Source organism: Eublepharis macularius, chromosome 2 (genome assembly GCF_028583425.1).
Source record: "Eublepharis macularius isolate TG4126 chromosome 2, MPM_Emac_v1.0, whole genome shotgun sequence".
NCBI lineage: Eukaryota > Metazoa > Chordata > Lepidosauria > Squamata > Eublepharidae > Eublepharis > Eublepharis macularius.
Window position 1 is genome coordinate 130650495 of NC_072791.1, and position 231179 is coordinate 130881673.

The 231179-nt window shown below is 43.8% G+C and overlaps 2 protein-coding genes across 4 annotated transcripts; one reads left to right on the forward strand and one right to left on the reverse strand.

The window, feature by feature from the left end:
- Positions 1-29233: 29233 nt before the first annotated feature.
- Positions 29234-119675, forward strand: TMEM86A (transmembrane protein 86A). Its single transcript, XM_054971911.1, has 3 exons — positions 29234-29379; positions 83424-83688; positions 119248-119675. Exons 1-3 carry the CDS (start codon positions 29359-29361, stop codon positions 119673-119675), a joined length of 714 nt encoding a protein of 237 aa, XP_054827886.1. The 5' UTR covers positions 29234-29358.
- Positions 119676-130177: 10502 nt separating this feature from the next.
- On the reverse strand, positions 130178-222838 carry IGSF22 (immunoglobulin superfamily member 22). 3 transcript variants are annotated; one of them, XM_054972747.1, is made up of 24 exons: positions 222707-222838; positions 222436-222580; positions 221335-221477; positions 214885-215016; positions 214545-214681; positions 202620-202719; positions 200692-200731; positions 199217-199394; positions 194488-194601; positions 180329-180491; positions 179668-179940; positions 177917-178201; positions 176454-176578; positions 175598-175739; positions 169886-170182; positions 167561-167863; positions 159728-159901; positions 158901-159029; positions 153350-153646; positions 145440-145528; positions 142687-142879; positions 140542-140841; positions 137394-137720; positions 130178-130489 (listed from the first exon to the last, which is right to left on the reverse strand). In XM_054972747.1, the coding sequence occupies exons 3-24, from the start codon at positions 221438-221440 to the stop codon at positions 130422-130424; spliced, it is 3972 nt and encodes a 1323-aa protein (XP_054828722.1). In that variant the 5' UTR covers positions 221441-221477; positions 222436-222580; positions 222707-222838; the 3' UTR covers positions 130178-130421. The 3 variants fall into 3 exon arrangements, with proteins under 3 accessions (XP_054828722.1, XP_054828720.1, XP_054828723.1); XM_054972745.1 differs by having other exon boundaries at positions 222420-222580; XM_054972748.1 differs by lacking the exon at positions 222436-222580.
- Between the last annotated feature and the right edge of the window lie 8341 nt (positions 222839-231179).

Here is a 231179-nt window from a genome sequence, read left to right on the forward strand (position 1 = left end):
TTAGGCAAAACCTATAGATGTGCATGGCCATGTAAAGAATAAACTGAGAATGGCAATTATATTACTGCTGCAGCAAGTCATGTGCAGGAAAGCTATAGATGTTCTGTTGCTCTTCACATCCAAAAGCCCTTTTGGGGTGGATGTGTACAAACAGTGTATCAGACAGAACATCCTTTTGTTCTTCATTGTGTTGGTCATGTCCTATTGAACAGACTAGCTGACTTTGCACTTTTTAAACATCATATCCTTCAGCAAAGAAGTATCTTTTCCTTACTTCCTAGTGACACAAGTGCTGTCTGTTAAATGACGATGGGAAGGAATGAGGCAGTATCCTGTGCTGCCTTAGCTCTAATGCAGAAGTCTCTGGAAGAAAGGTTTGCACGTGGTTCCTTGTATAGAAATTAAGAGTGCTGTTTTCCCTGGCCTGCTGTGTCCCAGGATCAGCATCACTCTGCGGTTCCTGCAGATGCTGATGCAGAAATCAAGCTTACTGCCTTGACTCTGTTGTCTCTAATCACCATACTACGTAAAACACTTGGCAGTTGGCTCTTCTGTGTGTTGGTATGCAGTTGATGTAGCACTGCTCCGTAGATTAGCAGCCTGATGGAATTTCCCCAAGATACTTGCTCCTTCTTGTGCTCTTGAGGTGGATAAATGCAGTTATTAAAGATATTGGGACCAGTGGGCCAGCTGGGATACAGCAGTATAATTTCATAGATAATGACTTCACACGATAATAATTCTTATATCTGAGGAACTAAGTTCTGACTCATCAAATCTTATGGTGAAATAAATTTTGTTAGCCTGTAAGGTACCACTAGATTCCTCCTTGGTTTTACATGAATTTTTATGCTCATGATGCTCTTAATTTACCAAACGTAACTGGTTACTCTTTAGAGGTCTGTTGCTAAAAAACACATCCTACGGAATGGAAAAATTTGGTGTGTAAGGATGTGGGCATCTGTTTTCATTAATGTTCATATCTTACCCGATTCTGTTTTTCCTGCATTTGTCTCAAGGAAAGGGATAGCTTGGTGTAAAAGCTTATGCTGTGCATGCAGAATATTCCGTGTCCGGTTTCTGGCATCTTCAGTTCAGGATTTCAGGTAGCAGGATAATGAAAGAAGTTTGCTTAAGACAATAGTGGACTAGACTGATCAGTGCTCTTTCTCGGTATGAGCCTGAGCCATATGCCATGGTTGCGAAGTTGCATGTTTATGGTGATACATAGGATTGCTCACGTAACCCTGCTTAATGACCATCATATGACAGGGAGGGGAAGGGGGCCATCTGTGCTGATGCTGAAGTAAGGAGTGCAAAGGCAGTGAACTTCTCCCTGATCCCTATTGGAGCTGATCCTTTTGGGATTCCCCTTTCTAACAGCTTCTGGAGGGAATCAGTGAAAACTGTCCCCTGCTTCCCTTCATAGAAATCTATCTGCTGGATCCTAGCCACTCTCTGAAAAAATAAGAGAAAGAAAGGGAGGGGGTAAAAGAAAAAAGCATGCAATAAATCTGCAGGAATGAGAGGTAAGATTGCTGTGTCAGTGGCTGCTCCATTAGCGGAATTAGGATATTTTGAAGCCACGTCTTCAGTGTTCTTCTTGAGGCGGCTTACAAATTAAAACAACTTAACAATATAAAAACAAGCCATTAGAAAATAGCCATTGGACATAAACAGCATAAAACCTATCCATAATATAGAAGCAAACTTATTTTAAAAGCTGGTAAGATAAAAGCCCTAATTAACCCCTAGATAAAAAGATGTTTTGGCCTGGCACTTAAAAGAAAGTAAAGTTGGTGCCTAGTGAATCTCAAGCAGGAGGGTGTGCCAGAGGTAGGGTTCCCATTCCCTCGGTGGGGGCAGAGGATTCCCTGTTCCCAGCTTCCAGCGCATCTCACCTGGGTGGCAAAAGTAGCTGGTTTGGGAAAGTGTGGTGTGCTCCCGCATGCTCTGTAGCATTTCTGTGTCGCGCCAGGAATGACATCATTCTTGGCATGATGCAGAAGTGATAGGTCACATGCAGGATTGAGTTAGTAAAAATTGGCCCCCAATCTAGTATTTGGGGCCAATTTTTACTAAACTGAGAGCCAGTTTGGTGTAGTGGTTAAGAGCGCAGGACTCTAATCTGGAGAACCGGGTTTGATTTCCCCACTCCTCCTCTTGAAGCCAGCTGGGTGACCTTGGGCTAATCATGGCTTTCTGGAGCTATCTCAGCTCCACCCACCTCACAGGGTGTTTTGTTGTGGGGATAATAATGACATACTTTGTAAACCGCTCTGAGGGGGCATTAAGTTGTCCTGAAGGGTGGTATATAAATCAAATGTTGCTGTTATTATTATTATTAAATCCATCCCATATGCACTCTGGAGCATGCACATGCTATACTTACACATGAAGTAAGTCTCCGTATCAGCCCTCTCCTGCTCCCCTGTCCTCTGTTTTCATGCCCTGGGGACCTGGTATCCCTAGCCTGAGGCAAGGTGCCACCACAGGAAATGCCCTGTCTCTAGATGCCATTTGCCTCACCTCTGAAGGTAGGGGCACAGAGACCAGGACTTGAGGGGCCCATCTTAACTGGCAGATTGATACAGATGGATTTCTTGATAGATGGAAACCAGAAGAAACTTCCCCTTTTAGTTAACAATTACCCACATATTACACCAGGGGGAGTTGTGAGAATAGAATTAGCAGCTCGGGAACAAAACCCAGCATCTCACAGCATCGAAATAGTAATAATGGGGAAATATTTTTAAGTTGTATGGATTTTGGTTGTTGTGGGTTTTCCGGGCTGTATTGCCGTGGTCTTGGCATTGTAGTTCCTGACATTTCGCCAGCAGCTGTGGCTGGCATCTTCAGATGTGTAGCACCAAAAGACAGTCTTTTGGTGCTGTCTTTTGGTGCTACACCTCTGAAGATGCCAGCCACAGCTGCTGGCGAAATGTCAGGAACTACAATGCCAAGACCACGGCAATACAGCCCGGAAAACCCACAACAACCATCGTTCTCCGGCCGTGAAAGCCTTCGACAATGTATGGATTTTTTTACTAGAAAACTTCTTTAGAATATTGTTGAAGGTATAAAATTATTTTGGTTCATAAGATGTTATTGCTGGCATCTAGTAGACTTTTGCAATTTGTATACTACTAAATATTGCTTATTCAGAGTGTTTAGAAAATATAACTAAACCTTGCACACTATTTATACAGGTATATTGGTATACTTGATTTTTAAGTTCAGCATCTGAGGCAGCAAAAAGAACAAGATGTTTCCATTTATCAAGGATTTTTTAAAAGTAAAAATATGTTAATTAAAGAGGTTTTATGCAATCTGTGGAACTAGAGATAATAGTACTACACTATTACTCCAAGTGAAGTTTGAGATTTAAACATTCTCCATTCAACTAAATCTTGGGAAAGTTCATTGTACACAATGAAGTATTTGTTTCTGGCAATTGAACCTTTCACAGAAGGTTTACGGGAAACATTCAGAAAACCATTAACTAAAGCAAAGACAAGCTAAAATGGGAGTGAGAACCAACATCAAATCTACCCACACATGCATACAAAGAGTCTCTCGATTTATAGACATCAGAGAACGAAGCTTACAAAGGAGGCTGTGTGAAATATGAAGTTACGTCACTTCCACTTTTGAAAAACAGTCTGTTGGCCCAGAATGAATCTACTTCAAGCAGGCAAAAAACAAGGAGATGAATACACATTTTTCTGGTGTAAATCAGGAATAAGGTCCCAGCCCCCATATATAGTCTAATTATCTTTGAACTTCTTACTGCAGCCATTCCTGCTTCCAGAATATACTGGCAATAAACATTCTGAGGCCATAATAAGCATATAACCTCTCAAGTTCATCAACTGCATTGTTTTCAAGCCCAGTTCAAAATTTTAACATTTAAAGCCATTATTTACTTGGGTCCGAAGTACCAGAAGGAGCATCTTCTGCCATATGAACCAGCCTGGGTCCTGACAACCTGCCCTTTCATAGATTTGGTTGGTGAAAACCTGTGAGAAGGTCTTATCAACTGCCAGCCCTGCAGTATGAACTCCCTGGAAATATATCTGCATGCATGTTACATGTCTTCCTGGAATATCTGAAGTCCTTTCTATTCCAAAAAAACCCTGTTCAGTGCCTGGGGTTTTAAATTGAATTGTACTTTTGCTGTAATGTTATCTGATACGCTGAATGATTATTATTGTCTTGCTTTGCAGCTGGCAGGCAGGCAAGAGTTGAGGCAGGGCAAGTAGGCATCAAGTAGGAGCCAAGACAATGACAGCAAGTCTTATGGGATCCAGCGAAGCTTCCATACTTCTGCAGGCTTATTTAAGATGCCGGGATCCCTGCCCTTTCTCATGACACAGTTGAAGTCTCAGCTCCTTTCAAGAGCTACTGCCCCACATAGCTTTCATGGGAGAGGCTGGAGAGAGGAAGACCCCACATTGCATACCACAAGTTCCTTTGCCAGGTCACTGTCTCTGCTCTGGCCCTCCTTTGTCTCTGATCCTGGCGTTCTGGGGAGGCCTTTGTGAGCACAGCACCTTGACAGGGTTCCTGCAGCTGTTCCCAATGCTGAGGAGGGGCCATTGGCATACAGGGTTCCACAGGTGGTTGCTAGTAGGTTGGTTCTCTGGGAATGTACTCCAGACCTGGTTGCTAGGGAGTGATCATGGGATCTGCCTGCTCAGAGGGCCTGCGCCTTGGAGCTCTCAGGGCCTGAGAGGGACTCCACATCCCTGGAGTGAGTCATGACAATCATATTTTGTGTTTCTGTTGTAAGGTATTTTGTGTATTATTTAACAGAAAAGGAAGGTACAAGCTTTGTAAAATAAAATGGTAGTGACAAGCACCCTAATCCTAAGGGCTGCTGTGGCTGGCCATCAGCATAACAGTACCACCATTGGTAGCCCCCCCATGGACATTCAGCAGAGGACCCTCCACCAGGCACAGAGCTACAATGAGCACAGTAGGGATCCCCACAACCCTGGAAACACCCACCAATCACGGAGTGGTGGCCAATGATGTCCCTTGGAGTGGCAGAGATGGCTGCAGCCAACAATCACCAGGCAACGTGGCCGTGACTCCTTGATGTCCCCGGGTAAAGTGCATGGACAAATGACCAAGACTTAACATAGCCAAGTTGCCAGCAAGGCATAAGACAGAGGCTGGGCTGGAACCCACAGCCCCCACGCCCAAGACAAGTGCCCTAACCATTGGGTCAAAGCTGCAAAGAAGGAATGCCATCAGACATTAGGTGTTCCACTGCAGCTCTGCCATCACCACCAAGTGCCCTGTGAGGCCAGTTGGGCCCTGTTCCACCCCCACCCCTTGGATCCCACCCTCCGCCCTGACCATGCCTGGTCCAACGGTATCAGATGCAGCTGGCCCTGACCCCACTCACTGGCCATTGGAGCCTGAGGCGTCTAGGCCTGGAGGGGCCTCTTTGGCCTGCTGCCAGCGCAAGGCATCTCTGGCAGCTCCCAGGCTGCCCTCTTTCACATCCCGCCACTGTGAAGTGTGAGAAGCAGCAGCACCAATGCTGGAGGGACTGGTGGCTGTTTTCCTGCCAGCCAGAGCAATGCTGCCTCACTGGCCTCAGCTGCTGCTCTACCCAGCATGCCAGGGGTTGTGGTGGCAGTGGTTGCTGCTACATTGCTGGAGGCCCTGGCTTGTGGCTGGCTATCTTGTGCACTTCCCAGCCCTCCAGCCTCATATACAGGCTTCTCAGCGCCTTGGAGCCTGGTGAGTGGGCCTATTGGGGTCGAGATGAGCTGAGGGGAGTGCTGTGTAGGGGCTTTCCCCAGCTCCTCTCCAGCTGGGAGGATGGCAACGGGGCCAAGTTGGGGGCAAACGGCTGCTGCTCCAGACACTGGCGTAGTAGCTCATTGGTTCCCTCAGTCCCCCTCCCCCCGGAATGCTCTGCAAAAAATATATTTTAAAAAAAAACATGTACTATGTAAGCCATTGCTAAGATCACAGCTCCATTTAAAATTATATTCATTACTATTTACGTATAATATCCCAATTGCTATTTGGTTATTTTTAGGAATATTTGTTATTTTTGTTTTTGTTTTGTTTTTTAGGAATACTATTTGGTAAATAGTTTGTAGTGATTATTCAGCAATGATATAGGTCTATAGTTTTTTTGCTAGTGTCAAATTTTGCCCTTCTTTGGGTATCAGTGTAATGTTAGCAACTTTCCAAGTCTCTGGCATCTTTCCTCCCAACAAAACCAAATTCATTATATTTTGCAAGGGTACTGAAATCTCCTCTTCAAAGCATTTATAATATTGGCCTGATAGTCCATTGGGACCAATTGCCATTTGGAAGCATAACCTCTCCAGACTAATGTAACACTGTTATTCATTTACTGAGATTTTAGGGAAGAAAATTATGACTATTCACATGAGCTCTAGCTATTCTCTGAGGCAGCTTTTACAGTGATATTTGTTTATTACACTTTATCTCATTGATCCCATAAGGAGCTCACAGTAAAGTATGTGGTACGTTTGAACACTCAAACTGTGTTCAGAACCTGGTTGCATGATCTCCCTTGCATTCCACTCATCATTCAGTTATGAGATAGACCTGTTGAAGAATCTATATCAGAGGTTTAAGAGGAAAGAACTTATAATACACACTTTGAATATTGCTCAGTGTATGTGAGTGGTTGAGAAGCAAGTTGCCTAAATACAGAAAATAAAACCAGCTTGATTTCAGAATCTTCATTCCTATAAACAAATAAGCCAAAATAGTAATGTGTGGCCTTTTGGAAGCCTCTTATACTCTGCCTAGTAAATAAGAGTGTTCACAGCTATACCTCAGTATTAAATTCTGCTACTGCTTGTGGAATGTCCACCCCACCCACTCAAAGGAGGGCAGACCACAACATTAAGCACTAGAGGTGGGCATGGACCGGGAAAAACCCACGGGCCGTTGGGCTGTTGTCCGTTACATTTCATGTACCACGGACCACGAACTTTTTACGGAACTGCCCTGGTTTGCGAACCCATTGGTCCGTGATATGTCAGTACTAGTTTCCATGCTGCTTGCAAGCAAGGGGCATGGAAACAGGGATTTAACCCCCCCCTTGCTCCAGCTGGCTGGTGGGCTTTACCAGTCAGCTGGAGCAGGGGGGATTTAAACTTTAAAGCGCTCCCCATGCCGCTTGCAAGTGGTGTGGGGAATGCTTTAAAATTTAAACCAGATGACTGGTGGGTTCTGCCAGTCAGCTGGAGCAAGGGGAGTTTAAAAGCTTCCCCCTGGGGAAGGCACCAGGATGTCTGGAATTATGGACCGATTGACCGTGGACCAGTCCAAAAGTCGTGTGGTCCATGGAAAACGTGCATTCCCACGACCCACTGGTTTGTGAATGCTGAACCAGGCCAGTCCATGTAAATTTTGGTCCATTTTCTGGTCCATGCCTACCTCTATTAAGCTCTCTTCAGAGGGCAGAGCCTTGGTCTGACCCAAGAAACAGTTGCAGGGAAGCAAACACTTTTTCATTACTGGAATGGCTATGCTATTTGCTCTATGATGTTATTTCCAAAGCTGTATTAAGCTGAATGTTATGCAGGATAGAGGCATAACATTCAGCTTAAGAGAATGTCTTGTTCCACCTCTTTTAGTTACCAGGGATGCTTTCTGACTTTTCCTGATTCTTGGTCCATCCTGCTTCTCCTCTTCCACTTCCTCTTGTTTCTTGATTCCATGGTTGTCTTTAGCATGTTGATTCACAGCTGTGTGGCCCTCATTCTGCTGGTTGCTGACTTTTCGCAGATCATCTTGCACATCTTAGCACAGTAAGTCTCACGGAGTTCCATGTGCTTTATTCCCAAGAAGTATCACATAACTTCATCCTTATTTGTTGTTAGCTGCTATACTTCTTCAAAAATCTAGGTAAGCTTCATGACATATAAGGCCAGCATTTCTGCTACCACGAAGGTAAATTAAGGTAAGAGCATTGAGAGATTAGCTGTTTCATTTGAAATAGACAGTTTAAAAACTGAGGTCAGTGGCAGGCTGCCAGCAGAGGTATAATCAGAACTTCATTCAAGATGCATTGAAAATGCTTCATGAAGGCCTAATTTTAGAGATCCCAGGTTCTGGGGGCGGGGGGGGGGAGATCCCCTGCTCCCACCCTCTGCCCTCCGCTACCACTTGCTTGGCTGGTAGGGAGGAAGCAAGGGAACAGGCCTCCCAGGCCTGTTCCTGAAGTGGTGCAATGACCTCATTCCCAGGAGTGACATAATCGTGCTGCCCCAAGAGTGCTCCCATGCTTTGCAGTGGGCTGATTTAGGGCCCAAATGGGCTGAATTGGGCCCATTTGGAGCCCAAATTGACCTGGTGCAAAGTGTGCGTGTGCTCCCAGGCCTGCACAATGATATCACTTCCTGGGCATGACATCATCTTGCAGGCCCAGGAGCATACCCACGCTTTGTGCGCATGTGTAAACTAGGGTTGCCAGGGACCGGGAGTCCCTCAGCAGGGGATCCCCAGTTCCCCGTAGTCTCCTGGTGGGGGACTGGGAGATGGTACTTACCCAGCTTTCTTTCTCCACGCGTGTACACACACACACACACGGGTCACGTGATGATGTCACTTTCGTGAGTAATGTCATCACGCGGGGTCGAAGGGCACCCCGGGTCAAAGGGTGCCCTTATTGCCACCGCCGCCCACCCGCAACCTGCACAGAGGCCACAGTGGCGAAAGGCGGTGGCGGCAGTGGTGACAAGAACAGCGTGCTCTTGCTGCTGCTGCCGCTGCTCTTGTGGCGCAGGAGCATGCCCCTGCTTGGGGGCATGCTGCGCAGCCCAGGGAGTGGGCGCCCCAGGGAGCGCCCCCCCAGCCAGGTAAGTGGGGGCAGGGAGGAAGGGTGGGGATCTGGGGGAATGGCAAGCCTAGCGTAAAGAGCAAAAAAAAAGTAGAGTGCTGGGTCCCCCCTCTTCCACCGGGAGGGGTAAGGAGACCTGGCAGCCCTACCTGATGTTGAACTGGTTTTACCCTGAAAACCTGACCTACTTTCTGTAACACCATTTAAAATGTAATGAAGTGGTGAATGAAGGGCAGTATTATTTTGGGTGTATATTTTCTCTTGTTCTGTACCTCTGGATACAACTTTTCTGAAAGGACCAACTTGGAGTTTTATTTGTATAGGATTCTATGAAGAAAAATCAAGAGTGCAAAACAGCCTATACCAAAAGTCTTTAATTCCATGGTTACTTCAACAGCTATATCATGTATCTAATTGTATTTATGTGGGATTTTCCAGGCACATCCTTCACTCTCCCCCAGACCCCTCCTGTTGTCTTCTTTTGGGCATGATGATCTTGAGAATCTAAACATTTGGGAACTGTTGTCATTGGCTAGCAAATATAGCAGGACTTAATTTTTATCTAACTGAACCTGTGCTTTTAGAGAACAGCCCTGTGATTACTTTTCTATAGAGCCCCCATTCTTGAATAAATCACTTTTATAGCAAGCCAGTAAGTAGGTTGCTTTATTGCTGGAAAGAACTATTGTGGCAGGAAAATAGCATAATGAGATACAGAAAATGTTGTAAGACTCACAAAAACACTGAACGGGAATGAAAAAGAACAAGAAATAAAAGTCCAAGGATGGAGCATGGCTCCAGTCCTTAACAACGGGCTCTGACGAGCTCTAGAATAATTACATTATTACAATTACATATCTGTATCTAATATCAAACTGACTGATTTCAAATCAACCTCAGCAAGTTTGATTAAAATTTTCCTTTCAGAGTTTTTGCAAAAATCTTAACCATGGGACTTGAGAAACATAAGCATGCTCCGTTTTTCAAAGAAAAATAAGCCAAATAACAAAGGGAAACACATTTATGGATGATCATTTTTATTTATTTATTTCATTTATAGTCCACCTTTCTCACCAAGACCCAAGGCAGATTACACAGTGTGAGATTAGTATATTCAATATCAAGAACACTTCCATAAACAATGCCATAGGGTCAATAGATACAAGTTTACAAAGATACAGCATTAGCAGGAATCCAATACAACATAGTAGTGAAGTCTATAGTTCCTTTTTTTAAAAAAAAAAATTATTGGTGAGCATAATTTCAAACAATATTTCAATTAAACCCTATCTGATTAAATCTAACCTAATCCCCCCCCTTCCCCCCCCTCCTTCTTGACTTCCAACAGTTTTCCAACCCTTTACCCCCTTTATTACTTAACATATCCTATATTAAACAATCAAGCATCCCTACATAGCAATCCTTGCTCTAAGCCCTAATTTACTCTATAGTCTATACATACTATATTAGTTTTACTGATATTTCTTCCCAAAATTAATAACATACTTACCAGATTAATTTTACTAATACTTCTTCCCATAATTAACAGCATACTTCTCATATCTTATACTTAACCATAATTCAGACTTAATGATAGTTAAGTTAATATTCTAACTTAATAACATTTATTACTCTAAATAATTTCCTCTTCCCTTACATAACTATATGTATGCTATATTACTTTTTCTAGTATATCAATCCCACTTCTAAGTATCAGTTATAAATTCTACCCCTCCTATAGTTAACTATAATCCTAGCTTAGATTAATATAAACACACATTTCTTCTATTGGTAAAGTCACTTCTCTCTTCTGTTTGTAGTATCATAGTTTAAAAGTTCTCGAACTGCCACAGTTCTCCTTTCACATCCCATTTTTTCTCCAAATATTGTTTCATTTTCGCCCAGTCTGCCATAAATTGTTCTGGGTCTTGGTCTTTAAGTTTTCTTGTCATTTTGTCCATTTCTGCCATGTACAGCAATTTGTAAATCCAGTCCTCTACAGTAGGTACTTCTTGCACTTTCCATTTCTGCGCATACAATAATCTTGCTGCAGCTGTCATGTAAAATAACAATGTTCTGTGCTGCACTGGAACGTTCTCCATTCCCAAGTTCAGTAGCAACAATTCTGGGTTCTTATTTATTTGTATTTGTAAAATCTCATTTATTACTTCAATTATTTCACCCCAATACTGTTTAGCTACTTCACATGTCCACCACATATGATATAGTGATCCTTCGTGCTTTTTACATTTCCAGCACTTGTCTGACATATTAGCATTCCCCAGCGCAATTTTTTTTGGTGTTAGGTACCATCTGTATATCATCTTATACACATTTTCTTTAGTATTCATGCACATTGTAATCTTAATTGTATTCTTCCACAAGTGCTCCCAGGACTCCATCGTTATTTCTGTATGAAAGTTTATTGCCCACTTCACCATCTGTACTTTCACTGTTTCATCCTCAGTGTACGATTTTAGAAGTATCTTATAAATCTTTGAAATTTGTTTCTTGCCTTCTTGTAGCATTACTTCTTCCAATTCTGAGTTTTCCATTCTTATGCAGGCATTCTTGTAACCTTCCAATGCCAGAAGTTTGCGATTTTTCAACGTTATCCAATCCTTTATCCATGTCAAATAAATTGCTTCATAATACAGTCTTAGGTTGGGCAGTTTCAAGCCACCTCTTTCTTTCGCATCCTGTAACACTTTCATTTTAACACGTGGTTTCTTGCCTGCCCACACAAAGTTCGAAATTTTTCTTTGCCATTTTTCAAATTGTTTAGAGTCTCGGATAATCGGAATCGTTTGTAACAGAAACATCACACGAGGTAACACATTCATTTTTATTGTCGCAATTCTGCCCAACCATGATAGATTCAACTTGTTCCATTTTATCAAGTCTCTCTCTATTTGTATCCACAGCTTCTCATAGTTGTTCTTAAATAAGTCTATATTTTTTGCAGTTAATTCAATTCCCAAATATTTTACTTTGTTTGTTACCTCGCGTGAAGTCTATAGTTCCTAACTCATTAGCAGATCATCTGAGATCCCCTCCCTACAATACAGCCCTCCTATTTGAGTAGAAAGCCTTTTTGAATAATTAAGTTTTGCATCATTTGGAGTGACTACAGAATGGAAGTGGTGTTCATGCGCCTGCTTGCTCCTGCAGCGTTAACTGTTGATAAACATCTACCAGAGGCTCTAGGCAAATATATTTTATAGTTATATAAAACATTTATATTTCTAAAATGTATTTTATTTTTACTCTACTTTTATCTCCAATGGGGACCCAAAACAGCTTACACAATACAAAATTACAAAAATATAATGTGAATAAACAGAAAAAACAAGGATTACAGTGTACTGCATCCAGCCTAGTTCTGAATCCATGGGCCCAGCTCACCCAGGGCCACAAGTGACAAGCCACAAGCTAACAGCCAATGGCCAACAGTCACACCTCTGTCTACACCCAGGCTACATAGAGGAAGAAGAGAAACTCAGCCCAGATCTCCTTCAACTGCTTCAAGAATGTCTCCTCCACCCTGAATTAAACTGGTTATTATATACCTTTCCAGAAAAAGTTCCTTCTTTCCTGTCATTCCAGAAAGTTTTCAGAGCTGCCGTGTTTCAAAAGGTATTTTAATTAGATAATTTGTTGTTTCTGTTTGGTTGTTTTTGGTGTTATTTTATTATACTTTTAATTTTTATTGTGTTGCAATAAAATATAAAATCTTTTATCTACTGCAAGCCATTTTGGACTACTGAGAAAATGGAGAATACATTGGTCAAATCCACATTACTCATTCTAAGTCGCATGTTCCCCGCATTCCCCACGCAATCCCGAGGGCCGGTCACATTACCTCATTAAACAGACGCATTTCATTCGCATTTCTCCCGAATATGTGGTCACAGGTTTTCAACGGGAGTTTCACGGTGGCCGTGAACGGGCCAATGTGCAATTTACATGGTTTTTTTAAAAACCACCCCCCTTCCTGTCTCTCCGGCCGTTCCGAGAGTTCCTATTGGCTGATTCAACTTGCAAGTGCTCCGTAGTCTGCAAAAGACTGTTTTTGACTTCATAGCATTGGATTTATTGATTATGCTGTTTCTGAATCAAATCTGGTAGTTTGAAAAATCATTTTGGGGTGAATCCATCCTCAGAACGGACTTGCAAAAGTTCCTTTTTAACTGTTTTTTATTTTTTTTATTTTATATTACTGTAATATCGAAATTACGAAATATCGAAATAATGACACTCCAAGGAAGTGAAACTTCAGTAAAATTCAGGCACTGAACTGTCCTGCATAGGAAATGCCCACAAAAGCTTCCCATATGCTTCCAAATTTCCAAAAAAGAAACGGGAGAGAGCCATCAGTGCTGTCAGTGGGAGAAAGAGAGGCATCATTATCTTCAATGATGTTTCTTTATAAGGCAAGATTGAAATAACGGAAAAGTGCGCTAAAAAAATAATAAAAAAAATGGATTCGGTTTCGTTTTCCCGGCCATGTTGGACGCTCCTCTCCGCAGGTCCGGGAGGAAAAGTCCGAGCAGCCTGACCGGGTGGTTGACCTGCGAGGGTTAACCCCCAGGACTCCCAGTGAGGGAGGCAGGGTCCGGAGCGCGGCGGGAAGAACCCCCTGAAAGCAATGCAGGGGGTAAATTTCCCGTTTGCTCCAACGGAGGCCAGCAGACTTGCGCAGCACTTCGCGTGCTGCCGGGCCATGGAGAACGACAATAAGCAGATTTAAGGTGAAAACCTGTAAGTAAGCGAATCCCTTCTGATTTCTAAGCGTATGCGAAGGATTGGTGGGAGTTGAAGCTAAGAAGGCGCGGATTTCTTCCCCTTCACGGAGTTTCGGAACTTAGCTGGCGCCCCCCCCCTAAGATGGCGACAAAAAAGCAGAGCCCTGCGATGAGTAAATCGGTGATGGCGATGTTACAGGGGAAGGGGGAAACCCTGGAAGAGATGGTCAGACGAGTGGTCTTTGAAGCTATGCAGCCCTTTGTAGCGAAGCTAAATGAAATGGGGCAAAAGGTTGATTCAGTGGAAAGCGAAGTGAAAACCATTAAAGAAACAGCGTCTGGAGCAGAGCAGTCTGCATGTGAAAACGTAGTACTCATGAAAGCAACAAGTAAAGAAGTGAAGCTCTTGGAGAATCAAATAATAGGATTACAAGTGGACCGTGCCCAAACAGTACTGCGTCTCCAGAATGTAAAAGAGGAGCAAAGTGAAAATCTAAAAGATTTGGTGTCGGAACTTTTGTCATCATTCGCAAAGGCAACTAAAGAAGAGTTAAAAAGCGATATTTTGGAAGTCCGTCGGACATCTTCAAAATATGCAATGAAGCGTCAGCTGCCTCGCGAGATTATTATTGACTTTTCATCTAAGAAGACTGGGGACACCATCTTATATAATTCGTATAATGTGGACTTGGACTATCTGGGCAATAAGGTTAAGATATTGAAGGATGTTCCATTTTTGGCTCGTAAAAGAAGATTTAAGTATAAAAGACTTGCGGCTTTCCTGAGGAAATGTGATGTAAAATACAAATGGTTGTTTCCGGAAGGCATCTGGTTCAGATACAAGGATCAAACCTACAAGATAATATCGGAAGTACAGCTGAGAGACTTTTTGTTTAACCATCAGGAGTTTCAGCAAGAAGAAAGTCCAAAGTCTGAAGGGGAGAGTGGGAGGGAGGAGGGAACGAGCGCAGCTATTGTAGCTGCGCAGAGAGAACTGAGACCGAGACGCAGGGGGGGGGGAGAAGACCTGATCCTGAATGTAGTCTGTATTTTATAAGATCTACCAATCTGATAGCAAGTTAGAAAGTTAACTTTAAAGAAAAATTGCAGCATGAAGGGAATACAAGACATGTAGACGTAGTGTGCTTTCTGTTTATATGTTGCTCTTCCCTTTTCCCCAGTCCCCTTTTTTCCCTTTATATTTCTGTAGTTGTTTGTAGTTTTTATGTTAGAAATTAAAAATAAAAAAAATTTTTTTAAAAAATGGGCGGGAAAAAAAGGTCCCGCCCAAAAAAGCGGTTTTCGAGCGGCCGTGTGACCGGAGGGACGCGCGAGAAAGACGGATTGGAAGCAGGAATGTGAACGAAGAGGAAAAAATCGTGGATTGGAGGCAAACAGAAGATATCCGATAAACATGCGGGTAATGGGTGAATGTGGATTTGACCATTCTTAAATCACCCTTACCTGGATAGCGCAGGCAAGCCTGATCTCATAGGATCTTTCTTGGCTGCTAAACAGGGTCAGCTTTGGAAATAAAGCAGATACCAAATCTCTTTAGTATCATGCAGTAAAGAAAGTGGGGAGCCCAAACTGATGTAGCACTGATTAGTGTGGATACTCAGCAACACCATTTTGAAGTGTGCCACGTAGAAAGGACTCAGAGTTGCAGAGGCAGGCAATGGCAAACCACTTCTGTTAGTCTCTTGCCTTGAAAACCCCAGCAGGGGACATCATAAGTCGGCTATGACTCGAAGACACTTTCTATCAATACCAAATTCTTAAATCAGTAAATAAAAATCAAATTCATAATGCACTTAAGCATGCAATATAACTATTGAGAAAAATGCAGATGAATTTGGAGACAACTGATGTGCCTTGTTAAAAGTCATTGCAACCATAACATTCACGTATTGAAGGTAGCTTTGAGCTAATGAAGCTTACAAGGGCATAGTGCTTGCAACTTGTCCTTGTTATTCAGAACTGACTGAGCTTTTCTGAAGAGCCTTTTGGGGGAAATCTCACCAATTTGTATAGCGGTCTCCAAGATCATTTCCATCTGTCTGTACAATTTGTTTTTAATTTTGTTTCTGTTACATTGTTAGTTCAATGCTCCGTTTCAGCTATGGATTGACCAGATTAACATATCACTGGTTTTACATGGCATTATGTGTACAAATAGAGAGCCACTTCTTGATTTTACATATTGACACACAATGTAATTGCATGATTTACAGTTATACTGTAATTACTGAGATTTTATGTAGTAGTTTGCATTACATACAACAGTATGAATCCTCCCAGTATATCTAATCAACCAAGCATGCCTTCATTTGGTGTGTTTAGCTACAGTGGGTTAAACAGTGCATGAAACCACCTGGATATAGTGGGTAGATCACGGTTCCCCAACATGGCACCATGGAGCCTGCAGGCATTTCTCCAGGTATCCACTATATGCTTCAGCTTCAGGAAAGTAGGCAGGGCCATTGTGAAGGGAGGACCAATGACTGGATGCCTTCATATAAATAAAGGGTTTTTTCACCTTGGTTGTTGTCCTCTCTGTATATTATTATTACTTAGATTTATAAACTGCCCATCCCCAGGGGCTCCGGACGGTGAACAACAGTTAAAATCAATAAAAACAATTCTAAAATCAACATACAATAAACAACAATAAAATAACCAAATACATTAAGGTGCAATGGTGGGGAGAACCCCCCACCCCAAAGGTGGGAGGCTGACATGGCACCACCCCCTTCAACCACCGAATGCCTGGTGGATCAGCTCTGTCTTACAGGCCTGGCGGAACGATAATATGTCCTGCTGGGCCCGGGTCTCCATTGACAGAACATTCCACCAGGCTGGGGCCAGGGCTGAAAAGGCCCTGGCCCTGGTTGAAGCGAGACGGGCTTCCTTAGGGCTGGGGACCACCAGTAAACGTTTATCCACTGATCGAAGAGGTCTCCGGGGAACATACAGGTGATCCTGAAGATATGCCGGTCCCAACCCGCTCAGGGCTTTAAACCTTCACACCTTGACTCTATGACTCTACCTTGACTCTATGACTCTATCTTGGTATTCTGTGTGTGTCACCTGGACCTGGCAACCCTAGTTCCTAGCTCCACCTCCTATGGCAGTCATTTTGTAGGGATGCCCATCACCCTGCCTCAAAATTCCAAAGCTTTAAAATTTTGGAGACACCAGGGATAAACAAAGTTCAAATCATGAATGTTTCACTTCAGGCAATTTACCCCACCCAGAGAAAACACTAAGTCGGTAAATCAGGCAATTGCTATGATAAAGCAGGAGTGGCGCCAAGGTTTATGGTGCCTGCGGGTGGCCGGCTGGGCGCACGCACACACACCCCAGCCTGTGTGATGACGTTACATGTGACATCATCACGGGCGTGCGCACGAGCCAGCCTGATTGCTGTGGTTGGCGGCTGGGATGGCATGCGGGTGGCCTCCCAGCTCTCCCGCTCAGTTGCCCTGCGCCGCCCCAGAAACCTGCCTGTGGCTGCTGCGCCCAGCCGGGGGCGTGTGCTGGCAGCGGCGGCGGCAGTGGCGTGGGAGGGCTGGGAGGCTGCAGCTCTGTGGCACATGCTCCCGCCCCCAGCGCCTTCTCTGGCACCCCTCTCCGGCGCCCCGCACCCTGAGGCAACCGCCTACCTGGCCTCAATGGGTGTGCTGGCCCTGTGATATAGGCTGAACATGTCTACACTAACTACTCTGAACTGTGTGTGATCCTGCACAGTGCAATCTGCACCATACTGTTCAGATGCCAGGAAATATTTGCAGGCATAATCATGCCTCTGCTGTGTATACTATACATTCTTTCTCTTTGAAGTTCCTTGTGGTCCCTCTTCCTACCCCCTTGCATTAACTAAAATAAAGCCTGGCATGCTGACTTCTCCAAGCTAGGTCAGGGAATGCCACCACATACAGACATTATTCCCCCCTCCCCCAACTTCCCATAAACCTGCATGGGATTATTAGCAGCATACTGAGATTTATGGTCCTTTATGCCATTTAGCCCTAACAAGATTGGATAGCTAGGTATGAAGCTTCTTGGCAACATTAATCACATCCGCAGCAATAATTTTGTAAGCCTAGTAGCATGAAAACATTTATTATTGGTTCAGTTTCTGTAATGGATATTTTTGTTCCTGCTTTGAAGAATATAGTCAACACAGAAGTTACGTCCCCTGTTCATGATAAACAATTTCAGTGCTGATGTAATCTGCTCCTATTCCCCTGACTTACCCTGTCTTTGAGGTCAAGTTCACTGAATCGATGCCACTTTAAGAGGGGGCTCTTTTGAACAAGCAGATTCCCTGTGTATAAAAATACTAGCTGTCAGGAAGCTGGCTGGACTAGAACCCTTCTTCTTGATGTCCTATCGATTATGTGGAGGGAATGTGTTTGTTTGAAAGAATGTATAACCATGAGAGCTCCCATTGGTAGGCTCAAGTGTTATTGCCCAGGTTTACCACCTCAGTGTGTACAAGATCCCACTGAATCATTTATAATTCCTTTATTGGACATACAAAATGTTGGCAGAGTGCCTATGCAGCAGACAGGACACTGAACTCCTAAGAGTAACAAAAACTTTATTAATAGAACTAACAAACTGGATAGGAAAGAGAAGAAAATAAATCTAGCTACTTTCATAGTTGAGAGAGTTGACCTGAAGAAAGGCCTAAGAATAGCATTCTGTAGACAGACAAGGAAAAGCCCCTTATGAGAAGGAAGGTACTCCCTCTACAGTTTTATCCAGCTAGAGCTTGCCGTCCTCTGCAGAATCTTCTTTCTTTTACACAAGACGTTGCTGTTATGTGTAGCGTGATCACCTTTCAGGAGGTTCTGTACATTTTACTTTATTTCCAACCATTTGCTCTGCACCACTACTAAAATCCACGGCCACCATTCCCATCACCTCAGTATTTGAGCTATCAGCCATTTTACTTGTCTTTGCCAGCAAACAGTAGACATTGGAGTGAGAAGTGGAGAAGAGAAAATACTGTTGGAGCAACTAGCACTCACCATAGCCGGCAGACAGTCGAACATCTCTTTTCTAACTCTCAGTTCCACAGCCGCTCTAACATCTTTGGAATGGATCCTCTGCAAAAGAGTGTCACACTAATCTCTCCTCAACTATTAATTGCTTTTCATTCACTCCACAGCTTGGAATTTTCACTCTTGGCAATGTAGGACATTAAATATTTCATGTTTCTTATTTCAGTTCTCTATCCTACTTTGAAGGTAGGTTTCCAAATACCAAGGGACACTGCAACAAATCTGTGAACTGCTTGTGTTGGCAAATCTGCACCTTGCTTGTGTTGGCACTTCCCTTGAAACTCTGTGAAGCATCATATATTCAATATTTAATAGTTTTGCCATTCCTTATAATCACTGGTTCTTCTATAGCAACACCAACATTTTCCTCTGAGCTATGTACTTCACAACTAATTTAGAACTCTTCCTTCATTGCTTTAACTCTGATGCAGGGGTGGTGCCAGTGTTTCTGGCACCTAAGGCAGCTTCAGGGCTGTTGTTCTCCCACGCGTGCATGCTTTGTGCACGTGTGCACCCAGACTGCGTGATGACATCACTGCATGTAACATCACACGCAGGGCATGGCGCTCGGATGGCACGCGCGCGTCCTCCCAGCCCTCCAGCTCAGTTGCTCTGCCCCGGCCACCTGCCACACCTGGCCCGCAGCTGTGTGCTGGCGGTGGTGGCGGCAGTGGCAGCAGCACAGGGCAACTGAGTGGGAGAGCTGGGAGGCTGCCAGCTCAGTTGCCCCGTGCTGCCACCGCCAGCATGCGCTCCTGGCCGGGCACAGCAGCTGTGAGCCAGGTGTGGCAAGCGGCCAGGGCAGCGCGTGTGTGTCCTCCCAGCCTTCCGGCTCAGTTGCTCCGCGCAGCTGTGTGATGGCAGTGGCGGCAGCAGCACGGGGCAATTGAGCTCCATGGCGCGCACCCCACCCCTGCCCCCGGCACCCCCTCCAGCGGCTTAGCGCTCAAGGAGGCTGTCGGCCCAGCCTCAATGGAAGCACCGGCCCTGCTCAGGTGAACCTTAATACTTCCATTCTTTGATCTCCCATTGATCTGATTTTTAAAAAGTTCCCTTGCCTTACCTTAGTGACTAGCCTGCAGGGGGATGTGGTTACAGTTATATATTTTTGTACCTTTCCATCAACTGGCATCAGGCTAGGCAAGTTCTGATTCAGCAGACATATAAAGATCACATTTTAAAAAACAGATCATCCATTTTTTTTTTTTTGAAAAATTTTTTATTGGGTTAGAACATTTTTATTTTTACATTACAATCAATTTTCCCCTAATTTTTCGTTTCTAACCCCCTCCCTTTCCCCCCCTTTTGTTGACTTCCAACAGCTTTCCCACCCTCTGTCCCTTTTCCCTTACTTCTATTAAATTCCTCTGTCTAAAACAGATATACATTCTCCATTATATTAAGCAGTGCATCATTAACTCCTTTAATTATTATACACCCAAACTATACGTCTTTAGATAAACAATTTATCCCATTTTCCAGTTTTGAATAATTCTATATAAACCTATAAAAATATATAAACCATAAAAATTTCCCACATTTAAATCAAACAATTTGATTTATTCTCTATATATTACTCATTTCAACTTTTTATGGTAATTCTATATAACTCCTCAGATACTCAATCAATTTAACTCTTCTATACATTCAGTTTGGTGCATATAAATCTTGTCAAAGAAAGAAAATATTGTTAGTTAGTCAATCCTCATGTTTAAACCTTATCATTAATTATTCTCTATCAGTTGACCTATACATATCTATATATATCTCAATCAATTAATCTAACTGCTTATAAATTCACATTTCTCTTCCTCCCCCGGTAAAGTCACCCCTCTCTTTTATACTTTTATTATATTTCAGTAGTTCTCAAACTGCCACAGTTTTCCTCCCACCTCCCATTTCTTCTCCAGGTATTGTTTCAGCTTCTCCCAGTCTGTGTTGAACTGCCCTGAGTCCAGATCTCTCAGTTTTCTTGTCATCTTGTCCATTTCAGCCATATACAGCAATTTGTAGATCCAATCTTCAATAGTTGGTACTTCTTGTACTTTCCATTTCTGCGCATACAAAAGTCTAACAGATCATCCATTTTGACCTGGTACAATCAATATTGCAATCTATGTTCTCATTTTGGTTCCATAGCAGGAATGTTTTGACATTCTGTTGTCATGTGTTCTAATTAGTTCTGGTGTAAAAGCCAAAATAAGTGCTTCTTGCCTGCTACCAACACAACCTATGTGCCTGAAATGGTAAGCTCATGGGTAATGTAGTGGGATCCAGACTTTATTGAAGCTCTACAATGATGCCACAGTTCTCTGTAACCTATGAGAAGGCACAAATAATATTATATATATATATATATATATATATATATATATATATATATATATATATATATATATATATATATATATATATATATATATATATATATATATATATATATATATATATATATATATATATAAGTTGAACCCTAAATATCAGCTTTCTTTTTGTATATAATGTTCCCAGAGGGACACTGAATGCCTCATTGAAGTTAACCATGGGAAAAATCTGGAAAGGCTCCACCAGAAAAGCACAGCTCTCTATTTCCAGTTATGCACAGCTGAACAATCGGCAGTATTCTTTGGTGACAGGGAAGAAAAATGTGTCATGAAAGCTGTTAAGTCAGCTGGGAAAGTCCTTGCAATGCCAAATAATACTACTGTTAATTCCACTACTAATAAGCCCAGCTCAAAGAAGTGCAAAAGGCACTTTGTTCCTGCAGAAATACTTTGATTTGCCAAGAAATTTCAGCCCTAGCAGATTTATTGCAGGTTACTAGGATGTTCCTGGAACAGAAAGAAATGCAAAGGAAGTCAAATGTTCACATTGTTATTTTGCATCATGCAACCAGTGACTGCTAGTCATAATGGACTAGCATTAGATTTTATTTCAAAGAAGAAAGCATAACAAATGAATTGGACTAACAAAGACGATTAGAAACTCCTTCCTTAACCCTAGGTGAGGTGTTAGTGGAGGCCTGTGTACGCGCGTTTGCTTCAAGTAGATCTTGAAAGACCAATTTAAATCCAGCCCAGACTCAAGTTACCAAAGGAGCCTTTTCTTCACGACTGTGTGATAGTAAAGACTCCCTGCTGAAAATAACTCTGTTGCTTTGATTTCCCAGCTCAAAGCCACCTCTGTCTCTACACAGCTGGCAGGGTAGTCAGGGCCGGTGCTTCCATTGAGGCAGAGCCAGCCCCCGCCTTGGGCACTGAACTCTGAAGGAGGCGCTGTGCTGCCCCCCCAACGGCCAGCGTTCCCTCCAGTGTGCGTGCTCCTGTGTGCTCGCACAGGAATTCTCCTCTCTTGGTGGAAGGCATTTCTTCTGGAGTGCAGAAGGGCAGCCCTGTCTTCCTGCTCAGCCAGCGCCTGAGGAGCTTCAAGTTCAGCCCCATCAACAAGGACATTTCTCTCTCTGCCTTCCCCAACCCCTCCTCTCTCTCTCTTCTCTCTCAATTTAAGCCTTGGGCAAAGTTTCCGCAAGCAAGAGACACTCTAGCTGGCTGGGGAGCAAGGAACTCCCATCTGACCTTTTGTCCCCCTTGTTCCCTCCTTTCTTTCTTGCTCCCCACCCCCGCCATGTATGCATCACAACACAAAAAAAGTTGCAAAGAAAATGTGGAATGGATTTTCCATAAAGGTCTCTGGGACCAGACGGAATAATCTGGGAGTGGAATGACAGCCCCCAAAGTGCAATGATGATCCCTAGCTATAGAGTTTGTGCTCCAGGACCAGAAGGACAGGTTTCAGAGTGGAATGACAGTCCTTGGAATAGGCTCAGTGCTCTGGGACTGGAAGGACAGCCCCCAGAGTGCAGTGCAATGACAGCCCCTGGGAGTAGAAGCAGCATTCTGGGACTGGAATAACAGACCCTGGGAGGAGCAGAAGTGTTCTGGGACTGGAATGACAACTCCCAGAGTGCAATGACAGCCCCTTAGAGCAGAATCTGTGCTCTGGGAAGGAATGACAGGTTGCACAGTGGAATGACAGCCCCTAGTAGTAGAGAAGCATTCTTGGAGTGGAATTACAGGCACCACAATGGAATGACAGCCCCTGGGAGTAGCAGAAGTGTTCTTGGACTGGAATGACAGCCCCTAGGAATAGAACCTGTGCTCAGGGACTGGAATAACAGGGCGAAGAGTGGAACGACTGCTCCTAGGAATAGGGTCAGGGCTCTGGGACTGGAATGACACCCCCTGTCATTCCACACTGACTGCCATTCCAGTCCCAGACCACTGATTCTTCTCCCAGGGACTGTCATTCCACTCTGGGATGTTTTTTTTGTGTGAGATAATCTTAAATTTGGAAATAGCCATTTATTCTAAATATATTTAGTAAATAAAAAGGAATACTAGATTTAGCTTCAATATTGAGCAAAAAGTAGTAATCAAACCCTATTGTTTTTTAACCTTATCTAGAGTTATTTCCCCTTATTCCTTCCCTTTTTACTTTTTTAAAATGTTTTTATTGTTTTGTAGAATAATAAAACAGCTATAAATGTATTTTGCAGATTTTTAAATTAAAATTTAGACTTATGTGTGTGTGTGTTACACACACACACACACACACACACACACACACATACAAATAACACTAAAGGTTGCCTAACCCTCACAATAAAATAGAACAATGTTAGATTTAGTATATATTTCTTTACCTAAGTATTAAACTAACAAGAGAAGAATAGCTAAAAAGTTGTTAACAATATCTTAATAATATCCTGCAGAAGTTTTAATAAATTATAAGAGTAAGCAATAATAGTAACCTTATTTCTATAAACTTTCCTTAATCTCTACCTAATATTTAACAAACCCTACAAAACCAACTACTTTAATTAGAATGAAGGTTTTCTAATAAGTACGAATAAATGTAAACAACAATTTCTTAATAGAAAACTATCAAATATTATATTTTAGTAAAAATGAATTATCTTCTTGATTAAATAGTTAGTAGTGATACCAAGTAAATATAATTTAAATCAAGCTTATAAACACCCACACTAAGAACACTACAAACTTTCCAGTAATAAATTTCTATTCAATCCCTAATGAACTATCTATATAACAATATACTATTCAGCTTTATCTAAATCTGAAAGTGAAATCAATTGTCTCTAAACAACCCACTATAACCCTGCTATTCCTGAACAGGGTTATTGTTGAACCAACAAAAAAAAGGGTTGTCTCCTTCTGAAGGGCTAATTCGTCTGGCTCCCCCCCCCCCCAGACCAAAATAAAGACATGTAAACAGAGCAAACATAACTCCTGGACAGTCAAGCAATAATAAATCTTCAGGTATTTCGTATTGAGATCTTGCTGATCTTCTGAGGTGTTGAAGGCAAGCTTCTTTTCCTCTTCTGAGAACTAGATTCAGTGTCCATTAAGTTTGTAATTCCGACTGAGTGCAGCAATAACATTCCAGATTCATGATCTACTGCTTGAAAGGTTTTGCCATTATGTCTGACCTGCAGATTATAAAGATTTATCCATCTGTAAGGAATTCTTGCCTGTCACAGTTCATCTGTGACCTGTTTGAGTTGTTTTCGCTTTTCAAGGACTTCTCTGGGCAGATCAGTATAAACAGAGATTTGCAGACCGTTATAGGTAAGGGTTTTTTGACTCCGTGCCATTTCAATGACTTTTTTTTCTCATTTTCCAATCTGAAAAAAACTGCAAGTATATCCCTGGGATTTCTTCGTTTTTCAGAGTTAGGAGAACCCATTCTGAATGCTTTGTTTACAATCGGGGTTGCAACACTTTCCAGTTGCAGTACCAATGCAATCCAGCCTGATATAAAGTCAGCAAGGTCTGATTTAGGGGTGCTAGATTCCGTAAACCCCCTAAATTTTAACTGCAGACAACGAGCTTGCATCTCAAGTGATAAGATTCTGTTTTGCATATTTATATTTTCAGATTGTAAAGCTCTGATGTCTTCTTGCATTGCATGACTTAGATCAATTGCTTTGTTTGTTTTTTGAGCCACTTCATTTAACACAGTTTTTATTTCTGAAACTTGCTCAGTCAGTGGGTTAAGTAAAACAGTAATTTGGCTTTTAAAGCTTCTCTCCAGTTTTAAAAACAAGGCGTTTAGAGCAGGGTCAGTAAGTTCTATATCTTGTGTGCTTACCGAAGGTTCAGGCATCGCCATCTTTGCTGCGTCACTCATCCTTGCCTCTGAAAAAGCTGCGTTTTCTGAGTGAAGTACTCCTTCAGTTTTTTTGCAACTTTTGTATTTTGTCTCTTAACTATAGAGTCACTTTTCCCTTTCATTACTAGCTTGCCAGAAGTCTCAAAAATGATTTAGTCAGGCTAGGGGGTGGGTAGGGAAGGAGCCAGCTCTTCAGGCATCCATTACCTCTGATGACATGCCCATCTTGGATGTTGTTGTTTTAAATTCTATTACTTTTCTCCCCCTTCTCCCTTTCCTTCTTCCTCCCCCTTGCTATTCTCTGATCTCAATGCTGCTCCCCCTTCATTCCAGCAGAGCAGCGCCCCGCACTGCACCCCCTCTTTATCACCTTCCTTCTCTCATTCCCTAGTTTACATATATCACCCCACCTTCCCCCTCTCCCCCAATAGTTTATTTCAATATTTATACACCACATGCTTAGCTGTCAGCTGCCATTCACTTCAAACCTGGGGGGTGGGGGGAGAAGGATGAGCATGGAGGGTAGTTCTCGAAAGGGATCTCTGACAAAGGTGATCAATATTTTAATGCTTGGGGAGCGTCAGAGAGAAAGAGAAGGCTTCCACTCAGTCTCCCCCTTCCAAACATCTCTCTCCTCCAAGCAGGCCTTGTAAGAGAAGCCCTCCTTCTACTACCAAGAGTCTCTGGGTTCAGAGAGAGGCGGGAAGAAAGAGAGAGGGAAACTTTTTTACACACACACAAAAGGAGGTGTGCTCAAAACTTCAATGCAAGTCACTGTTTCTGCTCACAAAACAGATTTTGGCTCACAATAAGAAAAAACAAAGATGGTTGTTATTCTCACACTTATTTTAAAAAATAAAATTTTAAAATTTAAATTAAGAAATAAAAATTAAATTAAAAATGTAAAAAGTTTCAAGTTCTGTGCTTTTCATTTTTCCTACATTTCTTCTGGTTTTTAAAATTGGTTAGCAGGGGTGCGGCACAAGTAGGTATCTCATGTCAGGCGCCAGAAACCCTGGCACCGGCCCTGAGAGTAATAATGGACCATAGTGAATAAACGCTAGGAAGAAGCCTAAGCTTATCCTTCTACCACCACCCTTTTCTCAGAATCTCTCTTCCATCCTCAAAATTAGGGCTTGCTAGCCATGTCCTGCTTGTTACATTGGGTCCATAAGGATTGGTGCTGGCTTGAATCAGACTCTGTAGCTCTGAAGGACATGAAGGCCATTGAATGGCATGCAAGGGGATCTGGAAGGGTCCCTGTTCTTATCCCATTCGGCTATGCAAGTGCCCTCACAGCCTTCATATGGCATTTTAAAGTTGTATTTAGAGTAAGGACCATGTTGCTGTGCACCAGCATCAATATTACTTCTGTATTGGGGTTGGATATAAGCTAGCAAGAAATGCAGTCAGAATTCTTGCTTCTAATCCTATGAGGCACTGAGCTGGGAGAGAAACAATAACTGAAGATTCCCTTTGAACTTTTAATTCAGCATAGTAAAGCATTGCATGGAATTCAGCCCAAGGTATATTGATCTTAATGTAAGCACAAATATATGCTGAGCAGCTACTGATTAAACATGTTCACCTTTGTCAAAAAAGCAAGTTAAGATTCTCATCCATATCTTGATTATTCTCCAGTATTATTTTCCTAAGCTAACTATGTTCTTTTTTCTGATATAATTTGTTATATTAATAATAACATTTCCAATAGAATTTATCAGTGTTTTAGGAATACTAACTGGCTTCATAAGCATAGCTCTAAAAACTCAGGAGAAGAACATGTAGAAAAAAGATGACAAGTGTCCAAGTAAATTCTACAGTTCCAAAAAAGGGCTACAAAATAAGTAGCTATGAATATGCTAAAAATGGAGCTTAGCACCTATAAGCCAACTACTTATGTATTAAAGGTAAAATAGCCATTTAAAAATAAATTAAATTTAACACAGTATAAGGATACCATTAATTAATACAATATAAGGATCACATTCCAGTGGGGTAGCCATGTACATGTTTTACAGCAAAAATATCTTTTGAGACACCCTAAAGATGAAAAAATGTTGCATAAGTTTTTAAGGCCTTGAGTCTGCTGTTAATAGGCTCAAGCCCCTGATCACTTAAGCTACAACAAATTTGTAATACTTTAAGGTGCCACAGTTCTTGTCTTTTGTTTTTTAAGAATCCTCCAGCAAACACCAACTCAAATAATATATTTTGAAGCTTTCAGAAGGTGCTCAGGCTTGGGTGTTGTTGGATTTCCATAGGAAGGCTGAGTACAGACATAGGTGATACATACTGCAGAGTTATAATTGATATTGACTAAAGGCTGAATATTCTGACCAGGATAGCCCAGGTGAGCCTGATCTTCTTAAATCTCAGAAGCTAAGCAGGGTCCGCGATGGCTTTGATTAGTAATTGGATGGGAGACCTCCAACAAAGACCAGGGTTGCAGAGGCAGGCAATGGCAAACCACTTCTGTTAGTCTCTTGCCATGAAAACCCCATCAGGGGTTGCCATAAGTCAACTCTGACTTGAGGGCACTCTCCACCACCAAGGGCTGAGTAAAACTGAGTCAGAAAAGCTGACATTGACACACTGTTAGTTAGGATAGCAGGATTTGAGCCTGCTGGCACATTAGGGACCAACATGATTTTCAGGATATAAACTTTCAAGAGTCAAAGCTCCCTTTTCTTTAGATACCACCTGAAGAAGTTAGGATGAGAATGATGTAACAAAGATATCTGAACTAATAATTGCAGAACTCAAGGAGGGGTTTCAACAGTTCCTTACACAGTCAAAGTTTTGAAGATTTGGATAGATGCTCAAATACAAACATTTTTTTCCCTGCTTAGGCTTTTTGTGACATACTTCAGATGCAGTTAGGGCTCCTCACAACGCAGATTTTTATACAGGAGGTATGGGGGAAAAGTAGGGTCAAAGGACTATGAAATGCAAAAAGTACCAAGAGAAATGTGATTGTGTAAAATTCTAATTCTCCACAATCTTAGTTTCAACCTATGTACTTCAGTGCTGATTTCACCAAGTTGTATTACAAGAAGCTGCCGGCTTTGGCAACAGAATAGGGGATAATTACATTCATATTTGGGCATATGTCAAGGCAGGATAAGAAGTTAAGAGCAAAAGCAAAATGTTTGCTGGATTAATCAGCCATGAAACAGCTACTAAACAGTTAAAATGCTCTTCTTGAAATTGCCAATTAAAATGACTCCTTCATCATGACTCCTTCACTGGCATACACAGAGGCTGTCATGTTTTTAAGGTCATCGCTATGAACTAAAGTTTTGGCTGCAGTCCTGCAAACACACATACATACAAAATCTTGTTGGTTCAGTTTAGTTGAACTTCTACCCTAAGAAATGTATGTAGGATGGTAGCTTTAATGCAATCCTATTGTGTCATTTCTAAATGGAAAAAGTATACTTTAAACGTACTTCTGGGGTAACATAAAAGCATACTAAACAAACACTGTTAGTGAACAGATGTTGAGAATTTGCAGAAAAACTTTGCAGTTATGGAATTAATATGGTAGCAACATGAAGACATTTTTTGGTGAGTAAATCCAATGAACTCAGAGGGACTTCTAAGTAAATGTGCATGTTGAGCTAAATATGTTATTCCCCTCTTACCCCCAAGTTTATTCTAGGATTTCCTTTGATACTAGCTAAAAAAAGGTTGCCAGCGCCAGAGTGGGAAACTCCTGGGGATTTTGGGAGGGAGGGGTGCAGCCTGGAAAGAGCATGATTAGAGGAGGGGAGAGACCTCAGCAAAACAGCTATTTTCTCCAGGGGAGCTGATCTCTGTGGCTTGGAGATCAGTTATAATTCCGGGAGATATCCAGCCACCACCTGGAGACTGGCAGCCCTTGCAATGCATGTACACATTGAGTGTTGCCCCTTCCCCATACAATACTTACAGTATTCAAAGACTGTTGCATCTGATAAACTTTTCATAGACATTCCCTTTTTGTTTGTCCATTATGCTGTGTGTGTGATTCGACTACATGTCGACTTTTAGTAAGGCAGGTACAGTTATAGAAGGGATGACACCAGAAGTTTGGAGTGGATAAGGAAATGAGAGGTGGCGATGAGATCCTCATACATAGTTTAACTGAAAAGGAAAAACCACCTCTGTTACTAGTGGGAGGCGAGTTTCACGTTCGGACAGCTCCCTCTCCTCCCCCCCTCCCCCCCTCCCCGTTATGATAAAGGTCTACTCACCAGCAATTTATGATTCTTCAGAGGAAGGCAGAGGGGTGGAACAATATCGGCTGAAGCACCGCCCCCAGAGCTCTTCCCTCTGCACATTCGCTCCGGCTATTGTGACGTCACGGCGTTCTAAAAAAGAACCGAGAAAACAATCAGCATTGAGAAAAATAGATACGCTCTGATCATATTTAAAGGGGGAGCTCTAGCTACCCCCCCGAGTCAGACTTCGCTATATAAACAAAGGCGGAGGACTACAAAGAGAAGGCTTTTCAACAAATATGGTGTCGCCGGTGACAGTGGTGAGTTCAATCAGCTTTTAAGTCAATTGCAAAAATAAAACTCAGTATTGCAGAAGGAAAAAAAGAGGGGGAGGGACTGCAAAAATGAGCTAAAGAAGGGGAGTCTGAAATGCATTTGAGACGCCTTTATTGTCCTAGAATCCTGGTTTTGGCGGAGAACGACTGCATCTTATTTGAGCTACTGAATCCTGCGGTCTCCATCAGATATAGATTGGCAGCTTGGGTAGTTTTTTCCTTTCCGCCTCCAATGTGTATCAGTCTGTTCTTTCACTTCCCCTCCGCCCCCCCCCCCTTTTGTAGAGAAGGAAATGCGGCGAGGAAAGAGACATCCTGGTCGAATCGTTGCTAAAACCTAGCAGGGAAAAAAACGCCTGCGAAAAGTCAATAAAATGAAAACATTGGACATGTGACTAGGAAGCGTGACTTTGTTGATTTCGCTTCTTGGGGCTCGCCGGTCAGTGGCCACTGATTGATGGAGAAGACTGGGGAGGGGGGAGGGGAGCAAAAGGTCGTAGTCAATCAATCTCCCTCTTCAGCATCTTCCCCACCCCCTTTCTCCTGCGCTCCCATTGCTCAAGAACTGCACGAATGCTTCGGCGTTGCTGCCAGTATGCTTGCGTATGTTGGGAGCGACCCATATGTGTGTGTAAGGCATGTGTAAATTACACTATAGGTTTCTGATTCTCGGGGAGGGGTCTTCTTGCCGGGATCGAGTGAGGACGGTGAGAAGAAGTCAGGGACAGACCCTCCCTTCCCCTTTAAAACCTTTTCATTACTCCCTTCACCCCCTTTAGAGCTAATAAACATCTTTACTTGAAAGCCAATACTTAGGCTTGCAAAAAATGTAGGAATGATTAAAGGAAGCCGTAATTTTGCCTGTGGGGTGTCTGAGCAGCTTAAACGAAAGACAGAAGCACTTTTAGAATGTAGTCTGTGCTGTAGTGAAGTTTAGTGTGGTGTAGTGAATAACAAGTTGAAGCGACAGAGGAGAACTTGGTTCTAATCCAAACTGGGAGTTGAGCAGCAGGCTCAAACCTTAATTACCCAAGAAGCTTATTGGCTTGTCTTGGCTAGTTTCACCTGCCTTGTAAAGTCTTCATAAGAATGGAATTGAATGGGATAGCCCCTAGTTTACCTGCAATTTTCCCCGTCCTTTTCAGAGACGAGGGAGTTCCAAATGAAATCAAAAGCTTACAAGTATTGTAGCAAAATCAAAAAGAGTCCAGTAGCACCTTTAAGACTAACCAATTTTATTGTAGCATAAGCTACAATAAAATTGGTTAGTCTTAAAGGTGCTACTGGACTCTTTTTGATTTTGCTACCACAGACTAACACGGCTAACTCCTCTGCAAGTATTGTAGCATCAGCAGTAAGGGACAATCAATGATTAATATCTGTCTTGAATGCAAAGGATGAGGGGAAATAAATCATTAAAAAAAAGTTTTCTAGGTCTCATGTCCTCTCATCTGGATGTTTTATACCCTAATTCCCAATTTGTGCATTGGAAGATGATGGCAGTTACTCCTTAAGGTAGGGAAGTATTTTCTGCAGAGGAAAAGGAACATTCCCTCCTGCTATATCTCACACATTTCAGTGGCATGCTAAAGAAAAACAAGATTATATTTCACTACATATTTTATGGACTAGACCCCACTCCATCAGATACATGCAGTGGGTCCCCACCAGACAGATGCTTGGATAGGGTGCTTTACACATGGGGGTTGGCTTGTGTGGTTTCCCCGTTGCTGGTGTAGTTGCTGATAAAGTGCAATCACAATGAGGTTTCCAAACTGCGGGTTTCCTCAAAGTTTCATTGCCCCAGTCCCTCCCCCCAAATCACTGAGGCTTTTGAATTTAAAAAGAATGCTAGAATATATATCATTATAATATTTTAACACTAGGTGTAACAGTTTCTGTGCATTTTCAGCATTCATTTTTTAAAAACTGTTTAGTCCCTTCTGTTGTGAAGATGTCTTTCCCCTTTTATCTCTTCAAGGGAAGGGGCTAGAGACTTTTTTTTTGGTTTATGAATGAAAGCTGAAAATTCAGAGAACCTGTTACACTTATTTTTTCAATGGTGTATTGCCTTAACGTTATTCTGGTGCTGATTTTTTAAGAAATAAAAAGTCCTCAGTGGGAGGGGGTAAAGAAATGGCAACCACAGTGTCTGGAAAAATGGCTACCATATGGTTAGGAAAATCCAAATTTTCCTACCCACACAGTAAGCCATCTAGATTTTACAGCAAAGCAGTTTTGAGAATGATAAGAGAACAGCTGGAGAAACTTTGGGAGGGGCATAAATGCACCTCGATGCTGTGGGGCGAGAAATGGGGGAAAAAAACACTTCTCAGCATGCAGATAACCCATGTGGAAATGGCCTAGGAGGTTATGGGAGAAAAAAAATAGACAGGGACAAAGATAATAGCATGCAGAAACTACAGGATGAAATGTAATTACATATAAAAGTGCAGAGACCATTTACAATATTAATAATTCTCCGTTTCTGTCATTTTGCTTTCCCCCCTAATTTTTATCATTGTGCTGTTTATTTTTGTGACAACTTGCTATATTACTTCTAACAAAGTAGATTCTAGTCTATGCAAGGTTGTGCTAAAATAAAATCCTGTTAATCCTCAAATACTCCAAGATGTCCCAAGATGTATCTTTAAAGTTGAGTTTGTTTGTCCTTAAGTAGTAAAGATAGCTAAAGAAGAGCAAGATTTGGGTCCAGTAGCACTTTAAAAACCAACTAGATTTCCAGGGTATGAGCTTTTGAGAGTCAAAGCTGTCTTTGTCAGATATTCTCGAAAGCTCATACCCTGAAAATCTAGTTGCTCATTAAGGTGCTACTGGACCCAAATCTTACTCTTCTACTATACACCAACACAGCTACCCACCTGAGAGCTAAAGAAAAGCTAGCTGACAGATGATCTCTGTTCAGTTTAAAATTCAGTGAGGGCTATCAGTGTTATGGTTATAGAAGGAGGACTGAACAGTAGAAGGCTCCTTTTTGAAATTAAGGTAAGTATTCTGACTAACAAAGTAACAACCTTTCTCAGCAGGATTTTGAGACTCTTCCATTGTCAGGTTTCAAAGAAGTTGGATAGGAATTTTCTAGAAGAATTTCACGTATAGTAAGTCCTTGAAGAGCAGGGTGGGTATATATTAATTATTAAACAGTCTAAAATCTACTGCCACGGTATGCTGCAGATCTGTTCTAATCTTCATAGCTTTCAAAGTATGTCACATACATTATCTGTACCCAGTAAGATTCGTAAATACTATTACTATTATTATTGTAGATGGAAGGGTTGAGATGGTGAGTTAGGTTCTGTGATCCATGGATGCAAGGAGAGGGTTACCAGTCTCAAGATGGGGCCTCGGTTCTCCTGTAATTACAACTGATCTTTGGGATTACAGAGATCACTTCCCCTGGAGGAAATGGAAGCTCCAGAGGGCAGACTCTGTGGCATAATATTTCTGCAGAGCTCCCCCCTTCTCCAAACTCTGCCTCCCAGGTACCACCTACAAATCTCCAGGAATTTCCCAATCAAGATTTGGCTCCACAATGCAAGGGATCTGTGATCTCTCCCATGTTACCCTCCTCCCAGGAGTCCTTTCCAACATAGGTAAGGGGTGAAATCACTCTCTCTTCTATCAGCAGAGCAGCATTGACATAAAGGGGAGGGAGGGGGGGAAGGAAAGATCTGTGACTGTCAGCACCTATAAGTTGCGGGATCCAACCCAGTGACTTACCTGACACTGACTAAAGGGGACTTCCAACATCACTCATGCTCTTAGCCACTATTCTACATGATACCAGTTCTCAACTGAATGAATCAGTGATCGTCACAAAAAAGCAGGTAGCTGCATGGGTCCATAACATAATTCAAAAACAAAAGCCACATAATACCTTTTTAAAAGACCAACCGAAGTAATACAACACAGGGTGCAAGTTTTTGAGTTCTCTAGAACTCTTTATCATGTTGGGAGTTTAAAAGCAAAAAAAATGAGAGGGGCGGGGGGAGAAAATATACCTCAGGCCATGACCTTGAGGCCACTTCATCAGCATCTTGTGAAGAATGCTTGGCTGACTTTAATGGGCACAGGGTGTAGTTAGTATCAGGGTACACATTAGACCTACTGAGAGCAAGAACCAACAAATGGAAGACATCTATTTGAAAACAACAATGTACAGATGTACCTTCCACAGATCTGAGGAAATTAGCTTTAACTCATGATATCTTATGTTGGATTTACTTTTATTAGTCTTTAAGGTGCTACTGGACTTTGGTTTAATTTTGCAGCAACATACTTACATGGCTACCTCTGGAATTAATAACAACCAATTATTGATCAAATGTCTGTCTGTGATCCCCACAGTTACAAATTTAACCTATTCCCCTTGCCCTGTTTTTGTGGAAGAGAGTGGAAATGCTGTCTGTAAGCCTGTTATCACCTCATTAAAACATTACATGTATGAATAATATCATAAAATCTTTGTAGCTGACAAAGTGATCTTTAACTCACAAAAGCTTGTGCCCTGCAAAATTTTGTGAGTTTTAAGGGGCTACTGGATTTGAATTTTGTTCTCATAAAATCTTGTTTATCTAGACCTCTCTAGTATGGATTGTTTCTTAACTAGCATTTTAAAGCTACAGTCTTAGGTGCATTTTCTAGGAAGTACATCCTGTTTAACTCATTTGGACTTACTTTTGAGTAAACATACATAGTATCCAGTTGCATGGCTTTCCACTGCCTCATATCATTATGCAGTAGAGAAAACTAGAAAAGCTGATGTCATACCCTCCATTCTGTCTATACAGAGGAAATAGTGATATTCCTTCTGTAATTGTTTACATGGCAATCAATAAAGTACAATGTAACCTCTTTTTATTTAGGAAACCTCACAGCAAAATTTGGCACAGGTGAAGGCTGAAAGGCAAGTATAGCTAGGCATTATCTATCTTTTGTCTCTTTATTCTGTCTTGATAAAAAAATGGTACTCAGAGGTACATATCTCTTTTGGAACTATCTCTTGCACATTTTCCAGAAACAGTAAGGAGGTTTTGGTTCTTTTCCTCTTGAAATTTAATAGTAGCAATAAAACACTCAGTTCTCTCACCAAGGCTCAGTTGAGGTAAGATGGTTTTATCTCTCCACCCCCCCCCCCCCATTTTAGAAAGCCTGACTGCTTGCAGGTAGCTTTTCTGGCTACATTTCATTGCACTTAGATGCCCATTCCTCTTTACATTATTTTCTCTGCATTAGATCTCTTGTTCAATTGCCTTTTCCTATGATGGGATGATCCTAACTGTTTTAATAAAATAGCTTTGGCAATTGTAACATCCATAAAATCCAAGGGATATTTTAAATAATTTATTACATGTCAAGAATCTGTGGTCAGTACTTCAACTATTTATTTAAAACAACATTAAAAAAATCCAAATAATATATTCTCGCCCAAATCAGGTATTTCTAAGTCCTGATTAATGGGATTTAGGTCGAATCCACATTCACCCATTACCCGCATGTTTATCGGATATTTTCCGTTTGCCTCCAATCCGTGATTTTTTCCTCTTCGTTCACATCCCTGCTTCCAATCCGCCTTTCTCGCGCGCCCCTCCGGTCACACGGCTGCTCGAAAACTGCTTTTTTGGGCGGGACCTTTTTTCCCCGCCCATTTTTTAAAAAAACGTTTGAGCTCACTTTTCCGTTATTTCGATCTTGTGTTATAAAGAAACATCATTGAAGATAATGATGCCTCTCTTTCCCCCACTGACAGCACTGATGGCTCTTCCGTTTCTTTTTTGGAAATTTTGAAGCATGCGGGAAGCTTTCGTGGGCATTTCCTATGCAGGACAGTTCAGTGCTCAAATTTTACTGAAGTTTCACAAAGCCAAGCTTTGGGCGGGTTCAGGCCGGTCAGTCACTTTGGATGAAGAGGCTGGTTTGAAAGGTGGTTTGAAAGGTGCAGTTTGAAAGGCTTGTTTGAAAAGTGCGGGTTGCATGTCTGTGCGAGTGGAGCGTGCCGAGACGCCACCCAGCCGTCCGCTCCCCCTTCCCCCCTCTCCAAGACTGGAGCGGCAGCGCCTGCGGGGTCAAGCCAGCTTGGTGGCCAGAGGGCCGTTTACCCCAAGGGGGGAAGGCTGCACCCCCTCCCCTCCCGCGGACCGCCGCGCTGATGGGCGACCTCGCAGGGGCAGGCGCCCCGCGAGCTGGGCCTTTGCGTGGCGAGCGCCTGAGCCGGAGCGCCCACAGTGGAGAGGGCGCCTCGCAGCGCAGCGCATCCTCGCCCCCCGGCAGCGCAGCACTGGCTCACTGCAGAGAGAGGCTTGGAGGGACGCGGCTGTCTCCTCGGCCGGCATCCCCGGCCCGCCGCCGGGGCAGCAGTTTTTAAAATCCCTGTTCGTCTTCAGCCCCCCTCCGCGGATGTGCCAGCCCACGGGCCAAGCCACCTTTGCTGTCCCGGCAGCCCCCGCAAGCCCCGCCGTTCGGCTCAGCTGGGGATGCCTTGGCCAGTCCCTTCTCCGCTCTGAGCCGGGAGCCTCCAGCTGTGCCTGGGCTTCGACTCGGTCTGCTGGGCACCTTCTTGACCCCGGCGGGAGAGGAGGCGAGTGATGAGCCCGCCGGCTTCCCAGCGCCTCCAGCCCCGCCGCTGGGGCGGCCCTCGGCAGCGACTGTTTTCTTTATTTTGAATGATTGATTCACTGTAATTTCGATATTACAGTAATATAAAATAAAAAAATAAAAAACAGTTAAAAAGGAAGTTTTGCGAGTCCGTTCTGAGGATGGATTCACCCCAAAATGATTTTTCAAACTACCAGATTTGATTCAGAAACAGCATAATCAATAAATCCAATGCTATGAAGTCAAAAACAGTCTTTTGCAGACTACGGAGCACTTGCAAGTTGAATCAGCCAATAGGAACTCTCGGAACGGCCGGAGAGACAGGAAGGGGGGTGGTTTTTAAAAAAACCGCGTAAATTGCGCATTGGACCGTTCACGGCCACCGTGAAACTCCCGTTGAAAAACTGTGACCACATATTCGGGAGAAATGCGAATGAAATGCGTCTGTTTAATGAGGTAATGTGACCAGCACTCGGGATTGCGGGGAGAATGCGGGGAAAACGCGGAAAAAAAGAAGTAATGTGGATTTGGCCTAAGACATGCATAACATCGGCTGATTCATACCCTAACAACACAATCCTAGGCAGAGTTACTCCAGCAAGATGAAAATAAGATAAAATAATTTTTAATTATCAATAAATTCTTATAATAGAAAGGAAGCTTTAAAAGGAACAGATCTTGCCATTTTTCATAAACACTAACAATTGCATTAGACAAAAGAAAGGGGAAGATCAAAGATGCTGATTCTGAATATCAGTGAGTTCCTCTCATGTCCCATAAACTTTACTGAAATCCTAGACCTGCTGCAGAAATGCCCAAAAGATTTTAGTTGATCTCAGTTCTTTTGAGCATGTTTAAGGATACAGGAATATTCAAGGCCCTTTCAAAACCCCTTTTCTGTATTGTTGTTGCTTCTAAAAGGAACTCCTAGTACCACCCATCCCATTTTCAGAGTTTGTATGAGACTGCCGTTTATTCTGTATTGTGTAAGAGGTTAAAGTATTGGACTAGGATCTAGGAAACTGAGATAACAATTTCTGCTCTGTGGTGATTGGTATTATTATTATTAGGGCTTTTTTTCAGCTGGAACACGGTGGAACGGAGTTCCGGAACCTCTGTCGTCGCGGAGGGCAATTTAAACTCCCCTCTGTCTGGAGATCAGGAGGTGGGGCCACCAGCCATGTGACCATTTTCTCCGAGGGCAACCCACTGAGTTCCACCACCTTTTTCCCAGGAAAAAAAGCCCTGATTATTATTATTACTTCAATTTATAAACTGCCCATCCTCAGGGGCTCTGGGCGGTGAACATTAGTTAAAATCAATAAAAACAAAACAACAATAATTCTAAAATCAACATACAATAAACAATAATAAAATAAATTAACCAAATATATTAAAGTGCAATGGTGGGAAGAACCCCCCACCCCAAAGGTGGGAGGCTGACACTGACCTTGGTAGGTGACCTTTAACCTGTAATTTTCTCTCAGATTAATTTACAGGGTTGTTGTGATTTCCAATTTTCAGCTTTTATTTTTACCCTACTTCTCACATGTGTGTTTTATGTGCCGTCAAGTTGCTTCTGACGTATTGTGACCCTATGAATGAAAGGCCTCCCAAAAGTCCTATCACTAACAGACTTGTTCAGATCTTGCAAACTAGAGGACATGGCTTCATTTCTTGAGTCAAGCCATCTCATTTTGGGCCTTCTTTTTTTCCTACTGCCTTCCACTTTTCCTAGCACTATTGACTTTTCCAGAGAGTCTCGTCTTCTCTTGATGTGACCAAGGATAGCCTCAGTTTAATCATTTTAGCTTCTAGGGGGAATTCAGGTTTGATTTGATCTGGAACCCACTTAGTTGTCATTTTGGCCATCGTTGTTATGCACAGCGATATCTTCCAGCATCAATTTCAAATTAATCAATTTTTTCTTGTCATCTTTCTTCACTGTCTAATTGTCACATCCATACATAGTAATAAGCAGGGCTTTTTTTCAGGGGGAATGCGGGGGAACGGAGTTCTGGCACCTCTTGACAATACTTGGCAATAGTGCTTGAAAATAATATGATTTCAAAGAATCCTGTGTGTTTTTTCCTCATTTCCCTCTTGAGAGTTCCGCCACCTCTTTCCCCAGGAAAAAACCCCTGGTAATGAGGAACGCCATAGTGTGGATTATCTTGATCTTGGTCCCCAGAGACACATCTTTATCCTTAAGGATCTTTTCTAGTTCCCTCATGGCTGCTCTTCCAAATCTCAGTCTCCTGATTTTTTGGGTGCAATCTCCCTTTCGGTTGATGATTGAGCCAAGGAATAGAAAATATTGAACAATTTCAATTTCCTCATTGCCATCTTCCATTACTTCTGTCTTCTTGATGTTCAGCTATAATCCTGCTTCGGCACTTTCTCCTTTAACCTTCATCAGTAGTCTTTTCAAGTCTTCACTATTTTTGCCAATAATGTTGTGTTATTTGCGTATCTCAAATTGTTAATGTTCCTTCCACTAATTTTCACTCCACCTTCTAAATCTAATCCAACTTTCAAATACTAAAATACACAGGCAAAAGTGGGTATAGCAGTTTGCAGTTGTTCTTTCAGGTACATCGGGCATATTTTCAGTTTTGTGTTTAGAAAACAGTGCAATCCTAAAGAATTACACTCTTCTAAATCCATTAACTTCAATGAGTTTAGAAGGGTGTAACTCTGTTTAGGATTGCATTGTACATTTCATAAATATGTCTCGAAGCACAATTTTATTTGCTAAATTATATATTATGCATTTTATGCTGTTAAGTCAGTAAAATAAGTTTAGGTTTGATTACAAGAACATAAGTATTGCATATATTTCAGTTTTCCCAAATAAAATTCAACCAAACAAAATCTTAGGAAAATGTTTTTCCATGGTTTCAAAATTTCCAGAAATGTTATTTCTTTAATGGAGTCTAACAACTGCCATTGTTATCTAGTTTTTGATACTGGCCGTTTTCACACTGTCTATAAATCGCGCAAGACTCACGGAAGGCTGTTGGCTTCCTCGATGATTTTTAACACCATCCGATTACAAAACGCCGTAAATCACTGTTTGTGGCGTTTTGTAAACAGATGGCGTCAAAAATTGCACAAGGAGTCTCGTGCGATTTATAGACAGTGTGAAAACGGCCCATGTCTGAGCTAGATTACTGAAATGTACTCTATGTGGGGTTCCGTTTGAAGACCATCCAGAAACTCTGGCTAGTCCAAAATGCTGCAGCAAGGTTGTTAACACTGACATGCCATAGTAAAAATTCAGTGTCACAAGATTGATACTGGCTTCCAGTTTCTTTCCAAGTACATTTCATGGTGCTGGTATTAACCTAGAAAACCCATAGTGTTAGCAGTCAGAGCCCTTCCTCATGCTAAGAGGGCAGTTTATGGATGGAACATCATAAATGCCCCTCATAAATCCAAGGCACTGCCTGGCCCAGAGTGGATACCAACTGGATGGGAGCCTGAAAAACGATCAAAACGTGAGTCAGAGGTGGTTGACTGACTGACTGATAGTGCCGCTATGCCCTGGAGAGAGACAGAGATAAAGAGGTTTCCTGAGAAAAGTCTCGCCTAATCCCATCAATGTCCTGCTATACTTCCCTTTCACCCATCTATCCTAATCAAAGTGGTTCAGCAAACCTGGTAACTTTCCCAACCAGTGCTTACCAAATCATCAAGCAATATATTCACCTATAGTCTATCTTAGATAGGAACCATTAAACCTCTTCCCACTTATTGTTCTACCTCTGGACAAACTATTAAGCCATTGTTTTTGACAGCAAGATATCAAGCTTGTCCCAGGGAACGTTTTGCCCTATAATTGGGCTCCCCAGTCATGTGCTGTGTATGTGTGTTCTGGATCCCTGCACCCACTCTCGAGTTTGCTTGAGTCTTCTTCTTCTCACCATGAATCACTGGTTGTTTTTGCTACAGCTTCTGCAGACCCCTCCTATCCTTGACAATGGTAATTGTCACTCTCCCTGAAACTGCTTTCTGCCACTTTCCTCCCTGACTTTCCTAGTCAGCCTTGTATGCGTGCTGTGTGTGATTTTTCTGTTTGTCTTTTATTTCTCTTTAATAAAAAGACCTTTACAGTTGAACATCTGCCAAATTTATTTGAGAGTTCTCTAAGAGAATAATCTCTGTAAACATTGGTGGAGACTTCTCGTTACCCCCTCTTGCTCGCCTCCTTAATGCTAATTCCCCCAACCAATTAAGGAGATCTCTTATTTGGGTAACAATAGTAACTGAGTAGATGGATCATCAGTCTGATTCAGAACCATTCCTCTTATGTTCTTATATGATAAATCACCAGTAGCGTATGCAGAGGTATATTCATGGCATTGTTCCGTCTGAACAGATCTCGTGTTGAGCAACCACATTTTGTATGGCCTACAGTTTATGTGACCTGTAAGTATTCTTATCTCTGTTTATGTATATGATTAACATCAGAGGATGGAGCACACAACTCTGTATGTTTTATTACAGTCTTTATTAAAGAGTATAGCCGGTGAACAAGTGGAAACACAAAACAGGAATTTGGAATGACGCTGGCAATACCCCCGTTGGCTGTATATTGGAAGTAACGATCAGCCTTTGTGCTCTTCTGCTTAACAAGCAAAGTTTGGAAGGTCACTTTGTCAATATTTATTGTGAAGAATGAATATTTGTGTATACCTGTGAATAAGAAGAAACAAACTAATTTAAGGACTTTTCACCAGAGAGATTGGAGCTTTTGTGAATGAACTATCTACTATGAATTTTCATATGGACTGACTATATTTTTGTAATATAACTATTCAGTGGCTTATTTATGATATATTCTTGTAAATGGATTATGAAATGGCTTATTTATAAGGTTAACATTGCACTTACTTGGCACTTAGCACTTTAAAAATAAGAAAAATAATAAATATCAAAAGATCTAAATTTATTATACTAGACATATAACTTGATCCCCGGAGACCCCATTTAACATGACCAGAGAGTTTGAGGCTTATGTATGTGTGTGATATTTTCCTTCAACCAACAATTTCAAGCCAGCCAGAGTTAAAAAAGAAACAAGAAATAATTTTTATTTACAAGATAAAACACTGGAGTGAATGATTTTAAAACTCCTTACAATGTATTAGAACATACTGCCTTCTCTAAGCAGATCCAAAAGCCCTCTCTTCTTCCTCTCTCCAATGGACTCCAACTGATATTTCATTCTTCCTCAGACAACTGGTCCATCTAGCTCAGTACTGTCGGTTCTAACCAGTGATTCTGCAATCTGGCTTTCTGAACCAGCTTTTATAACCAGATTTTATGCTGATCCAGCTAAATCCAGTTTTGCTGATTCAGATGAAAGAATCCTGGATCTGATCCAGGAAACTAGATCAAAAGGACCAGATTAATCCTAGTTAATCCAGTTAACAGTGGTCACAGCTTCAGACTATGGGCTACCTACTTCCTGAGCTTCTCCTGTGTTTTTTTTCCAGGAGGGGAGAAGGAGGAGGAAAGGAGGAGTGAGGCAGAGGGAGGAGGGAGTGGGACTAAGGCAGGGAGGGGGAATGAGTGGTCAATCTGTGCAGAAACTCTTCTTGGCTGGCAAATGGGATTCCTGGATAAAGAGAGAGCCTTTTCCAGACTGCCTGCAGGAAGTTAAAAAAGCAGGCTTGGCTAAGAGCAGCCTCCATTTTTTATGGTCTGGTCTTCTGGTGACTGTGAAGAAAGACTGTGTGCTGCTGAGGCTTGTGGTCTGCTCATTTTGCCTTTGGATTACCCACCACCAGTAGATTTGCTGCTTGACATTACTGCTGCTGCTAGGCTTGCCAGTCCCCCACTAAGGGTGGGGGATCTCCAGTGCCCAGCCTCCAATCCCCCTGCTGCCTCTCACATAGCTAGCAGGGGGAAGAAAGGTGCAGGAACACTGCGGTGGGGGCAAAGTATGGTTCCACATGCTCTGGAGCACCCCCGCCACCTCACGCATCACACCAGGAATGATATCATTTTTGGTGTGACACAGAAGTAAAGTGTCATGCTCGCAGCCAATTGAATAAAAATCGCCCCCCAATTTAGTGTTTGGGGCCAATTTTCACTCAATTGTCCCATGTGTGATCCATTGCTTCCACATTGCACCAGGAATGATGTAATTTCTTGTGAGTGAGTTCCCCCCTGCGTGACTCCTCCCTGTGCTCCTGCCATTCCCTGGTTTGTCCCCCCCTCCCAAGGACCTGACAACCTGGGGGGATCCAGAGGGTGATGAAGCAGGTCATTCAGAAAATTGCTGAGCTGATCACCATCAAGAGGCAATTACTGGATTGGGTAGGCAGGGATGTCACCACAGGATACATGGTGACATCCCTGCTTACCCAAACATCAAGGTTGTGGCAGTGCAAGTGAGCCTTGAGTGCATTTACGGAGGAGCCCACAAACTTCACCTCATAGTGAAGGATGCTCTGGGTCTGGGCTCTTCTGAGGAACCTGGACTAGATGCTGCAACTCATGAGTTCCAGTGTCTCATCTTGAGTTACTTCTTGTGCAGCATGAAAGCAGCTCACCAACTGTGCCAGAAGTAGGTTTCTGACAAGCATGCTGGAGCATCCCCTGATTGGTCCCATTAGGTGGAATTTCACCCATGCAGTGTTTAAGAATTTGATAGAGCAGCAGGCCAACCTCACAAGGTGGCTCTCAGAGAGCAACGCTTGGAGGGGCAAGAGTCAGTTCAGCCAAGAGGAGTGGCTGATCATCTCCCAAATGATGGAGGTCCTTAAATCCTTTAAGAACTCCACTGTTGCAGTCTTGTCTGATGTGGCACCCCGGGTCTGGTTATTTCTTTGGTTCAGACGCTTCAGAGAAGATGGCCTCCTTCCTAGACCCAGACATAGGACACACAGATTTTGTTCCTGCAGTGCATGCACTCATGATAAGACTGCAAGAGGGCATTGAATCCTACCTGCGAAGGAGCTGTACATATTGGCAACCATGTGCGACCTGCACATCAAGGGCAGCATCACCAAGTGGACCAGGAATCTCACCAGCTTGACACATGAGCTCTCTTGCTGGGTGCGGTGTACACAGGGCAGGAGAGGCACCCTGCCAGCAGAGGGGATGGAGTGGGGTGGGTGGGTCAGCTTCGCTGTTTCCTGCCTTGCCCTTTCTTGGCGTGTTCCCCCCATGGCCACTCTTGAGATGTCCCTGATGATGGAGGCCATTATGGAGGTGCTTGGCTCCTCTGGGAATGCAAGGTGTCTGAGCCAAGATTTAGAAGAGGTAATCGTCAGGGACTACCTTTCAGCATCCTGTAAGTTGCCTTCCACCTGTCTTCTGAGTGACTGTGCCAAGAAAAAGGCGGCCTGGCCAGACCTCTCTTCCAAGGCTCAGAGGCTCCTCTCATGCCTCCCAAGGAATGGGCAGAGCAAGTGTGTGTTTTCCCATATGGGCAACATTGTCAGCCCTCATCACACTCACCTGCTCCCCTGGAGAGTTGAGTTCCTGAATGTGAACTTGTTGCTTTTCAGTTTCCCAGTTCTGGGCTTTTAGAGTGAACGGAGAACACATCTTGTGGCCTGCATCCTCTATCAACTGTGTTGGGGAGGTGAGAGAAAGCCCTCTTCCCAAAGTCAAATGTAGGTAGAAAAACAGCAGGAGGGACACTTGATCTAGCTGGGGCACATCATAAAGTCCACGCTTCAGTTTGGAACCCCCATGCCCCAAAATACCAGCCCAGCCAGCACACTTTTGGCCCTTGGCACAAATCTGTGCAAAACATTAAGAAAAGCATCACCAAAAATGTTGCTCTCTTACCACTGGAAGAGGAAAATTCAGCGAGAGATAGTAGGGAAAGTAAAGAATTTGACACACCATGTAAGTGCCACAAACAAGTGGAAGCAAACCTGCAAAAACACCACAAATGAAGCTAAATGCTGTTGTGTTTTTCTTGTGTGTAATGTTAATGTTCTTCATTACAGGGGTGGGAAGCAACAGGCTGGCCAGTGATGAAGGGCTGCTGCAGCCTGCAGCTTTGTCTTGAGGCTCCTCTGAGTTCGTTTGAATGGCAGTGTAGGCTGCGGAGCAGACTGCAGAGACTAGTAGAGAGAAGAATTTGGGTTTCCCAAAATCCCTCTCATTTTCTGAGGGATTTCTCATTTTCCCTCTCATTTTCTGAGGCTGAGGGATCCATCTTATACTAAATTACAACTGTCTTTGCTTGCTACTGCCTTGTGGTTGGTGGTTCTGGCACTGTGCAGCTGTTTACTTGTTTGGTTCAGTTCTGTGGTGTTCCCCCACTGACCCTGGGTCTGCCTGGCTTCTGACACTGGTTCTGTTGGGCTAAGGTGCAACAGTGTCCCTTGCTTCAGTTTGGTTTGGGTGGAATTCACTGGTTTGACATGGTCTTCTGGTTTCATGTTGGTGCCCTTGCTTCTCTTTAGTTCTGGGGAAATTCCATTTTCTTGCTTTAATTTGGTTCTGTTGGGCTTTCTCTGGATTGAGCTTGCATTTGGGAGTGTGCCTTTGGCCAGTGGCTACCTTTCCCTTGTGTATTTTTGCCTGAGAGCCAGTTTGGAGTTTTCCCCATCATAGAAATCAGTTAGAGTGGCTGGGGGGCACCTTATTCAGGGGCCTGTAGAATTGGACCCCAGGATCGAATCTTCCTGAAACTTGGGGACTCTTTAGTGGACAGTCAAGAATAGGAGCCCAGTAAATTTGGTGAGTTTGTTTGAAAAATGCCACCCTAGCTACCCAGATAATTTCCTCCATAGGGAATAATGGCCAGATTTAGCCAAGATTCTCTAATCTTACTTAACCACATTAGAGAATCATATCTGGAGGCCTGCTTGCTGCTGGTTTGTCCTGTTAGTTTGCAACTTTAATTGGATTAATTAATTAAATATGATATTTTAATATCCTATAAACTACTTTGTCAACATGGTTTTGTAAAATCAGGTTATAAATAAGGTAAATAAACTATAACTAAATAAACTATACCTAGTTTTGTGCTATGCCCTGTTAAACTAACATGTCATATAATGGTTAATGCTCCCTGTTGTACTGTGACTTATATATTCTAGCTCTAAATTCATCTAGATGGGAACAGAGTTGTTGCTATTAGCCTCAGTGAAGTAAAAAATTGCATTTCTATATAATTATTTTTGGGGGAAATTATATGTTGCATGCAAAGTCATGTAACAAAGTCCCAATTCTTTTTAAAAAGAAAAGCAACTTTGAGAAGGGATAATTTTGAGTATAGAAGTGGAAAGTTACTGTGTGTTTCTCACTCTAATTAGCCACAAGTGCAGGGTTCCATCCATATGATAGCAAGGGTCAACACATGTCTAGAACTCGACATAAAGAAAAGCAAGGAATGGGTTAGTTCAGAGCAACAAATTGCCAGGCAGTTAAAACCTTCCCACCCCACCCCCTATTTTTCTCTGCTCAAAACCATCCTCTTCAAAATCTGTGTTTCTTCATGAAAAGGATCTATTTGGCATACAATGTGTAGTTTGCCTTTTGTTCAAACAATGCACAGCTCTTGTTCAGTTGCTGTGGATCATCCAGATGTCCCAAAGCACTTCTTTCACACATTTTCTCAGCAGTAAATTAATTTTTCTCCAATATAATGCTACTTTTGTAATTGTGCACATTGGGTAGCCAGTGGCTGCATAAATGTGGCTGCTATCTTACTCCTTCCAGTGCAGAAATTGATTGCTTGGCATGCAGAAGGACTCAGGTTCAATCCCCAGCATCTCTGGTTAAAGGATCTAACAGTAAGTGATGTGAATTACCTCTGCCTGAGATCCAGGAGAGCTGTTGCCTGTCTGAGTAGGCAATAGTGACTTTGATGGAATAAGGTATATGTCAGTATAAGTCACTTTCATGTGTTCATGTGTGTATGTTTACTGCTGCACTAGTGGTGACAGCAGCAAGAAATGCAAGAATGGGTAGGAACAGGATCCACAGACCCTTGTTCCCCATGCTGATTGCTGTTGCTTCCCTCTCCCCCCCCTTTCCATCACATTTGAACAAAAGCAGAAATTTGATAGTGATTTTTCTATATCCAATCCCTGGGGGTTCTCTGAAGTGACATCAACAACCAGTCTCCCTAGGTCCCTGCCCCCAGTCTCCTGCCTGGCAGCCCTAGCTGGCCATCCCATGGAGATGTAGAGGATGGAAACCAGCACTGCTCAACACCATGATGTCACTTGCAGTTGCATACCTGGAAGTAACATCATGGCATCAGCATTGCTTTAGGAGTTCCCCAAATCTCTATGACATTTACCATAGAGATTTGGGAAATTCCTAGAGTGTCAAGCAATGCTGTGATGTCACTTCTGGGAACACAGCTGAAAGTGACATCATGATGTTGTGTGATGCTCGTGTCCAGAGTCTTCCCCTACATGCTCCCTACACCTGAGACTTAATTTCGTAAACATGAAAGCTGAGAATTGGATTGTTACACCACTATAATAGTATTCAATTGCCAATTTAAAAACAAAAAAGCCCATAGCAGCAGAGGAAGAGAATGGCTGCCGTGTAAGCAGGACCAGGAAAAGCTGAACTGTCACGGGCTGGGCCAGCCCAAGCAGGGTGGTTCAAGTCCAAACCTTAAAGCCAAAGTCAAAGGGGAGTTCCAAGAGCAAAAGCCAAGTCAAACCGGTGGTCAGAGCACGAGATAAAGCCAGGAGTGAGTCCAGAGTCCAAAAGCAAGGTCAGGCACAGTCCAAGGTCAGTCACCGATAGTGTCAGGTCCAAAAGCAGGCACGGGCAAGGTTCACGAAACACGGAGTGGTTGCAAGCAGTAGACACGTTGCTTCCACGCCCAGCAGTTCCTCCAGACTGGCTCTTATAGCCAGGCATGGTTTTCAGCCAGCTGCTGGGGCTCTATCCTGTCACTACTCATCATCACTCTCCAGCAGCTGGCGTTGGCTTAAGAGGCGAGCACTGCGCCGTCTCTCCTGCAGTTCCAGTCTCTGGCGCTGCCTGCGGCGTTCCTTGGGCGTGGGTGAACCTGGGGGGGTGGAGGCTCTTGGCTGCGCTGCACCTGTAGAAGTCCCTGGCTGAGCTTCCTCTGTAGTATTGGAGCTTGAGGGTGCTGGTGCCTCAGCTGCTGGCTGTAAGCTCTGATCAGCCAGCAGCTGTTGCTCCTGATTGCTGGCTTCTGCTGAATCAGGGCTAGGGCTGGCTACACAGGGCTCCTCTTCTCCAGAGGAGTCCTGGCTGGCTACACGAGGCTCCTCTCCTCCAGAGGAGACCTCACTCTCAGACTGGGCCATGACACCATCCCCCCTCCCAAGGCCCCCCCTCTTCTGCGGCCCGGGCAGCCCCGGTTTCTGAGGATAGGCCCGATGGAACTGTCGGACTAGACGGGGGGCATGGATGTTCACGGCAGGCTCCCATGAGCGGTCTTCCGGCCCATACCCCTTCCAGTCCACCAAGTACTGTACTTGCCCCCGCCGGCGACGTGAGTCTAGGATCCGGGCAACCTCATATTCCTCTTGCCCCTCGACGGTAATCGGAGGCGGAGGGGGCGGTGGCCCGGGATGGTGCGGGTCCGGGGGTGAAGCCGGGACTAGAAGGGACCGGTGAAACACAGGATGGATCGGGAGGGTTCGTGGTAGTTGCAGGCGGTAGGCCACAGGGTTCACCTGGTCTGTGATCACAAAGGGTCCAAGGAACCGGGCATCTAGCTTTTTGGAGGGCCGTTGGCTGCGGATATGGCGGGTGGATAACCAGACCCGATCACCCACAGACAAGGGAACACCAGGTTGCCGTTTCCGATCCGCAGCCTCCTTGTAGCTTCCCTTGGCAAGCTGGAGTTGTTCCCGCAACAGCTCATGCATGGATTGGAGTTCCTGGAGGCGATCATCAGCGGCTGGAATTCCCGACAATGGTGCTGTGCTAGGGAAGAAACGAGGGTGGTGGCCATAGTTTGCCATGAAGGGGGTCTGCTGGGTGGAGGAGTGCACTGCATTGTTATATGCGAACTCGGCCAAAGGCAGTAGAGCTAGCCAGTCATCCTGTTGATGGTTTGTGTAGCATCTCAGATATTGCTCCAGGGTTGCATTGGTGCGCTCTGTCTGCCCGTCAGATTGGGGGTGGTGTGCTGAGGATAAGTGGACTTGGGTGCCAAGAAGGGAGTGCAGGGCCTGCCAGAACCGAGAGGTGAATTGAACTCCCCGATCAGAAATTATATGATCCGGACGCCCATGGAGTCGAAAGATGTGCTGAAGGTACAGGTGTGCCGTTTCCTGAGCAGTGGGGGGTCCAGAACAGGGAACGAAGTGGGCCATCTTTGTGAACAAGTCCACCACCACTAGGATGCAGGTGTGGCCTTTGGAGCAGGGCAGGTCTGTAATGAAATCCATGGAAATAGTCCTCCATGGCCCAGTGGGTGTGGGGAGTGGATGCAGGAGACCAGAAGGTTTGCCGGGGACGTCTTTGGCCTGTCTACACGTTTCACAGGCTGCCACATACCGGGCCACATCCGATTGCACCCGGGGCCACCAGAAGTCACGGGTCAAGAGATGAATTGTCTTGTGGCGGCCGAAGTGCCCGGCAGGTCTAGAATCGTGGACCAGCTGCAGTACCTTTGTTCGTAGAGAGCCTGGGGGTACATAAATCCGGCCTCGGTGGGTCAGTAGCCCCTCTTCCTCTGCAAATCCCTCTGCCTGGGGATGGGGAGATCCCCGGACGTTCTGGAGGTACTTCTGGGCAACGGGGTCCAGCAACTGTTGAGTCTGTATCTCCTCCACCAGCCCCGGAGGGGGTTGCGTGGCGGCGAAAGTTTCTGGAGCCAGGATGGTCATTGGAGGTTGTTCCAGGTCGGGGGATGTGTTGTACTCTGGCTTTCGGGACAGAGCATCGGCCTTCTTATTCTGGGAGCTGGGAACATAGGTGATCCTGAAATCAAAACGGGAAAAGAACAACGACCAGCGGATCTGTCTCTGGTTGAGACGGCGGGCAGTTTGGAGGTGTTCGAGGTTCCGGTGGTCAGTGAGCACTTGGACTGGGTACCGAGCCCCCTCCAGATGATGCCGCCAAACCTCAAAGGCTGCCTTTATTGCCAGCAGCTCCCGCTCCCAGATGGTGTAGTTCCTTTCAGCGGGGGTCAGCTGGCGAGAGTAGTAGGCGCAAGGCTGTGGAGAGCTAGAGGGGGTTGCCCGTTGTGAGAGCACCGCTCCAATGGCGGTGCTGGAGGCATCTGCTTCAACTAGAAAGGGTAGCTGGGGATCCGGGTATCGAAGGACTGGTTGCGTGACGAAGCGTGTCTTCAGGGTCAGGAATGCCTCGCTGGCTTCCGGTGTCCAACGGAAAGGTTCTCGAGGCCGGAGAAGTCGAGTGAGAGGGACGGCTATGGATGCAAACTGGGGGATGAATTGCCGGTAGTAATTGGCAAACCCCAGAAATCGCTGCACATCCTTCCGAGAACGGGGGGCTTGCCAAGTCTGTACAGCCTCGACTTTAGCTGGATCCATTTGGATTCCGTGGGGTGATAGCACATGGCCAAGGAATTCCACGGTAGGCCGGTGAAATGCACACTTTTCCAGTTTGGCGAATAGGCCATGCTGCCGGAGTCTTTGCAGCACCGTCCGCACATGCCGAGTATGTTGCGACGCATCACGTGAATAGATTAATATGTCATCCAGGTAAACAATGACAAACTGATCCAGGATATCTCGAAAGATGTCGTTCATCAGTCTCTGGAACACAGCTGGCGCGTTAGTCAGGCCAAAGGGCATTACCCGGTACTCGTATTGTCCATATCTGGTACTGAAGGCGGTCTTCCATTCATCGCCTTCTCGGATACGCACCAGGTTGTAGGCTCCCCGAAGATCCAGCTTGGTGTAGATCTGGGCTCCCTTGACTTGCTCCAAGAGGTCGGAGATCAGAGGCAGTGGGTACCGGTCGCGAACGGTGATCTTGTTCAGGGCCCGGTAATCATTGCACAGCCGGAGTTCTCCACTTTTCTTTTTTACGAAGAGGACTGGGGCAGAGGTAGGCGAGGTAGAGGGCCGGATGAACCCTCGCTGCAGATTGGTGGTGAGGAAGTCCCGGAGTGCAGCCAACTCAGGCTCTGATAACGAGTACAGGCGTCCCACTGGCAGGGGGACTCCAGGAATCAAGTCTATGGCACAATCATATGGCCGATGAGGGGGAAGTTGGTCTGCTCCCTTTTCCTCAAACACATCTTCAAACTCTGCGTATTCCTCTGGCATCACAGAGGCCTCCTGTACAGCGGCTGCAATGGGACCTGGGCATTGATTTTCGTGTGGGCATGGGTCCCGGAAGCAGAGGTCCAACTGGCCCCACCGGATAACCGGGTCATGGCGGCAAAGCCAGGAAAGTCCCAAGACCAGCGGGAACTGAGGGATGCCTACCACATCAAAGCAGAGCCGTTCACGGTGCTGCTGGATCTGCAAGAGGAGGTCCTGGGTCTCCTCGACCACGGGCCCAGAACGTAGCGGTCGCCCATCAATGGCCTCAACTACGGTGGGGGTCTTTTTTGCCCGCAAGGGAATTTGGTGCTGTGCGGCAAACTTGGCGTCCATGAAGCAGCGGGATGCCCCTGAGTCTATCATGGCATACACAAATAGCCATCGACCATCAGGCAGGCACAGCTTTACTGGCACCAGGAAGGGTTCAGGAGGAACACTGGAGGCATTGGCCGTTCCCACAAGTTGTTTAGTGGGAGTCTGCTCCTGGACTATAGCTCGGGTCCTTCTTTTGGCAGGGCACCCATCGGCAAAATGGCCCACCCCACCACAGTACCAGCAGAGGTTGTGGGCATGACGCCTCGCCTTTTCCTCTGGAGGCAGGTGGGTAGAAGGCATGTTCAATGGTGTGGGTTCCGCTGTCCTTTCAGGCAAGGTCTGGGGCGGGGGTGGCTGGCGTAGCGCACGTGCTTGCCGCCGGCTCTCCAGTCGTCCATCAATACGGAGGCATAGGAGAATGAGCGCTTGCAGCCCTCCTGGTCGTTCAGATCGAGCCACTTCATCCAATACTGCGTCAGACAGTCCTTCCAGGTACTGGTCGACTAAGGCTGCTTCGTTCCAGTCCAAGTCCTGAGCCAGTAGCTGGAATTCAGTGGTATATTGGGCCACAGTCCCATCTCCCTGGGTGAGGGCACGTATTTTCTGGTTTGCTTTCACAGCTTTCAGTGGGTTTGCAAAGGCGGCGGTAATGTGAGCCACAAAGCTTGGAAAATCCCCCAGCAAAGGGGATTTGGCCAGTAACAAGGGTGTGGCCCATCTTGCTGCCTGCCCCTTTAACAGGCTGAGGATGAAGCCGACTTTGACTTGATCTGTGGGGAAGTCTCTAGCCCGGAGTTCAATATATAGCTGGCACTGGGCGAGAAATGCTGGGAATTCTTCCACATTGCCCTCAAAACTGTCAGGAGGCTTCACTGGGCATTTTGCAGGCAGAGGTGCAGCAGGGGCGGCAAGGAGAGTAGCAATCTGCTGCTGCAAAGTCACCAGTGCTTGGGTTAGTTGTAGTACCTGGTCCTGCAGCATTGCCAGGCTCCCTGGGGTGGGTGTTGCCATGTCCATGCCAGGGAGTTTTGGGTGGAAGCAATCTGTCACGGGCTGGGCCAGCCCAAGCAGGGTGGTTCAAGTCCAAACCTTAAAGCCAAAGTCAAAGGGGAGTTCCAAGAGCAAAAGCCAAGTCAAACCGGTGGTCAGAGCACGAGATAAAGCCAGGAGTGAGTCCAGAGTCCAAAAGCAAGGTCAGGCACAGTCCAAGGTCAGTCACCGATAGTGTCAGGTCCAAAAGCAGGCACGGGCAAGGTTCACGAAACACGGAGTGGTTGCAAGCAGTAGACACGTTGCTTCCACGCCCAGCAGTTCCTCCAGACTGGCTCTTATAGCCAGGCATGGTTTTCAGCCAGCTGCTGGGGCTCTATCCTGTCACTACTCATCATCACTCTCCAGCAGCTGGCGTTGGCTAAACTAAACATTCCCAAGGCCCTCAGCCTTTCCTCGTAGGACTCAGTCTCCAGAACCCTGATCATTCTCATCGCTCTCCTCTGCACCCTCTAGATTTTGTCCACATCCTTTTTGAAGTGAGTCCTCCAGAACTGCACACAATACTCCAGGTGTGGCCTGACTAAGGCAGGATAGAGAGGGACTATGACCTCCTGCAATTTTGATGCAATGGCCCTTTTGATACAACCCAAGACAGAGTTTGCCTTTTTTGCCACCACACCACACTGGCTGCTCATATTTAGTTTACAGTCCAGTCTTACTCCAAGATATCTTTCGCATACACTACTACCCAGAAGTGTATCCCCCATCCTGTATTTGTGCTTCACATTTTTGTGGCTCAGATGTAATACTGTGCACTTATCCATGTTGAATTGTATCCTGTTCACAACCGCCCACTTCTCCAGAGTATTCAGGTCTTGTTGAATTTTAATTCTATCTTCTTGGGTGTTTGTCACTCCTCCCAATTTGGTATTATCAGCAAATTTAATGAGTAGCCCATTTACCCCTTCATCCAGATCATTGATAAAAATATTGAAAAGTACCCACTGGACACTCCCTCCAATCTGATGAAACGACATTGACCACCACTCTTTGGGTGTGGTCCTCTAACCAGTTCCCTATCCACCGAACTGTCCTATAGTCTAGTCCACCATCTTCCAGTTTACCCATTAGAATGTCATGGAGAACCTTATCAAAAGCTTTACTGAAATCCAGGTAAATCACGTCAGCAGAGTTCCCACGATCCAGTAAGCTGGTCACTTGATCAAAGAAGGAAACCAGGTTGGTCTGACAAAATCTGTTGGGGACAAAACCATGTTGACTTCCCCAGATCACTAAGCAGTCCTTCAGATGCTTACAGATCGATCTCTTTAAAATCTGCTCTAATATCTTCCCAGCAACAGAAATCAGACTGACCGGCCTGTAGTTTCCTGGGTCATCCTTCTTCCCTTTCTTAAAGATTGAGATAACATTTGCTCTTCTCCAATCTTGTGGCACATCTCTAGTCCTCCAGGAGGCCTTGAAGATGATGGACAGAGGCTCTGCAAGTTCTCTAGAAAGTTCTTTGAGCACTCTTGAGTGCACATCATCCGTTCCAGGGGTTTGTATTCATCCAGTGCAGCCAGGTGCCTCTCCACAACCTCTCTGTCAATGTCAACTAGCCCCCCAGGTGATCTGTCGTGTCTACTACCATCTCTAGATGGGCTCAGGTTCTTCAAGGAGAAAACAGAAGCCAAAAAGTCATTAAGCCTGCCTGCTTTTTCCCTGTCCTCCATCAGAGTCCTCCATCAGATTCTCTCAACTTTGAACTTCAGATCCGAGAAGATTGTACCAAATCCGAGTGACCTGGTGATCTTGACTCTGAAGGGCATTGTTGGGTCCGTGATGAGTCTGATACTGCCCAGAAGTGTATCCCTCATCCAGTATCTGTGCTTCTCATTTTTGTGGCCCAGATGTAATACTGTGCACTTGTCTTTGTTGAATTGCATCCTATTCACAGCTGCCCACTTCTCCAGAGTATTCAGGTCTTGTTGAATTTTAATTCTATCTTCTTGGGTGTTTGCTACCGCTCCCAATTTGGTATCATCAGCAAATTTAATGAGCAGCCCTTCCACTCCTTCATCCAGATCATTGATAAAAATATTGAAAAGTACCGGGCCCAAAACCGAGCCCTGCGGCACCCCACTGGACACCTCTCTCCAATCTGATGAAACGCCATTGACCACCACTCTTTGAGTGCGGTCCTCCAACCAGTTCCCTATCCACCGAACTGTCCTATAGTCCACTCCACAGTCTTCCAGTTTGCCCATCAGAATGTCATGGGGGACCTTATCAAAAGCTTTACTGAAATCCAGATAAATCATGTCAACAGAGTTCCCCCGATCCAGTAAGCTGGTCACTCGATCAAAGAAGGAAACCAGGCTGGTCTGGCAAGATCTGTTAGGAACAAAACCATGCTGACTTCCCCGGATCACTGAGTGGTCCTTCAGATGCTTACAGATTGATCCCTTTAAAATCTGTTCTAATATCTTCCCAGCAACAGAAGTCAGACTGACCGGCCTCTAGTTTCCTGGGTCATCCTTCCTCCCTTTCTTAAAGATTGGGATAACATTCACTCTTCTCCAATCTTGTGGCACATCCCCAGTCCTCCAGGAGGCCTTGAAGATGATGGACAGGGGTTCTGCAAGTTTTCTGGAAAGTTCTTTCAGCACTCTTGGGTGCATCCCTCCGGCCCAGGGGATTTGTATTCATCCAGTGCAGACAGATGCCTCTCCACTACCTCTCTGTCAATGTCAATTAGCCACTCAGGTGTCCTGCCACATTTTCTACTATCTCTAGATGTGCCTGAGTTCTTCAGGGAGAAAACAGAGGCAAAAAAGTAATTAAGCCTGTCTGCTTTTCTCTGTCCTGCATCAAAGTTTCTCCATCTACTCCCAACAGCGGTCCAATTGCCTCTTTTACCTTGCGTTTGCTTCTCACATATCTGTAGAAGTTTTTCTTATTGTAGCGAGCCCTCCTGGCCAGACCCAGCTCGTACTGAGCTTTGGCCTCTCTGATGGCTGATCTGCAGTACCTAGTAACCCTCATATACTCCTCTTTAGAGGTCTGTCCTTCTCTCCATTTCCTGAACATTTCCTTTTTCTCCCTTAGCTTATTCTGGAGCTCTCTGTGCATCCACATCGGTTTCTTGGAGCCCTTAGCATGTTTCTGTCTTGCTGGGATAGTGAGGGTTTGAGCTTGCAAAAGCTCGTGTTTGAGAATGGCCCACCCTTCACTCGCTCCTTTCCCTTCCAGCACACTCCCCCACGGAATAACTCTCATCAAGCCTCTGAGTTCATCGAAGTTGGCCCTATGAAAATCAAACCTACGAGTCTGGCTATGAACTTCCTTGGCTCCCCACAGCAACTGGAATTCAAGAAGGACATGGTCCCCACCACCTTCATCTCATCTACCAATTCTTCCCTGTTGGTTAATATCAAGTCTAGTATGGCCGAACCCCTTGTAGCTTCCTCCACCTTTTGAAAAAGGAAGTTATCGGCCAGGCAGGTCAGGAAATTGCGTGATTCATGATGCTTTGCTGAGCCTGTCTCACAGCACACATCGGGGAAGTTGAAGTCACCCATAATTACAAGGTTCTAATGTCTGGATACTCTGCCCATCTGTTCAAAGAGGGAGGCATCCATTTCTTCTCGCTGGTCCGGTGGTCTGTAGTAGACTCCAACAATAATACCCTTTGTCCTTCCTCCCCTTATTTCTACCCATATACTTTCCACCGGGCTGTCCGCCCCATTCTCCATAACTTCTTGACAATCAAGCCTTCTCCTCACATACAACGCCACTCCACCTCCTCTTCTACACTTCCGGTTTTTCTTGAACAACTCATACCCATCCACTAGCACATTCCAGTCATGGGAATCATCCCCCCAAGTTTCAGTAATTCCTACTATATCATAGCCCTCTGTTTGCAATAGAAGCTCAAGCTCTTCTTTCTTATTGCCCATACTTTGGGCATTGGTATATAGACACTTGTAGCCTTGTACCTTTGTTTGACCTTTCCTACCCAGGTGGGTCCCCACTGTGTTCCCTTCATCATTGAAGTCGCCATCGTCGATCGTCCCCTGCCCCTTGCGGCATCAGTTTAAAGCTCTCCTGATGAAGTTCTCCAAGTTCATTCCAAACGTTTTTCTTCCCTGCCCTTGAGAGGTGAAGCCCATCATGTGCTAGAAGGCCTTCTCTAAGAAAACCTATCCCATGGTCCCAGAACCCAAAGCGCTCCTGCCGGCACCACCATCTCAGCCAGCAATTCACCTCAAGTATGGTCCGCTCCCGGCGTGCTCCTCTTCCTGTGACTGGAAGGATAGAAGAGAATACTGTCCGGGGTCTGGGTCCCAGCCCCCAGACTTGGTAGGAGGGAACAGCACGTCAACTGGGCGGACAGGCATACAGAGGGGGCAGCCAGCAGCCAGCAGGTCAACTGGTCAGCCAGCAGACAGCAGGTCAACTGGTCGGCCGGCTGACAGCAGGTCAACTGGTCTGACTGGCTGGCAGAGGGGGCAGCTGGGGGACAGCAGGCCAACTCCTCCCATGGGCAAATGGGGCCAGAACCTGCCAGTGCCAGGGGCAAGGGGCAAAGGCCCAGGGCCTCAGGAGGCAGGGGGAGACAGAGAGAGGCCAGCGAGTCCCACTCCCCTAGGAAAAGAAAGGGGACTAAGCAAGGCGGAAGGGGGCAAGGGCAGAGAGATTGGGGGCCCAGCAGTCACCCACCCAAAGGCCTTACCTGAGGAGGAGAAGCAGCAGCAGCCCCAACAACCCAAAGCCACGCCCCAGCTAGAAAACAGTAGCCTGGCTCAGGAGTTGCCAAAAGCCAAGCCACTCCAGGTGGGGCTAGTGGAGGCACTCGGCATGAAGCCCTGGGCAACCAGCCAAGGAGCCGCAGCTGGACCCACCTTCAGCCATCAGCTCAGCCAGGGAGGCCGGGCTGCTAGCCAGGGAACTGCAGCTGGACAGGCCTTCAGCAATCAGCCAAGGCAGGGAGGCTGGGCAGCCAGGGAACAAGGCACAGCTGGTGCTGGTCAGTGGGGCCAGATCAGCTACCCCAGCTGCAACTGCTTGGTGCAGCCCAAGACCAGGCTGGAAGAGGGGTGGGACAGTAGAAGGAAGCCCTATAAAAGCTGGCTGGGAAGAGCCCTGAGGTGGTGGGTGTGAGTGAGGAGTGATGATGTGGAGTGAGAATGGTGCAATGCAAGAGTGGAGGTTTGGAGGAGAGTTCTGGAAGGAGGGGATGAAGAAGGACACAGGGGGCAAGCAGGCCAGGTTGAGCAGGCCAGCGAGTGGACTGAGAGGGAGTCTGGGTGAGGTATACCGCCCCTCCTTCCACAGAGCAGGGTCCTGCAGCATCCCTGGCCCCCCTATGACGTCAGGAGCAGACCGCCCAGGGCCACACCCAGCGGCAGTGGCGGCAAGCCCTGACAAGTTGGTGGCCCGTACGGGGAAAGTCGTTCCGACGCAGGCGCCAGTCGAAGGGATGTATCCCAATGCCGTAGCCTCAGCAGACCTCAGACTGTGGCTAGAGGAATGCTTGGACAGGATGTGGAAGAAGCTGGAGGCGGCCTTCCAAACAGCTCAGGCAGAGCTAATGCAGGCCGTGGAGCAGCGGATGCCAGCCTGCACCCCCACAGCCTCCTCACCAGTGGTATGTGTGTTGGCTTGGGAAATTAACCCGCCAGCTGGCAAGAGGATAGAGAGTCTGCGCGCCACCGTGAGGATAGGCCGGCAGAGCCTGCAGGCCCTGTTGGACTCAGGGAGCGCAGTCTCGGCGATCCACACCCAACTCGTCCCAGCTGCCACCCCAGTGCACCGCTGGATCCCGGTGACAGATGTGATGGGCCGCACCCTGCCGTATCCTGCGGTCTGGGTCACGGTGGAATACCTGGGGGCGATCCGCCGCATAGAGGTCGTCAAGGTGGCCCACTTACCCCTCCCCATGCTGCTAGGGAGAGATGCCCCTGAGTTTTCCCGGTTACTCAGGGAGGCGATGGGGGCATTGGCAACCCCCCAAGATGCCGTGGCTCTGCAGGTAGAGGAGGCAGCTGACCCCAGCGAGGGCCCTTCCCGTGGACCAGTGGCCGAACCACAGGCCGAGGACCCCGCAGGTCCTCCAGCAGACCGCCGGTTCCGCAATGCCCAAGGTGCAGACGAGTCCTTGCAGCGCCTGCGAGATACGGCAGCTCGTGAGGAGGAGCAAGTGCGGGATGAGAGAAGGGCCCAGCGGCTCCCCCGCATCGAGAAGCAAGGAGAGGTTTGGGTCCGTCTGGCCCGTGCCCCAAATGGCCAGGGAGAGGTCCGCCAGCTACTGGTGCCGGCAGCCTACCGGGCGGAAGTTCTCCGCATGGCCCATGAGCATGCTTGGGCCGGGCACCTGGGGCACCACAAGACCCTGAAGAAGGTCCTTGAGCGGTTCTTCTGGCCCTCCGTGAATGCGGACGTGAAGGCCCACTGCCTGTCAGCGGGTGGCTGCACGACGCCCCTCAAAGGCCCCCCTCTCCCCATTGCCCGTCATGGAGACACCGTTCCAACGCATCGCAATGGACTTTATCGGCCCGCTGCCGCGCACACCCCGGGGCCACCGCTTTGCCCTGGTGATCGTGGACTATGCTACGCGGTTTCCGGAGGTCATCCCACTAAAGACAATGCAGACCCCGGGGATGATACGGGCCCTGTCCAAGCTGTTTGCAATGGTGGGCCTGCCGGACGAAATCTTGACGGACCGGGGGGGGGGCGTTCCGTGCCAAAGCCATGCGTCAACTCTGCCAGAATTTGGGGATCCGGCAGGTATTCACCTCGGCTTACCACCCTCAGACGGATGGTTTGGCAGAGCGTCTGAACCAGACCGTCAAGGAAGCCCTGAGGAAGATGACCCGGGACAAGCCCCACCAGTGGGATCTGTACATTGACCCCCTCATGTTCGCCCTCCGGGAGACCCCACAGGCATCCACCGGCTATAGCCCCTTTGAACTGCTATATGGGCGCAAGCCACGGGGGATGCTCTCTCGGTTGGCAGAACGGTGGAGTCCCCGCGCCAGCAGCCCTGCTCCCCCCATACAGGAGTATGTGAGCCAGCTCCGCGAGCGGGTGCAGAAGTCCCAGGCAGAGGCAAACCGCCGGCTAACACACACCCAGGCGCAGCAGAAGGCTGCCTACGACCGGGGTGCAAGGATGAGGACCTTCCAAGTCGGAGAAAAGGTCCTAGTACACCACTCGGTGTTCCCACGGGAAGAGGGGGACCCATGGAGGGGCCCTTACCAAATTCGGAGGGTGCTGGGTCCCACCACCTATGAGCTGCAGTGCGGGCCGGGCCGGCGCCGGCGGAGGACGCTCCATGTGAACCTGCTGAAGAGGTGGTACGAGCGGGACAGCGAGGAGTGCCAGCTGGCGGAGGACCCCCTGGAACTCCCGTCCAGTGAACTGCCGTGGACCACAGAAGGCCCAGAATTCGAGGAGCCCAAGGTGGACCCCCAGCTCGACCCAACTCAACGGGCCCAGCTACAGGCTCTATGGGCCCAGGTACCAGGCGTCTTCTCCCGCAGACCGGGTAGCACCAGCCTGATACAGCATGCCATCCCAACCGAGCCAGGGCAGGCGGCCCGGGCTACGTGGCGACCCATCCCTAGAAAGCGCTGGGAGGCAGTGGAAAAGGAGACGGACGAGATGCTCCAGCTGGGGGTGATTGAGCCCTCACGGAGTGCCTGGAGGAGTCCAATAGTCTTGGTGCCCAAGCCGGACGGGACCACCCACTTCTGCGTCGACTACCGAGAGCTGAATAAGGTGGCCAAGTTCGATGCCTATCCCATGCCCCGAGCAGATGTGCTGGTGGATCACCTGGGGTCCGCTCGCTACCTGTCGGCTCTCGATTTAACCAAGGGATACTGGCAGGTGCCCGTGCGGCCTGAGGATCGGGAGAAAACAGCGTTCGCCACCCCCCGAGGTCTTTTTCAATTTAAGAAAATGCCTTTCGGTCTCCATGGTGCGGCAGCCACGTTCCAGCGACTAGTGGACCAGGTGCTGGGCGAGTGCCGGGCATACGCAATGGCCTACATTGACGACATCATTGTCTTTAGCCCGGACTAGCCCACCCACCTCCAGCACCTGGAGTCAGTCTTGAGAGCCCTTCAACAGGCCGGACTGCGGGCCAACCCAAAGAAAAGCCATCTGGGGTTCCAGGAGCTGCAGTACCTTGGCTTCGTGGTCGGGGGAGGACGGGTCCGACCACCGCCGGACAAGGTGGCCTCTATAGCCGATGCCCCACAGCCCCAGACCAAGAAGCAGGTCCGGCGTTTCTTGGGACTGCTGGGGTATTATGGGCGGTTCATCCCCCACTTTGCCTCCCGAGCGGCACCTCTGACGGACTGCTTAAGGAAGGGGATGCCCAACCAAGTCCGGTGGACCCCAGAACTAGAGGTGACCTTCCGAGACCTGCGGTCAGCCCTCTCTAACGCCACCGCCCTGTGGAACCCGGACTTTGACCGACCCTTCACGCTGGCCACAGACGCTTCAGACACCGGCCTCGGGGCTGTGCTGACTCAGGAGCGTGATGGAGTAGATGTCCCCATTCTCTTCTTGAGTCGGAAGCTACAGCCCGCAGAGAAGCGCTATGCCACAGTGGAGCGGGAGGCCCTAGCAGTCAAGTGGGCAGTGGGGGCCCTGCAGTACTACCTGGCCAACAACCCCTTTGTACTGCTGACGGACCATGCGCCCCTGCAGTGGCTCCACCGCATGAAGGCGCACAACCCCAGGGTGCTGCGGTGGTACCTCTCCCTCCTACCCTTCCAATTTACCATCAAATACCGCCAGGGGGCACAGCATGTGGACGCAGAGTTCATGTCCCGCATGTTCGAGACTGAACCGGACCCCCACAACTCAAAGCCAAGCGGGGGGGTGTGTCCGGGGTCTGGGTCCCAGCCCCCAGACTTGGTAGGAGGGAACAGCAGGTCAACTGGGCGGACAGGCATACAGAGGGGGCAGCCAGCAGCCAGCAGGTCAACTGGTCAGCCAGCAGACAGCAGGTCAACTGGTCGGCCGGCTGACAGCAGGTCAACTGGTCTGACTGGCTGGCAGAGGGGGCAGCTGGGGGACAGCAGGCCAACCCCTCCCATGGGCAAATGGGGCCAGAACCTGCCAGTGCCAGGGGCAAGGGGCAAAGGCCCAGGGCCTCAGGAGGCAGGGGGAGACAGAGAGAGGCCAGCGAGTCCCACTCCCCTAGGAAAAGAAAGGGGACTAAGCAAGGCGGAAGGGGGCAAGGGCAGAGAGATTGGGGGCCCAGCAGTCACCCACCCAAAGGCCTTACCTGAGGAGGAGAAGCAGCAGCAGCCCCAACAACCCAAAGCCACGCCCCAGCTAGAAAACAGTAGCCTGGCTCAGGAGTTGCCAAAAGCCAAGCCACTCCAGGTGGGGCTAGTGGAGGCACTCGGCATGAAGCCCTGGGCAACCAGCCAAGGAGCCGCAGCTGGACCCACCTTCAGCCATCAGCTCAGCCAGGGAGGCCGGGCTGCTAGCCAGGGAACTGCAGCTGGACAGGCCTTCAGCAATCAGCCAAGGCAGGGAGGCTGGGCAGCCAGGGAACAAGGCACAGCTGGTGCTGGTCAGTGGGGCCAGATCAGCTACCCCAGCTGCAACTGCTTGGTGCAGCCCAAGACCAGGCTGGAAGAGGGGTGGGACAGTAGAAGGAAGCCCTATAAAAGCTGGCTGGGAAGAGCCCTGAGGTGGTGGGTGTGAGTGAGGAGTGATGATGTGGAGTGAGAATGGTGCAATGCAAGAGTGGAGGTTTGGAGGAGAGTTCTGGAAGGAGGGGATGAAGAAGGACACAGGGGGCAAGCAGGCCAGGTTGAGCAGGCCAGCGAGTGGACTGAGAGGGAGTCTGGGTGAGGTATACCGCCCCTCCTTCCACAGAGCAGGGTCCTGCAGCATCCCTGGCCCCCCTATGATGTCAGGAGCAGACCGCCCAGGGCCACACCCAGCGGCAGTGGCGGCAAGCCCTGACAAATACCACCTGAGCCCCCAATGTCTTCAACTGCCTTCCAAGGACTTCATAATCCTCTTTAATTCTTGCAACAGTATTCGAAGCCATGTCATTCGTTCCCACATGAATCAGCACAAATGGGTACTTATCAGCAGGCTTGATGAGTTTTGGCAGCCGGTCGGTAATATCCTGAATTCTGGCTCCCAGCAAGCAACACATCTCTCGGAATAGGGGATCTGGCCCAGAGACATGGCGTTCCATACCCCTGAGCAAGCAGTCCCCGACGACTACCACCTTCCGTTTTTTTCCACTTCCATGTGGCCCCATGTCTTCTGCACTCCCTTTTCCAGATCTTGGTGGTTCTCCTTCCACTGTCACCTCTGTCACCATCTCTAGCACTTCAAAGCGATTCTTGAGCTCAAGTGGACCAGAGCATCTTCTTCGTTGACGCCTTCGGGTTTGTACTGTAGATCTGAGAGGAGGCTCAGAAGGGAGATCGACTCTTTCTCCTCCTCCTTGACTTTCCTCTTGGTTGTGCGGAGCCCCCAGGCTGTTGTCAATAAAATCCTCTCCCTCCTTGATCTCCTGAAGGGTGGTGATCCTCTCCTCTAGGCTCTGAACCTTTTCTTCCAAAACTCTGACCAGCTTACACTTCTGGCAAGTGAACTCTGTCTTCTCTTCTGGGAGGAAAACAAACATGGCACACTCCATGCAGGTGACTGCAAAGGGGGCTTCAGTAGACATGATTGCCTTCCAAATATACCTAGAGAACTAGCAGAACCAGTATACTAGCAGAGTTTCAGGTCCCCCAGGCAGATCCCCAGGCTAAGAGCCACAGGGCAAGAGCCCTTCAGCTTGCGCCAAAGGCTCGCACCTCTGGCGAGGAGGAGCCTTTTGTTTCAAACGGTGCCTTCCTGCCTAGCCCAGCAGGGCCCCAGGACACTAGGGGGTGGGGCTTGTACCCACGAGCAACAGCAACCAGCAGCAAACAACAGCAATTCACTCAGCCCCCAACAGCCCCACACAGAACTTAACCAGAACCACTCTCTAGCAAGCTACAAAGAACCCACTCACCCTCAGCTTCTCACACAGTAGCTAGGAAAGGCAAAAGGCAGAAAGACAACAAACCCTTACCTTCTAGCTTCAGCTCTCCACCATGTGCTCTTGCCTCAGCTCAGGTGCCTCAGCTCTCCACCATGTGCTCTTGCCTCAGCTCAGGATGCCTTGATTACAGGCAAAAGGGTGACATACCAAGGGTGGAAATACAACTAAGTACCTTGGGACGCTCAAGTGCAGGATGGCATGTGTAATCCTCAATTCACGTGCAGGCTGTTCTTGCTCGGCACATGTGAATGCTGCTTTCATGGGAGCTCCCTTTGTGTGATTGCATCTGCAATGAATCCAGAGGGCAGAGCACCAATTCAGCTCTATTTTCGCTGCAAGAACAACTACTGTAGGCTCCTTTGACTTGCCAATTTGCATTCCTTTAAGGTGTGAGAAAGTGTCAAGATCTGCATTTCAATGAATGGATGTAGGGGAAACTGGGATACCTTTAACAGTTGAGGAGGAACTGATATTGGAAGCGTGAATGTATTCACACAGAGCAAATTGAACTGTGCCTGTGTGAGTGAGTGCATGGAAAGTTGGAGGGAGGACGTTTGAAATGAGGTTCACTTGAGCGCCCCTAAGTACTTAGGAATGTGTATTTCCACCCCAAGATAAGCAACAAATAAGCGAGGGAACTGCAAGGACTTGCAGGGGGCTTCTTATGTTCCCTCCCCTCACTATTTCTTCTATCCCTTTTCTGAAAACCTCCATAGGATCTCCCCTTTTCCTGATTTCTTCTCTCCTTCCCACCCACCAAGTAACCTATCTTTATCTGCCTCCCTGTCTTCAGCTTTCCCTCTTTCTCTTCTCAGGGAAACAGGAATACAGGCCAAGTTGGTGGGCCCAGTTGTGGGGTGGGAAACCTGCAAGAACTCATTTCCCCCGGAATCCCTTCCCCACATTATTCCCCTTTCCCTTCTCATGGCAGCCCCCCATATTTTCACCTTTCGCCACTTCATTCATTCTTTCCTTCCTTCATTCTTTCCTTCCAAGCCTTTTATCTTTCCCCTGCCATCTTCAGCTGTATTTATTATTTATCCCAAATTTCTCCACAATGGGGACCCAATGCAGCTTACATGATTCTCCTCTTCTCCATTTTATCATCACACCAACTCTGTGAGTAGGTTAGGCTGAGAGTGTGTGATTGGCCTGCAGCAGAGTGGGGATTCTGAACCCGAGTCTCCCAGATCCTAGTCTGAAAGTCTGACCACTACACCACACTGGCTTTCTTAAGGTGGCTGCTGTTGAACAGTAGCACGCAGCCAGGCCTAAGTAAGTCATGTATGTCTTGTGGTAGCAAGTCACCCAGTGGTTGCTGCCATACCTAGGGTTGCCAGGGACCTGGAGTCCCTTGACGGGAGATGCCCAGGTCCCTGGACTCTCCCAGTGGGGGATCGGAAGCCAGCACTTACCCCAGCTTTCTTCTTCGTGCGCGCGCGCACACTCCTGGCACACTCCCTTCAAAGGCCAAAACAGCCCTGGGAAGGGCCCTGAGCCCACTGCCTTTTCCTGACAAAAACTCAAACTTGAAGGCTGATAATGTTTGTTTGTTTTGATTTGATTTATACCCTACCGTCCCCACAAGTGGGCTCAGGGCGGCTCACAACATCCATGCAATACAAAGGTTAATCGTAAAAACTATAAAAACAGTAATAATTTAAAACCATCTTTAAAACAGTCCAGGCATCTTCTATATATGGCTACTTAGATAGACAGTCGGGCATAACACATGACCGAGGGCAGTCACGGAAAAGGTGGTGGTCTTAGATGGAAGGGGAAAGGACACCCGCTGGTCCTCAGCTAAAGGCCTGGTGGAACATCTCCGTTTTACAGGCCCGGATCTCCAGTGGGAGAGCATTCCACCAGGCTGGGGCCAGAGCAGAAAAAGCCCTGGCCCTGGTCGAGGCCAGACGGATGTCCTTCAGGCCAGAGACCACCAGGAGTTGCTTGTCTGCAGAGCACAACGCCCTGCAGGGGACATAATGGGAGAGGCGGTCTCCCAGGTATAATACTATTGTGGTTGCCTAGCTGTGGCTACTGATGACATCTTTTCTGAAAGCTACAGTTGCCTTTTAAGATTTCAGATTTTTCTGCAAATCTGGGGCTTTTCTCAGGTTTGCAGAAAGATTTGTCTTGTCTGTGCATAGCTGGCCAATCAAAATACCATCTGCTCAACCTAACACCTCTCATTGAGATATGTATGTAACTGATATCCTTGGGATAAATAAATGTATGCTGGTGTAGTCTTTTGATATCATCATAAGACTGACTTTGTGGCCTACATGTGCCTCTGTGACCAGAGACCTTTTTATTCTGACAATGTGGCATGCTGTTTGATGTCTACCAGTGCAGTTCTAAGCAGAGTTACACCCTGTTAAGTTCACTGCAGCTGATGGGTTTAAAAGGGTGTAACTTTGCTTCAGATGACACTTCGTTGCTTTTAAAAAGCTGATCTTGCTAGTTTACTGATTCTTACTGTTGTATTTTGTTCAATTGGCCCCATATTTTCCTAGTGGGATGCTGCTTTTATCTTTGTCCTAATCCTTTATCCATGACAATGGGTGTTTCCACACAGGTGATTTGCCCTAGTGCTGCTGGGAAGAATTTTTTCTTCTTTCCCACAGCATTGGGATTAGGCTTGCCAACTTCCAGGTGGTGGCTAGAGATCTCCCGGAATGACAACTGATTGCCAGGCCACAGAGATCAGTTCCCATGGAGGAAATGGCTGCTTTGGAGGGTGGACTCTATGGCATTATACCCTCTTAGGTCCCTCCCCTCTCCAAATCCTACCTTTCCCAGGCTTCACTCCCCAAATCTCCAGAAATTTCCCAACCGGGAGCTGGCAACGCTAATTGGGATGCTTCTGTACACCACCCACGTTTTCTTCACGTTTTCTGCAATCTTTCTCTAACCTGTATTGCTGTGCTGCAATGTTTTGGGAAAGACTGGTTGTCGTGTGGGCAGTAATGTTCAGATTTTCCCAGCCACACCTACATGAGCCATTTTACTGGATCCAATCCCCATGACAGCCATTTCTCCCCTCCCACATGCCATCTCTTTCTGAGGATTTTTTTTAAATGGCATATTGATATAATGATATATTGGAATTCAAAAACAGTATCAGTTGCTGTGGGCAGTACTAATTCTATAGCACTTCTCTCATCCCTCAATTGTCAGAGCATTTTAAACTGGTTTTACAATTTTCATTTTTTTCACAGCGCAAAGGATGAATATATAACAGGTAAGCACTCATATGGTTCATTTATTCTTTTTCATTTCTTGTCTGACTTTTTTTTCTAAGAAAATGGATAATCTAACTGAAGGAGGCTGATAGCAAGACTGACAGTTGACCCAGTTGACTTTACGTTAAAAAAAATTACAAAGCTGGGAAGAAGCCAGGCTCACACTGCTAACTTGGAAATAAATTTGGAGCAATGCAAGGGAGACTACTACTAGCCCATTCTTTTCTGCAGCAGTGAGCAAACAGTCCCAAATCTCTGTTATAGAATTAACTTTATATAGAAAATCTCAGTTTCGAATCCAGCATTTCCAATGAACTCTGTTCTGTTATTGGTTTGTTCAGGTGGGCTTGTGCCTGTTCTGGTCTACTCTGTTTGGGTTTCTGCTTGAGCACAAAACACACGCATACAATAATGGATCCTGAAGAAGACAAATGTTGGCAGGTAGATCTGACTGAGCTCCATCCTCAGCTCTGATCTTTGAACTCTGGAATGGAAAAACCTGGAAAGAACATTGTAGAGGCTTCAAAATTAAGAGTGAAGTGTTCCGATAAAGGCCTTAATCTCAGCATCAGATTTCTTGTCACAGTGGACCTGCTGGACAGGGTGAAGTTCTTCCTGTGAATGAGGGCTTTGACCCATTATGTTCGGAGGGCTGCTTAGTCAAGTCACAGTGGTGGCAACCAAGCAAAGGACAGCAGTAGAAGGCCACTGAATGGGCAACCTGGTAACCTGGGGGCGGTGCCATGCCGGCCTCCCACCTTTGGAGTGGGGGGGTTCTCCCCACCATTGCACTTTAATGTACTTAGTTAATTAATTTTATTATTGCTTATTGTTTGTTGATTTTAGAATTGTTTTCTTGTCATTATTGATTTTAACTGTTGTTCACCACCCAGAGCCCCTGAGGATGGGCAGTTTATAAATTGAAATGATAAATAAATAATAATAAATAAAATAACATGAGACTTTGTGGGAGCTGGGGACTCAGAGGCTGGAGGACACCCTTCCCTCCACAAACCCGCATGCCCTCATTTTTTTTTCTGCCACTCATACTCATGCATGGTGAATTTGGGATTCTTCAGTAGACAGTAGGCCCACATTTTCTATATGCTAAGCTGGTTGTCTGTATTCTCTCCTGATCCCCAGTAGAAATAAAACCTATGCACATATAGCTGCATTGGATCATGTCCATCCCTTGTCATCCATGCTTCATTCTTCCCTATTGTTTGCCTCCCCATTGTAAAATGTAGTGTATGTTGAAGGTGCTATATTACTATTAATAAAATCAAAGGTATCCAGCTACAGGAAAACTCTCTCTCCTCTCTCTGTTCTGTATGCATAGTGATTCAAAATATGGCAGCCAGGTTGTTAAGACACCTGTCATGTTGACCATACCTTGCTCGAGTTGAAGAACCTTCACTGGCTTTGGTTTGTTTCTGAGTTCAATTCAAAGTAATGGTTTTGATGTACAAAGCCCTGAAGAACCACCTACCTCTGTATGAAACTACCTGTATATCAAGGTTATTATAGAAGGCCTTGCCTTAGGCACCCCACATCTGGAAGTTAAATGGGACAGAGTTTTTTCTACTATGGCATCGCTATTGGAAACTGTGTTCTATAAAAGCATTCACCTGCCACTCATTTTGCTATTCCTAAGACAAGTGAAACCTCTTGTATTTTGAAGTTGTCGATTTTTGTGTGTGTGGGGGGGGGGTGTTGCCTTTTACTATTGCTGATGTTGTTTGTAGTGTTGGTTTCAGCCTGTTTTATCTTTTATTGTTTTAATTTCGTAAGCCATATGGGAGATCACTGATGGAAAGGCAGCATACAAATCTCTTAAATAAAAAAATACATAGAAGCCCTGCTTCTATCACTTGTAAGTTTTATGTCACATGCAAATAGAACCCCCAAAGGCTTCTCTTGGTGAGTTTTAATACACATTATTTCTTGCTTGTGATATGATGAGGTAGGGAAAAGGAAATTAAACTATTGCTTGCTCATTCTGCTGGCTTCTTCTAGGGGTTTAGCAGTTGGGGGGTCCTTAAGGGAGTGGGCTGACACTGGCCTTTTTTGCACGGGTGATTTTTGCTGCTTTTGGCCCCATACCTCTTTGGGTTTCCTTCCAACTTCCAGGCACTTAACTTGAAATGCCACATTGAAATCTGAAGGGGGAGTTAATCGTCTGGAATTTGGAGGAAACTCTGAAGTGGTATGGAGCCAAAAGCAGCAAAAAAAGGCTGTTGTGCAGTATTTCTCCCCAAACCAATCTCCTCTGCTTTCTCTGGGGCAGGCAGCAGCCAGCACTTGAACCTGCACATAAGATCATAATATTCTGAATGGGATGGGAAAGGTTAAACTTCCCTCAGCAGTAAAACAGACTAGACCAAAAGTTACCATTTGCTCTAGTTAATTTCACAGCTGCTTTAATTTGTACAGTATATGAGGAAGCAGTTGGGTAAGGGAGCAAACGGGCATTTTGTCTTTTGCTGACATCCCCTTCTTTCAATGAAGCTTCCAAGTGAGAGAGCCCATTCCTTTCCATCACATTTCTAAAGATTTCAGGCTACCAGAGTTTGACCAGAGCTACAGCAATGGTAAATAATCCTCTGTACATAGTTCCAGACATCTCTCTAGAGCCAGCAGCACATTCAGTGTTGGAATTAATTTACCTAGTTACCCAATACAGCTGGAACTGTAGAGGTTCATTTAGAATATTTTTTTAATATCTTGGCTGTGCTTTGGAGGAAAGTTACATTCAGGGCATTGCTGTATACTCTGTGCCAAAAAAGCAATTCTTCTGCATTTTTTGGTTCTGAATAAACTATGCAAATTAAATTTATGTGGGGATGGGATCCAATAAAATGTGCAAGGCAGCCATATCTAGAATGTTCTATATGTTTCAGGAGGGGGGATCCTTCCATTCAAACATTTGCTCAGACTGTAACACTCACTAAAATGTTTGGCTCTTTTGGTAAAATTTAATGGTTTAAGATTTTTGTAATGGTGGAAAGTGCTGTCAAGTTGTAGCCAACTTATAGCACCTCCCTGTTGGGGTTTTGAAGGCAATAGGCTAACAGAGGTGGTAGGCTAACAGATAAGACCCTGGTCTTATCTGGAGCTCTCCCATCTAATTACAAACCAAGGCAAACCCTGCGTAGTTTCTGAGCCCTGATGAAATCAGGCTAGCCTGGCTATCCAGGTCATGGCTTGAGATTCTTAGGATGCCATATTCTCTCATGTATCACACAGTGCATTTGGATGGTAAAACAACCAGCATATAAAATGATTACTCTTATAGTTGTCCTATGGGGTGGAGGAATCTGTGCTCTTTTAAGAGGTGGGGAGTGTGTGTAGCTCTGTGTAAACATACCACCTAAGCTCTGGCTCATGCACTCCCTCCTCCTCTTTCTTTCTCCCAGTCTGATCCCCTCCTTTCTTTGCCATTCTGCTACAAACCATTTCTTTTCTGTTACATCTGTGCCAGGCAAACTGTAGTTTCCAAACTCTAGTTTACCTGCAACCCCGCCCCCCTCAAGCAACTAATTGATCATAGCTTCCAGTTCTTGGCTGCTTCCACATAGAGGCGTGAAAAGGCACCCATGCTGTGGAAACAGCCCTGAGAGGAGTGGGAATAGGCTTGGATGGCACCCTCACACCCCATTCCCATATTGCTCACTACTGATACTGTCCCACCACCCGGTGTCAGGCTATGGCATTCCAGTTGGCTAGAGTCTGCCTTCCTCCCTTCTGCAAGAAGACAAGGTCTTTTGATTTCAAAAGGTTTTATTAGAAAGACAGCATTCAGGCCCAGGTGTCCACACTCCAGGACCAAGCAGATCCTGGCTGAGCAAAGCTTTATTAGGAATGAGTTACAAAATGAAAGTTGTTACATTTCAGAGTTTGAGATCCCAGCTTCCCCCCAGAGTTCACATAGCAGGCAGCTTCTCTGTGGGAACGTTGGTTCATCAAGGTCGTCTTAGAAAGAAACAGATAAGACATAACATCCTCTCCCATGGAAATGTACTTGCAGGAACCTAGAAGAGAGAAAGACTAAACAACTATAGAAATTAATATGGTGTTACACATGCTACAAGTCCCCAGCATGGCAGATCCTGACATTCTGCCCCCCTTAAGACCCCCTTACACCACCTCCTCCTGGTTTTTCAGGATATTGTTGATGGAATTGTTTTAGGAGCCTGGGGGCGCTGACATGAATTGACTCTACCCACTCCCTGTACCCCTCCTCAAAGTCCTTCCAGTGAACTAAATAGTACAGCTTATTGCATCTAAGTTTAGAGTCCAATATTTCTTCAATTTCATAATGTATTTGATCATTGATCATGGTGGGAATGGGGGTTGCTGTTGAAGGATGCCATTTATCTGGTTCGGGGGCTTTCTTTAGTAAGCTGATGTGGAATGTGGGGTGTACATGGCATAGATTCTTTGGAAGGTCGATTTCTGCGGTCACTTTATTGATCACCCTTTTCACAGGAAAAGGGCCTAAGTATTTCAAAGCTAGTTTTTTGCTTCGTTGCTCTGCTTTGAGGTTTTTTGTAGAGATGTACACTTTGTCTCCAGGTTGCAATTCCCATTGCGCCGCACGATGGCGATTGGCGTATTTTTTGTAGTCGGCTTTGTCTTTGTCTAGAGCTGTTTGAATTGCTGTCCATTGCTCTGCAATAGCAGTCCACCATTGTTGTAGATCTCCGCCGGGCTTGTTTCCTAGCTGCATTTCGAAGGGAAACGCCTTACCATCATATCCATGCACTATTTTGAAGGGTGCTTCCCCTGTTGAACTGTGGACTGCGTTGTTGTAAGCGTATTCTGCGAAATGAAGAAGATCTGTCCAATTATCTTGTTGAAAGTTAATGTAGCATCGCAGAAATTGTTCCAAGATTTGATTGGTTTTGTCCAATTGTCCGTCACTCTGCGGATGGAACGCGGAGCTAATTCCTTGCTCCATTCTGGTTAGTTGGAGAAGCTCCCGCCAAAAGTTGGCAACAAATTGTCCGCCTCGGTCCGATATCACCTTTGAGGGAAAAGAATGTAGCTTTACAATATGTTTCATAAATATTTCAGCTAGCTTCTTGGCCGTTGGGATGGTTGTGCATGGGATAAAGTGTGCTTGTTTTGAAAATAAGTCCACAACCATTAATATACAGGAACAGCCCCTAGAGGGAGGCAGATCTGTAATAAAATCCATGGATATCACTTCCCAGGGTTGATTAGGAGTTTCCAAGGGTTGTAAGTGTCCTGGTGGTTTTCCTTTCCTTGATTTAGCACTTATACAGGTTGGGCAAGAGGAGACATATTGGGACACATCTTTTCTGATGCCTGGCCACCAAAACTGTCTTTGTATTAAATGGAGAGTTTTTAAGTAACCGAAATGACCGGCAGTACGGGCATCATGACATTGGTGCAGGACCTCTTTTCTGAGGCTGGCAGGTATATACAGTCTGTCATCTTTAACCCAGTCTCCCTCCTCCATTTAAGACATTTTTGCTTTGGGCACTCCCTCCCCTTCCTTTTCCACCTCGCTTTTCACTTTAGCTCTCCACCCCTTTTCTTCCGTTTGGGCTTTGGCCTTTTGGCTGCGAGTGGTGATCACACCTCCTAGCTGACGGGGGGAGAAGACAGTGTCAATGGTTTCCTCCCTCTTGCTATGGTGTTGAGGTATGCGTGATAGAGCGTCTGCTAAAAAATTAGTTTTCCCTGGAAGAAAGTTGAGTGTGAAGTTAAATTTGGAGAAGAATTTGGCCCAGCGCAGCTGTTTCGTGTTGAGTCGTTTGGGGCTTTTAAGGGCTTCCAGGTTTTTATGATCAGTCCATACTTCAAACAGATGCTTAGCCCCCTCCAACCAGTGGTGCCACACTGTGAGTGCCACCTTTACAGCAAAAGCTTCTTTCTCCCACACGCTCCAATGTCGTTCAGCTTCCGAAAATTTACGGGACAAATACGCACATGGTGTGGCTTTTCCATCTTTTCCTTTTCGTAAGAGCACCCCCCCCCAATCGCGGCATCGACTTGTACTATGAAGGGCCGGTTTTCGTCAGGGTGCTGTAGTACTGGTTCGGAGGTAAATTGGGCTTTGAGCATGTCAAACGCTAGTTGGCAAGCAGGGCTCCACTCCAATTTACAGGACGGCTTTTTCGCTTGATCTCCCTTCCCCTTGGTTTTTAATAGATCAGTAAGGGGAATGGCAATTTGGGCAAACCCTTCAATGAAGTCTCATAAAAATTGGCAAAGCCTAGGAAGGATTGTAATTGTTTATGTGTGGAGGGAGTCTGCCAGTCCCGCACGGCTTGTACCTTGGCAGGATCCATTTTTAGACCTTGCCCTGATATGCAGTATCCCAAATAATCCAGTTCCTTTTTATGGAATTCACATTTGGAAAGCTTGATAGGAAGTTTATGGCACATTAAGGTGGTTAACACTTCCCTCACTAATTTCACATGTTCTTCTTGTCCTCATATTGGGCTCATAAATCAGAGACGAAACTTTGCAATGTGTCTAATTCAGGAGCTCCCGAATCATACAAGGTCCCGTACCATTCGGCTGCTTTGCCTTCAAGGCTGGAGGCTAAGTGATCGATCCTGCTTTCCTCGTCCGGAAACAGGTATCCCCAACGATTGAAAAACTGCAGCGCTTGGACCACAAAAAATCCCAACTTTTGTGTATCGCCATCGAAGGTGGCCTCTAATTTAATCCATCCCCATGGTAATTCTGGCGCCCCTTGCAACTCTGGCTGCACCGGCCACGGAGCCGGAGGGGGTCCCATAGGTGCCGGGCCCTGCATCAGACCTCGAGGTCAGGGTATATGTCCTACAACCCCCTGCAGCCGGGGTCTGGGTGCTCCTCCAGGTGGTGGAGCTCTCGGGCCCTGCCCCGGTGGACCCGGTGGCAGTAAACCCAGGATTGGCTGTGGGGGTAGTTGAGGTCCAGGCAGTACTGGCACGGGCTGCACTGGAGGTGGTTGCCTTGGCGGCGGCAGCTGTTGGGGTACTACCTGTCGAGGTTGCACTTGAGGCGGAGGCGGTGGTGGCGGAACTTGCTGAGGAGGCAGAGGTGATGGTATCTGCTGGGGAGGAGGTGGTGGATTCACCAACTGCAGAGGCGGCGGCTACACTACTTGGCTTGGCGTCGGCTGAAGTGGAGGCTGAGGTGGCGTCGGCTGAGGCAGTATTAGCGGTTGTGGCGCTGGCGCCGCTGGTGTTGTCTGGAGTCGAGGAAGAGAGCCTGGTTGGACCGGCGGTGGTGGCGGTGGTCGGCTCGGGGCACCCGAACTGGGGGTTGGTTGAGTCCCCGGCGGAACTTGGCCCTGCGCTGCCGACAGCATTGGAGCGGACGGGGTTGCTACTTGTCCCGCCGCTGCCGCTGCTCGCATCTCTCGCTGCTCCTTAACCAACTCGCTGATGAGATAGATGGCCTGGGCTAGGTCTTCCTCCATTGCCCCCATTCTATCCTCCATCCGATGGTAGTAGTCCGGGACTCGATTCTCCCCGCTGCTGCTGTACTCCGACGGCTCCCTTGACCTCAGAGGGACATGGTCTCTGGGCCATGGTTGTATCAGGTCTTCCTCTCCTCCCCCTGGCAACGATTGCTCCTCCACGGTCATACTGGCTAGTATTCCTTTCGTCAGGCCGGTGACGGCCGAGATTCCGGAGTCTACTGCCTGGGCTCGACTCTCCAGTTGCTGCACACGGCCTCGCTTCCAGGCCCTGGATGAATTCACATCCGTGTAGTCCCAACTCATGAGCTCGTGTCGAGTAGTCTCCCAGTCCTGGGTATCTTGGGTTCCCGCCCGGGGTCCCACTCTTCCAGATGACCAGACTCTATGTCCCACCTATACCAAGGTTGGGTGCTGACCCGTGCTTCTTCTGGCGTGCAGGCGGACCTGGTCAAATCCCATATGACGCTCGGGCCCTCTGGCTCTGTCGACCTGACGGTTCGTCTGACGTCTATCATCGACTGGGAAAACATGGTGCCTGTGTGCCTCTCCCTAGCCTCTCGAGGCCGGGATCCCCACTGCCGCGGCGTCAGTACCAAAATCAGATGATCCCCTCCAGGAACTCCATGCAGTTTCGGCTGGGCACCCCCTTCGGTCGGGTAGGCCGGTTCCATCCCGCTGTCTGGCATGGGCTCCGTCCCACTGTCAGAAGTTTGCTCGCGATCGGGAACAGGTTCCGATCCTCCATCCGGAACGGCATCAACATTAGGATCAAGCACAGTCTCAGGGTTACTGTCAGGTACCGTCTGCGACTGGTCTGGGAGTCCCCCATCCTCTGGGCCGGGGTTAGACAGATCAATCAAGTTGTCCTTGGTAACCATCCTCCTGGGTGAGGCATCGGGGAAAAACAAAGGATTCCTAACAAAATGTCAGGCTATGGCATTCCAGTTGGCTAGAGTCTGCCTTCTTCCCTTCTGCAAGAAGACAAGGTCTTTTGATTTCAAAAGGTTTTATTAGAAAGACAGCATTCAGGCCCAGGTGTCCACACTCCAGGACCAAGCAGATCCTGGCTGAGCAAAGCTTTGTTAGGAATGAGTTACAAAATGAAAGTTGTTACATTTCAAAGTTTGAGATCCCAGCCTCCCCCCAGAGTTCACATAGCAGGCAGCTTCTCTGTGGGAATGCTGGTTTGTCAATGTTGTCTTAGAAAGAAACAGATAAGACATAACATCCTCTCCCATGGAAATGTACTTGCAGGAACCTAGAAGAGAGAAAGACTAAACAACTATAGAAATTAATATGGCGTTACACATGCTACAAGTCCCCAGCATGGCAGATCCTGACACCCGGCTCTTTTTCACTGTCAGATGACAACAGCCTTCTGCTGCCTCCCTCCTAGCCTGGCAACTTCAGCTTTGCCCCTTCACAGCTGAGTCACTGAGCAGCTGCGAACAGAAAAATGCTTGTTAAATGGTTGGAAGGGAGGAAGGAAAAGTGAAGCTTCGCTCTGTCCTTCCACAAATTGGCTATGGACAGAGCTTCCACATGAAAGCTTCAGCCACAGCCACCTTTCATTTCCCTCTTTGAATTGGATGAAACGAAGTTTTCCTGTGATCCAGTTAAAACAGGGATGCCTCAGGAGCCTTACACATCATTCTTGGAATAAGCACATTGTCATGTGGAAGCAGGGCTTTTTTTCAGCGGGAACGCGGTGGAACGGAGTTCCAGCACCTCTTGAAAATGGTCACATGGCTGGTGGCCCCACCCCCTGATCTCCAGAAAGAGGGGAGTTTAGATTGCCCTCTGCACCACTCAGCAGTGCGGAGGGCAATCTAAACTCCCTCCCTCTGTCTGGAGATCAGGGGGCGGGGCCACTGGCAATGTGACCATTTTTGCCAATGGCAATTTAAACTTTAAAAACCTCCCCCCTTGTTCCAGCTGACCCAAAGTAATGTAATTGTGCATTCCTGAGTTCTACCACCTCTTTTCCCAGAAAAAAAGCCCTGTGTGGAAGCATCTAAGCAGTGCTGGTGCACCCTTTTCTCTGTGCAGAGAAAAATCCCTGTGTGGAAGCAGCCATGGTTGGTAAGCAAACTTTTATTTGCACAAACCACTGTCAGACTGGTTTGGATTGTAATAGAAAGCTAGGGATGGTCTCGAACAATGAAAAGACAAAGGAAACTTGTGAGGGAAGGAGGGAGGGAGAAGAGATATAAGCTTGTAAGTTCAAGGCTTGCTTCTTGAATGCCAAATATGGTTGGGGTTAATGTTTGAACCAAACCTTTGTCTTCCATTTTATCAGCTCCTCAAAGTTCAATGTCACATGCTAATTGAAGCATGACCTAGAATCTCTGTATCTTATTACCCATTCCTTCAGCCTTCTTGTCTCCATGAGGCAAAATTCAGAATATCATGTAACCTGAAGAAACAGTGCCTTTTTCTTTTCCTTTAGTAATGTACTATATGTGTTCTTTTCATAGAAGATGGTAATATAAATAATTAGGTGTCCTTGGAGACTCTGCACTTTGTAGCTTGGAAATCTTCATTCGGATCAGCCCTAGAGTCTTTCATTACCTGTAGAACTTTTTGTGCCAGGTTGGCTTGTGAGGCTAAGGATGTCTCAATACATTTTTGTGCCTGAAGTAGAAAATCTAGATGGCACCTCCCAACCCATAGTGGCAAAAATATAGTAGTGAAATAAATAATTTACAGTTTGTTGCCCCTTAATGGCACCTCAAAATCTGCCACACAATATAGGTAGCCTCACCTTGCCTAACAGTAGGGCCAGCCACAAATAATAGGTTTTTTTGTGTGTGGTGAGAATGAATAGGAATAGATATAAAGGTATCAAAAAACATTTAAATGCTCCAGAATACAATATCATCTACATTTATCACCAAGCTTAGAGTACTGGTATAATGTTGGTTCCAGAAATCATAAGGTCCATGATTAGGCTTCAGTTTCTAGTAACTGACTGTGGCCAATTATACACTAATTGTTATTAGTTCCATTATCCTCCTCCCTCATTACCACAGAATAGCTTTAAAGTATTGCTGACCACATGTATAGTTGTATTTACACCATATACTCTTTATTTTCCTGATGCCCAGAGGAATGCTGGGGATCAGATTTCTGCCTTTATCCTTCATTCCATTCATATTTCAATTGTGGGCTAAACTTTCTATGTGCGATGCCTGTACTCTCATAGCAGTTATTAACTAGAATACACACACACCTGGTGCAAGAAAATTGGATGTTAGCAACAGTGATGTGGATTTTTGTCTATTATAATACAGTTTTACACATCTGCATCTGACACGAAATTAGAGATTTAACCTGTTGCTGACTCATGCTGAGCTACATTTGAAGGCTATCCTTAGCTCCATCTATAAGGAGAATGTCTAAAACAGTGAAGAGGAAGGGGAAAATTCAGCTAGGTAGTTAAATTCTTTGAAATTATATCTAAACAGTCTGATTAGTTGAAATTGCTTATATCATTGTATCATGTTCCTCGCATGGTGGCCATGATATCTATTGTATTTTCAAAATGACGTACCATATAGTATCATAGATATTTCAGAATCATTTTTTAGTATCAGAATGCCCAGGAAAAAGTGTTTATGACATTTTTAACTATTTCAGCAACATAAAATTTATATCTCTCTCAACACATAATTAGTGCTTACAAAAATGAGGAGCAATAGAAATGGGTGAGCAAAAGGTGGAGTGAGTGAAAGGCAGGGGAAGTGCCCATCCTCAGTACCTTCTAGAGCTATGAGGGGATAAAGCTAAGCTAGGAACAGGGAGACACCTGCTGGGATGAAGAATCCCACCCCCAGACTACTAACAGCACCCAGGGTGGGAGTATATTCCCTGAGGCTGCTGTAGGATCACCAGCTCCAGCTTGGGTAATTCCTAGAGATCTTGGGGCAGTGCCTAGAGAGTACAGTTGCCAACCTCCTGAGTTGGAGGCATGGAAATCTCCTTGAATTACTACTGATCTCCAGACTACAGAGATCAGTTTCCCTGGAGGAAATGGCTGCTTTAGAAGGTGGAATATATGGCATATGCCACTGAGGTCTTTCCCCTCCCCAAACCCCAACTTTCCCAGGTCTCCACCCTCAAATCTCCAGGTATTTTCCAACTTGCATCTGGCTACCCTACTAGGGAGGCTGAAGTTTGTGAGGATGGAGAGAACTTGGCAGGAATGTGATGCCATAGAATCTGCCCTCCACAGCTGCTATTTCTTCTGGGGAAATGATGTTTGTGGTCCCCACCAGTAGGTTGGTATTCCTATGTTGCTGTGGCTCAGAAACAGCTGAAGCAACAGTCTAGCTCCTCTTGCTGGCGGGAACAAATTCTTCTGCTTAACTTTGAGTGTTAGTCCACGCCAAGTGACAGTAGCAGTTGGGACATCTGAAGGTCAGGGAGAGGAGATTGTATCCCTTCTACTGTAGCTTGAAGAACAGTTTATACAGAGGTTAAGGCACCCTTCTGCATCCTTTTCCTAGAATGGAGTGGAATATGGGTAGCTGTGGTGAGTGCCAATGTGCCTTTTATCCCAAAACATTGGGATAATTTCCCAGGTGAAAGCCAGGTGGTGAACTCACTACCAGTAAGTGGAGCAGTGGTAGTGATGGAGTTCTTTGAGTTCCTTGATAGGATTGTTTGGGGGAGTGGCAGTTGCCTATGTTTCAAGAAGTCAGTTGGAGGGATTGCAGGTTTCTTCTGAGTGTTTGCATGTTGGGAATGATATGCTGAATAGATGGATTTGCACCTCTATAAGTAAGGGGAAAGTTAATGTTTGGAGAAGGCCAGGCCAGGTATTGAAAAGAGGCATTTAACTGCTTTCCCTTCTTCTGGGCCTCCTCCCAACTAATGTTAACGTGTCATTAAAATGAATGCTGAGGTAAGACTGATAGTTGGAGACTGGGGAGAGGCCACAATCTGTAGGAGTTCCAGCTCCCTTTCCAGAAGCCATTTCCCATGGGAATCCCAGTATCAAGTTTTGTGGAGATGGGAAGCAGAGAAAGAAAGCTTATGCTGAAATTCTGTTAGCTTTTAAGGCACTACTGTACTCCTGTAATTTTGCTGTCCCTCTAGAATTGTTTTGTCAAATGCTCTCTATACAAGAGCAGGGATCAGTGACAGAATATCTAAAAAGCCAAATACCCTTTATGCTTTTTAACTAGGTTCCCTAATCATTTCATCAAGCTGATTAAATGGTATCTTAATAAAATTCTGAATGGCCTTTTCATTAAAGTATTTAGGTATAAAGAAATCATTTTAGGGACTTTTAATAGTGTACAGCTGTGAAAGAATTCTCACTCCCTTTCACTGAGCATTCTAATGCAAGTTTGATTAATTCTCAGCAACTCTTTCACTCATTGCACCTCCACTGTAGTGCCAGGGTTTGGTGCCAAATAAACTAAAACATCAGTGCATTCAAAGGATTTCAGGGGCTTATTGCCAAGGATTTAATTATATTCCTCTTACAAATAACCATACTTTGCTCTTTAAAAAGTCAAGCAGTACTGGCTGCCAACTGTACCACTTCAGTCAGCAGAGGAGTGAGGCTCTGAAATTTAGCAAAAGGGTCTTTTTAATGGACTATGAAGCAAGGACCTTATAGAGTAAGTTGTGGGCTAAGAACACACACGATTCATAAAGATGGGAATAAGTTGCCCTGTCATCTGACCAGCTGGATGGCTTTAAATGATATGCATTGGTAGGATAAAAGAACTATCTCAGAGCGGAACTACAAGTGACAAAAGGCACAGGTTGGACACTTGTCAGCTTCTCTCAAGTTTTGATGGGAAATGTAGGCATCCTAGTCTTGCAGCTTGACTCTCTGACTGCTGTCCAATGGACTTTTCAACTGACACTTGTCCAACATTCCACAAAGCTGCCTACATTTCCCATCAAAACTTGAGTGAAGCTGACAAGTGTCCAACCTTTGCCTTTTGTCACTTGTAGTTCCACTCTCAGGCAATGTTCATATAAAAATTACCTCATCATATCAAACTCTTAATATGTTTGAACACCCGTACTGTTCTCACTGAGGAGTTGGTGAGGAAGAAGTGGCTACAGCATAGGTTAGTTAATGGACAATATGTATTCTTTCTCCATCGCATTATCATCTCATAATCTCTAGGAAGAAAAGCTGAAAACCTTGGGGTATCTTCAAACCATAGAGCAATATGAGAGGAAGCAAACATACTCTTGTATTTGACTACCCTTGAAAATGTCATAGCTGAAAGAAGTTTGAACAAAAGCACTTACAATTTAAACCCTACACTCTGGCCAATATACCACACTGGTTGTCTGATGCATATGCACTTAATATACAGGAGAAATTAAGAGTGCAGGTTGAATCACTTCTTCAATGATCTCCTCATACAATTGGAAGAGGAAATGCATGCCTCCCTAGCCCTCACCCCAGATATAGTAGCCATTCTTGTGTTAGCATGCTGGTTTAACATGCACCTTCACTTTCCTCTAGATTTTGAGTTGTTAATTAGAGGTGGAGATCAATCAAGATGGGTAGCCGTGTTAGTCTGTCTGTAGCAGTAGAAAAGAGCAAGAGTCCAATAGCACCTATAAGACTAACAAAATTTGTGGTAGGGTATGAGCTTTCGTGAGTCACACCTCAGAAAATTAGAAGTGGAGATCATGTGGTAGCAGCTGCATTCTTTTAGGAGGATTCAGATTTGCATACATCTACAAGAAGATGATGTTGATATAAATGGTGGCTGAGCAGGAACATGCATATTCAGGACACTGTTTATTGGGTACCTTCCTATTACTTACGATGAATTCCCTTAATCGCACCCCAAAATATGGTTGTAGTTTACTTCAGTGGGAAGTAAGTAGTTTAACTGTGCATAGGACTGTAGCCTTCCCCCCCACCAAACTGGATGGAGAATTGTGTGTGCAAATAATGAATGCTGGATCCAGAAAGTGAACTTGCTTGTACAGAGCCTTGTTTGCGGAGGGAGCAGAAAGGGGCTGGTTGCATAGTTCACTGAAGACTGAGACTGCTTGGCAGCTGCACTCTCCCTCCTACCGTTTCCTTACTAAACTTTTATGTAAATAATGCTGTATCATCAGAGCCTGTATTATTAGAGCAGTTTTGATTTATTTTGTTTTGTATTATGCTAACCAATGTAGTTAATTCCCTTTTACAGTAATAATGATAACAGAGTTAGATAGGAGGACAAAAGATGCTTTGTGAAGGACTGCTTTCAGGTCATTTCATTGACCCAGGAATCCGAGCCATCTCTTAGCCACAGTGGAATAATAGATTTGGGGTCATTGCATCCTTTTCTGCTATGCCTGTTGTTGTTGTTCTTAATGCTCCACAGTCAAACACACACACTTTTGGATGTCTGACATGGTTCAATTATGTTTCAAGGGTTTCCAGGATTTCCTAAGGAACAATGATAGTTTAATAGGAAAACAAGTCACCTGCAATAGATACCAATAGAGCTATTTCAAGCTACAGAAACTGAGTCCATCAAAATCTTAGCAAGAATATAGCAACAAATATGGAAAACAAAATAATGGCACACAGACTGGAAATGCTCAATCCATATTCTACTTCTGAAGAAAGGTGATGCCAAAGATTCCAGCAACTATTGGATCATCACATTAATTTCCCACACAAGCAAAGTGATGCTCAAAATTTTTCAACAAAGACTCTTACTATATATGGAATGAAAAATGCCAGATGTTTAAGCTGGATTCAGAAAAGGAAGAAGCGCTAGAGATTATATGAAACCGATACTATCTTACTTTTGTCACATCATGAAGAGATAAATGTTTATTCATTTTCTTTTTTAAAAAATCAATTGAAAGAGAGTTTCAAAACTGCAGTTCTGTGAGAGAGTGGATTAGTGATGTTGCACATTACAGTGAATCTGCTCTGAGCTTCTAGAAGAGCCCCTCTTGTTCAAATAATGTGATGTGCACATTCCCTAACTGAGCATCTCTCATATGTAACTACACAATATGCCTGACATTAGTCAGGTCACAGGTGCATGACCAGACTTGCAATCAGATGTTCATCGGGAAACTCACCTTTAAACGCTCTTGCTTTTGGACTCATCATTCAGGAAAGTAGATTTGTGGTCAATATGAAGAAGTAATTCCTAAAGGTAGGAATATTTGGCTACAAGGGGAGGAGAAGGCGTTTTCATGTTCCCTCCCACCCTGCTTTTACCAGCAGAAAGGATGTAGAGGGCTTGTTAAGATATTGGCAAGTTATTGGCCAAGTTGCCCCATAAGGTCTCGTTCCTTTCTTGTATTCTATAAACAAAGCTCTGTCTTTTATAAACACATAAAAGATAGTGTCTGAAATGGGAGAAAGAGGAAGCTGAATTAGGAACTTGGAAGCTGCCTCAATGTCTGACCTACTTGACCTCTGTCCTGGTTTCTCCATTCCCTCAATGCTTCAGCAAAATTCATGTCTTGTCAACCAAGTGAATAGCGGGATTTGAGTCCAGTAGCACCTTAAAGACCAACAAGATTTTCTGGGTATGAGCTTTTGAGAGTCAGAGCCCCCTTCTTCAGATTCCTGATATCTGAAAAAGGGAGCTCTCAGAAACTCCTACCCTGAAAATTTTGTTGGTCCCTAAGATGCCACTGGACTTAAATCCAACTATTCTACTGCAGACCAACACAGCAACCCACCTAAAACTGTCAGCCAAGTATATATTATAATCTCCACTCAGGTATTTGAATTTACGTGGCCTTATGTCAAAAACAGCAGCTTAGTTTATCTGGACATGTTCTTGCTTGGATGAGTTGAATGTTTCCCAGCCCATTCATAGAAATGACATAATTTGTTGATATTGAACTGGAACTTGTTTGGATGGTTGGCTAATTTGCTTCCACAGCTCATATATTTATTTCTTTAAACAATTTATATGCCACTTTCCCACCAAGACAAGGTCCCTATGGTAGCAAACAACAGACATAGAACATGTAAAATATTAACATTGCAATTTTAAAAAGAGCCACTCCATTCTAAGCCCACTGAAGTCAATGGATTTAGACTAGAGTAATGCTGTTTAGGGCTGTACTGGAAAAAGTTATTTAAAATGTATATATATACATCTTTAACAATAAAATAAAAAACATACAGGCATACAGACACAACCAGGAAGGAGGAATATGAGATTAAATACTTCATTAGTAACCCATCCAAAAGCCACATTGCTGAGACTGAGAAGCAAACTCACCAAAATAAAGGAGCTGGCCAAGTAAGTCTTTTGCCAATATGCAACTGTTAAATGACAGAAATTGCCACAGTCGGGGAGGTCAGCATGGAATTCTAATGGGCTGATCTTAAGTGCTTATAAAAATATTTTGCTTTTGAAAAGTCTACACTAAGTGCAAACATCTACAGGATTGAATTAAAAGATTTCATAGAGATAGTGGGAAATTGCCCATGGTTCTGTTGTACAACCCAGACCCTTGTCCATGTTAAACTCTTCCATGAGATAATGTTTATGATAGCTTTTCCACTCCTGAGGACCGTACTACAGGCTTTTCAAAAAATATTTCCGTGGGCTCCCAGTGAAAAATCCCAGCTGGGAATTTCTGCATGCAAAACACCTGCTTGGCATCTGATGCACACTACAAAGCACAGTTGGCAGTGGGTTCCTGCCACACAATAAAAAAGAAATCTATATAAGTGTGATCTTCAGAAATCAGTATTCTGAGTATACTCAAGTTCTTTTTTTCTTAGAATCAAAACTGCCTCAAGCAGTCTTGCTCTTTGAAATCCATATAATGAGTAAGATTGATTTTTAGGGCTTTTGTGGTTTACAGGGAATAAATGAAAATCTTTTAAGCCCTTATTTTTGGCATAGAGGTTCAGAAAGTTTCTAGATTGTACAGTTGATGGCATTGAAAAAGTATGGCAAAGTTCACATCTCCTTTGTTCTTGTAATTCCTGGTGGTCAGCAGGATTCTTGAACAAAAGGGGGAGAGGGCTTTTAAAGCCAAGAGGAACAATTGGGCAATGTTGTTTACGGTCTCTGTGGGCAGTGCAGGGCCTCTGCTGATCAGATGGATTTTTAAAAGATCTCTTACGATCTTCTTTTCCTTTCTTCTAGGTGAAGAGTGAAGGGCCTAAACTTGTGCCCTTTTTCAAAGCCACGTGTGTTTACTTCGTCCTCTGGCTGCCGACTTCCAGCCCTTCCTGGTTCAGTGCCCTCATCAAGTGTCTGCCTATCTTCTGCCTATGGGTTTTCTTGCTAGCGCATGGGATCAATTTCATGACAGCCCACCGCAGCGCCTGTAGGATCTTGGCTGGTCTGATATTCTCAGCTCTAGGAGATGCCTTCCTCATCTGGCAAGAGCAAGGCTACTTCGTTCATGGTCAGTGGTGTACCTATTCCTAAAGTCATGCTTTTGCAATATATGTAGTGTGATTTAAAAGACTGAGTATGGAAACAACACTGATATTTGCACTGGAGCTTAACTGGAAATGGATCAAGAAGTGGTGGGTGGTGTGAGGGCAAAAAAGGTATCATGTTGTATGGGTTTTTTGGAACATTTTTCTGCCATGTAGTTAGCTATCTACAGTTTCCTTTGCTTATTATAACATCCAATACATTCTAGGTAACTGCTGGACATATGAGTGCTATCTGACTTTCTTGGTTGGATGTGCTCTATTTCATATATGAACTAAATGACAAGATTTATAGATTGCTGAAGCATTATAATACCCTGCAAAAACTGTGAAGAGAGGACAGAACATTAGGGAAGACATTGAGCCACTGTTGAGAATGGCATTCTTGTGTCTTATTCGTCTCCTTCCCCCTCTAATGTCTTGTAAAACTCCTCATGAAATGCAACATTAATGTGTCATGTTTTCCACACCCATTTCATATTCCCTGCTACCAGCAGAGAAACAGTGATATCAAATTTAATGGGCTACTGGACAAACAATGTCCATCGGCTCCTCCAACATAGTTTCCTTCTCTCCCACCTGCAGCTATGGGTTGCCAGCTCTCTGTTCCTCCACTTTCATTTGTGATTGTCTCAAGTATTAGCAGGTGATAAGTGGGGACCTGAAAGGACTTGCGGGGGAGGGGGATATTTCATTTCCTCCCAACTATTTTCTTTTTCACTTTCCTGAAAGCCCCCATAGCCTCTTCCCTTTCATTGCCCCCTCCTCTCCTCCCATGCACCAGCCAACCTACTTTTATCTGTTTTCAGTTTTCAATTCTTCCCTTCCGTTGGCAGCCTATAACTAGGAAAACTACAGCCAAGTTGTGCTATGCTGTGCTGGGTGCCAGGCTGGGCCCAGTTGCACTGTGGGAAACCTACAAAAAATTGCAGGGAACACCTCATTTCTCCTGTATCTGCTACCCCACACTATTTTTTCTTTCCTACCTCCTGGCAACCTCCATATCCTCACCCCTTCTTGCTTCCTTCTCTCTCCTTCCCACCCACCAACTAACCTACCTTTCTGCCCCCTGCCGTCTTCAGCTATATTTATTTATTTACTTCATTTATAAAACACCTTTATCTACACTGGGAAACTAAAGCAGCTTATATCATTCTCCTCACCTCCATTTTATTCTCACAACAACCCTGTGAGGTAGGTTAGGTTGAGAATATGTGACTGGCCCAAAGTCACCCAATGAGCTTCCATGGAAGAATGGACATTTGAACCTGGGTTATGCTAGTCTGAAATTCTAACTTCTACACCACACTGGCTTTCCTGGGGTGTGTGTTGTTGAACAGTAGTGAACAGTCAGCCCTGGATCAGTCATGGCAGTTGTGTGGTAGCAAGTCAAGACTGGCCCTGATGAGTCCACCCGCAAAGGCCAAAATAGCCCTGGAAAGGGCCCTATACCCTGCCTTTTACTGACAGAAACAAAGCCTCGAAGGCTGGCAATACTGTTGTGGTTTCCTAGCAACAGCAGCTGAGGGCATTTATTTCTTTAAAATGTTGTTTCTATTATTTCGAGGTTTTAACCCCCTCCCCTTTTAAAATTTAATTTAATTTAATTTATTATATTTATATTCCGCCCTCCCCGTTTTCGCAGGCTCAGGGCGGATAACAAAATACAAACATCACCCACCATTAAAACATTTAAAAGCATTAAATAATACATTTAAAAACATTTAAAAGCATTAAGATTTCAGAAGTTTGTTTTTGCATATCTGGGGCTTTGCTCAGGTTTGTCTTGTCTACCATAATCCCAGTCTCTGGATTTAAGTATCTACAGATAGAGCCACATTGACAATTAGATATATTGATGATGAGCACTTGGTTGAGCCATCCCCTAATGCCATCCTTGACAGTTCAATAGCATCACATTTTGAGTTCCACTTGACATTATGTGAGAGAGAAGAAATGCTAGATGCAGATATGCCCTTTTCTATTAGCATTTTTGTCATGTGTATAGGGTTGCCAGGTCCACTTACCCTCCTGGCAGGAGGAGGGGGAACCCAGTGCTTATCTTCCTGGTGCCCCTGGCATGTTTCTTTGTCACACATTGGCGTGATGACATCATGTCTGGGAAGTGATCTCATCACGCAAGGCTGGGAAGTGTGCGCTGTCAGACTGTGGCTAAATAAGGCTCTCACTACAGGGTTCCCTTTAGAAGCAAACACAAGTCCATTGTTTGGAAAAGGAAACTTTACTGCAGAAAAGGTCCATTATAGTCCACTGTCCTGAATAGGAGACTCAGGATGGTACATGATCATTGTTACCAATGAAGGGCAAAGCATGAGGTACAGAGTTACAATACCCATCTGGATTTGCCTCCCCCCACAGTTCTCAAAACAACATCTCTCAGTCCTGGGAAGCTGCTCTCCTTCAAGGCCAATGCTTGGTGGAACGGTGTTAGACAAAACAGTCGCCTCCGGTGGGAACGCTGCCTGGGAACTGATGCACCTGGGAAGAAAGCACTTAAACACTAGAAGCATTAGAAAATGGAGTCAGTACAGTTTAGATATACACTGGATCTGACATTCTGCCCCCCTTAAAATAGGTCCCCCCCTGGTTTATATGGATAGCGAGTATGAAAAGCTTTGGTCAGTCTAGGAGCATGAACATGTACAGAATTCACCCACTCATCGTACCCAGAATCAAAGTCCTTCCATCTAATGAGGTAAAAAAGCTGGTTTCGTTTGAGTTTAGAGTCCAAGATTTGTTGTACCTCATAGTGTATTTGGTCGTCAATTAAAGTTGGAATGGGTGGAGCTTTGAGGTGCCATTTGTCATCAGTAGGAGCTCTTTTTAAAAGACTGACATGGAACGTATCATGAACATGGCGTAAGTTCTTGGGCAAAGTTACAGCAACAGTCACTTTATTTATTATTTTGCGCACAGGGAAAGGCCCCAGGAATTTCAGAGCGAGTTTGCGGCTTGTCTGAGCCAGTTTCAGGTTCTTTGTGGAAATATATACATGATCTCCAGGTTGTAAATCCCATTCGGCCACACGATGGCGGTCTGCGTATTTTTTTGTAATCCAGTTTGGCTTTTTCAAGCTGTTTCTTAATAAGAGTCCATTGTTGCGCCGCCTCCCCCCACCATGAAGATACATCTGGCAAATTAGAGGAATGGAGAGGAGGAGCGTCCAACGGGAAGGGATTGAAGTGAGCTCCGTAGATAATCTTGAAAGGGGCCTCTCCAGTGGAAGCATGTACACTGTTGTTATATGAGAATTCGGCCAAAGGGAGAAGGTCCACCCAATTGTCTTGTTGGAAATTAATGTAGCAACGAAGAAATTGTTCTAGTATCTGATTTGTTTTTTCGGATTGTCCGTCGGTTTGTGGGTGGTGGCTTGAGCTGATGCCTTGCTCAATATTCAACATTCTCAAAAGCTCCCGCCAGAAGTTGGCAACGAACTGTCCGCCGCGATCCGAAATCACCTTGGACGGAAAAGAATGTAATTTTACGATGTGTTTTAAAAATAAATCGGCTAGTTTTCGGGCGGTGGGTATAGCTGTACAGGGAATAAAATGAGCTTGTTTGGAGAACAGATCTACCACGACTAAAATGCAGTTATGTCCTTTTGAAATAGGTAGATCAGTGATAAAGTCCATAGATATTATTTCCCAAGGTCTGTTGGGTGTTTCTAACGGTTGCAGGAGACCCGGAGGTTTTCCTTTTCTGGTTTTGGCGCTGAGGCAAACGGGGCAGGAACTAACATATTGGGAAATGTCTTTGCGCATGCCCGGCCACCAGAATTGCCTTTGGATTAGATGTAATGTTTTCAGATACCCATAATGACCAGCAGTGGGAGCATCATGACAGCGCTGCAAGACCTCCAGTTTGAGGCTGTCTGGGACATAAAACTTGCTTCCAGCTAGCCAATCCCCCTGTGGGGATTGGACCAGTTTGTTTCGCGGAGCTTTATCCCCCTCCTTCTCCACCTCAGTTTTAAGTTTCGATTTCCACTCCTGGTTGGCCGGGAGGGGCTGCTTGGCTCGACCGCGAGTAGTCACCACGCCCCCAAGTTGCGTAGGCGAGAAGACCGTGTCGACAGTCTCCTCCCGCTTGCTCCTGTGTTGGGGCATGCGCGATAGGGCGTCCGCCAAAAAGTTAGTTTTGCCCGGGAGATAATTTAGAGTGAAGTTGAATTTGGAAAAGAATTCCGCCCATCGCAATTGCTTGGCATTCAGTCTGCGTGGGCTTCGGAGGGCCTCCAGATTTTTATGATCTGTCCAGACCTCGAAGGGGTATCGCGCCCCCTCCAGCCAATGTCTCCAGTTAGTAAGTGCTGCTTTTACTGCAAAAGCCTCCTTCTCCCACACATTCCAATTTCTTTCCGCCTCCGAAAACTTTCTAGACAAGAACGCACAAGGCCGCAATCTTCCATCCTCCCCCTTCTGCAATAAAACTCCCCCTATTGCCGTATCGCTGGCGTCGACTTGCACTATGAAAGGGGACTGTTCGTTGGGGTGGGAGAGGATGGGTTCCGTTACAAATTGCTTTTTTAGGCATTCGAAAGCAGTTTGGCAATCGGAGGTCCATTGTAGTTTGGAGGAGGGTTTTCTAGCTTGGTCCCCTTTGTCTTTTGTTTTCAATAACTCTGTTAAGGGGAGCGTGATTTGGGCGAAATTTGCTATAAAGTCTCTATAGAAGTTGGCAAAACCCAGGAAGGATTGCAGTTCTTTACGGGTGGCGGGTGTTTGCCAGTCTTGGATCGCTTGTATTTTGGTTGGATCCATTTTTAAACCCTCTCGGGAGATGCAATACCCAAGGTAAGTGAGTTCGGTTTTATGGAATTCACATTTGGACAACTTGATGGGCAGTTTATTATTCATCAAGGTGGCCAGGACCTTTTGTACCATTTGAATATGTTCTTCCTCTGTGTCCGAATAAATTAAGACATCATCAAGGTACAATTCGGTTTCGTTTTCTCAGCCATGCCGGACGCTCCTCTCGGCTGGTCTGGGAGGAAACGACCGGGCACCCTGACCGGGCAGCTGACCCGCAAGGATTAGCCCCCAGGACTCCCAGGGAGGGAGCCAGGGTCCGGGACGCGGCGGGAAGAACTCCCCGAAATCAATGCGGGGGGGGAATTGCCCGTTTGTCCCTATGGAGGCCGGCAGATGTGCGCGGCGCCTCGAGTGCCGCCGGGCAACGAGAAACGGCAAGTAAAAGAAACAGGCGGAAGCCTGTAAACAAGCGAATCCCTTCTGTTCTACAAGCGTTTGTGAAGGAGAGGTTGATCTGAAGAAGACTCGCTCTTCCCCTTCGTTGAGTTCCAGAATTTTGTTGGCGCCCCCCCCCAAATGGCAGCAAAGAGGCAAAGTCCCGCTCTCGGTAAGTCAATTTCGGCTACCTTGCAGAAGGGGGAGTCGCTCGAAGAGTTGGTACGCAGGGCGGTGGTGGAAGCTATAAAACCCTTTGTTGACAAGCTGAACGAAACTGATCAAAGGGTGGGCTTAATTGAAAGCGAGGTGAAAACCATTAAGGCAGCAGCGGGGGGGGCAGAAAAGTCTGCTCTGGAAAGTGCGTCACTTGTGAAGGCTACAAAAAAGGACCTGAAGTTGGTGGAGAACCAGCTGATCGGGCTACAGGTGGAACGAACGCAGACAATTTTGCGTCTCCAAAACGTGAAAGAGGAGGAAAATGAGGATCTGTGGGATTTGGTCTCGGAATTACTGGCGACACCCGCGAGGACGACTAAAGAAGAGGTTAAAAGCGCCATTTTGGAGGTCCGTCGGGCTTCTTCAAAATATGCAATAAAGCGACAGTTGCCTCGTGAGATCATTATTGACTTTTCATCTAAAAAGATTCGGGACACCATCCTATATAACTCATACAATGCGGATTTGGACTTTATGGGTTTGAAAGTCAAGATTTTGAAGGACGTTCCATTTCTAGTCCGGAAACGGCGTTTTAAATATAAAAAGTTTGTAGCACTTCTGAGGGACCATGGAATAAAGTACAAATGGTTATTCCCGGAAGGAATATGGTTCAGATATAAAGATCAGGCCTATAAGATATTATCAGAAGATCAACTAAAGGATTTTGAGAATAAAAACCCAGAACTTTGCTGCACCAAGAACGAAGAAAAGGAGGAGCCGGAGGGGGGGGGGGAGGAGGAGAGCATCGCAACAGCAGTTGCACAGAGAGAATTGCGTCCGGGACCTAGAAGGGGGAGGAAAGTTTAACCAGAATTTGAAATGTTTATTCTCTGTATGATTAACCACTCCATCATTATTTTATGGAGCTATTTTTGTATTGACAGTATGAAGGGAAACATTGAAGTGTAGTGTTTAGTGTTTGTAGTTCATTCCTCCCCTTTTCTTTTTCCACCCCCCCCTTTGTCCCTTCCCTCTCCCCTTTCCTTGTGATAGTTTTGTGTAGTGTTTTGTAGCTATAAATAAAAAAAAAAAAAAAAGACATCATCAAGGTACACCACCACCCCTTTGTACAGAAATTCGTGCAGAACTTCGTTTATCATGGACATGAATACAGACGGGGCTCCCGTCAATCCAAAAGGCATGACTAGGTATTCATATTGTCCGAGGGGCGTATTAAACGCGGTTTTCCACTCATCCCCCGCCTTGATACGGACGTGGAAGTAAGCATCTTTTAAGTCTAATTTTGTAAAGATCTTACCTTGGGCCACGACGTTGAGAAGGTCTCGGATGAGTGGTATCGGATAGGCGTTGTTGGTGGACACTGCATTAAGTCCTCGAAAATCTGTGCACAGTCGTAGTCCCCCATCCTTCTTTTTCACGAAGAGAACCGGAGCGGCGTGGGGGCTGTTGGCTGGGCGGATGAACCCTCGTTGGAGGTTGGTGTCGATGAATTTCCGGAGCTCCTCTCGTTCTTGGAGACTCATGGGATAGAGCCGTCCTTTGGGCAGTGAGGCTCCGGGTAAGATTTCCACCGCACAGTCCGTTCGTCGGTGCGGGGGTAGGGTATCAGCTTCCTCCTCGGAAAAAGCATTTAGAAAAGGCCAATACGGTTCGGGTATTTGGTTGATTTCTTCTTGAGTAAGAAGGGCCTTCTCGGTGTGAGTTGGATCACTGCCCCAGTTTTGATTCCAGCGATGGTTTTTGCAGTTGGCATGACTGAAAGTGATGCATCCTTGGGCCCAGTCAATGTAGGGATTGTGATCACATAGCCACTTGCTGCCTAGAATTAACGGGTATTTGGCAGTGGAGCTGATGACAAAAGATCTCTTTTCCCAATGTTGTCCCATGCCTGTGATCACTGGGATGGTCTCCGTGGTAACAGGGGTTCATATTGGTGCCATCCATTTGTTCAAAGATTACTGGATTTTGTAATTCCCGAGTTGGTAAGACTAGTCCATTGACTAGGGCTGGAGCGATGATGTCCCTCGAACAGCCAGAGTCTATAAGGGCTTGCACTCGGATGTGCATTTTTCTCTCCGGGTTAATTAGAGTCACTGGCATGAATAAGATGGACCCAGGCGGCCGGTTCCGTGCAGGGACGGGCTTGCGATGGATCTGTCGGTCGGGTCCCTTTACGACAGATCCATTTTGTTTCCCGACTGGGGGCTTTCTGGATTTCCCTCGGTATTGGGGGAAGCGGGGTCGTACTCCATAATTTCTTCCGCTTCCAGTCCCCTTTCTGCGGTGGGTCGTTGGGAAGCTCCCCGACCTCTGTTCGCTCGTGGCGCGGGTACCGGGCGCTGGAGATTTGGAAATGGAGCAAGGGTTGGACGCCTTATTTGGAGCGGGGGTCTTTGCACAGGCCGGTAGGGGCATTGCGCTGCAAAGTGACCGGGTTGTCCACATTGCAAACACAGCCCTTGTTGCCATCTAGCATCTCTCGCTCCACGAGTGGCGTATCCAGCTCCTCGTCCTCCCTTTTGCAAAGTTAAGGGTCTTCTTTGTCCCGTTTGTTGTTGTTGTTCAACCAAACGGACTTCTAAAATGCGGTTTTCGACTTCACAGGCTAGCTGGATCCAGCCTAACAACGTTGGGGGATTGTCCTGCATGAGGGCTCTGTCCAGAAGCCTCGGGTTTAGCCCTTGCTTGAACAGGATAATTTTGGTGGACTCCTCACACCTAGGGCATTTGGCAGCTAGTTGTCGGAATTTTGTAATATAGTCCCTTGCCGACATATTGCCCTGTTTAATGGCTTGCAATTCTGTTCGGGCCCGGGTTTCCTCTAAGGGGTCTTCATATTGTGCTCGGATAGCATCCACCAACCCCTGGAGAGTATTGAGTTCGGGAGCACCGATATTATATAAGCCTACATACCAATCTGCTGCTTTGCCTTGCAAGCGGGAGCCGAGGTGCTCAATTTGACTGGCCTCGCTGCCGAAGAGGTGTCCCCACCGGTTGAAAAATTGCACCACTTGCACCAGGAAAAATCCTAGTTTGGAGGGATCCCCATCAAAAGTGGCTTCCAGTTTCACCCAGCCCATCGGGAGATCTTGTCTCGGAGCCGGTGCTGGGTAGAAGTCCATCGGCAGTCTTAATGGCGCCTGGGGTGCGAGGGGAGGTAACTGGGGCCCCGGTTGGGGCAACGGCGGTGGTTGTATTGGCGGCGGCAACACCGGCTGCGCTGGCAGAGGTAGCCGTGGCTGGGCTGGAGGGGGTAGTCTCGGCTGGGTTGGAGGTAGCCTAGGTTGGGCCGGAGGCTGCAGTGGTGGCCGAGCAGGTGGCTGCAGTCTTGGTCTGGCTGGTAACACGGGGGGCGTCGGCAGTAGCTGTCGAGGTGGAGGAGGCTGGTGTGGTTGAGTGAGGAGCGGCCGCTGAGGGGGGGGTTGGTGGGTTCGTAGTGGTGTAGGCCCTCCCGGTTGATTCGGGGGTGGTAATACGGGCTGATCCTGTGGCCAACGGATCGGCTGCTGCAAAGGTATGAGCTGCGGTTGAAGCGGGAGGGGCCGCAGCGGCGAAGGCCGGATGGGTGGAAGGCCGCGCGGGCTTGCCCCTCCAGGCGTCGTTATTCTGGGAAGCAAAGGCTGGTCTCGTGGCGCCGGTAGACCGTCCCCTGGAGTTTGCAGGATGGGGACAATTTCCAGCGGTTGTCGAGGCGCTCCCTCCTCAGGTGGAGCCGGGCGCTCTTCCGATTGGTCCGGCCGGACCGTTATCGGAGAAGTATGAGGGGGTATCACCGGTGTCTCGCTTGGCTTTTCTTCCCCTTCCGTAGGCCGCTCAGCGGGGGTCTCAGCTGGAGTCTCGTCCGGCGGTAGATCCCCTCCCGATTTAGGAGGTTCAGTTGGAGTTTCCCCAGGTGGCTCAGCCGGGGTATCCCCTCTAGGTGGAATTTCGTCCTGTCTGGGAAATTCCGTGGGCTGTTCTCCCGGTTCTCCAGGGCAGGCTTCCTCCTCTCCCGTAGGTGACGGCTGTTGCAGAACTACCTCCACCGGATATGAGATGACACTTTGGAGGGTAGCTATCTGCACCGCCATCTCTTCAGGTGACAGTCTCTCTCCTGCCCCCATTGCTGAGATTAGATGAATGGCATGAGCCAAACTCTCTTCCATATCCATCAGTCTAGCTTCTAACTGTTGCATTCGACTTGGCCCCGGTTGCTCCATCATGGAACCTCCGTTCGCTGCACTCACCGGGGAAAATGGGCCCCAAGGCGGAGGGTCTCCTTGATCGACTCGCGATCTCGCTGCTAGAATTCCCTTGGCCAGGCCCGTCACTGCCGAGATGCCGGAATCTACAGCATGGGTGCGACTTTGCATCTGCACCCAACTTTGTTCAGGAACTTCCGTTGGCTCTTTCCACGGAGCAAGTTCTGAATAATCCCAACTCAGGGCGCCGCGGTGGGATGTGTCCCCCTCCGTTTGTTCGGTCATCCTGTTCCAATATCGCCATGGTTGGCTGCTATCTAGCTCAGGGACAGTTTCTAGGCTTCGGCGCCCGTCCATCGAAACTTGTGGATGCAGTCCACCGGCCCGGCGCTCTCTCGTTTCTCGGGGTCTGGCTCCCCACTCCGACGGGGTGGGTAACGAGATCAAGGGGAGAGCGGCCGCCGTCGGCCTTGTCCCTTCAGCCCCGAGGTCGATAAGAGGCGGGGTAGGAGTGGAGGCTCCGGTCCCGGTCCCGGCTAGTCTCGGCTCCTGGGAGTCTTGGGCTTGCACTGGTTGACTGTCGGGAGACGCATACGGATCAAACAAAGGATCCCTGTCAGGGACAACCTTGGATTCCGCTGGGCCCGACTCAGGCATGATTGGTAACAAAATGTCAGACTGTGGCTAAATAAGGCTCTCACTACAGGGTTCCCTTTGGAAGCAAACACAAGTCCATTGTTTGGAAAAGGAAACTTTACTGCAGAAAAGGTCCATTATAGTCCACTGTCCTGAATAGGAGACTCAGGATGGTACATGATCATTGTTACCAATGAAGGGCAAAGCATGAGGTACAGAGTTACAATACCCATCTGGATTTGCCTCCCCCCACAGTTCTCAAAACAACATCTCTCAGTCCTGGGAAGCTGCTCTCCTTCAAGGCCAATGCTTGGTGGAACGGTGTTAGACAAAACAGTCGCCTCCGGTGGGAACGCTGCCTGGGAACTGATGCACCTGGGAAGAAAGCACTTAAACACTAGAAGCATTAGAAAATGGAGTCAGTACAGTTTAGATATACACTGGATCTGACATGCGCTTGCTTCATACTGAGCTGATTTTGGCCCCAAACGGGCCTGATTCAGCCTGTTTGGGGCACAAATCGGCCCACTGCAGGAGACAGGAGCGCTCTCAGAGTGGTGCGATGACATCATTGACATCGTTGCATCGGCCCTGGGAGCATGTCCAAGAGGCTCATTCCCTGACTTTCCCCCCACTGGCCAAGTAAGCAGTGGTGTGTGGGGTGTGTGTGTATGAAAGGTGGAAGTGGGGGATTCCCCACTCCCACCAGAGGAATGAGATCCCTACATGTGTAACATGTAATCCCTCTACTGTCTCAGAAAGGACCAAGTGGGAGCAATCGTTCAATCAGATCACCTCCAGCTTTGTACAGATCTATTGTCTGCCTCCAGTTCAAGTGCACAAACCACAGGCAGTGTTGTCTCTAAAATTACTACTTTCAGTTTATTGAAAAGAATGAAAGCTGAAGTTATGGTAGCCTGGCTGTATTGAACCAGGGGGCAGGGTGGGATGGGAAGCATCCATGGCAGAAAAGCCTCCATATTGGTGTGTCCCTAGAGAACTAAGAAATGCCTTTTGTCTCATTTCAACTTCTGCCTATTTGGAGCCTGAAATTTTCTCCTGTAATCCTCCTTTGAAAGTAGAGGCATTGTGACACGTAGCCCCAGGTGCAGCATGACTCAGAAAGCAAGAGAAGGAAATACTTTCCATACTCCATCCAAGACAAGCTTCACCTTGTGGGCAAAGGAGTGAATGGGTGTTAAGATAAGCATTTAGCACAGCAGTGCTGATACATCATGGACTACCTATCTGCAAAAGCAGGATCTGGTTTGGCAAGCTGCAATTGTGGTGGTAGAAACTGCTGCCAATTCATAGCTGACTTATGGTGACCCCTCATGGGGTTTTCATGGCAAGAAACTAACAGAGGTGGTTTGCCTCTGCAACCCTGGTCTTCGTTGGAGGTCTCCTATCCAATTGCTAACAAAGGCTGGCCCTGCTTAGCTTCTGAGATCTGATGAGATCGGACTTGCGAAGGCTATGATGAGGCACCAAAATAAAGATCAAACCTTAAGAAGGCAGATACTTTTCCCTATGGAAAGATGATGGATTGGATCCAGTGTTGCCAAGTTAGCCCCTTCTCCTGCATCAGGACCTGCCATGAACTGTGTTTGAGTTTTCCTGCACTGCCGCTCTATGACTACACTAAAAACTGCCCTGCACGTGTGCACTTTAATACACGTGTCAGTTTCCTGCCTGCTTGCTAGTTATCCTGCTGTTGCAATAGACTGTGTCAGTTTCCTGAATCCATGTCTGGACAACTACACTAAGGACTCTCTTTCTGGGCAGCCTTGCCCAAGCCTATATCTGGACCTCCCTGTGTGTGTTTGGACTTTATTACACGTGTGCTCCGTGCCTGCCTTGCCATCCACCACGGGCTGTGCCTGTTCCCTGCTATGGACTGTTTTTTACTTGCTGTTTCCCTGCCTCCATGGAAGCCTGCCTCACCTGGGCCCCAGCCGCGCTGTTAGCAGCCAGGTGCCAGCTGGGGAAAACCTCCAGCGAGCCTGACCAGGCACCCCCTGGCCAGTTCCCGCCTGGGAGCCTCCCGCGGGCCGGTCACCCAGCTTGCCCTCACTACTGGGCAGCCTGCTAGCCAGCCCCAGCCATGCCCAGCCGGCAGCAATGTTCTTAGGTAGCCAGAAGACCTAGAGAAGAAGCCTGCTTTGGGAAGCCATTTCGGAGAAGCGGGCACACCATGTCCGCAGCGAGAGAACCTCGCCCCGCTCTGCATATCTTAAGAGCTGCCCTGGAGAAGAGGCTAAGTGCTGACCATCCCAAGCACTTAGAGAATGCATCTCAAAGAAGCCTCCGCATTCCAGAGCTGATGACATCAGGACAAGCCCCGTCCGCTGGAACATCCATTCAACATGCTTGGATCTCCCCCTCCCTCCTTTGTCCCCCCTTCCTGAGGTGTCACTATAATACAATCAGATTACTAAAGTGGCCCATCTAAGACATTCAGTAACCATTAGAGCCTTTGTTTTAATCCGTTAGAACCACCAAGTACAGCACCAGCCCCAGGGTACGTTTTAGGGTATTTAAGCTGGCTGCCCCGGCCACATGGCACGTACGCCTTCCCTGTCCAGACCCCTTGCTGTCTCTCTGTGGATCCAGTGCTGGCATTGGACCACCTCGCTGCTGTGTCTCTACTCCGCTTCAGGATTGTAAGTATATTCCTTATCATAGTGGGTACCTGCTCATGCGACCGTCTCTATATTTCCTACTCTGTTTCCTAGTCCTTGTATGCTGTCTTGTGTGTATGTGCAAGTTCAGGCTTACGCCACACTACTAGTAAATACATGTTATTGATTGAATATTTGTAGTCTGCCTCTTTATTACGTGAGCATCTGGAGAAGGGACCTTGGTATAGATGGTTAGATCCACGCTAAATTTAGTTCTGGACTGCTAAGCTAATTCCCCATTCAAAAGAGCAGTTCCGGTAACACCAGTCAGCTTTTTTGCTCAGTCTTGCACAATTCCTCTTCCTGCTACAGTCCCCCTCTAACTTGTTTTTTGTAAATGCAGGTCTCATATTTTCAGTGAAACCTTTTTGTGTGTGTGTGCGACCAAAGAGGATCTTCCTTCTTCTTTTTTTTTTACCAGCAGAACTGTTTGGATTCAACCCATTGTTTATCCGTATTGCATTATTTGTTTTGGAAATGTAAAAAATGCCTACAAATGTAACTTTTAAAAATCCCTCCAAAGTAATTTTAGCACCAGTCCTGTTTGGTACAGCTTTCATGGGCCGGTATCCAAGCTTTGATTATTGATTTCCCCTCTCTCAGTGTTTTCAAGACCGCCGATTCCATGATCTCAAAATGCTTTGTGGGTAATTGCCTCTGCAGCTCACTTTAGAAAATGTGGTAAGATAAAATATAAGAAGACCTGAACAATAAAGCCTATTTCATCTTCTGCTCACCCCCCCGTCTCCTCTCAGAAAGCCCATTAGTCCATTATTTCTATGGATGTTGTGTTTGATAAGTTATCCCTCAAAGTGACATTTCAGATTTAATTGTGGGGTCAAAGAGATTCCAGTGGGGGGAGCACAATTCCCAGGAAGGCCACAAGACGTCTCTTTGCTATATTCAAGATGGAAACTGCCAAATACAGCCCATTTCATTTTCAAGAGACATTATTGTTTTTACTGTTTTTGTACCTCATAAAAAACTGAGAGTGTTATAAAATAACCTTTATATTTTAAGCAAAGCAATTTATGTTTTTGGCACACTCAGTATATAGATCCGTTGCATAAAAGGTGGAGGAAAGCCAGGGCTGTTTCTTTGCTTTGGAAAAGGGAGTCACCTCCATGATGGCGACCAGTATAGATACTTAATGCTGAGCTCTGCATCTCATTTCCCTGTTATTTTGTTAAGTTTTTCATAAACTTGCTAAATGAGCTTCCTTTAGTCCATAGCTGTTTGTCTGCTGTGTATTACAGTGAGGTTTTGGAGGAGCTTCAAGCTTTCGTTTCTAGCTGGTTTCCTTTTATATTTCTCGGAGCTATTTTGAAACTAGCACCAAGTGGGAGCATTATTTAGAGTGGAGGAATTCTTGAAGATTAGCTACTGGGCAGCAGCAATAGTGGAAGGTGACATTAGCAGAACATCTTTCACAAACAACAGCAGTGTCTCTTCAACCAACTCTGGTTAGTACTGCAAAGCAGAAGAAGGCAATATTAAACCTCTTCTGCTAATCTCTTACCTTGAAAACCCTATGATGAGACAATCCAAAATGAAAAAAGATATAGCGCTGGAAGACAGGACCCACAGGTCGGATGGTACTCAACTGGCTACTGGGGAAGAGCTGAGGACAAGTACGAATAGCGCTATTCTTAATGATGGCACTGGATTAAAGCTGAAAGGACTTCCTGTTGCGATCATGAATAGATGCAAAAGGAACATCCAAAGCTGTGCAACACACATAATAGGAACAGGGAACATGAGAAGTATGAAAACAGGTAAACTAGAAATCATAATACAAGAAATTGAACATTTAAATATTGCAGTCCTGGGTGTGAATGAACTAATGTGGACTGACTCAGGACATTTACAGTCAGAAAAATCACACAATGATTTACTGCAGAAATGAACTCAAAAGAAATGGTGTTGCTCTAATAGTGAGGCGAGATATAGCACAAGCAGTCAAGAGCTACAATGGAAAGTCTGACCAAGTAATCTCAATCAGACTTCAAGGAAAGCCTGTTAACATAACCATCATTCAAGTTTATGCTCCAACTACAGTTGCTGAGGAGGAAGAAATCAAAAACTTTTGCCTAAGTGTCCAAGAAGAAATTGATTGTACACCTGTCTGATGGGGAGGGCAGTCTGGAAGTGTAATAAAAGAAAGAAAGAAAAAGAAAGAAAGATATGCTGATAATCATAGGTGACTGGAATACAAAAATAGGCGATAAAGCAGAATCAAACATAGTTGGAAAATTTGGACTAGAATCACAAAATGAAGTAGGAGAGTGGCTCATTGAATTTTGTGAAGCCAACAATCTGTTCGTTGCTAATACATGCTTTAGGCAACCAAAAAGATGATTTTATATGTGGAAATCACTGGGTGACCAATACAGGAACCAAATAAAATACATAATTGGAAGCAGAAGATGGAGAAGTGCTCTCTCTCTCTGCTAAAACAAAACAAGGAGCTGATTGTGATACAGATCATGAGTTACTAATATCAAAAATTGGAATAAAGCTGAAGAGAAACACTAAAAGAATCATAGTGCCAAAATACAATCTAAATAATATTCCTGAACAAAGACGGTAAGGAACAGATTTGCAATACTAAGTTTAATTGACTGTCAGCCAGAAGAACTATGGGCTGAAACCAGATATTATCAAGGAAGAATGTGCAAAGACTATTTCTGTAGCCAAAAGAAAGGAGAAGCCTAAATGGATGACTGAGGAAACTCTTAAAATTGCCAAAGGTAGACGAGAAGCAAAAGCAAAAGGCAACAGAAATAGGGTCAAAACTCTAAATGCAGCTTTTCAGCGACTTGCACACAGAGACAAAGAACTCTATTATAATAACCAGTGTAAAGAAATAGAAGAGAACAACAAAAAAGGAAGAACAAGAGATGTGTTCCAAAAGATCCGAGAACTCAAAGGGAAATTCAAGCCATGGCATGGGATGCTGAAGGATCAACATGGAAATACAGTATCTGATCAGGACAAAATAAAGGAAAGATAGAAACAATACATAGAAGAACTATACAAAAAAGATGAAAGGATGACAGATACTTTCAATGAAGAATCTTTTGATGAAGAACCAAAAATTCTAGAAAGTGAAGTAAAACTGCTGTACTGTTGTAGCACAGTGGTTAAGTAGTTGGGCTGCAAATCAGCACTCTACTGGTTTAAATCCCACTACTGCCATGTGCTCTGTAGGTGGCCTTGGGTAAGCCATTCCTCTCAGCCCCAGCTCCCCAGCTGTATTGTGGGGATAATAATACTAACTTGTTCCCTGCTCTGGGTGAGGCACTAATCTGTCTAGAAGAGCAGTATATAAGTGCAGTTATTATTATTGAAAGTTGTACTCACACCAATTGGGAGAAACAAAGCACCTGAAGTAGATGGAATACCTATAGAGCTATTTCAAGTTACAGAAATGGAGCACATCAGAATTTTAACAAGAATCTGTTAACAAATATGTAAAACAAAACAATGGCCCATAGACTGGAAATGCTCAGTCTACATTCCAATTCGAAAAAAGAGGGATGACAAAGAGTGCAGCAACTATCGGACAATTGCGTTAATTTCCCATGCAAGCAAAGTGATGCTCAAAATTATACAAAGACTCTTAACATATATGGAATGCAAAATGTCAGATGCTCAAGCTGGATTCAGAAAAGGAAGTGACACCAAAGATCACATTGCAAATTTACGATGGCTAATGGAACATACCAGGGAATTTCAGAAGAAAATCAGCCTATTTTTTATCAACTACAGCAAAGCTTTTGACTGTGTAGATCATGAAATGCAATGGAGAGTCTTAAAAGAAATGGGGGTGCCACAACATCTGATTGTTTTGATGCACAACCTGTACTCTAGACAAGAGGCTATTATCAAGACAGAATATGGGAAAACAGAATGGTTTCCAATTGGCAAGGGTGTCAGACAAGGATGCATATTATCTCCCTACCTGTTCAACCTCTATGCATAGTATATGATAACGAAAGATGGATTAGATCTAGAAGAAGGTGGAGTGAAAATTGGTGGAAGGAACATTAACAATTTGAGATATGCAGATGACACTACGTTACTGGCAGAAAATAGTGAAGACTTGAAATGACTACTGATGAAGGTTAAAGGAGAAAGCGCCAAAGCAGGATTACAGCTGAACAACAAGAAGACAAAAGTAATGACTACTGAGGAATTACATGATTTTAAAGTTGACAATGAGGAAATTGAAATTGTTCAATATTTTCTATTCCTTGGCTCAATCATCAACAAAAAGGGAGACTGCAATGAAGAAATCAGAAGAAGATTGAGACTTGGAAGAGCAGCTGTGAGGGAGCTAGATAAGGTCCTTAAAGATAAAGATGTCTCTCTGGGAACCAAGATCAAGATAATCCAAACTATGATATTCCCCTTTGCCATGTATGGATGTGAAAGATGGATGGTAAAGGAAGCTGACAGGAAGAAAACTGATTCATTTGAAATATGTTGCTGTAGGAGAGTTTTACAGATACCATGGACAGCCAAAAAGACAAATAAGTGGGTACTAGATCAAATCAAACCTGAATTCTCCTTAGAAGCTAAAATAACAAGACTAAAGCTATCATACTTTGGTCACATCATGAGAAGACAAGATTCTCTGGAAAAGTCAATAATGCTAGGAAAAGTGGAAGGCAGCAGGAAAAGAGGAAGACCTAAAACAAGATGGCTTGACTCAAGAAAAGAAGCCATGTCCTCCAGTTTGCAGGATCTGAGCAAATCTGTCAATGATAGGACATTTTGGAGGTCTTTCATTCATAGGGTTGCCATGGGTCAGAGGCTACTTGACAGCACATAACACACACATACTGCAGGGGAAAAACTGGTTAATTGTGCAGTGAATCAAGATTTGGTGATCCTAAATGGCCTTGAGGAATTAGATCTCCATGGTGATTGTACATGTGTGATGCACAGGGGTGCCAGTGTAATTGATTATATCCTGGTCTCAGTAGCTTTTCTTCTGCAGATATGTGAGTTTATAATGGATGGTTTTCAGGGAGGGGATCACTTCCCTTTGAACTTGACTGTTTCTGTTCCCACTGCTGAAGTGACTCTAGCCACAACACCATCTGATCCTGTACAGAGATCAAGAATCTTGAGATCAGTGAGATGGACATTGGTCTTGTGTTCCATAGTAATTAATATAATTAATTCTGAGAGCTGTAGTTCCATTCCTAAGGAGATTTTTATGTAGAAAAACATATGGGGTCTGCACAGTCAATTAACTAATATCTTAGATCTCTTAAAACTAGTTTGTATGAGAACTCTTTTCCTCTATAGGTATGATTGTAAAAACAAATAGTTTGACAGAGAATGCAGAGACCTTGTTAGATATATGAAGTCTAGAATACGTTTGTTCAGAAATACCAAGCTTCAGAAACACCTAGATTTTATTTCTCTATAAAAGCTGTTTAGGATGATGCTCAGGTTTGAAAAACAGAAAGCCCAACAAAAAGAATGGAAGATGTTAATTGCAGCCATCAACAGTAATGATTCATATACTTTCTGGAGAATAGTTGAGAGGGGCTTATCTGTAGTTTCTAGCTTATCTGAATGCATTACCTCTAAAACTTGGAGGAAATATTTTACTTCTGTTTTTAGAGAGACATTTAGTATTGGCTCTCAAACTGTTCAAATTGAACCCCCTTTAACTGATTTCTGGCTCCTGGTCTCTCCAGAGACTGTGACCCAATTGATTAAGCAAATGCACTCTGGTAAAGCACCTGGACTGGATCTGATTCTGATTGATTTACTGAAATCAGATTGTTTGATGGAGCAATATTTTGGCCCCTTTATTCACCCAAAGTAATAAAACTGGAATCATGCTAATCTCATGGAAGCATGCTATAATCGTGCCAATATACAAAAAAAGCTTAAGAAGTGATCCAGCTAATTATTGGCAAATTCATCTTCTTTCATCTTTGTGTAAAATATACACGGCTTTTCTTCATTCTGAGTTATTGACCTGGCTGGAACCTGATCTGGTTCTCTATCCTGAGCAAGCAGGATTCAGGAAAGATGCTTCTCCCTTGTTCTTTATCATCTAGCCATGAAATATTCATCTAAGGCAGGCAACTGTCTTTATGTTGGGTTTATGGATCTTAGAACCGCCTATGACTCTGTTCCTATTTGTGGACCAAACTAAATAACTCCCCTCAGATAAGGCTTCTATGGCTTATCTTTAAATTATAGGAGGAGCCTTCCGTGCAAATGCATTATGGTCCAGAGGTTCAGCTTACTAACCATATCCATCGTGCAAAAGGAGTAAAACAAGGCTGTTTATTGCCCCCCCCCACTTTTTAATTTTTACTTAAATCATATGGTACCCTTTATTTAAAAAACATACCCCTCATGCACACTTATTAGCTGGCCAGGAATTACTGTGCTACTATATGCAGATGATATGGTCTTATTATTGAGATCTGAAGTAAGCCTCTGGAAAAAATTTATGCCTTTACAGTTCCCTCTAAGCTGTGCAGTGTTGTGAGCCAAAAAACTACTTCATGAGCTGAAACAACAACTTGCATTAAAGTTCTGAGCATGCCTCCTTTTTAATATATATATTTCAGTCTACAAACATACAAAACATACAAACCTGAACTACAAACTACTTTAATTTGTATTGTTTCTCGCTTAGAAACAACAATGCAAGCAGTCATTCATACATGGTTTTAAATATAAAACTAAATTACTCTCCAAGTAAGGTTATTAATATTTCTCCTTCCCACATGTTTGATGTACAAATATAAATATATCAGCGGACACGTGCTAGGGTCTGCATCTCATCCTGGACACATATTAGCTTTTCCATTCCAACAAGATTGCAGCAGATAGGCAGAGAGATTTACAGTATAATCCTGTACAAAGTAGCTCCACTCTAAGTCCATTGATTTCTAGCCTCTGTAGAATCCAAAAACAAAAACCGTGTAATACGTTTTGATCACAATCAAAACAAATTAACAATAAAAACCAGTTGTCCAAGACCGTCTACTCCCATTAGGTTGAAAGGGCCACAAAAATCAGAGTATACTTCTGTATAAAAATGGATATGCTCAAGCTGATTGCAAAAGGATAGCTGTGTTAGTTTGTTGCCGTAAAATGAAGTAGACACCCAGCGACACCTTAAAGACTGGCAAGATGAGCTTTTGTGAATCAGTGTTGACTTCTTCTGATATGTATGGAAATCAACCTGAGAATCGTTCTTACGTTTTCTTTCCCCTACAAATAATTCTGCATGTGAAATATTCATGACAGAATTTACCCTTGATCTTAATCCCTGCCTCACCCGAATTGCCCCATAAGAAGGATTCTTTTGAACAAGTGAGCAGTGAGTCACAAAAGCTCATACTGAAAAGTCTTTAAGGTACCACTAGACTTTTGTTTTACATTCATGCTGACTGGCTTTCTTGTGGTTCAGGTGTGATTCTGACTGGATTTCTCAGCTCAGGCAGTTAGCCATTACCCTATACAAGCACCATACAACATTTGAAACAATTGTGCTTTAGACATTTACAAAACACATAAAAGCTGTCCAAATGCAGTATCTCTTTCATAGACTTCTACTCTTCTCCATGTCACAAAGAAAATGTGGCCCTTTCATTTTAGACAGAAACTCAGAAATGACAAACCCGGTACCTTAGTAACCTTGCGCATGCAACTTCAATAGCCTGAAGTCCATTTGCCAGTTTTCTGCGGAAAATAAACAAGATCTGCACAGCATTGCAGTTCAGAGGGATATGACGTGCAAATACAGAATTGTGAGCCTTGATTTTTCTTTAGAATATTTATGTACCGCCTGTACAGAGAGCTGCTTGAGATGGCTCACAAACAAAAAACAGCATCATTTTGAAGAAGATAGGATGACAGGAGGAAACATTTCCAGAATGCTTTGATCTATCATCATTAGGATACTCTAAAACTGGGCCCATCAGCAGGTTTCAAGCCATTTAACATGAACAAGATCAAAACTTAAACCTCTGGAATTGGCCAGTAACCACTGGTTTTGGACAAAGCAAAAGAGACTTTGTGGCATCAAAATAGTTTCAGTTTAGTAGCCACTAGAGGTGGGCATGGACTGGGAAAACTTCATGGACCATTGGCCCATGGTCCATCAATTTTCACAGACCATGAACTTTTCACGGACCAGCCCGTTACTTGCACCAATTCATCGGTCCACAGTCTGTCACTTCCATGGGCCCTTTCACTGCCCTCCTTGCATCTAGAGAGTCCAAACTCACAGAAAATCTTCAGGAGCCTCTCCTCCAGCCACCCTCCAAGTTTGATCAAGATTGCATTTCGGATGTCCGAGTTACAGACCCCCAAAGCAGCTGCCCCCAAGAAGCTTCTAGTAAATACTAGAAGTCACAAATGCCAATTGACTTGCATTGGCCTGCAGCATCCAAAAGTTGCAATGAAGCAAAATCAAACAGAAAAGCATGGGGGAAGAGCCCCCTCACTCACCACACAGACACCTTCCCGGCCATTGCCTAGGGAATTAATTCTTGCTCCTTGCTCACATAGAGAAGAATGGGAGCTCTCTGGCTGGCAGGCAGAGCTGCCTATCAAGGTTTTGAAGGCTAAGATTGGTGTTCCCATGGCTGCAGAACTTCCATCCCCTCCATTGCCTAGGGAATTAATTCTTGCTCCTTGCTTGCATAGAGCAGAATGGGAGCACTCTGGTTGGCAGGCAGAGCTTCCTATCAAGGTTTTGAGGGCTAAGATGGGTGTTCCCATGGCTGCAGAAAGTCCATCCCTTCTGTCAGGGCCAGTGCCAGGGTTTGTGGCACCTGAGGCAAGATATCTACTTGCGCCCTCGCCCCCGCTAACCAATTTTAAAAAACAGAAGAAATGTAGGAAAAATGAAATGCACAAAGCTTAAAAATGTAAAAAGTTTCAATTTAATTTTTATTTCTTAATTTAAATTTTAAATTTTAATTTTTTAAATAAGTGTGAGAATAAATAACAACAGTCTTTGTTTTTCTTATTGTGAGCCAAAAATCTATTTTGTGAGCAGAAACAGCAACTTGCATTAAAGTTTTGAGCACAGCTCCTTGTGTGTGTGTGTGTGTAAAAAAGTTTCCCTCTCTCTTCCCGCCTCTCTCTGAACCCAGAGACTCTTGGTAGTAGAAGGAGGGCATCTCTTACAGGGCCTGCTTGGAGGAGAGAGATGTTTGGAAGGGGGAGACTGAGCTGAAGCCTTCTCTTTCTCTCTGACGCTCCCCAAGCATTAAAATATTGATCACCTTTGTCAGAGATCCCTTTCTGGAACTACCCTCCATGCTCATCCTTCTCCTCCCTCCCTTGGGTTTGAAGTGAATGGCAGCTGACAGCTAAGCATGTGGTGTATAAATATTGAAATAAACTATTGGGGGAGAGGGGGAAGGTGGGGGTGATATATGGAAACTAGGGGATGAGAGAAGGGAGGTGATAAAGAGGGGGGCGCAGTGTGGGGCGCTGCTCTGCTGGAATGAAGGGGGGAGCAGCATTGAGATCAGATAATAGCAAGGGGGAGGGAGAACAAAAGGGAGAAGGGGGAAGTAATAGAATTTAAAACAACAACTTTAAACCCAACAACAGTGATTTGCTTCTACCTGTCGCAAAGGGACTGAAAGGGAATTGTGTGTGTCTCACCTCACTTCCTCCTTCCTCTGTGGCGGTGCACACACAACCAGCCACTCTTTCCACCAAAAGCATTACCCCCCCTCCCCCCCACCCAAAAGCCTGAGGAAAGGTGAGAAGTAGAATTGATGCCAGCTGGGGAGGGGGAAAGGGATGTACTAAAAGGAATGACAGGATTGCCCATTGGAAATAATGGGAGATTCAGCATTTAGAAATGGTGATTTATTTTGCCGTTGTTGCCCTTTTAATTGTCTTTGTACTAATGTACAGGAGCTATCAGTCAGTTAGAAATAGACTTTATGTAGGAAGAGAGAAACAACTTGATAGTAAAGTTGCTGAACTGGTTGAAGACAAATATAAAGTACTAGAAAAGCTCAGCATATGCAAAAAACAGTATAAAGAGTTAGGAAACTCTTTGAAGAATGCTAACCTTCTAAATGAGTCACCCAGTGCATCAAACACGGAGACAATATGTAAAGAACTGAGCAGCTCAAACTCTGTTCACAAGAAAGAAATAGACTGTTTAGAAAAGAACAGAATATTGATAGAGAAACAACCAGAAGAAGCAAACAACAACCTAGTAGAGAAGGCCAAAGCCGAGATGACCTCAGCCCAGCAGTGGAACATCCCAGAGAAGAAGATGACCTCAGCCCAGCAGTGGAACATCCCAGAGAGAGAGATGACCTCAGCCCAGCTGTGGAACATCCCAGAGAGTAAGATGACACCCCAGCAGAGGAGGAACGCAGGATAAAGAAACCCAAAACTTTAAAACAAAAACCACAGAAGAGTGAGAAATAGACTTAACCGGAACTGCAGAGACAATAAAACATTCCCTAAGCCAGAGGAAGCTGCATACAACTCTTCTGAAAAAGAGATGTGTTCCGCTTAAGGACAGGGGCGGGGGTGGGGGCGAGAATTTGTAATGATTTCAAGTAAATGTGTGCATGTATCTTTAAATGCTTGGTGTAAGATAGGTGAAGAGTGGGGGTGAAAGAGAGGGATGAGTAAGCGATATGATTGGTTGATGACTAAGAGTGTGGGCGGAGTGAATGCAGTTTTTAGACTGAGAGTGGAAAAAACATTCTGTCAGAGAAAGAGAGGCTAGCTGTGTGCTGCCTGAGGAGTTTTAAGCATTTCTGTGAGAGAAATATTGAGTCAGAGAAAGCAGGCAAACTGTGTGCAGCCTGAGTAATTTTAAGCACGTCTGTGAGAAATATTGAGTCAGAGAAAGAGGCTAACTGTGTGTGAAGCCTTAGAAGAGATCTGTGTGAATGAGTTTATAGGAAGTAACTTTAAGAACCGAGAACTACTTTTATGAAACCAATACGCTTCTTGAAAAAATAAACGCTTTTGTTATTTTTAAAAAAAGGAAATAATGGGAGAGGCTTGAAGGCCCATTGGAGAAAATGGGAGCCAGGAATGCCAATTTACTTGCATGGGCTCCATTGAAATGCATTACAACACAAAAAATGGGCAAGAGTCTGGTAGTGAAGAAGTGAGCTATGGCTCATGAAATCTCATACCCTACCACAAATTTTGTTAGTCTTATAGGTGCTACTGGACTCTTGCTTTTTTCTACTGCCACAGATAAACACAGCTACCCAACTTGATCTATCAACACAGGCCCCAGAGTGGAATGACAGTCCCTGGGAGAAGAATCATTGGTCTGGAACTGGAATGGCAGTGGATGTGGAATGACGGAGTGTCATTCCAGTCCCAGAGCCCTGACCCTATTCCCAGAAACAGTTGTTCCACTTTTCGACCTGTCATCCCAGTCTCTGAGCATAGGTTCTATTCTATCTCAATGGGATAGCAGAGAGAAAGAATCGCTCTCTCACAGAAATGTGCAGACGTATGCTCCAAGAAGCAAAGCTACCTCAAAAATATTGGGGAGAAGCTGTCAACACTGCTACCTATCTGCAGAACACGCTGCCTACAAAGGGTGCAAGCAGCACACCATTTTAACTGTGGTACAACCGCAAGCCCAATGTAAGGCATTTAAGAGTGTTTGGATCAAAGGCCTACACTTACATTCCAAAGGAAAAGAGATCTAAGATGGATCTCAGAACAGAAGAAGGCATATTTGTTGGATATGCACTGGGCTGCAAAGGATACCGAATCCTAAACCCAGAGACAGACACAGTGAAGATTCACAATGTGATATATATTGATGAAAGAGAGAAGGCAAGCAAGCCAGACACCACAGAATCTACACCAAGAGAAGCTGATGCAGCACAGCACCCAGAGATTGTGCAACTGTGTGACCTGACTGAGACACATGAGACATCAGCAGAGCCCACAGAAAGAGAAGGGGAAGCAGAGCCAAGTGTCAGACACTCAGCCAGAACAAACAAAGGAGTTCCACCAAGGAAATTTTCCTGCCTGGCAAAAACAGAAGCTGTACCAGAACCTTCTAGCTGGGAAGACATAGAAGGAATGCCAACAAGAGAAGCAGAGAAATGGAGAAAAGCTGCAAAAGAAGAAATTGACTCTCTGATCCAGAACAAGACATGGATCCTCACAGAACTACCACCTGGAAAGAGGACGGTAGGATGCAAATGGATCTTCAAAACCAAACTTGATGCAGATGGAGAAGTACAGAAGTACAAAGCAAGATTAGTTGCAAAGGGATACTCCCAGAAGTATGGAGAAGACTATGATGAAACCTTTGCACCAGTAGTGAAACATGCTTCAGTAAGAACACTACTGAGCATAGCAGCCGCAAGGAAAATGCATGTGGAGCATCTGGATGCGAAGACTGCTTTTCTACATGGAGAGCTAAAAGAAGATGTGTATATGACACAGCCTCCTGGATTTGAACAGTCCAAAGACAGAGGACTTGTATGCAAACTGCAGAAGAGCATTTATGGACTGAAACAGGCTTCAAGGGCCTAGAACCAGAAACCGAACCAAATGCTCATCAATGAAGGATTCAAGCAAGGCGGGGCAGAACGCTGACTGTACTCAAGAAAGAAAGACAAAAAATTGACTTTTATTCTAATTTATGTTGATGATCTTCTCCTTCGATGTATTGTCGAAGGCTTTCACGGCCGGAGAACGATGGTTGTTGGGGGTTTTCCGGGCTGTATTGCCGTGGTCTTGGCATTGTAGTTCCTGACGTTTCGCCAGCAGCTGTGGCTGGCATCTTCAGAGGTGTAGCACCAAAAGACAGAGAACAGTGAGAAATAGACTTAACCTCTCTGTCTTTTGGTGCTACACCTCTGTCTTTTGGTGCTACACCTCTGAAGATGCCAGCCACAGCTGCTGGCGAAACGTCAGGAACTACAATGCCAAGACCACGGCAATACAGCCCGGAAAACCCCCAACAACCATCTTCTCCTTCGTTATGAAAATCAACAACATTGTGATGAAATAATTCAGTATCTGAACCAAGAGATTGAAGTAAAGCGTCTTGTAAATGTCAGCTTTTACTTCGGCATCCAGATAGAGCAAGAGGAAGATAGAAGCTATCTTCTCAATCAAAAGCAAAAGATCATGGACTTCCTAGACTACATGGATATGAAAGATGGAAGACCAACATATACTCCAATGGAAACAGATTTCCTGAAACAAGATGGAAGCAATGAACCTCTGAGAAACATCAAAGTGCACAGAGAAGCAATTGGAAAACTGCTCTACATAAGTACAGTAACCAGACCTGACATAGCAGCAGCAGTTGGAATACTGTGTAGGAAAAGTGCATCACCAAATGTGAATGACTGGAATGCAGTCAAAAGTCTGGCAAGATACCTAAGAGGCACTGCACAACTGAAGCTCAAGTTACCAGCAAGTGACAATCCCAGGCCGGTGGGATTCATGGATGCAGACTGGGCAGAAGACACTACAGACAGAAAATCTACCAGAGGATGAGTGTTCTACAGTGGAGGAGCAATCAGTTGGACAAGCAGAAAACAAAACCTTGTAGTGGCATCAACTACAGAAGCTGAATACATATCAGCAGCAGAAGCATGCCAAGAACTCAAGTGGATTCTACAGCTGTTAGAAGACTTTGGGATAGATGAACCCAAATGTATACAACTCTTTGAAGATAATCAATCATGCATAAAACTTGCAAAGACAGAAAGAATTGGATCAAGAACCAAGCATATTGACATAAAGAGTCACATTATGAGAAATAAAATCCAAAATCCAATAGTGTCTGCTTACTGCTAAATCACTCTTCATATATGAATCACAGCCACTAGCAAAAACTATTTTATCCATCACAATGAATACCTTAACCAATACACAGTCTACTTAAACCAATACACAGTCAATGAATAAAGAACTACACGTGGAATTGCATATGTACAAATCAATACAGAACAATGTCTCTCTGTCTATGTCCACAAGTTGTCCGTAATATGTTCTCAACTCCAAAGAATGTTCCAACCTGATAGTCAACATTCAAGATGTAGGGGAAGGTCCTCCTTTAGGTGGGGAAGAAGTGAAGAAAGTGCCAACCTGATAGTGAAGAACAGCACTTTCTTCACTTCTTCCCCACTTAAAGGAGGACCTTCCCCTACATCTTGAATGTTGACTATCAGGTTGGAACATTCTTTGGAGTTGAGAACATATTACGGACAACTTGTGGACATAGACAGAGAGACATTGTTCTGTATTGATTTGTACATATGCAATTCCACGTGTAGTTCTTTATTCATTGACTGTGTATTGGTTAAAGTATTCATTGTGATAGATAAAATAGTTTTTGCTAGTGGCTGTGATTCATATATGAAGAGTGATTTAGCAGTAAGCAGACTCTATTGGATTTTGGATACAGTTTAAAAATTTTTGGGGAGATCCTTTTGGCAACGGTTTTCTACAGTCTTTCCCATAGCCTTTGTTTTTGCTAGACATTATGAGAAATATGCAAGAAGGGCTTGTTGAGCTACAGTACTGTCCTACAGAAGAAATGATAGCAGACGTTCTCACCAAGCCACTTACCAAAGAGAAATTTCAAAGTCTATGTGAAAGACTGAATTTTGTGGACTTTGTACACTAGACATTGAGAAGGGGTGTTGGAAATTGCAATGTCTGGTGTACTGCAGCAGCCAGAAGGGAAGAGATGCCTTCTATGCAGGGAGCAGCAAGGATCACTTAGTTAGGACAGTGAGAGCAGCATCTCTCTTGTTTCCTGGGGGTTATTTCCTTGTCTTGCCTCCTGTTGGGCTGAACAGGGCAATTTCCTGCTTCTTCTCTCTCCTGCCTTATTCACTCTTCTACAAGATGTAGTCAGATAGAAAGGACCCTATCTCTATCTCTCTCCTTCACTCTCAAGCAGGGGTCAAGAGCTGGAGGAACTAATTAGCGTAACTCATTAGCATATGCTACGCCTCTTGCCATCACCAGAAGTGTGTCATTAGTATAGCTGATTTGCATATGCCCCACTCCCTGACACCACCTATTCTGGCTGTTTTGAACCCAATCCTGGCCATTCAGGGCCAAGATTGAGCCCACAATGGCAAAAAGGGGTTGAAAATGGGCCCCAAATGGTCAGGATCAGGCCACTGGTGAGCGAGAGAGTGATCCACCACCCGTCAGAGGCCCGATCCGGACCCTTTTGGCCCCAATCCAGGCCAAAACGGGCCCAAAATGGCCAAGAGTTAGGTGGGCAGGGCCACCTGACGTGACCTCTTTGGGGAACTGCTGGAACTGCGTTCCTGTGCGTTCCCCCTCGAAATGAACCCTGCTTTCAAGTATGTATTTCTTAAAACTTTTTGCCTCTTTAATCAGCACAGCGTAACTTCTCTGCTCTGTTTACACTCCACTAACATCTACTACTACCAGGGGCTGACATTGCACTCTGGGAGTTATCATTCCTTCCCAGAGCATAGATTCTGCTCCGAGGGGCTGACATTGCACTCTGGGAGTTATCATTCCAGTCCCAGAATGCTTCTTCTACTCCCAGGGGCTTTCATTGCACTGCACTCTGGGGGCTGTCCTTCCAGTCCCAGAGCACTGAGCCTATTCCATGGACTGTCATTCCTCTCTGAAACCTGTCCTTCTGGTCCTGGAGCACAAACTCTATAGCTAAGGACAGTCATTGCACTCTGGGGGCTGTCATTCCACTCCCAGAGTATTCTGTCTGGTCCCAGAGACCTTTATGGAAAATCCATTCCGCATTTTCTTTGCAACTTTTTTTGTGTTGTGATGCATTTCAATAGAGCCCAGGCAAGTAAATTGACATCCCTGGCTCCCATTATCTCCAATGGGCCTTCAAGCCTCTCCTATTATTTCCAATGGGCAATCTTCCTATCATTCCTTTTAGTACATGGGGGGGGGGGGAAGAAAGGTGGGAGCAAGGGGGAGAAAAGTGTCACGGGCTGGGCCAGCCCAAGCAGGGTGGTGCAAGTCCAAACCTCAATACCAAGTCCAGAGGGAGTTTCAGGAGCCAAAAGCCAAGTCAAAGCAGTGGTCAGAACACAAGCTAATGCCAGAGGTGAGTCCAGAGTCCAAGAGCAAGGTCAGGCACAGTCCAAGGTCAGTTACCGGTAGTGTCAGGTCCAACAGTAGGCACGGGCAAGGTTCACGGAGCACGGAGTGGTTGCAGGCAGTAGACACATTGCTTCCATGCCTGGCTGTTGCTCCTGACTGGCTTTTATAGCCAGGCATGGTTTTCAGCCAGCTGCTGGGGCTCCATCCTGAAGCTACTCATCATCACTCTCCAGCAGCTGGCATTGGCTCAGGAGACAAGCACTGCGCCGTCTCTCCTGCAGCTCCAGTCTCTGGCGCTGTCTGCGGCGTTCTCTGGGTGTGGGTGAACCTGGGGGGGTGGAAGCCTCTGGCTGGGCTTCCCCTGTGGTGCTGGCAGTCCCTGACTGAGCTTCCCCTGTGGAAGTCCCTGGCTGCACTTCCCCTGTGGTGCTGGGGCTGGAGAGTACTGATAGCTCTGCTTCAGCTGCTGGCTGTAGGCTCCGATTAGCCAACAGCTGTGGCTCCTGATTACCAGCCTCTGCTGAGTCAGGGCTGGCTGCATGGAGCTCCTCTTCTCCTGAGGAGTCCTGGCTGGCTACACAAAGCCCCTCTCCTCCCGAGGAGGAGTCTTCGCTCTCACTGAGCCCAGGCTGGGCCATGACACCAAGGTCAGACGGGAGCTCGCTGCTCCCCAGCCAGCTAGAGTCTCTCTTCCTTGCTCCACGTGGAAGCTTCGCCTAAGGTTTAAATTGAGAGAGGGGGAGAGAGAGAGGGGGGGGAGGGGGGGAGGAGGAGGGGGAAAATGGCAGAAAGAGAAATGTCCCCGCTGATTCTCTAGGTCCTTCCCACTTTCTCCTTCCCCTTCCCCTTTGCTTTCTTCTGTCATTATTCCATCTCATCCTCCCCCTCAGTTCCCCCAAAGAAACTTATCACTTTTCCTCCACTCTTTTCCAGTTTGTGAGGCGACAGGCAGGAGATAGGGGGGAATGCTTGGCGTGCGTGCGTCCTCCCAGTTCTCCTGCTCAGTTGCTCCGCAGCACACACGCACCCAACCCAGTGCCCCTTCCGGCGCCTCTGCACTCGAGGCAGTTGCCCAACTTGCTTCCATTGACACGCCGGCCCTGACTTCCATTGCCTGTAGGAAAATAATTCTTGCTCCTTTCTCATATAGAGAAGAAGGGGGGGGGTCCTCTGGTTGGCAGCCAGAGCTGCCTGTCAAGTTTTTAAGGGCTGTAGAAGGTTTGCGAGCATCAGCTGAGAAGTTGTTAGCGGAGGAGTCAGAATCTGTGAGCAATTGCTCAGCTGCTCATATTAGTGGGAACACTTGGTATTGCAAACAAGAGGTGCTCTTGGTAAACTATAACAAATTGAAAGTTAAGATTTTTACTAAAAAAATTAGGCCACAGCCAGAAAACATGGAAAATTAAAGGTGGTGAAATTGAACTAATGGCCTAATTGAAGTACCTGGGAGTACTTTTAGCCAAAATTTATATTGGAAATCACACCTCATACTAGCTAGGGATGTAGCCAGACCAAACTCACATGTTCTCATTAGATTTTATTTTTCAGCTGGTGGTCAATATATTCTGATGGCTATTAGAGCTTTTAATGCAAAAATAATCCCCAGTTTTTATAGAGGGCAGCCATCTGGATGTGAAGCTTCTGAATCGTTAGATAACTTACTGATTCAGTTTATACATCAGATACTGGGAGCCCCAAAAGGTGTGGCAGGAACTGTGCTTAGGTTGGAGCTAGCGCAATGCTCTGTTGAATTAAGAGCCTGGTTGGCAGCTTTTAAATTAAGATCAAAGGTTCTTTTTTCTATTTCATCATCTGGGGGTCTCCTTCAAGTATTAAAGAAGGAAAATTTTAGAAATACTTGGTTAAGGTTAATAGATGAGAAGCTGGATTTGCTTGGTCTCCCTCTCTTGACACTTAAAAGAGGAACTCAACAAGAGGCTTAGAGATTGATTAAGCTAAAGGCTTTTAATGTGGATATAGTACAGTAGCTCGAGCTAGACATATTTGGTCACCTCTCGCATTAGGGATTCCTCCTCCATTAAATCCCCCTTCATATTTAAGCTATCTTATGATCCCCTCTCATAGGTTTGCTTTTACTCTTGCAAGACTAAATACTTTCCCATCAGCTGAACTCATGGGATGAGTTACCCAAGTTTCTCATTTAGATAGACTTTGTGCATGTGTGTGTGGTGTGATAGAGACCTTAGCCCACTTGCTATTGTTTTCTCCTCAATGGGCTGCTCATAGATCCCACTGGATATTTCCTATTTTATCAAAATACCATCTCCCACTGGAATTGTAGGCGATTTCCTATTTATTGGCAGACATTGTTCTGGAAATAATGGTCTTGGTGGTGAAATTTTGGCAGTTATAATTTCACTGAAATGCCAAAATCAATCCCAAACTAGTTTTTAGGTGAGATTCTGTGGCCGTTTCCACACTACCTTATTTTCGCACTCCTCTCTCGCCATTTCCCATTGCGTTTTTTTGCGGGTTTGTACACACGGCAGTTCACCCACACGTATATGCCGCTTCTCTCCCGCTTCGCTTTGTCCCCATGGCACTGTAAATGGCGCTATTTTTTCCAGACAGCGCTGTGTCATCAATGCCGACGTAATCCCAGGCACACCTTTTTTTTTTGCTTCTGAAGGCAAGAGGTAGCAGACTCCATCACCAGCAATTGAGAGATCTTGGGGGGCGGGTGGACCGGAAAACATAGTCTGTTTATGGCTGAAAGTGATCAGGCAATTCTAGCCCCTTAAAAAAAAAATTCCCAATGAGCAGGGGCAAACTACCAAACGCAGTAGCACAATCCTAACCCTTTAAAAAAAACCCAAACAAGTGGGCACAAACGGATTGGTGCCTGAAGGTTTCCATGGCAGCACTAATGAGCTGGGTGGTGATCAGGCAAAGAAAAAAGGAAGGAAGGGGAAACGTCCCATTTGTGATGGTTTTAAAAAAACTGCAGAACAAAGGTTTCTCACAAATTGTGGAAAAAGCAGCGAAAACCCATGAGTACCAGGAAAAAATGCAGAAAGGGAGAACGAATTAATCATGGGAGTTTCACAAGGGGGAGATGGGACGGATGGTTTGGGACGGATGGTTCATGGATGGTTTGCGGGAACGTGTGGAAACATGCGTCCTGAACGGCACAGCAGTGCTAACCTGCCGCGAAAATAAGGAAGTGTGGAAACGGCCTGTGTTGTCATTTGTACTTAGAATCTGTAAAATTTTGATTCTCCTTATATTTAAATGCTGAATTTTAATTATATGGGTCTATTTTTTATTTAGTCTGCAAAGTACCACTATTTGTTATTCACTTTTCATTCTAGAGAACTTATATTTTTAAAGTATTGCTATCTGGTGATTGTATATTTGTATTTTATTTTAATTATGTTAAATTATGCTTAAGGCCCATGTTCATATAAGCATCCATTGCATTATATATACTAGTAATAACTCAGTGAGTTAACTAAAGTCTGGTGTGCCTCTAAAGAGCAATTGTGTGGAGTCCACAAAACATGGAGGAATTGCCCCATCTTTTTTTCAAATGGTGCCTCTGCAAATAATCCATCTCTAACTAATGAAATCAACAGAAAGGGTTTCATTTTATTTTAGCTGAGTGTTTGTTTAGCTCCAAATAGTTTTTGCAATTCAGAAAGAGATTTATATTGCTGCTTGTGTGAGTTACTATAGCTAAGGCCATGAATCATGGCCCAAACATGACAGAACTCCCATGAATAAAAAACCCTAATCTTGGTCGAATCCACATTCACCCATTACCCGCATGTTTATCGGATATCTTCCGTTTGCCTCCAATCCGTGATTTTTTCCTCTTCGTTCACATTCCTGCTTCCAATCCGTCTTTCTCGCGCGTCCCTCCGGTCACACGGCCGCTCGAAAACCGCTTTTTTGGGCGGGACCTTTTTTCCCACCCATTTTTTAAAAAAATTTTTGAGCGCACTTTTCCGTTATTTTGATCTTGCCTTATAAAGAAACATCATTGAAGATAATGATGCCTCTCTTTCCCCCACTGACAGCACTGATGGCTCTCTCCCGTTTCTTTTTTGGAAATTTGGAAGCACGTGGGAAGCTTTCGTGGGCATTTCCTATGCAGGACAGTTCAGTGCCTGAATTTTACTGAAGTTTCACTTCCTTGGAGTGTCATTATTTCGATATTTCATAATTTTGATATTACAGTAATATAAAATAAAAAACAGTTAAAAAGGAAGTTTCGCGAGTCCGTTCTGAGGATGAATTCACCCCAAAATGATTTTTCAAACTACCAGATTTGATTCAGAAACAGCATAATCAATAAATCCAATGCTATGAAGTCAAAAACAGTCTTTTGCAGACTACGGAGCACATGCAAGTTGAATCAGCCAATAGGAACTCTCGGAACGGCCGGAGAGACAGGAAGGGGGGTGGTTTTTAAAAAAACCACGTAAATTGCACATTGGCCCGTTCACGGCCACCGTGAAACTCCCATTGAAAACCTGTGACCACATATTCAGGAGAAATGCGAATGAAATGCGTCTGTTTAATGAGGTAATATGACCCGCACTCGGGATTGCGTGGGGAATGCGGGGAACATGTGACTTAGAATGAGTAATGTGGATTTGACCTTTGTCATCCCCCCCCCGCCTTCACCTACCACCCTCCTTGCCCTGCTCATCTGACCAGTGGTGGGGAAAGGCACCTCCTTGTTTACATCCAATGTAATGTAAATAGGGTCTACCTTAGGAATTTTAGTACCAGTCAGATTATAAATGGTATAGGCTACATCTTCAGCCACACCTACAGGACTTTCATCTTGTACTGCATGCATCCTATGAGTTAAGATGTTTCACATTACTTTGTGTCTTAGCTCTACAGACTATTCTAATGTGGCCAATGAGACCACAAGTATAACATTTTGCATTTTTAGATTTACAGGTTGTGGAGGAATGGAATCCAGCACCATGATAACAGCTGTCCAAGCCTTTCTTTCTCTTTTCTGATTCTTTGACAACTTTCAAATCAGGATCAGGCACCCCTGGCATGGGATCCTTCTCTTCTTGGTATAGGGATGGTGTAGGGTTGCCAGCTCTGTGTTGGGAAATTCCTGTAGATTTGGTGTGTGTGGGGGGGTGAAGCCTGGAGAGGGAGGGGCTTGGAGAGGGGAGGCACTTCAACAGTGTATAATGCCATAGAGTCCACCCTCTAAAGCTGCCATTTTCTCCAGGAGAACTGATCCCTATGCCCTGGAGATTAGTTGCAATTAAGGGAGATCTCCAACCAACCCCTGGAGGTTCACAAACCTAGGGTGGTGCCTGCAAGTTCTGAATGTTTTTATTCACAGATTCCATAGCCAGAGCCAATACCAATGCTGAATCAAAGGATTCAGACAGTAGTCACATCTAGATTTTCTCATCATTTATTCCACAGACTAACTGATCCCTTAACATCTGTGTCAATGTGACACCATAACTGCAGTTTTGAGAGAGCTTCCTCAGTTCCACCACAAACTCTCCTACGGATGCCCCAGACTCTCGGGATTGTGAATTCAGTTTAAAATGCTCCACTATCTCATTAGAAGCAGGATAAAAGTGGTTTTTCAACAAATTTACTAACTCTCCAAAAGTCTCACCGCTGAGTTTTTTCGGTAGTGACAGATTTCTCATGAAACTATAAGTGTAAGCCCCCACACTACCGAGCAGAATCACTTTCTTTTATCCTCATTAGTTGCATCATGTGTGATAATTTCACAATATGCTTCCCAAGTTTGTTGCCTCAGATCAAATTGTGACACAGTCCTCTCCAGGGTTTTTTTCCTGGGAAAAGAGGTGGCAGAGGGAAATGAGGAAGAAACACATGGGATTCTTTGAAATAATGTTATTTTCATACACTATTGCTGAGTATTTTCAAGAGGTGCCGGAACTCCGTTTCACCGCATTCCTGCTGAAAAAAAGCCCTGGTCCTCTCAGTGGCAGCTGTTTTCTCCCATCCTGAGGAATTACTTATACATCAGCCAAAAAATAGAGAAACACTCCCTTCTGAGGCTGTTTGCCAAGATGGGGCTTCAGTTTATCCTCATTGCCATATGTAGTATCTCAAACACCAGGACACGCCAGCTTTATATACAATAAACAGGTTTTTTTATCAGCTCTCCCTTGGGCTCAGCCTGCAAGCCTCAGCAGCCTCCAATTTGCTACAAGAGCCCTGAAGGACCAAGACTGAAGAACATGCAAAGCAGAAAGCCTAGAGGCAGCTTGTACACATTACAACAGTGTAACATCCTGATCATTAAGGCTGTGATAAAAATAAACTCCACAAGCATTGTACTGCAGTTAAGATACCTTGACATCTGCCTATGCCCCATGTAAAAGTTCAGTTGAATTTAGCAAACCAAGGTGGATCAGCCATTGCTAATATTTAATCTTGCTGCTCGCCTATATCTCTTAACAGTTCTTTTAATATGACAGCTTTTTCCTATTTTTCTAATATTACTATTTAACAGTAAATAGGCCTTTTGTTAATGTTTTTCTGATTTCTTTTCTCTTTAGGTTTATTGATGTTTGCCATCACACACATCCTGTACTCCTCAGCATTTGGGATGAAGCCTTTGGACTTGAAAACTGGCCTGGCAATGGCCCTGGTGTCCAGCTTCTGCTACACGTTCCTATATTCCTACCTCTCGGGCCCATTTACCTATCTGGTAGCTGTCTACATTGCCTTGATAGGGTTCATGGGCTGGCGGGCCATGGCTGGTGTTCAGCTGTGCAATGACCTTTGGACTTGGACCAAGCTCTCAGCTTGCATCGGCTCAGTGCTTTTCATGGTCTCAGATCTAACCATTGCAGTCAACAAATTTTGCTTTCCCGTGCCCTACTCACGGGTCATCATTATGGCCACTTACTATGCTGCTCAGATGCTCATTGCACTTTCTGCAGTGGAGAGCAGGGATGAAGAAGACTTTAAAAAGAGGAAGTAAATATGATGCCAGCAGACTTTCCGACTCCACTGGGATACTGTAGCTGCATTCATCACTGAGAGAGGTTTTCATCTCTCTAGGTGAACTGATGATTGCATTATCTTTAGTGTTTAGCTGGTTTTCCTCCAACCCAATTGCTGGATTGTGGATACCACACTGGAAGTTTAGATTACTGAACCTACTAGCTGACATTTTCTGTCTTGGAAGCTTTGGGAGGCCTCTGTAATACTTTATTGTATTTTGTATAATACTGAAGCTGGTGCTGAACATTCCAAAAGGAAGAAGGCTCATTTCAGGACAAAGGAGAACAACAACAGCAGGAGCAGCAGGGGTAGGCAGTACTTTGGTGTTTAACAGCCTTGCCTTCAGCAGTGGAGGTGCCAGGTCATGCAAACCTTAGTGTTGTCTGACCAAGCTCCCATTTTGCGTGCATTATAGTACAAGATGCAACTGTGAAATAATTGTATATCTACATTAGGATCCTTGCCTCCCTCCCCCCCAGCTTGGATCATGTCAGGGTGTTGGAGCACTTGTAAGAATTGTGTGGGTAATGCTGATGCCATCCCTGGGTCAAGCCAGTCTGAATTCCAGCGTCACACAACCATTTATTTATAGGTTGTCAAAAGCCTTTTTTTTTTGTTCTGAATGTGAATGCTGCGGAACATATGTAGTTCTACACATTTAACAGCAACAACAAAATGCAACAGTCTTCTCAGGCTTGGGAGAAAAAAATGGGAAGTGAAAAAGTTTTATTTTTTGTTTAAAGCAGATGCTGTACAACATTTCCAGCAGGCAGATTGCAGTATGCATAATCTCAGACTAGACCGCCAGAAGACAGAACACAAGAATATTACCTGTGTCAGGGCAGGGGTCCTTCCAGTTTAATCACCAACCGCTTAGCTGGCTGAATTTATCGGGTATGAAAACCACTTGCTTGTCAAACCTGCTGTCATCTCTGGCTGGTAAGAACTTGGATGAATTATGGTATTGGAGTAGGGTTGCCAGCCTCCAGGTGGTAGCTGGAGATCTCCTGGAATTACAACTGATCTCCAGGCAACAGAGACCAGTTCCCCCGAAGAAAATGGCTGATCTGAAGAGTGAACTCTATGATACTATACTCCATGGAGGCCTCTCACCTCCCCAAACCCCACCCTCTCCAGGCTCCCCCCCTCCCCCCCAAATCTCCAGGAATTTCCCAACCTGGACCTGGCAACCCTATATAATTGGAGTCATCTCCTTTCCCCACCTACACAATCCAAAACAAAGTTCATATATTGTAAAAGAAAGCATTGGCAGTAATGCATATTAAGCATCAGGTGCTCTGGTCACTGTGAATTAATTTATGTTTTGGACCCATAACTATTATTAGCTAGTAATTATTTCTGCTATGGGCTTGATGGATTATCAGGGAACAATATTTATTTTAAAGGAAGATAATGGGCTTACATGTATATCTGCTTGTGTATCTTTGTGCATACATGCACATTAATATTGTGTTACTTTCCCACCACACAGCTGTAGGGAATGTGGATACCTTCATATCCACAGCTGCAATGCAGGGACCACACCTGCGTTTGTAGTCTGTCACAAAAGTGCTGAGAGACAAATCAGTATGTTACTCTCTGAAGCTATTCATTCATTTTTCTTGAGCAGCACTGAATAACTATAAAGGAGACTGGAAAGGAAATGCAACTTGTAAAATGTGCATGTCTGCTAGCTTCCCAGGTTTTCTGATGCTGGGATGCAATATGAGTTGACTGACATGCACTGCAGCAGTCTGTGATACATGGTCATGATGACTCATGATGACCTATTGGCTGTCCACTAGACTTGGTGGGATACACCGGAAGTAATAATTGCAGTGCATTTTTCTGGGTCCCTCTAACTCATAAATGGAGATAATTTAAATGTTTGTTTCCTTTCTGAACAATTAGAATGTACAATATTCCTGCAGAAACCCTCTATTGTATTATTTCTTTGGGATTCTGCACTTATTTGCAAATAGGCCATGTAGCCATTTTCATTCTTACCTGTGAAAAGAGTAACTTTAGTTTTTGAAAACCACTTTTTAAACAGTGCCATGCCTATACACATGGTCTATGCACTTCCAGAAGCGTGTGTTTTTCCTAGAAACAGAGCTGGTGTGGTGTGGTGGTTAGAGTGTCAGACTAGGATCTAGGAGACCCAGGTTTGAATCCCTACTCTGCCATTCAAGCTCACTGGTTGACCTTGGGCCAGTCACACACTTTGAGCCTAACCCACCTCACAGGGTTGTTGTGAGGATAGAATGGAGTAGAGAAGAGCCATGTAAGCTGCTTTGGGTCCCTGTTGGGGAGACAAGTGGAGTATAAATGAGAGAAATAAATGAATTTTCATCCATACTTCCTGTTATTTAAATATGACCCAGGGCATATATAGGTCTACTAAATCTGGCTATGGGGTGGTCTCCTAGTCCCCTCAGTGCAGACTGGTCAGGGCCTTCAGCCTGTAATGCTAAGTAAATCTTATACCGATTGGTTTTTCTACAGTCACTGGTATAGAGGCATTTCCTCCCTCTGCAGAGTTGCTAAAAATCTTCTATGTATGTTAATGGGTGTCCCTTAGTTTGAGAATACAAATTCCACAGAATAGAAAGGATTACTTTTTTTCCATTTTAAGCCTCTGTAACAGACTAGAGGATTGTGCTGCCACTTCTCTGCTTCTCAGTTTGATCTGAGGAACCTTAAAAAAAGCATCACTATATTAAAAAAATCTTTCAAATTGTCTACTGTTTTTCGAGATAAGAAAGGATTATGTTTTTGTTTTGCATTCATAAAAAGCTGCACTTTCTTTTCTGTGCACGTTTGCCTCCTTGATAGCTCCACATTTGTATTTTTATTTGGCTTGCACCATGAAAGTTTACAGTTTGCACGCCATTGACAGCACAATTCTGAGCAGAGCAAGATCCTTCTAAGTTCAATTGCCAATTTAAAAAAAACACTGAAAAAGCCCTATTGGGACATGTCTGGGGTGGGGGGATGGCTGCTGCCAGAGGACCGGGGCAGGGACACTGCCATATGGAGGCCTGATTGCTGCTGCACTGTATTAGCAGCTGCAGCAGCAGCAACAGGGAAACTACATTGTGCCTGTCCCTGTGTGGACTTGCGTGTAACTCTGTTTAGGATTTCTTTGTGATTAACTGAACAAGATTGTGGTTTCTTTGATCTTTTGGGAAGAACCAGTATAACTGACAGCATTATCCCACTGTATTTTCATTATGAGGCAGTGTAATTCCACTGGGCACTAGTGCTAGTGGATAAGTATCTGGAGCCTCAATGAACATGCCTGTTGCCTGTTTTGGATAAAAGTTTGTTATTACTGTTTAAATATTGTTTTCTTCCTGGGAGGAAAAATGTTAAATAAAATATTTGTTTTTTGCACATTACTTAATTTTTACAGCACCTTTTATACTCTCCTTTGGCACAGATTAGCTTTCTTCAGCTCTATAGCAGCTGTTATATATACAGGTTGCCAAAACACATCTGGCATCTAGAGTGTGTGCGTGGTGCTTCTCCCCTACAAAATGATCATTGCCATCAACAGGTTGACACTGTCTGCACTGCCAATGCTTTCAGCTGCAGATACCTGCGCATAGCATACTTTAACAAGCATGGAGCTTTGGGATGGAGTGCCTGCTGGATTAAAAACAATATTAATAAAACCATTGTGAAAAAAAATCATTTTTTTAAAAAAACCTGTCACAACGAAGGGCATACTTTTCTCCATCACATACTATTAATGAGCATTATTTGGTTCTTAAGTGGTTATTTGGTTCAGGGATTATGGCTATGTCGCTTGGTCATACAGGAGGGTGGAAAAAAGATTATTAAAATGTAATGACAAGCCATGGCATTAGCTTATTGTTATCTGAACTAGGATCCTCTTGGGCACAGCTCAGTCATAAAAGACTTCTGCTTTTGCAGCAAACCATAGAATGTCATCATATCTGAATGACAATGAATGGGAAGAACACAAATAATAGTTTCTAGTTTGGGTGTAAAGAAACAATTATTTGCTGCGTGATATAAACCCCAAGAATTCCTATGCTAGTAATAGCACCAAACCTCATGAAAGTGAGGTTCATTGCACATAGTCTAGCTTTCCATGCTTGTTGCCTTTGAGTTGATGAAAATACTTAGGAACAACTAGATGTACAATAAAAGGCAGAGGCACATCAATAGCCTGAATTTAATGGGTCTTGAGGGGATGTACACTCAGATTCATAGCTAGGTGTGTGCAATCTGGAATTCGGGGGGAAAGCCAGATTTTTGCTGATTCCAAATCAAATCAGAGAATCCATGATCCAATCCAGCAGCTTGGATCCGGACTCCCAGAAAAATCTGAGTAAATACGGGAAATGTGGTTTCAGCTTTGGCTGGCTCCTTCCTGGGCTTCTCCCACTTTTTTACGAAGAGAGGAGGGGGAGGACAGAGGAATGAGTGAGTGGCCAATCTGTGCAGGAGCTCTCTTTTTCTGCTTGGCTTCTGTGAGTGACACTGGTTCAGTTGGGCTAAGTTGCAACAGTTTTCCTGCTTCAATTTGGTTTGGCTGGAATTCTTTGTTTTGACATGATGCTCAGGTTTGATGTTGGCCCCCTTGAATCACTTTGGTTCTTCTTGCTTCAGTTTGGTTTGGGTAGAATTCTGTTTTGACATGATTCTCTGGCTTGATGTTGGTACCCTTCTCTTTGGTTCTATTAGGCTTCTTGCGTTTGGGAATTTGCCTTTGGCCACTGGCAGTCTTGCTCCTATGTGTTTCTTCCTGAGAGCTTGCTTGGAAATGTTTCTTCCATAGGAAACAATGGAGAGTGGCTGGCAGCTTGTCTGGGGGGCATTTGGGTTTGGGGAGAACTTCACTTTGGTTCTGTTCAGTTGAAGTTGCATTTGGGAAATCTGGATCCAGGTTTCAAGGATCATAAAAAAAACGCTGGGATTCCTGAAATCTAGATCCAAATTTCTCAGAATTCTGTTTGGTGCACACCCCTATTCATAGCTGTGGCCATGTGTCCAGAAGGCAGTTTCTGCATACAGAGCTCCCTTGTGGAATTAGGCAAATTGGTCACCACACAGCAAAGCTAAATATTTGTTAAAAGTTCAGGAGGCTGTGCTGCCTTATGCCAGCAGATAATCTGGTTTTCTGCATCTTTTCCTCTATTCTCAAGAATCTTGTCTGCCTGTCTACCTCACTGGAATGGTGTGAGGAACAATTCATATTTCCCCACCCCTTCAAAATGGGAAGTAATACAGAGTTACTATTATTATACACTACACTGCCATGTTAATCACTTACAGAAGCTTGTACAATTGTTTTAAAAAGCACCATCTATAAATCATACTTTGTTTCAGCCAAGTTTCTTTTGTGAACCCAATAGTCAGTATTTTGTCCTGTTATGCCAATAAAGGTATTCGATTCAAATAGTCAGCATTTGTCAATAGCTTTCAAGCAGAACCAAACACAAACTTTTCCATTAAAACATGTCCATTGGCAATGGCATCAATGAGGACTCAGTGTACTCGTCATTTCCCGGTTTTGCACAGTTGTGCGTTGCTTCCATTTTGAAACAGCACAATTAGAGGCAGGTGCCCTGCAATTGTGCTAAGAATAGCTATACCTGTAACCCCAGCAACAGTGAAAAATAGGCTCACTTTTTGTGAAAATAGGCTAGACAAAAATACAATCCAGAAAATTCACAACATGCTTTAGATTCAGAGGTTTCAAGGTGACTTAGAATTCTAGCACACAGAAACAACTCCAGGTTTCCCAGTAAGTGTACATCTGTTAGGGAGCTGCACCCAATCTTGACTTTGATAAGTGTTGATGCAAAAGCATACTTGCTACATTTACACTTCATCCCTCCATGTGTAACATTTTAAACCTTCAGTATACTCACAAAAATGTAACATCTGAATAAATCTTTTAACATACACTTAAATTTCATTAGCTTGTGCCCAAATGTAGCAGGTGCCAAGGAAAGGTTGCTGGACCAGTACTTGGCAATCATGGTAGCCAAATACCACGTAAGCTCACTCTTATCTTCATCCATTTGATACGTTGCTCAACATGTAGCAGCAATACACATTTGGCAACAATATCTTCAGTTGCAGTGCAACACAATTTACTGTGGTACTCCAGTCATTTCTCAGATGTTTCTGTATAGACTCTGGAAATTAGGCACCAGGCCAATGAATTTTAACTCAGCAGTAATCCTTCTCTGAGAAATTGTTGATCAAATTCAGCATTGTTTTCATAATAACATAGCAACTCCATTGAAAATGTTTGGGAAAGAACCAGGTTGTTTCTAGAAAACAAGTTATAAAGGACGATACTTCTCCACTTGACTATTAATCTTATAAAGAAGAATTGCCTTTATGATGGTGGTTCTCAAACTGTGGAATAAATCTGCAAGGTATATCAGATCCTGTAGCAGCCACCAAACGTTTTATGCAATCTATGGAAGCTGCAGAATAGTAAGAACCCAGTGGGTGCTTCTAGCCACGGCATCTCCTTCTTTGATTGGCTTTGTTTTAGCATGAGTATGAGATGCCATGGTACTAGTTTTAATGTTAGTGTTGGATTAGTACTAGCAGATTTTTACTGCTATGCATTAGAACATAGGTTTCCAACCTTTTTGAGCCTATGAGCATCTTTGGAATACTGACACAGTGTGGTAGGCACAGCCACAAAATGGCTGTCATAGGAGGTGAAGCCAGCTACAAAATGGCTGCCCATCAGACAGTGAAGATCCATGTGCTGTGGTGGCAGCTGCCGCCAAAGCAATATTATTAAAAATCTGAACAGGCAATCAAGTCTCCCACTTGCTGGGCAAAAGCCCCACTTTCTAAAAATACTTGGTAGGCTCCCTGAAAGCTGTCAGCAGGTGTCATCACAAACACTACTTCCATGGAGTCACCTCCTGGCTACAAGTTGATTTGTGGGGGTGGGGAATAGAATAAGTTTAGAGGGGGACTGAGTGTAAGAAACACTGCCTTATGATGAACCACTGGTACATCTTTTTCATCTCAATGCCCCTAAAATATCTGCAGTCTTTTAAGTTTTCACAGTTTTAATTTAAAAAAGCCCACCATAGTCATGAAATATAAGATTACTATGTATGAGCTCCAAGCAGTGTAAACAAACAAACAAACAAACAAACAAACAAACAAACAAACAAACAAACAAACAAACAAACAAACAAACAAACAAACAAACAAACAAACAAACAAACAAACAAACAAACAAACAAACAAACAAACAATGTTGGATACGTGGAGCTGCAGTAAAATATAAATTAATAGGAGCTCAGAGGCAAGTACAATGCAATTTTTTTTTTAAAAAAAATCCATTTTGGAGAATGTTTGGTTGTGTGCATGTATTCTTAGAAATGTAAAAAACTAAAAATGCATATAAATATACTAAATAATAATAATTAATAATTCACTCTCCAAAAGGTAGACTTACCTGTTACTCAGTCTTGTTACACTGTGGCTAAAATCAATGGCAGAGGAAGTGCAACCTTCATGTAAGTTCACAGTTATATGGAGGTGACTCCATATCTTTTGAAATTTGTGAAATTTTAATGTTGCTTTAATTTGTCTGGGCCAGGAGATTGGTTTATAGTTTCTCTTGCAGCAAAAGAGGGTACAATAGAAAATGATTGGGAATCAAGCTATTTGTTCTCTTAGCAGTTAAAAACACACTTATGGGGTGCTGGAGATCAGTAGGAATGGCAGAGAACACAAGTTGCTTCCACCAGAAAGTAAAGTCACAAGCATTGTTCCCTGTTGATGTGCAGCTCCTCCCACATCAGTAACACATTCTCCCAAAACTCAAACAGCAGTATTTGTTAATGATAAAAATGAAATGATATTGTCCCTCTGCTCATCAAGATTGCAATTGTGTGTGCTAAATGTGATTATGTCACAGACTGTATTGTATGATGCCTGGATATTACTAGCGAATAACGTAACTGTCTCCCTTCTTGTTACATTTTCTGACCCTTGTAAAATTTACGTATTCACATTACCACTCAAACACAGGATAATTTATGTAGAACCTTAAAAGCAAAGAAAAAAGAAAAAAACAGTAAAGGCCACTTATAAATTAATCACCATTGTATGGATTGTGTGTGTGTGTGTGTGTGTGTGTGTCTCAGCCTCAACTACCTCACAGTGTTGTTGTTGTGAAGATAAAAAGAGGATGAGAGAATGATGTTATAAGTAGCTTTAGGTTCTCAGAGGGGAGAAAAGCAAAGTCCAAAATAGCTAAAGAAATAAATGTTTAAGTTTTCAAAAGAATGGCCTGTCTTCACATAGCCAAGCTTACTTCTCATTCTCTTATCCATTCTCTCTGGATATGGGCTATTGCTACTTGATCAGGGCTAAAAACAGATAAGGAGGAATCCCAGTGTTGAGAAATAAAGAAAAATAGTGTGGATATTTTGCAATACTTGTAGAAGAATATACAAGAAATACATATAGTTCAAAGAATAGAATGACAATTCATGTTCAAATGTAGTTAAAGTTGGAATCCCGATGTAGGGGCTGTGAGTACCCACCTGTGTAATCAGGCACCACTCTTAGTATCCAGTAGAGGTGAGCCAGTGTGGTGCAGTGGTTAGAATGTTGGCCTATGATCTGAGATATCTAGGAGTGAATCACCACTCTGCCAAGAAAGCTTACGGGTGGCCTTGGGCCTGTCCCATACTCTCAGCGTAACCTATCTCACAGTGTTGTTAGGAGGATAAGATGGAGGAGAGGAGAATTATGTAAGCTACTTTGGATTCATATTGGGGAGAAAGACGGTATATAAATGAAGTAAATAAAATAACAAATAAATCCAGAGACATTTATGTGCATAGATTCCCGGTATAGGCTACAAAGAGTGGAAAGATATGAGAACTACAGGCGCACACTCCTGCCTTGTTCCATGCAAGGCACACTCCTGCCTTGTTCCATGCACTGAACTAAAAAAGACTGAGGACTCGGAGTGGACCCAGGGCATTATAATAATAGTGCAACAGTCTAGTAACTATGGTGCAGTATTCATTCTGACTTTATGAAAACCATCTAAGTAAGTAAACAAGATGTGCTCATATATCTCCATGACAACCTTTTCCTTAACCCTGTGTTGAATGAGGTGTCTGTGTATGTGCAAAGTAGTAAATAGGGCACAGGAGATGCAAGTTCAGCCCTGGACTTTCCATTAGACATGTACCGAACAAAAGCAATTCACTGATTGGTATGACCTCCAACTCCAGTGGGGTTTCAGTGGGATAACTATGTACTAAGTGGTTTAAGATTGCAGCCTTATGGTCTTAAAAGCCATAGTCAAAAAGCTCAAAGAATTTACTTAGAAATCAAAGAATCAGAACCCAACAAAGTTAATGATGCCAGGATTTTCACTGAACTCAGTCCACAAACCAGGTATGCTTAAGTCTCCAGGTTCTCCAGTTTACTTTTTTATGAATTAGGCAGATCACTGTGTCTGCAGTATCTTTCTCACTAAGTACTGGACACGTCATGTAGAATAATAGTAATACTGAAAGGTAAAGGACAGAGTTGAGCCTGTGGCATTCTTTTTTCATTGACCAAGTTCCAAGTTGGGCAAAATCTATAAAGAATAGTCTAAAAGCTTTGGCGCTAGATACTATGATTCTGTCCTGCTAAAGGCAGAGTTTTCCCCATCTCGAGTGGTTTGTTCCATTAGAGGAAAACTCTCTGCACCAGAGGAAAGCTCTGACATTACTGGAACAGAATCATAAGATTCAACCCTTGATATGTGGTGGCAAAAGGAAGTATGTGAAAAAAGCCATTAGGGACACTGGCAGAATGGGAACTGGAGGCCCAAAGAGATCTCTGGATTGATTTAAATTACTAGATTTTTAAAAATCATAACATAAATGGGAATGGATTTACACAGTTGCATAAATTTGTAAGAAGCCAGTGTCTCATTAAAATAGATTGGTGAATAACCAGAAAAGTAGCTAGGGCAAATAAGTGTTTGAGTTGTAAAAGTGTGATATTTCCTATAACCGTTGGAAGTCCATTTCAGTAAGAAAAAAAGTCATGTAAGAGCCTTGCATTCACTACGATCAGTCCTTGAAATGTTTTGATTGAAGTTCTTTTGCAATGTTATACATCGGTGCCTCATTTAGATGCAGCTGGCATCTCTCGCCTCTTTCCACTCTGGTGAGAGCAACGAAGTGCAATCTTAAACAGAGTTACAGCCTTCTAAGCCCATGAACTCCAATGGACTTAGAAACATGTAACTCTGCCCAGGATTGCACTGAAAGGTTTTTTTGTTCTTCAGCAAAGGGCTATTTATTTGCCATTCATTCTGGTTTTGGCACACTAGTACTGTATAATAAAATACTACCTCCAAGGCTTTCACTAAATGGGTTATAAATCACCAGACTTTGATGAAAGGGAAAAGACAGAACAAATACTAAAAAGACAAACAAAACCTCAGATATAGTACTTCTTTATTTCCAAGGTTCTGCTAGGACTGACAGAATTCTGGTTCTTACCCCTTAGTCATCTCAACACTATGAAGGCAAACTACATCACAGCTACTTCTAAGAAAGACACAAGGTATCATGCATTATCAACTCATGTAATAGCATCACTACAAGCAGCAAAGTAGTCATAGTGCTTAAACAAAACTAAAGCATCTGTCTGCTTAGTTAAAACTTGTTTCCATATGTGTTGATCACATTATGTGCTTTGACTTCTGCAGGCTGTCAGTCACTGAATCCAGAAGGCTTTTATCATCTTTATCTACAAGAGAAAGATCATAAAATATTAACATGATATCGTTGTTTGTCATTGAGCTCTTGGAAAATTCTACCAAGGGTTGCCAGGACTGCAAAGAAGCCTGGATTTTACCAAGTGTGGGTTTTCCTTTCAGAATCATGAAAGACTAGTGGGCTTACTTACTGAACAATGTTCTGACTTCCGTTTGGGCTCTGATTGGATGAGTTGTATCATTAAATATATGTGAGGTCACAAGATAGATTGAAAACCAATTTAATCTTTCGAAATCTGCAGGGGTTTAAGTCATGCATATTTCTAAATTGAATATACCATTCAACAACACAGGAACACCCACATCGCAGCATGTGCTTGAAATGATTGCAGTTATTGCAGGATACCTTGGTTGTTTGAAGCTGTTATTATACAGTGACTCACCATGAGGTCATTCTTTAATCTCATAAAACCAGCAGGCATTAATGGGATTAATAGCTATGGCACAGTAAGATTATCACTATTCAAACAGGTCTCAGGCTATGGTTGGAAAGCAAGTGAAACAGCCCCCTTGCTGAAGCTAAGCTGGGCTGGTCCATGCCTGAGCAGCAGACTTTCTGAGAATCCAATGTAAGCCAACTTGACCTCCATAATGGAAGAAAAGTAAAATGTAAAGTTAGTAAACAATGTTAATAGGATACATTCTTTCTCTAGAAATGTAAAGGTTTTGAGACAAGCAGTTGAGAGCCAGTGTAGCGTAGAAGAGGACATGGAAGAGTATCACTCCCATGAAGGGGGAGATGCACTGCAGCTTGGATTAGTGGCTGGATAGCCAATTCCAACCGATTATCTCTCTGAATCAAAGGGAGGGTGAAAGATCAACAATTTGTGCTCGTGTTGGCAGCTCCTCTCTCTCTCCACAAATAGACTCTGAGAAAAATATTAAAAATATGCAAGGTAAATTGCCAAATTGCTTTTCTGATGATGAATAACCTGGACTTGATGGATATATCGAGACAGAAAAACGGAACCTCAAGAGAATTTACTTATTTTTCTGAGAGGCATAGATCTTTTCCAAGAATTGATACAATTTGGATTTCTAGAGGCTTAGCTGCTATGGTTTCTGCAGCTGAGATTTTACTAAAGACTTTTTCTGATCATAACCCTGTAAGTGTGGTTTATAAAAGTAAACCCAGTACTTTCAGGTGGAGACTAAACGAAAAGAAGGTAAAATATTTGGGTATTATGTTGACAAATATGAATTGTATGCTATTTCAAAATAATTATGATACGGCATGGAAAGAAATTTTAAAAGATATGTTAAGATGGGATAAATTACAATTTTCTTTATTAGGGAGGATATCTGTGATTAAGATGCTTTATCTAGAACGTTGTTTTTGACAATACCTGTTTTAACAACAGACATGCCATTTAAACAATGGCAAAAGGATATTTCTAAGTTTATATGGCAGGAGATAAAACCAAGAGTCAAATATAAGGTATTACAAGATGTGAAGGAAAGAGGAGGATTGGGTTTACCTGATTTGAAATTAAATTTTGCCGCTTGTTGTTTAATGTGGATAAAAAAATGGTTGCTGTTGAGAAATAATAGATTCTTGGACTTAGAAGAACATGACTTGAGATTTGGGTGGCATGCTTATTCGTGGTATGATAAAGTTGATGCTGATTTTAAAAACCATTATATTAGGCATGCCATTTTGAGAATATGGGATAAATATAAACCAAGATTGTTAGAAATTACCATTATGGCTCTCAACCCAGGAAGCATTTTATAGGCATGAAATTATAACTAAACAAAAGTAGCTAACCTATAAGGACTGTAAAATGAAGTCAAGAGAAGATCTGATAGCTAAAGGCTATAGGTGTCAATGGTTTTTTTTATGCACGATTGTTAGAAAGATTGAAAATAGATAAAAATTCTGGGGTTTTGAACAAAAGAAATCTGAATTTGAAACAATTCTGTACAAATGATGGTAATGTTATTGCTAAAATGTATAAACTTTTGTTGAAATTTGAGCCAAAAGAAAAAGGAGTAAAAGAATCTATGATAAAATGGGCTAAAAATGTTGGGTATAACATACAATTGGAACAAAGGGAGAATATGTGGATGAAGGGTCTGAAATTTACTCTTGAGTTCTATGTTGAAAAAGAATTTTTATAAAATGATGTATTGTTGGTATATGTCTCCAGAAAAGTTAGCTAAAATTTATAAAAATATTCCAAATAAATCTTGGAAATGTGAACAGCACGAAGGGATATTTTATCCATCTTTGGTGGACTTGTGACAAAGCCAAAAAATACTGGATACAAATCCATATGACAATACAGAAAATCTTGAAGATTAATATACAATTTAAACCAGAAGCTTTTTTGTTGGGATTAGTGGCTGATAGCTAGAAAACAGACATTTTTTTTCTATGTATGAAACATAGGCGAGGCTACTATATGCTCAAAAATAGAAAAGTCCAATATTGCCCACAATAGAAAAGTAGACTGTGAAGATGATGGAGTTAGCTGAGATGGCTAAAACGTTGTTTGGTTTAGAGAGAAGACATTATCTACATTTATAACAAATTGGAAGCCCGTTATTAACTCTGTGCGTGAAACGGAAAAAAATGAACTGATGATTTGTGGCTTTGAAGCATATAAGGGCGGGGGAAAGACAATAGAAAAACAAGAAGTTTTAGTTTGATAACAAGAGTACAAGTGTATGTTCTGTTGTTATAGAGAAATTTGAAAGTTTTTTGTATATATCTCTTTTGTTCTTTCTTTTTTTCTGTATTCTTTCTTTCCCCCCTATTTTTTTAACATTTGAATCTTCTTTTAAAAACCATTTCAATAAAATTTATGTAAAAACAAAAGAGAGAGGGTGGGGAGGGAGAGGGGGAGAGAGAGAGAGAGGGTGTAATGTAAAGGTTAGCTTGCCGGCCTAGGACCTGGGAGATTCAGGTTCAAATCCCCGCTTGCCATGTAACTCATTGGGTGACTTTGGGCCAATCACCATCTCTCAGCCTACCTCACAGAGTTGCTATGAGGGTAAAATAAGGGAGTGAAGAGGATCTGTATGCTGCTATAAGCTCCTTGGAGGAAGGGCAGGATTTTTAAAAAGGTACTAAAAAAATATGTTTTCTTGGATACCATCTGTGCCCTTCTGTCCCCCGGAGTGTGAAAGATGGAGAGCTGAAGTTGTTTCTTCTTTTCCACTTTGCAATGGGCTCTGAACTGAAACTGCAAGTTGGTATTTGCTCTTGTCAGTCTGCTGTGCTGAAGCATCGTTTGCAAATTATAAAAATTAAGCTAAATGATCCAGCCTAATATAGACTATTATTATTGGGGCTGCATCAGTTTCTAAACTGTGCCTGGAAACATCATTCTCAGCTTTCACTTAAAAAGGACAAACACATGCCAAGAAGCCTGACAGCTTGTGGATGGGGAGGAAAGGGCATAAGAACATGATTCACCAGGATAAAAGAGAGAGTAGGACAGAGCTGCATGCAGTCTGCTGACACTCGAGGTTCCCTCCTGGAACACTTATGCTGCGCCACTTCTCTTCTTTCAAACCACACCTTTTCTGTAAAGCCCTTAACCTTTATACCCAAGGGAAACAAAACCTACCAGTGCAATTCCATGCTGTTACTCCCTTCTAAGCCCACTGAAGTCAATGGATTTAAAGTGTGACTCTGTTTAGGATTGCACTTTACATTTGCATATGTTTGCTCAGAAGAACCACTGTTTGGTACCTGGGCTTTCCTGTTCCTTCCCTGCCTTTGTTGCCTTCTCCAGTGTTGAAATTTAAGACTGTAAACCCCTTGGGTCAGGGATCTGTCTTTGTTGTTTATGTCACTTTGTAATAACGCCATGACATCGATAGTGGAATAAATATGTGCCTAAATATTATATATAACCATGGTGAACTTGTTGAAGTGGGTATACCAGAATGTATATGTGCTGGGCAGCAGTAGCAAGTCATAGTTTCACAGCATGGCCTGGCACAATGAAATGCACGTTTGCATACTGTGATCATATATGATAAACTACATGTAGCATGCATACTATTCCTTGCACAAAGTCCATGCTTTCAGTGAAGGAAATGTATGACACATACAGTGCCTCTCAGTATAACAGGGTGGATGGATTCTTTCTGGTTGACAAGCATAGATTAAAATGTGTTTCATTAAGGTTCTAAAGGTTGCAGTCAAATGCAACCAAAAACCAAAAGAACAGTGGTGTGCTGGGAAGAAAAATGATTTTATTCTCTTATACGGCCCCTATGCATTTCACATATACTTCTTCAAGGGATCTATAAGAATGCAAATAGGTAAAAAAGGTAAAGGTAGTTCCCTGTACAAGCACCAAGTCATTACTGACCCATGGGGGAATGTCATATCATGACATTTTCTTGGCAGACGTTTTATGGGGTGGTTTGCCATTACATTCCCCAGTCATCTACACTTTACCCCCAGGAAACTGGGTACTCATTTTACCAACCTCGGAAGCATGGAAGCCTGAGTCAACCTTGAGCCGGCTATGAATGCAAGTAAAATCAAGAAAAAAATAAATTACCATTAAAGAACCAGTTTGGTGTAGTGGTTAAGAGCGCAGGACTCTAATCTGGAGAACCGGGTTTGATTCCCCACTCCTCCACTTGAAGCCAGCTGGGTGACCTTGGGCTAGTCACAGTTCTCTGGAGCTCTCTCAGCCCCACCCACCTCACAGGGTGTTTTGTTGTGGAGATAATAATAACATACTTTGTAAACCGCTCTGAGTGGGTGTTAAGTCATCCTGAAGGGTGGTATATAAATCGAATGTTGTTGTTGTTGTTATTAGAAAACAGAATTAAGAGATCTAGTAAAAAGACAGTAAACACTGAGCATGTGAAAAGTGCATTAATGTATTCAGAACCACAACCTCATTATGTTCTTATCCAGGAGCAACAAAGAAGCATTACACAGACTATATATGGATAGAAACATAGATCTTAAAACAAAATTTATATAGATTACTCTAAAACTTTCACAAGTTAGAAAAATAAATAACTTGCAAACTACATAGTCAAGCAGCTCCTGCAGCAATGTGGAAGTGTTATGGTTAGTGTGATGGTCTGACACAGTTTTTATCTCATATAAGAGATAACAATTCAAGGCTTTTATTTTATCTTATTTACCTCTGGGAGGGCAGAAACTGGCAGCAGCCTTTGGTTTAATAAGCACTCCCGTGTTTGCACCCAAAATGTTATGGGGAGGATGACAGCCTGGGTCCATGCCCCCTTTTTAAAAGTAGAAAAGAGCAAGAGTCCACTAGCACCTATAAGACTAACAAAATTTGTGGTAGAGTATGAGTTTTCGTGAGTCACAGCTCACTTCTACAGACAGACTAACATGACTACCAATCTTGATCTAACCCCTTTTTAAAAGGCCCAGAGAAGGGCAGGTGCTGGAGCAGCAGTGCCTGTCCCCAGTGTCCTCCTCTGCAGACTCAGTTTAAAGCTTTTCTTCCTCACCAGAGAGCAAGACCCCTTTGTCTCCCAGTTCTTCTCTCCTCTCAGGGTCCTTGGGGGTCTTCTTTGCAGTTGGGGGGTGGGGGTCTGATTCAGGTGAAGCCTTGCTACCTAGCTAGAGACTGGCCAAATCCTGGATAGGACCAAAGCCCCCTCAGGCTGGAGGGCAAGCCAGGCTGGTGGTGTGATTGGGCAGCTCCGAGCATGGAGGCACTTCACTGGAGAGCTGCAGCCCCATGGCCATTGTGCAGATTAAACATTGGGCCGAAAGGACGGTATGACTCAAAGTGCATGCTTGGGCACCGTGGCCATGTAGGAGACACTGGCATGGCTGACCCGCTTGCTCTCTTTTGATTGGAGACGCTGGCCTCAGAGCCCTCCAGAGGGTCTCTTCACATGTTCTAGCTGTGCTACCCCTCCCCCGGTAGGGCTCCTCTGCCTCTCAAATGCTGCATGCCAGTAACACCCCAGCAGGCATAGTTTCACCCCCGCCTACTTGCATTTCAGAATGAGGCGTGAAAAAATACAACGGGCCCCAGCAAACTGATTTGATGGGGCCCTTCCCAGCAGCAAGTAGCTGTTTCGCAGCAGCCTTGAAGCCAGAGCCACTGGCAAGGCGCCTATGCTAGGATCATCGGCAACACGCCTGCATGAAGATAAAAAGTAAGTCGGCACCAATACAGCTTGCCTTTTATATAGTAGGATGTGGTACCACAGCTGTCATTCTGAAAATCCATTCTGCCTCTTTTTCAGTAACATTTTATCACTGTGGCATTTGGATCTAAAAATAGCCCAAAATGTAAAGTCTGTTGGACCATTCTTATGTTCTAGAAAGTGCTGAACAAAAGACAGATTTTACTTTTGTATTCTGCAATACGTATTCTAAGTTTTCTCAACATTCTGACTTTTCTCAAGGTTACTGAGATAAATCTGAAATATGCTCATGAATTTGTGGTTCTGGATATATTTATCCACTTTTTACATACTCAGTGTTTACTGTCTTTTTACTAAGTTACCATTCTTATAGATTCCCCCTGAAGAAATGTATGAGAAATACATGGGGCTGAATAACTGAATAAAATAACTTTTCTTCCCACTACACCATTGTTGTTGCTGTTGTTGTTTTGCTCCATCTTTGGTGTTCTGGCAGTTGGTAGAGGAGACAAATCTTAAAAACAAGTGAAAGAAAATTTCTCAATGCACTGGAACCATCTTGTCACAATAGGAAGCAATAAAAGCTACTCCACATTTTTCCTTGGGCTAATATGAGGAAGTGCCAGCTTGGGTAGAATTCCTTCTATGAATATAATATAGATGCACAGGTTGCTTGACTTCGCATGTTGTTTCATGCTCAGTATGGTTACACAAATGGTCTGGTATCAATATTTATAAACCTTGCCAAGGAAGAATTCAACTTACCATACACTGTCAAAGTGCAATTGCATTTTTCCTGCCCCAGTTCATTCTCAATTAGGATGGAGTAGTCTCCACTGTCCTTGGTAGAGCATGCGGGGATTACCAGTGTGCAGACACCACTTGTCGAGTTATACCAGAATTTAGAATTGGCCGTGATGTTAATGTTGCCCTTGTACAATGTGACCACAGGACGTGGGTTTCCCAAGAAAGCGCAGCTCATGGTACAGTCATGGCCTCGGCGCACTGCGTGGTTCTTCAGTGGGGTGATGAAGTGAGGGGCATGACGCCAGTCTCGCTCATGGTACTCCTTCATCTTGGCATTGAAAAGCTCTGTTGATGATACAGCATGATCAGCACTGGCTCTAAAACTACTCAGTCTAGACAAATGTGTGTTTGGCTTTTTCTGCCTCAATTCTATGCTAATATAAACAGTTTCTCTTTTAGTAACTAAGGGTTGTTTTTAGGAAGCAGGATCATGGGCCTAATTCAAAGCAGGGCTGCAATCATTCCAATATTCCATATATTTAAACTTAAAGATGAAGCAAGTTGTCTTAGGATGCTTTATCCTATATTTTCTGTGGTAACTTACTCTTGAATGCAGAAACCCTGCTTTGAAACGCCAGAATGTAGACCAATGAACTTTCTCCCAGATGGGTCTAGTAGATCTAAGCTGTGCTGGGCTAAGTGAAGGTTTGCATCTTGTTTTTCAAATTTTCATTCATGTGACTATGCAGGAGGATGTGTTCTACGGCTTCTGTTTTTCTCTCTTGTAGCTCAGATTAGATATAAAAGGGAAGCACTGTACAGTTTGCCTGGGCATTTACTGACTTATGACAAGCACTGAGTTTTCAACTTAAATATAGTCATTTTAAGTCATATTTGACTAACTACCGCTAGCATTGTAGTAACATTTAGAGATGGGCATGAACCGAAATATGAACCAAAATTAAGCATGAACCAGGTCAGTTCATGGTTTGCGAACCAGCAGTTCGTCAGATCCCATTTCTGATGAACCACCACGAACTTTAGGCGGGTTCGTTTGGTTTGTTTTTTGATTCGTCACTATAGACAGCCTGGTGCCAATCAATCAGTTTCCTAAGCAACAGGGGATGGACTTCCTGCAGACCTTCTGCTGAACCAGAAGTAAACTTCTGCTGTCCCGGAAGTGACCTTCTGCTGACCCAGAAGTGATGATTGTCTGACCTGGATGTGCCGTTTTCACGAAGCAAATGAACCGGTTCGCGAACCAGGGGCAGGTTCGTGAAAGTTCGTGGTTCATGAAATTTGATGAACCATGAACCACATGGTTCTGTTTTTTTCTGGTTCATGCCCATCTCTAGTAACATTCCAAAAGGATTGTGAAAGCACTCAGCAAAGGATAATGAACAAATGTAGCAGTCTTGGGGAAAGGGGAAGTATTTTTATCAGTTTTTAAATTGATTTCTATAATGTTCTCATAATTCTCATAATGGAGGAAAACAAGCATAGGATTTCACAATGATCTCTTCTGAGACTGGTGCTATTTTAAAAATAAACTGGAGTCACAGATGAGAAGTAGCCAAGTTTCCATGACACCAAAACAAAGCAGATTGCAGAGCTCAAAAAAAGTCCCTTATTCACCAAAGTGGGTGAACAAAATGGAAAATGAGTTAGTGCAGTGCTGTAATGCATACTGGGGCAAAAAATCCTTTTTATATATACTGATAAAGTCTGAACCGGAGATGACTGACTAAAAAATAGGAGCCATGGAGGGGCTGAGGCTCAGTGGTAGAACATCTGATTCAGTATGTGTGTGTGTTCATAAAAGAGTTTGGGATTATGGTAGATGTATGCCAGTTAAAAGGATACAAACTCTTGTCAGGGTACATTAGGAAACAACTGAAAATAAAACTGCCAGGTTTGTAATGCCTTTATAGAAACCCATTAAGTATTTGGAATACAATGTAGAGTTCTGGTCACTCCATCTCAAAAAGTATATTGTATCTGGAAAAGGACAACCAAAATAAACTATCCAAAATAATCAAGGCATTGAAAGAACTGTCATAAAACTAGAACTCGAAATCACCCAATAAAGTGGTTTGCCACTAAATTTAGAACAGAACAAGGAAATTTTTCACAATACCCAACTGGCTTGTTGAATTCACTGCCATCAGATGTGGGAATGGCCTCTGGTTCCAAATTAATGAAAAACAGCGCTCTTGCCACCTATCAGCCATAACAACTAAATGGAACCTCCAGATGCTGAATTTGCTTCCAGTCCTATTGTTGTGCATTTTGAGTCAGGTTACTGAAAACTGGTTTATCATATGGGCTTGGTCTAAAGTACTGTGTAGCATCCTGAATACCCTGAGCTTATCAAAGCTTGGAAGATAAGCAGGGTTGGCCATGGTTAATAGGTGGATGGGAGACCACCAATGAAGATGAGGGTTGCTCATCTCTTCCCTTGAAAATCCCATGAGGAGGTCACCATAAGACTGATGTGACTTGTCTGGCACTTAATTATTAAAGTATCATGGCTTGGGGGAACCAGATCCCATGATAAAAGGAATGGTAATGTTTCTTAGCAAATGAATATGTGTCTTTGGTTGACCTTAAGTGTTAGGAAATGACACTCTCCCAGCACTCATCAGGCTTGCAGCAAGTGACCTCCTCCCCTTTCCCAGCTGAAGGGAGGGGGAAATGGTTGTCTATGTGTGAAGAGACAGCCATCTGGAGTCTGGAAGAAACAGGCACGGAAGCCCACGAGAGACTACTGTAAGTTGGCTGAAGCAATTTGAGGTGTATGCTATTCGTGGGAGAGATAGCAGGCAAGACCTCTTCCATCTTCCCAAGTGAGCCTGGCTATCATCAATCTTGCTACAGCTGGACAACCTTCTGCTAAGCCAGAGTTTATTGAAAACTCCTCTCCCTGAGCACCTTTCAGATTGTGGTTTGTATTCATTTTGGTATTTAAATGCTACAAGATACTTTGAAGGTTTCTAGCTGAAAAACAGGGTAAAAATACTACCAGTCAATAAAAGGGTATGATGATTTCCACGCAGAGAGAACCAATGGTACACTTGCAGGCTGCACATAAAATCTGAAATCTAGGTTATTGTCTCAACAATCCAGGCTATTGTCACAAATGAAAATACATAAAATGCATGCTTACCTTTGTCTTTGTTGATATGCCAGGAATCCCTTGAATCTAGAGGATCGCTATCACCAATATCATTGCGGGCAATGACTCGGAAAAAATATTTTCTGCCAGGAAGCAAACCTGTGACTGTGTACTTATTACTGTAAACTTTCTCTGCTGCTGTGAACCAAGTGGCAGTACTGGTGTCACGTTTCAGGATGACATAATGGGCGCCTCCATCCTCTTTGATATCTGGAGAGTGATCCCATTTCAGAGATACAGTGTTTGGCACCTCCTCATACAGGCTCAGGTTAGTAGGAGGCCTTGGGAAATCTAGGACAGAAATACTAAGTATGAGCCAGTGCTTATCTCTGTTTGTCGCCACCCATCCTCCATTTTTGCAGCACCACTCACTAGGAGGATGACTGGTCCATATTCATGTTCTTTTCAGTATGTTTCTGGGACAGACTGAAATAACAACACACCTATGTGATATTTCAAATTCATATTGAAGAACCAAATTCATATTGAGGAACCATCAACAGGGTGGGGCAATGGCTTAGTGGTAGAACACCCGCTGTGCATGCAGAAGATCTCAGGTCCAGTCCCTGGCATCTCCACTGAAAAGATTGCAGGAAGCAGGTGTTGGGAAAAAACCATCTTTCCCTGAACTCTGGAGAGCTGAGGCCTGAGTTAAAATGCACCAATGGTTTGACTTAGTATAAAGCACCTTCAGCTTCATATGTTCAGAATGATGAAATTATTTCACTAGCTATCAGACTCCAGTATTCATGTCTCATTGATACATTTGTACATTGCTCATTAGCCGAAATGCTGTCTTCACACCATCATAAAGCTCACAAGGGCACACAGAAGGAAAGGAAAAACTTATGAAAGCAAAAATCCTATTTACAAACAACTACTACATGACATGGTTTTATTAGCTTATCATTACATGACACAGAAGTGGAGGGAGTTTGAAAGCAGCAACACTTTTCTTGCTGTGCAAGAAAAATGTTGCTGTTTTCAAACTCCCTTCACTTTTTTCAGCTGATGGGCAATCCCCCTCCCATCAGCTGTAAAGTGATGGGGGTTTAAAAACAACACTTTTCTTGCCATTTGCAAATGGCAAGAAAAGTATTTAAGTGCTTCAGAGCATACCGAAGCATTTAAACACCCGAAATGTTTGAAACCCAAATATTTTTCAGGTGCTCATCTCTACATGCTGCCCAACAAACTATGGTGGGTGCTAAACAGGATGTTTTATACCTAGCTAGTATGGTTTATACTAACTGTGATTTATCATGACATCTAAATGCAGAAATTCCATATTGTTCAGTAGCACATCCTCTCTTAGCCTCCTGTATATAGAGAGGGAAGCATAGACAAACAGAAACATTGCCATTGAGCAATGTATGGTATATTCTCAGGATATTCTCTCCATCCTCCCTTCTGCCTAATGACTCAACAAGCAGGAATGAGCTTCAAAGATTTCAACCTCTCCAGAGGGGAATTTAAAAGGAAACAAATGACAAGAGAGAAATGCAGTAACACAGCTACTTTGTTTTACAAGTTTAAATGTTTAGGAATCTAATGAAACCTCTAAACAGAAAGGGGCTGAAAAAATTCAGAAATATAGCACACAAATTCCAGAACAGCTGCTACCCACATCTGCTCACCATTACCACCATCCTGACTTTATATTTTCATGCATCATCATATATGACTCCTCAAAGTAGGGTCTTATCCTACAGAATAATAAAAAGAATCTCTTGTCGAAGGCTTTCACGGCCGGAGAACGATGGTTGTTGGGGGTTTTCCGGGCTGTATTGCCGTGGTCTTGGCATTGTAGTTCCTGACATTTCGCCAGCAGCTGTGGCAGCTGCTGGCGAAACGTCAGGAACTACAATGCCAAGACCACGGCAATACAGCCCGGAAAACCCCCAACAACCAAAAAGAATCTCCCATGCAGATATTTCTTTTCTCCATGAGCTCTCTTCTGCTCCCAGTTTGGTGTTCCAGTTTCAATTCAGAAGTTCAAACAACTTCCGCAAATAAACAGAGGCGATTTGTTCATGTGGACACTGCATCCCATACTGTATGGGTAAGCAAAGATGGAGCACAGTCTCAGTTTCACAATTTTGTCTAATCCCAAGCTTTTAAAGTACCCTATTGTACCTGCCACTCGCACATGGATGTCGTAGTAGGCTTCTCCATAGTCATTACTGAGCACGATGCGATAGAGTCCAGTATCAAAGCGTTTGGTACTATGGATGAGGAACTGGGAGTGGTCCTTTCCTTTAGTGATGGTCTCCCTTCCCCTTGTAGGAATTCCATCCTTTTGCCACACCGCAGTTGGTGGAGGGGAGCCCTGCCAGAAACAAAACATGTCACAAACAGAAAATGTAACTTCTCCCTCCTGTTATTTCCCTGGTTGTTTCATCTGCCTCTTCTTCCCTCTGCTTTCTGCATTATACTTAGAATCATGTTTGCTACAAATGGCCAACATGGGAATGGGTTGACAAAAGGAATGGATAGGAGGAACCATGGCTGCTGTATTTTACTGAAATGGCTGTTTTAAAGGGATACAGTAAGTTGTGACCTCACAATTGTACAATTGTAAGGAGGATGACTTTTGAGATCTCAGCAAGAAAAATAACCATTTGCCCAGCTCTTTCTTTGAACCCCATGCTTCTGTGATCATAAGGAATAGCAGAAACACAGGTAATGAATTCTGGATAACTTTAAGGGTCACAAAAATGCCTAAAATAGCCTAAAGAATCTTAATCTCTATCAAACATGCTCCTGTTAATGGCACTGCCTGATCCCACTGATAAAGCTCCATGGCATGGATTTGAACAGAGGAGAGATGATTACAGGGCTCATAAAGCCCTGATTAGTCTGGCATCTCAATCAGCATTACTCTGTTTTACAATGATAACTTTAACCGATAATCCTACATGTGCAAAATGTTGTATCTCTCCTGGTAATTATTTCAAGTCCAGGAATTTTTTCATATGCCTATGCGTTTTCCTATATATATGCCTTTCATATGCCTTAAATATGCAATCTGTCCACATGCTGGTATAGATTATTCATATAATCTGGCTGGAAAGTCACCTTTCCATAAGGTAGGCTAAAAATAGTTAATTCCACATAGCATTTTGATCTTCCACAGCTACCCATCACAGCAATTGCTCACTGAGGAACTACTTTCAGTTACAGATGTTCAAAGCTACCATAAATTATTTGGCATGGCCAATAATAATTAATAAATTATGTGGCATTATTATTGACCTGCAAGGATTTGTGGAGGGTATCTCATTTTTCCATCTGCATCATGCTCTTTTCCCCTTTCCTGCCTCCCCATAGTCTCTTCCCCTTTTCCTGATTCCGTCTCTTCTACCCATCCACCTCTGATTGTCCCCCTATTTTTACCTTTCCCCCTTTCCCTTCGCAGAAGCCTCTCTCCTATGGCCCAGAGGTGTGGTATCAGCTGAACTGGGCCCCTTGGCACGGTGGGAACCTGCAAGGACTTGTAGGGGGTACTTCACTTTTCTCTGTATCCCCTTCTACACACTATTTCCTCTTTCTCTCCTCCTGCCTGCCTCCATATGCTCACCTTTCCCTAAGTCCTTCTCTCCTTCAAACCCACTAAAAAACTTACTCTTATCTGCCTCCCCATCTTCATTTATATTTCTTAATTTAATTAATTTATATACTGCCTTTCTCCATAAAGCAGCTTACATCATTCTCCTTGCCTCCATAAGATCCTCACAACAACCCTGCGAGGCAGGTTAGGCTGAGAGTGTTTGACTGGATCAAAGGTATCAATGAGCTTCCACTGTAGAATAGTGATTTGAACCTGGGTCTCCTAGATCCTACTCTGAAACTCTAAGCAATATAACACACGGGCTTAGGGTGGGGCCGCTGTTGAACAGTAGCAAACAGCCAAGCTGGGGTGAGTCATGCAAGTCATGTGCTATCAGATTACTCAGTGCTTGCTGAGACCTGGCCCCAATGAGTTCCCTCTCAAAGGCCAAAACAGCCCTGCGAAGGGCCCTGACCCATCCCCTGTCTTTTACTGACAGAAACCAAGCCTGGAATACTGGCTGAACTCTTATGGTTGCCTAGCAACAGCCACTAAGGGCATCTAATTATAGTTATAGGAGCTCCTTTTATCATTTTGAGTTTTTTAAAACCCTCAATTTTTTATTTTAGATTTCAGATTTTTCTGCAAACCTGGGATACTTTTCAGGTCATAGGAAGATCTGTCTTTTCTGTTCATGGCTCCAATCTCTGGATTTAAATATCTTCAGATCTTTGCCATTCATTTAGTATATAAGATAGCAACACCAGTATGTAACGCTTTATGGAGTGGTATAAGCAAAATACAAGTATTTTGGCCCACAAAATTTACAATAGAAATATATTTAATGTTGGCAGTGGATATGTGCATGTGGGGAGACATGTGCAGGTTGGAAAGCAAAAGTCAACAAGCGATGAATATGAACAACCAGTGGTACACATATTTAGGCTTTGCTGAAGATTAAGCAGGGGTAAATTAACAAATGCTGAGGCTGTAGGCTATGTTAAGTTTAAAAGGCCCTGTAACATTACCAAAAATAATGGGCAAAATTTAAATTTTAGTAATGTACTGATTTTATGCCCCTCATTATCCGAGACCATACATTGTAGTTTACTTAGTTTGTGCAAAAATCCAGCTCTGGATGAGGGTATCCTCTCATGTCAGTTCTGCTAGGCTATCTGCACTAGTAGTGAGTATAATGAGGATCTCCCATTAACATGTTCTTGCCTGTCACCCTCAACCCAGTTGCAATTCAAGCTTTATATATGAGTGAAAAGAAAGTCACAGAAGCATTATTTTTACGATGAAGCAGCCAGCTATAAAGAATTAATGGATAGCTTACGGTAAAAGAGGCATGAATACAGAGAGCAGTCCCCGCACGAACTACCATGTGACTCTTTAGCCTGGCACTCAGATCAAACTTTGGAGGAGCTAAAAGACAAACACCAACAAAGAGTGAATTAAAGGGAAATAATTAAAACCATCTGCAAGAAGATAATAAAACATTTGTCCTAAGTCCTGTATTACTTAAGCTCCAAAGGATAAGTAGTTAAACATCAGAAACTGTAGCATAAAAACAGTAGTAGATAAAAAGAAAGTTTCTCCCATTCCAAATCTTGAAATAGTGTTCGTTTGGGTTAGTAATAATTTATTATCTCAGCCCATTATGACAATAGGCTGCCATCACTATGAAAGCAAAGAGGTGACCAAAGTATCAGCGAGTATTCAAATGGTGGGCCAAGTAATATTAAGAATCATGTGAAGAAAACCTAACATCTTGCACACCTAATAAATTATGTAGATTTTCAAATCTGTTTGAATGTGTTTTCACTTGCATGAATTATCTGAATTATTGCAAAATGTGGACTCCTTAGGCAAGAACTGAAGAATTAACATTCAAAGGAGCATTAAGGTAGGAAAAGCAGTAGAGGGGAACAAGAAGAAGGAGTCATAAGCTTGAAGCTAAAACAAATGCCCTACCCCCAGACAACTTGCCCAAAGCACCATATCAACAACAAATGAGAACTAGACACACAACAGCAGAGAATATAAAATATACTTTTAAGAAAAAGGGGGGGGGGAAGCTTGGTTTTATGCCAGAATGTGGATTAAGTAAGTACTCATTAATCATATGGAGTTCCCTGATTGTAGAACTTAGATGCTATAGTGTAGGATCCTCACAGGTTTGTGCACTTGTATATATAATTATGATATACAATTGTGAAAAGCAGAGCATTTTAACATACCTCAATCCCTGATATACTTATTTTCTTCCTTTATGTCTCTGAATAATTATAACAATGCAACTCCTGTCAAAGCAAGGCAATAAACAATGCTACTCTACTGTTCAAATAGTTACCCTTGTTAAGAAAAAAAGGAACTTCTACCTTTGGCATGCACATCTGGTATGCAGATTAATATATTTAGCTTATAGCAACAGTCACTCAGGACCTAACTGCATATTATGTTCTTCTCTGGCTTCTCCCTGGTTGGTGTGGTGGGAAATTGCTGTCATGTCATAGCTGACTTATGGTGACTCCTGCTGTAGTCAAACAAAGATAGTTGGCAGTTTCCTGCCTCTGCATAGCAACCCCAGTCTTCCATAGAGGTCTCCCATCCAATTGCCAACCAAGGCTGGCCCTGCTTAGCTTTCAAGATCTGAAAAGACTGGGCTTGCCTAGGCTATACAGGACAGGGCCCCATACAGTCAAATGTGCATTGTGATTTCCATGCTGCAGACTTAATCCCAGGAAAGATGATATAACATATAGTTAGACCTTCAGTGCATTACTAACAAGCTGGCAAGAGGTGATGGCAAAATGTTGGTGCTCCTGAGGAATATGGTTTAAAATACAGGAAGTGTATATGTAAAATCTTTCTTAAATGGCACCCTGGATTATTCTTGCCCAATATGGGGGCAATAGCTAGTTCAGGATGCTTATTATGTATTCGTTGTATCCAGGAGGAAGAATGTTCAAACCACACATATAATTCACAAGTTGACATAGAAGCCTTTTAACTGTACAAGTGGCAAAGAGGCAAATTAGATCTCTTGTCAGTTTATTTACTCTTGAATACAGCTGAGAGGGAAGCCACTTTGAATGTGAACAAAGTAGCGGTGCAGAGAGAGAGATGCAAGGAAACATCATAGCAGTGATGTGGACTGCTCTGTTGGGTAAAATTCACTTTTTCAAGACTGCTTTCTTGCCCCCAGGGAGAAAAAGACCAAGTCCAAATCTTTTCCCTTGCAGAGAGAAAAGTAGCTTGGTGAGGGTAATGTTTATTTAATTTATTTTATTTACTTTGCATTTCTATTCTGCCCTCCCCACAAATACAGAAAGGACTGAGAGCCCTCCTGTACTAGCTGATTTGAGAGAGCCTTCGGGTGGCAATACATGTTACTAACTACCTAGGGACGCTCAAGTGAACCTCATTTCATGTCTCCCCCCTCCAACTTTCCATGCACTTGCTCTCAAAGTCACACTTCAATTTGCTCCACGTGAGCACATTCACACATTTGATATCAGTTCCTCTTCAACTGCTAAAAGTATTCCAGTTTCCCCCACATCCGTTCATTGAAATGCAGATCTTGACACTTTCTTACACCTTAAAGAAATGCAAATCGGCAAGTCAAAGGAGCCCATAGCACTTGTTTTCACAGCAAAAACAAGCTGAATTGGTGCTCTGCCCTCTGGAATCACTTGCAGATGCTGTCACAGGGGAGCTCCCATGAAAGTGGCATTCACATGCACCGAGCAAGAACAGACTGCCCGTGAATTGAGAACTACACATATAATCCTGCACTTGAGCATTCCTTAGTAACATATATTTCTATCCTCTGTTGTGATTGAAGGTTTTTTTTAAAAAAAGTTTCAAATAAAAAAATAACCACTGCTCTAGTCTAGATTTTCTCCTCCATATAGCTGCATGAAAGTTAAAAAAGAAAAAAGAAAAAAGAGAAGACACTTCATCTACTTGTTATGTCTAGTTTTGCCATAAGTGAACATTTTTAGTTACTTCTGGATTTAGTAAGAAGAGTACAATGAAACAACCAGAATAGTTCTGGATTGGGGGGGGGGGGCGGTCTCCTATGTTTTAAGTTTTAATTTCCCAGTCCCTTATCTCGGAGGTGGGTGGCAAGTATGATGAAGCGGACGGAATACTACAAGTGGATGAGTAAGATTTTGTATCTTTATTATTATTATTAATTGCATTTCTAGACTGCCCTCCCTGTCAGACGGGCTCCGGGTGGTGTCTGCTCAGCCATGGAACCCACAGCATGGTCTTGGGAAGTCTCAATTACTTAACTTAGCCAATCTCACAGAGCTTACAATGCATTTTTTAAAAAAATTACCCTGTATTTAGAATAAACAACAGTAAAATGATATCAAGTTACTTGCAACATAAAAATATCAACAATATTAGCAAGAGTTAGAAACTGGTGGTTGCCAAGATGAGGATTACATTGGTTGTTTTGAAAACAGATAACAATTGTAAAAGCACTAAAAACTGCCATTGCTTTTTGAAATTGTTCCTGCACACAAAGTGTAATGTTTTGCCATGTACATTTTTTTATTTTATTTTTTGTTTTTATTTCAGGTAATTAAGGTGGGGGTTTGAATGTATGTTTATTGTAATTAAAAATGCAGGCCTCTAAAGCAAGAGTGGGGAGGCTGGATGGGTGAATGAAGCGTGCTGTGACTGGATGGTAGTTGTACCCAAGGGGGTGGATTAAACTGTGTATTAGTGAGAGTGGATCTGTGGGAAAAGAGGAATCTGTGTGTGTCAGAGGAGAGTTATTCTGTGAGAGAAGTGCTGAGGGAAGAAACCCATCTGTCTGACTTGGGAATTAAATCAGCTGAAGTGGCAGCTGGGGAAAAATAAGGCTTTGTGCCTCAGTCCTATAATAAACGTTTGAAGATCTGTACCTGTCTTGAAATTGTCATGCTTATGAATTGCTCTGCACTCACTATGCATATGTACTTAAAAATAAACTCTACTTTTGTTTCTGTAAAATGTATATTTCATCTATTAGGAAAGATCCCTTATTAGCTCACAGCCATCCCCACACAATGACCATTCAGTGTAAGTGGCACCTAAGGAAAAGTAAGTCTTTGTGACTGACAGTCTTTCTACACGAGACATCTGACACATGAAGAACACGTGTTGGGAGATGCAATGGTAGCTGGAAAGGGTAGTTTAAAAAGACAGAGCCAACGGCAGGGCAAAGACTCTGGAGCTGTGTGAAGGGGCTATGAAATGCCAGAAGGGAAACTTCAGTCCATTATAACCTCTCCAGGTCCAAGCCCGGCTCTGGAAGGCAGCTGCAGCCCATTTCCATTCTTTGCTGCCTTCTGATTGCGATCCCACACAGTTTTAGACTGGAGAGGTGAAACTGACAGAGCCTTTGGGGAGGCGAAGATGAATTAACAAATCCTTTGAGGAAGGATCTCTGCTGGCTCTTTTAAAACTACGCTTCCCAACTAATATTGTGTCTCCTTACACTTGATGAACATGCACTGAGGCATCTTGTGAAGAGAGACTCTGTGTCCTTTTACAAACATGTGAAGAAGACTGGTACCTGTCTTGAAACTATCATGCTTATGAACTATTCTGAAATCAATACACTTACGAATTGCTTGGAAACTACTACGCATAGGAACTTATAAACTATTTCTGGTTAAGTAAAACATCCATTTCATCTAATATAAAGGATTCCCTGTTACCTCACAGCATTCCCCATGTGCTGACTATTCTGTCATTTTGCCATCTATAAATAAACCTTTCTATGATATAAGTCAAACTGAAATAGAAATGAGATGAGAGCCTTTGGTGGCAGTGAAAATCTGAGGGAACACTAAGAATAATATAACATAATAACTCTTGATTTATATACTGCCCTTCAGGACAACTTAAGACCCACTCAGAGCAGTTTACAAAGTATGTTATTATACACTTGGATTTCTCAGATCGCAAAGTATGTTATTATTATCTCCACAACAATAATCACCCTGTGAGGTGGGTGGGGCTGAGAGAGCTCCTAGAAGCGGTGACTGACCCAAGGTCACTCAGCTGGCTTCAAGTGGAGGAATAAGGAATCAAACCTGGTTCTCCAGATTAGAGTCCCATGCTCTTATCCACTACACCAAACTGATAGGGAGGCACTATAATATAGGTCTCATAGAATGGCAAAATGTCACAACAAGTAATATGGAAGAGAGATGAATATCAGTAAAAGAAAAATCGTTTTTTGGATTGTCTCATCATACGGTTTCCAAGGTAAGAGATTAGCAGAAGTGGTTTACCATTGCCTTCTTCTGCGCAGTACTAACCAGAGTTAGTTGAAGTGACATTGTCACTGTCTGTGAAAGATCCTCCACCTGTGTCAACCTTCCACTACTGCTGCTGCCTAGTAGCTAAACTTCAAGAATTCCTCCGCTCTTATCACCATTGGAACATTCAATTCTCTTCTACTAATGTGACTGTTGATTCCTGAAGGGGGTGGAGGCATCTTAGTCTGGTGTCTCAGCTTTGACCATTCTGCCTTCAGTGAGTCTTCCAGGAGTTTAGGCTCTTGACCAAGCCTGTGCTCCAGACAGTGTTGCTCTCAGCTTCATTGACACACTCAAACACCCTCACCATGTTAAGGTGTGTATCCAAGAGGAGGAAACAACACACTGAAGAACTATACAAAAGAGATGGAAAGATGACAGATACCCTCGACGAAAAATCTTTTGATGAAGAACCTAAAATCTTAGAAAGTGAAGTAAAAGCTGCATTCAAAGCAATTGGTAGAAAAAAAGCACCTGGAGTAGATGAAGTACCAATAGAGCTATTTCAAGCTACAGAAATGGAGTCCATTAACAAGAATCTGTCATCAAATATGGAAAACAAAACAATGGCCCAAGGACTGGAAACAATCAGTTTACATTCCAATTCCAAAAAAGGGGATGCCAAAGAATGCAGTATGGACATTTATTTCCCATGCAAGCAAAGTAATGCTCAAAATTCTACAGCAAAGACTTCCATATACGGAACGAGAAATGCCAGTTGTTCAAACTGGATTCAGAAAAGGAAGAGGCACTAAAGATAACATGGCAAATTTACGATGGCTAATGGAACATACCAGGGAATTTCAGAAGAAAATCATCCTGTGTTTTATAGACTAAAGCAAAACTTTTGACTGTGTGGATCATGAAAAGCTATGGAGAGTGTTAAAAGAAATGGAGGTGCCACAACATATGATTGTTTTGATGTGCAACCTGTACTCTGGGCAAGAGGCTACTGTCAGGACAGAATATGGGGAAACAGAATGGTTTGCAATTGGCAAAGGTGTCAAGGATGTATATTATCTCCCTACCTGTTGAACATCTATACAGAGTATATTATAAGGAAAGTAGGATTAGATCTAGAAGAAAGTGGAGTGAAAATTGGTGGAAGGAACATTAACAATTTGAGATATGCAGATGACACCACATTACTGGCAGAAAATATGAAGACTTGAAATGACTACTGATGAAGATTAAAGGAGAAAGCGCCAAAGCAGGATTACAGCTGAACATTAAGAAGACAAAAGTAATGACTACTGAGGAATTACATGATTTTAAAGTTGACAATGAGGAAATTGAAATTGTTGAAGATTTTCTATTCTTTGGCTCAATCATCAATCAAAAGAGAGACTACAATGAAGCAATCAAAAGAATATTGAGACTCGAACAAGCAGCTGTGAATGAGCTAGAAAACATCCTTAAAGACAAAGATGTCTCTCTGGGAACCAAGATCAAAATAATACAAACTATAGTATTCCCCATTACTATGTATGGATGTGAAAGTTGGACAATAAAGATAGCTGACAGGAAGAAAATCGAAATGTGATGCCAGAGGATAGTTTTGCAGATACCTTGGACAGCCAAAAAGATAAATAAGTGGGTACTAGATCAAATCAAGCTTGAATTCTCCCTAGAATCTAAAATGACAAAACTGAGGCTATCGTACTTTGGTCACATCATGAGAAGACAAGATTCTTTGGAAAAGACAATAATGCTAGGAAAAGTGGAAGGCAGTAGGCAACACCAGCGCCAGTATTTCTGGTGCCCACAGCCACCCTCCCGTGCGCATGCACACAGTGCGCATGTGCCCCCCCGGACTGCATGATGACGTCACCACGTGATGATGTCATCACGCAGCAAAGCCAGGCCCATTGGCCAGCGGGTGGCTGGGGTGCCACGCAGAGGCTGCCCGCGCTCCGCACTCTGCCCCGGCCACTTGCCGTGCCTGGCCTGCGGCTGCTGCACCTCGCCGGGGGCGTGTGGTGGCAGTGGTGGCGGCGGCGGCGGTGGCAGTGCGGGGCTGGCCGGATGCAGCAGCTGCGGGCCAGGCATGCCAGCTCTGTGGTGCTTGCCTCCGCCCCCAGCACCCCCTCCAGTCCCGCGGCACTCACAGCGCCCACCTCACCGCCTCAATGGTGGCACAGGCCCTGGCAGTAGGAAAAGAGGCAGATCTAAAACAAGATGGCTTGACTCAATAAAAGAAGCCATGTCTTCCAGTTTGCAGGATCTGAGCAAGCCTGTTAACAATAGGACGTTTGGGAGGTCTTTCATTCATAAGGTCACCATAGGTCAGAGGTGGCTTGATGGCACATAACACACACAGAAAAATCATTGATACACAGTCAGTCATGCCCTAAAATGTGATGTGCTTGTCAGCTTTAATTTCTATATCACAACCTCTTTCCTTTGCCCAATTCTGCATCAGAAGCAACTTCACATATACAGTGGAATTTTGAGATAGAGAGGAGAGGTTGATTACAACTCCAACCTAAATAGTAAAAATAGCTTTGTATTTGCATTTCTCCCCTCCTGTTTCTGAAAATCTTGAGCTTTTCCCACATGAAAGTTATAGGCAGAATTCTACCAGAAAAATGACCACTAAACTGCCAGTCCTATATTTACAGCTTACTTACATAGATGATGCCTGAAGCAGAATCTGTTTCAGGTGCATCGCAATGTGCTTCCGCCCTGCAGAATTTATTTTTTTAATACACCCACCCTATATTCATCTGTGCTGCATCACGGTCAGGTATGGCATCAGCCTAGCAGGCAGGATACAAACACAAAGTGGCTGTTGGCAGCTTCATTCAATATTGATCCATCTTACTAGCATTTCTCTCATCTTGCCTGAGAGGAGAATATAGCTCTGTGGGGCAGACATAATTACAGTGCAACTGAAAGTAATGCACATATTCTCTATTACCTGGAGGGGGCATGGCCAGAACTCCTTCTTTTAACTCAATTGGTTCTCCTACACCTGCTTCATTCACTGCTCGAATCCGGAAGAAATATTTCTGCCTCTCCTGCAGGCCCCCAACAGTGTAGCTGTTGCCAGAAATTGGGATCTTGGTGCACTTAGACCATTCCTTGGTGTCTTCAGCCCGCATCTCCAGTATGTATCCTGAAGGTGCATCACCTTCATCTGGCTGTTGCCATGCCAATGAAATGCTTGAGTTGGAAGAATCAGCTACATGCAAGCCCTTCACTAGTCCAGGAGGCTCTAAAAACAAAGCAGAACATCAGTGATGAACTCACTGTCATCTACTATCACAAACCCATTTGCACTCTATCACCGAAACAGTCAGGCCTACCCGTTGTGATGAGTGATGCTAAAAATGCTTCTGTTTGTGAGAAGGTACATAAAATAGTTGAACAATTTGAAAGACATCTCATGTTGAAACTCGTTTTATTTTTATTTTTTGAACACTTGTGCAGAGCTGGATATTAGGAAAAAGTTTTTCACGGTCAGAGTAGTTCAAAAGTGGAATCAGCTGCCTAGGGAGGTGGTGAGCTCCCCCTCACTGGCAGTTTTCCAGAAGAGGCTGGATGAATATTTGTCAGAGATGCTTTAGGCTGATCCTGCACTGGGCAGGGGGTTGGACTAGATGGTCTGTATGGCCCCTTCCAACTCTATGATTCTATGAGAGCCAATCCAGCACATGTTTACCATGGGAATTACTCCTGTAATGTTCAGTGGGGCTTACTCTCAAGAAAACACACATGAAATTGCAGGCTCTTGGCTGGTTCACATATGCATGTTCCTCAGTCCAAAACATCAGGTAACCATTTGCATCCCCTTTCTTTTTGGTGATTTTGTAAGCCACTTTGGATATTTGGACAAGCACAATTGTAAATCAAACAAAAAGAAAAGCCCTTTTCTTAGACCACCATGGATATCCAATGTTGGCATTCTTGGACTTGTTATATGCCTCTGCCTTCAGACAAGGGGCCAGAGGTGATTGCTCTGAGGGTGTTCCAAGTTCCACCCTAAGGTCTGTGCACGGTGCATTCAGATAGATTTGAGCATACAGAACCCAAAGAAAAAAGAAAACATTAAGCACTGGATATATTTCTTACAACTTAAGAAATGCTGATGTGAAACTGTACCCAACCATTTTACTTCAGTCTGAAAGAGCCAGGCAAAGATACTTTGGGATGAATCTGGTTAAGTAGCCAACAGTCGGCTTTTAGTTTGAGAAATCCTTTGATCTGCCCTTTTATAGCCACTGATGAGATTATGGGAGTTCAAGTGATCAGATCCTCCCAGTGACTTAAAAAGTAAATTAAGCAATGTGCTGACCCAGTTCAGATGAAGGCCACATGGAGAGAAGATAAGTGGTTTAATCTTTTCACTCTGCGCAGCTGCATCTATCAAAACCCAATTCCTGTATCTTTATCATGCCTGGAAAGGGGTGGTGGTACCTGCCTCTTGTCCTTTCAACAACAAGCCCTAAAGTTACTTAAAAGTAGGGGTATATTATCGCCTGCCTGATCAGACCTTTGATGCTGATGTCAAGATGGAGAAGGAAATAAGGGAGGTGACTAAAGCAGATATGTTGTGATAACTGGGTGACTTCAACTATCCTCACACTGTATAAATGAGATTCCTAGACATCATAAATGACTGTGCACTGGTCACAGAGCCAACCAGAGGGATAGTAATTTTTGACTTGGTTCTGAGCGGGGCTCAAGATCTGGTGTGAAATATAGATGTTGTTATGCCAATTGAGAACAATGACTAAAATGCTATTAAGTTAAGCATTCTTGCCTATTAAGAATTCTACCCCTGAAGTCCAATACAGTAACATTTGATTTCAAAAGAGTGAACTTTTACAAAAATGAGGGACTAGTTAGAAAGAGGCTGAAAACTCAAGAGAGTCAAATCCCTAAAGAATACTTGGAAGCTATTTAAAATCACACTAACTGAACCATGGATAGAATGCATTCCCCATGTTAGGAAAGGTTCTGCCAAGTCTAAAAGAATGCTTGCATGGTTAACAACCCAAGTTAAAGATGCCATAAAAGCCAAAAAGGCTTCCTTTAAAAAATGGAACATCTGCTCCAACAAGGTGAACAGAAGGGAGCATGGTGTCTGGCAAAAGAGAATTTGAGAAGTGGCTTGCTAAAAGTGTCAAGACAAACAATAAGCATTTAAAAAATATCTATCCAGAGCAGGGCTGAATCCACATTACCTCCGTGCGTCCTGGTGTTGCACTAAATGTTCGCTAAACACCCGGAAGTATAGCGTCTTTCAAGCGCGATTTCTGAATCGCGCTAGAAAGACGCTATACTTCTGGTAGTTTAGCGAACATTTAGTGCAACACCAGGACACGCGGAGGTAATGTGGATTCAGCCCAGGAAACTGGCCAGAGAAGCAGCTTTGCCTTTGAATGAACAAGGACTAAGAAAATTGCTAAGGGAAGATGGGGAAATAGAGAAGCTAAATAGCAGAGAAGCTAAATGCATCTGTGTTTGCATCTGTGTTCACTGTTGAAAGTATGCACAATCCTCACACCTCAGCCACCATTTTCATGAACGGAATCTGAAGAAATGATTCCAATTGAGGGGACAAGAGATGAAGTTCTAGGTCTATTGGGAAAATTAAAAGCAAAAAAGTCTCCAGGTCCTGATGGCATCCACCTAGGGTTGCCAGGCCAAACTTGGTAACCAGCAGGAGGGTTGGGGGTGGAGACATGGAGGGATGCAATGTTGGCTGCATTGCTTTGTTACTTCTAGGGAAAACTGAGAAGTGATCTTGGATAGCTCTAGGAATTGCCAGAAATTATGGTAAAGCTGTGTGACCCCCAGAAGTGATACAGTGATGCAGCCAACATTGTCATTTCTTCCCCTCAATTAGGACTTGTACTGGGAAGTAAGGCCTGGCAGCCTTACGTACACCCGAGAGTTTTTAGAGAATTCAAACGTGAGATTCTTGATCAGTATGTGTAACTTGTCAATAAAGTTGCTACTGTGCCTGAAGATTGGAGATTAGCAAATGTTACACTGATTTTTAAAAAAGGGTCCAGAGGAGAACCTGGAAATTACAGGCCTAATATGTCCTATAGCCTAATATGTGTAGCCTAATATATGTCTCAGGCAAATTAGTAGAAATTGTTGTATTCAAAGATAGAATGATGAAGCACATAGAAGAACAAAACCTACTGAGGGAAAATAAGCATGGCTTCTGCATAAAGAAATCCTACCTTATCAACCTTTGGGAGTTCTTTGAGAAAGTGAACAAACATATAGGTAATGGTGATTCGGTAGACATTATATACTTGGACTTTCAGAAGACTTTTGACAAGGTACCTCACCAATGACTCCTGATTAAGTTTAGCAGTATTGAGATAAGAGTCTTATCCCAATATTTAGTGTCTTATATAATCATACTCTAATGTGATGCATACTGGAACAAAAAAATCCCACCTTTGAGATCATGCTGCTAGAGTCTGAACTTGCTGAGACTGAGAAGAAAAGAAGCTTTGGGGTTGTAGTGTATAGCTTAATGAATATATCAGCCACGTGTGTCACAGCAATGAAAAAGGCAAACTCTCTGCTGGGGATTATTAGGAAAAGGATTGAAAATAAAAACAGCAAATATTATTATACCTCTGTATAGAACTATGGTACTGCCCCATTTGGAATACTGTGCAGTCTTGTTAACTGTATCTTAAAGGTGATATTGCAGAGCTAGAACAAGTGCAGAAGAGGGAAATCAAGATGATTAAGAATTTGGAGCACATTTCCTGTTAGAAAGGCTGAAGAGTCTGGGACCTTTAAGTTAGGAAAAGAGACAACTAAGGGGGGGGCATGTAAGCAGGTTATAAAATTATGCATGGAGTAGAGAAAATTGACCGAGATAGTTTTTCCCCCCTCTTCCAAAATACTGGAACTTGGGGACATTGCAATGAAGACGGGCAGTAGCTTCAGGACAGACAAAAGGATTTTTTTTTTAACTGGACGTGGATTAAAATTGGAACTCACTGCCAGAGGATATAGTGATGGTCATAGGCCTACGGGGCTTTAAAGGGAGATGAGACAGATTCGTGGAGGACAAGTCTATCAGTGGCTACTAGCCAAGGTAACTAAGAGGAACCTCCACATTCAGAAGCAGTAAACCTCCAAATACCATTGTCAATAGGCAACATCAGGGGAAGGCCTCTATTTCCTGTTATTGGCCCTGCATAGTACTTTATTTATTTTACTTCCTTTATATCCCCCTTTTTCTCCTCAATGGGAACCCAAAGCAGTTTACATCATTTTCTTCTCCTCCATTTTATCCTCACAACAACCCTGTGAGGTAGGTTAGGCTGAGAGTATGTGACTGGCCCAAGGTCACTCTTCAAACTTCCATAGCAGAGTGGGGATTCGAAACTGGGTCAGATCCTAGTCTGACATTCTAACCACTACACATGTTGACACTGCTTGGCCACTGTGTGAAATAGAGTGTTGGACCAGATGGACCACTGGTCTGATCCAGCAAGGCTCTTTTTATGTTTTTAGTTTTAGTTTTTAGTTTTGATAGGCAAAACTGTGTGGATAGGAATGATTTAACCTCCTCTCTCACTCGATTTCTGTTTCCACTTAATTAAAAGAAGGTCATGCTGCATGCTGAATTTCAATTGATTATGGCGCCATGAAATCAATTAGGGAGACAGCCAGGAGGGAGTTATGGAGACAGAAATCATCTAAACAAAATAACTATTTATTCCTGTATATGTAATGTTCTGCATACACAATGACCTTATTTTTGGAAATATATTTAAAGAGTGCTAGGTATAAATCTAGATTCATTTTTAGATGTTGTTTTCATTTTACTGAAAACTGCCTGAGCTGAGATCCCCATCCTTGTCAAACCATTGGGCATTTTGGGGATTCTGAGAACAGATATTGGGTTGGTTGTTGTGGGTTTTCCGGGTTGTATCGCCGTGGTCTTGGCATTGTAGTTTCTGACGTTTCGCCAGCAGCTGTGGCTGACATCTTCAGAGGTGTAGCACCAAAAGACAGAGATCTCTCAGTGTCACAGTGTGGAAAAGGTGTTGGTAGGTCATTTATATCTACTCAGGAGGGGTGAGGTTGAGCTGAGTCAACCACAAACCCACAACAACCATTGTTCTCCAGCTGTGAAAGCCTTCGACAATACATAAATATTGGGTTCCACAACGAAATGTTTGCCAAGAGAGACTTAGGTGTAATCATAAAATTTTGTGAGATTCCACAATGGAAGTAATCATTTCCAAATTGCTGCTCCGTAGAGACACAGAAGGAATGTCTCATGGGCTTTTCTGAATCACCTCCTACTCTAATGGCAACAGGACTGGCTCATACCTTGAAGGAAGAGATACTCTGAAGAAGAAGCAAGAGGGCATCTGGAAACATCAGAGGGCACCATGGTTCCTATAGGCACCACATTGGGGCCCACTGGCCTTGGCAGCTTTTAAGTTGTTTGTAAACAAAATAAAATATAGACATACTGATGGGATCTCTTGCCACAACAGAGTTTGACGCTGTGCTGGGATGTCCAGGTCCTGCACGATTCACAGCTATAACCCGGAACTCATATTCTGTATCTTCCAACAAGCCATCCACTTTGTGCTTAGTTCCTAAAAAATGGCACAGAGACTACAAATGTATACTATTTTAATAATTACTAAAATATTCAAATAATCAGATCCCCTTAAAATTTATTCTGGATAAAGTGTTTTCTCATATTGCAGCTTTTTGCTTCCCCCTTGTGGCCACAAAACTGCTTCACACAGGGAGAAATCTGAAGAATTGGGAATTTTGGTGCACTTTCACCTCATTACATCGGCTTCCAGACTGACAGAGGGGAATGCAATAGATGACATCATCACACCTTACAGTTTAATTTTTTTGTGGGGAAATTCATTCTTAGATTTAAGTTACTATGTTGCTTTGATTCTGCATAAACCTTCAGTACTGTAAACAAAAAGATAAACCTTTTTGAGGGATAATAAACTGGTTGTGTGGGTACATAACTTGAATTTATGTAGATCTTAGCATGTCTCTAACCTAGACACATTTTGGATGGCCAGGCTGCTAATAAAGCAGGAAGAAAAAAGGTAAGAAGAGAATGTCCTAAAAGCAGACCCATGCATTAAGAGAGCTGGGAGACAAATCAGCTACTTACTCGGGTTTCAAAACCCCAGTCACATGGTTCTCAATAAAAAGACAGAATGGACCCTGAGTGGTTCTTATGTTCTTCATAAAGCTCACTTCCCCTCATCTGCTGTTGTCATTTTGCTCCTATATAATGTTTGTGTGTGGGGGAATTGCTTACCATGAATAAGTTCTTTGGACACTGGGACCCACAGATTGCTGCCTTTCTTCCTTCTCTCCACAATGTACCCCATTACTGGAGAGCCTCCATCTTGGGCTGGAGGATTCCAAGTAATTGTGACAGCTTCTTTGGTGACATCAGAAACTTGAGGTTGAGAAGCCTGCCCCGGAGGATCTGAAAAGTGTTTTAGCATGAGTATGTAACTTGGCAATAAATCTTTTTTTAGCCATTTTAAATATATTTAACAGTTATTATTAAAGTAATTTGCCAGATTAAAGTAATAAACATATTATTTAAATATAATTAAAATTAAAGGCAGTTTTAATAAAAATAAATAACTGGGTACTAAAATCAAAATATAAAATACTGATAATGCAACCATTATTTTATGGAATAAAATAAGCCTGAAGCCTGAAGAGCAGCTTTAGACATTTGAAGATTGGAAGGGGATAAAGGAGGAATTAACTAGAAGAGCTCCTGTTTTGGCATTTGTGAAAAATTTGAATGATCATGTTATTCAAAGTTTAATGATCTTATTATCCCCACAGTGAGATACAGTTTGTGAGACGTGAGCACAGTTTGTGTACTCCACCAGGGACAAGGGAGTTAAGAGAGATGTCAAAGTTCCACTTCCGAGATTACAGAGAAACATTAACAGGAAATTTGCGGCACTAGCACTTCCTTTGTGTCCAGAACCTGTCTCTGAGAACTTTAGTCCTTAGAATTTGTACTTTTTCTGAAACACAAAAGTAGCTTTCTTTTTGAGTAAGGGAAAAAGAGGATGGAATCTGAGGAAAAGATAAATTCATATGGCAGAGGAAAGACCCCCCTCCCTTTTTTTTTTGGCAAGTTAGGATGCTCTGCTCTGGTTATTGTGTTCAGTTCTATTGTGTTCAAACTATTGTGTTCAGTTTTGGGCACCACAATATAAGAAGGATATAAACAAACTGGAGCATGTCCTGAGGAGAGCAATGAAAATGGTGAGGGGTCTGGAGACCAAGTTCTATAAGGAAAGGTCAAAGGAGCTGGATATGTTTAGCCTGGAAAGGAGACGACTGAGAGGTGATATGATAACCAACTTCAAGTAATTGAAGGACTGTCATATAAAGGATGGTGCAGAGTTGTTTTCCATTGACCCAGAAGGTTGGACCAGAACCAACAGATTGAAATTAAATCAAAAGAGTTTTCAGCTAAACATTAGGAAGAACTTTAGAGCAGTCCCTCAGTGGAACAGGCTTCCTTTGGAGATGGTGGGCTCTCCTTCTTTGGAGGTTTTTAAGCAGAGGCTATATGGCCATCTGACAGCAATGCTGATTCTGTGAACCTAGGCAGATCATGAGAGAGAGAGGGCAGAATGGGTTACATCAGTGCTTAGTTCTCATGGCCCCTTCTTACATGCCCAGACTGATTGCCACCTTGGGCTCAGGTAGCAATTTTCCCCAGGCCAGTTCAGCTTGGGATCCTGATAGTGTTTTGACATCTTCTGGGCATGAAGCAGGGGGTCACTTGGTATGTGTGTGTGGGGAAGGTAGTTGTGAATTCCCTGCATTGTGCAGGTGGTTGGACTAGATGACCCTGAAGGTTCCTTCTGTCAGACTATGGAATCCCTGTTATCTAGAGTTCGTCTCCCCCTTCTGCAAGAAGCACAAATTCTTGATTTCAAAAGGTTTATTGAAAGACTAGGCTCTGACACAAGTATCCATATTCCAAGGCCTAGAGAGGATCTTGGCTGAACACAGTCATTGTCGAGAATGGGAAAAGAAAGCACAACAAGTGATACATCAAACCCTTCATTCCCAGCCTCCCCCCCATCTTCCATGGCGATGAGAACTTCACTGTGGGAAGGCTCGGCTCATCAAGGTCTCTGGCTGTAGAAACAGATAAGAATATTCTCTCCCACGGAAAGCGCGGTCAAAATAACACCTGGACCTGGAAGGAAAGGCTAACGACTACATTATTAAACATGGCGTAACTCTGACCAAAGAACATGTTAGATCCTGACATTCTGCCCCCCTTAAGACCCCTCCTCTCACCCTTCTGGTCCCGCTTTTTCAGGGTACCTAGAATGAATCTTAGCGAGGAGCCTTGGGGCTCTGACCTGTGAAGCTTCCACCCACTCTCTGTACCCCTCCTCAAAGTCCTTCTACCTAACTAGGTAAAAGAGTTTATTATGTTTGCGTTTTGAGTCCAAAATTTCTTTTATTTCATAGTGTACTTGGCCATCAATAAGAGTTGGATGGGGTATCGGTTGTTCAGGATGCCATTCATCTGGTGGGGGTGCCTTTCGATCCGAAATCACCTTGGAAGGAAAAGAGTGCAGTTTTACAATATGTTTCATGAACAAACTGGTCAGCTTTCTAGCTGTAGGCACAGTGGTGCATGGAATGAAATGACCTTGTTTGGAAAACAAATCCACCACTACTAGAATACAAGTACAACCTTTTGACGGGGGTAGATCAGTGATAAAATCTATAGAGATCACCTCCCAAGGGTGATTTGGAACTTCCAGGGGCTGTAGCAGTCCTGGAGGCTTCCCCCTTCTAGGCTTGGCCATAATGCAAGTAGGACAGGAAGACACATATTGTGACACATCCCTTCTCATTCCTGGCCACCAAAATTGCCTTTGAACCAAGTGTAAAGTCTTTAGATAACCGAAATGGCCTGTGGTGCGGGCATCATGACATTGCTGTAACACCTCTTTCCTGAGGCTAGCGGGAATATAAAATTTGTTTTCTTTAATCCAGTCTCCCGCGGCTGTTTGAGACATTTTTCCTGTGGGCGCTCGCTCCCCCCCTTTTTCCACTTCAGCTCTCCACCCACTTGGCTTCCTCTGCTGTTTGGTTGCTTGGCTATGAGTGGTGACCACACCTCCCAACTGATGGGGAGAGAAGACAGTATCAATAGTCTCCCTTCTGCTTTGCAACTGGGGCATGCACGAGAGAGCATCCGCTAAGAAGTTAGATTTGCCTGGAAGAAACTTTAGGGTGAAATCAAACTTTGAGAAGAATTCGGCCCACCGAAGCTGTTTAGCATTAAGCCTTCGGGGGGTGCGCAAAGCTTCTAAGTTTTTGTGGTCCATCCACACCTCGAACTGATGATGTGCCCCCTCCAGCCAGTGCCGCCACGTAGAAAGGGCTACCTTGACTGCGAAAGCTTCCTTCTCCCAGACATTCCAATTACGCTGAGCCTCAGTGAGTTTTCTAGACAAGTATGCACAGGGCCGTACTTTTCCGTCCTCCCCTCTCTGCAAGAGGACTCCTCCTACGGCCACATCGCTCGCATCCACTTGCACTATGAAGGTTTGGGTTTCGTCTGGGTGCTGGAGGACTGGTTCAGAAGTAAATTGGTCCTTCAGTTTCTCAAATGCCGCCTGGCGTTCTGGCCCCCAGCTAAGCTTGCTTGTGGTTTTAGCCGTTTGCTCTCCCATCCCTTTTGTCTTTAGTGGATCTGTTAATGGGAGGGCGATCTGGGCAAACCCTTTAATGAATTGTCTGTAAAAGTTGGCAACGCCCAAGAAAGATTGTAATTGCTTTTGGGTAGTAGGGGCTTGCCATTCCTGCACGGCTTTGATTTTAGCCGGATCCATTTTTAAACCTTGTCCGGAAATGCGATAGCCCAGGTAGTCCAACTCAGTCTTATGAAATTCACATTTGGACAATTTGATAAGGAGTTTATACCGTATCAGGGTAGTCAAAACTTCTCTGACCAACTTAATATGTTCCTCTCTGGTTTTTGTAAAAATCAACACGTCATCCAGGTAAACAACCACTCCCTTATATAAAAACTTATGTAGCACCTCATTGATCATGGACATGTAAACAGCAGGTGCTCCGGATAAGCCAAAAGGCATGACAAGGTATTCATATTGGCCTAATGGCGTATTGAACGTGGTTTTCCATTCATCCCCTTCCCTGATTCTAACATGGAAATAAGCATCTTTTAAGCCCAACTATGAAAAGATCTTACCCTGCGCCACCACACTTAGTAGGTCCCGAATCAGGGGAATTGGGTAGGCATTGGTCATGGACACTGCGTTGATGCCTCTGAAATCTGTGCAAAGCCTCAACCCCCCATCCTTTTTCTTTACAAATAGCACTGGTGCGGCATGGGGGGAGCTGGCCGGGTGGATGAAGCCTTTTCCCAGGATTTTATCTATGAACTTTCGGAGCTCCTCTCTCTCAGCTGGGCTCATGGAATAAAGCTTCCCTTTTGGCAGACATTCCCCAGGGATCAGTTCAATTGCACAATCCATTTTTCGGTGCGGTGGTAAGCTGTCCGCCTCTTCCTGACTAAAAGCTTGTGCCAAGTCCCTGTATTCCACCGGAATCAGGTTGAGTTCTTCCGCTGAGAGCAATGCTACTTCTAAGTTCAACAAGGACTCTTCCTCCCAGTCCTTTTGCCAATGATGACTGCTGCAATATTCCCGATCGAACACAATCATGCCTTTGGCTCAGTTAATGTAAGGGTTATGGTCCCACAGCCACTGACTGCCTAGGATGAGGGGATATTTGGCCGCTTGGCTAACGATATAGGACCGGCTCTCCCAATGTTTGCCCATTCTCGTGGGTACCAGCTCCGTTTCTCGGACAGCTGGGTTCATATTTGAACCGTCCATTTGCTCAAAGATAATTGGACTTTTAAGTTCCCGGATTTCTAGTCCCAAGCCATTTACTAGGGCGGGTGCAATAATGTCTCTTGAGCAACCCGAATCGATTAAAGCTTGCACCCAGATATGAGTTCCCCTCCTTGGATTAGCTAACATTACTGGAACGAATAAAATGGCCCCGCTCTCTCTCACCTCCGCTGGGGTGGACTCCTTTGTGATCTGCCATTGGGGCCTCCTCACGACAGATCCATCTCGTTTCCCGATTGCGGGCTGGGCGTATCCACCTCTGCCAAATGGACATCAAGTTCCATTTGCACTTCTTCTGCTTCTAGCCCTTTGTCTAGGCGGCCCCGTCTTAGCATTCCTCTACCTCGACTTGTTCTCGGGGCCGGAACTGGGCGAGTGGTTGAGGGAGGTGGTTGGGCTTGCGCTCGAAGAGGGAACTGGGCCACGAAATGCCCGCTGTTTCCACACTGTAAACAAAGGCCCTGCCTCCATTGGGTTTCTCGAGCTCCCCTAGCCGGTGGCGCTCCACGAGCCCCTCTTGCTACGGGCGGTGGTCTTCTATATCCCATTGCCTGCTGCTGCTCCACAAGGCGGACTACTTGGGTACGGTTTTCCACCGCACACGCCAGTTGTATCCATCCCATCAGAGTCGGGGGATCATCTTGCATTAAAGCTCGATCGAGCAATCTGGGATTCATTCCATTGCGGAACATCACTATTTTTGTCCCTTCCTCACAATGGGGGCATTTGGCTGCAAGTTGACGAAACATGGCTGCATACTCTCTCATGGGTTGAGACCCTTGTCTGAGGGTCTGTAGCTTGGTACGCACTCTCTCCTCCTCTAAGGGTTCTTCATATTGGGCTCTAAGTGCGGCAATAAAGTCCTGTAAAGTGTCCAGTTCCGGAGCCCCCGAGTAATATAGAGTCACATACCATTCTGCTGCTCTGCCTTCTAGTCTGGACGCTAAATGGGTGACCCGGCTCTCCTTGTCCGGGAACAAATAGCCCCACCGATTGAAAAACTGGAGGGCTTGTACTACGAAAAATCCCAGTTTGTGGGTATCTCCATCAAACGTGGCCTCCAATTTAATCCACCCCATAGGTAACTCCGCTCCACCTTGCCGTCCCTGGGCTAGCGGCAGAGGGCTGAGTTGTGGTGGCTGTTGCGGCTGTGGTTGGAGGGGAGCCGGCACTCGACCCGGGATCTGCTGAGGTCTAGGCGCTGGTCCCGCTGGTCCCCCCGGCACCTGCCCGCCTGGTCTAGCCAGTCTCCTTGGAGGCCCCACTTGCCCTGCTGGCAGTTGTGGTAGCGGCCCCGGGGCGGGTAACTGTGGCAGTGGCAGAGGCTGCGGGGTGGCACAGGTTGCACCGGCGGTGGCGGCGGCGGAACAGGTAGCGGGGCTGGCACGGGTTGCACTGGCGGCAGTGGCGGCAGAGGCTGCAGGGCTGGCACAGGTTGCACCGGCGGTGGCGGCACAGGTAGCGGGGCTGGAGTGGGTTGCACCGGTGGTGGTGGCGGCAAAGGTTGAAGGGCTGACGCAGGTTGCACCGGCGGCTGCTGAGGCAACGGTTGCAGGACCAGGGCCAGAGGTGGTGGCGGCGGCGGTTGCTGTGGTTGCAGAACTTGAGTAGCTGGTGGCAGCACTGGTTGTTGAGGCCCAGGCTGGGCTTGAACCAGTGACTGGGGTCCTGGAGCAGGCAGCGCAGGGGGCGGCTGAGTTCAAGCGTGCGCCCCTCCTGCCTCCTGGGCTTGAGAAACCGGCCAGGTGGAGCCCTCACCCTGCACCAGCAGGCCTATTAGATAGACAGCTTGGGCCAGGTCTCCTTCCATCGCATCCAGCCAGCCTTCTAGCCGCCGGTAATGGGCAGGAGTGCCGTACTCCACCTCCTCCCCCTCAGCTGGCCCGGTCTGATCCGGCCCAAGCAGGGTCTCTTCCCAGTCATGCTGCTGTCTATCCGCTTCTTCCGCAGCATCACCTGAAATCCCCGGTACCCAATCTTCACCAGCCGAGGTCACCTCCGAGGTTTCCCTTGGGCATTCCTGCCCTTCCGCAGCACTAGCCATCCAGCCCTTTGCCATTCCCGTAATGGCCAGTGTCAGGTTCCCGCTGGTATCCATCCTCCCTGGGTGAAGGGTTGGGGGAGTAAAAGTAGGATTCTCAACAAAATGTCAGACTATGGAATCCCTGTTATCTAGAGTTCGTCTCCCCCTTCTGCAAGTAGCACAAATTCTTGATTTCAAAAGGTTTATTGAAAGACTAGGCTCTGACACAAGTATCCATATTCCAAGGCCTAGAGAGGATCTTGGCTGAACACAGTCATTGTCGAGAATGGGAAAAGAAAGCACAACATGTGATACATCAAACCCTTCATTCCTAGCCTCCCCTCCATCTTCCATGGTGATGAGAACTTCGCTGTGGGAAGGCTCGGCTCGTCAAGGTCTCTGGCTGTAGAAACAGATAAGAATATTCTCTCCCATGGAAAGCGTGGTCAAAATAACACCTGGACCTGGAGGGAGGGAAAGGCTAATGACTACAGTATTTAACATGGCGTAACTCTGACCAAAGAACATGTTAGATCCTGACACCTTCCAACCCTTTGATTCTATGATAAAAGTCTATATAACAATACCTGCCCAATTAGTATTCACTATGGAAACAGTCTTGAATAGTTCTTGGGTTTGGGGATTCCAAAGTTCTAAGCAAACTGTATGCAGGATACCAAATAGTGTCCAACATATGAGCCATGTAATATACAGATCACAACTAGAGATCACAGTGGTACATGGGGCACCACAATTAAATTAATCCACATGGGTCAAACAAAGGACTCAAATATGATGGTACAAACCAGTACAATTCCCCTCCCTAAATTAATGCATGCTAGAGGCATAGTCTTTCCTGACAAGTAGGGAAATTACCTGGAGCTTGACCATCAAAACCTGATGAAACATCTAGATGTTACAGGTGTTCTTGGGTTTGCCCCAGAGATGTTCTGTAATGTAAAAAGTGAGTTTCCTGCTGGAAACTCCTCTAATTGCACCATGATTTTTCCTCCTCAAAATGGTGTCAGGGACATTACTAACAGGAGTTTTAGGTAATTTGCCCTGTATGTTAACTCACCCGAAGATGAAGCCAGTTTAAAAATCCTGAAAGCATAATAATTTAGCTTATAAAAATAGAACCACATGATAACATCTCCTAATATGCTCTAGTGCTTACCAATAGGATCACCAGCAAAGATTTCTTCTGTCTCCAGTGGATCACTCAGACCCTCAGAATTAACAGCCAGGATTCGGAACTGATAAGCCTTCCCTTCTTCTACCTTATCTGTAGCAAATGTGGTATGCTTGCTCTCGATTTCTCCAATTTTGATCCAGGATTTCTTCCCAGATATTCTCCTCTCAATTATAAAGTGAGTCACTTGCTTGCCTCCATTGTCTTTGGGTGCTTTCCATTTCATTTTGACACACTTTCCTGATTTCTCCAGGAACTCCACTTTTCCTTGTGGTGGTTTTGGTTTGTCTGAAGCACAGGAAAATAAAAGGGGAACAGGAGAAATAATCATAACAGAGAGACAGTGTGGAATAGCATTGAACCAGGCCTGGCTTTCTCCCCACTCAGACATTAAGCTCAGACATTCAGTGGGCCAGTGACTATCTCTAAGGCTAACAAAACTCACAGAATATTAAAAAGGAAGGGAGAATCATGTATACCACTATGAGCTGTTCAGAGAAAGGGTGGGATAAAGTGAAATTGACAGATGGCACACTTACATTTTATGGGACCATAAGTTGAAATGGTAATCAAAGCTGCATTAATATCATTGCACGTTAATGTCACAGTTTTGTTCATGCAGAACACAAACTTGACTGACCGTCTATAGGATGCTTAAGAAGAGAAGAATGTAGTATTTTGCTAGGAGCCAGTTTTAAGTTATTGATCTTTATATGCAGATATAGAGACAAACCATGATGATCCTCCTCCTTTCCCTCATCCCATGTGTTGTGAAAGATTTCCATACTTATAACAAATTATGGCCTGTCCTCTTACCTATAAACCAAGATTCCATAGTTTGTCATAACTAGAGATGGGCACGAACAGCAATACGAACAAAAAAAAAGCCATGAACAACCCAATCTGCTGTTTGCAAACAAGCTGTTCGTGAGGCCCCATTCTAAACGAACAGGTGGTTGTTGCAAGCCTCGCTCATTGCTGTTCGTCAAGCCAGACAGTCTGGCACCTGCAATCAATTCCCTTGGCAACTTAGGCAGGGATTGTCTGAACTCTGTCTGAACTCCTGCTGTTGCCCTGGAAACCACAGTCTAAGCCCAATTTAGCTTGATAGGCAGGTCTTCCTTTCAAGTGTGGAGCTCCAAATTTGTTACAAGGGAGCAAAGAGCAGGGGGGAGGGGGGCTCCCAGCTCTGGCTTTGCGGACAGTGGAGAGGAAGAAGCAGTTGCTGTTGGCATTTTGATAGAGAGTGCATTGGAGCTTGACTTTTCTTTGTGTGTGGTGGGATAGGGATCTACCCCTTCAAGTTCCAGGGCCGCTGCCAGGCTCTGGGCCAAGCTATTATTTATTATTGGTACCTTTCCTGCTGCCTGCTCAGGTCAGGCTTCTGGGAGTAGTGCACTAGGGATCTTGACCAAACTTGGCTGGAGGAGAGCCTGCTGGCCCCCACGAACAGCCAACCACAAACATGTTCGTGAACAGGGCCTTGTTCACGAACAGGGCCATGTTCATGGTTGTTCGTGAGTCCCTGTTCATGGATGGCAACGAACAACATGTTCGGTTTTTTTCCTGTTCATGCCCATCTTTAGTCATAACATCTGAGTGGAACTTTGGTATAAACTATGTTTGCAAGCTATTCTTTGTGTGCTTCTCTCAACAGAATGTTTTTCATGCTTTAAGGTGGAGACAAGTGTCACCACTGATTCCATCTCCCAATAAGAATTTCTTCCATAACTTGTCCATGCAGAGTACTGCATACTCAGTATCAAGGGAAAATCTCAATGGTTATGCATGAATTTCACAGTAAACTCTTAGGTTCTGGATCCAAAAAAACGCTAATGTTGCATGTAGAGACAACTAGCATGAGTAAGTTTCCTTTATACACCCAGCATCACATATAAACCAGCCTGAGTCAGCCCTGATTAGCTTCTTCTAGTAGATAAAATTAAGACCCAGTTACTGCCCCCGAACATGGTCACCCAACGATCATGAAACTAGCTACTTTAAGATCTCTCCTCAAGGAACAACCCCAACACACATATCAGATATGCAGTTCCCAGAGGAAAATGTGATTAATTATGTAGAGATCAATAGTGAAACAAAATGAAACACACCAATGGCAATGTCACAAACGTGGACTAAATCAGCAATACTACGAACACTTCTGGATAAGACCTGAACATTTTAGGGCATATTCCCAAGCCCATGAGCATAAGCAGAGACATGTTTGACTTAGACACCACCAGTATAATAAATTTGCACTCCTCATAAGGTTGACCTTAAATTACTGGGCAGGATTATTTTAGGACCTACCAACAACATTGAGGTGCAACTGAGCAAAGGCTGTTCCACAATCACTTTTCAGCTTCAGCATGATGCTCCCACTGTCTTCCCTCACACAGTCCTTAATTGTGAGTAGTGCATGGTCATTGGTTCTTTCCATCACTATCTTCTCTTCTTCAGTCACCTCAATACCATCCTTGAACCAGGTGACTTTGGGCAATGGCTTAGCCTTGAAAGGTACCTTGATGTAGGCTGTCTGCTTGGCTTTCACGGTCACTGGATGTGCAGCAAAAGCTTCCAGCACAGATAGATCAATAACAGGAGGATCTTAAAAAGAAAGTTAGAAATATGTCTGAAAACTGCAGCTCCTATTATGGAATTGTTCATATGGAATTGTTCATATATTTGGATGCCTGATTTAATTGGTAATCACCTATGACAGTTTAAGTCCCTTTAATCACATCTTTTCTCAAGATGATCTTGACCGAAATTTAGAGCATATACAAAAACATGCTTCAGGTAATTTCAGTTGTGTGGGATGTTTCATGCGTTAACAATGCAGTTTGAATAAAGCTTCACCCCAAGCCAGCATTATTCACATATTCACAGAGTGTGAAATTGGAAGAGACCTTGGAGGTAACCTATTTCAACCCCCTGTCCATTGCAGGAATAATGCAACTACAGCACCCCTGACAGATGGCCATCAAGCCTCTGTTTAAAGAGTTCACCATCGTTCAAGGCGATCTGTTCTTCTGTTGTTAGGAAATTTCTCCTAATATTTAGCCAAATCTAATTCCTTGTAATTTCTACCCATCAGCTCTTATCCTGCTCTTTGGAGCTAGAGAAAGCAAGCCAGGCTGCAACACTGGCTCTCCTTCACTATGAATGCTTTACCCTGGTTCGTGTGTTCAAACAGTAGAAGTGCAGAAACTGATATAGTTCCAGTGACAAAGTTTCATTATCATTAATACCACCCCCAAGATTCTAGCCTTTGAAGGCAGCACCGAAAGGTTTGAAAATTAGTGACCCACAAGTGGGGGACCTGCTGCAAGGACTTGTGGGGGGCATCTCATTCACCATCACCACTCTGCTCTCTTTCCCTTCCCTGCCCCCATGGCCTTTCCTCCTTTTCCTGCTTCCTTTTTTCCTTCCTACCCATCCCTTCCTTCCTTCCTGCCCTTCTATCTTCACCTTTCCCCCTCGCCCCAGCAGCCTCTCCCTTGTAGCCCAGTTGCATGGCGCTGGCTGAGCTGAGTCCAGTTGCATGGTAGGGAATCTGCAAGCACTTGTGGGGGGTACTCTACTTTTCCCTGTATACCCTTCTACACTCTATTTTTCCTCTTTCCCTCTTCTTGGCAGCCTCCATATGCTTACCCTTTCCTACACCTTCTCTTCTTCAAATAACTTACTTTTTATCTGCCTCCCATCATCATCTATATTTCCTTACTTTATTTATACCCTGCCTTTCTCCATAAATGTGACCCAAAGCAGCTTGCATCATTCTCATCGACTCCACATTATCTTCACAACAACTCTGAGCGGTAAATTAGGCTGAGTGTGACTGGATCAAAGTCACCCAGTGAGCTTTCACAGCAAAGTGGTGATTAGAACCTGGGCCTCCCACATCCTGTCTTGAAACTCTAACCACTACACTACACTGGCCTTTGATGGGGGGTGGCTGCTGGTGAATAGCAGCAAGCAGTTGGGCCTGGATGAGATGTGAAAGTTATGTGGTATCATTGCCTGGTGGTTGCTCCTGGCCCTGGCTCTGACGAGTCTTCCCTTCAGGCCAAAACAGACCTGGAAAGGGTCCTGCCCCCTCCTCTGCCTTTTACTATCAGAAACCAAGTCTGAAACACTGGCTAAGTGGTTATGCTTGCCTAGCAACAGCCATGGAGCACAGGTGATGGGAGTACAGGAAACCTTAAGGCCAGGAAGCCCCAGTTAGCCCAGGGATGAGCTGTAAAGCTGCAGCCCACTGTTAAAGGGGCTGTATCTACTCTGAGGCCACTACGGCAAGCATCACAGGTGGATTTGCCCTAAAGCAAAATTTAATTTGGTCACAAATTCATATGACAATACAAAAAATGTTGAAGATCAATACACAATTTAAACCAGAAGCCTTTTTGTTGGGACTAATGGGTAAACAGTTGGAAAATAAACATGGTATCTTATTTCTATATATGACCACGGCAGCTAGGTTTTTATATGCACAAAAATGGAAAAGTACAGTATTGCCTTCAGTCAAGGACTGGATTATGAAAATGATGGAGTGAGCGAGATGGCTAAACTTACAGCGCAGATCAGAGATAAAACATTGTCTACCTTTATGGTTAACTGGAAGCACATTATTGACTTTCTGTGTGAGACGAGGAAAAATGAACTGATGATTTGCGGTTTTGATTTCTAAGATAAATTTGGGGAAACTAAATAGAAGGGGGGCAGTATTGAAAAGGTAGATTTTGGAGATAGTAAAACTATAAGTATAAGGTCTGTTAAAATATAATAGGTGTTGTAGAGAAAAATGGAAAATGAAACATTTTTTTTTATTTTCAATCTTTGTTCTTTTTCTCTCTTTGTATTCTTTTTTCTTTACTTTCTTTTTCTATTTCTCTGCCCTTTTTATTGGGCTTTTAATCTTATTAAATAAAATAAAAAGTATTCCAATAAAAAAACCTGCTGGCACTTCTTTTATCATTTTGTGGTTTAAATTTTTTTTTTTAAGATTTCAGATTGTTTTGCATACCTACGGCATTTTTCAGGTGTGTAGGAAGATCTGTCTTGTCCATTCATGGCTCCAGTCTCTGAATTTAAGTATCCTTAGTTCACAGTCACTTGGCCATTAGTGTATAAGATATCTGGTAAAATCTCAGCAGCCAGAGAAATAAGCTGAAATTTAATCCCAACAAGGCTGAGGTGCTACTAGTGGAGGGGAAGATCTGACCCAGGAAATGATTTATCTCTAAGTCTAAATGCAGTTGCACTCTCCTAAAGGAGCAGGTTCATAGCTTGGAGGGTGCTACTGGACCTAGGCCTCTTATTGGATAAACTGGTTACAGTGGTTGCATTTCACCAGCTTTGGCTTGTGAGCCAGCTGTAGCCCTTACGAAGCAGGAAAGATCTTGTCACTGTGGTACACACTCCGTTAACTTCTAGCTTAAATTACTGAAATACTCTCTATGTGGGGCTACACTTGAAGACTCTCCAGAAACTACAGTTGGTACAGAATGGTCACAGGGACTATATCACCCCAGTCTTGTTCCATCTGCACCAGTTCCCAATTTGCTTCTGGTCTCAATTCAAGGTGCTTGTAATGACCTTTAAAGTCATATTCAGCTTGGGACCACCATACTTTAAGGACTACCTTCTCCCATATGAACCTGTCCATTCATTCCACTCTTTTTTGCAGCCCTGCTTCAGGTGCCTCCACCATATGAGCCTAGATAGGAGGCAATGCAAGAAAGGGCTTTCTCAGTTGTCTGGGGGGGGGGGGAGGCTCAACTCCCTTGGACTTGAGGTCCCGCCCCCCCCTCCCCAGGCTCACAGCAGCGATGAGAAGTTTGGGGAGCTGGAGGATGGTGCAGTAGGGAGAACGGGCGGGTGGCCCAAAGACCGCAGAGAATGCCAAGGAAGTGGCTGGGCTCATCGGCCCAGTGACAGGGCTGGAGAGTGCAGCCCAAGCTATGAGAGAGGCTGCCGGCTGGATCGGTCTGGCAGTGCAGCCAGCTGCACAGCCTGCAGCAGAGCCGGGGGGGGTGGCTCGGAGGCCACAGAGGATGGTGCGAAGGCGGCTGGACTCATTGGTCCAGTGACAGGGCTGGAGGGCACAGACTGAGCTACAGGAGTGGCCCTGTAGTCAGCCTAAGCACTTAGGAGCGCCACCCGAGCTGTGGGAGCAGTGATGACCCCAATGGGAGCCGCTCAGGCCTTAGGAGTGCAAGCGGCCCCCACGAAAGACACCAGGGCCACAGGAACACAGACAGCAGGCCAGATGTCCGAGGCCTCTCCAGCACGATGACCCAGCCATGCCCACTGGGAAAGGCCAACCAGATTCACCCTGCAGGGTGGTGAGGGAGGCCCAGGGAGGGGCCAGGGCTTGGCCAAAGTTCCAGGAGAAGCCAGGACAGGCAAGCATCCCTAGCTGTCACCAGGGAGCGGGCGGGGCAGCCACAGACAGGATGAAGCCTGGGGGGAAAGGTGGGAGTCTTCCCCAGACGGGCTATTTAATGGCAGGCATCAGGAGGGCCGGTGAGGTGTAGGTGGGAGTGGATGGAGGCTAACACTGGAAAGACAGAGAGGAGTGGTAAGGCAGAGAGAAGGACTGGAGCGAACTGAGCCAATCTGCCAGAGGGAGAGAAGGAATAAGGGTGCCGTCAACCCCTCTCCTCCCCCCATTTCTGAGGCCATTCCTGCGCCCTGACTTGTGCATAGGCCACGCTAGAAGGCAAGTCCCCTCAGCCTCTGACAACCCCCTCATGAAGCCTGACATCAGTCATGACACCAAAACTATAGAAATCCCTCTCCAGGGAGATACGCCTGTCCCCTTCTATTACTGTCTTCTACCAGGGGTGCAGACTTTTGTTTTATTTAGCATAACCTCCTTATTATTTTGTGTTGTGTCTTTGTGCGCAAGTTTAATAAATTTCTTTTATACTATCTTAAATGTCATTTTAAATACACATTGTTTTAAAAGTATTAATTTTTATTGTTTGCTGATTTGTGGACTCTATTTGGGTAGAAAGGAAACATTTAAATGCTTTGAATAAACAAATTTCCAATGGTCAGACAATTGTGCTTCATTGCCTTGCATAGCACTTCCACTGTGTCCACGGAAGCACATTATATCATGAGTATAGGTACAAAGGTGCTTAATGTATGCAGGCACAAAATTTCAGGTTTTATTTGGATTACATTTGTTCCAGTATATACAAATCCTCACTTTATACATCTGCAAGTAACGAAGTTGAGGAAAACAGACACAAGCTGGTCACCAAGATCATGAAAGAGATGTTGTTTCTGCAGTTAGTCCATTGAAGGCTGGTAACTAGGCCTGAATCTAAGCCTGGACCATTTGCCAATGTTCCTGGAAATAAGAATTTTTGCAAGGTCACTTATTCAAGAAAACTCAGTTTTGAACCTGTGTTCATTATGTCAATTGAAAAAATGTGTGTAATTCTTTTTATTTTGCATAATATATTCTGACATTTTGGCTGTGGCCACAGTCTGTACCCACATACCTTGCATATTTTCTCACACTTACACAGAATTGTGCCACATATATCCTTGGTTTTTGCATCTGCTTTACATACAAAAAATCCCAAATCCAATCTCTAGCATCTCCAGCTAAAAGATCATAGGTAACGAGTGTTGGGAATATCTTTCTCTGCCTGAGACTTCTGCCAGGCAGCATCTGTCTATAGAAACAAAGCTGAGCTAGAAGGACCAAAAGTCTGACTCAGTATATGACATAGATCCAGAGGAGTTAGCCGTGTTAGTCTGTAGCAGCAAAATCAAAAAGAGTCCAGTAGCACCTTTAAGACTAACCAATTTTATTGTAGCATAAGTTTTCGAGAGAACTGTGATTCTCGAAAGCTTATGCTACAATAAAATTGGTTAGTCTTAAAGGTGCTACTGGACTCCTGCAGTATATGACAGTTTCACATGCATTTGAATCTAAGAGCTGGACAAGAGATGGAGAAGGAAGTACAAGGTGAGTTCCAAGGTGAAAAAGCTGTGCTGTACCTGCAATGCTGATAGTAGCCTCGCTTTCAGCTCCTTTAGCTCTGAAAGTGTACTTCCCTTCAAACTGTTCTCCCATCTTGTCAATGATCAGTTTATGGACTGCTCCCTGTTTAACAATCTGGATTCCTCTCATATCTGTTATCTGAAGGAAAGATTGAAAACAAAGTTGTTCCAAAAGATATCATCATAAACAGGAGCCCACAGGTCACCATACTGGAAAGGAGTCAAGTTACTGAGTGGAAACTTTAAAGAATTTGGCAGATTTGGGGTAATGGTATCAGATAAGTATATTGACTTGTAGATACAGCTTTCCTTTGTAGGGATTGCTCTATTGTTGTTTTCCTCTTTAAAAATAAAAAAGAGCATGAGAGAGGAAAATGCATAGTATTCACTTAATACAATAAAACAAATACAAAGACACATAAAATGACAGAACGTTGTGCAGGCAGATGGTCACTGGTGCTTGACGGATCTGTGCCTAGGGGAATGGTGGGATCTTCCTGACTGGTGGTTTTCAAGCAGAGGCTGGATAGACATTTGTTGGGAATGCTTGTTTGGATTTCCTACATTGAGCATAACATTGGACTACACACCCTAGAAAGTCCCAGTTTTGTTATATAGAATCATATTCCATATAACAAACGGCCTATAATTGTCAGTGTCTGACCTTCATCACTTCACCACCTGGCTTCCCCTCTCATCATCCTACCACCAGCTTCCTTGAGCAACCAGTTCCCAGTTTCATGCTAAAATGGCTGCTAGTCTTTCTTTCACATATTAACTCTACAAAAGGCAGTCTCCACCACTGAAAAGTTTCATACATATATGTTCTCCAATTACACAATAAATCACTTACCTCTTTACCATCCTTTAACCACACGCCTTCTACCCTCTCATCATTCAAGACAACACAAAGCTCTGCAGGGTCTCCTGTTGGAGCTTGGACATCTGACATGCCACTCTTCACTGTAGCAAATCTCTCTGAGGAGAGCAGAAACACTCTTCATTAGAGCACGAGATGAATGATGTTGAACTGGGATGCCAAATATGGCATCATTGAATGTGAAAATGAAATACATGTCATACTTGAGCTTGTGAATTTAGTTTGAAATTCTAACTCAAATACAGTGTCAGATTTTAGAGTCTAGGTAATGATTAATTATTTGTTGATGAGAACTTCTCCCACATCATAGGCTCAGCATGGAAATGCTCATCTAGTATCTATGAGCTGCTATGCAAGGCTACTTTTCAGGTATGGGTATATATGCAAAGTTAACTAAATAGCTGTTACAACAATTTCCCCCTTTCTGGATGTTAGCAACTGAGGGAAGTTACTGGGGGCCTATCATGACTCATCCATATTTAGCTCATCCATTTTATTTCTAGCATTTTATCTCTAGCTTTACACTCTAGCTTGCCAGCCCACCACCTTCACCCAGCTGGGATCAGGCATAGATCAGGTGGCAATGCCAGCCCACCACCTTCACCCAGCTGGGATCAGGCATAGAGCAGGCGGCGATACTCGCCCCAAGCCATCACCCAGTTGAGATCACGTGCGGAGCAGGGGGAAATGCCCATCCCCTTCACCCAGCTGGGATCAGGAAGGAAGCAGGTGACAATGCCCATCCCCCTTTACCTACCTGGGATCAGGAGCAAAGCAAGAGGCAATGCCCACTCCTCACTTCACCCAGCCTGGATAAGCAGTGGAGCAGGTGGCAATGCCCACCCTCCCTTCAACTTGCCAGAATCAGGCACAGAGCAGGCAGCAATGCCAACCCCCCTTCGCCCAGCCAGGATCAGACATGGAGCAGGCAACAATGCCCGCCTCTATTCACCTGGCCAGAATCAGGTGCAGAACAGGAAGCAATCCCTGCCCCCATTCACCCAGCTGGGATCAGGCACAGAGCAGGTGGCAATGCCTGCCCCTTGCCTTCACCTGGCCGGGATCAGGACCAGAACAGGTGGCAATGCCTGCCCCCTGCCTTCACCTGGCTGGGATTGGCATGGAGCAGGATGCAATGTCCAACCCCTCTTCACTTGGCCAGGATCAGGAGCGGAGTTGGCAGCAGTGCCCATCCCCTGCCTTCACCCTGCTGGAATCAGGCACAGAGCAGGAGGCAATGTCCACCCTCCCTTCACCCTACTGGAATCAGGCGCGGAGCAGGAGGCAAGGCCCCTCCTTCACCCAGCCGGGATCAGTCATGGAGGAGGAGGCAATGCCTGCTTGCCTGCCCTCCCCTTTCTAGAGCCTGTTGTATTTTTTTTCCCACAACAGGTTTTGTTACTAGTATTTCAAAAAATTCCTTTGACCACCCTCACCTTCCACAGTTACATTACAATTGCTGTAGTATTCTGTGGGGTCATTTTCTTGCATGGCAACTACCATGTATTCTCCTGAGTCGTTCAGTTCAGCATCATCTATGATCAGCTCTGCCATCTTCCCTTCATGAGTCATGGTATATTTCTTAGATCTCTCAATCACTCTCCCATTCTTCATCCATTTCAAAGTAACATTTTTAGCTGTCAGCTCACAGTCCAGGCAAGCTTTGCCCTTTTCCTTGACTCGGACATTTTTCAAGTTTCTGACAAACTTAATTGGAGTGCCTTGAGAGAGAAGACAGAGACTGGTTATATGGGGTTTGTCAATAACAACCTTGGGAAATAAAGGCCAATTATAAGGCTAGGAGCTTAACTACAGTGTATTGATTCAGTGCTGGTAGGGAAAATGCAGATATCGTGGGATTAGTGGATATACCATTTTCACTGAAAAAAAGAGGACATCCCAAATCAATTTGCTGTCTAAAAATACCCACATGGAAATACCACCAAGATTTCCCCCATTAAGTCAGGGCATACTTCCATGCTTTTCCTGAAATAATCTACTGAAAGGCACATCACAACTCCACGCTAGATATGGCAAATTTGTTTGTTGCATATATGTCAGTGTTCCACAGGTGCTTCCTGAACAGACATAAAGAATGGAAGATATGCAAACATGTACCACATATCTTTAAGCCCCCAAGTACACATATTTAGGAACCCTGGCTTAATCAGGATTTATAATGATAGATGTACACATGTGTACATCATGCACACTTTATGTGTTTGCTGCTCTGCACATGCAATCATCATATTTACCAAATGAAGAATTAAGCTGCTCTTGCAATTTCAAAACACACACAGCAACATTTCCAATTGTCTTTGAAGCCCATGTGAATGACCATACAGAATTCTGGAATCTTTCTAAGTATTATAAGCAGAACGGTTTTCATTCATTACAGGATACGTAGGACAGTAATCCCTGCAGCTTTGTAAGGGTAAAGCGCTGGATCGAAGCAAATCCTGTGTTTGAGATGACCTCTTTCCCCTTATTATATGCTGTTAAAATGAAAAATTGATGGAAGGTAGAATTTTGACACCTTGTAGATCAGTGTCAAATGAAGCATACCATGAAGAACAATAATTCTATCATTCATTGAAATGTATCAGATTTAGGGTGTGCAAATGACTCGACTTCCTCACGTCATTTATTCCAATTTTGTTGTTTTCATGTTATGAAGAACAACCACACTTCTCTTACTAAATTTTCTTTCGGTACTGCTTTTACATTTTAAAATTCAACCTAGTTAATAACAATGAATTTATAATGCGAATAGCTGATTTGATATTTAATGTATTATTATTTTACAGTCTTTGCCTGCTGATGGAAGATAATGATAGATAGACAAATCTCCCTGGGAGGAAATTTCATAATTCCACAATTGAGAAGGTCCTTTCTTGGGTTACCACACATCTAGCCTCACATGGTGGGGGGCCTCAAAAGATGACTATAGTGGTTGGGTAAGTTCATATGGGAGTAAGCAGTCCTTAGGGTATTTAAACCCATTGTCTTCAATGTAATTCTGCTTTGGGTGGTATTGTTACTCATAGCATCTGATACAAAAACATGAATAACCAAGGCACTGGGCAAGGAAACGCAATAATTTCTCTGATGCACTTCCAATGCTTTACTTTTTATTTGAGTAATATAGATAATGAGAGTATGAGATACATAACTTAGCATTACGTACGCTGAATGAAAAGCTCGGTCTTTGTTACTAGTTGTCCAGCTTCAGCACTTATTTCACCCATGTCACTTGGCCGTGCATCTTTAATTTTCAGAGTGTGGGTTAATCCATCTTCTGATGAGATGATCTCATACTTGTCATCCCGCTTCAATTCCTTCCCATTGAATTTCCAGGTGAAATTGGGCACCTTCTTTGAAAGTCGGATCTCAAATACAGCAGTCTGCCTCTCAGTTATTTTCAGAGGCTGCAGGTCTGCCAAAAACTTCAGAGGCTCATCTATTAAAAGATGAGGCATATAACAATTTTCACTTATTATATTTTTCCTGGAGAAGTGGAGAAGTTCCTACAATACGGGCCCAGAACATGAGCTCATATACTTTTTTATAGCTCTACAAGAATAATCAAAACTACTATGATTTACTTCAGATTGAGGATATAGAATTGGATCTAATGATTCACCTTCCTCCTTCAACTCCCTCCAATGGAATCAAATGAAGTCTAAGCAGAGGAGAGTTATTAGAACTAGCTTGGTGAAAGGCAGTAATTAGTAACAGATTATTAATGATTCCTTCACAGAGGGAAGATTGAGAAGAACAGACTCACTGGATGCAACAAACAGAAAAGAGCCCTTGTATCTGATAATTTTCCCATCTTTCAAAGTTACCTATTACTTTCAGTTCTGCTGACATCTTCTTGTCACCTACTACAACACTGTATGTTCCCATGTCACTTTCGTTCACATTGGTGATATGAAGCATATATTTAGTGCCCATCTGTTTTGTGTCATATTTCCCAAGAGAATACTGAATGCGCAAAGGTTCATCATCCTGCAAGAAAGAACATGGGCATCTTTGTACGAACAAGGATATGATTATATATCCAGAGCATACAGACTGGAAGCAGTAATATCAAAATACAGATTTTCACAAGCATAAACATTTGATTACTCAACATGTAATGCTCAGCAGCCAAATGTATGAAACGACTAAACTGAGAAGTATTCTTTTTGAGGTAGTCTCAGGCAGTATGAACGTTTTCTCTGCTGTATTAGATCTGTGACAACTCATTGAGATAGGGAAGTCATCACTTGATAATAAAGCTACCAAGGGGTAACCATGTAATTGCTAGTTAGTCTCAGGTAACAATAGGAGTTTAAGGCTGCAAAGTAGTAGATGTTGCATGAAAAGTGAAAACAGGGTTAACATACCTGTAACTTTTGTTCATCGAGTTCTTCTGTGCTGACACACATGGGACTGCGCAGGCGCAGGCCAGCCGCCAGAAGATTCTTTACCGCTTTTTTGCTCCGAAGGGGCCATTGGTCGCGAGCGCACAGCGACTGTTTCCCGCCCAAACGGTCACGTTCCCAACGGCGAGCAATGGCCCCTTCCCTCAGTTCTCCCTTGCTGCCGCTACCCAGTACATGAAGGTAGTATTTCTGGAATTCACAGCGGGGCAGGAGGGAGGGATGTGTGTCAGCACAGAATAACTCGAACAAAAGTTACAGGTATGTTAACCCTGTTTTCATCGTCGTTCTTCTGTGCCTCCACACATGGGAGAGTACCAAGCTTCAGACAATAAGGAGGCGGGGTGAAGTCCAACTCGATTTTATTACATACAATAACCATATGTAACAGGAACAACAAGATAAGTAACCATGTTCAATAAACATATTTTCACAAAATGCGGACTTCCGGTTTGGGATCCATGAAGGTCTGACGCAGCTCTAAGAGCTGAGCTGACCGTGCCACTGTTTGGAAGGCTGGAGGGGCACAAATTGCCCGCAGCCACCTGTTCTCAGGCGGAGAACAGGCGAGAACGCTCAAGAACCTGAGGGCGCATTGATCTTGGGTGAGGGGGGGTTCTACACAACGAACTCCCACCCGCCCTTGAGGCCCCACCCAAAGAAAGGTTGCCAAGATCTCTGCAGTGGCTCTGGAGTCAAATTCTGGCATAAGACCTACATGCCCAAGCTTCACTTAAACAGCAAAGGGACGGAATTCGATCAGATAACAGAAGCAGCGAATACAACCCAAGAATAACGCTAAAGGAGGTAAAGATCTCTATCTCTCAGTATGGGACAGATTATAAAAAGAAATAAGTGGCTAACGTGGATTTAAGAACTGCAACAGACTAGTTATATAAGGGGGAAGATTCCGGCAAGAAAAAATTTGAAAAGTGATTTTGTAAGGAGAAGTTAGCACGGAAATTGGATTATTGTTTACATACCTGTGGCGGGGAAGAGATAATGGACTGTGAGAAAGCTTAAAAATCGCGAAAACTGCTGTGAAACGTAAAGGAACAGGAAATACGTCAGAACCATAAAGAGACGAGGGAGAAGGACTCTCTTTCTAAACGCCGGAAGTAGGGTGACGCCATTTTGAAACAGGGCAAGCGGTGACTTCAATGAGAACGGAAGTAGGCCATCTTTAAAGAAGGTAAGGGTGAGTGCTTCAGTATAAAACCTTAGAGAAAAAACGCCCAACATTTTGGACAGTTTAAAATAGCGTTTGACAAAAAAAACCTGGAATTGAATTTTTAAAAATAAAAGAAAGTATCAAATCAGCGTCACAGATTTAAGGAAAAGGGCAGACTCGTGGGAGCGAAGCAGAGCTAGCCCCACGATGTTGAAGAAAGAGTGGCAAACCACGATGGAGAACCTGGATAAAAAAGTTTCAGAGGGAAATAAAGAGCTTAAGGACATGATGCTAGAGATGCCGAAAGAATTAAAAGACTTTAAAGAGACACTTAAATTGGAAATGGCAGAACTGACAAACGGTATGGATAAAATACAAAATGACCTACAAGCTACACAACAGAGTCAATGTAGTAGAGGGAACTGTAGAAACTTTAGCAGACGTGCAAAAGACTGAAATGAGAGGAATGAGAGACAGAATGGCCGTTGCAGAATGTAAACAAATGGAAAAGCAATTAAGATTTCGTGCGATCCCAGAAGTAGAGGGAAATTCAGCCCAAGACCAGATTACAGAAATTTTGGCAGAATACCTGGGGAAAGAAGAGGAAGAAATTGCAGCTTTCTTGGATGTGCTGTATAGAATTAATTCCAGATTTGCAGCTCAGAGGAAATTACCAAGGGATATGATTGTCCAATTTACGACTAGAAATACAAGAGAACTGATTGTGAGCAAACAGTTTCAGGATCCATTAGAAGTCGATGGAAAAGTGGTGAGAATCATGAAAGAGTTGCCCAGATCGGTGCTACTCGAGCGGAAGAAATATAGAGAACTGGTTCAGATGCTAAAGGAGTTGAAAATTAGATATAGATGGGAAATACCAGAAGGACTGACATTTGAGTTTGGTGGAGTAAGAAAGAGCATCAGATCTGGCCACGAGATGGAGACTTTTATTAGGGAAAATGAAAAGGACTTACCAAAAACTATAAGAAAGTGATCATGGAGTGTAAAGTTATATCTTGGAATGTTAATGGACTAAATTCACCCTGTAAACACAAGGCTACTTTCCACTGGCTATCAAAACAAAAATGTAATATAGTCTGTCTGCAAGAGACGCATATTAGAAAGAAAGATGAAAAATATTTGAAATTTGTTAAATTGGGAAAAGAATTCGTTGCCGCTTCTAAAAAGAAAAAGAGGGAAGTTGTATTGTATATAAAAGATGAATTGTAGCCCAGACTAGTTTTAAAAGATGCAGAAGCCAGATATTTAGCAGTGGAAATTATTTGGAATTCTAAGAAGATGCTGATGATTGGGATTTATGCACCTAATGGCGTAAAAGAAAATTTTTTTAAGGACCTAGAGAAACAATTAGATGAACTGACCTATGATCACATAATTTTGGCGGGTGACTTCAATGGAGTTACAAATTTGGAAGAGGACAAGCAGTCCAAAGCTGCTCACAAAAAAGGAGGACTATTACCAAAGGCATTTTTTATGCTTAAGGAACAAGAAAGTTTAGAAGACGTGTGGAGGAGACAATACCCTAAAAACAGACAATATACATTTTACTCTGCAAGACATTTCACACTATCAAGAATAGATATGATCTGGGCCTCTAAAGAACTGGCACTATGGATTAGAGAGGTGGAGATAAAGCCAAAGGTAGGCTCAGATCATAATCCAATTATGTGGAGATTTGGGAAAAATAACAAAAGAAAAGGATGGAGAATAAATGAGGACTTGTTACAAATAGAAGAAAATATTGTGTTGCTACGAAGGGAGACCAAATTTTTCATACAATATAACCTGAATAAAGAAGTGCCGACTAACAAAGTATGGGATACATATAAAGCGGTGATAAGAGGCATACTAATAGACTTAAATGCAAGAAGTAGGAGGAAAAAGGAGGAAAAGAGATCTGAAATTTTGGATAAAATAAAAGCCAAAGAGATACAACTTAAGAAAAGACCGGGGAAAAAGAAAATATATCAGGATATTAAAATTCTGCAGGAACAATTGACGGCAATGGACAACAAAGAACTAGAGTGGAATTTAAAGAGGATGAATCAGAGGTCGTTTGAAGGCGCAAATAAACCCGGGAAATATTTGGCGTGGCAATTAAAAAAAAGGAAGGAGAAGAAAACTATAAGCAAAATCCTAGAAGATGATAAGGTGCTCATGGACCAAGCGGCTATTAGTAGAGCCTTTTTTAAGTTCTATGCAAAACTGTACCAAAAAAAAAGAAGTGAGCAAAGATTCAATAGCGGAATATTTAGAGAAGATGAAAATTCCAACAATTCCTGAAAAATGGAAAGAGAAATTAAATAAGGAAGTGACGGAAGAAGAAATAAAGGAAGCTATACAATCAACGAAAATAGGAAAGGCGCCAGGACCAGATGGACTAACGGCAAAGTTTTATGAAGTGATGGCTAACGAACTGGCGCCTTTCCTGAAAGAGGCAATGAATGGAGTGATGCAAGGTCAAAGGATTCCTGATTCATGGAATGAAGCCAACATATCGCTGATTCCGAAGGAAGGTCAAGATTTGACTAATATCAAAAATTATAGACCAATCTCGTTGTTGAATAATGATTATAAAATATTTGCAAAGGTGTTGGAAGAGAGGTTGAAAGGATGGATGTCGGAATTCATTGCCGAAGAACAGGCAGGATTTTTACCTAACAGACAAATTAAAGACAATTTAAGGACAGTAATAAACGCTACTGAATACTATGATAAGCACTGTGACAGAGAGGTTGGTTTTTTCTTTGTAGACGCGGAAAAAGCATTTGACAATCTGAACTGGGACTTTATGTTTGCTACCATGGAAAAGCTGCAAATGGGAGAAAAGTTCATACAAGCAGTCAAGGAAATTTATAGAGACCAGAGTGCAGCAATCATAGTGAATGAGGACTTGACAAAAAAATTGAAAATCAACAAAGGAACTAGACAGGGTTGCCCTTTGTCTCCATTGTTGTTTATTCTGATTTTGGAAATATTGATGATCCAAATACGTGAGGATGACACAATCCGAGGTATGAAAATAAAAGAGTTTTCCTACGAGGTCAGAGCTTTTGCGGATGATATAATGTTAATAGTAGAGGATCCAATCGAAAATATGCCAAAGGTAATAGAGAAAATAAAAGTATTTGGAGATTTGGCTGGATTTTATGTGAACAAAAAGAAGTCAAAGATTTTATGTAAGAACATGACTAAACAGAAGCAGCAAGAGCTAATGGAGACAACAGACTGTGAGGTGACTAATAAAGTAAAGTATCTTGGCATTGAACTGACTGCGAAAAATATAGATTTGTTCAAAAATAATTATGAGAAACTGTGGATACAAATAGAGAGAGACTTAATAAAATGGAACAAATTGAATTTATCATGGCTGGGAAGAATTGCAGCAGTAAAAATGAATGTCTTACCAAGTGTGATGTTCTTGTTGCAAACTATACCAATTATTCGAGACTCCAAACAATTTGATAAATGGCAAAGGAAAATCTCAGACTTTGTGTGGGCAGGCAAGAAACCACGAGTGAAAATGAAGGTTCTACAAGATGCAAAGGAAAGAGGTGGCTTGCAACTGCCCAACATAAGACTGTATCATGAGGCAGTATGTCTTGTATGGTTGAAAGACTGGATAACGTTAAAAAATTGCAAGTTGCTGGCCCTGGAAGGACATAAAAAAATATTTGGATGGCACGCATACATGTGGTATGACAAAGTAAAAGCGGACTCTATGTTTTTGCATCACTATATTCGGAGAAGCCTCTTCACGGTCTGGAAGAAATATAAGGTGTATATGGAAGACGGAATTCCTTCATGGGTGGTTCCGTATGAAGTAATAGATCCGAGAACTGTTGATAACGAACAGCAATGCCTAACTCACAAGGAGATTACACAAATACAATATTCAAAGCTGAGAATAAAGACAGAAGAAGAATTGTTTCCTAGTTATGGATGGTTTCAGTACAGACAGATCAGAGATCTTTACAATGCGGACTGCCTGAGAGGAGGTATAAGATTGGAAAATTCGGAGTTAGAGGAAGTGATATTTCAAGAAGGCAAGAAAGAAATATCTAAGATTTACAAATTACTTTTAAAATGGGTTACGGCGGACGAAACAGTAGAAGTCCAGATGGTGAAGTGGGCAATAAATTTTCATAAAGAAATAACGATGGAGGCATGGGAGTTCCTATGGAAAAATACAGTGAAGATCTCAACTTGTACGAACATTAAAGAAAATGTGTACAAAATGATTTACAGATGGTATTTAACACCAAAGAAAATTGCGCTAGGAAATACTAATATGTCAGACAAATGCTGGAAATGTAAAAAGCATGAAGGATCACTATATCATATGTGGTGGACATGTGAAGTAGCCAAACAGTACTGGGGTGAAATAATTGAAGCAATTAACGAGATTTTACAAATACAAATAAATAAGAACCCAGAATTGTTGCTACTGAACTTGGGAATGGAGGCAGTTCCAATGCAGTATAGAACATTGTTATTTTACATGACTGCAGCGGCAAGACTTTTGTATGCGCAGAAATGGAAGACACAAGAAATACCAACTGTAGAAGACTGGATTTACAAATTGCTGTACATGGCGGAAATGGACAAAATGACAAGGAAACTTAAAGATCTTGACCTAGGACAATGCATAGTTGATTGGGGAAAATTGAAACAATTTTTGGAAAAAAAATGGGATGTAAAAGGAGAACTGTGGCAGTTTGAAAATTTTTAAAGAATAATGTTGTAAGGGGAAGAGAGAAGGGATCTTACCATTTAGGGGGAATGTAATTATAATCTAAGCTAATGTAACATTTAAGTGAACTTTACGTTGAATATAAGGGAGAATGACAATGGTCAAACAGATATATCAATGAGGTATATAATACATGATATATAATATAAAATAATGGGTTAGTGGATTAGACTTTATATTATAATATATTATGTGGTTGTGTTATATTGTGTTGTGTGCTGTGCTACATTGGTGGCATAGCATACAATATATGTTTTATAATATATACTATATTGATAGTATATTTGATGGAATATATGTCTAAAAGAAAAGAAAAAGAATATGTTTAAAGGAAGAGACACTGAGATCCCTGCTATATACTATACCATATTGTTATGCTATATTGATATGATATATACTATATTGATAGTATGTTTGATAGCGTTTATGTAAAAGAATAAGAATGTGCTTAGAGTAAGAGATATTATGATTTATAGGTGGTAGGAAAATATAAATGAAATAGATTTAAGTAATAAGAAAGGTTAAGGGTTGGAAAGCTGTTGGAAGTCAATAGGGAGGGGGGAGGAAAAGGGTGGGGGATAGAGTAAGGGGGAAAATGGGATTATATGCGCTAAATTTGGAAAATTCTTTTCTCTTGTTTTTTCACTCACCAATAAAAATTTTATTAAAAACAAACAAACATATTTTCACAAAATGCGATTCTCCATCATTGGAGTAAAACATTCTAGAGTCCTCTTTCGAGAACAAGGAGTGAAGAACAGCCCTTGCTACTGCAACATCTTGCTCTGCATTGACATCCATAGCATAATGTTTCACAAAAGTTTCAGCAGATGACCACGTAGCCGCTTTACAAATGTTAGTCAACGGCACACCCCTGATAAAGGCTGATGAAGATGCTTGAGATCGTGTGGAATGGGCCTTGATCACCAATGGACAATCTACCCTGGCCAGAGCATAGGCTTTACTAATGGCCGACACTATCCATCGTGACACTGTCTGTGACGATGCCTTGTGCCCTTTGTCTTTAATTCCAAAACAGACAAAAAGATGGGGACTATTACGGAAATCTTTTGTCCTGTCTAAATAAAAGGCTAAAGCCCTCCTCAAATCTAATGTGTGAAGGGCCTTTTCTCCTTTAGTAGATGCCTGTGGAAAGAACACAGGCAACGTGATTTCTTGTGACAGGTGGAAAGCAGACACCACCTTGGGCAGGAACTTAAGGCATGGTCGCAGAACCACCCTATTAGTATGAAAGCGTAGAAATGGAGGGTCAGCCCTAAGCGCTGTTAAGTCGCTGACCCTCCTAGTAGACGTAACAGCCACCAGAAATGCCATTTTATAAGACAATAAGTCCAAGGGGCACGTAGCTACCGGTTCAAAGGGCGGTAGCATCAACCTTGAGACCCCCAGGGATAGAGGCCATTGAGGCACTGGTGGTGACACAGGTGGGTATAGATTAAACATTCCTTTTAGAAACTGACGAGACTTGTAATGCGAGAACACTGTATGGCCGTCAACCTGATCATGAAATGCGGAAACAGCCGCAAGGTGCACTTTTAAGGAGGTAAACTTAAGCCCTTGGTCCTTTAGATGACATAAGTAGTCAAAAATCAACCCTAAAGGGCAACTAGAAGGCACTACATTCTTCGAGACTGCCCAAGTCTCAAATCTAAGCCACTTGGCCCCGTAAGACTGCCTCGTGGAGGGTTTCCTTGCATTTAACAAAACTTCCTCCGCTCGCTCAGAATAGTCTACAGGCGGGGTCGTATCCGCCAAACAGTCAGGTGTAATTTCTTGGGCTCGTGGTGAAACAGATTCCCGTTCACCAGGATATCCTGCCAGGGAGGCAGACTCACATATATCTGTTTGGACAGCTGCAACAGCTTTGGAAACCACACCTGCCTGGGCCAGAAGGGTGCCACCAGAATGCAATCTGTATTGTTGTTCTCTATTTTGCACAACACCCTTGGTATCAGTGGGAATGGTGGAAACATATAGTGCAACTTGTGGGTCCACATAAATTGGAAGGCATCCCCAATAGAGAGGGGGGTCGCTCCCTGCCCTTGAACAAAATATTTGGGCCTTGGTGTTTGCTGACGTTGCAAACACATCTATGCTCGGTTGGCCCCACATCTGGAAGATCGACCCAATGTACTTTACGTTTAGTTCCCACTCGTGGTCCAACATGAGTACTCTGCTGAGGGCATCCTCCCGAGCATTGTCTGATCCCGCTACGTGTATAGCCCGAAGCATCACACCATTCTGAACCGCCCATTGCCAAATGAGAGTGGCCTCCCTGCAGAGAATCATAGATGCTGTGCCCCCTTGCTGGTTTAGGTAATACATGGCAGTCGTGTTGTCCGTCTGTACCAACACGTGACGATTCTGCAGAAGTGCTGCAAGGGACACAAGTGCAAAACGTATAGCTCTAAATTCAAGAACATTAATATGTAGGTTCCTTTCTCTCTCTGACCATACATCTTGTACACATACCGAACCACAATAGGCCCCCCATCCCTGCAAGGATGCATCTGTGGTCACTGTAACCTCAGGATGCAGAAAGCCAAACCGTGTTCCTTTAAACAAATTGTCATCCGACAGCCACCAGTCAAGGGAGGACAGGATGACCCTAGGTATCGAGAACTTGAGAGATGGAGGGTGCTGCAGAGCATTGTACCTTTGCACAAACCAATTTTGAAGTGGACACATATGCAGTCTCGCAAAAGGTACGACTGATGTAGCAGCTGCCATATGACCCAGTAAACATTGAATTGTGCGCACAGCTTGGAAAAGATTTCTTTTAAACATGGAACTCAATCCCCTCAGAGACTTAGCTCTGTCCTGAGGCAGTAGTGCTTTACCCTTTACCGAGTCCAATACGGCACCAATGTAAGACACTTTACGGCTTGGTACCAGTTTTGATTTTTCAAAATTTACAAGCAGACCTAAGCGTTCGCAAGTCCTGACTACTAAGTCCACATCTTGCAACAGCTTAGTCTCTGAGTCTGCCACGATAAGCCAATCATCAAGATATGGAAAGATGGTACAGCCATTCTCCCGAAGGAAAGACACCACAGGCGCCACACACTTAGTAAATACTCATGGTGCCATAGATAGGCCGAAGGGAAGCACCCTGTAATGGAACACCCTTCGCGTATAAACGAACCCCAGAAATTTTCTGTGTTCCTCTAGTATTCCCACATGGAAATAGGCGTCCTTCAGGTCAAGGACAGCAAACCAAGCCCCTTTCTTTAACAAGGAAATTACTGCAGACAATGTGACCATCTTAAACTTTGTAACTTTAAGAAAAGCATTAAGTCTCCTTAAATCTAGAATGGGACGTAAACCCCCATCTTTTTTGGGAACCAGGAAGAAGCGAGAAAAGAAGCCTTTCTCAGACTCCTCATATACCACTTCCTCGACAGCACCCTTGGCCAACAGAGACATGATCTCATCCTCTAATTCCACCAAGGTATTATTCACAGCCCTTGATGGTGGAATACACACAGGCAGTTCACTGAATTCCAACCCATAGCCTTTATTAACAATTGTTAAGACCCATGAGTCAGATGTTATTGACTCCCATTCAAACAGGAAAGGCTTCAGCCTGTCCGAGAAATTCAGTGCTGTGGTTGCTTTGTTCTGTCAGAACTGCCTCCCTGCTCCCTGTGGATCTTTTTGCTGGGCAGGGGCATGAGATGGACGGGGTTTGAAAGGCCTACGCCTACTTGGTTGCTGCGCAGCAGTGAACTGGCATTGGGACGCGGGATTATGTTGGAAGTAGGGACGGTGCTGGTATCTTCCATGATACTGGTATGGATTGTATCTGGTCGAATACCGTGGCTTAAATGCAGACCTCTCAGCCAAGGTCACTCCCAACGACCGAGCCATCTGCCTATCCTCCTCCTTCTTTTTCAGTGCCTCGTCCGTCATGCTGCAAAACAGGGAATCTCCCTCAAATGGCAAATTCTCAATCTTGGTTCTCACCTCCATGGGGTGAGCCGCTGATCGCAGCCAAGAGTGCCTTCTCAAGAGCACTGCAGCTGACATACCCCAGGCAGCAGTATCTGCGGCATGGCTCCCTGCGTTCATTTGCTGCTTTGAAAGGTGAACTGCTTCATTTTGCAGTAGGGACACCACAGCCTTCTTGTCTGCAGGCAAGTCAGCGACATAAGAGGATAGTTTCTCCCACAAGTATAATTGATAGCCAGCCATGATAGTTTGGTAGTTGGCTATACGGAGGCCCAACGCCGAGATGGAGTATTGGCGTCTGCCCAGGGCATCAATCTTCCTTCCCTCCTTATCAGGTGGGGCAGAGGAGGAACCAGATCTCCTGTGCTGGATTTCATCAGCTATCAGGGATGATGATGGAGGATGCTTGACAAGTGATTGCCACGTGCCTTGCTTGATCTTGAACATCGGCTCAATACGCTTCGATGTTGCTGGCAGATCTGAAGGCACTTTCCACACTTTCTCCACTATCTCTTCCAGGCCTTCCAGCATTGGGAAGCCCACTGTTGCTGGGTTCTCACTGTAGATGCGGCACAGCAGCTTGTCCTTTGTCCTAGGCACTGCGGAGGATATGTCAATCTCCAACGCCTTCGCCATGCGGGCCATCTGGTCAGCGTAGATATGGAGGTCCTCAAAAAGGGAACTCGTACTTGGAACTACGTTGTCATCTGGGGACGGTTCCGACACTGATTTGGATCCATACTCGGAGCACTCAACATCAAGCTCCTCCACATCCGAAACGGGCTGATGGAATGTCTGTTGGAAACGGTGGAGGTAGCCATTCATGCTGCCTGGAAGCTGATGGTCTTGGATCTGAGGAGTCATACCCCGTCGGCGCACCTTTCCACTGGCAACAAAATGGGGCAGGAATATAACAGGCCTGATGGTGTTGTGAAGCCAGGGAACGCTCCGAACCTGCACTCTCTTCCTCGGACAATCGGTGTCAGCTCCGAGTGGACAATGCCGGAGACGTGGGAGATGGCTTTCTGGCTGAATGTCGTTGGATCCGACGATGGGTAGTTGGGCTCGGTTCCGATGACGGGGAACGATGCTCGCTGGAGACCACGACAAATGCACCCGGATCCAGCACCTCCTCATCAAGGCCAGAACGGTCCGGGGAATTCAAGTGAGGCAAGGGTGTGCGTGGAGAGACCAACACCACGTCATCAGCTGATCGGCGCCATGGGGACCGAGGATGTCGATGTTTAGACTTCTTCGGCTTCTTTGACGGAGGTTCCGAACTGGCTCTCGGATCCGAAGCCCTCTTGGCCGTCAACTTCTTCCCAGCCTCCAGTCTCGGAGGAGCAGTACTCTTCAGATCCGCTGTCGGAGCCGATACACTAGTCGGATCCGCCGTCGGAGTCGACATGCCAGTTGGATCTGGTGTGGAACCTGGCTTGCTCTTCGGATCTGACACCGAAACTGCGCTGCCATCCGACCCTGGCTTCGACAACGACTTTCCTGTCGGATTCAATTTCGGAGGCGCCGTCTCCCTGGGTGTCTTTGGGGACTTTGCCACCTCCGATCCTGCCCTCGAAGCTTTCTTACTCGTCGGTCTAGATGTTGTTACCGACTTGGAAGACACAACTGAGCCCGCTCTCGAATGCCTCCTGGCTGGAGCAGGGCTTTGAGTGGCCTTTGGGGAGGACAATGGAGTTTTCCCCGCTACTGAAGGGGGTCTCAACGTTTCCTCACCATCCAACCCTTTCTGCCACAGCGATGCTTTCAATCGCAGAGACCTCTCCTGTCTCGCTTTATGAGTGAATTTCTGGCAGATCTTGCATGCTGATACATTATGACCCTCCCCAAGGCAAAACAGACACAGATCGTGTCCATCAGTGTGGGTCATTTTCATTTGGCACTGGGCACAGCACTTGAATAAGGCCTAAGAAGCCATAAGCGGTCGAGATTTTGCGTCGTCAAAACAAGCCAGGTCGAGTCCAGAATTAGTCCAAATCAGTCAGAAGATGCGTTGTCCAAGTCCAAAATCCAAGTCAGTACCGAAATATCCAATAAGAAAAAAACACTCGATCATGGAGCTGCGAAGCGGGCGTCCACTTCTAGCGGTGGCAAGAAGAGAACTGAGGGAAGGGGCCATTGCTCGCCGTTGGGAACGTGACCGTTTGGGCGGGAAACGGTCGCTGTGCGCTCGCGACCAACGGCCCCTTCGGAGCAAAAAAGTGGTAAAGAATCTTCGGGCGGCTGGCCTGTGCCTGCGTAGTCCCATGTGTGGAGGCACAGAAGAATGACGATGAACATATGGATAACAGCACAAAGAGTGATTCCGCACACGTTGGATAATGCACTTACAATCCTCTTTATAGATCATTTGGAACGGATTTTTTTGTGTGCGGAACAAAAAATCCACCTCAAACAATTCATAAAGTGCATTGAAAGTGCATTATCCAACATGTGCGGAATCAGCCAAAGTCACTGGAAGAATGTGCCATCAAGAGCAAATAAATAAAAGACAGTGAAACTCTGGGGAAAATTACCAAAAAGCAGCAAAAGAAATTGATATTAAACTGTGTATTGTGAAGTCTGTAACCTCATCTGCACAGGCCAATTTCTCTGATTCAGTTCCCCTACTGCAGTATTTTTTTCATGACCATCTGCACCTGATTTGCTGCAATGAGTAGTCACTCCAGCCATTATGCAGCTTTTCCGTGGCTTTCCTGAGAGCGCTTATACACCAACTTTAAAAAAATAATAATTTTCCAGTCTGCTGTTTCCCCATGCACACTCTTTATCCCATCTTTTAGCATTCTACCCTCTTCTGCCCCCCCACCCTCTGTCAGCCCAGTTCATTGTGATTGGCCACTGTAGTCTACCCAGCCACTCCCTCACCCTCCTTTCCATTCCTCTTCCTTCCCAATTTTCTCTTCATTTTCATTCTACTTGAGGTTTTTTTTAAAAAAATCTTGCATAGGATTGGTGCAACTGAGAGGGAGAAATCCAGGAATGCATTGATTCATCATGTGTGCAAAAAAGAGGAGGCTGGCTCTGTGATGTCACTGATGACAGCATCAGTGAGGAAAGCACCACCATTTATCAATTCCAATTCATTTTGACACGGTGCAGACTAAAAAGAATGGCACCACACTGACCAAACATGAGAAGTGCAAAAGGTCCCAGACAAGCCAATTCCATGCCTTTTCATTTGACTTCTGGGATAGTGAGGAGTTATGTCCCTGGTGCAGAAAGGGCTAGAGTTTTGTATGTATTACTGTAAAACTATATTTTCTCTCTATCAATACCAGATTGAGTTAACCCACTTGAACAACTACAAAGCCAACAAAATAGCTAATGATAAACATGGCAGCTACCCTTTGATCCTTATTCTGAAAATCCCACACATCATCACCACCACCACCACCACCACCATCATTATTATTTCTAATCCACTCTCCCCGCAAACGGGCTCAGAGCAGAATACAACATATATAAAATACATAAACATCTTACTATAAAACCAGATAAAAACATCAATAAATATATAATACAATTTCTAAATGACAGCAGCACATATATTGCCCAACCCAAACAGCAATCTGTGGGGCTGGATGGCCAACTATTAGAGGTTAACAGAAAAGGGGTCTTAAAGGAAAGTGAAATAAAAGTTACCTTTAACCATATCAGTTTTGTATTGGGGTCTTTCAGTTCCAGGATAGTATCAAATATTGCTGTAGTGTCCACTTTAACAGAAACATCCTCCAGAGGTTTCAGAATTCTTACAGCCTGTAATATAAATTAACTAAGGATAAAACAGAATTCTAGATAATTTGCTATGGCCAAACTTTATTTTCCTTTTTCTTAAAACTCCGGTTTTTAAAATTAATTTTTTATTTCAATAAACTCAAAAATATGATCATAAAGTCACCTACATCATACATCTACTATCCTCTACTACTACATTTATCTACATAAAATATAAATATCATCATCTAAATCATACACAATAAAAAAACTCTATAAAACATAACTAAACATATATATTTAAACATGAGTAAACTACAATTATTCAAATCTTACAGTTCACACATCTATGTAGAACTTGCCTTATATATTCTTGATTTTTCACTTCTATTTAAATATCTCCATTCTATCTTTACCATCTATTTTATATCTAATAGTGGTTTTGTTACAAACATATATTGCCAATCTCTTTGCTTTCTGTTCTAATTTAAGCTTAAATTTATTCTTACTTATTTCTGATTTCTAACTAAATAATAAAAAATACTTTCCCCCCTTTTTTCTTATTTAACAAAACAAACCCTTTCATTTTTTCTTGAAAGTCTGAGATTGGGCTATTATGTATATAAGATTTTAGTTTTGCCATCATTGCATATTCATAAAATTTGTTTTTCCATTCCTTCAAATCTAGACCTCTTTCTGCCTTCTACTTTGTTGCAAATACTATTCTTGCCTCTGTCATCATGTACTTAAATAATTCACTATGTATTTTTGTAATATTTCTTGGTAAAATATTTAACAACATTTTTGGGATTCATCACAAATTTAAATTTTAATATCTATTGCATTTCTTCATGTATTTCTATCCAGTATTTTCTTGATTCTTTACATGTCCACCACGTGTGGTAAAATGTTGCATGCATATTCTAACATTTCCAACATTTTCCATTATACTTTTTATTGGTTTTTGCAATATCTTTGGGAGCAACATCTAAAAACAGTTTATACCAATTCTCCCTTAATGCTTGACATTCAGTAAATTTAATTTCTTTAGTCTGTAGGGTTTCCCACTGACTCATATATAACAACAACAACAACGTTTGATTTATATACTGCCCTTCAGGACAACTTAACACCCACTCAGAGCGGTTTACAAAGTATGTTATTATTTTTCTTACAAGAATCACCCAGTGAGGTGAGTGGCGCTGAGAAAGCTCTGGAAGAGTTGTGACTGAGCCAAGGTCACCCAGCAGGCTCAAGCAGAGGAGTGAGGAATCAAACCTGGTTCTCCAGATTAGAGTTCCGCTGCTCTTAACTACTACACCAAACTGGCTCTCCCTAATTTCTCCTAATTTTTTCATCTATTTTATCATACTTGTTCTCTTTCTGTTTCATATTGCAATAACACTTTATATATTTTTCCGAATAGAGTCCCCAGTATCATAGAATCATAGAGTTGGAAGGGGCCATACAGACCATCTAGTCCAACCCCCTGCCCAGTGCAGGATCAGCCTAAAGCATCTCTGACAAGTATTCATCCAGCCTCTTCTTGAAAACTGCCAGTGAAGGGGAGCTCACCACTTCCCTAGGCAGCTGATTCCACTTTTGAACTACTCTGACCGTGAAAAAGTTTTTCCTAATATCCAGCCGGTACCTTTGTGCGTGTAGTTTTAGCCCATTGATTCTCATCCTATCCTCTGCTGCCAACTGGAACAGCTCTTTGCCCTCCTCCAAATGACAGCCTTTCAAATATTTAAAGAGAGCAATCATGTCCCCCCTCAACCTCCTCTTCTCCAAACTAAACATTCCCAAGGCCCTCAGCCTTTCCTCGTAGGGCTCAGTCTCCAGACCCCTGATCATCCTCGTCGCTCTCCTCTGCACCCTCTCGATTTTGTCCACATCCTTTTTGAAGTGAGGCCTCCAGAACTGCACACAATACTCCAGGTGTGGCCTGACCAAGGCAGTATAGAGAGGGGCTATGACCTCCTGCGATTTCAATGCTATGGCCCCTTTGATACAACCCAGGATTGAATTAGCCTTTTTTGCCACCGCATCACACTGACTGCTCATATTCAGTTTACAGTCCACTCTTACCCCAAGATCCCTTTCACATATACTACTGCCCAGAAGTGTATCCCCCATCCAGTATTTGTGCTTCTCATTTTTGTGGCCCAGATGTAATACTGTGCACTTGTCTTTGTTGAATTCCATCCTATTCACAGCTGCCCACTTCTCCAGAGTATCCAGGTCTTGTTGAATTTTAATTCTATCTTCTTGGGTGTTTGCTACCGCTCCCAATTTGGTATCATCAGCAAATGTAATGAGCAGCCCTTCCACTCCTTCATCCAGATCATTGATAAAACGGATCATTGATCAGTAATTAATTGTTCAAAAGCCATTTGCTCTCTTAGCCGGCCTTCTTCTTCAGCTATTTACTATTTAAGTTTAGACACCATTTGATAATACAACCTTGGAATATTTTTCCTTCGGAAATCATTTGGAGATATTAATGGAAAGGTTGGTGGACTTACTGTATTTCTGCACTGAAACCATATTCTTAATAGTCCATCCCTCAAAATATAAGTGCAATCTTGTCTTTGAATAGTTTTAAATGTTTTCTTAATCCATATGGATTCCTCTTTGGTATCAATTGTCTCTAGTTTAATATTCCTTTTGTTTGGATTATAATGTGGCTGCTTGGCAATACAATTTCATGTTTGGCACAATTGTTTTTGATTTGTTCTTTATTCATGATAGTGGAAAAGAAATAAAATGTGGCTTTCTGCTCATGGAAGCAAGAACATATCTGGATCCAACCCATGATTTCCACCCCTGTGGATCCAGTCTATAATTCTTTAAAGCTAAACCTTTCAATTTATTCAGGTTGTAGATGCTATTAAATTTCAAATACTTTTTAAAAGCTCGTACTGATTTCCACCCTTAGACCAACCTCTACATTTTTGCTATGATTACAGTGTCCCTGTAGGTATTGAAGCATATTTCACTCTAAATTCTGATTCAATAATTTCCTGCTTGTTGTGTGACTAACACTATAATACTAGATAACAGTGTGTTGAATTGAGCCAGCTTTTTCACTTAATCTCCCATAACTCCTGTCAGGGAGTTGCCTCCAGGACCGGATTGAAGGGGGGGGCAGGGGGTTACCCAGCCCCCAGCGCCACCAAAGAGGGGGCAGCAAGTTGGCCACCCCGGAACACGGTGTGCCGCAGAGCTGGTGGCGGCCACACGGGTGCCTGAAATGAGGGCTGGAAGGCTGCCAAGTCATTCGCCAGCCCCGCTGATGGGCGGCTGGCAGCAGTGCAGGGTGCCCCCTGGAAGCATGCTGCCTGCGCTACCTACCACTGGAGGGAAGGGAGCATGCAGCAAGCCAGCCACCCTGTCAGAGGGGAAGGGGGACGCATGCAGGCAGTCTTCCAGCCCTCCACTCAGCCGCCCTTGCGGCTGCTGCCAACTCCGCAGCACGCCGTGTTCCAGGGCAGCCAGCTTGCCACACGCTCCCTTCCCTCCAGTGGCAAAGGAGCAGCATGCTTTTCCCAGGGGCCCCCGCGTGATGCTGGGAGCACTCATGCCAGGGACTGCAGGGCTCGGGTTGACCCGGACGTGGGCAACTCTAGATCTGGCCCTGGTTGCCCCTTTGTCCCTCTCCCATCCTGAGCCAGCAACTGGTTACTCAGACTCCAAGGAGACTCTGGAGACATGGGGAGCCCTGTTTACTAATGTTTTTCAGCCTGAAAGTGAGGGTGAGTTCACTCAGGTGACACAATATACGGTGCTAGAGAAAGTGAATCAAAGGAGGCAAAGTAAAAGCTATTTTATTTTAAGAAACTTAAGAGGGTTAACAGAAAAGTTGGTATTACCCAGTCAAGCTTTGCAAGCACATATATACATAAAATAACAAATCCTTACTGAGGCTAAATAGGACTAACTTAAGTAAATCACTTAGACTGGCAGGCTATAACTCTTTAGCTGAACATCACCAATAAAGTCCATAAGATGTCAGGCTGGCCTTGCAACATTGGAAAAAAGAGGCTGATGCAGCTGGTGGAGCCGTCCAAGTAATGGTGTTCAAAATAAAGTGATGAGCCAACAGCAAAGGGAGAAAAAAAAAGCCTCTCCCATGGCTGAAACAGTCATGTCTTAAAGCAGATTCAACCAATCAGGGTATAACACCAATTAGCAGCTACTGCTCTGAGAAACTTATGAAAGGAAATAAAACATGCTAATACACAAGCCCTGCCAAGGTCACAGAGGTGCGGGCAATTTGCCTGCTGAAACCTTTCTCAAGCATGTGAGACTAGTTTTACTCATGAGACAGTTCTTAAAGCTAACCTGTCATAACAACATGTTTCTCAGGCTCAGCTACCCCATTCTGACAATTCCCCTCCTTAGTACAGTCCCTGTCCCACATGGCTTTTGTCCATCAGGTCCATGATCATCAGCATAGACTTTTAGATGGTCAAATGGAACCGACTTCCTTTTTCACCAGTGGAAAAGCTGGCTGGCCCCAACTCACTGTCACTACATAAGGGCAGGACATTAATAGGAAATGACTGCAGAGTAATCTTGGAATACTTTATGATGCACTCATAAACAGATATATACATTGTCCCAGCATTTCAAAGTTGATGGCATCACTTACCTCAACTTCTACTTTCTTCTTCATCTCCTTCAGTTTTTTAAGAAGCCCTCGGAAATCTGTGAACCCATATTCCATGCAGACCTTCTCAAAATCCTTCTTGGGTACCTTGGAGAGAATCGCCAGCATTTCTTTCTCATCAATGACCCTCTTCTCTTTTTTCTTTGGTGCTGGTGGCCCCCTGCATGTATGAGATGACTGACTGTTTTTGTGAATTAAGCTAAGGGGAAATCCTTAAAAGAATTTTCAGCATCCTCACCCCCCACCCAATTTCTAGGGTTCACTGAAGAAAACCATGATAATTAAGCTAGTTTGAATGCCTAAAGTCAACTTATTCCCAATCCATTGTAGTTTACTTTCTAGACATAGGCTGTTTCCTCATGGTCTAAAAATAGCACGATACTCATGGAAGGTTGTCGGCTTCCTCGCATGATTTTTGACACCATCAATTTACAAAATGGCACAAATCACGTCTGTGGCCATTTTTGTAAATGGATGGTGTCAAAAATCACACAAGAAAGACAGCAACCTTCCTGTGAGTATCATGCTATTTTTAGACCGTGGGGAAACGGCCATAGATAAGTTTTGTCACTTTCCCATTATTTTTCTTTAAGAATGTGTAGGCTATGCCAGTTCCAGTTAGTTGGGCTTTTGGTTCCATAAAGTCTCGGATCCAAATTTCTCCCTCCATTCTTGAGGTCAAGATTTTACTACTCATTGTGTTTTCTCATAGCTCACAGAAAGGCAGAGCTGTTCAGTTTCTGCTCGCATGGTTTGAGAGAGGGCCAGCATTGCAGTTGCCTTGGAACTCTCAGATCCTATCCCCCACTTGACCTATTAAGTTCTGCAGGGAAGACTCTGCTTATGCCTCCACTGTCTCAGGGTCAAACTACATGTTACAATTTGAAATGTGTAGTGTCTGGGTTCCTCTGAACTGATGTTAATGGAGATACATCAGATGTGAGGGAGCTCATTCCCCAAGTAGGCAGGATGGTGATTCAGATCAGCACCACGGAGGGAGAGGGCTTTAGCCTTTGAATATTCCATATTCCTGACCCAAAATGTCCCTGGGGACATTATTTGCCTTGTTGGCATTCAGCATGTATACTTACTGGCTACACTTTTTCTCCTAGAAATTGGGAAATTATAGGAGAAAAATATAACTAGCTGTTGTATGATTGTCTGTGTTCTACTCAATAATTCACCTTGGAAGACTGAGGAAGTAGGGAAAATGTTTTAAATAAGTAAAATAGGTAAATTGATTCCTACATTGTTTACATTCCTCATTGACGGACGTGATTAACATCTACATTCTTACTCATGTATTGGTGAGTCTCCTATAAGCGCAGCAACAGCTTCCTGTTATTCTGCACCATCCAAATATGCTACTAACAACTATACTGCAACATGCTAGTGGGAAAGTCTGGAGTGCAACATTCCTGAGAAAAGGGGCACAGTGAGAGAAAGACGCATCTCACCTTTTTTTCAACATTTTTTTGAAATCCATCTTTTCTTGACCTTAAAAAATGAAAAAGGTAATTAACATTAAGAACAAAAATTCTAATGGGAGTAAAAGGGTCAGCACAAGACATGAAAAAACAAGACAAAAGATAAAGGAAGAAAATATAGAAATATGTTTATTGCATAATAAAGCACTAAAAAGTTGTCACAGAATCTGTATGCAAGAAACATTAGAGAATGGCAAGAATTGAATGTTAAATCAAATGTTATTAAATACAGAAGTAAGGCTGTAGTTCAAAAATGGGAATACTGGTTGGATACCAACAAATAATCATATGGTTGAGAAATCTCTAAGCCCTATTTTTAATATTCTTTGTTATGACAAAAAGGTGTGGGAATGAACTAACAAGCTTTTCTATAGTTTAAGAAGATATTTGGGTATAGATAACATTGTATGGTGCTTGGAGTTATAAGATAAGAAGTGAGTGACCTGCAAGGAGTTGCAGGGACATCTCATTTTCTCCTCCCCCACTATTTCCTTATTCCCTTCCCTGAAAGCCCTCATGGCTGCTTCCTTCCTTTCTTCCCACCCACCTGCCTACCTACCTTATCTTCAGTTTTCCCTCCTTCCATCTCCCTTGCATCCTCTACTGGGGAAAGCTATGGCCCAGTTGCGCAGTGGAGGCTGCCAGGACCAGTTGCATCACAGGGAAACTTTCAAGGTCTTGTGAAATAACCTCACTTTCCTCTGCAGCCTCCTCACCACACTATTTCTTTTGTCCTCCTCCCACCAACCCCCATATTTTCACCTTTCCCTACTTCTTTCTTTCTTTCTTTCCCACCCACCCACCACTCTTTATTTGCACACACACCCCACGCAGGTTTGGCTATATCGATATATTTAATTTTCAATGTGGCCCAATCTATGGCTTTGCAGAAAAATCTGAATTCTGAAAAAAATATATTGGGGGTTAACCCCCCTCCCCAAACAATAGAAGCAACACCTATATCTATGAATACCTACTGCAGTAGCCATTGACAGTGTTGCTGGGCAATAACAATATTGCCAGCCTTCAAGCCTTGGTTTCTGTCACTAAATGGCAGGAGAGTGGACCCCTTTTCAGGGCTATTTTGACCTTTGAGGAAAGTTCATGGGTGAGTGGGAAGGAGAAAAGGAAGCTGTGAAAGATTGCCATGAGGAGGCAAAAAGCAAATAGTGTAGGGAGGGGGATACATGGGAAAATGAGGTGCCCCTGCAATTGCATGTTCCTACCACACAGCTGGGCCTAGTCCAGTGGCAGGCACTGGGCAACTGGGACTAGCCTGGCAGGTCTTTCTAGGTAGAGGCAGTTGGAGGAGGGTAGGAGGGAAAGTGAAGATAAGGGGGAGTAGATAAGGGCAGTTTGGCTGGTGGATGAGAAGGACAGAAGGAAGCAGGAAAATGGGATCGGCTACAGAGCCCTTCAGGGAAACAAAATAGGGAGGAGGGGAAAATCTGATACTCTTGCAGGTTCCTGCGTGTTGATATATATTTACTTCATTTATACCCCAACTTTCTCCACAATGGGGATCCAAAGCAATAGTCCGAGTCAGGCCTGATTAGAATCATACAGAACAATCTGAAGCAATATATAAAGCCACTCTCAAAAAATCAGCGCAAACCAGAGTCTGAACCCTTTGCCACCCTTGATGCATTGATTGCATAGATTCCATAACAACTTTTTATTACTTTATTTTTCTTTTTTGGTCTTTTCTTTTTTTTCACATTTTATTAGAGGATCTGCCCTTTTTTGTTTCTGTTGCCAGATTTGCCAGAAATATGAGTTATAACAGAGTTTCCATAGCAGGACTTATATTGATATAGCAGGGCTCCCATATCCTTTTGTTCAGGGAGATTTTTTTTTTTTGCACAGTAGACATCTCCAGAATCTTGTATGGTACTTACCTTCAGCCACATGCAAGGACACAGTGTAGATGATGTCAGCATGGTCATTGGATACAATACACTTGTAATTGTCTGCGTCATCTGAGGTGAGGCTCTCCAACTGCAAAAGAAAAACACCCAGATAAAAGTTCCAGAGGAGTTAGCTGTGTTAGTCTGAAGGAGCAAAATAGTAAAGAGTCCAGTAGCACCTTTAAGACTAACCAACTTTATTGTAGCATAAGCTTTCGAGAGCCACAGTTCTCTTCATCAGATGCCAGATAAAAGGGTCGACAAACAATGCTTACAGACCATGCAGCCAGCATAAATTTCCTGCTAAACACCTTGCATTAAATTTACATTGTTTGAAAGTCAAATTAGATGCTATGCTAGATCAGTTAATGGACTACTTTGTACTTTTAAGTTTAAAATTGTGGCTGTAAAAGTTGGATCAGGGCTGAGGCACAGGGAAAAGAGGGGTTAACTCTTTTATTTGAACCATTTTTTGCAAGCAGAATTGCCCCAGGGTGATTATTTGCCCCCAAAATATCCATACTTGGAAAAGTTTTAGAACAAATAATCAAACCTTGACCACTGGGTGAAGGAATAGAGGGGATGTTCATTAAATTTGCAGATGATACTAAATTGGGAGAGGTAGCAAATACAGTAGAAGACAGAATCAAGATTCAAGATGATCTTGGCAGGTTGGAAAACTGGGCTAAATCGAACAAAATAAATTTCAAAAGAGATGAATGTAAATATCTGCATTTAGACAGGAAAAATCAAAGGCATAATTATAAGATGGGAAGACTTGTCTTGGCAGTAGTACATGTGAAAAGGACCTAGGGGTCTTTGTAGGTCACACACTGAACATGAGTCAGCGGTGTGATGTATTAGCTAAAATGGCAAATGCGATGTTGGGTTGCATCAACAGAAGTATAGTGTCCAAATGGTTAGACCTCATTTGGAGTACTGTGTTCAGTTTTTGGCGTCACAGTTTAAGAAGGACGTTGACAAGCTGGAAAGTGTCCAAAGAAGGGCAACAAAGATGGTGAGAAGTCTGGAGACCACATCCTAAGAGAAAAGTTTGAAGGAGCTGGATATGTTTAGCTTGGAGAGGAGACAATTGAAAGGTGATATGATAGCCTTCTTCAAGGATTTGGAGGGTGTCACATAGAAGATGAGAGGAGTTGTTTTCTGTTGGCTCAGAAGATTGGACAAGAATCAGCGTGTTAAAATTAAGATGAAAGAGTTTTCAGCTAAACATTAGAAAGAACTTCCTGACAGTTAGAGTGGTTCCTAGGTTCCTCAGGTAATGGTGGGCTCTCCTTCTTTGGAGGTTCTAAGAACACTAGATGGCCATCTGATAGCAATGCCGATTCTGTGACTTAGTATGAATTTAGGCAGATTGGGAGAGTAAGGGCAGGAAGGGATAAGTTTGTGCTAGGCTCTTGTGACCCTTTCTTATTTACCCAGGGTAATGCCAATCACCACTCTGGGGTAAAAAAAGAATTTTCCTCCAGATGAGATTCTGGAGGTTTTTTGTCTTATTCTGGGCATAGAGCGGGAGAGTTGGGGTGGAGGTAACTGTGAATTTCCTGCATTGTGCAGGGGGTTGAACTAGAAGATCTTTGGGACTTTTCCAGCTCTGTTTCTGTGTTTCTAAACAAAAATCCCGAACAGTTCTAAACATTCACAGTCCTAAACTGTGTTTTTGAACTTTGTTTTTATTCATTTTATTATTGTTTTATTTATATTGTAAGCCACCTTGAGATTTTGCAATGAAGAAAGGTGACTAATAAATGTTTTAACTAAATAAATAAAATATATAGTCATATGATAAGGTACTGATACATTCTCCCAGGTGCGGCAAGTAAGGGTTTGGGGAAGGGATTCAGATTGCAACAACAAAGCTGTGGAAAGAATTAACTCCCTCCCTATCCACTGAGCCTTGATTAGGACCATAGCGGCCATTTAAAAATCAGAGGAGATTGTACTGGATTGAAATTATTAGAAAGCACATTTGAATGAAGCTGGAAATTAAAGTAGTTGGCAACTCTGCTTGTCCCCAAAATTTCACCTTTCTGTTCTTTCCACAAAGCTGAATAAACCTGCATCCAATTAGTCTCAAGCTCTTCCTGTTGTATTAATTATTTAATTTATATTATTTACAGTCTTTCTCACTGAGACTCAAGGTGAATTACACAGTGTGAGTCAATACTAGACATAGTCAAGAATGGGAAAAATCCGCGAACACGCTGTTCGTGGTTCGTTGCCGCTCACGAACAACAAACAATGAACATTGACGAACATGATGCTGTCACGCACATGTTCATTGTTCATGGGGGCCTGCAGCCCTGACCAACCCCCAAACCCAAACCTCCCCCCACTTAGCCCCCCTCCCCTCTAATCCACTTACCTGGCCCTTTAAAGAGCCCTTTAAACCACTTGCAAGTGGCAGGGCCCTTTAAACGACCACAGCCCCCACCTCTCCGCCCCACCCCAGTGCTGTTGGGCTTCTTTTGCCAGTTTTCAGCGGTGCGGGGAGATTCTCCACTTCCCACTCGTACCCAGCAGAGCCGGCGTCCTGGGGCTGCTTCTGCCTGGTGCAAGCAGGGCAGGGAGATTCTCCCTGTCCCTCTTGCACCGGGCAGAAGAAGCCATGCGGTGCTGGCTCTCCCAGTGCTAAGAGGGGTGGGGAGATTCTCCCCATCCCTCTCACACCAGGAGAGGGGCAGCCAGCCACTCGTAGGGGAAGCCTCTGACGAGCAGCTGATTTAGGGGTTTAAATGCCCCTTTCTGTGCTGCTGAGCAGCAGCACGGAAATGGGCATTTAAACTCCTCTTTGATTCCCGGTTTCCAGGGCAACAGCAGGAATTCAGACAATCCCTGCCTGGGTTGCCATGGGAACTGATTGCAGGTGCCAGACTGTCTGGCTTGACAAACAGCAACAAACAGCAACGAACGAGGCTTCCAACGACCACCTGTTCATTTGGAATGGGGCCTCATGAACAGCCTGTTTGCGAACAGCCAAATAGGCTGTTTGTGGGCTTTTTTGCGTTCGTGATACCGTTTGTGCCCATGTCTACTCAGTACAATCCATTTCAGAGATCTTTCAGTAAACAATGTGCTTGAGTATATACATGCAAATTTGCAAAGTTTCAAATTCAATACAGAGATTCAACAGAGTTGAAGAGGAGTTAGCCGTGTTAGTCTGTGGTAGCAAAATCAAACAATAAAATTGGTTAGTCTTAAAGGTGCTACTGGACTCTTTTTGATTTAACAGAGTTGAAGAAATGTTGAAAGAAAGCATAAGCAATTCTAAAACTGACATATTAGACAACACAGAATCTACCCAGTAGGATCATACTTACTGCAACGGACAGTACATAGTAGCAAAGTCTGCAGTCCCCATCCCTTTACTAATGCATCTCTTTGAGACCATGTCCTTACAGTACAGTCCTCCTATCTGAGTAAAAAATATCTTGAATAATGCAGTTTTACATAGTCCACAGAAAGCTAGGAGAGTGAGAGCTTTCTTGACCTCATCAGGGAGGCCATTCCATAAGGTGGAGGCCACCACAAAGAATCCATCTGCATGGGAGGCTGTTGATTTTGCCCATGTGCAAGATCGTACCTGCAGAAGGCCCTGTTCAGATGAGTGAATTTGCCATGGTGAAATATAGGGAAAGAGACAGTCCTGCAGATGTGATGGACCAAGGCTGCAAAGAGCTTTATGTGTGATAGCCAATACTTAGAATTGAGCCTGGTAACTGATAGGTAGCCAATGGAGTGACAGCAGAATGCATGCTCCTGGCTCCCAATAATAACTAAGCTGCAGCATTCTGCACCAACAATTTTCAAGAAGTTCAGGAGGAAAAGTAAGAACTTCATGATTTTGTAGGATATCATTTTTACTGGCATGTTTCATTATGTTGCTTTGGCATTAGCTAGAGTTCTTCCGAAGGTCTGCACTACAAAATACATCTTGAAACTTCTCAGTGCTCGCATTATGAGGGGAAAGAAAGGGAAGCAATGAATGATGGCCAAGCCATAACCTTTGTCTACAGTTTTCTCAAAATAGCTGTGAATGGAATCGTCACAAAAGACAGGGCTATTCTATATCCTTTCTGTAATCTAAACACTGTTAACATTGCTGTAACATGTTTATGATAGCAGAACACTGATGCCCACCCTATGGCAGCATACAGATGTGATGACAAGCTGCAACCGAACTACAAGCTGACAACAACATAGTTTATTTGTTGTACTTATATGCTCCCTTCATTCCTCCCACTTTCTTCCCTTTTGCATGCAGACTCAATGCAAAAATTTCCAGTTTGATAAATTTACATTTCACTGTGATGCTGGGATGCAGACACTCTGAGTTGGATGTCATGGTGAATTAGAGCTTGATCACATTGGTAAGTTTTGCATCAAGTTCCATGAGTAAGAGATGGAGGGAAGTCTGAGGAGTTATATGAATGGAGCAACCAAGCTGTGTTTATACCTGACGGAGTTTAACTTGTTATGACTAGAGTTAGAAATATGAACCAAAGTTTGTCAAGAATCAAGTCAGTTCGTGGTTTGGGAACCAGCGGTTCATCAGAGCCCATTTCTGACAAACTGCGATGAACTTTAGGCCGGTTCATTTGGTTCATTTTTCGGATTGTCACTACAGGTGAGCACCCCCTCGGGTTTCCTGCTTTGGGTTTACCAAAGCTCAAAGCAGCACTTTTCTTGCCATTTGAAAATGGCAAAACAAGTATTGCTTTCAAACACCCAGCTGCTTTTCAGCTGATGGGAGGGGGATCCCCCATCAGCTGAAATAAGCAGCGGGCGTTTGAAAGCAGCAACACTTTTCTTGCGCGGCATGTTTGGAAAAAAGCACAAATGTTTGAAAACAGTTTTATTCAGCTGAGGGGAGGGGAAGGAAAGGGTCCCTCCTCCCATTCCTCTCAGCTGAAGAAAGCGGCCAGTGTTTTTTTTTTTTTAATAAAATTTTTATTGGAATTAGAATCATTTAATTTCACATTACAATCAATTCCCATTTCCCAATTTCTAACCCCCTCCCTTTCCCCCCCTTTTTGTAGACTTCCAACAGTTTTCCAACCCTTTGTCCCTTTTCCCTTACTCATTTTAAATTCATCTATCTAACAAACATATACTTTCCCTTTAATCTAAGCAATAATTCTTTAACTATTTTTAACACTCTGTACCCTATCTTTAAGTCCCTTCTTCCATATTAGACAAACAATTTGTCCCTTTTTCCATAATTTCATAATTTCCTGGTTTCAAATATTTCTATAAACCATATACCATATAAACCATATAATCCATGCGTTCATATAAGTCAACCAATTTAACTTATATTCTGTATATTACTTTTTCTACATATCTTGTCTTCATTCTACTTTAGTTATATTTAATTATATTATTAATTTCCTCTTTCTTTAATTATACATCTATATAACTATCGTCAAAAGTTATCAATCAATTTGATCCATATGTTTCTTCAGGTAGACTTATTCAGTTTAACATGTTACACGTTTATACCAGAAACAATATTAATTAGTCGGTCCTTATAGTTAGTTATTTTCTATCCATCTTCTATATATTTTTCTATATATAACAATCTAACAAGATAACTGCTTAGACATTTTCGTTTCTCTCTCTACCCTCCGGTAAAGTCACCCCCCTCTACATTTTGTCATGTTTCAATAGTTCTCAAACTGCCACAGTTCTCCTCCCACCTCCCATTTCTTCAACACATATTGCTTCAGCTTCTCCCAGTCTGTGTTGAACTGTCCTGGGTCCAGATTTCTCAATTTTCTTGTCATTTTGTCCATTTTGGCCATATACAGCAATTTGTAAGTCCAGTCCTCAATAGTTGGCACTTCTTGTACTTTCCATTTTTGCGCATACAAAAGTCTGGCTGCTGCTGTCATGTAAAATAGCAATGTTCTATATTGGGCTGGAATGTTCTCCATTCCCAAGTTCAGTAGCAGGAGTTCTGGGTTCTTATTGATTTGAAATTGTAGAATCTCACTTATTACTTTTATTATTTCTCCCCAGTACTGCCTAGCTACCTCACACGTCCACCACATATGGTACAGAGAGCCCTCATGTTTTTTACATTTCCAGCATTTATTAGAAGTGTTCGAATTCCCTAGCGCAATCTTCTTTGGTGTCATGTACCAACAATAGATCATTTTGTAAATGTTCTCTTTAATATTAGTACACGTTGTAGTCTTCATTGTGTTTTTCCACAAGTGTTCCCATGCCTCCATTGTTATTTCTTTGTTAAAATTTATGGCCCACTTCACCATTTGTACTTTAACTATTTCATCTTCAGTATACCATTTCAACAGTACTTGGTATACCTTGGAAATTTCCTTCTTATCCTCTTTTAAAAGTGTCTGCTCTAGTTCTGAATTCTCTGTTCTTATGCCTCCCTTTGCACAGTCCGAGTTGTAGAGATCTCTGATCTGCCTATACTGAAACCAGTCATAGTTGGGTGATAACTCGTCCTGTGTCTTTATTTTAAGTTTGGAAGATTCTATTCGGGTTATCTCCTTATATGTTAAACACTGTTGCTCAGTATCGACAGCTCTCGGATCTATTACTTCATATGGAACCACCCACATGGGGGTTCCTTCTTGTAGAAAGTCTCTGTACTTCTTCCAAGTTGCAAATAGGCTTTTCCGTATGTAATGATGTAAGAACATAGAGTTCACTTTCACTTTATCGTACCATAGGTATGCATGCCATCCGAATATTTTTTTATATCCCTCTAGGGCCAATAATTTCTTATTCTTCAGCGTCATCCAGTCTTTCAGCCACACTAGGCAGATTGCATCATAGTAAAGTCTTAGATTGGGCAGTTGCATTCCGCCTCTTTCCTTTGCATCTTGTAAAACTTTCATTTTCACTCGAGGCTTCTTGCCTGCCCAAACAAAGTCTGATATTTTCCTCTGCCATTTTTCAAACTGCTTAGAGTCTCGGATAATTGGTATTGTCTGTAATAAAAACATTACTCTTGGTAACACGTTCATCTTAACTGCTGCAATCCTTCCCAACCATGACAAATTCAATCTATTCCATTTGATCAAATCTTGCTCAATCTGAGTCCATAATTTTTCGTAGTTATTTTTGAATAGATCTATATTCTTTGCAGTCAGTTCAATTCCCAAATATTTCACCTTAGTTGTTACTTCACAGTCCGTTATTTCCATTAACAATTGTTGTTTTTGCTTAGTCATATTTTTGCATAGTATCTTTGACTTCTTTTTGTTAATATAAAGCCCTGCCAAATCTCCGAACTCCTTGATCTTCTCTATCACTTTTGGCATATTCTCCATTGGGTCTTCCACAATTAACATTATATCGTCCGCAAATGCTCTGACCTTATAAGAAAAGTCTTTTATTTTTATTCCGCGGATTTCTTCATCTTGTCGTATTTGTATCATCAGTATCTCCAATACCAAAATGAATAACAGCGGAGACAACGGGCAACCTTGTCTTGTTCCTTTACTTATAGTCAATTTCTTAGTAGTCTCATCATTCACCACAATTGCTGCATTCTGGTCTCTGTAAATTTCTTTAACTGCTCTTATGAATCTTTCTCCCATTTGTAGCTTTTCCACAGTGGCAAACATAAAGTCCCAGTTCAAATTGTCAAACGCTTTTTCAGCATCAACAAAGAAGAAACCAACCTCTTTGTCACAACGCTTATCATAATACTCAATAGCATTAATCACTGTCCTTAAATTGTCTCTGATTTGTCTACCCGGTAAAAAACCTGCTTGTTCCTCCTCAATAACTTCCGAAAGCCATCCCTTCACTCTCTCTGCCAGTATCTTCGCAAAGATTTTATAGTCATTATTAAGTAAGGATATGGGTCTGTAATTTTTCACATTAGTCAGATCTTGGCCCTCTTTGAGGATCAATGAAATGTTAGCTTCCTTCCAGGTATCTGGAATCCGTTGATCCTTTAATACTCCATTGATCACTTCTTTTAGGAATGGTACCAGTTCGTTGGCCATTGTCTTATAAAATTTAGCTGTAAGTCCATCTGGCCCTGGCGCCTTTCCCAAATTTGTTGATTGTATTGCCATTTTTATTTCCTCATCCGTTACTTCGTTGTTCAGTCTGTCTCTCCATGCTTCCGAAATTACTGGGAGCTTCATTTTCTCCAAATATGTCGCTATTGATTCTTTATTCACCTCTTTCTTATTATACAATTTAGCATAAAATTTATAGAAGGCTCTACTAATGGATGTCTGTTCCAAATACGTTTTGTTATCTTCACATATTTTATTTATTATTTTCTTTTCCTTTCTCTTTTTCAATTGCCATGCCAAATATTTCCCAGGTTTGTTTGCACCTTCAAACCCTTTTTGATTCAGTCTTTTAAGATTCCACTCCAATTCTTTATTGTTCATTGCTATCAGCTGTTCTTGTAATATTTTAATGTCCTGATAAATTTTCTTTTTCCCTGGTCTCTTCTTTAACTGTATTTCTTTGGCTTTTATTTTCTCCATAATCTCCTGTCTCTTCTCCTCTTTCTTTTTTCTGGTTCTTCTATTTAAGTCCATTAGTATGCCCCTAATTACCGCCTTGTAAGTGTCCCAAACCTTGTTGGTTGGTACTTCTTTATTCATGTTGTATTGTATGAAGAACTTTGTCTCTCTTCTCAGCATCTCCATATTCTCTCCCTCTTGAAGTAAGTCCTCGTTTATTCTCCATCCTTTCCTTTTGCTCCTTCTCCCCAATTTCCACATAATTGGATTATGATCCGAGCCTACCATCGGCATTATTTCCACTTCCTTAGTCCATAACGCTAAGTCTTTTGAGGCCCAGATCATATCAATTCTCGATAGTGTAAAGTGTCTTGCGGAGTAGAACGTAAATTGTCTGCTTTTCGGGTTTTGTCTTCTCCATACATCTTCTAAGGTTTCCTGTTGTATCAATTCAAAAAACAACTTTGGTAGCAGTCCTCTCTTCTTTTGTGCAGTTGATGATTTTTTGTCTAAATCCAAATTTGTCACTCCATTGAAGTCTCCAGCAAGTATTATCTGGTCATATGAAAGTTCATCTAGTTGCTTCCTTAAATGCTCAAAGAAGCTTTCTTTTGCTCCATTAGGTGCATAAATTCCAACTACCAGCACTCTCTTTGAATTCCATACGCATTCCACTGCTATAAATCTGGCTTCCACATCTTTCATTACAAACTTTGGCTGCAGCTCCTCTTTAATATAAAGCACTACTCCTCTTTTTTTCTTATTAGAGGCCACAGCAAAATCATTGCCCAATTTTTTTGATTTTAGATACTTTACATCTTGTTTTCGAATATGGGTCTCTTGCAAACATACAATATCACATTTTTGTTTTAATAGCCAGTGAAAAATGCTTTTTCTCTTATTCGGTGAATTAAGTCCATTTACATTCCAAGATAAAACTTTACACTCCATAATCATAATCTTGTTGCTGGTAAGTCCTTTTCATTGTCTCTTATAAATCGCTCCATCTCTCGTTCGGATCTGATGCGTTTTTTGGCCCCTCCAAATTCAAAGGACACTCCTTCTGGTAATTCCCATCTGTACCTGATTTTCATGTCCTTCAAAATCTGAATTAGCGCCTTATATTTTTTCCGGTCCAATAACACCGATCTGGGTAATTCCTTCATAATGATAATCGTCTTGCCGTCAATCTCCAATGGATCTTGAAACTGTTTAGTCACAATCTTTTCTTTCATATTTCGGGTCGTGAATTGCACAATCACATCTCTTGGTAATTTCCTCTGGGTCGCAATTTTTGAATTTACACAATATACCACGTCCAGGATAGCCACAACTTCCTCCTCCTCCTTCCCCAGGTATTCAGCTAACACCTCAGTCATCTGTTCTTGCGCTGTCTTTCCTTCCACTTCCGGCAAGCCGCGAAATCTTAGCTGCTTCTCCATGTGTTTACTTTCCGCAACCGCCATTCTCCCCCTCATCAATCTCATCTCTGTTTGTTGCGTGTCAGCTAGATTCTCCACCGCGCCTTCTACTACTTTAACTCTCTGCTGTGTTCCTTGCAGTTCATTTTGCATTGTTTCCATACCTTTCTTTACTTCTGACAGCTCACTTTTCACTGTCTGTTTAACCTCTTTAATCAGCTCCGGTTTCATGTCCTTAAGTTCTTTAATCACTTCTAAGAGTTTTTTGTCTAGGTTCTCTATTGCCGATTGCCACTCTTTTTTCGACATCGTGGGGCTTGCCTTAGCTCGCTCCCACGAGTCCGCCCTCTTCCTTAACTCCGTGGCGTAAAATTTAGTGTCTTTTTAATTTTTAATTTAAATGTCCCGGTCTTTTTGCAAAGAAAAAACTTTTAGAAAATCCAAAATGTCGGACGTCTTTTCTCTATGGTTCTTCTATGGTTTTTGTAATCCAAAATGGCTTACTTCCTCTTCCGCTGAAGCCGCGGCTTTTCCCCTTTCAAAGATGGCGATTCCCTTCTTCCTGCCCTCCGGCAGGGGCCGCTTCTCTCCAGCAACTCTATTGTTATTACGTACTTCCTGTCTCCCGACTTCCCGCAGTAGCTCTCGCGATGGTAAAATTTTCTCACAGCTCCAACCGCAAGTATTCAAAACAATAGTCCAAATTCTTTAATAACTTCTTTAAACTTAGTCTTTTTTCTATTTCGACTCTTGCCGAGTCTTCTCCTCCTTATAGTTAGCCTGTTGCAGTTTTAAAATCTACTTTTAATCTTCTTTACTTTTAACAATCTGTCCCGTATCAGAAGATAGTGATCTTTACCTTCCCATTCACTTTTCGTGGGTTGTAATCACTGTTTCAATCTTCGTTTCTCCTCTACTCCTCTTTCCCCTGTTGAAGCTTGGGTATGTAGGTCTTATGCCAACCGCATTGGCCCCGAAACTGCCACAGAGATCATAGCCGACCTGTCACAGGGTGGGACCTCAAGGGTCGTGAGGGGGCCCGTCACGTAGAGCCCCCCCTCGCCCGAGATCAACGCGCCCTGAGGTCTTGAGCGTTCTTTGCCTGCTCTCCGCCTGAGAGCAGTCGGCCGCGGGCTATTTTGCCCCCGCCGGCCGCTTAAAACGGCAGTCCGGTCAGCTCCACAGTTGGAGCTGCGTTAGACCTCCATGAATCCCAAACCGGAAAGCGGCCAGTGTTTGAAAGCAGATTTTTTTCAGCTGATGGGAGGGAAATCACACAGCAAGGAAAGTGTTGCTGCTTTCAAATGCCCCCTGCTTTTTTCAGCTGAGGGGGTTTAAAGCAGTTTTTCAGCTGAGGGGAGGGGGAGGAGGGAGGTTTTTTCAGCTGATCGGAGCTGCTTTCAAATGCTGGCAGCCTTTTTCAGCTGATGGGGGATCCCCTCCCATCAGCTGAAAAGCAGCTGGCATTTGAAAGCAACACTTTTGTTGATGTTTGTAAGCGGCAAGAAAAGTGTTGCTTTCAAGCTTCCTGCCCTGCTTTTTTCACTTGATGGGAGGGGTTGAGCAGGTTCCCTCCTCCTTCTCCAATCAGGTGAAAAAAACAGCGGGGTGGGAAGTTTGAAACCTTTCTTGCTGTTTGCAAATGCATGAACTGGGCAAATTCATGGTGGTTCATCACTTTTCATGAACCACGGACCGCCATTTTCCTGGTTCATGCCCACCTCTAGTTATTATGACATCTAAATGCAATATAATCTGTCATAGTTTGAGCAAGCTAAGTTTTATCAAGGAAGACAATGGCTCTAAAGTTTTAGTCTTACAAGTAATTCAGCATAAATTTTACTTCACCTCACCAGTGATTTGGCCCTGTGTTGAGCCACCACTGTTAAATAGCACTATTGTAAACTGCATTGCTGAAGAGCACAGCTGAAGAAACACTACAATATTGTGCTATGAAGAAGATAAGTAAGTGAAAAAGACTTTAAAATACTACTGATATTAATTACCTTTAGGACATATTCCTTATTGATGCTGTCAAAAAATATCTTTGATCCTTCTTTGATTGGTATCCCACTTTCTCTTTTCCATGTTACAGTAGGTTTTGGGTTGCCTTGCACTTTGGCTCGAAATACAGCTTTGTCTCCTGTCAGTAAATGTGGAGAATTATAAAACGAAATTTTTGTTATATTTAATGATCTCCTACTTATTGTGTGCCAAATAAACAATTTCATTTTCATTTGCTCAGTCAGCTGCTTTCTCACATCCACATATTATTTTTTCATCTTTAATCTTGTCACAATATTTCTGTTATCATGGTGATAAAGTAATTATTAGGATGCTTCTTACCTTCAGGAGCTGTTAATGGATGAGGTTTCTCCAAAAATTCTGGGATGCTTTCTCCTGGAGGGATCTCAAAGGAATGAGAGACCATGCTGAAGGACTCCACAGCAGAAGAAGATTCTCTAGAAAACACGTCATCTGTAACCCAAAAGGATGTATTAGTCCCATAAAATTGGTTGTGCTCGCCTGTTGTTGTTGTGGGGAATGGAAAGTATGCTGGATGATGGTGGACATAGGGAGGAGGGCTGGCATGGGGTCAGGGATCCCAGTCCTCTGGGGATGTGGGAGGTATGACGGTGGGAGCTGGTCTCAGTGGAGAAGGGCACAGAGATATGGAATGTCTCAGTGCCCTTATAACCTGTGTCCCATCCTGAGAAACGCTGGTGATGGAGCTAGGAAAAAGAACCTTCCTTCGACACTGATACTGTGCAATGCCAGGTCCATAAACAATAAGACCGCAATGCTGCAAGATCTCTTTGTGGTGAGTGATGTGGACCTGGTATGCGTGACTGAAACCTGGGTGAGGGAAGGTGAAACAGTTGCCCTGGGAGAACTGACCCCCCCCCCCCCCAGGATATTCGGTCCTCCATCAGTCCCGAATAGGAGGTCGGGGGGAGGGGTGGCAATCCTTCCCCGAGAGTCTTTCTCTTTCAGGCCACTCCCCACCCCTGAGATCTCTGGCATTGAATGTGTAGGCCTGGTGTGGGGTGCCAAGGAGAGTTTGGCTAACTGTCTGGTGTACCGACTGCCTAGCGCACCAGCAGATACCCTGTTCCGCCTGCTAGAGGTGATAGCGGGGTGGGCCTTGAAGTACTCCAGACTGATGGTGCTGGGGGACTGCAACATCCATGTTGATGATGCCTCCTCTGTGCAGACTGTGGACCTGGTGTCTTCCATGGCAGCACTAGAACTCTCCCAATTTGTGTCGACCCCTACACATCAAGCAGGCCACACGCTAGATTTGATCTTTGGGATGGGGTTAAATGTGGATCTGGAAGGGGTAGAACTGGTGCCATGGTCAGACCACTCGGTCCTGAAGGCTCGGCTGAGGATACCATCCCCTCTTGCAAAGGCGGTGAGCTGATTTATGTTCGCCCGCGGAGACTTATGGACCCATTTGGGTTCCAGAATGCTTTGCGGGATCCAATGCTCCACAGCGGTTCATTAGATGAGCTGGTGGAGGACTGACAGTGCCGGCTCTCCGAAGCCATCGATGAAATCACCCCCCCATCGCCCTCTTTGCTCCTGTGCAAGACGGGCTCCCTGGTATACAGAGGAGTTTCGACAGAAGAAGTGGGAGCTAAGACAGCTTGAGCAAGTGTGGCGGCGATCTCAGGACGAAGAGGCAAGATCATCTCATAGGACGTTTATGAAAGCCTATGAGGTGACAGCGAAGGCTGTGAAGAAAGAGTTTTATGCAGACTCCATCGCGTCAGCTAGCTCACGCCTAGCGAAATTGTTTAATGTGGTTCGGTCATTGGTCTCCTTGCCAGAGGGAGGCCATCAAATTTTGAATTCAGATATTAGCTGTGAGGCTTTGGGAAGCTTTTTTGCTGATAAAATCTTGTTTCTCCGCCGTGACTTGCCAGCCACAGTTGATTCAGTGAATGAGCTGGAGACCCCTTGGCCATCTTCAGGGCCAATATTTGATCATTTCAGCCCACTCTCTGGGAAGGAAATTGACAGGACCCTGTGATCAGTTAGGCCCACCACATGTCCCTTGGACCCATGCCCATCGTGGCTGGTAAAGGCCAGTGCCAAGCGGCTAAGGTCCTCGTTGGAGGCCATTGTTAACCTATCCTTAGGCTCCAGGGGTTTTCCTGGGCAATTAAAGGAAGCTGTGGTGAGGCCTCTTTTAAAGAAACCATCGCTAGACTCCACTGACCTGGTCAATTACCGCCCGGTTTCGAACCTCCCGTTTCTGGGAAAGGCGGTGGTGGAACAGCTGCAGGGCTTGCTGAAGGATGTCTCAGCCCTAGACCCCTTCCAGTCCAGGTTCCATCTGGGACATGGGACAGAGACATTGCTGGTCGCCCACATAGACGATCTTTGTAGGCAGCTGGATCAAGGCAGCTCGGCGCTGCTGATATTATTAGATCTGTCAGCAGCGTTCGATACAATCAATTACGATCTTCTGACTCACCACCTTGCCGATGTGGGGATACGAGGGACTGCCTTACAGTGGCTTGTCTCTTTTCTCCATGGTCGGGGACAGAGGGTGACGCTTGGGGAGAAATTGATCCCGCCACCCTTTGGTGTGCGGAGTCCCACAGGGAGCAATACTCTCCCCTTTATTGTTTAACATCTATATGCACCCCCTTGCCCAGTTGGTGCGAAGTTTCGGACTTGGGTGTCATCAATATGCAGATGATACCCAGTTGTATCTGATGATGGACAGCCGGCCTGGCTCAGCCCCAAATGTCCCCAAAATAATGCTTTTGCAGCCATGACTGGTTGGTTGAAGCAGAGTTGGCTGAAACTGAACCCGACGAAGATGGAGGTCCTGTACTTGAGCCACGGGGGATAAGGTTCGGGACTCCAGCTCCCGGCCCTTGATGGGGCACCATTAGTGCCAGTTCCAAGGGTTAAGAGCCCGGGGGTGATCTTGGATGCCTGCCTGAAAATGGAGGCACAGGTCACAGCAGTTGTCAGGTCCTCTTTTTTCCATCTGCGGCAGAGCAGGCAACTTGTCCCTTACCTGTCAACCCGTGACTTAACTACAGTGATCCAAGCAACGGTCATCTCTAGGCTAGATTACTGTAACTCACTCTATGCGGGGCTGCCTTTGAGCCTGACCCGGAGATTACAGCTGGTACAAAATGCAGCTGTGCATGTTATTATGAGAGTGCCAAATAAGGCGCATATAACACCATTCTTACGCGAGCTGCATTGGTTGCCAGTGGAGTACTGGATCAGATTCAAAATTCTGGTATTGACCTATAAGGCCCTGTGCGGACTGGGACCAGCGTATCTATGAGACCGTCTCTCCCCATATATTCCCCAGAGGACACTCCGATCAGGAGACAAACAGCTGTTGGTGGTCCCTGGCCCCAAGGAGGCCCGCCTAGCCGCGATTAGAGCCAGGGCCTTTTAGGTCCTGGCTCCCACCTGGTGGAATGCTCTTTCTGCTGAAATCAGGGCCCGGCAGGACTTACTATCTTTTCGCCAGGCCTGCAAGACAGAGTTGTTCCTCCAGGCATATGGCTGAGGCTGGGCTTCTGCTGGCCTGGAAAAAAGGGGTGTATAAAACCCTCCTGTGAAGACTGTCCACCATCTTGTTTTAAATGTGTTGTTTTTAATGAATATGATTTTTTATTGTATTTTAATTGTATTTTTAATATGTTGGTATCTGCCCAGAGCCCGCTTGCAGGGAGGACGGAATACAAATTTGAAATAAATAAATAAAGCAATTTTCAAAATTACACATGGTATAGTGAGAATTCTGTTTCCAGGTGCCATCTCCTCCTTTGAGTACTGTCATAACAGTCCCTTCATTCATGTCTTCTCATTCGCTTCCTGCTATATAACAAACTCTTGGCGCTAATCTGTGTTCTACAGATTAATATAAACAGAATATATCCTGCTTTGAGGATGCTGCAATCTAAATGGAATTAGTAATGAACAGGGGGATGGGTGGAGAGGGACAGACAATAAGAACAAGGGATGAAAGTGAACAAATGCAGTTATGTGTATTTAGGTTTTGTATACAATGAAAGTGAGGATTAATCCAAAGACTTTATGGAAGAGAAAGTTTGGAGGTAGGGGCTGAAGGAAGAAGAGTACCAGGTATATGTTCTGGAATGAGTTTCAGGCATAAGGACAACAAGGGAGAAAGGATAAAGACATTTAACGAAATTGGAGCCATTTGGGTATTGAAGACTATAGAACTAGAGGAGTGGAGATCATAGGGAATATATAGGCAGAGAGAGAAAAAATGGAGAAAACCATGGATAACTTTAAAAGTAAGAACAGGGTCTTTTTGCCTGGATGCAGTCAGAGACTGGAAACCATTGAAGGGATTGAAGAGGGCCATCAAATACCCACCCTCAAGTGACTTGGCCTATCTCCAGTCCTCATGAAACTGAGATTGGATTCAACAGAGATTGGAAAGAACCATTTATGCTGTACTAATGCAATCTTATGATTGTCCCAGTTATAATGTGAAAAAAAGTGCATCATGAATCTAGTTTGTGTGATTTGCAGTATTGGACTGCAGCATGGGAACTCAGTACAATGGCACCTCCCAAATACAATCTATTTTATTTAATGTATTTTCAGTCTGCCTTTTGCCTATAAAATGCATATACTGAGTATGATCAGAACTGGAAATTAAATTACATAGTATAAGAAACACAGGTTACTGCTGAAAACAGCAGCTTTATGTTAAGTTCCTCTTTCCCTCTGTAATGCCTAGAATAATATACATCACATCTCTGCCCCCACCCCATGTCATTGGCTGTAAGTGGGGGGAGGGCTAGAGACACTCAGAACGATGATGTCAAAACATGTTAAGTTTCCCTGTATGCCACAGAGGAGGAAAAATTTATACAGGACTGCTGCTTTTTGTAGCAGCCCCAAGTTTCTGCTATGAATATTGTTATGAAAAAAAATTGAAGAGACCTAGAATCTAGGCATGCCTTTACATGGGGACAAAATGGTGACAGACTTGTGCTGATAGTGCTGTAGTAATCATTGCTGTGGGAATATGTAACCACAGCAAATACTCAGCATGTAATGCTTTCTTGTTTTCTTACAGTTTAATATGTTGAAGAGGAAGATCTTGCTGAGAATTTTATCTCAACCTTTTTACAAAAGTCTGAAATGATGCTGCGGAAATATGACAAAAGTAACTAGTTTATATTTCATTCATTCAGTAGAGGAGGTTGGACGTGAAATGGGGTGGAGAGTGCCCTCAAGTCATAGCTGACTTATGGTGATCCCTGGCGGATCACCCCACCCCAAAGCAGCTTCCTTTGCTCTCCTGTCTTCACTACAATCCTGTGTGGTAGGCCTGGCTGAGAGTGCCACCCAGCAATTTTCCATGGCGGATTGGGGGTTTGAGTTACAGATATGTGACAGGTTGCTTAAAAGCTCTCTTATATTTTGTGTCACCCATCATGGAGATAACTTAGTCCAGAATGTTCCAATTCTCTTCATTTTTGGCATTACAACTCACATCACCTTCCTGAAGTTGGTTGCCAATTTTCAAACAACTACCATTATTTTCTGATGAATCATGCCTGTCATAGATGTAGAATCTTAGCTTTCATTGCAAGTATTGGGAGAAGGGCAGGTCTGGAAATAACCAGGGCCAATATATTCAAAGTCTCTTCATTTTTGGCACAGGAACTTCTATCATTAACCTAAGGTTGATGGCCAGTTTTGAGATGCCTAGCTTCATTTTCTGATGAGTTATGCTCACTCTGGTTGGATGGACAAGCAGACAGATAGACATGCAGCTCCTTTTATTATTATAAATTCATGGTAATAGCAAGCCAAGAGATTTATTTTGTGATGATAATTGGTTTGGATCAGGAGGATCATATGGGGTGGTGGGCAGATGGAATCTTTGCCTGGGGGGCTCTGGGGGATCTCAGCTGCCCTGCTTGTTGGAGATCTTCTGCAGGCACTGCAAGGCTTGCTTGTTTTCCAGGGCTTTTGATGGCCTGGGAACTGCAGGCATCTTTGCAGGGGGATAGGGGAGGCAGGCATTTGGGGTTTATTTTATTATGTTTTAATTATTACTACTGCAATGAAATTATTATAATTGTAACAATAATTACTTGTAATTATGATTGTAACGATAATGATTAATAATAATAACTATCTTGAGCCAAGAAGAAAAGGAGTGTATAAACAGTATAATAAAAATAAATAATATTAAACACTATTTAGTAATCCCACATGAAGATTAATTTAAGCCATATTTATTGTTATGAGATTTAAAATAAACATGTGATGTTGGGGGATCTGTGATTTGATCTTTTTACATGTAATTTAATCTTGAGAAGCAGATACCTGGGGGTGGGGAGGGGCTTGGTTTTTGATCATAATGGGGAGGAAACCTCAATGGGGAAGTTTTCCCCCCGCTCTCCATGCATCATTTTCTCCATCAGAAATCTCCCCTCTGCAGCCACTTAAAGGCTTAGGCAGGTAAAAAAGAGACAAGGACCTGTACCAGTCTTTCCTCCTCTACTAAGTTAAAATCAGCTGTGGGCAGTCTTGACTGGTGAAATAGTGTGGGAAGAAGTTAAATCCTCTTTTCCTTTCAGCCACTGCCCCCATAAAATTGGGCCCCTCATGGTTAAGTTACATGTCAAGGGATCAAATCAGAGATCTCCAGTGTAATGTGTAGTTTGGACCATGTTAGTCATATTTACCTTTAGTCGAATCAGCACTAACAGATATAATTTTTGGAATCTCTGAGTTTCTGGAGACTAGCATCAAGATACTTGCCTCCTACAATTTTGGTGGTCTGTGATGTGCGTTGCACTGAGCTGGACATCTCGAAGGAGTGATGCTCCTGGAGATTAGTTTTCCTCTGTATAACCTCAGTTGCCATAATGACACACTTTGGCTTTCTGTAGTATTTTTCTAACCTGTGGAATTAAAAATCTCAATCATTTTAAACTGTCAGAAGAATTGTAATGTTCATTCCAATCTTTCTGTTTTTTATACCATTAAGTTTGAATCTACTTAAACTATTTCTCAACATTTTTATTGATTCCAGAGTGACCCAGAACCAGAACAAAACAGATAGTAATAAGCTTAATTCTGAATTAAGGGGATCAACAGGAACAAGGTGCAGGTTTGTCCCTTGCCTTAATGATGTCTTTGAATGTACCCAATTTTCTGCTTTATAAATTATTAGTTTACTCTATTAGAGTGAATGACAGAACACTAAATAAAGGCACAGACTTGCCCACATTGACAGAGATCCTCCATGTGTAAGGGCAATGTAACTCTGTGTGCAGAGACATCTAGCCAGCATACTTGCAATATACAAAACCTCCTTCCTCTGATAGTCATGTTGATGGGCACCTTGTTAGTATACTCTATCAGAGTAATATTTGGTACCTGAATAAAGTGCAATGCCCAGTGGCAAACAATCATGACACAGAATATTGTAAGAAGTCATGTGATGCTTTCAAAATGACAGCCCTGCTTATTTATGTAACTTTTCTAAAATACATTTCAATAGAATGCCATCTACCAAGCGAATACGTGGGAAATGGTTTCTAGACCAATGTGGCATATTACAAGTAGAAGCTACAACTGATAATGTGAGGAGACAACAGATATGTTACTATCAGTTGGCATTTCCAAGTTAATTCTGCCTGGTGAGAGGCCTAACATAACTCAATAGAATTTTAATTTATTCAAAATGCTAATTATTTGGACATTTTCACTGTTACCTATCTATTAGAATAAATGCCATGTTGCACATTTATAAATGCCCTGAAAAAAATTCAATCCTGAGTGTTCACACTATATCCCAAACTTAAATCCCACAAGCAAAAATGAGTAATTGTAAGCTGTACCCTTTCTTCTGGTTACCAAGGCTGTTGATCGTCTCTTACACAAAAGCAGTTTCTGGTCCCAGGTCCTGTTGCAGATGTCCTTTGAAGTTCTGGTGAGAATCCTTACGTAACTCAACGGAATTTTTATTTATTCAAAATTTGGGATATTTTGAGTTATCCACCTATCAGAATAAATGTATACTGCACATTGATAAAACCTCTGAAGAAAACACATTTTTTAAAAATCCAACTAAGTTACACTCTAAACTTAAACATAGCAAAGAAAAATGAATAATTGCAAACTGTACCTTTTCTTCTGGCTACCAAGGCTTTTGGTTGTCTCTGTTACAAAAAAGAAGTTTCAGTCCTGAGTTCTGTCGCAGATGTGGGCTAAACTGTTTTGGCACTCTTGTGAAGACAGCTGGGTCCCTCTGCCTATATCAAATATGGCTCCGTCTAATTCATTCTTTAAATACACACTGGCCCCTAGTGGGCTATGTGGTTACATCGGTTTCTACATCTTCAGCACTCAGAGTAAGATGACAAAGTCTTAAGGGCAAAACCAAGAGCTAATGAAGGTTAAATAAAGCACACCATCTCATGAAAATCCTAGTGGACAATTTTAGGCTTTTTGACTCACACAGTGATAAAAATTATCTTTGTTTTTCCCTAATTTGTAACGTGAATTTAGTATAAAATCTACATGTGCTGAAACATAAATTTATAAGGATTTCACCTACTTTCCTTTCTGCATTAATGAACTTATTGGTGTCATGTGCAAAAATGACAAAAGCCACTGATAAAATTAAGGTGTATGTTTATAAGGGTTTACATGCATACTTGTGTATGTTTTAAATTTCTAAAAGTTCTACATTTTCATAAAGTCACCCACTCACATAGGCTATACTCAAGACATCATTAACAATTCTGTTTACCTGCTGTCATGCTCATGCATACCCTCTAGGTTTACAGACCAAGAACTGAATAGCCTTGGAGAGGGGCAAGAAAGAAAGATGTAACATAATCATATGGTCTTTTATAGCTTAGAAGCCATCTAACCTATATCAATAGATTCTATGGATTGAGGACTAGATGCAGATGTGTCTGAGAAAGGCAAAAATATCCAACTTCACAAAAGTGAAGATATATCCAATGATGGGGTGTATTGATTGAGGGCCAAAATATATTAATATGTATGAGAAACTTGTAAGTAGTTTAAATAGACTTCGTTAAGATAATTAACTAAGAGTGTACACAGTTATCAAGTGGGGCAGCTACCTATGGTTAGGATATTACTTTAAAAACTGTAACTATGGGATGGTGAATTGTGAGAAGGGGCTCCTTGCTGGTGACCTGCTTATTTTTAGGTAAGACATTTTTATGGACTCATAATTGTTCTCTTGTAATTACCTATGTAACAGTAATGGATGGTATAATTAATTGTTGAGTTAGTGTTAAAAATGCAAAACAGTTATGCTGTAATAAAGAATAAAATTGAAGCAGTGACTAATAGTATCACTTGTGTACTATACCCATTGTAAGCAGTCAGCCCGGCCTCCACCATCTTAACAGCAGTTTTTATATGGCTGCTTGCGATATTAACAGTGTACAGGTCTCTGGAGTTTAAAATGGCTACTGTATTGCCACCAGAGAGCCTCTAACAGTTGCTACGTCACGCCCGGGAGAACACGGCATGAATGGAATGCCACACAGGAACGCGGAGTGATTGAGAAGCGATTGGATTTACTATCTCTCCGGCCCCACCGGTGCTTAGTGCAACAAAGGTCTTGCAGAGTCATCCTCACTTAGCACATTCCTTTCCCTCCTTCCGTGATGAGATCTCCTGTCCATGATTGAAGAGCTAATCAAATGACATTCATAAGTATATTCAGTCGTTCCTGGAACAGTGCATTCCTCACCTAAATTCATTAACTTAGCTCCGGAGGACTTCTTCAGCAAACTATCCTTTTTGTGCAGCATTAGAACTAGTTTTACATTTGTATTCACACGCTCTGGCAGCTACCACTCAAGACAATCATATCTTTGGATAAACCCAGGAACTGACCGTTGTAGTCTTTGTTCTGACTGCTAGGTGGGTTCTCCCACCTCAGGGCACATTTTACCCTATAAAGGTACGCCCTGGCCTCATTCAAATCATGCACACTTTCTGGCTTCTCCCTTAGGGTCACTTCCCCAAGCCTCTTGCTCTCTTGGCCGAGGATGCTGGCGTTCAAAGCTACTCTCTTCCTCCATGGACTGGACCCCTTCTCCAGGATAGGTAGATATATTTACTCCTTCTCTCTATTCCCAATTTCTGGCTACATTTCCTAGGACTCTGTGTGTGTGTGTGTGTGTAATTATTCCCCCCTGTAATTTGTGTGTATGTGCATGAAGTTCTTGTGTTCAATAAAAATTAAGCACCAGACTCGCTTGTTCTATTTTGGAAGGGACCTGGTGTACACTGGTGATAGATCCCAGTTACTGCCTCTCGTATAGCCATTCTCCTTGCTTGCTAATTCCTGCCCCCCCCCCAAATTATTTATTGCAAGGAGACCACTTCCAGTAACACCATAATGAACCTAAGATGTTGTTGAAGTGTACCTCTTGCCAGGAATTAAACTATCTGATATAGAAAAGCTAACTAGATGCTAGGGGTTCTTAAGTTTATGCCTATATCTGAATCAGGTCTGACCAGAGTCATTCAGTACATAAGGCAAGGGGATTATTGTGGGAGGGAGAAGTGGGAAAAATTCCAAATCATAGGATCCGACTGCATGTCTTCAGTGCCCTATTCTGATGTCAAATTAGCCAGATGGCTGAACAGGGAGTATACTATTTATATTGTCAAAATACAAGGTATGACAAATGTCTGTCATTGTGTACAGTATATACCTTTAAACTGTTTTTCTTCTAAGGTTGACTTTCTATTTAGAACATGACAGTGTTCTATATTGTACTGAGAAAAATCATCAATAATATCATGAGACAGATGCTCTTATATTCAGATGGTTCCTCAAGGTATGAATGGAAAGTCCCTTTAGTTTCATTTTCCAATTGAAAATAGCATTAATGATAATCTGCAATTCTTCATTGCAATGCAGGATAGCAAACATGACTACATTGTGGTGTTGGTGCACAATGAGATACATGTAAATAACAGCATGTCCACCCTCTGATTAGTACCAAGTTTGAGAACCAGGTTGATGGTTAAGAACGGCAGGAGTCTAATCTGGAGAACCGGGTTTGATTCCTCACTCTTCCACTTGAAGCCAGCTGGGTGACCTTGGGTCAGACACAGCTTCTAGCTTTCTCAGCCCCACCCACCTCACAGGGGGATTGTGAGGATAAAAATAACACACGTTGTAAACCACTTTGTGGCATTAAGTTGTCCTGAAAGGTGGTATATAAATCAAATTTTATTATTATTCTAGGCTCTATGTAGTCCAAACTATGTAGTCCAAACTATTGCACAACATATCCTACCTAGTGTTCCTCTGGCTTTCTTCATATGCAAGTTAAAGTAGCAAGTGTGTGTTCACCCTGTCATTCTTTCAGTTGTACTTCCACTGTAATGGCCAAAAGGAAACATGCATTGGATTCACAAGTTTGGTATGCTACAAACATTTTCAAATTTGCTGTGCTTAATCCACCCCCCTGTAATGTGTAGCTATACTTATCAGTGTCATAACATGACATTTTGAGTTCCCACACCCTTACTCAAAATTGTTAGCTGCCCCTGGCATTTGGACAGCTAAATTAACCTTAACACAGGGATCTTCTACATGGGTTATCTGCCCCAAGTTCAATGCTTTTGGAAAGTGAGTTTTTTCCTTGATTCTCCACAGCATTATGGTGCATTTGTATACCTCCAAGAGTTCTCTCAGCTTTTCTCTAATCTTTCTCAAAAACTGCTTTGCTCTAAAGTTTTGGGAAGGATTGCAATAAAGCCTGGATGGCTGCAGTGTGGTTTGGAAAATTCAGATTTTCCGGTCCTCACGGCAGTCATTTTCCTTGACCCAGTCCCTACAGCAGCCACCGCAATCAGGGGCCTTTTTATTTTTTTTTAAATTAGCACTAGAATATTGTGAGGTCTCTCCACAGCCGAGATCATCAACCATTTGGCTGCCGCGGTGTCACTGTAGCCCCTTGGGTTAGTTCCTAGCCCCCTCAGGCCACCTTGTCAGTCCTCACTATGCATGCTCCTCCTGTGAGGGCGCACTCTTGTTGGCCTTAGAAACAGTGAGAGAGGTGTTAGGGCCACAGCCCCTAGGAACTCCTCTTCCTCCTGACTGGCTGCCCCTTTACAGGCAGGGACAGACCTCCACTCTCTTCCTTAACTGGGGTTTTTCTGCCCTTTTAATCTTTCCCTCCTAATTGGGTCCCTGCCTGTATCCCAAGTGCCCACCATCAGGGCAAGGCTCAATACCTGTGCCAGGAGCTGCCATACGGCCCTTCCCCATGGCCACCCCTGTCACCTGCTCGGGCCTGCCTCTCATTCCTGCCCCATCTTGGCCTCACCTGACCCTGGCCCTCCACTGTCCAAGCCTGCAGCCTCCCTTCTGCTACTGGGTGCCAGGGTGGGAGCTGGAAGACTTGTGGCCTTGGCTGGGCAGCACTATCTGGCTCAGGTCCCAGCCAGAGGTGGATGGCCAGCCCGGACAGCATCTGTTTGCCAAGCCTGAGCGTCAGCCTTTCCAGACTTCCTGGCTGGGCTTTTCTCCAGGCCGCTGGGCTTGGCTTCGGAGGGGCCTCCCTGTTCCTCCTGTCACTATCCTCTCTCTGCCCTCTGTCAGCTGGGCCTGCTTTCCGGGCTCTGTGGGCCTTGATGGTCTCTATTGCTGCCCTGGCTGCAGAGTGCACCAGGCCCCAGGTGGGTACCATTGAGGCATGGAGGGCAGCAGTGGTGGGCAGTCCAGGCCATGCTGTGGGGCCAGTTCTGGATAAATATTATTTACTATTGTAATGACAGGTGTATCAGGTTCTCTGGATTCTCAGCTTTCATGTTTAAAAAGTAAGTCTCTAGCCACTTCCCTAGCAGAGATATAAGAAAAATAGGCATATCTTTGAAAGGGAAGGGGCTAGAGACTCACTTTTTTGAAAATCAAAGTGAGAATTCAGAGATTCTGCTATTCATATTGCATCAATGTATATTGAAATAACCAGGACTCATTTCGACGGGGAACGCGCAGGAACGCAGTTCCGGCAGTTCCCCCAAAAGGTCATGTCAGGTGGCCCCACCCACCTGACTCTTGGCCATTCTGGGCCCATTTCAGCCTGGATTGGGGCCAAAACGGCCCGGATCGGGCCTCTGACAGGTGGTGGATCACTCTCCCACTCAACAGCAGCCCGATCCTGATCATTTTGGGCCCTTTTGGCCATTTTCAGCCCCCTTTTCCCATTTTGGGCCCAATTTCGGCCCTGAACGGCCAGGATTGGGTCCAAAACAGCCAGGATAGGTAATGTCAGGGGTGTGGCATATGCAAATCAGCTATGCTAATGACACACTTCCAGTGATGGCAAGGGGCGTGGCATACGCTAATGAGTTATGCTAATGAGTTTCTCCAGCTCTTTTTCTGCGAAATGACCCCTGGAAACAGCAATATTCTTGTGTCAATTTTTTTAAATTGCAAACGCCCTGGCAGCCCAAGGTATGGGATCGGTCACTGCTGGGGGATTGGGGCAAGGTAATTGTGGGGAAAACTTGCCGTGTGGAAGCTCTGTTGCTGCAGTGCTTAATCTGCAGCCACACCAGCAACTGGGAAATCAAAATCTTGTCTGTGTATGGAAGATGCTTTAATAACACAGGAAGAATTCAACTTTCCCCAAGTTACAAATGGCATAGACCAAACTTGATGTAAGAATGCTGTTTTTGTGGCAATCCTGTATCATTCATACTGTATAGTTCTTCTGTTAGTTCCAGACCCAAAGCCATGATGTAGAAGATTTTCAAGCTTCAGTTTGAGTTAAATCCCCAAAATATGCTATTCAATATTCTACTGGGCAATATTGAACATGGCGAACTTTGGTTCCAGTTTGGTGCAGTGCAGTGGTTGACTGCAGGACTCTAATCTGGAGCACCGGGTTTGATTCCCCACTCCTCCACTGGAAGCCAGCTGGGTGACCTTGGGTCAGTCACTGGTTCTAGGAGCACTCTCAGCCCCACCCACCTCACAGGGTGATTATTGTTGTGGGAATAATGACATACTTTGTAAACCGCTTGAGTGGGTGTTAAGTTGTCCTAAAGGGTGGTATATAAATCGAATGTTGTTGTTGTTATTATTTGCAAGTATATGGTGACAGCTGCAAAAGTACTATATGCAGCAAAATGGAAGACAGAATCTTGCCCAAATATGTCAAGAGTGGATGGATAAAGTGTACGGATATGCATCAATGGCTAAATTAACTTCTTATGTGCCTAACAGACCAATATCAGAATTGCAGAAAAAATTGAAACATTTCTTTGATTACATAGCTCGAATTTAAGAAAAATTAAGAGTTAATATAGAAATAGATTCATTACAAAATAGAGACCTTAAATATGTTGAGTATAAAATATGAAATAATGACTGATTAAAGATTATTAATATGAAATTTTAGGTATAAATAATTAAGGAGAAAGACAGGAGAAACATTCCATAGGTTAGCTGTGTTACCTCATATTCAAAATATTCTTTTCTGTTATAGCTTAAATTCAATATTCTGTATTTTATATAAGGTTCTATGCACTTTCTATTGCTATCTGTATTTTTCCTTTCAAATAAAATTCTAAAAATTAAAGAAGTCACGGCCATGATTTCCCAAAATGTATCTTACATTGATACTTTGAGACAAACATTCTTTCCTATCTTTTGCAAGATGAATAACATGAGAAACAAAGTGGCATTCCTTTCCTTGCTCAGTGGGCATTTGCTATCTCTGCTCCATGGTGTAGTCTTTTTTTAGCACCTATGACATCTTTTCCTTATACTAGTTTAAGTGTGAAGGCCAAAGCAGGAAAAGCTGCTTATGAATCCCCCCTTCCCCTGCTCAGATCCCTGGGGATGACGTTCCACAGTAAGACTTTACCTTATAAGAGTAAAGAAGAAGTCTTGCAGCTGCCAGTGGGACCTGAAGACTTCAGGTCAAACATAATAATAAAACATTGACTCAGCAAGATCTCCAATTGCTTAGAGGAGAAATCTGTTTTGTAAGGAATATGTTAGAGGGAAAAGCCTCTCTGTAGATGATCAGTTAATTAAGATAGTGCCTGGATTCAGATGTAAAAAAAAAAAACTACTGTAGCCATTGCGAGGAGAGGTTATACTCCTTTCTTTACAAATTTTGATAGTTAACAGATTCTAGGAAGAGGAACATTTTATACAAGCATCACAAAAACATGTCAAATAGAAGACTAAGCTGAACCTTATCTGCTCTGTATAGGATGAGCAGCTAAGAGCAGAGTTGGAAACACAAGCCTACAGTTGCTCCCTCATGGAATGAATGGAGAGAGATTGTGCACTTGCTTTATTTCTTATGATTTTTAGCTATGCAACTTGTTTGCTTTAGTTTTCCAAGTTAAAAAGTATTGTTACCTAAAAAAGATTAATTTGCCTTTTAATCAAGAAAATACTATGTTTGATTGAAATCAGACTATTTTTGCTGAATAAAGTTAACTGAGAATAGAGTTATTGTGGAGTTATTATCCAGTTTTACATTACTTGTTAATGACAAGTATAATTTTTCTACTGTGGATAAACAGAATTAAAGCTCTCTTTATGTAGGCTGTATAAGTATCATTTCATATTATATGTGGAAAATTTCACCTTGTGGTACTTAATATTCATAGCTGTAATATCAAAAGTTCAAAAGTGTGGAAACGTGTCTTGTATCAAGAGTTATTTCCAAATGAGTATCTAACGATGGCAGGTATCTATTTTGGATCTCTCCATTAGACATATGCAAATTATGGCCACAAATTTGCCACACTACCACATTGGTTAAGGTATTGAAATATGTGTTTGTAAAGTGTTGCCAAGTCATAGCCAAGTTATAGCAACTCCTGCTAGGTTTTCAAGGCAACAGACTAACAGGTAGTTTGCCATCGCCTGCTTCTCCATAGTGACCCTGGGATTCCCATCCAGGTACTAACCAGTGTCTGGGCCATCCATGTCAGGGCAAGGTGCACACCTTCTCAAATTAAAAAAACAAAAAAACAGGCAGACATGAATGTGGTCACCCATGAATGTATCCATGGGCTCCCTTTTTAAGACTACTCTGTGGCAACCATGTAGTTCTCCTGCCCAGTTAAATCATGATCTGTTTAATGGGGTTTCTTCAGGGGTTGTAATAGGATGTTTGGGTCAACTGTTCTACTCACAGGGTTAGAATGTATAAAGAGGCCATCTGCTCAAACTAACTTACACTCCAAATAGTTTCACCATGGAAATTTGTCATATTTTTCAGTGTTTCACAAGCAAAATGCAGGTGTAAACAATGTATAAAATAGGCAGCTGCAGAAGAGATGACTTCATATGATGCAGATGTCATTCTATAATCTTCACAGAAAGCCAATTCCCCCTCCTCCCATATGTCAGTCTAACCACAGGAAAAATGCCCTCACCAATACAAATATATCGAGGTCAATCTCATTACTAAACTCAGATAAAAGGAGTAAAGCAATTCCACTTTATGGGAGTGAAAATGCTTAAGGTTGAAATTTGCTCATACAATTAACTTTATAGAATGTGTTGTTTGTATGGAGTCCTAGTAAAAGGGTTAAATGTGAATGGTTCAATTGAACTT

What these genes read in the sequence shown, in the direction of transcription:
- IGSF22 (XM_054972748.1), bottom strand. Translation starts at nt 221,440, where the DNA reads ATGGCAACTGAGGTTATACAGAGGAAAACTAATCTCCAGGAGCATCAC. An exon ending in TCCATTAACAGCTCCTGAAG is followed by an intron (nt 214,682 to 214,884) that starts GTAAGAAGCATC and finishes ATTTACTGACAG; the next exon opens with GAGACAAAGCTGTATTTCGA. An exon ending in GTCCTTGCATGTGGCTGAAG is followed by an intron (nt 200,732 to 202,619) that starts GTAAGTACCATA and finishes TCATTTTTTAAG; the next exon opens with GTCAAGAAAAGATGGATTTC.
- TMEM86A (XM_054971911.1), top strand. Translation starts at nt 29,359, where the DNA reads ATGGTGTCGCCGGTGACAGTG. An exon ending in TGGTGTCGCCGGTGACAGTG is followed by an intron (nt 29,380 to 83,423) that starts GTGAGTTCAATC and finishes CCTTTCTTCTAG; the next exon opens with GTGAAGAGTGAAGGGCCTAA. An exon ending in GCAAGGCTACTTCGTTCATG is followed by an intron (nt 83,689 to 119,247) that starts GTCAGTGGTGTA and finishes TTTTCTCTTTAG; the next exon opens with GTTTATTGATGTTTGCCATC.